This window comes from Pseudophryne corroboree, chromosome 4 (assembly GCF_028390025.1).
Source record: "Pseudophryne corroboree isolate aPseCor3 chromosome 4, aPseCor3.hap2, whole genome shotgun sequence".
Taxonomy (NCBI): domain Eukaryota; kingdom Metazoa; phylum Chordata; class Amphibia; order Anura; family Myobatrachidae; genus Pseudophryne; species Pseudophryne corroboree.
The window spans coordinates 443,773,146-444,061,503 of record NC_086447.1 but is presented as its reverse complement, the minus strand read 5'-3'; the positions used below and the strand labels follow the sequence as shown (position 1 = coordinate 444,061,503).

The 288,358-nt window shown below is 42.4% G+C and overlaps 1 protein-coding gene across 2 annotated transcripts; it reads right to left on the bottom strand.

The window, feature by feature from the left end:
- Positions 1 to 87,741: 87,741 nt before the first annotated feature.
- Positions 87,742 to 251,738, bottom strand: CNR1 (cannabinoid receptor 1). 2 transcript variants are annotated; one of them, XM_063916926.1, is made up of 3 exons: positions 250,774 to 251,738; positions 161,877 to 161,959; positions 87,742 to 96,831 (listed from the first exon to the last, which is right to left on the bottom strand). In XM_063916926.1, exon 3 carries the CDS (start codon positions 96,774 to 96,776, stop codon positions 95,388 to 95,390), a length of 1,389 nt encoding a protein of 462 aa, XP_063772996.1. In that variant the 5' UTR covers positions 96,777 to 96,831; positions 161,877 to 161,959; positions 250,774 to 251,738; the 3' UTR covers positions 87,742 to 95,387. The 2 variants fall into 2 exon arrangements, with proteins under 2 accessions (XP_063772996.1, XP_063772994.1); XM_063916924.1 differs by having other exon boundaries at positions 161,884 to 161,959; positions 250,774 to 251,736.
- Between the last annotated feature and the right edge of the window lie 36,620 nt (positions 251,739 to 288,358).

The window sequence follows — 288,358 nt, the reverse complement described above, 5'->3', positions numbered from 1 at the left end:
TTTATCGGTACGTAAAATCTTATTTTTTACACAAATGAAGTAGACAGAATTGAATTCTTGCACTCCTTAATTATAAAAATATGTGTGAGGAATGATGAAATGCATTTGAGCCATTATGTAACCTCCCATTCTACAGAAAAATATTTGTGGTACTCTTGCAAGTGTAACCTACCTTAGGTCCCATCTAGGTAGGTTAAGATAAATAATTTGTGCCTCCACTCAAGCTACATTGTTAGTGGTATCTCATGGGGCTTGCTTGGGTAAACCCTATGCATTAACAGTTAATCCCAGACTAAATGGATCACTACAACCAGAATATGCAAAAATTATACATTAAGATTTCCATTTATTAATTAAAGACATTTTGGTAACAAGATAACAGTTCTTTATTTTGCAGGAACTCTTCACAGGATGATTGTTTGATATGGTGATAAGCAATGGGTTATCAACACACAATGTAACTTTCCCTTCCCCAATGCACACACTAACTAATTATTTGAGGTTCTCTGTAGGCTAAATATAAATCCTTATGAGATTCATGAAGTTACATACATCAATACCTTATGTATATTACAGTACCTTTTATCTTCTTTTGCAAGTGAATTTTAACCTAGCAAATTATAGCATGCGCTAAATCCCCATTTCTTAAAATGACATTCTGTGTTTAGAATAATGACATTCAGTGTTTTAGTTACAAACTACTGAGTATCTTCTTATACTGCAATATAAGCCCTTGAAATTTGCATAAGCTTTTAGTGTCACAAAGTTGCTTCAACAATGGTGGTGCACATTAGTTGTAATCCTCATCTAGCTTGCTTTTACTGTTACTGATGCAGTTGCATACGTATAAAGTTTCTTTATTGAGCCTTATGACTGAACAGTTTTTGTGCAGATATTGTCTAGTTAGTGTATTACTGCAATATGGTTATGCTTTGGCGTAGTGCACAGTATAGTTCATATGATCCCATAAAATACAACATCCAGAGAGGCTGCAAATGCAACTAAATATTAGAGATGTGCACCGGAAATTTTTCGGGTTTTGTGTTTTGGTTTTGGGTTCGGTTCCGTGGCCGTGTTTTGGGTTCGAACGCGTTTTGGCAAAACCTCACCAAATTTTTTTTGTCGGATTCGGGTGTGTTTTGGATTCGGGTGTTTTTTTCAAAAAACCCTAAAAAACAGCTTAAATCATAGAATTTGGGGGTCATTTTGATCCCAAAGTATTATTAACCTCAATAACCATAATTTCCACTCATTTTCAGTCTATTCTGAACACCTCACACCTCACAATATTATTTTTAGTCCTAAAATTTTCACCGAGGTCGCTGGATGACTAAGCTCAGTGACCCAAGTGGCCGACACAAACACCTGGCCCATCTAGGAGTGGCACTGCAGTGTCACGCAGGATGACCCTTCCAAAAAACACTCCCCAAACAGCACATGACGCAAAGAAAAAAAGAGGCGCAATGAGGTAGCTGTGTGACTAAGCTCAGCGACCCAAGTGGCCGACACAAACACCTGGCCCATCTAGGAGTGGCACTGCAGTGTCACGCAGGATGGCCCTTCCAAAAAACACTCCCCAAACAGCACATGACGCAAAGAAAAATGAAAGAAAAAAGAGGTGCAAGATGGAATTGTCCTTGGGCCCTCCCACCCACCCTTATGTTGTATAAACAGGACATGCACACTTTAACCAACCCATCATTTCAGTGACAGGGTCTGCCACACGACTGTGACTGAAATGACGGGTTGGTTTGGACCCCCACCAAAAAAGAAGCAATTAATCTCTCCTTGCACAAACTGGCTCTACAGAGGCAAGATGTCCACCTCATCATCATCCTCCGATTCATCACCGTGTACATCCCCCTCCTCACAGATTATCAATTCGTCCCCACTGGAATCCACCATCACAGCTCCCTGTGCACTTTGTGGAGGCAATTGCTGCTGGTGAATGTCTCCATGGAGGAATTGATTATAATTCATTTTAATGAACATCATCTTCTCCACATTTTCTGGAAGTAACCTCGTACGCCGATTGCTGACAAGGTGAGCGGCGGCACTAAACACTCTTTCGGAGTACACACTTGTGGGAGGGCAACTTAGGTAGAATAAAGCCAGTTTGTGCAAGGGCCTCCAAATTGCCTCTTTTTCCTGCCAGTATACGTACGGACTGTCTGACGTGCCTACTTGGATGCGGTCACTCATATAATCCTCCACCATTCTTTCAATGGGGAGAGAATCATATGCAGTGACAGTAGACGACATGTCCGTAATCGTTGGCAGGTCCTTCAGTCCGGACCAGATGTCAGCATCAGCAGTCGCTCCAGACTGCCCTGCATCACCGCCAGCGGGTGGGCTCGGAATTCTGAGCCTTTTCCTCGCACCCCCAGTTGCGGGAGAATGTGAAGGAGGAGATGTTGACAGGTCGCGTTCCGCTTGACTTGACAATTTTCTCACCAGCAGTTCTTTGAACCCCTGCAGACTTGTGTCTGCCGGAAAGAGAGATCCAAGGTAGGTTTTAAATCTAGGATCGAGCACGGTGGCCAAAATGTAGTGCTCTGATTTCAACAGATTGACCACACGTGAATCCTTGTTAAGCGAATTAAGGGCTCCATCCACAAGTCCCACATACCTAGCGGAATCGCTCTGTGTTAGCTCCTCCTTCAATGTCTCCAGCTTCTTCTGCAAAAGCCTGATGAGGGGAATGACCTGACTCAGGCTGGCAGTGTCTGAACTGACTTTACATGTGGCAAGTTCAAAAGGTTGCAGAACCTTGCACAACGTTGAAATCATTCTCCACTGCGCTTGACACAGGTGCATTCCACCTCCTATATCGTGCTCAGTTGTATAGGCTTGAATGGCCTTTTGCTGCTCCTCCAACCTCTGAAGCATATAGAGGGTTGAATTCCACCTCGTTACCACTTCTTGCTTCAGATGATGGCAGGGCAGGTTCAGGCGTTTTTGGTGTTGCTCCAGTCTTCTGTACGTGGTGCCTGTACGCCGAAAGTGTCCCGCAATTCTTCTGGCCACCGACAGCATCTCTTGCACGCCCCTCTCGTTTTTTAAATAATTCTGCACCACCAAATTCAAGGTATGTGCAAAACATGGGACGTGCTGGAATTTGCCCATATTTAATGCACACACAATATTGCTGGCGTTGTCCGATGCCACAAATCCACAGGAGAGTCCAATTGGGGTAAGCCATTCTTTGATGATCTTCCTCAGTTGCCGTAAGAGGTTTTTAGCTGTGTGCGTATTCTGGAAAGCGGTGATACAAAGTGTAGCCTGCCTAGGAAAGAGTTGGCGTTTGCGAGATGCTGCTACTGGTGCCGCCGCTGCTGTTCTTGCGGCGGGAGTCAATACATCTACCCAGTGGGCTGTCACAGTCATATAGTCCTGAGTCTGCCCTGCTCCACTTGTCCACATGTCCGTGGTTAAGTGGACATTGGGTACAACTGCATTTTTTAGGACACTGGTGAGTCTTTTTCTGAGGTCTGTGTACATTTTCGGTATCGCCTGCCTAGAGAAATGGAACCTAGATGGTATTTGGTACCGGGGACACAGTACCTCAATCAAGTCTATAGTTGGCTCTGCAGTAATGATGGATACCAGTACCACGTTTCTCACCGCCCAGGATGCCAAGGCCTCAGTTATCCGCTTTGCAGCAGGATAACTGCTGTGATATTTCATCTTCCTCGCAAAGGACTGTTGGACAGTCAATTGCTTGGTGGAAGTAGTAAAAGTCGTCTTACGACTTCCCCTCTGGGATGACCATCGACTCCCAGCAGCAACAACAGCAGCGCCAGCAGCAGTAGGCGTTACACGCAAGGATGCATCGGAGGAATCCCAGGCAGGAGAGGACTCGTCAGAATTGCCAGTGACATGGCCTGCAGGACTATTGGCATTCCTGGGGAAGGAGGAAATTGACACTGAGGGAGTTGGTGGGGTGGTTTGCGTGAGCTTGGTTACAAGAGGAAGGGATTTACTGGTCAGTGGACTGCTTCCGCTGTCGCCCAAAGTTTTTGAACTTGTCACTGACTTATGATGAATGCGCTGCAGGTGACGTATAAGGGAGGATGTTCCGAGGTGGTTAACGTCCTTACCCCTACTTATTACAGCTTGACAAAGGCAACACACGGCTTGACAAATGTTGTCCGCATTTCTGTTGAAATACTTCCACACCGAAGAGCTGATTTTTTTGGTATTTTCACCTGGCATGTCAATGGCCATATTCCTCCCACGGACAACAGGTGTCTCCCCGGGTGCCTGACTTAAACAAACCACCTCACCATCAGAATCCTCCTTGTCAATTTCCTCCCCAGCGCCAGCAACACCCATATCCTCCTCATCCTGGTGTACTTCAACACTGACATCTTCAATCTGACTATCAGGAACTGGACTGCGGGTGCTCCTTCCAGCACTTGCAGGGGGCATGCAAATGGTGGAAGGCGCATGCTCTTCACGTCCAGTGTTGGGAAGGTCAGGCATCGCAACCGACACAATTGGACTCTCCTTGTGGATTTGTGATTTCGAAGAACGCACAGTTCTTTGCTGTGCTTTTGCCAGCTTAAGTCTTTTCATTTTTCTAGCGAGAGGCTGAGTGCTTCCATCCTCATGTGAAGCTGAACCACTAGCCATGAACATAGGCCAGGGCCTCAGCCGTTCCTTGCCACTCCGTGTGGTAAATGGCATATTGGCAAGTTTACGCTTCTCCTCCGACGATTTGAATTTAGATTTTTGAGTCCTTTTTTTACTGATCTTTTGTGTTTTGGATTTTACATGCTCTGTACTATGACATTGGGCATCGGCCTTGGCAGACGACGTTGATGGAATTTCATCGTCTCGGCCATGACTAGTGGCAGCAGCTTCAGCACGAGGTGGAAGTGGATCTTGATCTTTCCCTATTTTGGAACCTCAACATTTTTGTTCTCCATATTTTAATAGGCACAACTAAAAGGCACCTCAGGTAAACAATGGAGATGGATGGATACTAGTATACTTATGGATGACGAGTGACTGACGACACAGAGGTAGCTACAGCCGTGGACTACCGTACTGCGTCTGCTAGTATAGAGATGATAATGATATAAAAAATATATATATATCAGTACTGCAGGTATATATAATATAATGACGGACCTGCTGGACACTGTCAGCAGACTCCTAAACTACTAGTATGAAGAAGATAGAAAAAAAAACCCCACCACAGGTAGGTATACAATTATGGACGAGCACTGACGACACAGAGGTAGCTACAGCCGTGGACTACCGTACTGCGTCTGCTAGTATAGAGATGATAATGATATAAAAAATATATATATATCACTACTGCAGGTATATATATAATATAATGACGGACCTGCTGGACACTGTCAGCAGACTCCTAAACTACTAGTATGAAGAAGATAGAAAAAAAAACCCACCACATGTAGGTATACAATTATGGACGAGCACTGACGACACAGAGGTAGCTACAGCCGTGGACTACCGTACTGCGTCTGCTAGTATAGAGATGATAATGATATAAAAAATATATATATATCACTACTGCAGGTATATATATAATATAATGACGGACCTGCTGGACACTGTCAGCAGACTCCTAAACTACTAGTATGAAGAAGATAGAAAAAAAACCCCCACCACAGGTAGGTATACAATTATGGACGAGCACTGACGACACAGAGGTAGCTACAGCCGTGGACTACCGTACTGCGTCTGCTAGTATAGAGATGATAATGATATAAAAAATATATATATATCACTACTGCAGGTATATATATAATATAATGATGGACCTGCTGGACACTGTCAGCAGACTCCTAAACTACTAGTATGAAGAAGATAGAAAAAAAAACCCCACCACAGGTAGGTATACAATTATGGACGAGCACTGACGACACAGAGGTAGCCACAGCCGTGGACTACCGTACTGCGTCTGCTAATATAGAGATGATAAAGATGATAGAGATGAACAAAAAAAATATAACACTACTGCAGGTAAATATTTATATAATATAATGAATGACGGACCTGCTGGACACTGTCAGCAGAATGCGTTTATAGAATAAAAAAAAAAAACACCACAAACAGTAGTGTTTAACTTTTTCAGGCAGACAATATACTGGTGGTCACTGGTCAGTCACACTGGCAGCAAAAGTGTGCACTGTACTCCTGCTATAACTGCACCCCAGTCTCCCCCACAATTCAGCTGTGTGAGCAGTGAGCACTCAGCACAGTCAGATATACATAGATATATCATGCAGCACACTGAGGCTGAGCACAGATATGGTATGGAGCATTTTTTTCAGGCAGAGAACGGATTAAAAAAAAACTAGCAAAACTCTGCACTGACTGTACTCCTCCTAACAGCTCTCCCCAATCCTCCCCACAATAAGCTAAGCAGCAATCAGATCAACTAACTACTAACAGTAACTATAAACGGAGAGGACGCCAGCCACGTCCTCTCCCTATCAATCTCAATGCACGTGTGAAAATGGCGGCGACGCGCGGCTCCTTATGTAGAATCTGAGTCTCGCGATAGAATACGAGCCTCGCGAGAATTCGACAGCGGGATGATGACGTTCGGGCGCGCTCGGGTTAGCCGAGCAAGGCGGGAAGATCCGAGTCTGCCTCGGACCCGTGTAAAAAGGCTGAAGTTCGGGGGGGTTCGGATTCCGAGGAACCGAACCCGCTCATCTCTACTAAATATATAGTAATTCACTTGACTTCCTGCTGGAAACTCTGCCCCTCTGCTTTAGAATAGTAAATAACATTTCTGCTCAGTATTACTTCTCTATTTTGCAGCTGCTTGGAATACTCATAAGTTATGTGCTAATTCCTCCTGTCATGAAGTCTGCAGTTTTACTAGGTGCAGCTGAAGGTGAGCTGGTCCCTGGCAGTGTCTCCCTCTCAGCAGATTATAGTAGACCTTACAAGAATGGCTTTAGGTGGTCATTCCGAGTTGTTCGCTCGCAAGCTGCTTTTAGCAGCTTTGCACACGCTAAGCCGCCGCCTACTGGGAGTGAATCTTAGCTTATCAAAATTGCGAACGAAAGATCAGCAAAATTGCGAAAAGACACTTCTTAGCAGTTTATGAGTAGCTTCAAACTTACTCGGCATCTGCGATCAGTTCAGTGCTTGTCGTTCCTGGTTTGACGTCATAAACACACCCAGCATTCGCCCAGACACTCCTCCGTTTCTCCAGCCACTCCCGCATTTTTCCCAGAAACGGTAGCGTTTTTTCACACACTCCCATAAAACGGCCTGTTTCCACCCAGAAACACCCACTTCCTGTCAATCACATTACGATCACCAGAACGAAGAAAAAACCTTGTAACGCCGTGAGTAAAATACCTAACTGCATAGCAAATTTACTTGGCGCAGTCGCAGTGCAAACATTGCGCATGCGCAGTTAGCGGAAAATCGCTGCGATGCGAAGAAAATACCGAGCGAACAACTCGGCATGACCCCCTTAGTGTGAGAAACTGCAATATATCTGCATTAATGACATGCTGAAGAGACTGTCTGTTTATGATGTTATCCAAGCACATTAGCATGTTCTAATAAAATGCTTTTAATAAATACTTGCTGTTTGCTAGCACCTATGACAGTTCACTCTGTGTACTGCTGTGCAATAGAGGTGCTTATGTTTTACCGCTATGATCCCTCTGTCTCTGGCAGGCTTTCTCCAGGAGATACAGCTGACCAGGCACACACACCCTTATATGGTCACACTGGGTGGCACGCTCCTCTCCTCATGAATAGGCTCCTTCTTATTAGCAAGAAGCACAGTAATGCCGGAGCTCCCCTCTGTCAGCAGTGATATCAGAGGAGGCAGATCAGAGAACAGGGTTCTGGAAGAGAGGGTCTGACAGTTGGGCTACACTCCTTCCCTCCCCCTGAAGACAGAGGGCAAAGTCTGTGCAGACCTGAGGTAAAGTACTGCTGCAGACACTGCCTCTCCTCACACTGAGTCTCTCACTTTTCCCCTTCTGAGCAAAGGTCAGGCTAGAGATCCATACAGTTCCCGGATGTGTCCTGCTCCTTGCTCGTGACCTCTTTCAGTAAATCCTACTCTGCAGCTCGTGGACACTTTAGAAAGTTCAGAGCAGCATTTAACTGATTCAGTGCTCCATTTAACCAGTTCAGTGCTGCTTGTAACTCTCTCTAGCCACACAGTCTGCTATCACTTTAGAGGAGGGATACATTAAACATTTATTATATTATAGACAGTTTATAAACACCCTTATTCATACAGTTTATAATTTTAAACCTATAGTTATAACAAAGGGTTACACTCTCCCTCTGGTGTGCTGACACCAAGAACTATGAATTGGGGGATGTACACCATAAACTAATAAGATATTATTTAACCATTTCAACATTTCCATTGCCTACACAAACTTCCCTTCACCCCTTAAAAAGCCATCCAAAATAAGGCAAGGAGTAAATTATATTAGGATGTATGGTCCGCAATCCTTCTGATGGATTCCCCAACGTATCATATGTCAGAATTGTAGGAGGCCTTTTATTTCTTTTGGGATGGGAAATATCATCCTCAAAACAGCTCCACTTTCTCTAGATTCAGCATCTGAGATACCCAAGTCCTCACAATGTTCTATATCACCTACCTCAAATTCACTCACAGTAGGTGGAGTTTGAGGTGGGTACTTAAATGACAGGTCACATGATGAAAATCCTGAAATTCCACTTATATTAAACTGCTTTCCTCTTTGCGTGTCTAATCTTTCTTGATAGATACAACCCCTTAATTCTTTGTACGAAGAATCATATTCATCAGAGGAGTAGTCTACTTTGCACTCTGTGGGTAATTTTTTAGCCTTTCAGGCTCTAATGAGAGATCTGAGGTAAGTCTAACTTCACAACCTATACGGAGGATATGTTGCCGGTGGTAAGTTTTTATAGGACCTGGGGTTCCTTCCTGTATGATTTTGTAAGATGTGCAACCGGACAGCTGCTCCACCACAACATACGGTTTGGAACACCATCTATTACTTATTTTAAACCTCTGGGAAGGTCCTAAGTTTCGTATGAGAACTTTATCCCCAGGAAGCAGTACTCTATCCCTAACTTTTAAATCATAACGGGCCTTATTTTTTTCTCCTAACTTTTCTGCTGCTAATTGGGCAAGCTGATGAGCTATCTTAAGGTCTTTCCGCAACTGTTCCACATACTTAGTATGGGGAACAGAAACCTTTCTTGTGCCAAAACTCCTAAACAAACATCAATAGGTAAACGTGCCTCTCTTCCAAACATTAATAAATAAGGGGAGTATCCCGTGGCTTCATTCTTCGTACAATTATATGACATATGTACTGACTCAACTGAGACTTTTGTCTATGATCCAGGGTGCCCAGCATATTGAGAAGGGTGCGGTTAAACCTTTCGGGTTGCAGGTCTCCTTGTGGATGGTATGGTGTGGTTCTTGATTTTTTTATACCACAGACCTCACATAACTCCCGGATGAGCCGACATTCAAAATCCCGCCCCTGGTCAGAACGTAAGCATGTGTAATGTATGAAAAATCTTTCTCATAGGGTCTTTGCCACAGTTATAGCCCATTGATCCCTTGTTAGGTATGCTTGGGAAAAGCGAGTAAAGTGGTCCGTGACTACTAAGATATACATTTTTTTCCTGCTTCAGACTCAATAGTCAAAAAATCGATGCACACCAAATCCATGGGTTCATCTGAGGTGATATTTTGAAGAGGGGCATTCCTCCCAGGCAAGGTCTTCCTAAGAACACAATTTCCACAGGTATCACAGTACCAAGTCACATCAGTTCCCATCTTTGGCCAATAGAAACGGTCAGATATCAGCACAAATGTTTTCTCAATTCCAAAAATCGCCATGATCATCATGTAAGGACTTGAAAACCAAAGAACGAAGCTTCTCAGGTTAAACCATCTGGTTCTTTGTTCCTCCTTTGGTGACCACTTTCCTATATAATACTCCATGCTTCAAAAATAACTCACTATATTGACGGCCTAGAATTTTAGCCTTCTCATTTGGTAAGTCCAATGGCGTATACCCATAGCCCCTCTCAACTGCCCTCCATATATACTGAATATATGGATCTTGCCATTACTCATCCTCAATTTGGCTCCGGCTCATCCTATGGAGTTCTCCTAATTCCATTTGTGACAACCAGCAGTAGGCTAGAGGAAGTGCTTGCACTGTGGCCCCTAATGACCCAACATAATTTGCATCATACTGGAAGGATGATGTCAGGTAACAACGTCCTTTCACCTCTGTTTTTGGAATTTCAATCCATTCATCTTCTTGGTGTTTCGAGGAGTCACGCTTTAATCTGGATAAAGTATCAGCATCTATGTTCTGAATTCCAGGTCTGTATTTTAGTTGAAAATTGTAGACAGACAATATGGCCAGCAATCTATGTCCAGTGGCATCCAATTTAGCAGTGGTTTGCAGATATGTTAGTGGCTTGTTATCAGTGTGAACTTCAAAGTCCACTCCGTATAGATATTCATGCAACTTGTCCTCTACTGCCCATTTTAAAGCAAGAAACTCCAATTTATGAGCAGGGTAATTTTGCTCACTGGAAATTAAACCCCTACTGATAAACAATATTGGGTGTAATTTTGAATCATGCCTTTGGTAGAGTACTCCACCTAACCCTTCAAGGATGCATCAATATGCAACACATAATGCTTGGTGGGATCAGCATAGGCCTAAACAGATGTGTGCATCAAACTCTTCTTTAATTCTTCGATAGCCAATTCACATTGGGAAGTCCACCGCTCTCCAAAATTATCATTGACACGGTAGAAAGGACCTAGTTCCTTTTTCTTTTTAGTAGCTAGTGTTTTTTTGTAGGTGGATATCCTTTAGTTAAATTGGTCAAAGGCTTGGCAATCTTTGAAAACTGGGGAACAAACCATCGATAATAACCGCAAAACCCCAAAAAGGATAGTAGTTCTTTAAGTTTTGTAGGTCTTGGCCAATCTCGTACAACTTCCACCTTTGAATGATCAGCAGCAATCCCTTCTCGACTTACAATGTGGCCTATGTATTTAACAGTCTTTTGGCAGAGATGGCACTTCTCTAGGGTAAGTTTAAATCCATGATCCGTTAGCTGATCTAACACTTTCAGAAGTCTCTGATTGTGTTCTTCGAGTGTTCAACTTAAAACTATAACATCGTCCAGATATACTACAACCTCCCGGAGGTTCATGTCTCCAACCACTTTCTCCATGCTCCTCTGGAAAGTAGCTGGGGCGCCCTTTACTCCCTGGTGCATTCACAAAAACTCCAAAAATCCCAAAGGGCAAAAAAATGCTGTTTTTTCTGCATCTTTTGGATTCATGGAAATTTGGTAGAAACCACTCTTTAAATCTAGTACAGAGAACCAATGGCTCCTTTGCAAACAGTCTAAGGCCTCATCTACTCTCGGAACAGTATATTGGTCTGTGATGGTCCTTTTATTAAGTGTGCGCTAGTCAATGCACATATGCACATCACTGTTTCTCTTCCAGGCAATGACAGTGGGCGATGCATATGGGTTTTTGGACTCTATAATCACACCATTATCCAGTTGCTCTCTTAAGTGCTGTCAGACATCTTATAGGTCTCCTGGTGCCAGTCTCTGAGACCTTTCCCTAAAAGGAGTGCCTTTAGTCAACCGTATACTATGTTGCACATCGGTGGTTAGGCCTAAATCTCACTAATGCTGGGAGAAAACCTTTTGCCTATGCATTAGCTCCTTCACTAGATGGTTCTTATCATCAATATGTATATCACTGCCTTGAAAACAGGGATTGAAAGCATCTTGGCTCCAAGCATTAAGTTTAGGATGCTCTTCCTCTTCAATCTTTTTATGTACTTTTAGACAAGATGGGTGTATGCTTAAAGACTGTGAGTAAGTCTCGCCACCTATTTCTCAACACCACAGTGCTAACATCCTAAATAGATTAGCATTGGTTCCAATAATGACTGGGAAATTGGGATCCTCTCTTTCTTATTCCGGACAGATAAGAGCCATGGTTCTAATTTCCCCATTAACTCCAGCTACTTCTGCTGGAAATTTAAGGGTTACTGTTATAAACCCTAAGTAGGAGTAGCTGTGATCACTCAATCCCCAGATTACAAGACCTGACAGAGGCGAGATGGGAATGTCAGCTAGATGTTGTCTATACCACCCTTCAAATATGATGGACACCTGGGATCCATTGTCTAATAATACAGTGCAGGAATGTCCATTAATAAATGCTGGTATCAGTGGAGCTGGTCCCATTAAACCATCTGGTAAAGAATTTCCACCACAGGAACTCCCCATTACAGTTTGAGAGCTTTCTAGGGGGCTAATGCGGGGTTCATTGGCCTCCCTCGAGCATTTCCCAAAAACCTAGCACCTCTACTCGACCTTGGAAGAACATAGGGGGTCATTCCGAGTTATTTGCTCGCTAGACGTTTTTAGCAGCCGTGCAAACGCATTGTCACCGCCCACCGGGGAGTGTATTTTTTGCTTTGCAGAAGTGCGAACGCCTGTGCAGCAGAGCGCTTGCATAAACATTTTGTGCAGACGTACTCTGTGTGTGTGTTAATTCTAACATTTGTGGGATGGCTTTTGACGTCACCCACCCACCCAGCGTTCGCCCAGCCATGCCCGCGTTTTCCCTGGCACGCCTTTGTTTTTCCAAACACTCCCAGAAAACAGTCAGTTGATACCCAGAAATAACCCCTTCTTGTCAATCTTCTTGCGTTGTGCCGTGCGACTGAAAGCTTTGCTAGAACCTGTGCAAAATCACAAAGGCGTTTGTACCCATACGTCACGCATGCGCATTGTGGTGCATACGCATGCGCAGAAATGCTGATTTTTTAGCCTGATTGCTGCGCTGCAAACAACGGCAGCTAGCGATCAACTCGGAATGACCCCCATAATTCCCTTTCACTACTCCAACGCTGACTGCATTCAAATGCTCTATGCCCTGGATTACCGCATTGGTAACACTTCTACTATCTAAAATTCCATTTTCCCACAGACCTCACTACAAACCCCTTTTTCGGGTCTAAAAGACTCTTTTTGTTTTTTCACCTCACCCAACTGCGTGGACAATTGTCCTAATTCTTCCCTCAAGGATTCTACTATTTTGGTCAGATCCTTTACCGGGTTTACATTTTCATTAACTTTGGGCATAACTACCTTGAACTTTTTAGTGTTCTTTTCCCTCTACCAGAGCCTCTTCTTGTTTGACCTCTCTCATCAATTGCATAAAAGTGGGGGGCTGATGACTCACAGTGGTGTATCTCAACTTTTGGGCAATGGTATCAGTTGTCAAAGCCCCCTCTAACAGTTGTTGGATTCTATTTTTGTTAATCTCATCAGGAGTCATACCCCCTTTATCTACAATTTGATGAATCAATTTATCTAACCTATAGATATAGGAGGGCAACTTTCACTAGACTCTTGGTATGTATGGCGTAGCCGATACATAAAGATCACCTGTATTTCCTGAGTGTCAAACTCTAAATCCAGAGCAGCTAAATAATTTTTAAAACTGGCATTAGGGTCACATCTGCGAGATGCTTGAATCACTTTCATTGCTGGACTCCTTAGAATCTGTCAATCTCTGTTTTTCACTGTATCAGGGCAGTACCTCACCTCTGATTGCTGTATCGTTGTCTCCCTCCAAATTTCAAAACTATCCTCTCTTACTGGCACAGGGAAAATTCCTGGAAAATGCCTTAATCTTCTGTTTCCCCCTTTGTAATGAATCCTACCAAATTCTAACACAATCTTATCAACAGCTGGTAACATGCTGTATTTTGATCCTTGCCCAGATTAGGGTCATGTTCCTGAGTAATCTCCCCCTGTCATTTGCTTCCTGTGAATGCAGGTGTCTATTGCTATCCCCTGAATCCCTTACATCTTTTTCATTTTGTTTATGTACAGGCCAGATAATTTTCCATCTACTACCAGGATTCTCAGGAGCAGGTACCAAGGGAGGGAATTTATTTTTCTAATGGCTCTTTGGTAGTTATAAAAACAGCACTATGCATTCCCAATTTCCATTTCTGACAATCCACCACTCTAGGTTCCTTGACCCCATAGAGTTGCTGAACAGCAAGCTCCACTTCTGCACTTGTAACATCATATAAGTTCCCAGACAATGCCATAAATTTGTATGGAGGACATCCTTTTTCTTACACCACTCAAAAATATCCTCCCCCTGTAAGTGCATCATTTTTATAAAACAGATGCTTTTCCTGAGAAATCAACTTCCTGCAATCTCAGCAGTGCCTCCACTTTGTAACCTACCTTAGGTCCCATCTAGGTAGGTTAAGATAAATAATTTGTGCCTCCACCCAAGCTACGTTGTTAGTGGTATCTCATGGGGCTTGCTTGGGTAAGGCCTATGCATTAACAGTTAATCCCAGACTAAATGGATCACTACAACCAAAATTTGCAAATATTTTACATTAAGATTTCCAATTATTAATGAAAGACATTTTGGTAACAAGATAACAGTTTTTTATTTTGCAGGAACTCTTCACAGGATGATTTTTCGATATGGTGATAAGCAATAGGTTATCAACACACAATATAACTTTCCCTTCCCCAATGCGCACACTAATTATTTGAGGTTCTCTGTAGGCTTAATACAAATCCTTATGAGATTCATGAAGTTACATACATCAATACCTTATGTATATTACAGTACCTTTTATCTATTGCAAGTGAATTTTAACCTAGCAAATTATAACATGCTCTAAATCCCCATTTCTTAAAATGACATTCTGCATTTATAATAATGACATTCACTGTTTTAGTTACAAACTACTGTGGAACTTCCTATACTGCAATATAAGCCCTTGAAATTTGCATATGCATTTAGCGTCACAAAGTTGCTTCAACAATGGTGGTGCTCATTAGTTGTAATCCTCATATAGCTTGCTTTTACTGTTACTGATGCAGTTGCATACGTATAAAGTTTCTTTATTGAGCCTTATGACTGAACAGTTTTTGTGCAGATATTGTCTAGTTAGTGTATTACTGCAATATGGTTATGCTTTGGCGTAGTGCACAGTATAGTTCATATGATCCCATAAAATACAACATCCAGAGAGGCTGCAAATGCAACTAAATATATAGTAATTCACTTGACTTCCTGCTGGAAACTCTGCCCCTCTGCTTTAGAATAGTAAATAACATTTCTGCTCAGTATTACTTCTCTATTTTGCAGCTGCTTGGAATACTCATAAGTTATGTGCTAATTCCTCCTGTCATGAAGTCTGCAGTTTTACTAGGTGCAGTTAAAGGTGAACTGGTCCCTGGCAGTGTCTCCCTCTCAGCAGATTATAGTAGACCTTACAAAAATGGCTTTAGTGTGAGAAACTGCAATATATCCAGGGCCGGTGCAAGGATTCTTAGCACCCTAGGCAAAACTTTGGCTGCTGCACCCCCTCACCACCACCTCCCTTTCCAGCCAGGAAATGTGAGAGGGATAATGGTGTGTAAAGGCAGTATTGTGACCTTCCAGGTTAGGTTCCAGCCACAGGGTGGGATGTACAGGGTTTAGTATGATATACCAATGGCTGGGATACCGGCCATTAGTATACCTCGCTACCAGTATGCTGGCAGCAGGGTGATCAGTAGAAAGCCGCTTGCGGGCACAGTGGCTCGCAGCACTCACCACAAGCTTTATTCTCCCTCTATGGGTGTCGTGGACACCCACAGAAGGAGAATAGCCTGTGTTGCTGGTAGTCTGGCATCAGCATTTCACTGCTTGTTGGGATTCCGGCATCTGCATTGTGATCGCCGGGATCCCAACTGGCGATATTGTAACTGCTTCCCGATGCACTCTGTGTAACCAGTGCTGTCACAATGCCACTCACCTTAGTCCATATGGTGCTACTCCGGGACACTCTGCTGTTAACAGGTCTCCTGTTGGTTGCCCATGCTTCCACAAAGAGTTGCAGGGATGGACAAGCCTGGTGATGCCGAGACACAGGACTTGGGTACATGAAGGGTGAGAGGGTGAAATGGAACATAAGGGTGGGAGGGAAGGAGGGACACAGGACCTGGGTACATGAGAGGAGGTGACAAGGGAACTAGGTACATGGGGGCAGGGGGGTGACATGGGACATAAGTGGGGCAGGAGAAGGAGAGAGACAAGACCTTGGGACATGAGGAGGGGGAGGTGATACAGGACCTTGGGGGTTGACACAGGACCTGGGCACATGAAGTGGGAAGGGGGTGACACAAGACATGAGGGGGTGAAGGGAGGAGGGACACAGGACCTGGGGACATGAGGGTGGGGAGACACAAAACTTAGGGGTATGACAAAGGTCCTTGTCATATGAGGGGGGAGAGGATGACATGTGAAATGGGGGGGTACACAAGACCTGCGGGCATAATGGGGGAGGGTTAACACAGGATGTTTTTTTTTTACAGGCCCTTGGCATGAGAGGGAAGGTGGTGACATGGAACATGGGGGGAGAGGGGGAGTTTGGACACAGGACCTAGGCATATGAGGGGGAATGACACAGGTCCTGGGCACATGAAGGAGGAGGCAGTGTCACTGGACATGATGGAGACATGAGGGAGGTGGAGAGGGGGAGGAAGGACACAGGATATGGGGACATGAGGGGGGAACACAGGACCTGGGGGGTTTTCACAGGACCTTGGCACATTAGAGGGAAGGTGGTGACATAGTATCCATGTCACCACCTTTCCTCTCATGTGGAGAGGGAGAGTTTGGGACACAGGACCGTGGCACATGAAGGGGAATGACACAATACCTGGGCACATGAGAGGGGATCACGGGACATAGGGACATGAAGGGGGTGGAGAGTGGGAGAAGGGACACAGGACCTGGGGACATGAGGGTACAGGATACATGATACAGGATTCCGCACTGGCACTGCAGTCCAGCGCTGTATGAGCGGTGGGGTGCTCTTCCCTCACCTCGGAGTAGGTTGTCCTCCTCCGCCAGGTGGCTCTGGTGGATCTAGCGCTGTGTAGGAGGCTTCAGTCAGGGTGGGTTGGCTATGTTTGTTGCTGACATCACTGGCCGGGTACCGCTTCTGTGCATGCAAACTGTCCTCCTCTGTCTTTGGTGCCTGAGAGGATGTCAGCGCTGTACCCTCTCTCCCTTTTGCTGAACTCTATGGTTGGGAGTCACGTGTGCCTGAGTCCCTGATCAGCTAGCTGGACACACACACTGCCCTGCCCGTCAGGTCCCGGTGCCCATAGGCAGCTGCCTAAAGCTGCCTAGTGGTAGCGCCAGCCCTGAATATATCTGCATTAATGACATGCTGAAGAGACTGTCTGTTTATGATGTTACCCAAGCACATTAGCACGTGCTAATAAAATGCTTTTAATAAATACGTGGTTGTTTGCTAGTACAGGTTAAGTATCCCATATCCGGAATGCTCGGGACCAGGAGCATTCCGGATATGGGATTTTTCTGGATAACAGATTACCTGTTATCTGTATGGGTTTCGGGGATCCAGCGAGTCGGCAGGGGGGACCACCGTGAGCCCAGCACGACGGTGACGGTCCCGGGGAACTGGCGCATCAGTGGGGGAGTCCGAGGGGTCAGCGGCGGGTACTGGGAGTCAGCGGCGGTGAGGGAATGGCTGCAAAGCCACTCCCCCACCTGTCTGTGATTGGCCGCAGACTCCAGTGACGTCATGATGCCAGCCGCGTCATGACGTCACTACAGGACTGAAATATTCCGGTTTTCGGAATATTTCGGTTAACGGGTGTCCGGATAACGGATACCCGACCTGTACCTGTGACAGTTCACTCTGTGTACTGCTGTGCATTAGATGTGTATTTTGTATTACCTCTATGATCCCTCTGTCTCTGGCAGGCTCTCTCCAGGAGATACTGCTGATCAGGCACACACACCCTTATATGGTCATACTGGGCAGCACTTTCCTCTCCTCATGGACAGGCCCCTTCTTATTAGCAAGAAGCACAGTAATGCCGGAGCTCCCCTCTGTCAGCAGTGACATCAGAGGGGGTGGATCAGAGAACAGGGTTCTGGCAGAGAGGGTCTTACAGTCAGGCTACACTCCTTCCCTCCCCCTGCAGCAGGGACACAGAGCAAACAGAGGGCATTGTGTTATTAAAATTGTACTTCCACAGTGTCTGTGTAGTGTTTTTTGGGGAGGTATTTTTTTGTAGTAGAACTACAGGTACCAGCGGGCCCGTTATTTACCCGCATGCTGGTACTTGTGGTTTATCCAAGTACCAGCTTGTGGGGAAGGCTTGCTGGGACTTGTAGTTCTACTACAAAAAACAATATTCTTTATTTTTACACAAAGGCTATCAGCCTCCCATCCACCGCCCAGACATGGGGGGGGGGGGGAGACAGCGTCGGACTTCACCCCTGGTCCTTGGGTGCCTGGAGGGGGGGACCCCTTGATTTAGGGGTACCCACTCCTCGAGGGAACCCCGGGCAGTGGTGACTAGTTGGGGGGGTGGGGTAATGCCACGGCAGCAGGGACCTATATAAAAGTGTCCCAGAGCTGTGGCATTATCTCTCTGGCTAGTGGAGCCCGGTGCTTGTTTAAAAAATACAGGGGACCCCTACATCAGTGCGATGCATTTCAGTCGCACTGCTTGCCAGAGAGTGACTGACATGAAGTGGGCGTTTCTGGGTGGCAACCAGAGGCGTCGGAACAGGGGGGGCAAGGGGGCAGCATGACCCCCCCAAATGAGATGGAGGCGCAGGCGCAGCTGAGGGGGAGCGCTGTCACGGCGCTACCCGCTCAGCGACAGGGGGGGACAAAGTTCACAACTGTACCGGGCCCCAACGCTCAGGGAGCCCCGTCATGCTGCTGGAGCCAAACATAGACGGCATCCCTCCGCTCTCGCCGGCACACATGATCAACGTGTACCCTCCAATCCCCCGCCGGCACACAGGATAACCGCGCACTGCTCCCACATGCCGCCACACATTTTGCCCCCCGCCACGTGATCACTGCGCACCGCTCCCCCCCAGCCGGCACATATGTCCACCGCACCACCCCCTCACCCCACCTATGATCACCGCGCACCGCTCCCTCCAGCCGTCACACATGTCCACCGCACCACCCCCTCACCCCACCTATGATCACCGCGCACCGCTCCCCCAGCCGGCCAGCCGGCACACATGTCCACCACCCCTCCGCCACACACATGATCTCCGTGCACAGCTTTCCCCCCAGCCGGCACACATGACCACCGCACCCCCCTGCCTGGCCGGCACCCGCGACCAGCCCTGGATCACAGCAGCAATGGAGGTAGAGCAGGATCAGGAGGACCGCTGCAGCAGATCAGCCCTGCTGCTAATGCCGGTAAGTGAGTCTTTCTCTCCAATGCTGACAATCTGTTCAGCCCAACATTGCTGCATTACTACATTACATGTGCCCCCCGCCATCGTATATAAAGGACCCCTGTATAGTGTGTGTAAGGACACCTGTATAGTGTCAGTGTGTGTGTGTGTGTGTGTGTGTGTGTGTGTGTGTGTAAGGACCCCTGTATAGTGTCAGTGTGTGTGTGTATAAGGACCCATGTGTGTGTGTGTGTGTGTGTGTGTGTGTGTGTGTGTGTGTGTGTGTGTGTGTGTGTGTGTGTAAGGACCTCTGTATAGTGTGTGTGTGTAAGGACCCCTGTATAGTGTCAGTGTGTGTGTGTGTGTGTGTGTGTGTGTGTGTGTGTGTGTGTGTAAGGACCCCTGTATAGTGTCAATGTGTGTGTGTGTCTGTGTGTGTGTGTGTATGTGTAAGGACCCCTGTATAGTGTCAGTGTGTGTGTGTATAAGGACCCATGTGTGTGTGTGTGTGTGTGTGTGTGTGTGTGTGTAAGGACCTCTGTATAGTGTGTGTGTGTGTGTGTGTGTGTGTGTGTAAGGACCCCTGTATAGTGTCAGTGTGTGTGTGTGTGTGTATAAGGACCCCTGTATAGTGTCAATGTGTGTGTGTGTGTGTGTGTGTGTGTGTGTGTGTGTGTGTGTGTGTGTAAGGACCCCTGTATAGTGTGTGTGTGTGTGTGTGTGTGTGTAAGGACCCCTGCATAGTGTCAGTGTGTGTGTAAGGACCCCTGTATAGTGTCAGTGTGTGTGTGTAACGACCCCTGTATAGTGTCAATGTGTGTGTGTGTTTGTAAGGGCCCCTGTATAGTGTCAGTGTGTGTACCCCTGTATAGTGTCAGTGTGTGTGTGTGTGTGTGTGTGTGTGTGTAAGGACCCCTGTATAGTGTCAATGTGTGTGTGTGTGTGTGTGTGTGTGTGTGTACACCCCTGTATAGTGTCAGTGTATGTGTGTGTGTGTGTATGGACCCCTGTATAATGTCAGTGTGTGTGTGTGTGTGTGTGTGTGTGTGTGTGTAACCCTGTATAGTGTCAGTGTATGTGTGTGTAAGGACCCCTGTATAGTGTCAGTGTGTGTGTGTGTGTGTGTGTGTAAAGTCACCTGTATAGTGTCAGTGTGTGTGTGTGTGTGTGTGTGTGTGTGTGTTTGTGTGTGTGTGTTCCCCTGTATAGTTTCAGGGTGTGTGTAAGGACCACTGTATAGTGTCAATGTGTGTGTAAGGACCCCTGTATAGTGTCAGTGTATGTGTGTGTAAGGACCCCTGTATAGTGTGTGTGTTTGTGTGTGTGTATGGACCGCTGTATAGTGTCCGTGTATGTGTGTATGGAACCCTGTAAATTTGAAATTACAATTTAAGGGGCACCATTTTTTTATTTGCCCTGGGCGCCTTTAACTCTAGTTACGATGCTGCCCTCTTGCTGTTATCCAGTGTCTCCCTGTCACCCACTATCTACCTGTCACCCTCTATCACAGCGTCACCCAATGTCTCTCTGTCACCAACTATCTCCCTGTCACCCACTATCTCCCTGTCTCCTCTGCCTCCCCAGTCACTCACTATCTCTGTCACACTCTATCTCCCTGTCACCCTCTCACCATGTCACCCACTATCTCCCTGTCACCCCTGCATCTCCAGCCACCCACCATCTCCCTGTCACCCTCTCCCAGTCAACTCTACAGTATCTCCACGGGGAAGGGGGGATGGATTAGGGGCAGAATATTGCCTAGGGAATCAAAATAGGTGCAATCCAAATTTTAATCCGATTGTCCGTTTGGGCTTTATCGTTCACACAACGCAAGCCACACATTAGTAATGATGTCATTATGTCAACACCCTTCTCTTCCCCTTAGGGGAGGTTTGTTAAAATTCTGATTACATAGTTTTCCTATTTCCCATCTGAAGAATACCGATGTTACATTTCATCTTCCTAACATATCGGGAAGTAAGAGAAGTAATGATGAGTCAGTGAGTGTGGTGCTTTCGTGTATGTGTGTGTGTGTATACATATATATATATATATATTTAAATATACCCTCTACTTTAAAAGTGCAGGCTCATTGGGAGTTGAGGGAGCCCCAGAGATATCAGTGTACCGGGCCCCAAAATTTCTGTTGCCGGCCCTGGCAGCGGCACCAGCAGCATGAAGAATGGTGCATGCGCCGCCCCCACCACTGTTCCAGGAAGACCACACTAGCACAGCTCCGCCTCCGAGTCCTGCCCGAGCCCCGCCTCCTCTGTGGGCTGCTTTAGGAGATCAAAGGGAGCTGCAGCACGCAATAGCTGAGACCCACGTGTGGGAGGGTGAGAAGTAGTGATGAGCGGATTCGGTTTTACTCGGTTTTACTCGGTTCTCAAAACCGAATCTTATTGGCTATCCAAAACACGTGACATCAGTGAGCCAATAAGATTCGGTTTTGAGAACCGAGTAAAACCGAGTAAAACCGAATCCGCTCATCACTAGTGAGAAGGCACAAATATCTGGTAAAGGACAATATGGGGGGGTTTTAGAGCATTTGTTTATTTACCCTCCATGTAGCTGCCCCCTCAGCATCCATGCCCTCACCCTCCCTCTAAATCCCCTGTCAGCGTCCCTGCCTTCACCCTCGCTGTGACTCCCCCTCAGTGTCCATGCCCTCACCCTCCCTCTAAATCCCCCGTCAGCGTCCCTGCCTTCACCCTCCCTGTAACTCCCCCTCAGCGTCCATGCCATCACCCTCCCTGTAGCTCCCCCATCAGGTAACCACACAATCCCTCTAACTCCCCCCTCAGCATCCATGCTATCACCCTCCCTGAAACTCCCCCCTTAGTGCCATTGCATTCACCCTCCCTGTAATTTCTCCCTCAGCGACCCAGCCCTCACCCTCCCTTTAACTCCCCCCGCTTATTGCCATTGCACTCACCCTCCCTGTTACTCCCCCCTCAGTGCCCCTCACCACCCATGTAGCTCCTCCCTCAGTGTGCCCTCACCCTCCCTTTAACTCCACCCTGAGCGTCCATGCCATCACCCTCCCTGTAACTACCCCCTCAGTATCCCTGCCCTCACCCACTATGTAGCTCCCCCCAGTGAGCCCTCACCCTCCCTGTAACTCCATCCTGAGCGTCCATGCCATCACCCTCCCTGTAACTCCACCCTCTGTGTCCCTGCCCTCAGCCACTATCTAGCTCCCACCTCAGTGTGCCCTCACCCTCCCTGTAACTCCCACCTCAGAGTCGCCCGGAGGTAAGTGCTCACTGGGGAAGGTGGTGAGGTTTGGGGGAAGTGGGGGGGGGGGCGCCAAAATGTCATTTTTACTACGCCCCCCCCCCCCCCAACCTCAGAACATTCCAGCGCCCCTGGTGGCAACTGACCATTTTCAGGGAGTGTGCGGAAAAACGCAGGTGTGCCAGGAAATACGCAGGCGTGGCTGAGCAAACGCTGGGTGGGTTTGTGACTTCAAATCCGGAACTGAATAGTCTGAAGTGATCGCAAGCACTGAGTAGGTTTTGACCTACTCTGAAACTACACAAAAAATTTTTTGTAGCCGCTCTGTGATACAAACCGTTCGCACTTCTGCTAAGCTAAAATACACTCCCAGTGGGCGGTGGCATAGCATTTGCACCGCTGCTAAAACTAGCTAGCGAGCTATCAACTCGGAATGACACCCCATGTGCCATGTAGGGGGGGGCAGATATAACATGTGCAGAGAGAATTAGATATGGGTGGAGTGGGTTGAAACTGAAATCTAAATTGTAGTGTAAAAATAAAGCAGGCAGTATTTTTCTGCACAGAAACAAAATAACCCACCCAAATCTAACTTTCTCTGCAAGTGTTATATCTGCCCCCCCCCCCCCCCCCCCTGCAGTGCACATGGTTTTGCCCAATTGCTAACAAACTTGCTGCTGCGATCAACTCAGAATTACCCCCATGGTTTTGACCAACTGCTAACAAATTTGCTGCTACGATCAGGTCTGCATAACCCCCTCAGACCTGATCGCTGCTGCACGTTTTCACACAGTGGGTGATTATCAATTGACTTTGCATGCGTATGCATCGCAATGCGCATGTGCATTGCAAACAGAGACAAGCTGATGCACAGCCACTTATTAAATTGATAAAGGGGTGTATCTTCCTATTGGCCAGGATGGCACTTGCCAGGGGGGCAGGCCAAGAGGGGGGCGCCGCCCGGAAGTGCCACCCGCGCCAGGGGGTAGAATTACATAGTAGTTCAACTTCTCACTGAGTACATCCCTCAGCAGTGCTCATTCCCTGCCAGACTCTCAGAAGCGTATTGCACTCTGACACTCTCTGTGACTACAGTCACAATGATGGTGAAAATAGCCGGGGAGCAGGGCACTTCCAGGTATGGGGAGGGGCGAGGCACCTCCTCTTCCTCATCCACTCCCCTTCTCATTGGTCCCACGTGGTCTGTCACTAAACACCAGCCAATACAATCAGCACCAGTCAGCAGTACAGTATGAGCATACAGTACCTGTACATTTTCTGCGGTACCACAGCTGCACTGCATGGTCTATCCTGGCAGTCTGGATCACAGCTTACAAAGAGCTCTGTATGGAGAGGTATCTAGACCAGTGACTGCCTGTCCAGCTGTGTTAAGACTACAAGTCCCAGCATACCTTGTCAGTTGGATTTGCTGGGACATGTATTGCAATCACACCTAGAGAGGGGTTTTTAACTGTATGTATGTGTGCATATATCCCCTCGGTGCCCCTGTCCACACCCTCCTTGTAATTCCCCCTTAGTGTCACTGCCCGCACCATCCCTGTAACTGCCGCCTCAGTGACCCTGCTCATACACTCCTGCAATTCCCTCTCAGTGTCCCTGCCCGCACCCTTCCCATAATTCCCCCTCAGTATCCCTGCTCACACCCTCCCCGTAATTCCCTCTCAGTGTCCCTTCCCGCACCCTAACCGTAATTCCCACTCAGTGTCCCTGCCTGCACACTCCTCATAATTCCCCCTCAGTCTCCCTGCCTGTACCCTCCCCGTAATTACCCCTCAGTCTCCCTGCCCGCACCCTCCTCGTAATTCCTCCTCAGTGTCCCTGCTGGCACCCTCCCCGTAATTCCATCTCAGTGTCCCTGCCCGCACCCTCCTCGCAATTCCTCCTCAGCAGGGCTGTAACTAGGTGTATGCCAGCGATGCCTGGCACACAGCGCACATGCACTATGGGCGCATTACCGCTGGTAACACCCGTAGTTCCACAATGCAATATGAGCCTGTGGTAGTTAAAGCCCTGCCCCCACCCTCGGAAACATGAGTTTACAGTACAGCTAGACCACTCGCTCCCCCTCCACCAGAGGTTATAATTAGAGATGAGCGCCTGAAATTTTTCGGGTTTTGTGTTTTGGTTTTGGGTTCGGTTCCGCGGCCGTGTTTTGGGTTCGAACGCGTTTTGGCAAAACCTCACCGAATTATTTTTGTCGGATTCGGGTGTGTTTTGGATTCGGGTGTTTTTTTCCAAAAACACTAAAAAACAGCTTAAATCATAGAATTTGGGGGTCATTTTGATCCCAAAGTATTATTAACCTCAAAAACCATAATTTACACTCATTTTCAGTCTATTCTGAATACCTCACACCTCACAATATTATTTTTAGTCCTAAAATTTGCACCGAGGTCGCTGTGTGAGTAAGATAAGCGACCCTAGTGGCCGACACAAACACCGGGCCCATCTAGGAGTGGCACTGCAGTGTCACGCAGGATGTCCCTTCCAAAAAACCCTCCCCAAACAGCACATGACGCAAAGAAAAAAAGAGGCGCAATGAGGTAGCTGTGTGAGTAAGATTAGCGACCCTAGTGGCCGACACAAACACCGGGCCCATCTAGGAGTGGCACTGCAGTGTCACGCAGGATGGCCCTTCCAAAAAACCCTCCCCAAACAGCACATGACGCAAAGAAAAAAAGAGGCGCAATGAGGTAGCTGACTGTGTGAGTAAGATTAGCGACCCTAGTGGCCGACACAAACACCGGGCACATCTAGGAGTGGCACTGCAGTGTCACGCAGGATGTCCCTTCCAAAAAACCCTCCCCAAACAGCACATGACGCAAAGAAAAAAAGAGGCGCAATGAGGTAGCTGTGTGAGTAAGATTAGTGACCCTAGTGGCCGACACAAACACCGGGCCCATCTAGGAGTGGCACTGCAGTGTCACGCAGGATGTCCCTTCCAAAAAACCCTCCCCAATCAGCACATGATGCAAAGAAAAAGAAAAGAAAAAAGAGGTGCAAGATGGAATTATCCTTGGGCCCTCCCACCCACCCTTATGTTGTATAAACAAAACAGGACATGCACACTTTAACCAACCCATCATTTCAGTGACAGGGTCTGCCACACGACTGTGACTGATATGACGGGTTGGTTTGGACCCCCCCCAAAAAAGAAGCAATTAATCTCTCCTTGCACAAACTGGCTCTACAGAGGCAAGATGTCCACCTCATCTTCACCCTCCGATATATCACCGTGTACATCCCCCTCCTCACAGATTATCAATTCGTCCCCACTGGAATCCACCATCTCAGCTCCCTGTGTACTTTGTGGAGGCAATTGCTGCTGGTCAATGTCTCCGCGGAGGAATTGATTATAATTCATTTTAATGAACATCATCTTCTCCACATTTTCTGGATGTAACCTCGTACGCCGATTGCTGACAAGGTGAGCGGCGGCACTAAACACTCTTTCGGAGTACACACTTGTGGGAGGGCAACTTAGGTAGAATAAAGCCAGTTTGTGCAAGGGCCTCCAAATTGCCTCTTTTTCCTGCCAGTATAAGTACGGACTGTGTGACGTGCCTACTTGGATGCGGTCACTCATATAATCCTCCACCATTCTATCAATGTTGAGAGAATCATATGCAGTGACAGTAGACGACATGTCCGTAATCGTTGTCAGGTCCTTCAGTCCGGACCAGATGTCAGCATCAGCAGTCGCTCCAGACTGCCCTGCATCACCGCCAGCGGGTGGGCTCGGAATTCTGAGCCTTTTCCTCGCACCCCCAGTTGCGGGAGAATGTGAAGGAGGAGATGTTGACAGGTCGCGTTCCGCTTGACTTGACAATTTTGTCACCAGCAGGTCTTTCAACCCCAGCAGACCTGTGTCTGCCGGAAAGAGAGATCCAAGGTAGGCTTTAAATCTAGGATCGAGCACGGTGGCCAAAATGTAGTGCTCTGATTTCAACAGATTGACCACCCGTGAATCCTTGTTAAGCGAATTAAGGGCTGCATCCACAAGTCCCACATGCCTAGCGGAATCGCTCCGTGTTAGCTCCTCCTTCAATGCCTCCAGCTTCTTCTGCAAAAGCCTGATGAGGGGAATGACCTGACTCAGGCTGGCAGTGTCTGAACTGACTTCACGTGTGGCAAGTTCAAAGGGCATCAGAACCTTGCACAACGTTGAAATCATTCTCCACTGCACTTGAGACAGGTGCATTCCACCTACTATATCGTGCTCAATTGTATAGGCTTGAATGGCCTTTTGCTGCTCCTCCAACCTCTGAAGCATATAGAGGGTTGAATTCCACCTCGTTACCACTTCTTGCTTCAGATGATGGCAGGGCAGGTTCAGTAGTTTTTGGTGGTGCTCCAGTTTTCTGTACGTGGTGCCTGTACGCCGAAAGTGTCCCGCAATTCTTCTGGCCACCGACAGCATCTCTTGCACGCCCCTGTCGTTTTTTAAAAAATTCTGCACCACCAAATTCAAGGTATGTGCAAAACATGGGACGTGCTGGAATTGGCCCAGATTTAATGCACACACAATATTGCTGGCGTTGTCCGATGCCACAAATCCACAGGAGAGTCCAATTGGGGTAAGCCATTCCGCGATGATCTTCCTCAGTTGCCGTAAGAGGTTTTCAGCTGTGTGCGTATTCTGGAAAGCGGTGATACAAAGCGTAGCCTGCCTAGGAAAGAGTTGGCGTTTGCGAGATGCTGCTACTGGTGCCGCCGCTGCTGTTCTTGCGGCGGGAGTCCATACATCTACCCAGTGGGCTGTCACAGTCATATAGTCCTGACCCTGCCCTGCTCCACTTGTCCACATGTCCGTGGTTAAGTGGACATTGGGTACAGCTGCATTTTTTAGGACACTGGTGACTCTTTTTCTGAGGTCTGTGTACATTTTCGGTATCGCCTGCCTAGAGAAATGGAACCTAGATGGTATTTGGTACCGGGGACACAGTACCTCCAACAAGTCTCTAGTTGGCTCTGCAGTAATGATGGATACCGGAACCACGTTTCTCACCACCCAGGATGCCAAGGCCTCAGTTATCCGCTTTGCAGTAGGATGACTGCTGTGATATTTCATCTTCCTCGCAAAGGACTGTTGAACAGTCAATTGCTTACTGGAAGTAGTACAAGTGGGCTTACGACTTCCCCTCTGGGATGACCATCGACTCCCAGCGGCAACAACAGCAGCGCCAGCAGCAGTAGGCGTTACACGCAAGGATGCATCGGAGGAATCCCAGGCAGGAGAGGACTCGTCAGACTTGCCAGTGACATGGCCTGCAGGACTATTGGCATTCCTGGGGAAGGAGGAAATTGACACTGAGGGAGTTGGTGGGGTGGTTTGCGTGAGCTTGGTTACAAGAGGAAGGGATTTACTGGTCAGTGGACTGCTTCCGCTGTCACCCAAAGTTTTTGAACTTGTCACTGACTTATTATGAATGCGCTGCAGGTGACGTATAAGGGAGGATGTTCCGAGGTGGTTAACGTCCTTACCCCTACTTATTACAGCTTGACAAAGGGAACACACGGCTTGACACCTGTTGTCCGCATTTCTGGTGAAATACCTCCACACCGAAGAGCTGATTTTTTTGGTATTTTCACCTGGCATGTCAACGGCCATATTCCTCCCACGGACAACAGGTGTCTCCCCGGGTGCCTGACTTAAACAAACCACCTCACCATCAGAATCCTTCTGGTCAATTTCCTCCCCAGCGCCAGCAACACCCATATCCTCCTCATCCTGGTGTACTTCAACACTGACATCTTCAATCTGACTATCAGGAACTGGACTGCGGGTGCTCCTTCCAGCACTTGCAGGGGGCATGCAAATAGTGGAAGGCGCATGCTCTTCACGTCCAGTGTTGGGAAGGTCAGGCATCGCAAACGACACAATTGGACTCTCCTTGTGGATTTGGGATTTCAAAGAACGCACAGTTCTTTGCGGTGCTTTTGCCAGCTTGAGTCTTTTCAGTTTTCTAGCGAGAGGCTGAGTGCTTCCATCCTCATGTGAAGCTGAACCACTAGCCATGAACATAGGCCAGGGCCTCAGCCGTTCCTTGCCACTCCGTGTGGTAAATGGCATATTGGCAAGTTTACGCTTCTCCTCCGACAATTTTATTTTAGGTTTTGGAGTCCTTTTTTTTCTGATATTTGGTGTTTTGGATTTGACATGCTCTGTACTATGACATTGGGCATCGGCCTTGGCAGACGACGTTGCTGGCATTTCATCGTCTCGGCCATGACTAGTGGCAGCAGCTTCAGCACGAGGTGGAAGTGGATCTTGATCTTTCCCTAATTTTGGAACCTCAACTTTTTTGTTCTCCATATTTTATAGGCAGAACTAAAAGGCACCTCAGGTAAACAATGGAGATGGATGGATTGGATACTAGTATACAATTATGGACGGACTGCCACGGTTAGGTGGTATAAAAAAACCACGGTTAGGTGGTATATATTGTAATACAATTATGGATGGACGGACTGCCTGCCGAGTGCCGACACAGAGGTAGCCACAGCCGTGAACTACCGCACTGTACACTGGTTGATAAAGAGATAGTAGTATACTCGTAACAACTAGTATGACTGACTATGACGGTATAAAGAATGAAAAAAAAACCACGGTTAGGTGGTATATATTGTAATACAATTATGGATGGACGGACTGCCTGCCGAGTTCCGACACAGAGGTAGCCACAGCCGTGAACTACCGCACTGTACACTGGTTGATAAAGAGATAGTAGTATACTCGTAACAACTAGTATGACTGACTATGACGGTATAAAGAATGAAAAAAAAACCACGGTTAGGTGGTATATATTATAATACAATTATGGATGGACGGACTGCCTGCCGACTGCCGACACAGAGGTAGCCACAGCCGTGAACTACCGCACTGTACACTGGTTGATAAAGAGATAGTAGTATACTCGTAACAACTAGTATGACACTATGACGGTATAAAGAATGAAAAAAAAACCACGGTTAGGTGGTATATATTATAATACAATTATGGATGGACGGACTGCCTGCCGAGTGCCGACACAGAGGTAGCCACAGCCGTGAACTACCGCACTGTACACTGGTTGATAAAGAGATAGTAGTATACTCGTAACAACTAGTATGACTGACTATGACGGTATAAAGAATGAAAAAAAAAACACGGTTAGGTGGTATATATTATAATACAATTATGGATGGACGGACTGCCTGCCGACTGCCGACACAGAGGTAGCCACAGCCGTGAACTACCGCACTGTACACTGGTTGATAAAGAGATAGTAGTATACTCGTAACAACTAGTATGACACTATGACGGTATAAAGAATGAAAAAAAAACCACGGTTAGGTGGTATATATTATAATACAATTATGGATGGACGGACTGCCTGCCGACTGCCGACACAGAGGTAGCCACAGCCGTGAACTACCGCACTGTACACTGGTTGATAAAGAGATAGTAGTATACTCGTAACAACTAGTATGACACTATGACGGTATAAAGAATGAAAAAAAAACCACGGTTAGGTGGTATATATTATAATACAATTATGGATGGACGGACTGCCTGCCGAGTGCCGACACAGAGGTAGCCACAGCCGTGAACTACCGCACTGTACACTGGTTGATAAAGAGATAGTAGTATACTCGTAACAACTAGTATGACTGACTATGACGGTATAAAGAATGAAAAAAAAACCACGGTTAGGTGGTATATATTATAATACAATTATGGATGGACGGACTGCCTGCCGACTGCCGACACAGAGGTAGCCACAGCCGTGAACTACCGCACTGTACACTGGTTGATAAAGAGATAGTAGTATACTCGTAACAACTAGTATGACACTATGACGGTATAAAGAATGAAAAAAAAACCACGGTTAGGTGGTATATATTATAATACAATTATGGATGGACGGACTGCCTGCCGACTGCCGACACAGAGGTAGCCACAGCCGTGAACTACCGCACTGTACACTGGTTGATAAAGAGATAGTAGTATACTCGTAACAACTAGTATGACACTATGACGGTATAAAGAATGAAAAAAAAACCACGGTTAGGTGGTATATATTATAATAATACAATTATGGATGGACGGACTGCCTGCCGACTGCCGACACAGAGGTAGCCACAGCCGTGAACTACCGCACTGTACACTGGTTGATAAAGAGATAGTAGTATACTCGTAACAACTAGTATGACTATGACGACGGTATAAAGAAAGAAAAAAAAATACCACGGTTAGGTGGTATATAATTATACAATTATGGATGGACGGACTGCCTGCCGAGTGCCGACTGCCGACACAGAGGTAGCCACAGCCGTGAACTACCGCACTGTACTGTGTCTGCTGCTAATATAGACTGGTTGATAAAGAGATAGTATACAACAATATACTACTATACTGGTGGTCAGGCACTGGTCACCACTAGTCACACTGGCAGTGGCACTCCTGCAGCAAAAGTGTGCACTGTTTAATTTTAAATTAATATAATATTATGTACTCCTGGCTCCTGCTATAACAACCTGCAGTGCTCCCCAGTCTCCCCCACAATTATTATAAGCTTTTATACATTGATGTGCAGCACACTGGGCTGAGCTGAGTGCACACAGACTGAGTCACACTGTGTGACTGCTGTGTATCGTTTTTTTCAGGCAGAGAACGGATATAGCAGAGAACGGATATATTAAATAAAAGTTAACTTAACAACAACTGCACTGGTCACTGTGGTAAACTCTGTCTGCACAATCTCTCTCTCTCTCTCTCTCTTCTAATCTATTCTAATGGAGAGGACGCCAGCCACGTCCTCTCCCTATCAATCTCAATGCACGTGTGAAAATGGCGGCGACGCGCGGCTCCTTATATAGAATCCGAGTCTCGCGAGAATCCGACAGCGTCATGATGACGTTCGGGCGCGCTCGGGTTAACCGAGCAAGGCGGGAAGATCCGAGTCGCTCGGACCCGTGAAAAAAAAAGTGAAGTTCGTGCGGGTTCGGATTCAAAGAAACCGAACCCGCTCATCTCTAGTTATAATGAGCCGCGGCAAAACTGCCCGATCCCCTCCGCCGCCGCCACCACCGAAGGTTAAAGTGAGCTGCGGGTTGCTGTAGTGCCTGATCCTCCCCTCACCTCACACCCGCTCCTGCCAGAGTTACAATGCAGTGCATACAACGGCAACCCGGCAGTCTTGTCCTCCCCCTCCTGCCTGGAGGTTACAGTGACGATCTTCTGCACTCCTGTAGACCTGTACTCCCAGGGGACATGCCAGCTGAAAATCTCTAGATCTACAACCACACACAGCGGCAGTGAGCGGCCAGCGAGCTCCGGGACTGCACCTAAGCAGCACCTCTGCCCCAGCCTGTGCTTGTCAGTGAGCAGCCTGGTCTCCGGGCAACGGATTGACAGTGTCCCATGAGATCAAGATCATGCAGCAGCCACACAACTACAACTGGGTGAGCAGAACAGCAGCAAGTGGTAGGGACTCTTCATGCCAGCCCTTAGAAAGGTAAGAGGAGTGCCTGGGTCCTGATGCTGTGGAACCACTAGTCCCATCATGCCCTGACAGACATTACATGATAGAGCATGCTTGGACTTGTGGTTCCACCATAGCTGGAGAGCAGACATTGCCTACCTCTGAGTTCTCATGAGTTTTGTACAGGGCCGTAGCTAGGTGTGTGCCGAGTGTTCTCTGCCCACAGTACATAGGCACTGAGAACAGAGAACCGCAAGTAATGTGTAAAAGGGAGCTCTGCCTGCTGTAACGTGTAAAAGGGAGCTCTGTCTGCCGTAATCTGTAAAAGGGAGCTCTGCCTGCCGTAACGTGTAAAAGGGAGCTCTGCCTGCCGTAATGTGTAATAGGGGCTCTACCTGGAGTAATGTGTAAAATGGGGCTCTACCTGGCGTAATGTGTGTAAGTGGCATCATTTGATTAATGGAGGACACTGTGCAGCATAATATGAATTGGTATTATTTTGTTGCCACGCCCCTAACACATAAAGCCACACCCCTATAGTTTTGGCGCACACCTACAGCGCGCACTGGCGCTATTTTAAATATGGTGGGGGGGGGGGGGGGGGCGCTGAGGCTGTTTCTTGCAAACAGTGCTAAAATGTCTAGTTACCGCACTGCTCCTCAGTGTCCCTGCCTGCACCTTCCCCATAATTCCATCTCAGTGTCCCTGCCCGCACCCTCCTCGTAATTCCTCCTCAGTGTCCCTTCCCGCACCCTCTCTGTAATTGCCCCTCAGTGTCCCTGACCTCAGCCACCCTGTAGCCCCTCCCTCTCATTTTCCCTACCCAAACCCGCCCTGTAATTCCCCCTTAGTGTCCCTGACCTCCGTCTTCCTGTGACTCCCTGCTCAGTGTCCCTGCCCACACCCTCCTGTAATTCCACCTCAGTGTCCCTGACCTCAGCCTCCCTGTAACTCCCCCCTCTGTGTCCCTGGGTGGGGGAGGTGGGGGGCGCCAGTTCCTTACTTTGCCAGGGGTGCTCAGTCCCCTAGATACACCCTTGATTTGATACTCTATTTAATACTTTTATATCTGTGTGTGACTGAGTCTCTGCATCTGAATATGAAGTGCTTAACTGCTGCAGTGGCCATTTGAAGCCCCGCCCACCCCACTCCACCTAGTGCTCACATACACTCCACTAGTGCAGCACAGTAGAATTTACTCCCTGCACCTCTGTGTGGATCCAGTGCTAAGAGGCTGACCACTGGCCAATGGATCCAGCCCCTCCCCTCCACTCACATTTCCTCCCCCACCTCTCACCTCCAGCCACGGATGCTGCTGTTGCCAGGGCTCAGTGGCGCAAAAGCCAAATGTCGGGGACCTGCTGCTGCTGCCGCTGCTAATGACGGAGACTGAAGGGACAAAGTGCAGCCTATACGGGGGGGGGGGGGGGGGAGAGGAGGTACACAGTGCTGCTTGTATGGAGAAGGGGTCATGTTAGGGGATGCCTGTTTGAAATTTCTCTCTGTGCCCCATTCTCTCTCTCTCTGTCTCTATGTCTCTGCCTATCTCTCCATTCACGTTTTCTCCCCCCACCACTCACCTCCTCCCCTCGGACGCTGCTGTTGCTGGGGAACCCACTGCTGCCAGCGCTAATTATGGGGACCTGCTGCTGTCGAAGGTACAATAAACAGCCTGTATGGGGAGGGGGGGGGGTACACAGTACCATCTGTACGGGGGAGGGGGGTGGTAGGGGATGCCTGTTCTAACCTTTTCTATCTGTATCTCTCTCTCTGTTTATCTATCTCGATCTCCTGCTTCTCTCTCTCTCTCTTTCTGTGAATCCCCCTTCTCTCTCTTTCTCTGTCTCCCCCTTCTCTCTCTCTGTCTAACCCCTTTCCCTCTCTATCTCCCCCTCTCACCTCCTCCCCTCGGACAATGTTGTTGATGGGGCTCAATGCCACAAAAACCAAATGTCAGGGACCCACTGCTGCCGGCGCTAATGATGGGGACCTGCTGCTGTCGAAGGTACAACAGTGTCGCTTATAAGGAAGGGGAGTATACCAGTGACATGCGGTGAGGTGAGGCAGATGAGGCAGAGTCTTTCCTGTCATAGTAACGTTTGTGCCAGAGTTTTGGCTGTATAAAGTATATGAAAAATACAAAGAATATGTTTGAAATATGTTTTTTGCATTATTCTAATAATTTTTATAGCCAAAACTATGAAGTAAAAAATCTTTGGCAGGGGAGGCAGTGCCTCACCTGCCTAACTTTTACGCTCATCTCTGATTAAGACTAACCAAATTTCCAGGAGTTTATACTACTGCACCTGTGTATAATGCCCAGATGTACTCTTTAGCTCATATATTGCTTGCAAATCTGGCTCTGGTGCTAGCCAGTGGTTCCTGAGCCATTTAGCTCACCGCACATCCCTGGAGTACACAGTGCCGCCTGTACGGTGGGGGGGGGGGGTTAGGGGATTCCTGTCTCAGCCCTCTTTCTGTCTCTCTATCTCTCTATCTGTGCCTCTCTGTCTCTCTCTCATTGTCTCCCCCCTCTCTCTGTCTCTTCCTTCTCTCTGTCTCTCTCTCTCTCTCTCTCTCTCTCTCTCTCTGTGCCTCCCCCTTCTCTGTGTGTATGTGTGTGTCACCCCCTTCTCTCTCTCTATCTCTCCCCTTCTCTCTCTCTCTCCCTTCTCTCTCTGTTTCTATGTCTCTCCCTTTTCTCTCTCTCCGCCCCCTCTCTCTCTCTGTGTCTCCCCCTTCTCAGTCTCTGCCTCTCTATCTGTATCCCCCGCTTTTCTCTGTGTGTTTTCCCATTCTCTATCTCTCCTCCTTCTCTCTCTCTCTCTCTGTCTCCTCCCGTCTCTCTCTTTCTGTTTCCCCTTCTCGCACTCTCTGTGTCTCCCACCCTTCTCTCTCTCTCTCTCTGTCCCCCACCCTTCTCTCTCTCTCTCTCCCCCCTTTTCTCTCTATCTATTCTTGCTCTCTCTCTCTCTCCCCTTCTCTCTCTCCCTTCTCTATCTGTTTCTCTCTCTCTCTCTGTCTCTCTCTCTCTGTTTCTCCCTTTTCTCTCTCTCTCTCTACCCCCTCTCTCTGTGTCTCCCCCCTTCTCCGTCTATCTCTCTCTCTCTCTCTCTCTCTCTCTCTGTATCCCCCACTTCTCTATGTGTGTCTTTCCCCTTCTCTATCTCTCCCCTTTCTCTCTCTCTTTGTCTCTCTGTCTCCTCCCTTCTCTCTCTATGTTTCCCCTTCTCACACTCTCTCTGTCTCCCACCCTTCACTCTCTCTGTCTCCCACCCATCTCTCTCTTTCTCTCCTCCCTTTTCTCTCTATATGTGACCCCCTTCTTGCTCTCTCTCTTTCTCTGTCTCTCCTTTCTTGCTCTCTCTGTTTCTCTCTCTGTCTCCCACCCTTCTCTTTTTCTCTATGCCTCTCTCTTTCTCCCTTTCTCGCTCTCTCTCTTTCTCCCCTTTCTCCCTGTGTCTACCCCTTCTCTCTCTCTATCTCCTACTTTCTCTCTACCTCTGTCTCCCATTCTCTCTTTCTCGCTCTCTTCCCCTTCTCGCTCTCTCTCTCTGTGTCTTCCACTCTTCTCTCTCTTTCTCTCTCTCTCTTTCTGTCTCTCTCTCTGTCTCCTTCTCTGTATGTCTCCCACCTTCTCTCTCTTTTTCTGTCTCTCTGTCTCTCAGACTCTTTTTCTGTCTCCACCTTCTCTCTCTCTCTGTCTTCCCCATCTCACTCTCTCTATATATATGTCTACCACCTCCTCGCTCTCTCTATCTCACACCCCCCTCTCTCTGTCTCTCCCCTTCTCTCTATCTGTGTCTCACCCTCTCTCTCTCTCCCTCTGTGTGTGTCTCTTTCTCTATGTCTCCCCCTTCTCTCCGTGTCTACCGCTTCTCACTCTCTCTCTCTGTGTCTCCCCCTTCTCACTCTCTCTGTGTCTCTCTCTGTCTCCTACCCATCTCTATTTCTCTTTCTCTCTTCCTGTCTCTCTCTCTCTCTGAGGTAAATTTACTAAGATTCGTGTTGCAGCCGATTATTGCCGAGATCAATCTCGGACCAGCATTTGGACAAGGTCACAGAGGCACTACATCAAATCGAAAAAATTACCTACATGGGACCCTCCTCTTGGACATTTCAGGTTGGTGTGACTTCATATTAATTTACTTTTTTAGCTGAGTCACCAACATAAACGATTTAAAAAAAGGATATGATGCAAAAATTTCTGACTAGAATCCAAGATTACACTTCCATTACCATCCATTATTATTTCTAGGGAACTGTTGGCCGCCGGTCACGCATACCCAACCCAGGCCAGTATTTACTAAAAATTCGAGTTTGGCCGATTTGTGTTTTTTTTTCTAAGTCCCAATCCGGGAATTCACTAAGCACCAATCTTGGCAGGGTCTGGTCTATTCGTAATGGTTTGAATGACAACGTTCCGAAATACGAATGAATAGACCATCGGTCAAACGCGGCTGTTATTTCATACAATACGGGAATTCACTATTCATTCGTATTTGGGTGTTAGTCTCTGAGTGCTCAAATGCGGTCGTATTTTTTTGCGATTCGTTAAAAAAAGCGGCAAAAAAATAGACCTTCTTTTTTCAGTCGTGTTTACATGTGTTGCAAATAAAAAATTACTCACACCTGAATTAGGATGCCTATAAAAGGATGTTAGGCCCATTTCAATACACCTACACTCAGAAATGGCAGCAGGACTGTGGGCCAGTGATCTTTTGTGTGCTGTGGGATTCCTCAGACATCAGCCTGTAAGTACCCAGGGCGAAGAAACTGAACATGGTCAGCAGGTTGTACAGGTTCCGCGGAGGCTGCGCAGGCCTCGTTTATTTAGGGGGCATTTAAACTTGAACGCATTGTCCGATGATACGGTCATACAGATGTTCCGTCTAAATCATAACAACATTTTCCATCTGTATGACCTTGTCAAACTGGGCCTAGACCCTGAGACAGCACGCTCTCGCCCTGTCTCAGGCCTGCACAAACTCCTGGCTGTGTTGCACTTTCTGGCTACTGGCAGCTTTCAGGCTGTGTCTGGGGATGTCATAGGAATCTCACAGCCCTCATTTTCCAGAATCTTAACACAGGTGATGTATACCTAACTACCTCTTCTGTTTTGTGTTTGTTTTAATTTCTCAGTGGCCAGTTCTGTCCTAAAATCTCATGTTTATTGTTCTTTCAAATATACACACAGGTGTTGGCTGTTTTGCAGCCCCACATCGAGGCCTCAATCTGCTTCCCTACCCAGGAGTCTCAGTGGCATGCCGTCAGGGTAGATTTCTATGAGCTGGCTGGCATGCCCAATGTGCTTGGAGCCATAGATTGCACACACATTCAGCTGAGACCACCTAGGGGCAGGCAGCACATATATACAAACCGCCATTTCAAACACTCCACAAATGTGCAGGTGGTTTGTGATGCACATTTCAAAATAATGAGTGTTGTTGCTGGTTACCCTGGGGGCTGCCATGACTCCTTCATCCTCAGTCAGTCATCCCTCTTTGATAAGTTTGAGGACAGACAAATGCCAGATGGATGGCTGCTGGGTATGTAATTTGATATGTGTAGGCCTGCGTATACTTTGTCCAAATACAGGTGCAGATGTATTAACCTGTAGAAGGCATAAGGAAGTGTGAAACCAGTGATCTGTGCAAGGTGATATAGGCACCAGCCAATCAGCTCCAATATGTAAATTAACATTTAGGAACAGATTGTCTGCTGCCTTTATTACCTTGCACATATCACTGGTTTTTCACTTCCTTATGCCTTCTACAGGTTAATACATCTGCCCCACAGTGTGTTACTTATGTGTTGCTGTATCTTAACATGAATCACGTTACTATATCTGTCTTTTAGGTGATGGAGGATATGGCTGTTTCTCTTGGCTTCTAACTTCATTGTTCCGACCTGATACCCTGCTGAACACAATTACAATCATGCATATAAGTCCACGCGGAATGTGATAGAAAGATGTTTTGGTGTGCTGAAATCTAGGTTTCGGTGTCTGGATAAGTCTGGTGGCCTTTTGTTGTATAGTCCCTCCAAGGTGACTCAAATTGTGTTCTGCTGCTGCTTTCTTCATAACATGTGTTTGCAACAACATCTGCCACATGTTGAGGAGGAGGAGGAGGAGGAAGAAAGCAGCCAGCAAGCAGAGGAATTAGAGACATCTGGTGATACTTAGAGTACTGCTGTAGGGAGGCAGGTTAGGCAACAGATCATCAATCGCTATTTCAAAGGTAAGCTTGGTTTGCTTATTTCATTTGTTGTGTAATCATAAATAGATGTTTTGCCTTTTTAACCAAAAACCATTACTCAGAATGTGTCTGTCTCCTTGACACATACAAACATATCCTCGCTATATGAAAAACAAATGTCGCATGTGTATTGTGTGTATTTTTAATCTCAAAACAACAGATTATGAGTGGCATGCATTAAGTCTGGATAAGTGATCGTAAACTTGCAGTGCTAATTTCTTACAAGCCCACATCATCCATTTAGTATTTCACTTTATCATTGTGTGTAACGTCCTAATGCACAGGTTCACAAACTCGGCCCTCAGGACCACACAGTGCATGTTCTTCACGTAACCCAGTAGAAGCACAGGTGTATGAATTACTCACATACATATGTTAAAAGGTTCACAGGTGGAGCTAATTATGTCACTTGTCATTCTGTGAGGAGACCTGCAAAACATGCACTGTGTGGGATCCTGAGGGCCGAGTTTGAGAACCTGTGTTCCCAAAAAACACTCCTCAACAAATAATATGTTAGCCTTGAGGAATACATGTGTCCCTATGTGTGATGCACCATCATATTTAAGACTCACAAACTTACTGTAATCAGGAATAATTTATTTCCTAATGTTTGATGCTGTAAACTTGATGATGTGTAAGTAAATACACAGTTTGCCACACATATACATTATTATACACAGTTTGTGTTTTTTGTTGTAAAATTACATATTTGTTTGTTTCAGCATCACGTGTAAAAACATTCTTAATAATTTTTAACACACACAAACATGTCCCAACAATACTGACATTCATTTGGACAATGTTTTTCAAACAAAACAAAGGCAACATATTACAAGCTTTTTACGCAACTCAATTGCGTTCTTCTTGTAATGTTGTATAGATAAGATAGCTAAGATATGTATCACTAACATTGTAATTTGGATTGTCTGCAGGCAAAGAGAATGATTGGAATCTAGAAAGTGTAATGATTAGAAAAAAATCAAGTGGTCAGTTTACTTCCTGCTAAAGACATTCTGCCTGGCTGGCAATTATTGTATCTGCAGGCAAAGAAAATGATTGGAATCTAGAAAGAGTAATGATTAGAAAAAAAACAAGTGGTCAGTTTACTTCCTGCTAACATGTATGTGTGGCTCCATCAACATTTCCCTCCTCCAATACCAAAAAAAAATGGTAATGAATAAATGTGCGTACTAAATTTATTGGGTTTTTTGGCCCACTTATAATTAATGATGTTGAAAAAAGGGTCAAGGAGCTAAGTGTTATATTATTTTAGCAACAAAAACACTTGCTAACTATTTTGAGTTACTTATCACAAATGTCTAACTTGTTTTTTTTTCACGTTTTTTTTTGGGTGGCTGCTTGTCCTGCCCTTTGCATTTAGCACTGTCATGTTGTCGTGCTCTGGTGGACCGTCTTGGTGATGATGAGACTGGCGTGATATTTGGAGTAGTCGTACCAGAACTGCTGAATGTTTGCTGTTGGTGCATGCATCTGAGTGTTTCATTCAGGTTAGTGAGGGTGGCATTGAGTTCACGTGTAGCAGCATTTTGATTGTCTACTATTCGGAATAAACTTTCATTAATCTTTTGATTGTTTTGAAAAATGCTCATATAACTTTGCTGTTGTCTGTGCTGTTCTTCCAGTATGCGCTGTAAGTTGCCCATGACCTGTGTAATGTCTGTACGCATGAGTTCCATGGTATTGCCTATTCTGGTTGTTTGTTCATTTTGTCTACTCAGATTTCTTGATATTCTTCTGAGGTGAGATGGTAGGCTTGCAAACATTTGTGTCTGATTACGCAGGCAATCTTCATTAGTGGCCTGCTGTCTAGCCCAAATAGTCCAAAACACCTGATCAGGGCCTTGTGTTCCTGGTGTTGTTGGGCTGTGTTGTGGTGGTGGTGTGCTTTGCTGTGGTGGTGTACTCACAGGTGCTGGGGGACTCATTCCTTGCATTAATGGCTGCATTTCTAAGATGTTTGTCTCCTCCATGTCACTGTGTTGGTGTTGTTGCGGAGGGATGCTGTTCCCAGGACTCGAAGCTGAAATGTTAAACAAATCTCTGTTAGCTAATCAATATGTTTGTGAAATGTTTAAAAAACACTACACATGGAACACATGTCATTCACTGTTGCTTTCAACTATTCTGGCTGTCAACATCATCACTCATAGCTTAAATACATACATATGCCTGTTTGAGGCAAATGTTTCTGGTTACTTAATTGGGAAAGCAAACACTTTATTTTTATTGTAGCTCACACATACTCCACCATAAAAACACTTTGGAATACATAATGTGTTACCTTATAGCTTTGTTCAAACAAACATAGTAATGTTTTTATATGTATTTTGCAATGTTACCTCAAGCACACATGTGAAATATGGAAAAACGACCTTACTTTTTGCAAACAAACCAACATGCTTTGTTGTTGCAGCATCTTACACCCAATTTCATACTGTATGGCTCAAGTGGACATACATATCGTTACTGGATGTGGACAAGGCCATTTAGCTTGTATTCAATTTCAGCTTTTACTTACTGCGGTAAGTATTTTAGTTTTTGATGTGTTTTGACTTAATGCGGTTATGACTGATTTTGATTATGTTCTGACATTTAACTCATTTTTTTCAGTTTGATACTCACAATCAAGATGAGGGGAGTGTGGATGACGTCTTGCAGGTGTGTCCAAAATTTGGAGTGGGGGTACAGAACATACCGGACGATAATCTTCGTGGCGGGGTAGCCTGCTGTGTTTGTGCCGGAACATACGACCTTGCTTTCTTTTCGGCCACAGGTTTTTTGTGGTGATGTCTTACAGAAGTGCCACTTCTGCTGCTCCATACTTCTTTTGATGGACCTTTTAATGAAAGTGCAATTTTGTTATGCCCATTCCTTTACAAGCATACCCTATACTACAATGGACACTTTACCTGCTTCCGCAGCGTCATCATCATCAGATGTGCTAGGAGTTACTGGGCGACGAGTAGTACTGCTTTTTTCAGAAACTGTATAAAAATTTTTTTTTTAAAAATCATGCTATTGTGTATACATCCACCCATTATGCTTATAAACATTTATTCTTTTAGAAATGCTTGGTTTTTATTTAAAACAAACATAAGGACCAGAAATTAAAAAACAAAACAAAAAACAATGATTAAAAAACATATGCACTATGGCAACAACAACACAGGAAAACATGTACAGGACACTGACATAGGCCACAAGTTCACGAAAAGATAAAAAAAAAAACCACACACAACTTTATTTTGTATTGGTTTGAAAAATATTACAGATGCAATATATAATTTGTTCTGTGATGTGGCACTCCAAAGACACATTACCACTATATGAGCAAAAACAAAATGCAGCAATTTATATAAAAATTACACTGCAGTGTGGTGTCACGGTACAAATACAAGCAAAAAAAAACTGTATTGAAAATTAAATAATTAACATTATCTAAAGATGACATTACACATGTAAGTGGTTTCCAAACCACTTTCCAGTACTCCAGCCTCTAACATGACAACCACTGTTTTTAAAAAATTGCACATGGATCACTTAAATATAAAACATAGTCACAATTTTTAAAAATAAAACGCCCAAAAGGAAAACATTATTGCAGGACAATTCAGAGACACACCAAGTCCAAACTACACATGCAAAATATCTGTCAGAAAAACACATGACATACAATAAAGTAAGATGTTACATTGGCTTTTGTATAAAACATTAACCAAAACAATGTATTTGCTGACACACACTTGAAGATGGGAGTAATATGCAACGTCACATGACACACATTTAAAAAACAAACAAAAAAAAAAACCCATAGAATGTAAATGCAAATACACATGCTCACCATTCTTCCTGGGCCTATCTGAATCCCGGACGTGGGTTGCAGAGACAACTTCTGGAGGGATTACACTCTGCATGGGCTCCGCATACTCCAGATAACTTGCAATGTAGGGCTGCCCACCACCGGTTTTCCGAGCCGACTTGGCCTCCTTGGCCATTTTGGACTTGACACGTCGCTTTATGTCATAGTACCATTTGCGGCACGTGTCCTCCGTCCGCTTGACCACCCCCTCACTATTGACAGCAGCAACAACTTTTGCCCACAACACCGTCTTCCTCTGTGTTGGCACCTTGGCGGACTCAGGGCCAAATAGCTGCCTCTGATACTTCATCAGCTCACACACCAATGCCACATTTTCAGCAAAACTAAACTTTACATTCCGCCCAGTCTTAGTAGTGGTGCGTGGCTGCGGAGCACTCTGACTGTCACTATCACTTGAGGCTGCTGCAGCAACCTCACCCACCTCCTCCACCTCACTAACCTCATTAACACTCACCTCCTCCACCTGACCAACCTCCTCCCCCTCACTCACACCCTCCACCTCTGAGTCACACATAATTGTGTGTGTAAACAGTTAACACAGGGGGAAAAAAAGACAAACAACACACTCCTCCACTACCACTACACAACTCACACACACACACACACACACACACACACACACACACACACACACACACACAACACTGACAAGGGACTATAAAGAAAAATAACTTGGACTAAAAATGAGACAAAACCACAAAAAACAAGACAACAAGAATGACAAGACGACTTTCAAACACAATACCACACTCAGAAATCGCTACCAACACTCCTCACCAAACCACAAATTCACCTACCTCCACAGCACAACCTCCCTCCTCCTCAAAACTAACTAAACCCACGAGGTGCGGACGGTTTGGGGCGTATTTATTAGAGATGTGCACTTGAAATTTTTCGGGTTTTGTGTTTTGGTTTTGGGTTCGGTTCTGCGGCCGTGTTTTGGGTTCGACCGCGTTTTGGCAAAACCTCACCGAATTTTTTTTGTCGGATTCGGGTGTGTTTTGGATTCGGGTGTTTTTTTCAAAAAACCCTAAAAAACAGCTTAAATCATAGAATTTGGGGGTCATTTTGATCCCAGATTATTATTAACCTCAATAACCATTATTTCCACTCATTTTCAGTCTATTCTGAATACCTCACACCTCACAATATTATTTTTAGTCCTAAAATTTGCACCGAGGTCGCTGGATGACTAAGCTAAGCGACCCTAGTGGCCGACACAAACACCGGGCCCATCTAGGAGTGGCACTGCAGTGTCACGCAGGATGGCCCTTCCAAAAAACACTCCCCAAACAGCACATGACGCAAAGAAAAAAAGAGGCGCAATGAGGTAGCTGTGTGAGTAAGATAAGCGACCCTAGTGGCCGACACAAACACCGGGCCCATCTAGGAGTGGCACTGCAGTGTCACGCAGGATGGCCCTTCCAAAAAACACTCCCCAAACAGCACATGACGCAAAGAAAAAAAGAGGCGCAATGAGGTAGCTGTGTGAGTAAGATAAGCGACCCTAGTGGCCGACACAAACACCGGGCCCATCTAGGAGTGGCACTGCAGTGTCACGCAGGATGGCCCTTCCAAAAAACACTCCCCAAACAGCACATGACGCAAAGAAAAAAAGAGACGCAATGAGGTAGCTGTGTGAGTAAGATAAGCGACCCTAGTGGCCGACACAAACACCGGGCCCATCTAGGAGTGGTACTGCAGTGTCACGCAGGATGGCCCTTCCAAAAAACACTCCCCAAACAGCACATGACGCAAAGAAAAAAAGAGGCGCAATGAGGTAGCTGTGTGAGTAAGATAAGCGACCCTAGTGGCCGACACAAACACCGGGCCCATCTAGGAGTGGCACTGCAGTGTCACGCAGGATGGCCCTTCCAAAAAACACTCCCCAAACAGCACATGACGCAAAGAAAAAAAGAGGCGCAATGAGGTAGCTGTGTGAGTAAGATAAGCGACCCTAGTGGCCGACACAAACACCTGGCCCATCTAGGAGTGGCACTGCAGTGTCACGCAGGATGGCCCTTCCAAAAAACACTCCCCAAACAGCACATGACGCAAAGAAAAAAAGAGGCGCAATGAGGTAGCTGTGTGAGTAAGATAAGCGACCCTAGTGGCCGACACAAACACCGGGCCCATCTAGGAGTGGCACTGCAGTGTCACGCAGGATGGCCCTTCCAAAAAACACTCCCCAAACAGCACATGACGCAAAGAAAAAAAGAGGCGCAATGAGGTAGCTGTGTGAGTAAGATAAGAGACCCTAGTGGCCGACACAAACACCGGGCCCATCTAGGAGTGGCACTGCAGTGTCACGCAGGATGGCCCTTCCAAAAAACACTCCCCAAACAGCACATGACGCAAAGAAAAATTAAAGAAAAAAGAGGTGCAAGATGGAATTGTCCTTGGGCCCTCCCACCCACCCTTATGTTGTATAAACAGGACATGCACACTTTAACCAACCCATCATTTCAGTGACAGGGTCTGCCACACGACTGTGACTGAAATGACGGGTTGGTTTGGACCCCCACCAAAAAAGAAGCAATTAATCTCTCCTTGCACAAACTGGCTCTACAGAGGCAAGATGTCCACCTCATCATCATCCTCCGATATATCACCGTGTACATCCCCCTCCTCACAGATTATCAATTCGTCCCCACTGGAATCCACCATCTCAGCTCCCTGTGTACTTTGTGGAGGCAATTGCTGCTGGTCAATGTCTCCACGGAGGAATTGATTATAATTCATTTTAATGAACATCATCTTCTCCACATTTTCTGGAAGTAACCTCGTACGCCGATTGCTGACAAGGTGAGCGGCGGCACTAAACACTCTTTCGGAGTACACACTTGTGGGAGGGCAACTTAGGTAGAATAAAGCCAGTTTGTGCAAGGGCCTCCAAATTGCCTCTTTTTCCTGCCAGTATAAGTACGGACTGTGTGACGTGCCTACTTGGATGCGGTCACTCATATAATCCTCCACCATTCTTTCAATGGGGAGAGAATCATATGCAGTGACAGTAGACGACATGTCCGTAATCGTTGACAGGTCCTTCAGTCCGGACCAGATGTCAGCATCAGCAGTCGCTCCAGACTGCCCTGCATCACCGCCAGCGGGTGGGCTCGGAATTCTGAGCCTTTTCCTCGCACCCCCAGTTGCGGGAGAATGTGAAGGAGGAGATGTTGACAGGTCGCGTTCCGCTTGACTTGACAATTTTCTCACCAGCAGGTCTTTGAACCCCAGCAGACTTGTGTCTGCCGGAAAGAGAGATCCAAGGTAGGTTTTAAATCTAGGATCGAGCACGGTGGCCAAAATGTAGTGCTCTGATTTCAACAGATTGAATCCTTGTTAAGCGAATTAAGGGCTCCATCCACAAGTCCCACATGCCTAGCGGAATCGCTCCGTGTTAGCTCCTCCTTCAATGTCTCCAGCTTCTTCTGCAAAAGCCTGATGAGGGGAATGACCTGACTCAGGCTGGCAGTGTCTGAACTGACTTCACGTGTGGCAAGTTCAAAGGGCAGCAGAACCTTGCACAACGTTGAAATCATTCTCCACTGCGCTTGAGACAGGTGCATTCCACCTCCTATATCGTGCTGAATTGTATAGGCTTGAATGGCCTTTTGCTGCTCCTCCAACCTCTGAAGCATATATAGGGTTGAATTCCACCTCGTTACCACTTCTTGCTTCAGATGATGGCAGGGCAGGTTCAGGCGTTTTTGGTGTTGCTCCAGTCTTCTGTACGTGGTGCCTGTACGCCGAAAGTGTCCCGCAATTCTTCTGGCCACCGACAGCATCTCTTGCACGCCCCTGTCGTTTTTTAAAAAATTCTGCACCACCAAATTCAAGGTATGTGCAAAACATGGGACGTGCTGGAATTTGCCCAGATTTAATGCGCACACAATATTGCTGGCGTTGTCCGATGCCACAAATCCACAGGAGAGTCCAATTGGGGTAAGCCATTCCGCGATGATCTTCCTCAGTTGCCGTAAGAGGTTTTCAGCTGTGTGCGTATTCTGGAAACCGGTGATACAAAGCGTAGCCTGCCTAGGAAAGAGTTGGCGTTTGCGAGATGCTGCTACTGGTGCCGCCGCTGCTGTTCTTGCGGCGGGAGTCCATACATCTACCCAGTGGGCTGTCACAGTCATATAGTCCTGACCCTGCCCTGCTCCACTTGTCCACATGTCCGTGGTTAAGTGGACATTGGGTACAGCTGCATTTTTTAGGACACTGGTGATTCTTTTTCTGAGGTCTGTGTACATTTTCGGTATCACCTGCCTAGAGAAATGGAACCTAGATGGTATTTGGTACCAGGGACACAGTACCTCCAACAAGTCTCTAGTTGGCTCTGCAGTAATGATGGATACCGGAACCACGTTTCTCACCACCCAGGATGCCAAGGCCTCAGTTATCCGCTTTGCAGCAGGATGACTGCTGTGATATTTCATCTTCCTCGCAAAGGACTGTTGGACAGTCAATTGCTTGGTGGAAGTAGTAAAAGTGGGCTTACGAGTACGACTTCCCCTCTGGGATGACCATCGACTCCCAGCAGCAACAACAGCAGCGCCAGCAGCAGTAGGCGTTACACGCAAGGATGCATCGGAGGAATCCCAGGCAGGAGAGGACTCGTCAGAATTGCCAGTGACATGGCCTGCAGGACTATTGGCATTCCTGGGGAAGGAGGAAATTGACACTGAGGGAGTTGGTGGGGTGGTTTGCGTGAGCTTGGTTACAAGAGGAAGGGATTTACTGGTCAGTGGACTGCTTCCGCTGTCGCCCAAAGTTTTTGAACTTGTCACTGACTTATTATGAATGCGCTGCAGGTGACGTATAAGGGAGGATGTTCCGAGGTGGTTAACATCCTTACCCCTACTTATTACAGCTTGACAAAGGCAACACACGGCTTGACAAATGTTGTCCGCATTTCTGTTGAAATACTTCCACACCGAAGAGCTGATTTTTTTGGTATTTTCACCAGGCATGTCAACGGCCATATTCCTCCCACGGACAACAGGTGTCTCCCCGGGTGCCTGACTTAAACAAACCACCTCACCATCAGAATCCTCCTTGTCAATTTCCTCCCCAGCGCCAGCAACACCCATATCCTCCTCATCCTGGTGTACTTCAACACTGACATCTTCAATCTGACTATCAGGAACTGGACTGCGGGTGCTCCTTCCAGCACTTGCAGGGGGCGTGCAAATGGTGGAAGGCGCATGCTCTTCACGTCCAGTGTTGGGAAGGTCAGGCATCGCAACCGACACAATTGGACTCTCCTTGTGGATTTGGGATTTCGAAGAACGCACAGTTCTTTGCGGTGCTTTTGCCAGCTTGAGTCTTTTCATTTTTCTAGCAAGAGGCTGAGTGCTTCCATCCTCATGTGAAGCTGAACCACTAGCCATGAACATAGGCCAGGGCCTCAGCCGTTCCTTGCCACTCCGTGTGGTAAATGGCATATTGGCAAGTTTACGCTTCTCCTCCGACAATTTTATTTTAGATTTTGGAGTCCTTTTTTTACTGATATTTGGTGTTTTGGATTTTACATGCTCTGTACTATGACATTGGGCATCGGCCTTGGCAGACGACGTTGCTGGCATTTCATCGTCTCGGCCATGACTAGTGGCAGCAGCTTCAGCACGAGGTGGAAGTGGATCTTGATCTTTCCCTAATTTTGGAACCTCAACATTTTTGTTCTCCATATTTTAATAGGCACAACTAAAAGGCACCTCAGGTAAACAATGGAGATGGATGGATACTAGTATACTTATGGATGGACGAGCGACTGCCGACACAGAGGTAGCTACAGCCGTGGACTACCGTACTGTGTCTGCTGCTAATATAGACTGGATGATAATGAGATGAAATCAATATATATATAATATCACTAGTACTGCAGCCGGACAGGTATATAATATATATTTATTATGTAATGACTGATGACGGACCTGCTGGACACTGTCAGCTCAGCAGCACCGCAGACTGCTACAGTAAGCTACTATAGTAGTATGTATAAAGAAGAAAGAAAAAAAAAAAACCACGGGTAGGTGGTATACAATTATGGATGGACCAGCGACTGCCGACACAGAGGTAGCTACAGCCGTGGACTACAGTACTGTGTCTGCTGCTAATATAGACTGGATGATAATGAGATGAAATCAATATATATATATATAATATCACACTAGTACTGCAGCCGGACAGGTAGATATATTTATTATGTAATGACTGATGACGGACCTGCTGGACACTGTCAGCTCAGCAGCACCGCAGACTGCTACAGTAAGCTACTATAGTAGTATGTATAAAGAAGAAAGAAAAAAAAAACCACGGGTAGGTGGTATACAATTATGGATGGACCAGCGACTGCCGACACAGAGGTAGCTACAGCCGTGGACTACCGTACTGTGTCTGCTGCTAATATAGACTGGATGATAATGAGATGAAATCAATATATATATATATAATATCACTAGTACTGCAGCCGGACAGGTATATAATATATATTTATTATGTAATGACTGATGACGGACCTGCTGGACACTGTCAGCTCAGCAGCACCGCAGACTGCTACAGTAAGCTACTATAGTAGTATGTATAAAGAAGAAAGAAAAAAAAAAACCACGGGTAGGTGGTATACAATTATGGATGGACCAGCGACTGCCGACACAGAGGTAGCTACAGCCGTGGACTACCGTACTGTGTCTGCTGCTAATATAGACTGGATGATAATGAGATGAAATATATATATATATATATAATATCACACTAGTACTGCAGCCGGACAGGTAGATATATTTATTATGTAATGACTGATGACGGACCTGCTGGACACTGTCAGCTCAGCAGCACCGCAGACTGCTACAGTAAGCTACTATAGTAGTATGTATAAAGAAGAAAGAAAAAAAAAAACCACGGGTAGGTGGTATACAATTATGGATGGACCAGCGACTGCCGACACAGAGGTAGCTACAGCCGTGGACTACCGTACTGTGTCTGCTGCTAATATAGACTGGATGATAATGAGATGAAATCAATATATATATATATATAATATCACACTAGTACTGCAGCCGGACAGGTAGATATATTTATTATGTAATGACTGATGATGGACCTGCTGGACACTGTCAGCTCAGCAGCACCGCAGACTGCTACAGTAAGCTACTATAGTAGTATGTATAAAGAAGAAAGAAAAAAAAAAACCACGGGTAGGTGGTATACAATTATGGATGGACCAGCGACTGCCGACACAGAGGTAGCTACAGCCGTGGACTACCGTACTGTGTCTGCTGCTAATATAGACTGGATGATAATGAGATGAAATCAATATATATATATATAATATCACACTAGTACTGCAGCCGGACAGGTAGATATATTTATTATGTAATGACTGATGACGGACCTGCTGGACACTGTCAGCTCAGCAGCACCGCAGACTGCTACAGTAAGCTACTATAGTAGTATGTATAAAGAAGAAAGAAAAAAAAAACCACGGGTAGGTGGTATACAATTATGGATGGACCAGCGACTGCCGACACAGAGGTAGCTACAGCCGTGGACTACCGTACTGTGTCTGCTGCTAATATAGACTGGATGATAATGAGATGAAATCAATATATATATATATAATATCACTAGTACTGCAGCCGGACAGGTATATAATATATATTTATTATGTAATGACTGATGACGGACCTGCTGGACACTGTCAGCTCAGCAGCACCGCAGACTGCTACAGTAAGCTACTATAGTAGTATGTATAAAGAAGAAGAAAGAAAAAAAAAAACGGGTAGGTGGTATACAATATTATATATATATTATATACAATTATATATATATATTATATATATTAAACTGGTGGTGATTATTAAACTGGTGGTCAGGTCACTGGTCACACTATCAGCAACTTGCAAGTAGAGATGAGCGCCTGAAATTTTTCGGGTTTTGTGTTTTGGTTTTGGGTTCGGTTCCGCGGCCGTGTTTTGGGTTCGAACGCGTTTTGGCAAAACCTCACCGAATTTTTTTTGTCGGATTCGGGTGTGTTTTGGATTCGGGTGTTTTTTTCAAAAAACACTAAAAAACAGCTTAAATCATAGAATTTGGGGGTCATTTTGATCCCAAAGTATTATTAACCTCAAAAACCATAATTTACACTCATTTTCAGTCTATTCTGAATACCTCACACCTCACAATATTATTTTTAGTCCTAAAATTTGCACCGAGGTCGCTGTGTGAGTAAGATAAGCGACCCTAGTGGCCAACACAAACACCGGGCCCATCTAGGAGTGGCACTGCAGTGTCACGCAGGATGTCCCTTCCAAAAAACCCTCCCCAAACAGCACATGACGCAAAGAAAAAAAGAGGCGCAATGAGGTAGCTGTGTGAGTAAGATTAGCGACCCTAGTGGCCGACACAAACACCGGGCCCATCTAGGAGTGGCACTGCAGTGTCACGCAGGATGGCCCTTCCAAAAAACCCTCCCCAAACAGCACATGACGCAAAGAAAAAAAGAGGCGCAATGAGGTAGCTGACTGTGTGAGTAAGATTAGCGACCCTAGTGGCCGACACAAACACCGGGCACATCTAGGAGTGGCACTGCAGTGTCACGCAGGATGTCCCTTCCAAAAAACCCTCCCCAAACAGCACATGACGCAAAGAAAAAAAGAGGCGCAATGAGGTAGCTGTGTGAGTAAGATTAGCGACCCTAGTGGCCGACACAAACACCGGGCCCATCTAGGAGTGGCACTGCAGTGTCACGCAGGGTGTCCCTTCCAAAAAACCCACCCCAATCAGCACATGATGCAAAGAAAAAGAAAAGAAAAAAGAGGTGCAAGATGGAATTATCCTTGGGCCCTCCCACCCACCCTTATGTTGTATAAACAAAACAGGACATGCACACTTTAACCAACCCATCATTTCAGTGACAGGGTCTGCCACACGACTGTGACTGATATGACGGGTTGGTTTGGACCCCCCCCAAAAAAGAAGCAATTAATCTCTCCTTGCACAAACTGGCTCTACAGAGGCAAGATGTCCACCTCATCTTCACCCTCCGATATATCACCGTGTACATCCCCCTCCTCACAGATTATCAATTCGTCCCCACTGGAATCCACCATCTCAGCTCCCTGTGTACTTTGTGGAGGCAATTGCTGCTGGTCAATGTCTCCGCGGAGGAATTGATTATAATTCATTTTAATGAACATCATCTTCTCCACATTTTCTGGATGTAACCTCGTACGCCGATTGCTGACAAGGTGAGCGGCGGCACTAAACACTCTTTCGGAGTACACACTTGTGGGAGGGCAACTTAGGTAGAATAAAGCCAGTTTGTGCAAGGGCCTCCAAATTGCCTCTTTTTCCTGCCAGTATAAGTACGGACTGTGTGACGTGCCTACTTGGATGCGGTCACTCATATAATCCTCCACCATTCTATCAATGTTGAGAGAATCATATGCAGTGACAGTAGACGACATGTCCGTAATCGTTGTCAGGTCCTTCAGTCCGGACCAGATGTCAGCATCAGCAGTCGCTCCAGACTGCCCTGCATCACCGCCAGCGGGTGGGCTCGGAATTCTGAGCCTTTTCCTCGCACCCCCAGTTGCGGGAGAATGTGAAGGAGGAGATGTTGACAGGTCGCGTTCCGCTTGACTTGACAATTTTGTCACCAGCAGGTCTTTCAACCCCAGCAGACCTGTGTCTGCCGGAAAGAGAGATCCAAGGTAGGCTTTAAATCTAGGATCGAGCACGGTGGCCAAAATGTAGTGCTCTGATTTCAACAGATTGACCACCCGTGAATCCTTGTTAAGCGAATTAAGGGCTGCATCCACAAGTCCCACATGCCTAGCGGAATCGCTCCGTGTTAGCTCCTCCTTCAATGCCTCCAGCTTCTTCTGCAAAAGCCTGATGAGGGGAATGACCTGACTCAGGCTGGCAGTGTCTGAACTGACTTCACGTGTGGCAAGTTCAAAGGGCATCAGAACCTTGCACAACGTTGAAATCATTCTCCACTGCACTTGAGACAGGTGCATTCCACCTACTATATCGTGCTCAATTGTATAGGCTTGAATGGCCTTTTGCTGCTCCTCCAACCTCTGAAGCATATAGAGGGTTGAATTCCACCTCGTTACCACTTCTTGCTTCAGATGATGGCAGGGCAGGTTCAGTAGTTTTTGGTGGTGCTCCAGTTTTCTGTACGTGGTGCCTGTACGCCGAAAGTGTCCCGCAATTCTTCTGGCCACCGACAGCATCTCTTGCACGGCCCTGTCGTTTTTTAAAAAATTCTGCACCACCAAATTCAAGGTATGTGCAAAACATGGGACGTGCTGGAATTGGCCCAGATTTAATGCACACACAATATTGCTGGCGTTGTCCGATGCCACAAATCCACAGGAGAGTCCAATTGGGGTAAGCCATTCCGCGATGATCTTCCTCAGTTGCCGTAAGAGGTTTTCAGCTGTGTGCGTATTCTGGAAAGCGGTGATACAAAGCGTAGCCTGCCTAGGAAAGAGTTGGCGTTTGCGAGATGCTGCTACTGGTGCCGCCGCTGCTGTTCTTGTGGCGGGAGTCCATACATCTACCCAGTGGGCTGTCACAGTCATATAGTCCTGACCCTGCCCTGCTCCACTTGTCCACATGTCCGTGGTTAAGTGGACATTGGGTACAGCTGCATTTTTTAGGACACTGGTGACTCTTTTTCTGAGGTCTGTGTACATTTTCGGTATCGCCTGCCTAGAGAAATGGAACCTAGATGGTATTTGGTACCGGGGACACAGTACCTCCAACAAGTCTCTAGTTGGCTCTGCAGTAATGATGGATACCGGAACCACGTTTCTCACCACCCAGGATGCCAAGGCCTCAGTTATCCGCTTTGCAGTAGGATGACTGCTGTGATATTTCATCTTCCTCGCAAAGGACTGTTGAACAGTCAATTGCTTACTGGAAGTAGTACAAGTGGGCTTACGACTTCCCCTCTGGGATGACCATCGACTCCCAGCGGCAACAACAGCAGCGCCAGCAGCAGTAGGCGTTACACGCAAGGATGCATCGGAGGAATCCCAGGCAGGAGAGGACTCGTCAGACTTGCCAGTGACATGGCCTGCAGGACTATTGGCATTCCTGGGGAAGGAGGAAATTGACACTGAGGGAGTTGGTGGGGTGGTTTGCGTGAGCTTGGTTACAAGAGGAAGGGATTTACTGGTCAGTGGACTGCTTCCGCTGTCACCCAAAGTTTTTGAACTTGTCACTGACTTATTATGAATGCGCTGCAGGTGACGTATAAGGGAGGATGTTCCGAGGTGGTTAACGTCCTTACCCCTACTTATTACAGCTTGACAAAGGGAACACACGGCTTGACACCTGTTGTCCGCATTTGTGGTGAAATACCTCCACACCGAAGAGCTGATTTTTTTGGTATTTTCACCTGGCATGTCAACGGCCATATTCCTCCCACGGACAACAGGTGTCTCCCCGGGTGCCTGACTTAAACAAACCACCTCACCATCAGAATCCTCCTGGTCAATTTCCTCCCCAGCGCCAGCAACACCCATATCCTCCTCATCCTGGTGTACTTCAACACTGACATCTTCAATCTGACTATCAGGAACTGGACTGCGGGTGCTCCTTCCAGCACTTGCAGGGGGCATGCAAATAGTGGAAGGCGCATGCTCTTCACGTCCAGTGTTGGGAAGGTCAGGCATCGCAAACGACACAATTGGACTCTCCTTGTGGATTTGGGATTTCAAAGAACGCACAGTTCTTTGCGGTGCTTTTGCCAGCTTGAGTCTTTTCAGTTTTCTAGCGAGAGGCTGAGTGCTTCCATCCTCATGTGAAGCTGAACCACTAGCCATGAACATAGGCCAGGGCCTCAGCCGTTCCTTGCCACTCCGTGTGGTAAATGGCATATTGGCAAGTTTACGCTTCTCCTCCGACAATTTTATTTTAGGTTTTGGAGTCCTTTTTTTTCTGATATTTGGTGTTTTGGATTTGACATGCTCTGTACTATGACATTGGGCATCGGCCTTGGCAGACGACGTTGCTGGCATTTCATCGTCTCGGCCATGACTAGTGGCAGCAGCTTCAGCACGAGGTGGAAGTGGATCTTGATCTTTCCCTAATTTTGGAACCTCAACTTTTTTGTTCTCCATATTTTATAGGCAGAACTAAAAGGCACCTCAGGTAAACAATGGAGATGGATGGATTGGATACTAGTATACAATTATGGACGGACTGCCACGGTTAGGTGGTATAAAAAAACCACGGTTAGGTGGTATATATTATAATAATAATACAATTATGGATGGACGGACTGCCTGCCGACTGCCGACACAGAGGTAGCCACAGCCGTGAACTACCGCACTGTACACTGGTTGATAAAGAGATAGTAGTATACTCGTAACAATTAGGATGACACTATGACGGTATAAAGAATGAAAAAAAAACCACGGTTAGGTGGTAGGTATATAATAATAAATAATACAATTCTGGTCGGACGGACTGCCTGCCGTGTGCCGACACAGAGGTAGCCACAGCCGTGAACTACCGCACTGTACACTGGTTGATAAAGAGATAGTAGTATACTCGTAACAATTAGGATGACACTATGACGGTATAAAGAATGAAAAAAAAAACCACGGTTAGGTGGTAGGTATATAATAATAAATAATACAATTCTGGTCGGACGGACTGCCTGCCGTGTGCCGACACAGAGGTAGCCACAGCCGTGAACTACCGCACTGTACACTGGTTGATAAAGAGATAGTAGTATACTCGTAACAATTAGGATGACACTATGACGGTATAAAGAATGAAAAAAAAACCACGGTTAGGTGGTAGGTATATAATAATAAATAATACAATTCTGGTCGGACGGACTGCCTGCCGTGTGCCGACACAGAGGTAGCCACAGCCGTGAACTACCGCACTGTACACTGGTTGATAAAGAGATAGTAGTATACTCGTAACAATTAGGATGACACTATGACGGTATAAAGAATGAAAAAAAAACCACGGTTAGGTGGTAGGTATATAATAATAAATAATACAATTCTGGTCGGACGGACTGCCTGCCGTGTGCCGACACAGAGGTAGCCACAGCCGTGAACTACCGCACTGTACACTGGTTGATAAAGAGATAGTAGTATACTCGTAACAATTAGGATGACACTATGACGGTATAAAGAATGAAAAAAAAACCACGGTTAGGTGGTAGGTATATAATAATAAATAATACAATTCTGGTCGGACGGACTGCCTGCCGTGTGCCGACACAGAGGTAGCCACAGCCGTGAACTACCGCACTGTACACTGGTTGATAAAGAGATAGTAGTATACTCGTAACAATTAGGATGACACTATGACGGTATAAAGAATGAAAAAAAAACCACGGTTAGGTGGTAGGTATATAATAATAAATAATACAATTCTGGTCGGACGGACTGCCTGCCGTGTGCCGACACAGAGGTAGCCACAGCCGTGAACTACCGCACTGTACACTGGTTGATAAAGAGATAGTAGTATACTCGTAACAATTAGGATGACACTATGACGGTATAAAGAATGAAAAAAAAACCACGGTTAGGTGGTAGGTATATAATAATAAATAATACAATTCTGGTCGGACGGACTGCCTGCCGTGTGCCGACACAGAGGTAGCCACAGCCGTGAACTACCGCACTGTACACTGGTTGATAAAGAGATAGTAGTATACTCGTAACAATTAGGATGACACTATGACGGTATAAAGAATGAAAAAAAAAACCACGGTTAGGTGGTAGGTATATAATAATAAATAATACAATTCTGGTCGGACGGACTGCCTGCCGTGTGCCGACACAGAGGTAGCCACAGCCGTGAACTACCGCACTGTACACTGGTTGATAAAGAGATAGTAGTATACTCGTAACAATTAGGATGACACTATGACGGTATAAAGAATGAAAAAAAAACCACGGTTAGGTGGTAGGTATATAATAATAAATAATACAATTCTGGTCGGACGGACTGCCTGCCGTGTGCCGACACAGAGGTAGCCACAGCCGTGAACTACCGCACTGTACACTGGTTGATAAAGAGATAGTAGTATACTCGTAACAATTAGGATGACACTATGACGGTATAAAGAATGAAAAAAAAACCACGGTTAGGTGGTAGGTATATAATAATAAATAATACAATTCTGGTCGGACGGACTGCCTGCCGTGTGCCGACACAGAGGTAGCCACAGCCGTGAACTACCGCACTGTACTGTGTCTGCTGCTAATATAGACTGGTTGATATTTAAAGAGATATTAGTAGTATACAACAATACTATACTGGTGGTCAGGCACTGGTCACCACTCCTGCAGCAAAAGTGTGCACTGTTAATTAATATAATTGTACTCCTGGCTCCTGCTAACAACCTGCAGTGCTCCCCAGTCTCCCCCACAATTAATTATAAGCTTTTAATTTATACATTGATGACTGTGCAGCACACTGGGCTGAGCTGAGTGCACACAGACTGAGTCACACTGTGTGACTGACTGTGCTGTGTATCGTTTTTTTTTTCAGGCAGAGAACGGATATAGCAGAGAGAAGTGAACGGATATATTATATTAAATAAAAGTTAACTAGCAACTGCACTGGTCACTGACTGTGGTAAACTAACTCTGTCTGCGACTCTGCACAATCTCTCTCTCTCTATCTAATCTATCTCTATTCTAATGGAGAGGACGCCAGACACGTCCTCTCCCTATCAATCTCAATGCACGAGTGAAAATGGCGGCGACGCGCGGCTCCTTATATAGAATCCGAGTCTCGCGATAGAATCCGAGCCTCGCGAGAATCCGACAGCGTCATGATGACGTTCGGGCGCGCTCGGGTTAACCGAGCAAGGCGGGAAGATCCGAGTCGCTCGGACCCGTGAAAAAAAACATGAAGTTCGGGCGGGTTCGGATTCCGAGGAACCGAACCCGCTCATCTCTACTTGCAAGTAGTACTCCTAAGCAGACAATCACAATATATATTATACTGGTGGTCAGTGTGGTCACAATGGCAGTGTGGCACTCTGGCAGCAAGTCCTGCTCTCAGACTCTAACTGCTCCCCACTGTCAGTGTCTCCCCACAAGTCAGATATACATTATACAGTCACACTATCTATCTATCACTTCAGCAAGTAGTAGTACTCCTCCTAAAGTACTCCTCCTAATGCTCCCCAAAATTACTACTGTGTCTCTCTCTACTCTAGTCTCACTCTCTTCTCTATAAACGGAGAGGACGCCAGCCACGTCCTCTCCCTATGAATCTCAATGCACGTGTGAAAATGGCGGCGACGCGCGGCTCCTTATATAGAATCCGAGTCTCGCGATAGAATCCGAGCCTCGCGAGAATCCGACAGCGGGATGATGACGTTCGGGCGCGCTCGGGTTAACCGAGCAAGGCGGGAAGATCCGAATCGCTCGGCCCCGTGTAAAAAAAACTGAAGTTCGGGCGGGTTCGGATTCCGAGGAACCGAACCCGCTCATCTCTAGTATTTATATGGTTGCGCACAGACACTCCTACCATCTGAAACACAACCAATCACGGACGGGGATGAAAATCGAAACTGAAAGTGAAAATGCGGCCGCGGGGAGAAAAAAAACCCTGCCGCATTTAACCTAGGAAAAAAAACAACAAATACTACAAAAACACGTACGCAAACGACAATGACGGCCGTAAATGTGCCAAAAAAAAACGACTAGCATCGACATCGGAAAACACGACAACCATAAAGTCGACGGCTTCGTAACTTTGCGTATATGGATTCAAAAAGTTGCATGAAAATGCACCCGATACAAAACGAGTTTAAACACTACACAAACCGACTCAAACACGAATATTAGTAAATATTCGCCCCAGTTTGACACATTGAAGGGGGGGTAATTTAGAGGTTGACGTATAGAAACCATTTGGTGCAAATGTCCCATGATGTTTCTCTACGCATGCATCTGAGATGCACTGTGCATGTGTTCCAATTCTATAAATTGGAAGGTTCTGTGCACTGAGTGTCTTTATTCTACAGCTAGCCGGGGTGTGCTGCTCGTTCTGATGGGTGTTCCAACCCACCTATACGTAAATGGAGATGCTTAGTGGATATACCACAATAGAACTGCGCTCAACCCCTAAGGTGTGTGTGTGTTTAGCTAATGAATGCACATCAGATGTAATAAAGGATAATGTATGACCAGACCCAAATATGAGTTTGCACTTGGATATAGAAATCACAAAAATAACAATATGGGGGGTAATTCCAACTTGATCGCAGCAGGAAATTTTTTAGCAGTTGGGCAAAACTATGTGCACTGCAGGGGGGGCAGATATAACATCTGCAGAGAGAGTTAGATTTGGGTGGGTTATTTTGTTTCTGTGCAGGGTAAATACTGGCTGCTTTATTTTTACACTGCAATTTAGATTGCAGATTGAACTCACCACACCCAAATCTATCTCTCTCTGCACATGTTATATCTGCCTCCCCTACAGTGCACATGGGCCCTCATTCCGAGTTGATCGGTCGCAAGGCGATTTTAGCAGAGTTACACACGCTAAGCCACCGCCTACTGGGAGTGAATCTTAGCTTCTTAAAATTGCGAACGATGTATTCGCAATATTGCGATAACAAACTTCTTAGCAGTTTCAGAGTAGCTTCAGACTTACTCGGCATCTGCGATCAGTTCAGTGCTTGTCGTTCCTGGTTTGACGTCACAAACACACCCAGCGTTCGCCCAGACACTCCCCCGTTTCTCCGGCCACTCCTGCGTTTTTTCCGGAAACGGTAGCGTTTTCATCCACACGCCCCTAAAACGCCGTGTTTCCGCCCAGTAACACCCATTTCCTGTCAATCACACTACGATCGCCGGAGCGATGAAAAAGCCGTGAGTAAAAATACTATCTTCATTGTAAAATTACTTGGCGCAGTCGCAGTGCGAATATTGTGCATGCGTACTAAGCGAATTTTCACTGCGATGCGATGAAAAATACCGAGCGAACGACTCGGAATGAGGGCCATGGTTTTGCCCAACTGCTAAAAAAAATTCTGCAGCGATCAACTTGGAATTACCCCCATGATGCGAATGAATTGTTGTAAGCCACTGTATTTATTGTATACTGGCCAATCTAAAGGTGTGCGGTTAATGCCCAGGGTGGGCGATATTGTCTCTTATAAAGTTCATGCAGGTTATAATACAGACTGCGGCGTCCCGCACATCTGCTGTTGAAAAGTCTTTAGGAAAAAAAAATAATAATTACAAATGCTGGTATTGGTAAAAAAATCTTTAAAACCTTCACGATGCCCTGAGCTTACGGTGGTGGCATAAGTGGGGTAATAAAGGGGTCTCCGGACTGGTTTCCCCTCTCTGACCCTGCTGCCCGTGGTGCGTCCTTGTTCAGATGCCCCCCGGGTGCAGGTCGGTCAGAGAGGTGGACCTGTCTAGCAGTGGGGAAAGAATTCAGATGGCGCTCTGCAGAGCATCTAGCTGCACCTCTCCCACCGCTTACAGAGAACTCACCTGTCGCCCGCTCCAGCCGCACGCCGCGTTCCGTCACCGGCTTCCTCCGCTGTCTGGTATCCTAGCAGCGCTGCTGGCTTCCGGTTGGTCCGGTCACATGACCGGGTCTTTTCGATGTGTGAAAGAGTCTTCCTGATGAAGTCTTTGAATCTGTAGTGGTTCTTTCTTTGTAGTTCCTCCAACCGAAAGGTTAAAACGCGTTGGAGTAACTACAAAGAAAGAACCACTACAGATTCAAAGACTTCATCAGGAAGACTCTTTCACACGCCGAAAAGACCCGGTCACGTGATCAGACCAACTCGGAAGCCAGCAGCGCTGCTAGGATTCCAGACAGCGGAGGAAGCCGATGACGGAGCGCGGTGTGCGGCTGGAGCGGGCGACAGGTGAGTTCTCTGTAAGCGGTGGGAGAGGCACAGCTAGATGCTCTGCAGAGCGCCATCTGAATCCTTTCCCCACCGCTAGACAGGTCCACCTCTCTGACCAACCTGCACCCGGGGGGCGTCAGAACAAGGACGCATCATGGGCAGCAGGGGCAGAGAGAGGAAACCAGTCCGGAGACCCCTTTTTTACCCCACTTATGCCACCACCGTAAGCTCAGGGCATTGTGAAGGTTTTAAAGATTTTTTTACCAACACCAGCATTTGTTATTATTATTATTTTTTTCCTAAAGACTTTTCAACAGCAGATGTGCGGGACGCCGCAGTCTGTATTATAACCTGCATGAACTTTATAAGAGACAATATCTCCCACCCTGGGCATTAACCGCACACCTTTAGATTGGCCAGTATACAGTAAATACAGTGGCTCACAACAATTCATTCGCATCATATTGTTATTTTTGTGATTTCTATATCCAAGTGCAAACTCATATTTGGGTCTGTTCATACATTATCCTTTATTACATCTGATGTGCATTCATTAGCTAAACACACACACACCTTAGGGGTTGAGCGCAGTTCTATTGTGGTATATCCACTAAGCATCTCCATGTGTTCCAATTGTTACTGTCACAGCGCACCATATCACTTACAAGTCTGGTGGCACTTGCTCTCTGGGGCTCCTGTGATCATTCTTAGCGTGTAGGTCCATTGGTGCCTGCTGTGGTTAGCTGGTGTCTGTCTCAGTATCAGTCAGCCACAGCTTTGATAGGGCTGCATGCGTAGACCTCTTTAAAATTTAAAGGGACAAGCGTTACAAATGTGATATGTCTGATTTGGTGTGATATTTCAATCTTCTACCTACTCTATAGAAGGGAGTCTCTGAGCAATGAACAGTGCCAGAGTATAGGCTTATATACCTTACTCCATTGTAATAGCCTTCTGCTTACCAATACTCACCCTGTGAGTCCTGTTCCTGGTTCTTGTACTTCCTGTGCTCCATTTCATGTTCTTGCCATCTTATTGTCTGCTCCCTGATCCTGTTACTGAATTCCTGCCTGACTGTTATCTCTGCGTCTATATGCCTCACAGCAAATTATCCATGTCTACTCCAGTAGGTTAGACTTCACGCTTCTTGGTCTTAGCCAATCCCAAAGTACGGGTTAGCATGCATTATATCCTTCTGTGAGTTGTTACAGTTACCACAAGGGGATGCAAGTTGGTATTGTATGGAGATTCATGCAATTTCGAGGCATTTCTGAGTGGTGACTAGGGGGCATCTAAAGTCTCAGTTATGCTGACATCAGTAGCCATAAACCCATGGATATTTTGCGCCTGACATAGGCAGGTACAATATCTGATGACCTATTCAATGGTCTGTCTTTGTACGCAAATGGGTAGGTTCATGCCATAGACAGTTGTTATTTCAATAGGCCGTGGCATTGTCATACAGGCGCAGGAGTGGCTGCGACTTTTATTGCAGCCGCTACTCTACTGTATCTATCCCTGAGTCACCCTCATGGTTAGAATTGATGTTAATAGAATTGGTGACTGACACAAAGTTAACATTCCATTTTCTGTACTCACCTAATCAAGCATATGGATTTTTGTTAATTGCTGTAATTTGTTTTAGTGCAATTCAAGGTACTAAGATATATAGCAAATGTCATTTGCTTACAGATATCAATGTAATTGATGTATGTGTATATGTCCTAAATTATTGATCTTTGGTGATACAACTCAGATGTAATATATACTAATTAACACATTTTAAGTATATAATTTCACCACTTACCTGTATAATTAGTGATTAGCATGCACATAGAATACATACTTCAGCAGAGAGTACGATTATATTTTTGCATCAACACCTCTCAGAGGATTCTTAAGAGCAGTTCTTAATAATTACTGATTATAGTTCATTATAATATCAAGAACACCCAGAGAGCGGAGCATATTTTAGATACAGTAAAAGTATTTTTTTAAATACATATAAACATTTTGTAACCTGTTTTTAACACACATGAGAAAATAATTTATACTAAATTTTTTCTTCTGAAAGAACAGTGACTTAAACTATATATCTATATATATATATATATATTTCACTATTTATATTATTTTATGGGTATATATCAAAAGTAACATTTTAATAAATATAATTACTGCTATCACAGAGCCTGATACCGTTTTATATGCAATGCTTGCATTTACGTAGCTGCACAATTTTTGGATGACTGCGCATTTGCTGTAGGATACTGTGCACACCAAAGGTACTTTTGCGATGCCCCTCACAGTGAGAAATTGCTCTCAGATTGGTTGACAGTCAGAGACTGATTGGGGGAGGTAACGAGATGTGGCAGCAAAAATGCAGGTGTGTCATGACCTTTTGTGGCAGGTGTCAATGCTTACATCTGCAATCATGCATGCAGAAAACATGGCACCAGCATTGCAGCTCTCACGGACACTCTGTGGGACCATAGACTCACTCGGGTCTATGTTCTTTGGATTTGCATCCAATGATGCGAATGTGTACCCAGTTGGTAAGACTTTGCAATGGCTCCAGTGGGTGTACCTAGTCATTTTTTGGGGGGAGCTGCTTTACTTGATTTGTTTCTCTAGTCTATAGCCTGAAAACATAGCAGCTGTGTAGGACTTTGCGTACTAATCTAAATCAGGCCCATAAAATATTATGAACCGAAGAAGAGTCTTCCTTGCTTCTCTGCAAATACTCCTAAATTATATAATAGCTAGGAATAGCTGCATGAGGGTCTTATACAAATAGTTAACACATATGAAAATTAATAGCACTATTACCATATGAATTTTCTCTTGAGGTGTATGTGCAGTTAGCAAGACTCTGTGGTTTACATTTTGTAATCTGAAATCGCAATCCATTAAACAATCAATGGATGATTTAGAAACAACCTGTCCATGAAGTATATAAGGACCAGAGGGGGAACTTTGTAGTTCACATACTCATATAGGAATTTGAAAAAATGTATGTTAATAGATGGAATACATTGGACTACACAGATGCTCAGGGAGTTGAGTGAGTAGGCCAAGTGGACTGTACTACTGGTCTCCCTGACAACAAAGCTACTCTGACATTATCGTATATAAAATGCAGTCAGTTCTAAGACTGTATATATTTATTACTGTCGTTCACTCTCACTTCACCCCACTTTTTTAAGTTTAGTGTTATGTAAAGTATTTTTAATTGATCTTAAAGGTTTACATTATAAGTTTAGTTATGCACTTGCCATAATTAGATATGTGTATGCAGTGGAGCTAGCAAATTTGTGAAACTATTAGAATTTTTGCATAAACATGATTTCAAATTGGTTCCAATCTTCCTCGTAGTCATAACAATAGCTAATGAGAATCCATAAATTATAACACCCAGAAAGACAATAGTACATTTCTCAGTCAGAAAAAGAATGTTGACTTCTATGATTCAATAATTGGTGTGAGTGTGACCCCCATGAGTAGCAAAGACTTCAGTCAAACATTTATGATATTTGTTGTTCATTCTTGCACATTGACAAGGAGGAATTTTGGCTCATTCCTAATTACAAAACTACTTCTAAGCAATTGGACACCAAATACAGGTCATTCCACAACATAAAATTGGACTAAGGTCTGAACTTTGTCTCTGCCATTCCAAATAGTGTAAAATCCTTTGCTTTAACCATTTTTTGTAAACAGACTTATGTGGTTAAGGTTAATGTCTTACTGTAAGAACCACATTTTATTGAGTTTTAGTAAACAGACTTCTATCCTAAAATTCTCCAGTAGAATTTGCTGCTACAATCCAAAATTCATAGTTACATCATGATAGTAAGCTGTCCTGGTCAAGTAGCAGCCAGCCAAACCCACCACCATGATGCTGTCCAAAACAAACCCAAAACCATGATGCTGACACCATTTTTCTATAGTTGGTATAAGGTTCTTAAGTTGAAAGGCAAACTTTACTTTTCTTCAAACATAAGCCTTCTCATTTAGCCCAAAAAATTACATTTAGATTCATCTGTCTTCTTCCAGTAGTCTTCTGGCTCATCCAGGTCGTCTTTAGTAAATTTTAAATGGGCAGCAATGTTCTTCTTAAAGAGTATTGACTTCCTCCTTGCTATTTTCCCCTGTACTATATTATTGTTCAGTGTTTACCTGATTGTACACTAATGAACATTGACATTAGAAAGTGCAAGAAAGGTCTGCAGATCTTTGATGTAACTACAGTAGGTTACTTTGATGTTACTATCGTGACCTCCCTTAGTATTATAGTGTATGCCTTGCTCTTGTAGTGATATTTGTGGATTCATACTCCTAAGGAGAGTAACCATGGTGCCTAATATTCTGGATTTGTACACTATCCTCCCAAAGTGCATTGGTGATGGCCAAAGTCTGTAGAAGTAATTTGGTAACCTTTTGCAGCCAAACATGTATCAGCAACTGCTTTTCTGAGGGCCTCAACAATTTTCTTTAGTCTAGGCATGCATTCACATACCGGTGGTAGTTTAGAATCCAATTGATGTTTTTGGAAATAGGGAAGGGCAACTCAAATTCACATATGACTGTCAGCTGACCATAATTATTCACTTGTTATGACCCCCTCAGTGCAGTTCCACAAGAAGTCACAAAGTAGTAATATTCATATGATGGAATTTATTCTGGGAGAAGTGTTCAGAAATGGTAGCAAATGCCAGAAACAAATAAAGTCCCAGATTAATAAATAATAATGAAGGCAATAACTCAAAATCCAGAGTGGTAATGGCAAACACAAGTACAGGCTTGTATAAACAAATAAACAAAGGATGTCAACCTGAAGAAGTTCCTCTGTGTTTGCAGGCACAGGAGTTCCTAGCAAATAAATTCCATAAACATTGGAGTACATAGGAACTGGAATCCAGAAATAATGGTGAGGCTGACCACAATAGCTCACAAGAACACAAGTCCAGCTCATGAAACATTATTGACCAAGCAAAGAATGCTGGAGCCAGTCAGACTTAAATAGGCAGGTGTCAGGTACAAATCCTACTGGTGATTAGTAATAACCACTTTACCCCTGGCTACAGAGCAGAATTGGAAGAGCAGCACCTTTGCAACTTTCCAGAACTTAAATAAACAGAGGCAATGCAAAACTGACATGTCTAACACCCCTTTACTGAACTGATAATCTTAAAGGTCTACACATGTACTGAATGTGTACTCCAAAAATATTTGTTTTCACTCCTGCACCCTGCAATGCTTATAAAGACAGTATACTGTACCTAGCTTTACATGTAGGTTGAAAAAGTCTTAATGGACCCCCATGAGCAAAAGAGTAAACATGCTATTAATATCCATTTTCTTAACACTTTAGAAATACTGCTTGGTTTAGCCTCATTGATGGGACTATCTTTTTTACATGTGACACTTTTGTAACTGAAAGGTGCAAAATTTGTCAATAAAGCATAATATTGAATCTAATCTCCACTTGCTCTGAGCTGATTAAAAGATTCCAGAGTTTTGGTGTAGTGAAAATGCAAGTGGAACATTCTTTTAAATCAGCATGAAATGTTCCTAAAACGGTGTCTCCATCCCTTTATCTCACTATGCAAAATGTTGCACTGCTACAGTAGGTGCACCGATACTCCAATCTTAGAAAGTAATATATCTACCCCACCCAACTCCTCCCGTCAGTAGGTGAAAACTTAAATTTCTCCACAAACACCAATATTTTGCTCAAAAAACCTGCATAATTCTATTAGCACTAATCAAGGTGCACAGGACTATCAAAGTGGATATTTCACTAGGCCTTGGCCATTTTGGCATTATAATGACTTCATAATTGATTATGACATAGACGTAGTGGTACTGGTACTATACAGTACTATACATCAGTAATTCCAGATCAGTTGGGCCTTTTTCTTGCAAGTATTTTACAAATTCAGAACTCATTTGTAGATTTCTCAGAACTTAGAAGGCAGCTTTTCACAAAATGAAAATGTACCATTTCTTTCACCCATATCATTATTCTTTGATGAAAATAACATTTGCATTGCCGTATTATAGATCAATGTTGTAGTATTAGTAGTTGTGACGCTACTGTATATTTAAGTCAGAGTATATTCTGGCATAAGCTTATTGGTTTTGTCTAGATTTCAATATTTATGTGTGTTAATTTCCCTTTCATGACTCAGTAGCAGTACTATTAGTCTCCACATTGACAAGCAATTAAAGTATGGCTCCTATTTTGGATGGTTAAAAGTAAAATGCAGTTTTTTTTGTTTCAGTTTCTTACATTTGGAGGTCAAATATTGCAACTGATGGTTTTCTTACAATGTAACTAGTGTTATTCCAGGAAAGTATGTAACTACACGTAGAGATGAGCGGGTTCGGTTTCTCTGAATCCGAACCTGCACGAACTTCATGTTTTTTTTCACGGGTCCGAGCGACTCGGATCTTCCCGCCTTGCTCGGTTAACCCGAGCGCGCCCGAACGTCATCATGACGCTGTCGGATTCTCGCGAGGCTCGGATTCTATCGCGAGACTCGGATTCTATAAAAGGAGCCGCGCGTCGCCGCCATTTTCACACGTGCATTGAGATTGATAGGGAGAGGACGTGGCTGGCGTCCTCTCCATTTAGATTAGGGTTGAGAGAGAGAGAGAGAGATTGACCTGAGGCTGTGATACTGTAGAAGAGAGTGCAGAGTTTAGTGACTGACGACCACAGTGACCACCAGACAGTGCAGTTGTTTGTTTTATTTAATATATCCGTTCTCTGCCTGAAAAAAACGATACACACAGTGACTCAGTCACATACCATATCTGTGTGCACTGCTCAGCCCAGTGTGCTGCATCAATGTATATATATATCTGACTGTGCTCAGCTCACACAGCTTATAATTGTGGGGGAGACTGGGGAGCACTGCAGTGCCAGTTATAGGTTATAGCAGGAGCCAGGAGTACATAATATTATATTAAAATTAAACAGTGCACACTTTTGCTGCAGGAGTGCCACTGCCAGTGTGACTAGTGACCAGTGACCTGACCACCAGTATATATAATATTAGTAGTATACTATCTCTTTATCAACCAGTCTATATTAGCAGCAGACACAGTACAGTGCGGTAGTTCACGGCTGTGGCTACCTCTGTGTCGGCACTCGGCAGCCCGCCCATAATTGTATATACCACCTAACCGTGGTTTTTTTTCTTTCTTTATAGTCATACTAGTTACGAGTATACTATCTCTTTATCAACCAGTCTATATTAGCAGCAGACACAGTACAGTGCGGTAGTTCACGGCTGTGGCTACCTCTGTGTCGGCACTCGGCAGCCCGTCCATAATTGTATATACCACCTAACCGTGGTTTTTTTTTCTTTCTTTATACATACATACTAGTTACGAGTATACTATCTCTTTATCAACCAGTCTATATTAGCAGCAGACACAGTACAGTGCGGTAGTTCACGGCTGTGGCTACCTCTGTGTCGGCACTCGGCAGCCCGTCCATAATTGTATATACCACCTAACCGTGGTTTTTTTTTTTCTTTCTTTATACATACATACTAGTTACGAGTATACTATCTCTTTATCAACCAGTCTATATATTAGCAGCAGACACAGTACAGTGCGGTAGTTCACGGCTGTGGCTACCTCTGTGTCGGCACTCGGCAGCCCGTCCATAATTGTATATACCACCTAACCGTGGTTTTTTTTTCTTTCTTTATAGTCATACTAGTTACGAGTATACTATCTCTTTATCAACCAGTCTATATTAGCAGCAGACACAGTACAGTGCGGTAGTTCACGGCTGTGGCTACCTCTGTGTCGGCACTCGGCAGCCCGTCCATAATTGTATATACCACCTAACCGTGGTTTTTTTTTCTTTCTTTATACATACATACTAGTTACGAGTATACTATCTCTTTATCAACCAGTCTATATTAGCAGCAGACACAGTACAGTGCGGTAGTTCACGGCTGTGGCTACCTCTGTGTCGGCACTCGGCAGCCCGTCCATAATTGTATATACCACCTAACCGTGGTTTTTTTTTCTTTCTTTATACATACATACTAGTTACGAGTATACTATCTCTTTATCAACCAGTCTATATTAGCAGCAGACACAGTACAGTGCGGTAGTTCACGGCTGTGGCTACCTCTGTGTCGGCACTCGGCAGCCCGTCCATAATTGTATATACCACCTAACCGTGGTTTTTTTTTCTTTCTTTATACATACATACTAGTTACGAGTATACTATCTCTTTATCAACCAGTCTATATTAGCAGCAGACACAGTACAGTGCGGTAGTTCACGGCTGTGGCTACCTCTGTGTCGGCACTCGGCAGCCCGTCCATAATTGTATATACCACCTAACCGTGGTTTTTTTTTCTTTCTTTATACATACATACTAGTTACGAGTATACTATCTCTTTATCAACCAGTCTATATATTAGCAGCAGACACAGTACAGTGCGGTAGTTCACGGCTGTGGCTACCTCTGTGTCGGCACTCGGCAGCCCGTCCATAATTGTATATACCACCTAACCGTGGTTTTTTTTTCTTTCTTTATACATACATACTAGTTACGAGTATACTATCTCTTTATCAACCAGTCTATATATTAGCAGCAGACACAGTACAGTGCGGTAGTTCACGGCTGTGGCTACCTCTGTGTCGGCACTCGGCAGCCCGTCCATAATTGTATATACCACCTAACCGTGGTTTTTTTTTCTTTCTTTATACATACATACTAGTTACGAGTATACTATCTCTTTATCAACCAGTCTATATATTAGCAGCAGACACAGTACAGTGCGGTAGTTCACGGCTGTGGCTACCTCTGTGTCGGCACTCGGCAGCCCGTCCATAATTGTATATACCACCTAACCGTGGTTTTTTTTTCTTTCTTTATAGTCATACTAGTTACGAGTATACTATCTCTTTATCAACCAGTCTATATTAGCAGCAGACACAGTACAGTGCGGTAGTTCACGGCTGTGGCTACCTCTGTGTCGGCACTCGGCAGCCCGTCCATAATTGTATATACCACCTAACCGTGGTTTTTTTTTCTTTCTTTATACATACATACTAGTTACGAGTATACTATCTCTTTATCAACCAGTCTATATTAGCAGCAGACACAGTACAGTGCGGTAGTTCACGGCTGTGGCTACCTCTGTGTCGGCACTCGGCAGCCCGTCCATAATTGTATATACCACCTAACCGTGGTTTTTTTTTCTTTCTTTATACATACATACTAGTTACGAGTATACTATCTCTTTATCAACCAGTCTATATTAGCAGCAGACACAGTACAGTGCGGTAGTTCACGGCTGTGGCTACCTCTGTGTCGGCACTCGGCAGCCCGTCCATAATTGTATATACCACCTAACCGTGGTTTTTTTTTCTTTCTTTATACATACATACTAGTTACGAGTATACTATCTCTTTATCAACCAGTCTATATTAGCAGCAGACACAGTACAGTGCGGTAGTTCACGGCTGTGGCTACCTCTGTGTCGGCACTCGGCAGCCCGTCCATAATTGTATATACCACCTAACCGTGGTTTTTTTTTCTTTCTTTATACATACATACTAGTTACGAGTATACTATCTCTTTATCAACCAGTCTATATATTAGCAGCAGACACAGTACAGTGCGGTAGTTCACGGCTGTGGCTACCTCTGTGTCGGCACTCGGCAGCCCGTCCATAATTGTATATACCACCTAACCGTGGTTTTTTTTTCTTTCTTTATACATACATACTAGTTACGAGTATACTATCTCTTTATCAACCAGTCTATATATTAGCAGCAGACACAGTACAGTGCGGTAGTTCACGGCTGTGGCTACCTCTGTGTCGGCACTCGGCAGCCCGTCCATAATTGTATATACCACCTAACTGTGGTTTTTTTTTCTTTCTTTATACATACATACTAGTTACGAGTATACTATCTCTTTATCAACCAGTCTATATATTAGCAGCAGACACAGTACAGTGCGGTAGTTCACGGCTGTGGCTACCTCTGTGTCGGCACTCGGCAGCCCGTCCATAATTGTATACTAGTATCCAATCCATCCATCTCCATTGTTTACCTGAGGTGCCTTTTAGTTGTGCCTATTAAAATATGGAGAACAAAAATGTTGAGGTTCCAAAATTAGGGAAAGATCAAGATCCACTTCCACCTCGTGCTGAAGCTGCTGCCACTAGTCATGGCCGAGACGATGAAATGCCAGCAACGTCGTCTGCCAAGGCCGATGCCCAATGTCATAGTACAGAGCATGTCAAATCCAAAACACCAAATATCAGTAAAAAAAGGACTCCAAAACCTAAAATAAAATTGTCGGAGGAGAAGCGTAAACTTGCCAATATGCCATTTACCACACGGAGTGGCAAGGAACGGCTGAGGCCCTGGCCTATGTTCATGGCTAGTGGTTCAGCTTCACATGAGGATGGAAGCACTCAGCCTCTCGCTAGAAAAATGAAAAGACTAAAGCTGGCAAAAGCAGTAGCACCGCAAAGAACTGTGCGTTCTTCGAAATCCCAAATCCACAAGGAGAGTCCGACTCCAATTGTGTCGGTTGCGATGCCTGACCTTCCCAACACTGGACGTGAAGAGCATGCGCCTTCCACCATTTGCACGCCCCCTGCAAGTGATGGAAGGAGCACCCGCAGTCCAGTTCCTGATAGTCAGATTGAAGATGTCAGTGTTGAAGTACACCAGGATGAGGAGGATATGGGTGTTGCTGGCGCTGGGGAGGAAATTGACCAGGAGGATTCTGATGGTGAGGTGGTTTGTTTAAGTCAGGCACCCGGGGAGACACCTGTTGTCCGTGGTAGGAATATGGCCGTTGACATGCCTGGTGAAAATACCAAAAAAATCAGCTCTTCGGTGTGGAAGTATTTCACCAGAAATGCGGACAACAGGTGTCAAGCCGTGTGTTCCCTTTGTCAAGCTGTAATAAGTAGGGGTAAGGACGTTAACCACCTCGGAACATCCTCCCTTATACGTCACCTGCAGCGCATTCATAATAAGTCAGTGACAAGTTCAAAAACTTTGGGTGACAGCGGAAGCAGTCCACTGACCAGTAAATCCCTTCCTCTTGTAACCAAGCTCACGCAAACCACCCCACCAACTCCCTCAGTGTCAATTTCCTCCTTCCCCAGGAATGCCAATAGTCCTGCAGGCAATGTCACTGGCAATTCTGACGAGTCCTCTCCTGCCTGGGATTTCTCCGATGCATCCTTGCGTGTAACGCCTACTGCTGCTGGCGCTGCTGTTGTTGCTGCTGGGAGTCGATGGTCATCCCAGAGGGGAAGTCGTAAGCCCACTTGTACTACTTCCAGTAAGCAATTGACTGTTCAACAGTCCTTTGCGAGGAAGATGAAATATCACAGCAGTCATCCTGCTGCAAAGCGGATAACTGAGGCCTTGACAACTATGTTGGTGTTAGACGTGCGTCCGGTATCCGCCGTTAGTTCACAGGGAACTAGACAATTTATTGAGGCAGTGTGCCCCCGTTACCAAATACCATCTAGGTTCCACTTCTCTAGGCAGGCGATACCGAGAATGTACACGGACGTCAGAAAAAGACTCACCAGTGTCCTAAAAAATGCAGTTGTACCCAATGTCCACTTAACCACGGACATGTGGACAAGTGGAGCAGGGCAGACTGAGGACTATATGACTGTGACAGCCCACTGGGTAGATGTATGGACTCCCGCCGCAAGAACAGCAGCGGCGGCACCAGTAGCAGCATCTCGCAAACGCCAACTCTTTCCTAGGCAGGCTACGCTTTGTATCACCGCTTTCCAGAATACGCACACAGCTGAAAACCTCTTACGGCAACTGAGGAAGATCATCGCGGAATGGCTTACCCCAATTGGACTCTCCTGTGGATTTGTGGCATCGGACAACGCCAGCAATATTGTGTGTGCATTAAATATGGGCAAATTCCAGCACGTCCCATGTTTTGCACATACCTTGAATTTGGTGGTGCAGAATTTTTTAAAAAACGACAGGGGCGTGCAAGAGATGCTGTCGGTGGCCAGAAGAATTGCGGGACACTTTCGGCGTACAGGCACCACGTACAGAAGACTGGAGCACCACCAAAAACTTCTGAACCTGCCCTGCCATCATCTGAAGCAAGAAGTGGTAACGAGGTGGAATTCAACCCTCTATATGCTTCAGAGGTTGGAGGAGCAGCAAAAGGCCATTCAAGCCTATACAATTGAGCACGATATAGTAGGTGGAATGCACCTGTCTCAGGCGCAGTGGAGAATGATTTCAACGTTGTGCAAGGTTCTGATGCCCTTTGAACTTGCCACACGTGAAGTCAGTTCAGACACTGCCAGCCTGAGTCAGGTCATTCCCCTCATCAGGCTTTTGCAGAAGAAGCTGGAGACATTGAAGGAGGAGCTAACACGGAGCGATTCCGCTAGGCATGTGGGACTTGTGGATGGAGCCCTTAATTCGCTTAACAAGGATTCACGGGTGGTCAATCTGTTGAAATCAGAGCACTACATTTTGGCCACCGTGCTCGATCCTAGATTTAAAGCCTACCTTGGATCTCTCTTTCCGGCAGACACAAGTCTGCTGGGGTTGAAAGACCTGCTGGTGACAAAATTGTCAAGTCAAGCGGAACGCGACCTGTCAACATCTCCTCCTTCACATTCTCCCGCAACTGGGGGTGCGAGGAAAAGGCTCAGAATTCCGAGCCCACCCGCTGGCGGTGATGCAGGGCAGTCTGGAGCGACTGCTGATGCTGACATCTGGTCCGGACTGAAGGACCTGACAACGATTACGGACATGTCGTCTACTGTCACTGCATATGATTCTCTCAACATTGATAGAATGGTGGAGGATTATATGAGTGACCGCATCCAAGTAGGCACGTCACACAGTCCGTACTTATACTGGCAGGAAAAAGAGGCAATTTGGAGGCCCTTGCACAAACTGGCTTTATTCTACCTAAGTTGCCCTCCCACAAGTGTGTACTCCGAAAGAGTGTTTAGTGCCGCCGCTCACCTTGTCAGCAATCGGCGTACGAGGTTACATCCAGAAAATGTGGAGAAGATGATGTTCATTAAAATGAATTATAATCAATTCCTCCGCGGAGACATTGACCAGCAGCAATTGCCTCCACAAAGTACACAGGGAGCTGAGATGGTGGATTCCAGTGGGGACGAATTGATAATCTGTGAGGAGGGGGATGTACACGGTGATATATCGGAGGGTGATGATGAGGTGGACATCTTGCCTCTGTAGAGCCAGTTTGTGCAAGGAGAGATTAATTGCTTCTTTTTTGGAGGGGGTCCAAACCAACCCGTCATATCAGTCACAGTCGTGTGGCAGACCCTGTCACTGAAATGATGGGTTGGTTAAAGTGTGCATGTCCTGTTTTGTTTATACAACATAAGGGTGGGTGGGAGGGCCCAAGGACAATTCCATCTTGCACCTCTTTTTTCTTTTCTTTTTCTTTGCGTCATGTGCTGTTTGGGGAGGGTTTTTTGGAAGGGACATCCTGCGTGACACTGCAGTGCCACTCCTAGATGGGCCCGGTGTTTGTGTCGGCCACTAGGGTCGCTTATCTTACTCACACAGCTACCTCATTGCGCCTCTTTTTTTCTTTGCGTCATGTGCTGTTTGGGGAGGGTTTTTTGGAAGGGACATCCTGCGTGACACTGCAGTGACACTCCTAGATGGGCCCGGTGTTTGTGTCGGCCACTAGGGTCGCTTATCTTACTCACACAGCTACCTCATTGCGCCTCTTTTTTTCTTTGCGTCATGTGCTGTTTGGGGAGGGTTTTTTGGAAGGGACATCCTGCGTGACACTGCAGTGACACTCCTAGATGGGCCCGGTGTTTGTGTCGGCCACTAGGGTCGCTAATCTTACTCACACAGCTACCTCATTGCGCCTCTTTTTTTCTTTGCGTCATGTGCTGTTTGGGGAGGGTTTTTTGGAAGGGCCATCCTGCGTGACACTGCAGTGCCACTCCTAGATGGGCCCGGTGTTTGTGTCGGCCACTAGGGTCGCTTATCTTACTCACACAGCGACCTCGGTGCAAATTTTAGGACTAAAAATAATATTGTGAGGTGTGAGGTATTCAGAATAGACTGAAAATGAGTGGAAATTATGGTTTTTGAGGTTAATAATACTTTGGGATCAAAATGACCGCCAAATTCTATGATTTAAGCTGTTTTTTAGGTTTTTTGGAAAAAAACACCCGAATCCAAAACACACCCGAATCAGACAAAAAAAATTCGGTGAGGTTTTGCCAAAACGCGGTCGAACCCAAAACACGGCCGCGGAACCGAACCCAAAACCAAAACACAAAACCCGAAAAATTTCCGGCGCTCATCTCTAAACTACAGTAGACAGTGCTATTTAGAGAAATTGCAAATTGAGCGATTATTGAATGACTGTACATGCGTAGTATTTGCATTGCGCCTGCGCGAGGAGTAATAGCCACATAAATTGCCTACAGATCATAATCGCAATGTAGCTGCTGATTGTCTAACAGGAAGTCGGCGTTTCTGGAAGGAAACCTGACGTTTTCTGGGTGTGTCAGAAAAAATGGAGGCGTGTCCAGGCATTTTTGGAGAGGGTCTCTGACGTCAGCCCAGACCACTTCTAGGCCATCTCAGTCACATATTACTGGCAGCCTCAGACCTACTTACATTTGCTCAGACGGCAAAAAAATCTTCGATGGTACAGAAATTGCGTATGCATCTGCGAATGGCTAGCAATCTGCGATGCATTTGCAAACTTGCACAGAGCATTTTTTTTCCTGTCAGAGCGGCGCCTTTCTACTCGAAGACAACTACAATTTCGTAGAATAGCAAGCCATGGTTGTATTGCAATGTACCTAAAATCACAATTGAGCGATATTCAGTACACTGCGCATGCACTGTGACCGCACAGCGCATGCATTCGCATTCATTGTGTGATCACATCCCGGGATCCAGGCTTGGTCCCTTACATTAATTTAAGGACAATAAATAATGTAATCACACGCAGTTGCTTTGTGGTGAACTTAGTGGTGGGGTCAATACTAAGATGTTGCCGTGGGTAGGCCAGTTTAGCCCTGCGAGTGTAGGTATTATTGTATAGTGAAGAAGCTATGGAATATTGTTCAAACAGATCATGAGTTGGATCTGGGTCAGACTAAATTGCTGTCATGTTATACTAGATGCAAAAATTTAAGAGATACTCTTGTTAGACCAGACATTACTGGATTTTCCAGTAGTACACCCCATGTTAAATCCAGGGGTCGTATTAGGTACACATGTATTACCTGCCAGTTTCTTCTTAGCGGTAATGTATTTCAGCATCCACTTACTGGCCGCACAATGTGTATTAATCATACTTTATCATGTAATTCCAGATTCGTGGTCTCCCAACTGCTATGCCCCTGTGGGCTGTTATACATTGTGAAAACTGAGCGCATGTTTAAGGAGCGTATGGCAGCTCACAGGTCGGCAATCAAGGCGGCTATTGCTAAGGGTACTAGTGATCAACCGGTGGCCAGGCATTTTTGCCAGGCACGGCATTCACTGGTATCATTGCGATACCATATGATTGACTGTGTACCTTTATCCATACGAGGGGGCGACCGGGGCCTTAAACTACTCCGACTGGAGACCAGATGGATTCACCGTCTGGGTACTCTCCAGCCGAGGGGCCTCAATAAACAACAGGGTCTCAATGCTTTTATATAATGATTGCACTATTACCATCTGCAATGTTAATAATTGGTGTGGTATGTTTACCCATTTATTTATTTATCTATGTATTTGTCTGTTGGTGGTTTGTAACCATTGGGATGCCCGCTTTTCTATGGGTACAATCTGATGTTATTAGAGTTATACTGTTTGTGATTATATATCCCACATTAGTTGTTTATATAGTGTACATATATGTGGACCATGTCTCATGACTGTTCTGTATGTTGTACCATCATGGCCTATTGGGCAGTTTAATGTTTACTATTCTAAGTGTGCTGCTATGATGACGATCGTTTATGAATCTGTATTTGTGTAGTAGTTGCTATGGTTACGGGCACAGGATGTTGACGTCGCTTTGGCTGGCGTCAGCGGGATGCGCCTACGGACTCGGGCGGATGTCCCATTCTCCGGAAGCGCCAGCACGTGGGTAATAAGCACTGGGTATTTAGGTAAGTCACTTGTATGTATGTTGTTGACCTGATGAAAATGCCATATTAAAGGCATTGAAATGTTGTCTGTACGACCTGAAGTCTGCCTGAGTTATTTCCGTCACCAGGAATGCCGCACCTCCCGTTGTCTATATATATATATATATATATTTATATATTCATAAATGACAGAGGTGGCACACTTGGATTCGTTGCTTAGTGAATAAAATGTGCTTTGAATTCAATGTTTTGGGGCACTTCCCATCTTCATCAGGTTGTTATGTGTCCTGATGTGGGAAAGTGCCCCGAAACGTTGAATTAAAAGCACATTTTCTTCACTAAGCAATGAGTCCCGGAGTGTCACCTCTGTCATTTATGCCTATGGATGGGGTCTGCTAGCCCCTCGGAGTGCACACTGGCAAGTTAAGGTTGGTGTTAACAAGGGAGTGCCAGATAATAGGAGTACATATATAATATGTTACACACACATGGAAACCCCCCACTCCCAAATCCTGCATTTGCTCCTGACAGGGACTAACATGCAGCGCGGGCTAGCCCTGTGCTGGGCGTCCCGCCGCATGTCAGTGTGCCTGACTGTAGCTGTGCTAAATTTAACACAGCTACGATCAATTCTGAATCACCCCCTAAGAGTAGAGTTTTCTCTTTATAGAACCAATTTGAGACCAAGAAATACTAAACACCACTAGAGTTCCTATATGCAATAAAATTCATCTGTGCATATTCCAATTTCAATCTAGGTACAGTACCAAGGGTGGGATGCATCAATACCAAAATTGATGCCCATACAAGCCTATGGGCATGTCTCCACAACATTCCCCAAATGGGATTTAACAAGATCCCTCCCTGTGTCCCTTTCAGCTCTTGCATGCACTTGGAGAGCTGTCATTTGTTTAAATCTACATGCCTATGACATTAATAAATGCTGCTATGCATGTGATCAGTGGTGGGATGCATTGCATTCAAAATGCGATGCATGATGCATCTTGCCCCTGGTGTTAAAGAGCACATATATCATGCCTCCCAACTTTCCTGATTTTGGTGAGACAGTCCCATTTTTCACGGATTGTTCCACCCGTGAGTTGCAGTTAGGAGACTGTGCACAACGTCTATTCACTGGCAGAGAGGGACAGGGGGCATGGCTAGCAGCTTACGAACAGTGTTCATGCCCCCATAGTAATGAAAATGGGGACATGGCTTGCGTTCACGACACTTCACGTGTGGCCACACACCCGAGTCATGAGGCCACACCCCCTCATTTCAGGTGTCCCTCCTCAGACAAAGAAAAAGTGGGGAGGTACTGTACAGTAGGCATATATTAGCAATATAGTTACAATCATATGTAATGGAGTCCGAAATCACCAGAGGTGTGGGATGAGGGCCATCTTGGACGTATTTTTAAAGGGTCGATTCACACCTCCAATGATCTCAGACTCCATTACATCCTGCCGCAAGTCTCAAAAATTTATATTAATATTAGTATCTTACCAGCAGTGACTTCTGAAATGTTGTGATTTTTGTTTTAGGAAAATGCTTGGTAGATGGGGTGCAGATTGGCCACTCACCACATGTGGTGCTATTACATGAGTTTACTCTCCACCGTCAATGTAGATCTGATCCACAAGTAACTTCCTGATGAGTTTGTTCAACTTTAGTTATTAGTTTCTTAAAAGCTCTGGAGCACAGGACTTTATCTACCTTCAACATATTGACCTGACAGAACATGCTGCCTGCAATGTCAAACTTAGTATATACTGTATTGTACTTCAACATCATAATGAAAAATATAGAAATCATAGATATAAAAGTATGACACACTGGCACAAAGAAAAGGGTACTCAAGTTTTGATAATTAAGGTACAGTATGCTTAAGTGTATAAGTCACCTATCACAATAAAAATACTACTTGTCTTGTTTGGGCTGGTTACCCACTGGTGTAAGGTAAATACCAGTGATTTTGCATGTCAAAAAGCAAAGGAGCTTGAAATGCAGTATTAAGCAACACACATATGTACAGTAAAGGGGGATCAATTGAGAACTCCCTGTTTACCCCCTTGCATGCATTTGAGCAGGCAACATCCAAATACTGTATGCAGTTACATCTTCACTGTTCCCAGCCATATGTATTTTTACAATTAGTATACTGTCTGTTGTTAAGGTAAATAATTCTTCTAGTCAGCCTGTGGTAAAATCACAGTTATAATATTTATTTTAAAAGATAACCACACCCAATATTTGTGCATACTGTATATGCAGAAACATGCTAAATGGAGAATTCAAAATTTGAGCTCCCTGGTTTACAACACCAGAGCATCATCTTTTATTCAGGATTTCACATCAGATAATTAATTAATTTGTTAATTACAGATTCATACAGACATATCATTGGCTGAGGGGAGGTATCAAGGAGGCCCTTTGCAAAAGACATATCACCACCAGATGGCACTCGTGGTACAGAACATTTTTTGACAAATATAAAGTCATTTAGGGTCTTTTCAAAAACACGTTATGAAACTAGTCCTTGGAATGTTAACAGGCTTGACATATACATATAGACATAAGTATCTGTCTAGGTCAGTATTGTCAGAGTGCCCCAGAATATCATACATCAGGTGCTTTTATTAGCACAGCTAGAACATCCATAGTCCAAGCTTGGTGGGCAACATTTTTGACAGAAACTACGTAAAGGAAAACTGACAGGATTACTCGAAATTATTTTAAAATGGAGAACAGTTTATAACATAATCACAACAAAATATAGAATTATTTGATTTTTCTTTAACAGTTCCACTCTGTGAAAATAATTTAATTTTTTAACCATTAAATCAAATAAATCTTAAATTTGGGCTAATCCTCTTATTACATGAGAAGTGTGATAGAAGAAGGAAAATAGTATTTCAAGGATACAGTACCTTCTCTGGATACATCTCGCCAGCCCTTGACCATTGGTAGTGATGTGGAGCCTACCACTCCTCACCAGTGAAAGGTGAAGAAAGAATATGCAACAGTGTTGAAGATCCTCAATGTATCAGTTGACTGAGGCACAGTCTCATGAGGATCATATCCCATATCTTTATTTTAATCTGTTTGTACCAGTGCTGTGTGTATGTAATACATTTCCTTGCTATACTAAACCGCTCAAAGGATCTCTTGGTATGAAAGAAACAACTATATGAGGAACCACACCATTATTATCCTGAGTAATGATACGCATCTGACATATATAATTTTAAAGATACCTTGACGTGTGTTACCATACTGAAAAATAGAGTGAGGTGTGTTGATTCAAACATCTCCCGCTTACCTACATCATTTGTGAAGCTGTAGAGCTTTTAAACAAACTGGAGATAAACCACCTTACAAGTGGGGATAAAGACACCTTTATGTGTTTCTGACATGCAGTATACTGTGTGATGAACGCCACCTCCACCTCACATTAAGGGATATAAATAAATAAGTTTGCTAAGCTCTTCCCACATGGTAGCTAATATATTTCCTTTCCTGCTTAAGTGCATATAAGTACATATTCATCAGTATCTTATTAAAACAGCATCTAATATATAATATTCCAAGCGTTACTCATTATATTTTTCTTATGCCATGGGCTATGTGGAGCAACATATGACACTCATCATGATGATCCCATAAGTTATTTTCTTTCTTCAATTATTGTGAACCATGGTGTAGGGAGAAACATCATCAGTCACTTAGAATCCACTGGTGGGCGGTGTTACCTTGGTTGCAACAGTACCAGGAACCTGATTCTGCTCCACATCTCCCATCATTTGACAAAGAACATAATATTAGAATACCTGCTATCCATCTACTATGGACAGACTTTTTCAAACATTATGAACATTATAGGGACTCATGATCTTTACCAAATTCCATCATCCTTCTGTTATATCTGGTTCGGATCCTGCAGGACAGTCGCATTTGCCATACCTTCCTCTTTTACCATCTTACAAAACCAAGCCATTCAACTATTTACTGTCCTTTGAACAGTTTCTCTAAAGCTAAGATGAGATCAGCTCTCTCATTGGTGCTTTCTTCTCTGGTTGGCCTTCTCTCAACTACCTTTTCTGAAAATGGAGGTAGTTGCTAGTCTTTGACGTGGTCCTCCCCAACTATCTATAATGACACCTGAACAGAGAGAATTATGGACCATTTATGCACTCATCAGGCTTCATATCATGAATGAGCCTTTATTATGAGGCCTTACTGTAGACAAATCACATGGCCCTATGTGGGCACTGCTATTATGTGGTGTTAGGACTGCTGATATTGGAGAAGCCTTGACATGGCTCAGCAGCTACCCATGTCTTCGCAAATGCACGTAACCAATATCTGTGAAATCCTATTACCAGATAGGTTCAAATATTGTTACAGGTAATAGTCGGTGTGCTGGGTGGATACCAGGGGGGAAAGCACACCCCCTCTCTATCTGCTAGCCCCAGGCTCCCCCCAGGGTCACCATATTGATACTGAACATAGAGAGCTATTGAGAGTTAGATGCTACTTTTCTAAATTTGCAGACTTCTGGTTATTGGCCGTCTGTGCATACACCATGATCGTGTTCACTAGAAGATGTGTGCATTTCCTGTGATGGAAAACATGGCAGTGGTGAACCTGCATATGCAACTTGGCTGCATATACAGGGGTCTACCTCTATTTCCCAATTTCTGCGTTCTAATCGCATTTGAAATGTGATCGCAATTCAGGGCAGCACTACACATGCTGGGCGGCCCGCAGTATATGATTTTATCAATAGCAATTTTGGATTTTAGCAAATCTGCTGCTGAGTTTGAATAACCCCCTTAGTACAGACACCCGACAGACATAGTTTAGTTAGGACCAAAACTCCTGGACAAAACCAATTTGCCAGTCTCCGCTTCCCAGGTAGCTAGGATTAGAGATACATGCCACCGCGCCTGGTCTGTCCACATAGTTGTTTAAATGCTTTTATTAGTATTCAGAAAAAAACTAGTAACAGCATAATATCAATGTCAATGCATAAAGGGCCTTCTATTTTTAGATATCTGTCATGGCACTAGGGGTTTGTTGATTCTAGTCAGAACCCCTTGAGCTAGTTGTATGTGCTGAAATATGAGTGAATCCGGAGGCCACTAGTAGTAGCAGAACACTTCTGCTGTTGAATGGGTAGGATAGATCCTAAGAACAGGTGCAGCTGATATGTTAGCCTGTGGATGTAGCAGTACGTAGGATATTTTGGAGCAGACTGAACTCACACTGGAACTTTGTGCTTGAAGCAGACTGTAGGAAACATTGGAGCTGGGTACTGATCAAGTTTGCTGTATACACTGGATCAAAATGCTGTGAAACATATACTGGAGCAGGTGTGCTAGAACATACTGAGGTAGAATGCTGTGAAGCAAATACTGAAGCAGGTGTGCTGGCACTAAAGCAGTTTCTGGTGTACATAGGGCACTCTAGGATCTGATAGGCTTGGCAGATCATGAAGCTGAAGTTGCTGGAAGCTGTTTGGTGGAGCTGGTCATGGGATCCAATCAAAAATGGAGGCACCCATGTTTCAGAAAGGTGGGAACTGCCAGGAGGAGAGCACCAGACACAATAACAGACGAGTGCTTTGCGGATGCCATAGGTGGCTAGCTGGTTCATGGAGGGCCAAACCCAGTACCAGGGTCCCATACTATGGCATGTGAAAATATGGTCTTCATGGAATTTTTCTTTTTTTTTCTTAGGTTATATGGGGGTAACATTTTGAAGCAGTGAGTTATTGTGTCATCCCCATGTAAATGCTTGGCTTAAGCTCCCACTGTGAGTAGCTTTCCACAACATTTACTGTACTATATGTGTCAAATTCTACAAACCACTACAGGGAAACTATAAAAAAAAACCTCTTGCTGTTGTCAGTGAAAGATGTTCCTGACTACAACTTCATTTTGTAGACTTATACCTTTTTGCCTAAAAATACACACCGCAACCTGTTTATGTAGATCTGACTCATTGGTCTAAATAAAATATGATTCCTCTAATACCTGTAAGAGGGTCTGTAATATTTTGTGGACAATCACAATTTCGACAGTAATTATAGACAAATACAACATGTCTATAGACAAAATGTGAACATGTTCAGAATGTAAAGATCCACAACGTACACTTGCAAAATGTCAACACTCAGTTTTAAGCCTAACCCTCACCCAAACCTTAACCCTAAAATTTCTATTTTCATCATTTGGACTGTGTCTACATTTGATAGGGTATGGGTCATTAGGTCGACCACACTTAGGTCGACAGTCATCAGGTTGACCACTATTGGTTGACATGCATTAGGTTGACATAGTCACTAGGTCGACATGTACTAGGTCGACATGTACTAGGTTGACATGGAAAAGGTCAACATGAGGTTTTTTTTTACTTTTTTGTGTCATTTTCTTCGGAAAGTGATGTGTCTCCTCGCAATGCTATCTTCGCTCACCATGCTTCAGGCAAGGTGCCTCGCTTCGCTACCGCTGCACTCGGCACAGGTTACCGTTCCCAATTGTAGTTCAAGTGGATCGTAAAGTATGAAAAAGTTCAAAAAATTAAAGAAAATGTGAAAACTCATGTCAACCTTTTTCCATGTCGACCTAGTACATGTCGACCTAGTGACCATGTCGACCTAATGCATGTCGACCAATAGTGGTCGACCTAATGACTGTCAACCTAAGTGCTGTCAACCTAATGACCATATCCCATTTGATATGTCAACATTTTGCTTTTGTCAACATTTTAACTGTGTTGACATTATGCAGGTGTTGACATTTGGGTGTCAACATTTTTTCATGTGCTGCTCCCATTCTCTGGAATTATCTACTGCTCTACAGAATTCCAAATTGGCTCTCAAGACCCTCTTCTTCACCAAACCCAACCAAATCTCATCCTAACCCTCTGTTCCACACTCTCTGTCTACCCCATCTGTGTCACCCTTTCTGTCTGCCCCTCCCCATTAGAAAGCAAGCTTTCATGACCAGAGCCCTCTTCCCTCATATACTTTTCCTTATCTTGCTTAAGACATATTCCAAAGGACCAAATGCCGTGGTTTTCTGCCACCCTGATGCTTATTTTAGTGTTATCTGCTGATGCATCTATGTTTATGTACCCTGTACTTGTCCTTTCTTGTCTTCAACTGTAACTCACTTTTTTCCTGTTTTACTTATTTGTTTATGTACTCTGTAATTGGGCACTGAGACAGGGGAGTTTTAACAGATGAGGGTGCCCCTGTGTAGACTCTGGGTAGGCCTCCTCCTCTGCACGGCACAGTAGTCTCTGGCATTGTGCTGGAGTCTACTGCACATGTGCAGGTCTTTCGAAACATGGCGCCTGCCATGTTCTGGAGACCAGTTCTACTACTGCGCATCCAATGCAGCCATTTTGGAAGAGATTTTCACTGTGGCTGCAGTGCCTGACAAGGGACTCTGGGAAAGTAAGTATTAAAATATGGGTGCAGTGTGTGTGGTGTGGGATCTCCTGGACCCAGTGCCATGTGCACCGCACACATTGCATCCATTATAGAAATGCCATCCCTTGTGGTGCAATATAAGTTAAGGTTAATAATAACATTTTAATTAAGCAGACGTTGTGACATTCACCTTTTGTCTGTCAATTGTTAGTAGCATGACTACATAAAGTCCCTTCTGATTTACTGCTTCTGCGTGTCATAGCTTGCATGAGTAGTGGATTTTGGCCTCAATCACTGAATTTGCACTATGCAGAGAAAATGAAAACATGCCAGTAAAAACTCACTACAGTATGTTACACTGTCAATCCACATTATTCTCTTCCAGATTTCTTATATTTTGTCAAGGAACTGCAGCTTTTTGACAAGGTAGTTAATTCGGGTTAGAACACAGGAGTGAATGGGTTGGGAATGAAAAGGACAATGAAGATAATAATCTGCTTATTGTCAGCAAATTTGTATTCAATGTTTCAGTCTTCTATACTTCTGCCCCATGAGTAAATATCAATGATGACTATATCTATAGAACTATAAGGGTCATTCAGACCCTGCCCCTAATGCATCTTGCAGCGCAGTTTGTTGATATTGGCAAACTGTGCATGCGCAGTGGTCACATTGCGGCTGCGCTGCCACACACATTGTGGTCGCATCCCCGATGGATGTGACCGCAGGCGTTTTCAGGGCGGCTACATGGCATTGGGGGGTGGGGCTTTGCAAATGGGGCTGGGCCGGGACCAGTAGCGTGACTGAAGTAGCGTGACATCACACACAGCCACTCTCCAAAAAATAATTGCCGCTGGCCACCTGACAGTGCAGCCAGGCTAGAGGTCAACCTTAGATCCGATGCCTTCGCAATTAGATTGCTGATGCATCTCTGTATAACCCTCTATATCTCTTTTTTTGATCTCTGGACTCCAGTTGGAGGTTGATAACGATGATGTAAATTCCTCTCAATTCTACATTTGATTTCTTTAGAGCTGGTATCTCTTTGATGCAATGTTCATAAGTAAGGGGCAGATTTGAAACTGAATGTAAAGTGGCTGTAGTTGTTGCAGGCAGCCATAGAAACCAGATTAACTACCTTATCATAATGCACTAATTAGTTTATCTAGTGCAAGGTTCGTGCATGTGCAAGCATAATTCTGTGCCTCCCACAGATTTTGTGCCAGTATCCACAACCATCATTAGATTCTGCACTTGTACCAGCCCCATGTCAAAAACATTCTTCCCTTACCACACACAACTGAGAATTGCACAGAGATTTTGATACATGCTGATGACACTACCATGACACTCCCATGACATTCCCACATGTCAGGGCGGTTAGGTGCGATCACTTTGCTACTGCCTTTTTTCTGCCCCAGAATGCCCTATTTCACAGAAAGACAGATCTGGCCAAGTTCTGTACGACCCAGAATAGGATAGATACACAAAAATGTTTTAATTAACTTCTCCACCAGCGCTGTATGCAAAACCCTCCATTTTTATCCATGCTAAGAGATCTGTCTGACTCAGGCCCAGCAGATATCTTCCTGCATACATCTCATTTTCATGAATAATGTTGACCATATCAATTACTGAACTGTCCTCGACCTCAGATTATATACTCTGAGATTTTCAGAAAGCTGTGCTCTTAGATGGAAATTAGAGGTGCAAGATAAGGTTTGATGGTCAGTGCCTTATATAATTTACAGGACCATTTTTATTTCCAGATAAATCCTCCTATATAGTGTTATTGATAAGTGTATATATTTAATCCCTTATTTTACCTTTTGTTATAACATTATTCATTCATTATTAAAACATTGCATTTGTTTTTCTTCTGCTCTCACACTGACAAATCTGTTACATTTGAACAATAAAGGGGGGTACACACTGAGAGATCCGTGCTTAAAATCTAAACAATCTTGCTAGATTGCTTAGATTTTAAGCACGGATCTGCCGTGTGTATGCACCCCAGCGATAGCGATGCGCGGCGCCGCGCATCGCTATCGCCGGTGCTAGATTGAGCCTGCATGCACGCTCAATCTAGCGGGTCGCTCACTTCACTGTTGTGTGAAGTGAGCGGCACCCCGTCGGCTTTCCCCCTCGCTCAGCACATCACACTGTGCTGAGCGGGGAGAGAGATGTGTGCTGAGCTGTCTGTGTTATGATCGCTCAGCACACATCTCTCCCGTGAGTACCCCCCTTAAGAGTGCCCCCACAGAAAGAGTTCCTTTCTATCCACTGTGCTATATATTCTACTAAACTCTAGGGGAGCACATCGATCTATAATTATAGTTCTGCTGTTATCTGGAATTTGTCTTCCCAAAAAATAATAAGTTACATTCCTACAATTCTGGTTCCATATTACACTATTTAAACCTATGCAGGAAACTATACACAGGGTGTGGGATGTAAAAGTGTGTGAAAATCAGGAAGTGGGAGATTTTGTGAGAGTTCTACTGGGTTTTTTTTTAAGTGGCAATTATTTACATGGCAAAACCAGGTTGATTTTGCCATATAAAGGAATGACACTTTAATAAAAAACAGGAAAACTCCCACAAAATCTCTCACATCCTGTTTCTCACACTCTATTACTTTCACCACAGACTGTTTCAACTAACACAAAATATATGGCCAATCTGACCACAAACACAAAGGAAAATATTGCCCAGAAAATACTGTAGTCTGCCTGAATGACCAAAACACAAAATACCACCAGAACTGCCTCTTCCTTATCAATGACCCCAAATTCAGCAATGGGGGCACCAATTACTGACTAGACTTTTTCTGCCTATTAAATCCAAATCAATTTGATTGGCTTTTTAATGCGCAATAGAAAGAAGTTTGCAGAAAACAATCAAAGTAGCCACCAGATCTCCTTGTGTGTGAGAGAGCCTTACATTGTGTAGGAAAAGGTGTATACAATAGTAAGAAGTCTTTTTTATTTATAATCTAATAGGCACTGTACCATGCAAACATTTTTAAACCTTAGAAACATAGAATTTGACTGCAGATAAAAACCACTTCACCCATCTAGTCTGCCCCTTTTTTTTTACCTTCATTGTGCAATACCTTTCATAGACTTATATTGGAAGATAAACTCATACAGATTGCACTCTTCAGAACCCATAACAACCAGTAGACATTTTCTTTTCTTCTGCATTGCACTGACTAATAAGAATTAGAGATGTGCGGATCTTCTCTCCAGAAATCCGAATCCATCCAAATTGTGTGAATCAGAACTGAACCAAAACCCGTTTCGGAGATGGCGAGGAAATCCAATCCAAAACAAGTTCCGATTCGGATCTTCCTATAATTCAGAATACAGATTTTAAATCTGTATTTCGGTTTTTGGATTGCAAAAGTGACATGAGTACAGCAGTTTTTATCGATTTTTATCATTGATTATCGATTTTTAAACTAAGTAAAAACCGAATCCGAACCAAAACACTTGAGGATGGTTTTCCCAAACCAAGACGATGAATTAGAACCAAAACACAGGGATTAATGGACATTTCTAAACAATACTAATTGCTGATTGATTGGTATATCAATATCTACATATTTACACTTACTGTACTAAAAACTCTTCTCTTTCTCCCTCAGAAAAGCACAGGTGGACTATCTTCTGAACATACACCGACCTCTCTTTTATCTCTGTCCACTTTACCTCCATCCAAGGCTTAGTAAATAGACCCCTCCCTGTGGACCTAACTGGACCTGTACATGCTTAGTAAAGACCCCAGCTCTGCCATTATAAGCATGCTCAAGAAACACCTGCTTGGGGAATCCACTGTGCATACAGTAATCTGGACATGCTCAAAGGAGCAGAACTAGGGCCTGGGGAAGTTGAATTACTGGGTCCTCCTCACCTCTGGGCCCCAGCACTGGATAGTTTATTAAGTAATGTTGTGCAAAAGTGAAAAAAATCCTTTTATGTGCTTTTGATGATACAATATGTTTTCAATTTATATTGAGATTTTGATGCACATTACATAACCCGTGTTGAAAATGACACACTAAACATGTTTGAAAGAACAGTTTAATAACAGAGTATAAATAAAATATGGTATGGTAGTTTTACACTGGAAATATTACAGAAATACACTTTCCTACAGAGAGTAAAAATACTTTAAAAGACATTTACACTAGTACTTGTGTACAATGTTTGTAACAGATTACTGAACAAAAGATATTGTAGCAGTTACATAGGGTGTTACCAGCTGAACAAACATCAAATTAGACAACAATCTTCTCAAAGGAAGTTTAATGCTTGAATCACAGACAATATTAAATAATCTCCATTAATTACTAAGAACAAACCAGTCCCGCATTAGCTGATCAAAATTGCAAGACTGATATCTGATACTGCACTTTGACTCATATAGAACCTCACTCAGTGTACCTGTGAAAAATGTAAGTAAAGTTGGGCTATTTTGAATTTCTACTTCTTTCGACTTAAAGAAGAGGCTTTGTTTTTTAAGTACCGTTTAGTAGACCTACAGGATACAACTATTCAAAATATATGCTTATCAACTCCATCTTAAAACTGGATATTTTTTTTGTTATTTTTATATTTACATACATTCAGTCCTGTGAGAGCAGATAACTTGTCTGTCCATCTCAACCCATTCCAACAGTTTTATCAAAAGGCCATTATAAGAAAACATTTACAACAATTTCAACAACAAGATAATCTCTGTATGATACAAATATACAATTATTTTCCCAAATATATATTTATACATTGTATGATCAATTGTGTGGAACAATAAACACTTATAAGACAGAATCGCACTACCTTCATATCTGAAACAGAAATGGTTCTTCGCAAGTACTGTGGGATCTATTACAAAGGTGTACTCACTCTTACAGAATGGTAACAAGGGTATTTTCCTCTCACAGCTCTTTGCTGTATAACAAATTGTGTGCTTATAACCATAAATAAGACTAATACTTTAAAGGTTTATTTTAAGGTACCACAGAGCTTACTCCCACAAATTAACTAAAAACTTGATTGTTTGTGAAATCCTTTCCTCATAGAAACACCTGATTTGCATAATCTTGTTTAGAGTATATTGTAAAATAGTATTGCACAACAATATTTACATTTTAGATAACAGCTATATATGAACATTGGTATGTAAGGTGGTCTTTATAAATTAGCAACTGCAAGTTTAACTATTCAATATGTTATTTAGTATTATCCACTCAACTATTACAGTATGTACTACCTATATAAAGCATTCTCATTCACCCAATCTCATTCACCCAATCATTCTTATACTGTAGTCAACATGGAACTAGTATTGAATAAGTGATTTTGCTTATATATGTTTCTAGCCCTATTATCCCCAATTCACGGTTACGACTACAAGTCTTAAAAAATGCAGCCTCTCCACAAATACAGCATGTGCCTGTGAATCTTACAGTGTCTGCTATTTTCAAATGACCAGTGATAGCATAGATATTATTTATATATATTCTGAAACCAATCTACATGAATTACTCAACAGTAATGGTATCCTCTGGAACCACAAAGAGAAAATGATTTTCATAGCTTAGTTTGTTACATGACTAAATAACTCAGCTCAGATTTTTAGATAGCTTTAGCAGAACCAAAGTAGATTCAAAGTTTAATGAAAATTTCAAACTGTTTGTAAAATTTAGTCAGTTTCTTGTATTGAGTGATTCTCTTATATATGCAAGTTTTGCCTTAACTAGGTGTGTTTTTCCATATACAATCAATCAATGAACACTTTAAATATGAGCCCAAAGATAACAGAGGGAGGTGCCTGTTTGTTTTTTACACATAGACAGACTCATGCAAGCCAAAAGGGTGTTTTTTTAATTAAGAAAATAGGCCTAAAATAATAACGTGTTTTGCCATTAATCAGGAATTTTTTAATATTAAGTAAATTGTTACATTTTTTGAGGCTGAAAAACAGATCTGTCCCTGGATGGTTTAAGCACAAATATCCATTGGGCCATGGAGAAAAAAAGGCTGGAAGGCATTAAGAAATGTAGTTGGGCACCCGGGATTATTGACACTTGGAACAAACACTTTCAGGAATTGGTCCCAAAGGTAAAAAAATTAATTTCACAGAACATATACAAGCTTCTTTACTAGTTACTAGGTGCCCTTAAATCTTCTTCCTAATGCCAAGCATTCTGAAAAATTTTAATTTTCAATATTAATGTAAAAATGAGTACACCTTTATAAAATGTCAAGCAAAATGTACCAAATGCCTTAAAACAACAGTTAAGGATACCTACAGTATAAAAAGATAACATAGACAGTGTAAAGGAGGTTTCATAAGGCCCAGTATATAAAACTAAAGTAGCTTTAGAATTATGAGTTCCTCTATAACACACAAATACAAATACAGAGCAGAGAGTTAGGTAGCTGGTTTCTTAACATAATACTAACTTACCCCCACTAGGTTTGGCATGGATATGAATAATGAACAAATGTCACAAGTTTTTACACAGTATGATTTGTCATATGAACAAGCACTAGTTTTAGTGCCAGACAGCCCCATTGTCCCGTGATTTATTTAAATCTTAATTATATAAAACAACCTGTAAAAGTTTTGTTGCTTGTACAAGAAGACAGTTTCAAAAAATGGCTCTTAATTTTCTTCACTTGCTTTGTAGACTTCAAGCAGATAATTAAATTACTCTAAACCATAATACCCTTTTAATCACCTTTCCCTAATTCCTGTATTAGAATATTTAATGTAAGTGCAAAATATTTTTTTAAGTTATTTAAATGGCTTTTTATCTGATATACAGTAACTGTGCATGTGTAACGCAGGCTAGGAGTACAAAACTGTGAACCGGTTATATTACTGTTTTTCACCTTGGGAATGTCATGCTACAGTACATTTTATATCTTTTTAACGAGTCTTGAACATATCCAAGGTACATACAGTATTTCTAATGTAGTTTAATGCAACTTGAGCACATGGGAGACATCCTAAGCACTGTACATATTGTGCTATTTCATTTACTTGCATTGTTGATTAATTATTAATACATTTTAGAGATTTTCTCTAAGATGGGATTTTGATCAGCAGTGGTGTGGAAATAGTAGTTGCAGTAATTATAGGTGCAATCATGTCTGGAGTCCCAGGAGCCTTGTTTCTATAAAAGACCTGGGTTCCGTGTGCTAATGAAGACCTGGCAACAACACTGATGTTAGACTGTGGGTTCCTTTAGCTACCAGTAATATTAGTAAGCTAGCAACAGTGGGAAGCCATTATCTTATTTGCTGATGCTGTGGAGATGAAGAGAAGGAAAACGGTTCAGAGGCATATCTGTATGCTGAACACTTAATTATTTTTGAAAAAACAGTAAGCATTAATTACACTTTGCTAGTTATTTTATAACATTCTTTTGTGAACATTTATTGAAAATTACAGTTGTAAAAGAGACCTTATTATTGAAAAGGTACAAACCTAAGTCTTTATTTTGTCAGTGTCCTAAATACACATTTTTGGTGTGTGTGTGTGTGTGTGTGTGTGTGTGTGTGTGTGTGTGTGGGGAGGGTTATAACTTATCATTAATTGCACACTAGATACCTTCATGACTATTTCTGTTTCAAGTCCATTTTTATTTGACTAGCATCCTATTATTTAGATTCTGGGGCCATGGAATAAAAGCACCCATCACGCATCTGAATTACCTGACTTGTCAGAAGGAACGCAGGGCACCAACTTATTGGCTGAAATGTCTTCCAGCATGATAAAGATTTGCCTATTCACTTCTCAGATTTTGTAAGAAAGTCTCTTCTTGAGATGCTGGTATAATGGGTCCTACACACTGGGCGATAATACTGAAAGATATGAATGATCTCGTTCATTAATGAACGAGATACCGGTCATATCTTTCAGTGTGGAGGCACCAGCGTAGAACGATGTGCGTCCCTACGCTCATTCATCGCTGGTGCCCGTCGCTTGTGCATGCAGGCCAATATGGACAATCTCGTCCATATTTGCCTGCACTGCTATGGAGCCGGGTAACGGGGGGAGTGAAGAAACTTCACTCCCCCCTTCACTGCCCCCTCCCCGCCGCTGGGGCACCCGTCGGCCATATCCGCCATCGGGCAGCTCGGCGGAGGATCTGTCAGTGTGTAGGGCCCATAAGTCAGCAAGACCCAGTACATAGTCAATCAAATGATCAGCCTTATGCATCAAGGTATCACACATACTGTGGTAACCTCATATGGCGTAGCCATATTCAGATTCTGTTTCATGTTATTGTGTGCCATTTTTTATGGGGTAACCTCATGCAATGTCAATTTACAGTATTTAAATTTTTTCTAACAAAAAGTTTAGATGAAAAAAATAAGACTCCATTATCAATGTTGGATAGAAAATGGATAAGAGTTTGTTTCATTACACTGTAGACAGATTATTTTAAATAAACTATATAATGGTTCAGGTTCATTTGCAACAAATTGCAAGTACATGGCTATTGTTGTCCATGGGAAAACAGATAGAGACACTATTAGGTGGATTATAGATCAAAATTGCCTGGTTATAACAGTATATTAAGCTATCTTTTTCTCATTATTGACCTTAAATTAAGATACTGGAAGTTCAAAATAAATTAGTCAATAAAACGTTCAATAATAGATACAAATATTTTTTTTTTCTTTTGGCACATTTTAGTATGTTATCATGTAGATATTAAAGCTAATATCTCATACAAATTATTCTGTCCATGCACCTTTAACCTCACTGGTGTTGCCTAGTTTTTAGTAAAACATTTCTACCCTATTATGCTCCAAATAAGCAAGCAAAGCAACAAGTTTACATATGAATTCCAAGCACAATGTCAAGTAGGCAAAGAACAAAAAGTCCTACTAAACAGGCATTAAAACATTTCAATGACTGTTAATGTCATAGTTTCTACCAAATTTCAGTGCATGGATCTACATGTTACAAATGTTTCTTATAGAAGTCTGGCCTATAACTTGTGAATAGATAAAGCTCTGTGGCTAACTTTCCTTCCATCTGTTTTGAAAGGGTATTGAATAAAGTTTGAATTATGCAGTAGACTTCAATTAAAAAAGGTCCTGCTATAGTAGGTCCAAGTTCTTAGAATAAATCTTCACATAGCTCCAACTAAAACAATATTTTAGGTATATAAACCGTAACCTATCTACCTAGTTACTACTCTCAGTACTTTCATCATGAATACTAATGATTAACCCAATGCTTGCGGTATCAAAATCTTATATGTGCTTATTGTTTCCTCACACCAATGACAGCAATGCACATCCCCATTCCCATCTGAAACTCAGACAGGAAAGAAGGAAAAAAACACATTTTGTCCTCTCTACTACTTTAAAAACCCAATCTGCTCTTAGTTAGATATGGGTCTTTTAAAAGCCTTGAGCATAAAGGAAAAATATAAAAGATTATAAAAAAAGACTAACCGAATGATGTAATGATTCTTTGAATCATTACTGCTTCATATAAATGGTGACAGATCCTCTTTATGAAACTAATGTTGCTCAATATTTCTCATAATGAAGGATGCAACTATGGTACAGTATAATTACTATTAAATCATGTAATTAAAATAAGGACGCTGCACATGGGAAATTACTTGGGCACTAGAGGTCACAAAAACCCATTATGGGTCATTAATGTCAATAGACAGCTTTGATTTTCTGGGTTGGTTAGAGTCTAAAAGAATTTTGTGAACGGATCACATTATTATATCTTAGGGAGCTCTCCAGTCTGACCATGCAAATTATGCTTATGATATTTTTGCAGTGGCTTAGTGATACTTAAATCACATCACCGATCTGAGAATTCAATTTTGTTATATTTTATTTTGATTTTTATTAATCTTACCAATATCCTCATTACCCCCTTAACTAAAGCAGGGTTATTCATTGTGTATGGTGGATATTTGTTCTACATACTGTATATATTTTATTCATTACCTATTATATTTTACTTTACTACAGAATTCTACTATGGATGCCATTTAATGAATACCACTAAAAGCTAAGTTTTAGCAATATTTTGCGTAGGTCGAGTGTCCACAAAAAGAGAGTACTTTTCATTCTTTTTTCATTAAGATTTTAAAAGTATCTGACTTATTTAACTAATTCACAATTTCAAAATGATAAAATAAGCACTTTCCATATTACAGAATAAACCATTTTTCCAAAGTGGGTTATGTATCATTTACTGTTTTCCAATGAACTGGTGCAGCTACTGTATTAATTCTTATTATGGTCTTCAGAGTATGTGTACTGGGGGTACCTGTATAATGCTTTAAGCTCGCATTGGGCAGAATCGTACAGTGTGCCTTATGGTACAAAATAAAAAATAATAATAATTTGGAGAAGGTATGATTAACTATAACTGCTGTTTATTTGCAATTTTGGGTTACAAAAGTTGTAAGATCCATTTCTCTTAAAATATTGTTGTTCAGAGCTCTTATATAATACTTAATGTAGAAGAATCAAACTTAATTCTCTGCCCATCAATGAATACCTCAATAGAACTCAATTTTAGAAACTGAATTCATGTGCAAATAGTGCAACAAGAGCTATAAGTTATACTTATTCATAATTGTTGGTCATATTTTTAATATGATGACCTATTCAATTATTTACAAATAGACATGCACATTACACTGACTTAAACATACAAAATACATCAGACATGAGATTAAACCTTAGTAAAAGGTTTATATTTTTAAATAGATTATATGTGATATCCTGTATATTTAGAACATTTAGGATATCATTAGTGTATATTATGGACTTTAACCTACTTCTAATATAAGTACATTAAGTTCACAACATTATCATTATACACTGTATTGCTTTGCACAAACAGCTGAGAGCCTTCCCTGACCTTGCCTGTAGATGCCATCCACATCATGCCACGTAGACCCAATGTGTTCTAAGACATGCCTGGACCATTACCTATAAATGAGAAGTCACTCCCATGTAATGATTATTTCACAATACAATTAAGCAGTAAGCCCACAGATATTTTAGATGTAAAGTGTTCTTTCCTAATGATCTATACACAATGTCAAATTTAATTCCATATTACCATAATAAATTCAAGTGCATACCAAGGTCTCCATTTATTGTGCAAGTAAAGAAAACCTACTTCAGTTTTTCAGTGTCTCACTTACCGAGGGAAATGTAATTCCTCTATCATTAGCAAACTAGACGATTACCTCTAATTCCTTGAAATATTCTGAACAAATTTCATATTAATGATGTGAGGTATTACAATGTCTTCCAGTTTCTTTTTTACAAGTACAATACATAAGAAAAAGTCCAACTGGACAACACAGAATATTCCAAACACTACAAACAATGATTTAAAAAATGTAAATCTATATCTGAGTTGTTTATTTTGTTTTTCAAAATAAATGAAACTATATAATTAAAAAATATTCTTGTATAATAAAATTAGTGCTCTTTTTATTCTAAACTAAGGAGTATAACAGACTATTACTTCTGAATGACCTTGATATTCATGATAAAATCCCCATATTTTAGGTTTCTTTAATTTTAGTTAAGAATAGTAGATATTCTGATTGAGACTGATCTTTTGCTGTAATTTACAGAGATTAAAAGGGGCAGGCTTGACCATATATTCTTTCCTACAATGTCAGTATAACTGACTTACACTGCTTCTGCAGATGTATCTGTGGACACAGACATGGTGACTTTGGCGATCTTAACAGTGCTTTTAATGCAGCTTTCTGCTGCTCTGTGGACATTACTATTGTTTGCATGTCTATTCTGACAGTCTGACTCCATACTGTTATCAAGAGGCTGCGCGGTACCTTCACAGGAGGGGAACATGCTACAAAATGCATTTCTCAAGTCTTTGCTTCGAAGGGCATAGATGATAGGGTTCACAGTTGAATTAAGCAAGCAAAGCATGCTGCAGAAGGCAAACACTGTCTTTACGGTCTTGTTCATCTTTCCAAAGACATCATAAACCATAATGGCGAGAAGAGGGCCCCAACAAATGATCAATACCACTAAAATAAGGACCAGAGTTTTGGCTAACCTTATATCCATACGAGTCTGGTCCGGTCTAGTAATATGCACTTTGCCATCTTCTGATGTGTGAACTATGATGCTCTTTTGAGTGCCACGCTGCAGCATTCTTACAGCGTGGGTGTGAGCTTTCCATAATATATACATATATGCATACACTATGAATAACAAAAGAACACTGGTCACCCCAATCCAAAACATCAGATAGGTTTCATCAATGTGGGGAAAAATATCTGAACATTCAGACTTTAGCTTCTTGCAATTCCATCCTAGCAGAGGAAGCACAGCAATGACAATAGCTATGGTCCACATCACACAGAATGCAATGACAGCTTTTGTCCTGGTGACTATTCGTTTATATGACAATGGTCTGTGTATGGAGATGTACCTGTCTATTGCAGTTAGGAACAGACTGCCCACTGAAGCTGTAAATGAAGCGGTGACGCCCCCTAGTTTGAACAGATAAACATTAGGGCTGTCTTTTCGATGGAAAACATGAAAATCAACAAAACTGTAGACAAAAATGACACTGCCTAGAAGATCGGCCACTGCTAAGCTGCCAATAAAATGGTAGGAGGGTCTGCATCTCAGACTACGAGAGTACAAGATGACACACAGCACAAGCATGTTCTCCAGGACAGTAAATGTACCCAGGGTTATGGAAAGAGCAGCAATAACTAGCTGCTGACCAGGAGTAAGAATCATAAAGCATTCCATGTCCATGAAGTTATTCCCACACTGCACTTTGCCATCATTGTCTTTGTATGAAGTACTTGACTTATTGTAAAAATCAGTTACATTAAATGAATTTAGATGGTGGGTAGTTTGACCATCTATTATTTTTTCTTGAAATGAGGATAATGCCAGTTTCTGTGGGAAATACCCCAGTTTAGAAATATCACCCTTTGCGTCTTCATACTGAACTTCATTTGGTCCCATATAAAAAAGGTCGGTGGTAATTGTTCTAAACGTAGTGTCCGCCAGGCCATCCAGGATAGACTTCATCACCTCAGGGTCCAACGTTACTACCAGCGGAAAGAATGGAATGTTTGGACAACACCTGCAGCAAAGCAAACAACATAAAACAAAATAAGCAACAGAATGCAAGCTAATTCCCTAATACAGAATCAAAGATGTTACACCCCAGCACCTAGCAGAAGAAATAATATTTGTTTACCTGAATTTGAAGGTGGCCATTCACTAGTGCGACTTCTCTGAGGGGAGAAGTCGCATACGTTGCCCTTGAACTGTCCGGCAGCTTACCGGGCAGCAGGATAGCACACAATACATCGTATGCAGTCCATTTGCATATGATGTATCGTATGCGATACCAGCCAAGGCTGCCAGAGCCTACCACCTCTGAGAAATCTATATTGCAGCCTCTGCAATCCACAGACTCCGATCCGATGAGCACAGGACTATGCATCAGATCGGATTGACCTGCCATTTGCCACTTTTCCTCCGATTTCTCAGCCTGATGTGTCAAAAACGGATGAAATCGGGCAAAATCGCACTAGTGTATAGGCACCTTTAGATAATACTGTATTTCACAAAAATACTGTTGTGTTTAAACTACCAATAAAGGTAAACAATTACAGCTGAAAGAATACATTTGTATAACCATGCATTAATTTCATCCAAAAGGCATGTAAGGCAATAAAAAAATTACATATTAAAGATGCCGTAAATATAATTTTGTCAGCCATGTTATTAATAAATTGTGTTTTTTCAAGATGAACAGATTGTTAGATTTTGCTAATAATTCAATGCAGACTCAAAAGGCAGCTAATATAGAACAAAAAAAATAAGACCATGATTGCATCCCGTGGATTGGAAAATCCTGTGGAACAATGACTGTATATGTATGTATATATGTAAGTATGTATGCATGTGTACTTCTACAGCTTCCAAATTACTGGCTAGATATTTCTAATTTGTGTTACCAATCATGTTGCCAAATTGCCACAGATGCAGTTTATTTTAGAGCAAAAAAATGGTTGAGACTCTACATGCAATGCAGTTTATGAAATACTGTAGACACAAGGGCCCTGATTTTGAGTCACACACAAGTCCAAAACCCACTGTCTAGCACCTGACTCAGAATCAGGCTGAAGGTTCTTAGCGCACATCATGATCAAATTGAAAAAATCCATCCATTGTGATTTTATGACATCATTTGGATAAGTACCTACACTCAAAATTAATTTCTATTACTTGTGTTCATACCTCTATCTGTTGAATCTGCATACAGCTTAAAGACAATGCTTGATAGTTACTTTAATTAGAATAAACACCTACGAATATATAGGTAGAATCCAGAGACAAAATTAAGGTAGTTATAGCACTCAAACTGTTAGCTATGAAATATAAAGTGGGATTTACTGTACACTGCATACCTAAACTGCTCATAGGTGCATAACAGCTATAACTGACTTTACATAATACGGGAGCACACTTTGGACACCAAAGACATCCTAATCACATTCAAAAACTTTTGCATATTAATGTCTGTATATATACATTTCTCAAGGTGTGCCACAAGACTGCCCCTATACTGTAAGGTATAGCATCACATGCTAAGCTGATGGGAAACGGAAGCTCAAAATGAGTTAGGTCTTTGACAATAGTAAGCAATATCTTGGTTTCCAAGAATGGATTTTGGCAAAAATATACATTAATAGTTCTTGCTGTTTGGCAAGAATATATGGTAATAGTTGACTAAGTCTAAGAGGCCTATTCATCATCAGGGACTGGATGGCCATCGATGATTACGTTTCCAACTTGCAGCTGTACTGTGATCCCTAACACTGTTACCAAAGTAGCAAAGATACTTATCATTGATGTGCCAGCTGACTGTGCAGAAAGGAGTGGAATTCCAGGAACCAATACCATCTGAATATACCACTGGTTCCCACAAGCAAACTCTAAAAACTTTCATTTATCAGAGTTACAGTTATCAGAGTTTGCTGAAAACTATGCAGAACCATCAAGCCATTAATAATGAATGGACACTGATTACCAGTAGGAACTGAAAAATAATATTAAGACAGTGGACTCTAGAGAGTGGCCAGTACAGTGTATCCAAAGGACATTCTGGATGATCGTAGCACAGCAGTACCTAGTCAACAGGATCTTATGTAGAGTGTCAACAGAGTGAATTATGTTACAGTACTCAAGAGTATAATGGAGGCTGTGAGGCGTGCACAATAGTAGTGCCTAATGCCAGAAACTGTAGAGATGCTCAGTAGTAGGAACACAATGAAGACTTAAAGAGTGCTCAGTAATAATGACTAGTGCTTGGAGTATCACAGGAGCACATAAGAATCTGGAGAGAGCACTCAATAATACTGTCAGCACAACAGGAAAAACAATGGAAACTGTGGGAGTGCTGACTACCAATTGTGGTATCACAGAAGCTCACAAGAGACTTGAGAGAGTGTTCAGTAATACTAGAAGCACAACAGAAACACACTGGAAACTGAGAGCGCTTAGTAGTAGTAGCTAGCACTGGAGGTATCTTAGAAACACACATGGGACTATGGATAGTACTCAGCAGAAATGGCTAAGACTCAGAGAATCACAGCAGCTAATAGAGCACACTGAACTGTGGAGCCAAATCTGGTAACTACAGACTGGAGCTTGCATACAGGTTACAGCAGAAGTTGTACTGGCAATGAGTAGTGGCAAGGGAGAGACATATATAAAGTGCTCTTGCAGCTGATAGGTCAGTCGGGTCATATACACGGAATCAGGTTTGAAATTGGTAGAACTGCAGTAAGCTCATCTCAGGCAAGTTGGCAGTGCCCATGACCCAGTGGTGCCAGGCTCCACATGAGGAAATAAATAGAATCTGCTATTGGTATTGCTTGAAACTCATCCTGACACCTAGAAGTAAGATGTACTGCCATATAGCAAGCGACAGCACTGGTTACAGTAATGGAGTTTGCTATTCTGGCATGAGGTGGGTGAGCGGACATTGCAATAGTGTAGAAATGCCAACAACGATACCTTATCTTCTTCCCCCATGATCGATCTCGCCCCAGACTCCTAGCTTTTTGTATTCTGCTCTGCGCATTGTCTAAAATAAATAGTTATAAACAAAGCAACCTTATGTAACCAACTGTATATCTGCTATCTCCACATGTTCCATAATGCCTAAAACAGTGTTTATCATCTTCTCACCACTCAGAGCAGAGGTTCTCAAACTCAGTCCTCGGGGGCCCACACAGTGCATGTTTTGCAGGTCTCCTCACAGAATCGCAAGTGAAATAATTAGCTCCACCTGTGGACCTTTTAAAATGTGTCAGTGAGTAATTAATACACCTGTGCACCTGCTGGGTTACCTGCAAAACATGCACTGTGTGGGCTCCCGAGGACCGAGTTTGAGAACCTCTGTCTTACAGTAAATACCTCTCCTCCAATCCACCTTAGAAATATTGCCAGAATACATACTTTTCTTACCCATAATTCTACCAAACCAAACTTCGTATCCAGTCTCTCACCATTATTCTCCTTGATAACTGCAACCTTATCTGCCATTCTCCTCACTCATCTATACCCACCAATACACATCTGCTGTAGCTCCTATAACACCACTTTTTCATACATCTTTATTCTCAGCTCTCCCCAATTATATCTACATCTGACTTGCGCATTTCCTCTGGTAAACAACCCACACTACCATCTACAACTTTTTCTGTGCTGCTACTGTATACACACCATTCTATTCTAACCATGATTTACCTGGCTTACTGTACCTTACTACCCACCTTTACTGCCCATACTAATGCCCTTTAGAATAGATATTTTGGGCCTAAATCAGAAATGGATGCTGCTGCATTAGCTCTTAATATGCGTTAATATGCAAATGCCGGTATCAGTTCTTCCTACTCCAGTGTAGTAGCCTATGTCTGAATGTGCTAAGACTGAGTGTCTCTACATACTGTAATACCAACCATGATTCTTTAGATGCCACCATCGGTGCAACATTGCTCACACAATTGACAGTGGCACCAGCACTATGGCAGGTGCAGTTTCACCATCTGACTATGCCCTCCTATGGCTGTGGCTATGCATCTGGGAATGCAGCCAGTGTTAGCTCCATAGGCTACAATGGATGTGCGTGTATACACACACATGCAAACATATTTGCGGGCACACTTGCCGCGCCTTTGATGCCACGATGCAAAACAATGAGCGTGGCTACATCTGTAGTTGAGTCGCTTGGCCTTGTTTTCACATCAAAGATATAGCTTTTGGCCTTAATTCTTCAATGAAGACCACTTCTGGCCAGACTTCTCTAAACAGTAGATGGGTGTACCTGGGTCCCACTAGTTTCTGTCAGTTCTGCCCTGATGATGCTGTTGGACATCTTCTGTTTTCGAAGGGAAGTAAGCATAATGTGACTTTCATATGATACACTAAGTTTGCTTGGCTGATCACTGTGTCTTTGGTCCTTAAAGTTGCCCGTTTCTTGGTTCTTCAGTGCTGAGAAATACAGGCAGGTATTTATCCATCATGCAATACCATCTGATTGGATCCAAATTTATTCGGCAGCAGGACATCAACCCCAAACATACAGCCAATAGCATTAAGAACTGCATGGTCAAGTCACATTATTATGACCACCTCTTGCAGCGCGTAGCCTATGAAGTATGTCACGTGGGTATATAAGGTGTGCAATAGGCTATCCTCACACATATCTCTTGTTGCTGTCATGGGTTTAAAGGGGCGATTTATCCAAGTTGCAAAACGGGATAATTATAGGCTTTAGGGCCAAGGGTGGCAGTATTTCTGAAACAGCGCAGATTCTGAACTGTTTGCATGCTGCTGTGGTGAAGGTGTATTGTGAATGGAAACATGGTATCATTGTGAATAATTGATGTGGAAACTGTGGAGCCTTTGCCAAAGTCTACTTGCTGCCGGAGAGGATGGGGCCCGCAATGGACGATGCACGCAAGGCTCCATCTCTCTTAAAATGCCCCTGCATACACTGTATATTGATGTCCACTAGTGGATTTTCAAATCAGCATGGAACTAAAAATCTACTATTATTTAATTTCATAAGTATCATTACAGTAGCCCTGTATGAAGTATTCTACAATGTACTCTACAATACTTTTCTTACTGGTGCACCAAACTGTCTGCTATTGTAATGCTGGATTACTTTTCACACTTCTGCATGAAGCTGCTTTCAAAAAACACATTCCATGACCTCAAGTGAGGAGTAGAATTTAAATTCGCAGGTATGCATGTCTCTGCCAACAGACAGCACTTTGACAAAATCGTGCTACACATCTAATGTATATAATAAAATCGACCACTGATAAAATAACATTATGACTTTGGAATGTAAGGACAGTCGGCTTAAACTCTGACCATTCCCACCTGTTTCAATTATGATACTTCCATAGCACCCTTACAGTCTCACAGAGCTGAATAAGGGTTTGAGGGCACGTGGGGGACTAAAGACAGGGAGACCCATAGAGGCCACAGTCACACACAGACACACTCATACTGTAGCCACACACAGTCATGCCTAGAGTCACAAAGACATACTCAGAGTCATGCAGACCCACAGACACAGACATTCAAGAGCCATACAGGTGGGCAAAGTCACACAGACATGCACAAGTTGACATATACACAGGATGGTCTAACATTTATAGAAGGTCATATGCAGCATTAGACATTGCTTTCACATAAATGTATATATCAGCCTCAATGTATCCATATTGTTAGTATTTACTACCACCTAAATAAAGGTTGTGGTTTCTTTTAATATACAGTACTGTTCAGTTTAGACTCATTTATGGCCTAAATTATGGACGTGAAAGGATTTCAGGGCTGTTTTTAAACCGTATGGAATATTAAAAACTACCATTAATAGAAAAAAGAAAGTGAAAAGAAAACAATGTATAAAAACTGCTGCCTTCATTACACTGTCCTTCTAAATTCTATATACTGTCTGTATGTCTCTCAGTATCATTGTCTGTGTTCATTTGGATGTGCAACAATTTGATACTCACGTCTAAATGCTGTACTTGTACACTATCTTTTTTTTACTGATTTAGTAGCTATCATCAGGTGACAAAAATATGTCTTTGCTTCTTAACCTGCATTTTGTTACTCTGAATTTTTGAGGCTGGCAGTCAGTGAAGTATAATACAGAGAGAAGATTTACTAATTGTCAGTTACTGAGGAACATACAGTAGAAAGTGTATTGCTGTCAAGAAAAAGACTATTTACCATCCGTCAGGATACAGGTTCAATTAAAACCCAACGTCGATGTCTGGGGTTTTTCGCAGCACTAAAGTTTGTCAGTATTGGTCTTTCAGTTCAAAACCGATGACAAATAGAATTCAATAAACAATGGGAACTCCCCCAGACAATAGACCTGTTTGAAATATGCACTGAACAGATCTCTATGATCTCAGGCTTCATTAGGTGTAAAAGCTTAGAAGGTGTTAAAATAAAAAAAATAAAAAATGTCCCCTCCGCAATCAATAAACAGCCACGGACTTTTCAAACTGGGTGGTTATGGGAAAACGGGGGGTAGGGGGTAATGGTGTGGGTCTTCCCCTATTTTCCTATAACCAGCACCAAGCTGAACCAGCTGATGCTATAGAATGGGGGTGGGAGCACACAAACCCCCAAAAATGGGGTCCCACATCCTGAAGATCAATGAGCCCTGGGCTTCCCTACACCCCTTGATGGTGAGTGCGATGTTAATGGAAAAATAATACATAAATATTGATTCAGACCTAAGATAGTGATCTGTGCAGTACTTCTAAACTTGAATGTCTCAGGCAGGTTCTATTGCTTGGATGGGTTTCCCATCATTTTAGTAGCTTTTTGGTCAGTTTAAAACTGACCATTAGTAAATCTGCAGATCATATTCTTGTCCATGTGAAAAACTTGATTGTTCATCAGATGTTCTAATGTGTTCTAAAGTCTGGCTTTTGGTCATTTACTTTAGAAAATGTTTGTTTCTCAAAACAGACAGTAAAATGATCAAAAATCTAAAATCGACCATTAGTAAATCTGCCTCCTGTACTTGTGCATCACCTTCCCTTATTGTACTATAAGTCAATTGCTTTTTGTGAAATCGGAATATCCTGGAGAGAGGGAAGGGAGGGGGATATCTGGCCACCAATAATTAACTATCCAAGTTGCAGCAAAGATAATTAATTAAGGCAGCAATTTAGTATTGCTCTGGTGTAACCCCCTAACCACAAAAGTAGCAGTGATACTTATCAGAGACGACCCTGCTGACTGCACAGATATGACCAAAGGAAGGAGCGGGGCTAGGGAAACAGCACCATCTGCTGAAGGCATTGGTTCTCAGACGCAATTTTTCAGTTTTGGGAGTTTGCTGAATACTACTCAGCCCTGTCATCCTCCTAATAATGAATGATCGCTGCATACAAAATAAGGAAACTAGCTTTTCTGCATGTGTATTGGGCCCATTAGTGATAAAGAATAGGTCCCTAAGTCATAGTAGATGTTAGTTAGGTAATATAAGACAATTATATATATAGATATGCGGAATTGATGATCCATGATGATATATATACTGAAATAGGTAATGTATTGGGTATTATGATAATTAACAGTCCCATTATAACTTTAATATTAAGAGTTACTGTAACCATTCATATTAGACAATCTTATTTCTTGTTCTCAATGTTCTATTTTAAGCTAGTAGTATGTGAGCTGTCACGGTTATCAGTTAAGCATAGATAGATTAGGGTTAATATTTATATAAAATTAAGTGAGGACACATTCAACAATATAGAGAGGAATGTAAAGGATTTATAAGGATGCATGCATATTGTACTGTAAGTTTTTAAACAATTGATTTATTTACTTTGAACACACTATTATTAATATTCTTTTTTTATATATATATTTCAATAAGCCAAGTATAGAAATGCACACTAGAGTCTTTTAAAAAATAAATAAAAATAAAAAACAGATAAAAAGAAAAACCTGTATTATCTTGATGTAATGGATAGAGACGATATATACCAGGCATTCCCAACCACGGTCCTCAAGGCACACTAACAGTGCAAGTTTTACTGATATCCAATTACAACAGAAAAAAGAGGAGGCTGCGCTTCAAGAGGAAATGAACAATATCCACTAAATGTGTAAAATTTATAACAATTTATTAAAAACACTAACTCGTTAAAAAACAGTAATATTCTGTACAGTTATATTGTGCCATGTGCATGCATAAGAAAAATGAATTTTTACCCAAGATATTGTTTCAGGACATGTATCATGTGAACTCTAGAGGATCCGTTCCAAATATTGCCCTTAGGTGGTATATATCCAGTAGTTTTTCACTATGTAAGTCCCGTTTAGATGGTGTCAAGAGAGTCCTTTATAAATTCCATAAGCCGCTAGAGGATTTTGGATGGAATAAATGTCCCATAAGCAGTGGGTACCTCATGCAATGCGGTAGTTGGATGGTGCCTCTCTGGGACTCCTCTGGGTAGCTGGAAGTTGGTATGGGCTGGTTCGGATCCAATTGAAGAGAGTCCTGCTCCAAAGGTGAAGAAGCCTGACGCGTTTCGCTGCATATTCCTTGCAGCTTTTTCAAAGGTATACAGTAATGTCTGGGTTTGGGCTTTATATACCCTAGACAAAATGGTGGCTTAATTGGCACCTGGATGCACATTTCCTGTTAATCACACACAAATCTCTCTATAATGATAAAAACTACTAAAATAGGTGAAGGAGACAGACCTACTTGTGGATAAGAGCTTCTAGTGATATCATACTTTTATTTCAAGTCCTAATAAGTGTTTATTTTTCTAACTCATACTTAGAGATATATATTGTCCAATCAGTACTTTTGTTTACTGCTATGTAGTCATGGAAACTGTCAACAGGAGGATTTCATAGGTTGAATTGGAGATCATGTGATTGGTATTGGTCATGTGCTCAATATCACATGATCAAAATAGGAGCAACCTATTATTATGTTACTGTGCTGTGTGGTTGCGATCAGACCTATGTTAATCTAATGTCTGAGAGTAACAATTACTGGTGTCTTATTATAGACCTCCTCATTCTTGTGAACCGCTATATATATATTTATTTATCTGCGGAGGCCCTGCATTCACTCCCGGACCGTTACCTTGGTAACGGAAACCGGAAGTGACGTGTTATTGCTGGGTCACCTATAGTGATTCCCCGGCCGTCGCCATGGAGACGAGGCTCAGGTAAAACAATCCCTCTGTTGACATGTTTCCTGAATATATCAAATGGGGGAGGCGTGTTTTCCCCGGCCAGCGCCGTAATGACGAGGCTCGGGTTGGGGTAATCCTTCTATGGCTCCTCCCCCGGGTGTGTCAGACAGAAGGGGCATATCCATCGGCGCCTCCGTCATCATGGTGACAATGCATCTCCGGCTGGGAGCGTGATTGCGTATGCGGAAATGTAAGCGTCGCTCTCAGCCGGTTACCATAACAACCACATACAAATTCATATTAGAAAATTCAGGAAACATGTCAACAGAGGGATTGTTTTACCCGAGCCCCGTCTCCATGGCGACGGCCGGGGAATCACTATAGGTGACCCAGCAATAACACGTCACTTCCGGTTTCCGTTACCAAGGTAACGGCCTGGGAGTGAACGCAGGGCCTCCGCAGATAAATAAATATATATATAGCGGTTCACAAGAATGAGGAGGTCTATAATAAGACACCAGTAATTGTTACTCTCAGACATTAGATTAACATAGGTCTGATCGCAACCACACAGCACAGTAACATAATAATAGGTTGCTCCTATTTTGATCATGTGATATTGAGCACATGACCAATACCAATCACATGATCTCCAATTCAACCTATGAAATCCTCCTGTTGACAGTTTCCATGACTACATAGCAGTAAACAAAAGTACTGATTGGACAATATATATCTCTAAGTATGAGTTAGAAAAATAAACACTTATTAGGACTTGAAATAAAAGTATGATATCACTAGAAGCTCTTATCCACAAGTAGGTCTGTCTCCTTCACCTATTTTAGTAGTTTTTATCATTATAGAGAGATTTGTGTGTGATTAACAGGAAATGTGCATCCAGGTGCCAATTAAGCCACCATTTTGTCTAGGGTATATAAAGCCCAAACCCAGACATTACTGTATACCTTTGAAAAAGCTGCAAGGTATATGCAGCGAAACGCGTCAGGCTTCTTCACCTTTGGAGCAGGACTCTCTTCAAATGGATCCGAACCAGCCCATACAAACTTCCAGCTACCCAGAAGAGTCCCAGAGAGGCACCATCCAACTACCACATTGCATGAGGTACCCACTGCTTATGGGACATTTATACCATCCAAAATCCTCTAGCGGCTTATGGAATTTATAAAGGACTCTCTTGACACCATCTAAACGGGACTTACATAGTGGAAAACTACTGGATATATACCACCTAAGGGCAATATTTGGAACGGATCCTCTAGAGTTCACATGATACATGTCCTGAAACAATATCTTGGGTAAAAATTCATTTTTCTTATGCATGCACATGGCACAATATAACTGTACAGAATATTACTGTTTTTTAACGAGTTAGTGTTTTTAATAAATTGTTATAAATTTTACACATTTAGTGGATATTGTTCATTTCCTCTTGAAGCGCAGCCTCCTCTTTTTTCTGTTGTAATTGTATATATATTGGGAGTGACTTCCCTCTTAATATTGGCTGCTGCTTAGCCGAGCACCTCATCTCACAGCGCCCGAATACCCCAGGGTATTTTTTACCTTTTTTTTACTGATATCCAGCCTTGAACACAGGTGACTTAATTAGCACCTCAGTTTTTTTGATTTAACCATCTGTGCTGCAGCCTGGATATCACTAAAACCTGCACTGTTAGTGTGCCTTGAGGACCGTGGTTGGGAATGCCTTATATATACTGTAGATGTTATGGAATTCTCCTTACTCTTTTTAATGTACAGTATGTGTAATAAAATATTTTGATTTTATATGAGGCCAGAGTAGAACAGTGAAGAATAACTCCACTTATTCTTGTTTTTTCTTGTATTCTGTTGCATGAGTTATGATGGAAGCACTGCAGTTATTCCCCTAGAGCAGGGGTTGGCAAACACGATCCTCAAGGCACACTAACAATACAGGTTTTAAGAATAGTCATACTTGAGCACAGGTGACATAATTAGTATCTTGGTTACTCTGATTTAACCATCTGTGCATAAGCATGAATATAGAGGATCACATGCAGACATAGGCACATATTGACATAGAGGAGCACATACAGGCATAGGCACAAACGGACATAGAGGAGCACATACAGACATAGGCACAAACGGACATAGAGGAGCACATACAGACATAGGCACAAACGGACATAGAGGAGCACATACAGACATAGGCACATATATGCATACTGTAGACACATACAGACATAGAGGACCACATGAGCTCCAAATTCTAACTTGTCACTGGAATGACTTTACACCCCTGAATGCCGCCTCACAGCACAGGACGCACCCTCACATCACTAGTCACACCACCACAGCACTGGTCACACCTACACATCACTAGTCACATCCCTGTGATTGCACACAATAGGCCCTTCAACAATTTCAGCTCCAGGCCCTTGTGGACCTTAATCTGGCACTGCATATACCACCATAATATGCTGTCCTGGTGAAATGTTTCACTATACTGATGATAATAATAACAACTATAATTATACTTCTGGGGCTTACTAACAGGCTAAGAGCAGATGAGTAGCCATAAGGCAATGCAAGCGCATAGATTGTTTGGACAAAGAATGGAGGAGAGAGTGTTCGGCCTACAGATAAAGGATCAGAAGATCCCTATTCAGCTGCTTTCTCCTATCTTTAGAACAAACTGTCTATAGCATTTTGGAGTTTGTTTAATATCCCCATATCAGCATTGTGTTATGGCAAGCTATGGCACTTTTAGTGAATTCTGGAGATATTTGTGATATCACTAGCATTTTAGGGATAACGAATATCAACAAAGCTTAAATTTGCCATTATATTGCAAAAACAGACATGTCTGGCAGTATTTACTATGCCATGGTGTATCTATAATGGGTGCAGAATGTGCGGTGCATATAGGACTATGGGATCCAGGAGGTCCCACACCGCACATGCTACATCCATTTCTTCTATACTTACCTCTACCAAATCCCATGGCGGCATCACTGAAAAATCACAGGGAATATGGCAGCCTGCATCTCTTCTAGTAGACTCTAGCACAGAGCTAGATTCTACTAGAGCAGACACCCACCGCTGCTGATGGGCCCATGTGCAGCCTGACAGAGACTGCACATGGGCCCCCTTCTCTCTTATTATACCCATAACTGTATGGCTTAGGGTTTAAGTGATATATAATATTATTATGAATGTTGGAATTGTCATTTGTTTCCAGAACAACAGTCAGGAAAGGTAAAGTAAAATGTGACAAGCTGGTGACAGGCATCTTGTGTAGCCCTAGACTACTTAGCAAGTATTTGACAGCAGTACCTTGCAAAAGCAAGTTACATATATTCTCCCTAGTACTTGTCTAAGATATATTTCTGATATATTGATCATGGCTTCTGAATTTTGATTCAAATTACTATAGTCAGCATAGAATATGTCATTTTGCATGTTAATATTTTTTGTAGAGCTGGATGTTTGTAGTACTTACACATAAATTCTTCTGGTGAAGTTGACATTTACTTACTTACTCGGGTGACTTGATGACTGCTAGCAATCACTGGCATTTAGCATATACTATATAAAAAATAGGGAATGATTATTTATGCATTGCTGCCTACCCAGCTAGGACAGGCTGTCAAAAGTGTGGCTAGTCTCTTGAGAGAACAGCAGTGCTTTGAGAAATGTTAATCATTGTGACTTTATCACTGTTACAGGCGGAAATCTTGCAATAGGGTAGGAAGATGGGGAAAATGTATTAGGAAACATCAATTTAAAAGATATAAGGATATCAATTAAATAAAAAAATCACTGTAGCGATCCAGGGGGCTAATTCTGAGAAAGACACATTACCGATGTTGGACGCAGTTGAGCAATTTTTCTTCTGCACATACATCTAAGTTGCAGTGCACATGTGTCCAGAGTCCATGCACACAGAGTTACAGTTATGAACGAGACACACAAATTGGGCATTCTTGGACATGACAGCGAGATGGCTAAGCGGACTCATGAAGATGGTCCTTTTATGGGCATGCTTTGGAATTATTATGTGCATGTCCCTGATAGTGGTTGAGATGCAGAGTAGAGATGTGCACCGGAAATTTTTCGGGTTTTGTGTTTTGGTTTTGGGTTCGGTTCCGTGGCCGTGTTTTGGGTTCGAACGCGTTTTGGCAAAACCTCACCGATTTTTTTTGTCGGATTCGGGTGTGTTTTGGATTCGGGTGTTTTTTTTCAAAAAACCCTAAAAAAACAGCTTAAATCATAGAATTTGGGGGTCATTTTGATCCCAAAGTATTATTAACCTCAATAACCATAATTTCCACTCATTTTCAGTCTATTCTGAACACCTCACACCTCACAATATTATTTTTAGTCCTAAAATTTGCACCAAGGTCGCTGGATGACTAAGCTCAGCGACCCAAGTGGCCGACACAAACACCTGGCCCATCTAGGAGTGGCACTGCAGTGTCACGCAGGATGGCCCTTCCAAAAAACACTCCCCAAACAGCACATGATGCAAAGAAAAAAAGAGGCGCAATGAGGTAGCTGTGTGACTAAGCTCAGCGACCCTAGTGGCCGACACAAACACCTGGCCCATCTAGGAGTGGCACTGCAGTGTCACGCAGGATGGCCCTTCCAAAAAACACTCCCCAAACAGCACATGACGCAAAGAAAAAAAGAGGCGCAATGAGGTAGCTGTGTGAGTAAGCTAAGCGACCCTAGTGGCCGACACAAACACCTGGCCCATCTAGGAGTGGCACTGCAGTGTCAGGCCGGATGGCCCTTCCAAAAAATACTCCCCAAACAGCACATGACGCAAAGAAGAAAAAAAAGAGGCGCAATGAGGTAGCTGTGTGACTAAGATAAGTGACCCTAGTGGCCGACACAAACACCTGGCCCATCTAGGAGTGGCACTGCAGTGTCACGCAGGATGGCCCTTCCAAAAAATACTCCCCAAACAGCACATGACGCAAAGAAGAAAAAAAAGAGGCGCAATGAGGTAGCTGTGTGACTAAGATAAGCGACCCTAGTGGCCGACACAAACACCTGGCCCATCTAGGAGTGGCACTGCAGTGTCACGCAGGATGGCCCTTCCAAAAAACACTCCCCAAACAGCACATGACGCAAAGAAAAATGAAAGAAAAAAGAGGTGCAAGATGGAATTGTCCTTGGGCCCTCCCACCCACCGTTATGTTGTATAAACAGGACATGCACACTTTAACCAACCCATCATTTCAGTGACAGGGTCTGCCACACGACTGTGACTGAAATGACGGGTTGGTTTGGACCCCCACCAAAAAAGAAGCAATTAATCTCTCCTTGCCCAAACTGGCTCTACAGAGGCAAGATGTCCACCTCATCATCATCCTCCGATTCATCACCGTGTACATCCCCCTCCTCACAGATTATCAATTCGTCCCCACTGGAATCCACCATCTCAGCTCCCTGTGTACTTTGTGGAGGCAATTGCTGCTGGTGAATGTCTCCATGGAGGAATTGATTATAATTAATTTTAATGAACATCATCTTCTCCACATTTTCTGGAAGTAACCTCGTACGCCGATTGCTGACAAGGTGAGCGGCGGCACTAAACACTCTTTCGGAGTACACACTTGTGGGAGGGCAACTTAGGTAGAATAAAGCCAGTTTGTGCAAGGGCCTCCAAATTGCCTCTTTTTCCTGCCAGTATACGTACGGACTGTCTGACGTGCCTACTTGGATGCGGTCACTCATATAATCCTCCACCATTCTTTCAATGGAGAGAGAATCATATGCAGTGCCAGTAGACGACATGTCCGTAATCGTTGTCAGGTCCTTCAGTCCGGACCAGATGTCAGCATCAGCAGTCGCTCCAGACTGCCCTGCATCACCGCCAGCGGGTGGGCTCGGAATTCTGAGCCTTTTCCTCGCACCCCCAGTTGCGGGAGAATGTGAAGGAGGAGATGTTGACAGGTTGCATTCCGCTTGACTTGACAATTTTCTCACCAGCAGTTCTTTGAACCCCTGCAGACTTGTGTCTGCCGGAAAGAGAGATACAACGTAGGTTTTAAATCTAGGATTGAGCACGGTGGCCAAAATGTAGTGCTCTGATTTCAACAGATTGACCACCCGTGAATCCTTGTTAAGCGAATTAAGGGCTCCATCCACAAGTCCCACATGCCTAGCGGAATCGATCAGTGTTAGCTCCTCCTTCAATGTCTCCAGCTTCTTCTGCAAAAGCCTGATGAGGGGAATGACCTGACTCAGGCTGGCAGTGTCTGAACTGACTTCACGTGTGGCAAGTTCAAAAGGTTGCAGAACCTTGCACAACGTTGAAATCATTCTCCACTGCGCTTGAGACAGGTGCATTCCACCTCCTATATCGTGGTCAGTTGTATAGGCTTGAATGGCCTTTTGCTGCTCCTCCAACCTCTGAAGCATATAGAGGGTTGAATTCCACCTCGTTACCACTTCTTGCTTCAGATGATGGCAGGGCAGGTTCAGGCGTTTTTGGTGTTGCTCCAGTCTTCTGTACGTGGTGCCTGTACGCCGAAAGTGTCCCGCAATTCTTCTGGCCACCGACAGCATCTCTTGCACGCCCCTCTCGTTTTTTAAATAATTCTGCACCACCAAATTCAAGGTATGTGCAAAACATGGGACGTGCTGGAATTTGCCCATATTTAATGCACACACAATATTGCTGGCGTTGTCCGATGCCACAAATCCACAGGAGAGTCCAATTGGGGTAAGCCATTCTGCGATGATCTTCCTCAGTTGCCGTAAGAGGTTTTTAGCTGTGTGCGTATTCTGGAAAGCGGTGATACAAAGCGTAGCCTGCCTAGGAAAGAGTTGGCGTTTGCGAGATGCTGCTACTGGTGCCGCCGCTGCTGTTCTTGCGGCGGGAGTCAATACATCTACCCAGTGGGCTGTCACAGTCATATAGTCCTGAGTCTGCCCTGCTCCACTTGTCCACATGTCCGTGGTTAAGTGGACATTGGGTACAACTGCATTTTTTAGGACACTGGTGAGTCTTTTTCTGAGGTCTGTGTACATTTTCGGTATCGCCTGCCTAGAGAAATGGAACCTAGATGGTATTTGGTACCGGGGACACAGTACCTCAATCAAGTCTATAGTTGGCTCTGCAGTAATGATGGATACCGGAACCACGTTTCTCACCGCCCAGGATGCCAAGGCCTCAGTTATCCGCTTTGCAGCAGGATGACTGCTGTGATATTTCATCTTCCTCGCAAAGGACTGTTGGACAGTCAATTGCTTGGTGGAAGTAGTAAAAGTGGGCTTACGACTTCCCCTCTGGGATGACCATCGACTCCCAGCAGCAACAACAGCAGCGCCAGCAGCGCCAGCAGCAGTAGGCGTTACACGCAAGGATGCATCGGAGGAATCCCAGGCAGGAGAGGACTCGTCAGAATTGCCAGTGACATGGCCTGCAGGATTATTGGCCTTCCTGGGGAAGGAGGAAATTGACACTGAGGGAGTTGGTGGGGTGGTTTGCGTGAGCTTGGTTACAAGAGGAAGGGATTTACTGGTCAGTGGACTGCTTCCGCTGTCGCCCAATGTTTTTGAACTTGTCACTGACTTATGATGAATGCGCTGCAGGTGACGTATAAGGGAGGATGTTCCGAGGTGGTTAACGTCCTTACCCCTACTTATTACAGCTTGACAAAGGCAACACACGGCTTGACACCTGTTGTCCGCATTTCTGTTGAAATACTTCCACACCGAAGAGCTGATTTTTTTGGTATTTTCACCAGGCATGTCAATGGCCATATTCCTCCCACGGACAACAGGTGTCTCCCCGGGTGCCTGACTTAAACAAACCACCTCACCATCAGAATCCTCCTTGTCAATTTCCTCCCCAGCGCCAGCAACACCCATATCCTCCTCATCCTGGTGTACTTCAACACTGACATCTTCAATCTGACTATCAGGAACTGGACTGCGGGTGCTCCTTCCAGCACTTGCAGGGGGCGTGCAAATGGTGGAAGGCGCATGCTCTTCACGTCCAGTGTTGGGAAGGTCAGGCATCGCAACCGACACAATTGGACTCTCCTTGTGGATTTGTGATTTCGAAGAACGCACAGTTCTTTGCTGTGCTTTTGCCAGCTTAAGTCTTTTCATTTTTCTAGCGAGAGGCTGAGTGCTTCCATCCTCATGTGAAGCTGAACCACTAGCCATGAACATAGGCCAGGGCCTCAGCCGTTCCTTGCCACTCCGTGTGGTAAATGGCATATTGTCAAGTTTACGCTTCTCCTCCGACGATTTTATTTTAGATTTTTGAGTCCTTTTTTTACTGATCTTTTGTGTTTTGGATTTTACATGCTCTGTACTATGACATTGGGCATCGGCCTTGGCAGACGACGTTGATGGAATTTCATCGTCTCGGCCATGACTAGTGGCAGCAGCTTCAGCATGAGGTGGAAGTGGATCTTGATCTTTCCCTATTTTTGGAACCTCAACATTTTTGTTCTCCATATTTTAATAGGCACAACTAAAAGGCACCTCAGGTAAACAATGGAGATGGATGGATACTAGTATACTTATGGATGACGAGTGAAAGACGACACAGAGGTAGCTACAGCCGTGGACTACCATACTGCGTCTGCTAGTATAGAGATGATAATGATATAAAAAATATATATATATCACTACTGCAGGTATATATAATATAATGACGGACCTGCTGGACACTGTCAGCAGACTCCTAAACTACTAGTATGAAGAAGATAGAAAAAAAAACCCACCACAGGTAGGTATACAATTATGGATGAGCACTGACGACACAGAGGTAGCCACAGCCGTGGACTACCGTACTGCGTCTGCTAGTATAGAGATGATAATGATATAAAAAATATATATATATCACTACTGCAGGTATATATAATATAATGACGGACCTGCTGGACACTGTCAGCAGACTCCTAAACTACTAGTATGAAGAAGATAGAAAAAAAAAACCCACCACAGGTAGGTATACAATTATGGACGAGCACTGACGACACAGAGGTAGCCACAGCCGTGGACTACCGTACTGCGTCTGCTAGTATAGAGATGATAATGATATAAAAAATATATATATATCACTACTGCAGGTATATATAATATAATGACGGACCTGCTGGACACTGTCAGCAGACTCCTAAACTACTAGTATGAAGAAGATAGAAAAAAAAAAAACACCACAGGTAGGTATACAATTATGGACGAGCACTGACGACACAGAGGTAGCTACAGCCGTGGACTACCGTACTGCGTCTGCTAGTATAGAGATGATAATGATATAAAAAATATATATATATCACTACTGCAGGTATATATAATATAATGACGGACCTGCTGGACACTGTCAGCAGACTCCTAAACTACTAGTATGAAGAAGATAGAAAAAAAAACCCCACCACAGGTAGGTATACAATTATGGACGAGCACTGACGACACAGAGGTAGCCACAGCCGTGGACTACCGTACTGCGTCTGCTAATATAGAGATGATAAAGATGATAAAGATGAACAAAAAAAATATAACACTACTGCAGGTAAATATTTATATAATATAATGAATGACGGACCTGCTGGACACTGTCAGCAGAATGCGTTTATAGAATAAAAAAAAAAACACCACAGGAGTGTTTAACTTTTTCAGGCAGACAATATACTGGTGGTCACTGGTCAGTCACACTGGCAGCAAAAGTGTGCACTGTACTCCTGCTATAACTGCACCCCAGTCTCCCCCACAATTCAGCTGTGTGAGCAGTGAGCACTCAGCACAGTCAGATATACATAGATGATATTATCATGCAGCACACTGAGGCTGAGCACAGATATGGTATGTGACTGTGTATCGTTTTTTTTCAGGCAGAGAACGGATTATATTAAATAATAAAGTGGTCAGTCACTAGTAACTAACTATCAGCAAAACTCTGCACTCTGAGTACTCCTAATGCTCCCCAAAATTACTAAGTAATCAACTCAAGTGTCTCTATCTACTAACGGAGAGGACACCAGCCACGTCCTCTCCCTATCAATCTCAATGCACGTGTGAAAATGGCGGCGACGCGCGGCTCCTTATATAGAATCCGAGTCTCGCAATAGAATACGAGCCTCGCGAGAATCCGACAGCGGGATGATGACGTTCGGGCGCGCTCGGGTTAGCCGAGCAAGGCGGGAAGATCTGAGTCTGCCTCGGACCCGTGTAAAAAGGCTGAAGTTCGGGGGGGTTCGGATTCTGAGGAACCGAACCCGCTCATCTCTAATGCAGAGTTGTTCACATAGGAGGCCACATTCAGATACATAATCTACACCTGACATAGGGCTGGTGCATGTTTGATAGTGTGTCCTAAAGATGCACCAAGTGATATTTCAGCATCTGAAGATGCTCAAAGCGGGCCACTCAGTCCACGCAGATGCATACTTATACATCAATGAATGGCTTGTAGTGGCATTTGCATATACTGTAGTTGCAGAAACAATACCAGCAAAAGATGCAGACACAGGTACAGCTGCATCCGACTCACAATTAGTGGCTAAATGTTATGCTTAAGATAACAGAGCATTTATAACAGTGTTTCCCAACCTCAGTCCTCAAGGCACACTAACAGTCCTGGTTTTAGTGATATCCAGGCTTGAACACAGGTGACTTAATTAGTACCTCAGTTATTTTGATTTAACCATGTGTGCTGAAGCCTGGATATCACTAAAACCTGCACTGTTGGTGTGCCTTGAGGACCGCGGTTGGGAATGCCTGACTTATAGGAAGGTGCAGGGGCATATCTAGATTTTGTGTGCCGCATAGCAATCTTTGGAAGTAGACCATGCACCAATGCTTCTAGAGAGACACCTCTCTATGCAGTGGGTGTTCATTGTATGCATTCATTGTATGCAGCAAAGTAGTGTCTTAGTTCATTTTATGCCCCATAGCTGTGATTTAGTTCATTTTGTTATATTGCAGGCTCCACAGTTAACATTATGCCACACAGTGCCCACAGTTCACATTGTGCCATATTGTAGTGACTAAGTTCACATTATGCTACACAGTCCGTCCAATTCATATTATGCCACATTGCAATGCCCCACTTTGCTGTAGTGCCTCTAGTTGACACTATTACACATTGTGCCCCACACTTCACTATGCTACATTTTAGTACCCCCAGTTCATATTATGCCATGTTATCATGCCCCAGTTACCATTATACTACATTGTAATGTAGCCAGTTCATGTTAAAGATCCCTCTAAACCCCATTTGATATTGTGTAGCTGCATAATATACAAGTTGTATGTTTAAATATTGTTTCATACAGAAGAGAGTTTGATACCAACATATCCCCACATCAGTATGTCTATGACTAGAACTAACACTGCTGGCATCCATTCTCCTCTTTCTACCATGGCACTGCCCCAGCTATTGGTAGATCTTTCCTTATCAGCATGATCACATGACTGGAAAAGTCACTGTCTCCCACAAGGTCAGAACACTCACCTCTTAAAATATTCTATGTGGCTGTGTGCATTCTATTGATCTGATTGACTACAGGTTGTTATATAGAATGGAACAGCACAAAAATGTTTAAATCATTTTTAAATCATTGTATAATTCCCCCCAACTAATATAGCACTAATTATGCACTATCATAATGCATGCCATTCTAAAGCATGAGACTCATATTTGCATCAAATGGTTTTAATAACTTCAAGCTTATTCTAATCTCAGAAATCACCATTGCAAGACTCATGAATCTTGAAAAAGGGCAAGTATCCCCAGAAGGCCTGTAAGGATTTTACAGCTTTCAAAGTAGATTTGAAATATCCTTTGAGGGAGTTTGTCATATTTTCAATGCAGACATATCATGTACAAGCCCACTGCACTGTTTCCGTAACCTAAATGGCCTTTGTTTTTTTTTTTATCTTATACAGTATGGCAGATATCATATAAACTGTAAATTAAGGTCTGCTATAAGCTATGTAGGATGTGAACACCAATTGTCAACAGTGCACCTTGAATGTGTTATAGTTTTATTAATTCAGATATTATATACATTTAGTGCATTTTAATTGCTTTAGTACTCATTAGTACGTAGAGCAAGGTGGGATTGTTGGTAGGATGAAAATATGTGTAAAACCTTAATAATGAACAAAATGTACCTTATACCATAAAGTGTTGGTAAAGGATGTGATTTCTGGTGGTGGAGTATAGTAGATAGGTGATTAGTTCCACACTAGTAGACAGTATTGAATTAACTGTCAATAGTTGCAGTTGGTAGTGGTAAAACGTTTACATTAAAAATAAATGTTCAAAGTGGCAACATATATTGTTAAAAAAGCACACAACACTTCAAAATGGTATAAGAAGTGAGAAGGAATGGTGAGGGGAATTGGCGCTGAGAGAATGTTAAGAATCGGTACTTATCATGAATATCGTGATGACTCAGATCTGTGGATGTTTTTCTTATTCTTCTTTGGTTTTCCTCATTCCAATGTTCATCCAATGAGTTTATCAGTATGGAAAAACATAGAAAATGACTGGGGGTTAACCATTGATGTATTAGAGTATTCTGAAGATGCTTCTTAGGAGATGGGATCTACTTTCTCCAAAAACAATGTGTATAATGGTAGATATACCTGGCTTACATAAATAAATCTATTCACAAGGCTCATCAAGGTTTCTTTTAAGAGTATTATATCATCTGGATATGTTTCTAAAACAAATGCATACCTCCACTTACACAGAACAAAAGTAATGACAAGCCTATCAAGGTATCTTTTACGTTAGGACCTTATTCTTCATATCGTGATCACAGTCCTGACGGTGTGTGTGTTGGAATAGTGGAATGAATCCCTTATTGTGCGTACCTCACTTACACATATATAGTGTGCTATCCTCTCATCAAGGTATCTTTATATAACATGGATTCGTACCAGTACTCACGGATGATAGCGATGTACTATGCTCATCAAGGTTTCTTTGTCTTCCTTCGATTCAAATGGAGACTCTTATGAAGGTATAATAATTTTTTAATAAATTATAAACATGAAAATGAATAAAACAATAAAAAAATTGGCTGCAGGTGGCAACCACCCGTGAAGGGGATTGGTTAGACCAACTTTATCCAGACATAGGGGACCGGTATCCTGACTGACTGAATAGTAAACAAACAAAAGTGGTCGTACCTTTCCCACAGCACGGGTGGGGCAGTGTCCAGCAGGCAATAGTCCTCATCCAACGCGTTTCGAGTGGGTTACTCTTTGTCATGGCTCGAAACGCGTTTGCTGAGGACTATTGCCTGCTGGACACTGCCCCACCCATGCTGTGGGAAAGGTACGACCACTTTTGTTTGTTTACTATTCAGTCAGTCAGGATACCGGTCCCCTATGTCTGGATAAAGTTGGTCTAACCAATCCCCTTCACGGGTGGTTGCCACCTGCAGCCAATTTTTTTATTGTTTTATTCATTTTCATGTTTATAATTTATTAAAAAATTATTATACCTTCATAAGAGTCTCCATTTGAATCGAAGGAAGACAAAGAAACCTTGATGAGCATAGTACATCGCTATCATCCGTGAGTACTGGTACGAATCCATGTTATATAAAGATACCTTGATGAGAGGATAGCACACTATATATGTGTAAGTGAGGTACGCACAATAAGGGATTCATTCCACTATTCCAACACACACACCGTCAGGACTGTGATCACGATATGAAGAATAAGGTCCTAACGTAAAAGATACCTTGATAGGCTTGTCATTACTTTTGTTCTGTGTAAGTGGAGGTATGCATTTGTTTTAGAAACATATCCAGATGATATAACACTCTTAAAAGAAACCTTGATGAGCCTTGTGAATAGATTTATTTATGTAAGCCAGGTATATCTACCATTATACACATTGTTTTTGGAGAAAGTAGATCCCATCTCCTAAGAAGCATCTTCAGAATACTCTAATACATCAATGGTTAACCCCCAGTCATTTTCTATGTTTTTCCATACTGATAAACTCATTGGATGAACATTGGAATGAGGAAAACCAAAGAAGAATAAGAAAAACATCCACAGATCTGAGTCATCACGATATTCATGATGAGTACCGATTCTTAACATTCTCTCAGCGCCAATTCCCCTCACCATTCCTTCTCTCTTCTTATTCAACTCTTTTGGATCATCTGGGATAGATCCTAGGTGTAAGGGAAAGGCAGCAGAGATTTGAACAGGAGCGCCACTATACTTCTCAACAAAACCTTTTGTTCACTTCAAAATGGTATGTTTGAATCCTCTGGCATGTTGGCATGACGTAAAGGTAATTATGATATATGAATTTGTACATCTTCATTTTGCCTTACCATGTTTGACTCTGGGAATTAAACAAATAATGAAAGATTGTACACAAAGAGATTTAGGAGAGGGTTGTAGCCTGTTTATTACAGCTTGCTTCTGCTGTCCACTTTGTGTTAGCAGTGGATGGTGGATGAGAGAGTCTCAGATAAAGAATAACAATCCTATAGAAAGTACATATTGTTGTTGAAATAAAAATAAATATAAACTATAAACAGTGAAACCAGGTAAGGAATGTTTGCATGGAGATGAATTGCCACTTCTGCTATACACCATGTGCTTTGGCAGTGAACGGTGGTTGAGTTATGTACTCATGTAATGCAGAGCATGAAATCAGTGCATATTAATAGACAAGACTATGCAGATTGGGTTACTGCAATTCAAAATGAACAATTGAATTGTGACCCTGTAAGAATGTAAAAATGTATTATTTTACGATATATATCTATAAAATAATAAATGCTTTCCTTATTAAAGATTTTTAAACACCAGTCAACAACTATTTTCTAACTAATATAGTAATCATATAGTATTTCCCACATAAGATAATTATTAATGTAACAGTTTCTGTCTTATTTTTCAATATATAATTGCCTTCATGATTAGCGTATTGTGATCTCTCTGTTTCTAAATGAACAGAAAGCTTCAAAGTCTGCTGTGAGTTATCTGTGGGGTGTCACAACCGGGATCCAGTCGGGATCCCAGCTGTCAAAATACCAACACCGGAATCCCAATACTTCTGAGAATTTCGATGCCGGCATCCCCATCGATACATTGCCGGGCCACCGGTTAACCATGTGGGGAGGTTAGGTTAGGGCTGCGGGGGGAGGGTTAGGGTTAGACTGCAGGACCAAGGGTTAAGGTTGGGCTGCGGGGAGGGGGGATTAGGTTCAGGCACCTACGGGGAGGGTTAGGGTTAGGCTGCAGGGAGGGGGAAGTAAAGTTTAGGCTAAGGGCAGGGGGGTTAGGTTTAGGCATCACCGAGAGGGTTAGGGTTAGGCTGTGCGGGGGGGGTTGGTTTAGGCTGCAAGGAGGGTTACATTTAGGGGGCCATTGGGGGAAGGTAAGTGTTATGCTACTTGGAACCCTGGAGAGTGGGTGGCAACAGAAGAGTTCCATGTACAGATGCGTGGAGCTGCATCAGAACTGAAATACGCAGCTTCCCTTAACGAAAAAACCCTGACTACATTGTCCTTCCCAGTGGTCGATTAACACCTGCAACACTATGGTTTCTTGTGCCCATGGCAGCCACGTTTGAATGGGCGAATTAGGTCTGCCTAGACTCCGATGCCCCCACGGTCTTAATAGGAGACAAGGCGTTAACCAAGACCAAGGAGAACAAGGGGAAAACTAACTGACTGACACGACTATAACAGAGAAGGATACAAAAAATAACAAAGTAGTTTAGGTGTGGCGCGGCCGCCTGGAACAACAGCAAATCAAGTAATGCAGCTTAACTGCCAAATACGAACCCATCGTAATAAGGCTAGGACTGCAATGCGGAAACCTCCACAAAAATGACACAACCAAAAATAGATAAAAAAAATACGGCTTCAGCCAAAAAGTGCGGCAGAGCCGCTACTCACGACACCACAAAAGGTGTGCGCGGGAAACAACTGGAACCCAGAGGCTTCAGATACCAGACCGCTCTACTGGAAGGCAACCCGGGGGACAGCAGGAAACGATCCCTCAGACAGGAAACTGGACACAGGACACTGGAGTACACAAGCTGGAAGCAGGAACACACCAGAGGCAGGAAGACAAGCTCCACAGGAAGCTATCACTGGCAGGGCTGCCCTATTCTGGCTGCCATAAAAAGGCCCTGCAGACCAATCATCAGGCAGCCCATCCCCTGGATCCTGATCAATGCAGTAGTCAGCTGGCGCGCAGCGCGTGGCGTCCCGGCTGCTTAGTAACACCCGAAACTGCAGTGCAGGGTGGCCACCTGGCGTCTCCAGTTGCTAGTCAACCGACCGGGGACAGGGAGTCAGCAGAAGAAGTGACACGCTGGCCCGTTGCCTAGCAAAGGCTGGGAGCCAGCGTGCGGCGCCGCCGCTGGCAGTAAGTATACTTACCTTCTCCTGTCAGGATTCTTATCATCGGGATGCTGTGGTTGGTATTCTGACAGAATTCCGGTGCCAGCATCCCATCCATTGGCATTTGAATCCCAACCTGTCACAACCACCTAATATACTTGGCCAGATTGTCAGTGGGTTTTCATGGAGTTCTAAATATGGTGTTTCTATATTTCTGTAATGTTAAAAACATTGATGACGAACTATGATGCTAAGTATTTAATTGTAAAGTTTGTTTTTTTCTGCATTTTCCTGTTGGTTTGGGCCTTAGTAAATCTGCAGATAGCAAAACCCCTGGCAAACTACCAAGAAATGCAAAACCAAACCACAATAAATATACCATAGTCGCCAGCTTTATGACTGCCTCCTCCAGGACAGTGGTGGGTGATGTAGGAATGTGGCTTGTCATAAGGGGTGGGGGGTTGGTGTGATGCAATGGAAGAGGCAGTGGGTGGGGGCATGGCTGCACATTTGCCTCATTGTAACCATGCCCTTAACTGTGCAATGCTGATATTACAGGCATTGTACAAGGGGGAGTGGCTACAGCCATGCGATTCAGTGCGAATCACATTGTTAGCCCCTCCAGACCACCCACTTTCACAGAGGGCTGCAGGGTGTGTAGACACGTGCAGGGGAATGTAGGCAGTTGAGGTCGCATTTGGGAGACTTGCCCACTTTCCCTGGCAAGCGGGAGCACTACACAATTTTTGGGAGCCTCCTGGCCATTCTGGGAGAGTAGGTAGAGTATATCAATGGCATAGTCCATAGGGACGGAAAATCAGTTCAGCTCTGTTCTCTATCAAATAAAAAGAGTTTGTATCCAGATAGAGTAAACAAATACAAGGCTGTGAATATAATCTTGACTATAATAAGATACTAATACAAATTAATTGACAATAAGTTGGGTAAGATATCTCATAGTACAGTAATAATCAAAAGAGCTTACAATCTGATAATTAAATTAGAGGACTTATTCAGGAGGGGATGCTATGCTCAGGGGTGTTTTAATAGAGGAGGGGGCCCCTGTGTAGATTTTGGGTGGGCCCCCTCCTCTACATGGCACAGTAGTCTCTGGCATCATGCTGGAGTCTACTGCACATGCACAGGTCTCTGGAAACATGGCGATGTTCCGGAGACAGAATTCACTACTGTGCATGTGCGGCAGACATTTTGAAGGAATTTTTATCCATAGCTGCAGCGCCCGATGCTGGACTCTGGAGAGATAAGTATTAAAATATGTGTGCAGCGTGGGCCCCCCTGGACCCAGGGGACTGTGTGCACTACGCACGTTGCACCCATTATAGAAGCACCAGTGGCTATGCTGATGTTTGCATAGTTGAGTGGCTTATTGTGTATATTGCGTACATCCATCTCTGAATCAGGCCATGGGTATAAGTTGCAATGAAATAAAATAGACAACAGGTTTGGAAATCACAGTCTGTATTGTTATGCTCTCATTTGGAAAATCAAGATTTACCTCTGTAAATTTGTATCATGGCACACAGTAGTACTGGCAATCTTATTCATAAAGGGTTAATAAAGCAATTAGCAGGTTTTGTAACAAATATAGTTTTGCACCTCAGTGCTGGAAAAAAATCCTAAAACAAGATGGCAGTGTGTGCGCATAAATAATTTATCAAGTAATTTGCAGAGGTAGTATAAGTTTGGAAACAAATATAATCTTGCACCTCTGTGCAAAAAACTCCTACCTAATTAGTAGAGATGAGCGGGTTCGGTTCCTCAGAATCCGAACCCGCCCGAACTTCATGTTTTTTTACACGGGTCCGAGCGACTCGGATCTTCCCGCCTTGCTTGGTTAACCCGAGCGCGCCCGAACGTCATCATCCCGCTGTCGGATTCTCGCGAGGCTCGGATTCTATCGCGAGACTCGGATTCTATATAAGGAGCCGCGCGTCGCCGCCATTTTCACACGTGCATTGAGATTCATAGGGAGAGGACGTGGCTGGCGTCCTCTCCGTTTATAGAGAAGAGAGTGAGACAGTAGAGAGAGTCACAGTAGTAATTTTGGGGAGCATTAGGAGGAGTACTAGTTACTTGCTGAAGTGATAGATAGTGTGACTGTATATTATCTGACTTGTGGGGGAGACACTGACAGTGGGGAGCAGTTAGAGTCTGAGAGCAGGACTCAGGAGTACATATAACGTACAGTGCACACTTTTGCTGCCAGAGTGCCACACTGCCATTGTGACCACACTGACCACCAGTATAATATATATTGTGATTGTCTGCTTAGGAGTACTACTTGCAAGTTGCTGATAGTGTGACCAGTGACCTGACCACCAGTCACCACCAGTTTAATATATATATATATATATATATATATATAATTGTATATAATATATATATATAATATTGTATACCACCTACCCGTGGTTTTTTTTTTCTTTCTTCTTTATACATACTACTATAGTAGCTTACTGTAGCAGTCTGCGGTGCTGCTGAGCTGACTGTGTCCAGCAGGTCCGTCATCAGTCATTACATAATAAATATATATACCTGTCTGGCTGCAGTACTAGTGATATTATATATATATATATATATATTGATTTCATCTCATTATCATCCAGTCTATATTAGCAGCAGACACAGTACGGTAGTCCACGGCTGTAGCTACCTCTGTGTCGGCAGTCGCTCGTCCATCCATAATTGTATACCACCTACCCGTGGTTTTTTTTTTCTTTCTTCTTTATACATACTACTATAGTAGCTTACTGTAGCAGTCTGCGGTGCTGCTGAGCTGACAGTGTCCAGCAGGTCCGTCATCAGTCATTACATAATAAATATATATACCTGTCCGGCTGCAGTACTAGTGATATTATATATATATATATTGATTTCATCTCATTATCATCCAGTCTATATTAGCAGCAGACACAGTACGGTAGTCCACGTCTGTAGCTACCTCTGTTTCGGCAGTCGCTCGTCCATCCATAATTGTATACCACCTACCCGTGGTTTTTTTTTTTCCCTTTCTTCTTTATACATACTACTATAGTAGTTTACTGTAGCAGTCTGCGGTGCTGCTGAGCTGACAGTGTCCAGCAGGTCCGTCATCAGTCATTACATAATAAATATATATACCTGTCCGGCTGCAGTACTAGTGATATTATATATATATATATTGATTTCATCTCATTATCATCCAGTCTATATTAGCAGCAGACACAGTACGGTAGTCCACGGCTGTAGCTACCTCTGTGTCGGCAGTCGCTCGTCCATCCATAATTGTATACCACCTACCCGTGTTTTTTTTTTCTTTCTTCTTTATACATACTACTATAGTAGCTTACTGTAGCAGTCTGCGGTGCTGCTGAGCTGACTGTGTCCAGCAGGTCCGTCATCAGTCATTACATAATAAATATATCTACCTGTCCGGCTGCAGTACTAGTGTGATATAATATATATTGATTTCATCTCATTATCATCCAGTCTATATTAGCAGCAGACACAGTACGAAAGTCCACGGCTGTAGCTACCTCTGTGTCGGCAGTCGCTCGTCCATCCATAATTGTATACCACCTACCCGTGGTTTTTTTTTTCTTTCTTCTTTATACATACTACTATAGTAGCTTACTGTAGCAGTCTGCGGTGCTGCTGAGCTGACAGTGTCCAGCAGGTCCGTCATCAGTCATTACATAATAAATATATCTACCTGTCCGGCTGCAGTACTAGTGTGATATAATATATATTGATTTCATCTCATTATCATCCAGTCTATATTAGCAGCAGACACAGTACGGTAGTCCACGTCTGTAGCTACCTCTGTGTCGGCAGTCGCTCGTCCATCCATAATTGTATACCACCTACCCGTGGTTTTTTTTTCTTCTTTCTTCTTTATACATACTACTATAGTAGCTTACTGTAGCAGTCTGCGGTGCTGCTGAGCTGACAGTGTCCAGCAGGTCCGTCATCAGTCATTACATAATAAATATATCTACCTGTCCGGCTGCAGTACTAGTGTGATATAATATATATTGATTTCATCTCATTATCATCCAGTCTATATTAGCAGCAGACACAGTACGGTAGTCCACGGCTGTAGCTACCTCTGTGTCGGCAGTCGCTCGTCATCCATAAGTATACTAGTATCCATCCATCTCCATTGTTTACCTGAGGTGCCTTTTAGATGTGCCTATTAAAATATGGAGAACAAAAATGTTGAGGTTCCAAAATTAGGGAAAGATCAAGATCCACTTCCACCTCGTGCTGAAGCTGCTGCCACTAGTCATGGCCGAGACGATGAAATGCCAGCAACGTCGTCTGCCAAGGCCGATGCCCAATGTCATAGTACAGAGCATGTCAAATCCAAAACCCCAAATATTAGTAAAAAAAGGACTCCAAAATCTAAAATAAAATTGTCGGAGGAGAAGCGTAAACTTGCCAATATGCCATTTACCACACGGAGTGGCAAGGAACGGCTGAGGCCCTGGCCTATGTTCATGGCTAGTGGTTCAGCTTCACATGAGGATGGAAGCACTCAGCCTCTCGCTAGAAAACTGAAAAGACTCAAGCTGGCAAAAGCACAGCAAAGAACTGTGCGTTCTTCGAAATCCCAAATCCACAAGGAGAGTCCAATTGTGTCGGTTGGGATGCCTGACCTTCCCAACACTGGACGTGAAGAGCATGCGCCTTACACCATTTGCACGCCCCCTGCAAGTGCTGGAAGGAGCACCCGCAGTCCAGTTCCTGATAGTCAGATTGAAGATGTCAGTGTTGAAGTACACCAGGATGAGGAGGATATGGGTGTTGCTGGCGCTGGGGAGGAAATTGACAAGGAGGATTCTGATGGTGAGGTGGTTTGTTTAAGTCAGGCACCCGGGGAGACACCTGTTGTCCGTGGGAGGAATAGGGCCGTTGACATGCCTGGTGAAAATACCCAAAAAATCAGCTCTTCGGTGTGGAAGTATTTCACCAGAAATGCGGACAACATTTGTCAAGCCGTGTGTTGCCTTTGTCAAGCTGTAATAAGTAGGGGTAAGGACGTTAACCACCTCGGAAACATCCTCCCTTATACGTCACCTGCAGCGCATTCATCATAAGTCAGTGACAAGTTCAAAAACTTTGGGCGACAGCGGAAGCAGTCCACTGACCAGTAAATCCCTTCCTCTTGTAACCAAGCTCACGCAAACCACCCCACCAACTCCCTCAGTGTCAATTTCCTCCTTCCCCAGGAATGCCAATAGTCCTGCAGGCCATGTCACTGGCAATTCTGACGAGTCCTCTCCTGCCTGGGATTCCTCCGATGCATCCTTGCGTGTAACGCCTACTGCTGCTGGCGCTGCTGTTGTTGCTGCTGGGAGTCGATGGTCATCCCAGAGGGGAAGTCGTAAGCCCACTTTTACTACTTCCACCAAGCAATTGACTGTCCAACAGTCCTTTGCGAGGAAGATGAAATATCACAGCAGTCATCCTGTTGCAAAGCGGATAACTGAGGCCTTGACAACTATGTTGGTGTTAGACGTGCGTCCGGTATCCGCCGTTAGTTCACAGGGAACTAGACAATTTCTTGAGGTAGTGTGCCCCCGTTACCAAATACCATCTAGGTTCCACATCTCTAGGCAGGCGATACCGAGAATGTACACGGACGTCAGAAAAAGACTCACCAGTGTCCTAAAAAATGCAGTTGTACCCAATGTCCACTTAACCACGGACATGTGGACAAGTGGAGCAGGGCAGGGTCAGGACTATATGACTGTGACAGCCCACTGGGTAGATGTATGGACTCCCGCCGCAAGAACAGCAGCGGCGGCACCAGTAGCAGCATCTCGCAAACGCCAACTCTTTCCTAGGCAGGCTACGCTTTGTATCACCGGTTTCCAGAATACGCACACAGCTGAAAACCTCTTACGGCAACTGAGGAAGATCATCGCGGAATGGCTTACCCCAATTGGACTCTCCTGTGGATTTGTGGCATCGGACAACGCCAGCAATATTGTGTGTGCATTAAATATGGGCAAATTCCAGCACGTCCCATGTTTTGCACATACCTTGAATTTGGTGGTGCAGAATTTTTTAAAAAACGACAGGGGCGTGCAAGAGATGCTGTCGGTGGCCAGAAGAATTGCGGGACACTTTCGGCGTACAGGCACCACGTACAGAAGACTGGAGCACCACCAAAAACGCCTGAACCTGCCCTGCCATCATCTGAAGCAAGAAGTGGTAACGAGGTGGAATTCAACCCTATATATGCTTCAGAGGTTGGAGGAGCAGCAAAAGGCCATTCAAGCCTATACAATTGAGCACGATATAGGAGGTGGAATGTACCTGTCTCAAGCGCAGTGGAGAATGATTTCAACGTTGTGCAAGGTTCTGCAACCTTTTGAACTTGCCACACGTGAAGTCAGTTCAGACACTGCCAGCCTGAGTCAGGTCATTCCCCTCATCAGGCTTTTGCAGAAGAAGCTGGAGGCATTGAAGGAGGAGCTAAAAGGGAGCGATTCCGCTAGGCATGTGGGACTTGTGGATGGAGCCCTTAATTCGCTTAACAAGGATTCACGGGTGGTCAATCTGTTGAAATCAGAGCACTACATTTTGGCCACCGTGCTCGATCCTAGATTTAAAACCTACCTTGGATCTTTCTTTCCGGCAGACACAAGTCTGCTGGGGTTCAAAGACCTGTTGGTGACAAAATTGTCAAGTCAAGCGGAACGCGACCTGTCAACATCTCCTCCTTCACATTCTCCCGCAACTGGGGGTGCGAGGAAAAGGCTCAGAATTCCGAGCCCACCCGCTGGCGGTGATGCAGGGCAGTCTGGAGCGACTGCTGATGCTGACATCTGGTCCGGACTGAAGGACCTGACAACGATTACGGACATGTCGTCTACTGTCACTGCATATGATTCTCTCACCATTGAAAGAATGGTGGAGGATTATATGAGTGACCGCATCCAAGTAGGCACGTCAGACAGTCCGTACTTATACTGGCAGGAAAAAGAGGCAATTTGGAGGCCCTTGCACAAACTGGCTTTATTCTACCTAAGTTGCCCTCCCACAAGTGTGTACTCCGAAAGAGTGTTTAGTGCCGCCGCTCACCTTGTCAGCAATCGGCGTACGAGGTTACTTCCAGAAAATGTGGATAAGATGATGTTCATTAAAATGAATTATAATCAATTCCTCCGTGGAGACATTGACCAGCAGCAATTGCCTCCACAAAGTACACAGGGAGCTGAGATGGTGGATTCCAGTGGGGACGAATTGATAATCTGTGAGGAGCGGGATGTACACGGTGATATATCGGAGGATGATGATGAGGTGGACATCTTGCCTCTGTAGAGCCAGTTTGTGCAAGGAGAGATTAATTGCTTCTTTTTCGGTGGGGGTCCAAACCAACCCGTCATTTCAGTCACAGTCGTGTGGCAGACCCTGTCACTGAAATGATGGGTTGGTTAAAGTGTGCATGTCCTGTTTATACAACATAAGGGTGGGTGGGAGGGCCCAAGGACAATTCCATCTTGCACCTCTTTTTTCTTTCATTTTTCTTTGCGTCATGTGCTGTTTGGGGAGTGTTTTTTGGAAGGGCCATCCTGCGTGACACTGCAGTGCCACTCCTAGATGGGCCAGGTGTTTGTGTCGGCCACTAGGGTCGCTTATCTTACTCACACAGCTACCTCATTGCGCCTCTTTTTTTCTTTGCGTCATGTGCTGTTTGGGGAGTGTTTTTTGGAAGGGCCATCCTGCGTGACACTGCAGTGCCACTCCTAGATGGGCCCGGTGTTTGTGTCGGCCACTAGGGTCGCTTATCTTACTCACACAGCTACCTCATTGCGCCTCTTTTTTTCTTTGCGTCATGTGCTGTTTGGGGAGTGTTTTTTGGAAGGGCCATCCTGCGTGACACTGCAGTGCCACTCCTAGATGGGCCCGGTGTTTGTGTCGGCCACTATGGTCGCTTATCTTACTCACACAGCTACCTCATTGCGCCTCTTTTTTTCTTTGCGTCATGTGCTGTTTGGGGAGTGTTTTTTGGAAGGGCCATCCTGCGTGACACTGCAGTGCCACTCCTAGATGGGCCCGGTGTTTGTGTCGGCCACTAGGGTCGCTTATCTTACTCACACAGCTACCTCATTGCGCCTCTTTTTTTCTTTGCGTCATGTGCTGTTTGGGGAGTGTTTTTTGGAAGGGCCATCCTGCGTGACACTGCAGTGCCACTCCTAGATGGGCCAGGTGTTTGTGTCGGCCACTAGGGTCGCTTATCTTACTCACACAGCTACCTCATTGCGCCTCTTTTTTTCTTTGCGTCATGTGCTGTTTGGGGAGTGTTTTTTGGAAGGGCCATCCTGCGTGACACTGCAGTGCCACTCCTAGATGGGCCCGGTGTTTGTGTCGGCCACTAGGGTCGCTTATCTTACTCACACAGCTACCTCATTGCGCCTCTTTTTTTCTTTGCGTCATGTGCTGTTTGGGGAGTGTTTTTTGGAAGGGCCATCCTGCGTGACACTGCAGTGCCACTCCTAGATGGGCCCGGTGTTTGTGTCGGCCACTAGGGTCGCTTATCTTACTCACACAGCTACCTCGGTGCAAATTTTAGGACTAAAAATAATATTGTGAGGTGTGAGGTATTCAGAATAGACTGAAAATGATTGGAAATTATGGTTTTTGAGGTTAATAATACTTTGGGATCAAAATGACCCCCAAATTCTATGATTTAAGCTGTTTTTTAGGGTTTTTTGAAAAAAACACCCGAATCCAAAACACACCCGAATCCGACAAAAAAAATTCGGTGAGGTTTTGCCAAAACGCGGTCGAACCCAAAACACGGCCGCGGAACCGAACCCAAAACCAAAACACAAAACCCGAAAAGTTTCAAGTGCACATCTCTACTAATTAGGCCAAAGTAGATTAATGGAAATAGGAGAAAGAACGATGGTGCCCATACCTCATACTGATTAGAAAGCAATCAGGAGGGTTGTGGGGCGGTGTCTTCCCGGTATGCGCACAGCGGGAGCCCCAGGGATTGTGGCATGCATTAGCTGGGCTATGGCGCAGGGGTCAGCATCTTTATTATTGCCATATACAATGAAATCTGTGCACAGCATACATTATTTTTAAATGTCCATGTTTCTTTCAATATATACAGTGGAACTCAGATGCCAGATATACCAGGGTGCCTGGGCACGCACAAGAGTAGCAGCTCAGAATTCCCAACATGACTACACCCCTCAATACATGACCTACCCTCAGCCATTTGTACCAAGGCCTAGCATTTCTCATAGAAGTCCTGAGTGTGGGGGGTGAAATGGCTAGCATTCAAGGTCCTGCTGTTTTTTCTCAATTTAGATGCATAATATAAAGCAAGTGATTGAGAAAACAAAATTGATGTATTTCAAATCTGTTAATACATAAATCTGACACCTGAATTAAAGGCGGCACAAATGTTCACTTCATTTCCTGAGTACATAGTAGGATATGACTGACAAAAGAGCAGTAGATTTGAATAAGGGAGGAAACCTTTAAATGAATTACAGCTGAGATGCGGGGTTGCACTGGCCTTTGGCTGCTGGGTCGCACCTGCAACCTGGGATGGCACATTTACATTTTGAAGCCGCAGGCAGCCTGCAGCTGTGCTCTGTATGTGCATGCCTATTGGTCAGGGACTGGGACACAGACATACAGTATGATGTTACTCAGGCACTTAATAAGAGCAGCCGAGCAGCATACTCTGCAGGATCTATTCACTAATCACAGTGTAGGAAGCCACCTTAAAACATGCTGAGGGACTGAAGAAAGGGTGCCTCCACTGGGTCATCCTATAGCTATGAGGTCTTTCAATTATGTAGGGAAGGGGATGGGGGGGTGGGGGGGGTCATTCACAGTATAACTTTTGGATTAGATGAGATGATTCTGTGATTGTGACTACAACTTAGTTGTGCATAGAAAATTCTGCATGAAACTCAGAGGACAGCTAAAAAGAAAACTATTATATTTGAACCTGTATAATTTAAATTGTAGGGAATACATAATATCCTGCTCTCTCCCTGTGAGCTGATAATTGCTAAACATGTATCTTGTCGTTTTCTGTTTAAGTTAACAAACTACTTCCTTGATAATTGTTTCATAAGTTATCATTATATAATGCTAGTAAAATATGCCATTAATAATTCACTACTCTTGACCATGTACAACTGGAGCTTTTCCATGGAAAATGTCCTCTTTACCCCCCCCCCCCCTTCACACACACACACACACACACACACACACACACACACACACACACACACACACACACACACACACACACATGTTTCTTTCCTCATACTGTTACTTTGTGGTGTTCTTCCCATGGCACCATGCTCTTTTTCTATATACTGTACCAAGGTCTCTGTGCTGATGGTCAACCTGAATCTTCCCTGGTCTCAGGGCTCAGCTACTTTTCTGAATATTGGTCTTTCTTTTGGGGCACAGATTAGATCAGTGCAATCTATTAGAGGTGTTTGCTAACTGAAGGTTATAGAACACTGCTGAATACAGCTAATGCTGGCAGTCAGAGGCTGGCTGGGCAGGGGGACAGGGTGCCATCTGCCCCCCAGGCCAGTGCAATTTAAGTGTTCCAGGGCCACTTGACTGCAGATTCCCTGCAAAAAGCTGGGCCTCTTGCTTGAATCTACCCCCCAGGCTGAAAGTTGGCAGCCAGCCCCTGCTGGCAGTCTCAGTAAAGAGACCTTATCAAAGTATTCATTTGGGGAATGGGATTATAAAAAGTGTATGTAAAGTGGAAGCAGACTATAATGACACGTGGAAGTTGTACTGTATCACAGTTGCAGAAATTTATATCAGTCTCCTATGTTCTGAATGAATTCTGCTGTAACATCAGAAAACATTAATGACAGCTTTAGGTTCAATGAGGACAAAATGAAAAGCAGATAAGTGGTGTCTTGCTCTTCTTGTGACCTGTTCGTTTAAGCTGCCATTTCAAAGCCACTCAAGAGTGTTATCATATAAACAACATCTAAACATAATGATTACCACAGGTCTAGCACACAGAGGGGTATATTTACTAACAGGAGTATTGTCAAAGCTACCAATCACTGATAGTTTTAAAACAGGAATCAATGCTAAAGAAGCCTGATTCAGTATTGATTTCTATTGCTGTTTTAAAACTTTCAGGTAAAGCCTCAGATGATCGTCAGCTTTGCAAACTGCTCATTAGTAAATATACTTCAAAGTCTCTGTATTGTTTACTACCCAAGATTTTTTAATGTGCCAACTCCCATGTTTTGGTTTTAGATTTGGTTTTGGATCTGTATTTTATTTTTAAATTGATAAAACTGCTAAAAATCAAACAATTTGTGACTTTTTTCCCTTCAGTATAAGTAACCTGAATAAAACGTATTTCCAGTCATTTTCAGTCAGTGTTTACCAACTCACAACAATATTGTTTTCATAGTTTAGGCCAAAGGATGCAGTGAGCTGGCTGGTTACTAAGCAGCAGAGCAGCGGCACAAAAACACAGTATTTATTGCACATCTAAGAAACACTGCCACACTGTAGTGGCAGAAATACAAAAGTGGTGCAAGATGGAATTGTCCTTGGGTACTCCCACCCTTATGTTGGATACTACAAAGGCTATGCACAGTTTAACAAACTAAGCACTACAGCAACAGGGACTGCCACATTTTTGTGGCTGAAGTGCTTGGTTTGTTTGGGTCGCCGCAAAACAAGCTACCAATGGACTTAAGGGTACTAAGCTAACAGTGCTGTCAATGATCTCTACAGTGGCAAGATGTCATTATCATTATCACCTCACCCTTTCCCTCAACAATATGTACTTCATAGTCACACAATATTAATTCATCCCCGCTGGAATCCACGATTATAAAAGTCTCTGTACTTTGATATAATTGCCGATAAACATCTTCTTCATGGAATTTCCAGTTCATTTTAATGAACATCATCTTTTCCACATTGTGTGGTAGTAGACTTCTACACTGCTTGCTGACAATTTTCCAGGTTGTGCTGAATACTGTTTCTGAGTACACATTGAAGGGTGATCAGCTGAATTAATGCAACGCAAATTTGTACAAGAGCCTCCAAATTGCCTTTTTTTCTTTCAGTACTCAAATTTGACATTTAAATTTTCCTCCATTCTTTGGATGATAACCATAGCAGATAGAATTACTGTAGAGGTGTCATTAAATTTTGGCAATTCTTTTAGACCCTACCAGATGTCAAAATGTTGTGTGGGTTCAGCTGCATCACCACTGAGTATCTTGGGAAATCTGAGTTTTTACCTGGCAGCAGCTGTTACTGGAGAAAATGAAGGCGGAGAAGTCATTGTATCATGTACCACTTAAGCTGACAACTTCCTCACCAGGAGCTTTTTACATCTCTTAAGATCTGGATCAGTTGAAAAGATCCACTATATGGACAAAAGTATTCAGACACATGACCATTACACCAACAAAACGGTAATGACATTGTTTTCAAATACATATATTTTAATATGGAGCTGGTCCTCCTTTTACAGCTTTAACAGCTTCCACTCTTCTTGGAATGCATTCCGCAAGATTTTGGAATGTTGCTGTGGGAATTTGTTCCTATTCATTCTGCAGAGCAATTATGAGGTCAGGCACTGATGTTTTAAAAAGAAGTCCTGGCTTGCAATATCCATTTCAGTTCATCCCATAGGTGATCAATTAAGTTGTTGTGGGGGCTCTCTGTGGGCCAGTTCTCCCACATCGAACTCAAACCATGTCTTTATAGTCCTTGCTGTTTGCACTGGGGCACAGTAATGTTGGAATACAAAATGGCTTTCCCCAAACTGTTGCCACAAAGTTGGAAGCATAGCATTGTCTTGGTATGCTGAAGCATTAAGATTGCTCTTCACTAGATATAAGAGACATAGCCAAAACCGTGGAAAACAGCCCCATACCATTATCCCTTCACCACCAAACTTTACAGTTGGCATAATGATAATGAAGTCAGGCAGGTAACATTTTCCCAGCATCCACCAAACCCAGACTCACACATCTCACTGCTAAACAGAGAAGCATGATTTGTCACTCCACAGAACATGTTTTCACTGCTCCACAGCATAGCCAGATTAAGGAGGGGATGCAGGGCATAGCGTATCCTGGGCTCCCCTTTGTCAGAGGCCCTCCAGGCCAGAGTACACTGACATCACTAGCTTTCCCTCTTAAGCAGCAGAAGAACCAGCAGCCAGAATGTAAGCAGTGAAGGCAGAGACACAGGAGTATCATGTTTCATCAGCTATTGACAGAGATTTCCAACTAGAGGAGAGATAGGAGGGTGGAGAGAGCTGTAAGTGACTCAGGGATCCCAGTTTCTCCTCTTCCCTGCTTGGGAGTCTTGTGTAAACTGTTATGCAACTAAACCATTTGGGTCTAAAGATAGAGACACACACAGAGTCCTCCTGAGTCCTGTCCCAGTGTGTAAGTAGTACAGAGGCTGCTGCTATTCTTGCACGTGACAAGATAAATTATTTTATTTTTCTATGTGTATTTTAAGGTTAAGTTGTCTTTGTTAGACTACATGAAAATTTTATATAATAGTTGTCTTTCAATTAGTTGGAACTGAAAACAGTACCCAGGTATCATTAAACTATTAGTTTAAAACCAATATACACCATTGGTTTAAATTTAATATACACAATCCATACCTCCCACCATGACCCATTACAGGAGGGACAACATGCTCTCTACATGGACTTCCTTCTTAATTTATGATTGCAATCACCTGCATTGAAACACCTTTCTTATCAATTAAATAGTTCAACACAGGTGATGCCAATCATATATTAAGTGGAATGTCCAGGTAGAGAGCATTTTTTCCCTCTTGGAATGGGACATGTTGAGAGATATTTACAATCTACTTTTCAACCCCCACCTTCCATTGGGGCCTCCCTGTCTTAAGTGCCCCGGGCACCTCCAAGGCTTAATCCGACCCTGCTCCTCAGTCCACTGTCGGTCCGATTTACACAACTCCATCCGACGCTTGGTATTGCACTTGGTGATGTTAGACTTGCATGCAGCTGCTCGGCCACAGAAAGCCATTCAACTAAGTTCCCGCCACACTGCTTACATTAATGCCAGTGGAAGTACGGAACTCTTCAGCTATGGAATCAGCAGAGCATAGGTGACTTTTGCACACCAAGGCCCTCATTCCGAGTTGTTCGCTCGCAAGCTGCTTTTAGCAGCATTGCACATGCTAAGCCGCAGCCTACTGGGAGTGAATCTTAGCTTCTCAAAATTGCGAACGAAAGATTCGCAATATTGCGAAAAGACTTCTCTGTGCAGTTTCTGAGTAGCTCGAGACTTACTCTGCCAGTGCGATCAGTTCAGTGCTTGTCGTTCCTGGTTTGACGTCACAAACACACCCAGCGTTCGCCCAGACACTCCTCCGTTTCTCCAGCCACTCCCGCGTTTTTCCCAGAAACGGTAGCGTTTTTTCAAACACTCCCATAAAACGGCCAGTTTCCGCCCAGAAACCCCCACTTCCTGTCAATCACATTACGATCACCAGAACGAAGAAAAAACCTTGTAATGCCGTGAGTAAAATACCAAACTTCATAGCAAATTTACTTGGCGCAGTCGCAGTGCGAACATTCCACATGCGCAATAAGCGGAAAGTCGCTGCGATGCGAAGAAAATTACAGAGCGAACAACTCGGAATGACCACCCATGCTCCTTAGCAGTCGTTGACCCCGCTCTGTAATTTTACGTGGTCGTCGCTTCACAGTTGAGTTACTGTTGTTTCTGTACGCTTTCACTTTCTACTAATATCACTTATGTTTGACTGTGGAATATCCAGCAAGGATGAAATTTCACAAACCATCTTACTGCAAAGGTGGCATCCTATCACAGTACCATGCTTGAAGTCACTGAGCTCTTCAGAACGACCCATTTTGTATCACAAATGCTTGCAAATGGAGACTGCATGGCTAGGTACTTGATTTTAGACCCCTGTGGCAATGGGTCTGATTGAAATACCTGAATTCAATAATTAACAGGTGTGGCCAAATACTTTTGTCCACATATTGTACATGAGGTACGACTTAAACCTAGTCTAAAGCATGATCGTCAAAAGATAGTGCACTGATTTCAAGATGTGACAACCCTTTGATCCTGGCAAAGCAAATATATGACTTGATCTACAAGTCCAACATACTTAGCGGAATTGCTTAATTTTATCTCCTCCTTCATATTCTCCAGCTGCTTTGCAACGTCTAATTAGTGGAATCACCTGACTCAAGCTAGCAGTGTCTGAACTCACTTCGCAGGTGATTACTTTAAATGGTTTCTGCACCTTGCACAACATGGAAAGTGTTCTCCACTGCTTTGGACTAACGTACATTCCTCCACCTTTCCCAATGTCATGGTTTGTTGTGTAGCTTTGGATGGCTTTTGCGGTTCTTCCATCCAGTTAATTATACAAAGGGTGTAATTCCACCTTGTTACTACAGTACCTTCAGTTGATGGCAGGGCAAATTGAACTGTTTTGCAGTCACTGCAAACTTCTACATGCTGTTGTTGAATGCTGATAATGTCCTGAAAATGTCTCCTGCATGCCCCTGTAATTTCCTAAAAAACTCTGTATCACCAAGTTGACTGTGTGAGCAAAACATAGGATGTACAAATAAACAAATACAATATGAACCTAACCACTGCACACAATGGTGAGCCACCTGTGTGATTCAATTGGTGTGAAGCATCACCCACACTTTAAAACACAAATCCAAAACAATACCACCAATAACGAATCTCTCGGCACTGAAATACCCCCAATGTCCACTGATTCTTATTGAAAATATCCAGATGAGGCGTCCTCCTTCAGATTTAATCCTCATAGAAAAGAGAAAAAGACCTCATAGGGCAAGGGGTGTATGTTCTCAAATTTATCAGGATGTCAATAGTTCAATGGACTCCTACCATGAATGTTGGTCTACAGTATAAGTAGACAAAAGCGCAAGTGTTTTGAGAGGGCTTATCCCACCATGGATTTTACAGCCACGTATCCTCAAAAGAAATGGAAATATTCCACCATAGCATAATCCGACAATTTAATCCAAAAATACAATACAATAAAAAACATGTATACAGAGGCAGTAATACTGGACTCTCACCCGGTGGAATGGTCCACTTAATAAAGAAGACAATCAAGCTTGAGTATATTAAAGTCAGGCATCCCTGCACGCTCCATCCGATACCGGTGGAAGCATCTTTGACAAAAATACCAGGAGTATTGAAACGCATTGGTGAGGAGGTTGGGGACAGGAAATTGGACTTCCACCAGTGTCGGGCGAAGCGTGCAGGGACACCTGACTTTAATATACTCAAGCTTGATTGTCTGCTTTATTAAGTGGACCATTCCACCGGGTGAGAGTCCAGTATTACTGCCTCTGTATACATGTTTTTTTTGTATTGTATTTTTTTATTAAATTATTGGATTATGCTATGGTGGAATTTTTCCATTTCTTTTGAGGATACGTGGCTGTAAAATCCATGGTGGGATAAGCCCTCTCAAAACACTTGCGCTTTTGTCTACTTATACTGTAGACCAACATTCATGGTAGGAGTCCATTGAACTATTGACATCCTGATAAATTTGAGAACATACACCCCTTGCCCTATGAGGTCTTTTTCTATTTTCTTTGAGGATTAAATCTGAAGAAGGAGGAAGCCTCATTGGGATATTTTCACTAAGAATCAGTGGACATTGGGGGTATTTCAGCACCGAGAGATTCGTTATTGGTGGTATTGTTTTGAAAACATAGGATGTGTTTGAATTAACCCAGCTGAATTGATCTCACACTATTTGTGACATTATCAGAAATCCCAAATCCTGAGGAGAGTCCAATCCATTTTGTTATGTCATACCTTAGTTTTTCTAACAGGCTGACAGCATTATGCCTCTTAGTAAATCCAGGGATACAGAGAGTGGCCTGCCTTTGAATGATCTTGCATTGTTTGTTAGATGCTGCTACTGTTCCTGCTTCTGAAGGCGATTCACCACCAAGCCAGTGGGCTGTCACAGTCATGTAATCTTTAGTTTGCCCAATTCTGCTTGTTCACATATCTGTGGTTAAGTGGACAATGGGAACAATGGTATTTTGTAGGCGTTTTTAACGTACTGGTACAGGCGAGAATTTGGTTGCAGAAACAAGGGACCTCAATTCATTTTCTTAAAATTTTCTGCATTAATGGATCTCAGTGATCTGCTGTACGACTGGATGACAGCTGTCATACTTTATTCCTCTTGCAAAGAACTGTTTAACAGTCAGCTGTTGCTGGAAATTACTAGTAGTTTTCTTGGTCCCCTTTCTTGGATGAAGACCCACCACAGCAGCAGCACCAGGCCTAGTGCTCAGAGATTAACTGAGGAATCCTGGATAGAGGAGTCACCTAGGATTATCAAATTGTATGCAGGACTACCTCCGACCATTAGGGAGGCTATTGAGGATATTGTTGGCAATGGAGATTGCAGGTGCTGGGATCTACCTCTACTGACTGTGATTTTACAAATTCTACAGATGACAATTGTTATCAGAATTCTGTTAAAATAATTCCACACCTAAGAGGTGGATTTTTTGGTCTTATGCCCAGGCATGACAATAGCCTCCTTCTTATCACAGGTAAGACCTATTTCCACTGGAGCTTGACTTACAGTACATAAACAATATCATCATCCTCATCATCTTCATTAGTGTGTCAGCTATACAAATATACCCCTCATCCTGCTGCATTTCCATAGTGGCAGCCTCATTTTCTGTGTCACCAGCTATACTTGTGCTGCTCATTGCCACATTTGCAGAGTGTGCAGAAATGGTGGAAGGGGGCTTCTCTACAAGTACAATATCAGAAAGGTCAGGCTCACACATAGCACTAGAACACAGTTTGTTCTACTCCCTTACTGTTTTTTTCAGCACTGATATGGCGGAAGGGTGGGAGGTCATACATTTACCTTCTGGATCCGCCTATGTATGTAATTATTGTTCTCACAAAACAAATATGCAATGATTGCATAAATCATCTGATTATTTGAACCATAAAAATGTTCTTTGAGTCATGAACATAGGACACTTTATTTTGCTTGGTACCCTAGTGTTATGTTATTACGTTAGATATCTGCAGACACTCCTTTATTTGATGTGAAAGCCTGAATCTTCAGTGACTGTCCCTAGGACCATGAGGAATTCTGGAAAGTGGCTGTATTCCAGTGTACAGAATGTACATAGTTGGTAATGGCTGAATAAAGAATCACTGCACTTGTTACCCATGCGTCAGTGTTCTTATAAAGAGATTAAAAATCAAAACATGGTATCATAAGAGCTGTGGGGTTCCAGTAGAAGTCTGACAAACTATGATACCCATTGAGTAAAAAATCTGACGTGCTCTAATCACATTAAACTGTGAGTAACAATGGATAAACTGTTTCCATCACCAGGCATGTAGTAATCTTCCCTGAAAACTGGAAAATATTTAAACAAAGTTTTAATATATAACTTACTGCAGGGATGAACAGGGGCTCTAAAACAGCCCTAGCACCCTAGTGACCGAGAACACCTATGGTTTGTGCAAGAAAAGGGGGGCTCAATACCATCAAGTGCTGATAAGACTACAGAAATACAGCATGATGTAAAATTTCTGTACTGTTCTGGTTAATACATGTATATTGCTGACACACTTTCTCGTGCTATGGACCAATGTGAAAGTCCTGGAACATAAATTACGGTCAAGTGGATTGGTTGAAAGTTCAGTAAAAACTGTAAAGAGACTCATGAAGAAAGCACATGATGGTAAAGAAGATTTCTATAAAAGTCACTTAATCTACTGAAGTGCAGAACTACTAATAGACTTTCTCCAGCACAAATGCTGATGGGAAAAAGGGTTAGAGCAAATCTTCTACTATATGATAAATGCATGATTTAACATTAGTAAGAATTAGCAGGTGAAGGTGAAGCAAACACTGTCTGATCTTACAGTAGATCAGGTGACCAAGTCCCTCTCAGAGATCATGAACAAGGCACTTGGATGTAGAAAGGCGCTGTGGAAGCACAAGTAGCACAAAGATCTTATACTATAAGCACAGAGTGTGGAACAGAAGTAAGATAACATTGGATGCGTTTAGGACCTAAACCTAACCATAATAAAAGATAGGAACATGGGAAATGCTGGAAAGTGAGGACAGTCCACTGTGTATATATTTGGCAATGGCTGCATAAAGAAGTACTGCAGTTGCTACCCATGCTTCAGTGTTCAGATAAACAATCAAAACACCTATGTAGAGACATTATTGCTTACCACATTTTCATAGTTTTAGTGTATCTGGATGTGGTTTATATGAGTCTGGACTGGGTCTGGGCAGATAACTTGGGTGAACTGGTGAATAATAATAAGGTTGAATGGAGGAAATTCCAAACCCCAGCCTTCCCCCCCCCCCCCCACAGTTATGTGCCAGACTGAATTATAGCCAGGGATTAAAGTGGGCTTGAACAGGGCAGAACTGCATTATGTCAGTTATATTTGGAGGCAGAACGCGTTCCGCCTCCTCCAGCCCACCTTACCCAGCAACGGGACTTTGTACAGGCAGTTCTGCCTGCTTAGTCCCACTGTCCCTGCTGTATGCTGTACTGCGCTGCACCACGCCGCACCTCCCATATTGACAGAGGGGGCAGGCGGTGATAGACAGTGCCTCCCCTAGCCAGTCCCTTTCTGAAGCAGCTGGACTAAGACGACGGCGACACATGAAGTACGCTGCCGTGCAAAGAGGAGCTATAGGCATGAGAGTAAGAACGAGGAAGGCATGCTGGATGGGGAGGAGGAGTGGCGGCAGCAAATGGAGAAAGACACGCAGGATGAGGGGTCCACATAAAGGGAGACACGCTGAAAGAGAAGAGGGTAGGGGGGCACATTAAAGGAGGCATATGCCTGATGAGAGGAGGGGGGTGACGTGAAAGAAGGCATGGCATGCTGGATGAGAGGAGGGGGGCCACATGAAAGAAGGCATGCTGGATGGGGCGGGGGGGCATGACAAGGAAGGCATGTCTGATGAGAGGAGGGGGGGCACATGAAGGAGGACTTTGTGGATTGCAGGCACGCAAGATGGGTGTTCACATTAGGCAAGACTTGGATGGATGGAGGTGTGACACAAGAGGGTAGACACGCTATATGAGAGGGGGCATAAGAAGGAAAATAAACTGGGGGACACACTGCATGCGGTATACACATAAGGGATAAGTGGTGTTAGGGGGAGAGCTGTGTGAGTGATAAGCAGTGTCAGAGGGAGAGCTGTGTGAGTGATAAGCGGTGTCAGGGGAAGAGCTGTGTGGGGGATAAGCGGTTTCGGGGGGAGAGTTGTGTGAAGGCTAAGTGGTGTCCGGGGGAGAGCTGTGTGAGGAATACGGGGTGTCAAGGGGGAGAGCTGTGTGTGGGATACCGGGTGTCAAGGGGGAGAGCTGTGTGAGGGATACGTGGTGTCAGGGGGACAGTTGTGTGAGGGATATGGGGTGTCAGAGGGGAGAGGTGAGTGAGGGATACGTGGTGTCAGGCAGGAGAGCTGTGTAAGGGATAAGCGATGTCAGGGGGAGAGATGTGTGAGGGATAAGCGGTTTCAGTGGGAGAGATGTGTGAGGGATAAGCAGTGTAAGGGGGAGAGCTTTGTGAAGGATAAGATGTGTCAGTGGAGAGCTCAATGAGGAAGTGTGTGAGAGTAGCAGGGGTAAAATGGGTGAAGAAGGAGGTGAGATGGGTGAGTGAGAGGAGGAGAGGGTGAGATGGGGGAGTGAGAGGTGCAGAGGGTGAGATGGGGGAGTGAAGCACAGGGAGTGAGAGGTGTAAGGGGTAAGTAAAGGAAAGAAAGATGCAAGTGATCAGACACAAAGAAGAGTATATAGGGAGTAAGCGGGTTACCTAGGATGAAGATATAGACATGAGGAGATTGACTGACAAAAGAAACATGACAAAACAGAGTGGATACATGGAAGACCTAAAAGAGGTGAGCAAAGGTTGTTCAACATATCCTGCTACATTGTGCACCATATCTGTAGGCAATGTGTGTGTTAGTGGCACTACTATTGTGGGCATTGTGTTTGTAAAGGGCACTGCTACTGTGGGCATTGTGTGTATAAATGGCAGTAGTATGTGGGGCAATGTGAATAAGTTTGTGCTACTGTGATGTGTAATTTGAATTGTGAGTACTATTGTGTGGCCACGGCCCTTCCTTGTGAGGCCACACCCCTTTGGCGTGCACTGAGGGGAAAGAGTGGCAAGGCATATGAGTTCCTCCACCTCTCCAGGACCACTATAAGCCCTGATTATAGCCAATGGCAGTCCCTCAGAGCAACTGTAAACCATTTTAAAACGAGAATGGATGACAGTATGGACCAAAGCAGAGAACCCTTAAGTGCAAAAGAGACTGGTATGTGAATTTAATAAAGGAAAGCTAAGATGGATTGAAAAAAGTCTTGGGGAAGTGGCCATGCGAATCTAACAAAATTGTGACATTAGTTATTATTTAATTATAAAATGCCAACATATTACACAACACTGTAATATCAGAAAATCATGCTACAAATAAATTAAAACACAAGAGATGAAAAGAATTTAAAGATGGTCATTTTCTAATGAGTATTGAATTTTAATACCCCTTTTCCACTAGCATAGCACGGGTCGCAGCCGTGTTGCCTGACACGGCTGCGACCCGTGCTACAGCCCCCTGCAGACAGTGCTCACCAACCCGGCAATTGCCGGGTTGGTGACGCGCTAGTGACGCGGCAGGGGCGGCGCTGGGAGATCACATGATCTCCCAGCGCCGCCCTCCCTATGCACTGTGAACGAGAGCCGTGTCGCCTCGACACGGCTCCCGTTCACACTAGACAGCTAGCCGGGTTGAACACGTGTTCAACCCGGCTAGCTACCAGGGTAGGATTCCCGGATCACTTGATCCGGGAATTTATTGGGGGACCCGTTTCCACTAGGGAAAAACACGGGTAAATGCGCGCCCCCGCGCATTTACCCGTGTTTAAAAAATCTAGTGGAAAAGGGGTATGAACAGGTGATATCTGCTATGGTCCCTGTTTCTCTGATTGCAAAATGCAGTCCCCATGGGTTTCATGTTACCAAGCTCTGAAAATTGCAATACAGTATGTAGCACATACAGTAGGCTACAATGAGCTAACACCATAATGGTGTTCGCTCTGTTTAGTCTATATGCTACATTAAAGAAAAAAAAATCAATAATTTGGAGACAGATTTGTCCACTGACCATGCATTTGCAGTTGCTCAGCCTGGTCCAAACCCAAAAGTAAAGTGATTGTGTAGCCTTCACCTGCACAGGCTCTTTTCTGAGCACATGTCCTGGCAAGACTATTTTTATAAATTGCCCCAATATAACATTTGCTAAATAAAAATGATCATGGTAAAAATTCCCATATGTAATAAGAATACCAGACAAATTGAAACATGGGGTAAAGATACTGGACAGTTAAATTGGTCAGTAAAGTTCTTGGAGAAATGAGCAAATTAATCTAAGAGAACTAGTGAGTCAAGCATATTAACCAAATAAGGATTGGAGAACTTAGTATATGAACTGAATAAAAAGACTGGAATGAGTAGTTAGAAGTGCTGAAAAGTATTTGGAGGACTTATGGAGACAGACAAAACTAAAAGATACTTAAATGAATGTACTGTACACTTGTAGTGAACTGGAATCATATAGAAGGGAAACATTTGGTTCAAGTAAAAAATATGTGAACAAAAGCTTGTTTTGATTTCTAACAATTTTTAATGTTCACAGATTTGCATATGAAGTTTAAATCCAAAGAAAGCGAACAGACTAGAGACAGACGTGATTGGCTTAAACAGTATTAATTGGTGGTGAAGTAGACTAAATAGATAGGCACTGCAAAAAAAAGAGTCTGTAAATGATGAACTAAGAAATAAAATGTAACTATTATTAAACAATTAATTACAAATAATTGTGTGTTTTTATCATGTGTATTTAAAAACCATCAGCAAAATATATTGTCAATGAACAACAGAAAATGTTTATAATTAAAATAGTGACAATAAATATATTCATCAACTAAGAGTGTCTGTCTTGTATCTTCTTTTTTCAAATATGTTGTATGTTTGTAACGGAATAATGATATAATATTGTTGCAGTCCAAACACAAATAAAGGGTGGTTAGAGCTATCTCTGAATTGATCTGTTTGAAATATAAGGTGAACAGACATTTAGAAACACAAATTTTCTAAACGTGACCTATGAAAGTATTATTATATATACATACTAGTTATAGTTATTCTATACTTACTTATACCCCTTTCACACTGCCAATCCCGGATCCCACCCGGGAATTGGAGGCGGGTCCTTCCCGGGCGGGATCCGGCAATGGCAGCTGCTGCTGGCTTCCCCGACCCACCAATAAGCCGGGCGGGTTGCCATAGCAGTGGGGGGCGGAGGTGGAAGCGGCGCTGGGAGATGAGCTCATCTCCGCGCCGCCTCTCCCTATCTAGTAAATGGGTCCCGGGTCGCATCGACCCAGGAGCCCGTTTACGCAGCCAATGACCCGGTATTCAACCCGGGTATAACACTGCTTTATACCCGGGTTGAATTGCCGGGTCAGGCGACCCGCGATTTCGGCAATGCCCCTTTCACACCGCACGACGACCCGTGTCGACCCGGCAATATGCCGGGTTGATCCCGGGTTATTTGTGCGGTGTGAAAGGGGTATTAAAGAACTAAGACTATGGTTGCATTTATACCCAATCTCTTGTTCTATATATATTTTTTTTAAATGGGCGTATCACCATTGCCTGAATCTTTCAAGGTTGAGCTGACACCCAGTTTCAGAACATATATTGTTGCAGTAACATATATATTCACTGGGAGTGCCCACTACCACTGGACAATGCTTAATTGTGTGATAAAGATGATTGTATTGTGGTGCTACTCACGACCTCCATTATAATATATATATATATATATATATATATATATACACACACACACACACACACACACACACACACACACACACACAGTTTATGATATAATTATAGAATAACACATGCTAACATGCTCTCCATTACTATTTTGTCAGTTACTAGTCCGGTGGTTCTCAAACTGTGTGCCGTGGCACCCAGGGGGTGGCTTGGATTGGTGCACAAGGACCAATTCAAAATATTTATGATCAGTGTAATAGGCAAAGCCAGTGCTAGTAGCTGGACAAACAGAAGCAAATCTTGTTCCTCACCACACAATTGAACATAAGGATGACATATAAACACAATTTACTTAATTTTATATTTTTTAATTTCTCATTAAGAAACTTTTGGGGTGCCATGAAAAAAAATTCTAAAATTCTAGGGCGCCGTGAATCAAAAAGGTTTGGGAACCACTGTACTAGTCGGTTTAAACCTATCACTAATACAGTATATAAGAAACATATGCAGCATAATAAACACACATGTACTGTAGTAAGTGAATAAATAAAACAAAAAAACTTCCTCTCTATGTTGCAACTTAACAGCATCTAATAAAAGATACAGTATTTGCAGAGCTTTTGAATCGATACATCTGTAACAAAACCACTGCAGTATAACATCCTGAAATCATGATATACAGTATATTTGCAGACTTAAGAGGTGGAAGAGTCTATTCTCCACACAATTATTTTGCATATAAGCTGAAATATGTGTGCAAAAAATATATATATATACCTAATGAATAGAGTCAATATACACCATTATACAGTGGGTATATCCCTAGTGTTAAAACAGCATAAAGGGGATATTCAATTAGTGCCGAATTTTCCGACAGTTGCGAAAATCGGCACTAATTCGACCTATGTGTATTCAATAGTGGGCAATTTCTAACGACTAACAATCTGCTCTGTTGGGATTGAGGGGATTGAGTTGCATGCATGGATGACTGACAACCTGCTTCCAATGAATGACCATGGATGCGCGCATCGTTGATCGCCTAATGTGTACATACTAAAACGATTCAAGTGATCTGAACAATTTTATCATTCACAACCATCATTATCGCTCATTTCTTTGGAAAATATCTTCTAATGTGTATGGGCCTTTAGTATCTATGTACTGTACATGTCTCTAAGTAATTTGGTTGATCTCTTAATAAATGTTCTGATCTAGAACAGATCAATTCAGAGATAGCTCATGGTTGGACTGCAACAATATTATAGTTATTCTATTACAAAGATACAACAAACTGTATATGAAAAAAGAAGACACAAGAGGAGCACAAGCTGCTGGATATTTTTATTGTCACTATTTTCATTCTATACATGTTCTGTCATTGTTTGCTACATGTTTTGTCATTTTGCTGCATGTTTTTAAATACACCCATTTTTAGGTATTTGTTCAATAAAAGTTGTATTATATATCTTAGTGCCCCATTTTTTTCAGTATTTATCGAGTTATCCCTACCCAGTCTGTGTTCACACCCCCTACTTTGGTATGAACAATTGGATCAAATACTATATATAGTATTTGTAAAATACAAGGGTCAATACAGTGACATATCTATGGGTGCAGGGTGAACATGGGCCCACCACCGTAGACCCTGCATCCACTTCTTGAATACTTACCTTTCTGGAGTCCTGCAACGCTGCAAAATCACAGAGAAAATGGTATGACAGCCATTTCCCCATCATTTTGTGCATGCACAGTAGAGAAATCACTGGGAAAATCATACCATCCAAATTTTCAGATTCAGGATGCCTGCACGTTGAAGCAACACGTGACTCGACAGGGTTGGGAGGAGTACAGCCTCAGCTGAGTGAGTGTGGCCTCACGGCACGGACCAATTCACCTCCCAACACTGAATAGATGCCGTGCTTATCTGTCCTGCTGGAATCCGGGCAGGTGGAAGGTATGGGAAAATGGACACTGTGCCATTTTCCCGGAGACCAGCGCACATGCAGTAGAAGACAGGGCCCAGACAGAGACTGCACATAGGTCTCCTCCTCTCTTGAAACACCCCTGCATCAATATAATATATTATTTGTAAGAAAATTCCCTGGTGTAAATCATATCATAGGAAAGTTTAGTTAAGAGAGGCTCATATAGAGTTTAATGCCAGTCAGCCGTACTTACACCTACATTGTAGGAACATAGAAAGATGTGGCTATTTCAGATGGGAAGATGTACCAAACCTTGGAGATAAAGTGGAGAGAGGTTACTCTCAGGTTACTCAGGATGGACAGTGTTTTCACACAGCCAAGACCAGTGAGGCTGCATCCAAAAATGCAGCCAATGGCCTTGTCATGCCCATGATTCAGCTTAGAGGACACTGCGACAGTAGTCGCAGACACAGATCTGCACAATTGCAGGACTGATATGAAAGCATCGTAGATGCATGCAAGTCATGGGTTTGGCATACATCACTGAGTCTGGCCCATAGTACTGCTGACAGCCTGCGATGGGTCCAATAATAACTAGAGATGAGCGGGTTCGGTTCTCAGAGAATCGAACCCTACCAGACTTCACCACTCGAGCCCGGATCCGAGTCAGGCTCGGGTTTTCCCGCCTGACTCGGAAACAAGAATGAGGCAAATCGTCATCATCCCGCTGTCCGATTCTCGCGGGGTTTGGATTCCATATAAGGAGCCGCGTATCCCCAACATTTTCACTCTGGCATTGGAGAGTGTAGAGAGAGGAGGTGTCTCCGTCCTCAGTGTCCTCAGTGTCCATGTCTTGTGCTGCATCTGTACAGTCACAGTGGTTGTGTCCTCTGCTGCCATATGTCCAGTGCTGCTGTATAAGTCCCTTACAGTGTTGCTGTGTTGTGCTGCATCAGTTCACTGGTGGTGTATTGTGCTGCACCAGTCCAGTCACAGTGGTGGTGTACTCTGCTGCCATATGTCCAGTGCTGCTGTTTAACTCTAGTCCAGTGGTACTGTGTTGTGCTGCATCAGTCCAGTGGTGGTGTGTTGTGCTGCATCAGTCCAGTCACAGTGGTGGTGTCCTCTGCTGCCATATGTCCATTGCAGTGGTGCTGTGTTGTCCTGCATCAGTCCAGTGGAGGTGTCCCTGTGCTCAGGACTGCTCTTAGAAATTGTGGGGCCCGGGACTGACAAAATAGGCAGCCACCCCCCCCCCCCCCCCACACACACACACACGTTATACACTTTGCGCCAGGCAGAGCACGTTATACACTTTGCGCCAGGCAGAGCACATTATACACTTTGCACCGGGCTGAGCACGTTATCCACTTTGTTGCCGGGCAGTGCACATTATACACTTTGCGCCAGGCAGAGCATGTTATACACTTTGCGCCAGGCAGAGCACGTTGTACACTTTGCGCCAGGCAGAACACGTTATACACTCTGCAATAGGCAGAGCACGTTATACACTTCGCACCAGCAGAGCACGTTATACACATTGCACCAGGTAGAGCACTGAGACACATTGCGCCAGGTAGAGCACTCAGACACATTGCACCAGGTAAAGCACTGAGACACACTGCACCAGGTAGAGCACTGAAACACATTGCACCAGGTAAAGCACTGAGACACATTGCACCAGGTAGAGCACCAGGTAGAGCACTGAGATACATTGCACCAGGTAGAGCACTGAGACACATTGCACCAGGTAAAGCATTGAGACACCTTGCACCAGGTAAAGCACTGAGACACATTGTACCAGGTAGAGCACTGAGACACATTGCACCAGGTAAAGCATCGAGACACCTTGCACCAGGTAAAGCACTGAGACACATTGCACCGGGTATTGCACCAGGTAGAGCACTGAGACACATTGCACCAGGTAGAGCACTAAGACACATTGCACCAGGTAGAGCACTGAGACACATTGCACCAGGTAAAGCATTGAGACACCTTGCACCAGGTAAAGCACTGAGACACATTGCACCGGGTATTGCACCAGGTAGAGCACTGAGACACATTGCACCAGGTAGAGCACTGAGACACATTGCACCAGGTAAAGCACTGAGACACCTTGCACCAGGTAAAGCACTGAGACACATTGCACCAGGTAGAGCACTGAGACACATTGCACCAGGTAAAGCACTGAGACACATTGCACCAGGTAGAGCACAGACAGAGAATAATCACTTCACTTGCCTTTTATATTATATTACTTGCATGCATGACATGTCACATGACAGCTGAGCCAGCCCCGGGCCCCCTTCTCAGAGTCACAAACACACAACAAACACATACTTACCTTTCCAAATCCGTCCTGAGAGTCCTCTCTGCCACGCTGTCTGCTCCTGGCCTCCTGTCCCTAGCTCTTCGCGGCTCCTCTTCACTGACACGGCATGATGTCATGACGTCACGCCGCACCGCATCCGGATAAAAAAACTTTATTAAACAGCAAGCTGCTGCTTGCTGAGTGATTGTGACTGGCTGCGCGTGGCGGCAGGGGAAGCGGCAGCGGGTGGGTGGCGGATGGGAGCAGCCTTCCTTCACTGAATGAGACAGTGTCACCGACAGCGGCTGCCGCTGGGAATAGCCAGGGCTGTCTGTTTGAGCAGCCCGGGCCCTCCACTCTGTCAGAGTGGCCGGGCCCGGGACAACTGTACACAGGGCACCCCATTGATGGAGGCCCTGCCTGTGCTGCCGTATATGTCCAGTGGTACTGCCATATATGTCCAGTGATCATGCCATATATATCCAGTGATCCTGCCGTATATGTCCATTGATACTGCCGTATATGTCCAGCGGTACTGCTGTATAAATCCAGTGATCCTGCCGTATAATTCCAGTGATCCTGCCATATAATCACAGTGATCCTGTTGTATAATTAAAGTGATCCTGCCGTATAAGTCCAGTGATCCTGCCGTATATGTCCAGTGATACTGCCATATATGTCCAGCGGCACTGCCATATATGTCCAGCAGTACTGCCGTATAAATCCAGTGATCCTGCCGTATAATTCCAGTGATCCTGCTGTATAATTCCAGTGATTTTGCCGTATAATTCCAGTGATCCTGTCGTATTATTCCAGTGGTACTGGCGTATAATTCCAGTGGTACTGGCGTAAAAGTCCAGTGATACTGCAGTATAATTCCAGTGCTACTGGCGTATAATTCCAGTGGTACTGGCATATAAATCCAGTGATACAGCCATATAAATCCAGTCCAGTGGTACTGCCATATAAATCCAGTGGTACTGCAGCATAAGTCCAGTGATACTGCCGTATAATTCCAGTGGTACTGCCGTATAAATCCAGTGATACTGCCCTATATATATACCCTGTTGCAAAGCGGATTAATGAGACCATAACAACTATGCTGGTGTTAGACGTGCATCCGGTGTCCGCCATCAGTGCAGCGGGACTGCAGTGCCACTCCTAGATGGGCCAGGTTTTTGTGCCGCACACTTGTGTCGCTGAGCTTAGTCATACAGCTACCTCATTGCACCTCTTTTTTCTTTGCATGATGTGCTGTTTGGGGACTATTATTTTTAAGTGCCATCCTGTCTGCCACTGCAGTGCCACTCCTAGATGGGCCAGGTGATTATGTCGCACACTTGTGTCGCTTAGCTTAGTCATACAGCTACCTCAGTGCTCCTCTTTCTCTTCTTTGCATGATGTGCTGTTTGGGGCCTATTTTTTTTAAGTGCCATCCTGTCTGCCACTTCAGTTCTACTCCTAGATGGGCCAGGTGATTGTGCCACACACTTGTGTTGCTTAGCTTAGTCATACAGCTACCTCATTGCACCTCTTTTACTTCTTTGCATGATGTGCTGTTTGGGGCCTAGTTTTTTTAAGTGCCATCCTGTCTGCCACTGCAGTGCCACTCCTAGATGGGCCATGTGTTTGTGCTGCACACTTGTGTCGCTTAGCTTAGTCATACAGCCACTTCGGTCCAATCTTTTGGCCTAAAAACAATATTGTGAGGTGTGAGGTGTCCAGAATAGACTGGAAATGAGTGGAAATTAATGTTATTGAGGTTAATAATACCGTAGGATCAAAATTAACCCCAAATTCTGTTATTTTAGCTGTTATTATGTTTTTTCCCCAAAACTCAAAAAAGGGTGGTTTTGGCAAAACCAATCAAGATCCAAAACGCAAGGATGGAACCAGAACCAAAACCAAAACACAAAACACGAAAAGTGCCCCCCGCACATCTCTAATAATAACAAGTAGGGGCTTCTGGGAAAAGGATTTTAGTTGTGTTGCAATAAATAAGCTGCAGTGTGCAACCCTAATACCCTGAAAACTATGTGATGTGTTGTAATCCACAGCAACCAATCAAATATTTGTTTTTATTTTTTAAACTGCACTAGAAAAACAACATCATTTATATGATTTTTTTGTCATGGATAACAGCACACTTTACCACTCAATGCATTTTATTACCTACAGTAGGTGTATTACTATATTTATGATCCCACTTTATGATGTTTACAGTAAAATATATTGGTGAAACATGTGATCCTTCATATTGGGTTAATATAAAGCAGCGTTCGATGAGTAAACTTAGTTACCTTTATGCATCTGTAGTGATCTCTAGCAGAATCTGTTTATCTATTTGAAGCTCCAAGTTGAAGGTGACAAAATCCTGCCCTTTTAATGCCTATGAATAATGCATTTTATGTACTACTGCATCTGTAGTGAAGGAATTCTGCTTCGCTTATGGAAATTTACATTTATTAGCTAAGTGCATCAGGGCTACCATCAGTAACTGTGGGGGCCAAGAGTGACAGAAAAAAAGGCAGTACTTGCCACCACAAATACCATACTCTGCCCCACAGCCGCACACAGACACTGCCCCCATAGCCAAACACATACACTGCCGCATAGCCCCACCCCCCCACACACACTGTCTCATAGCCACAACACACACACACACACACACACACACACACACACTTCTCCATAGCCCCCAGCACACACACACACACACACACACACACACACACACGCACACACATGCACACAAACACACACACACTGTCCCATAGCTACACACACACAACTTCCTGCACCGTTCCTCACAGCTCCAGCCTCACCTTCCTCTCCCCTTGCAACCACCACACCCCACAGCTTACCATTGTGGGCACTGCTTGCCCTAGTTGGAGAGCTGCAAGAAGGAGGTGGAGATCGCATTGGTCCATAGTGCAAAATTGATGGGGGAGACCCGGGTGGCAGCCATGTGAAACAGGGCAGGGCCATCAGCTGGTTACCGGCAGACACCTATGGATGGTCAGAACCAGAAGCATTTCAAATTTGGCACTGGTCGTGAGCCAATTGGAGCTCATGGACTAGCAGCCAATCAGGAGCTGCCGAGTGGTAGCTCTTGATTGGCTGCAGGTCCGTGAGCTCCGATTGGCTTGTGGCTGGCGCTAAACTCAAAATACCGGCCCAATCCACACTGCTGCCACCTTGGCCCCTCTTAGCCTGGGCCCAGGTACTGGCTGGGGGTCCCCTGATGGCAGCCCTGTAGTGTATCATAGGTATTAAAACATAGATTAGTGTGTTTATTTAGTTTAGTAGGGGAATATATATTGTAAAAAAAATTCTGTTTTCTTATATACTGTATCAGTAATTGTCAAAAAACGCATAAAAAGTTTGAGCAGCTGGATGACTAGAATGTTTCTTGTTTCAGGCCTTAGAGGCGTAATCAATAATTTAACAAAACTCAGATTGTGTCTCACAAAGAGAATACTAGGGACCAGACCACAGACAGTATAAAAAGTGCAATCCATATTTATTGCCAGGAATTGTTACTTATTCTAATGCTTATTTTCTGAACATTCAGAATTACTGACACAAACAATGAGTTTGTAATCCTCATAGTCTCAGTAACATACTCTATATGCACTAAGGAAATGGGTAAATTTTTTATATGGTTTTCTGCGTTCTTGTTAGCGTGCATTAACACATGAAAGATAGGTTTAAACGGGTTGGGTGACCGGCTGGAAGACTGCCAGTCACCATACGATGCCAAACCATACTTGCCAACCCTGTAATTCTCCTCTCAGGGAGAAACCCAAAGAGGAGATGCAGCAGGCATCTTTGGGGGGGCAAGGCCGAACCGAGATGTCATTAGGCTATATGACGCGATTAGCCCTCCCCCCTCGGATGACCGCAGATGGGGCCTAATTCTAAGTTGATCGCAGCAGCAAATTTGTTAGCAGTTGGGAAAAACCATGTGCACTGCAGGGGAGGCAGATATAACATGTGCAGAGAGAGTTAGATTTGGGTGGGGTGTATTCAAACTGAAATCTAAATTGCAGTGTAAAAATAAAGCAGACAGTATTTACCCTGCACAGAAACAGAATAACTCACCCAAATCTAACTCTCTCTGCAAATATTATATCTGCCCCCCCCTGCAGTGCACATGGTTTTGACGAGTTGCTAACAAACTTGCTGCTGCGATCAACTCAGTATTACCTCCATGGTGTATTTGTATTATCCTTATCATGCCTGCTTCACTAGGAAGCGGGTAGGATTATGTGGGATGTGGAAGAGTCACCTCTACTCTTCTGGGGCTGCAGGAGACTTCCCAAAAATTCTGGAGCCTCCAGCAGCTTCTGGGAGGGTAGGCAGGTATGGTTTAAACTCCATATTTAGTGCTATAAGCTACTGTATTCTGTGCTTGGATATGACCTGCTCAGCCGAATAAGGTAGCACTGTTAAATAAGATACGGGTGAACCTTGTTCCCATTACATTCTATACTGATGTAATTATAGCTGATTTGTGTTCAACTCTGCATTGGTCCTAGTACAAAAGTAGTCTTCTTATGGCCATGCACCTTACTTATGGCAATACTAGAAACACCTCCAAAATTTTGTCCACTCTAAATGTATTAACCTTTCTCCACAAAATTAAATCTAATTTCTTTCTTATGGTTTGCAAAACTATGGGCACCTGGGTTTGTTGGAGGGACCTGGTTCAGTTCAGTTGCATATCAGGCAGGAGGCAGGATGTACAAAGAAGGCGGACACATTCCGCCACAATTCGCATTGATACTAATCGCATATGTACTATTGTAATACTCAGGTAAGTATCAATGAAAAAACTAGCTTCCAGGTAAGTTTAAAGTAGGCCTCTGGACTCGGGTAAGTATGACAGGACCTAGTTCGTGCAGTGTGCACAGGGCCTAATTTCTTCACACTCACCCTGTAGGTGACGTCTGCAGGGAGTCCCACGCTCCTCCTCCCTACAGTTGAAGGACAGATGGCTGTGTTGCTGGGGGAGGTTGGGGAGTCCAGGGTCGTGTCGGGACACTGGAAGCAAACAGGTAAGGTGGTCCGGAGTGAGTGGGGATGGGTGGCGGAGGTAGCAGGATGTACAGCCCATAGACTTCTATATGGTAATGCCAGAAAAAGCTGCCATTACCCTCCGCATCAGTAAACGAGTGGCCGTGGGTTAGTACATTTGAATATGCAGTAAAACCCTGCATGATGTACCTGCTGCTGCACTGCTATAGAGCAGCAAGCTGTAATGGACAGGTAAGAAGTGTTAAGGTGATAGTTGTGGGCACAGGGTTCGGAGGAGTGATTGCACTGTTTGCCCCCCACTGGATCTGCACCTGGACAAGATTTCCACATCTCTGAGCAAAACTGGCCATACCTGTATACCTGTTACCTTTTTGCCACATAGCCAAACCCTCCCATTAAATTTTTGCTAATCTGTAACTGCTTACATTGTCCTATCAGACCCATGCACTTTGGCAGAAGTGTGGGCACATCAGCCCAATTTGTATGGTTCATAATGTTGTCTAGTATGTTACCTAGCAACATTTTTTCACTTGTTTTTTTCCTGACCTTTTTACTATTTAGTTTTAAAAAAATGTCCCTCATTGTCCCTCACTGAATTTGAGAAGAGAAGCAGCTAACTTTTGTTCACTTGCTGAAAGGATTTAATGGCATGTATAAATGAGAAAGCATTGCAGGCATACATAATTCAATTATATTTTATATTGGGATTAGATTTACAGGTCTCAGTAATTTATTCTTGTCTATTTTTTGATATATCATATATTTGTATTGCACAGCTATCAGATCATTGAACAATATGAATGTTCCCATTCATAATTAGATGTAGTTAATTTATAGTTTGAATATGACAAATGCTGTGTGTTGGGTTCAATTATATTTCAGGTTGTTAAGTATAAAACTAATATGTTTCAAGGAAGTATTAATATAATTAATGTCATGAAAATCTGTGTGTAAAAATGTAACTTTGCTATTTCAGATGAGATGTCTGAGGATGCAGTCAATTTACCTACAATCAAAATCCCGACAGCCAAAATACAGACAACCAATGAATAATGGTCAAAATACCGTCATGGTCAAAATAACGACATTAAAAATGTTGACACAGTCGAAATACCGACATTTAAAATGTCGACAGGTTCAAAAATCGAAATAAGTTGTTCATGATTTTTTTCATTGAAACCAACTTGTTCATACTTTACCATCCCAGTGGACCTGGAGGGGGAATATAATAGTGTGCCAAGCGCAGCAAGCCATGAGAGGGGACGTGGTACACTTATACGATGTCCATGTCGACCTATGTCGACATACACACTAAAAAAATAGCAAAAAAACTTGTGTCTACTTTTTGACCTGTCAATATTTTAAATGTCGGTATTTTGACCGTGTCGACATTTTAATGTACGTATTTTGACCATGTCGGTATTTTGACCTTGTTGGTGTTTTGACCATCGGTTAATTGTTGTCTGTATTTTGACCATCGGGATTTTGATTGTAGGTAAATCATACTGATCCCGATGTCTGTGATTTAGAACAATATGCGACTCCACCAATTTCACCATCCTGAAAACTACAAATGGGTTTTAGAAACTAGGACAGCAGCAATGCAGGTACTGTAATGTGCAACAATGCACTAGATACCAATAATTATGGACATTAACTGTGGCAACTTGAATTAAAAAGAAGTCAACACAGGACTGTTCATTACTGCACTGAGGTTAGTTGCTGTATTATCTTTAGAGTGGAAAGAACTGGAACATTTATGCTAAGTATACATTAATTCAGGGCCTATTCAATAGGGATTCTTTATCTCCTGTACATCATTTTAGCTGTCGTTATTGGCAACTTTGCAAGAACAAAAAGTATCTTAAACCTCCTGTCCCTAGATGCTGTAATTACAAACACTCTGCCAACAGCATGTTAACTTCAGGCAGACATAATACTGATGCCTATGTTAAATTAAGCAATACTGATAAAATCTTGTTATGCTCATTATTGTATGTGCTGCCTAATTCTGTTAAACAATTATGGTTAAACTTGATATCTAAACAGAAATTTAGTTATGTTACATGCAGCTCCCACCAGGGCTGCAGAGAATTTCAGTGGGCTGCAATACTGGGTGGTGTTGTGGCCAAGGGGTCAAAGCTATGATCTGTCAGATGCCTCCTGAAGACAGTATGCAATGAGGGGAGCGTGTCCATGCAATTTTGAGGGGCATGCTTCTGATGAAGGTGCTAACGGCATGGAAACACATTACACTTATCATCAGACCACTTACTCAGCACGACCAGGAGAGGATCCTATCAGATATCTGGATCCATGTTAATGGATTTGCTTGGGTAACACAGAAAGTTAGGCCAAGTACACACTAGGACGCTATTGGGACGATTTGTCATGCAGGAAGCACAAAGTGTCTACATCGTCAAGTGTTTACCCTCAATTGCGCGCTCCCATGGATGACATATGAGATCATTTGATTGGCCATGCTACGCAGTCAATCAAAAAATATCATGGGTGCGTCTATGCATATTAATGAAGTACAGAAAGGGAGATAGTTCTATTGTTAATTAAATCGTGTATCGTGTACTAGCAATCTGTGATGGCCTGAGGCAAAGAGAAATCACCCCGATCATTGGTACGATTGACGGTCATCCTAGTGTGTACTCGGCCTTAGATACCAATTTGGAAAACTACACCTTATTGGCGCTGGTTATTTGCTTTACAGTCTACCAGCACAGACACATTTGCAGGTGGGGAGAGCAGGCAACAGTGTTAAGAAAACGGCTACAAATATTCTAACAACAAATTTTCAAAAGCATCTCCTTGCAAAAATTACTATAAGGTTGAGAAGAATTCCAACAGATTCACTATTATTAAATTTACTACTGTATGTCCAACCCTATAAAGAAAGACCAACAATTTGGGATACAAACACCAGCATTTTCTTTATGCTAATCAGCAGAAGACAAAAAGCTTTAAACACCTACATAGACACTGTTACTCCATAACTGTGGACAACACTGGCTCCTTCAGCAAAATTATACATGTACACATCTGTACAACTGGTTTATAAGTAATATATAGTAATATGTTATATTACGGTTGTAATTAAAGTCCTATTGCAGACCCTTCAAACAATAATTTAAATGAAAGCCTGTATCTTACTGGCTTGATAAATAAAATACCTTAATTCTTACAGTATATACAAGGGTGCTGAGTGATTTGTCAGGATGCAAATAGCTGACTTCATATAAACGTGCAGGGCCAGTGAAGTACATGTCTTGTACAGTATGATATACTATCAATTTTAACTGTATCAGCTCCAGGAAATCTTAAAACAGTTTCTCAATCCAACTTTACAATTCAACATAGCTGCAGTAGAAAGTAAAAATGAATGTGTTTACATTATTGTTTCATCAAAGAACAGTTCAATTACGGAGCTTAGTTGTCATTTAGCATTTAGAGTCTATTTATCAAAGGCTCAAAGCCCTAAATCTGGTGATTTTTGCCGATTTATTAATGCCATCTTCAAAGTGACAGCTTTCACTGGGTATATTGAACAAACTTATTTTATATATTGTGGTAAAGAAGATTTTCTATAATTGTGATAAGCATTAACAGAAAATCTTAATGAACATTCCTATTTGTAATCACAAATCTTCTATAACCCCTTTTCATTATTAAAATGTCCCCAGGGCAGATAAGTGATGCTCACAGATGACTGATGTGAACCAGAATGCAACTTCATCCTGCTATTGTCATCCTGAGATGGAGATGGCATCAATGGAGACTGCTTCATCGGTGGAGAACATGCAAGTGGGTCATGTGGCCTCAGTTTTTGCACAATGCACATCCATAGTCAACATGAATGCACAAAGTTCCAGGAAACGAGGAAACTGCGATCTCCCACCTGCCTACTTAGGTTCCAGTGACAATGGTAGGGCAGAAGGTCTGGTGAGGAAATCCTGATGGGCAAAGGGATGTATGTGAGGAAATGTTAATGTGCAGAGTGGCATGTGAGGCATATACTGGTTTGAATAGGGTATATGTGAGTGAAAGCTTGCATGCAGAAAGGCATAATAGGAAAAGCTGATAAGCAGAGGGACATGTTAGGAAAATCTAACAGGCAAAGGGGAAATGTGAGGACAAGTTTGTAGGGCACACAGGGGGCTTGAAAGGAAAAGTTTATGGGCAAAAGATTTTGTGTGAAAACACAAGTGTGTAAAGAGATTACAGTATTTGTGGAAAAGTTTTTGAGATGCAAAGGGGGCATGTCAGGAAACATTGGTGGGGCAAGGGGCATGTGAGGTTAAGAGTTGGTCGGTTGAGAGGCATGTTAGGAAGAGCTCATGGGCAAAAGGGGTAGGTGAGGAAAATCTGATTATTAGATGGGGCACGTTTGGAAAAGCTGTTGGTCAGAGTGTTGTGTGAGGAGAGCAGATGGGGCATGTGAAGAAAAGTTGGTGGGGTGAGGCCATAATACATAGACAAGGGACAAAAAAGTGTCTGTTGACTGCTTATTGTGAGAGTTTTGATTTTACTTTGCATTTTGTTTGTTTTGTTTGAAATCTAACGTTCGGAAATCAACCTGTTAAAATCTTGTGTTTGCCTCTGCAATGGAGCCTGGATATTGTTCTAAGTTATCTGTGCATCTGGACATGAGTGTATCTATATTGCAGCCTTGTCAGCCAGGAGAAGGTAAGAGTAGTTATTGTTATTTTACAAAAGTTAAGTGTGTGAGGTTCTGGGAAGTGGGTCTTGTGAAGAGGGACAATAGACTAAAACTTTGGAGTTCCTTGCTCCAGCCCTGTATATAAGGGAGATAGAGTGAATGATGTGGATGACAGGTGATAATATCAGGCAAACTCGCACTGCGATATTTGAGTACATTGCATGAATGTATCAATTATCGCATGCGGGGACAGAGATTGTCTGTCCCTGCGATGCCTCTCTGCATCATCATCCCGAAAACTGCTCCAAATGCCCTTTAATACATTGAAGTGATACTAAAATAATGTGAAAGGGGTGTGAAACACCCCTTTTCACCTTATTTTAGTAATAATAATTTTAATAAATAGGCCCCTAATCCCTTAAAAACATTTTTATTATCAGAAGGAGTCCCAAATTAAAATAGAACCTATGCCCTGATATAAAAAACTTTTTATCCCTGACAGGTAATAGTGTGAAGATAGGACCCAAAGGCTGCTCTCCTGGGTGTGCAACAGTGTTTTGGTAGGACAAATCAGATTCTGCTTTCCAGCAGGTGTCCAATATGTACATGCAGCTCTTACTTTATGTGAGCAGGAAATGTTATAATGTCCTCTGTGACAGCAATAACTGAGCAGGACACTTCCTTCAGATTGCTGCATGCAAACTGTGCATATGCATGACTAACTTCCAACTCTACTAATTTAAATGGAATAGACCTGAATACAGTGGACTACAATATCCACTCTTTCATGAATCTTATCAGTGACAGTTGGGTTATACTTCCCACTAAATGATGCCCCTTCAATGCCACATGTACTATCAGCAATAGGTGTACATAACAATAAAGGTGTGTTTTAGGTGAGAAATGGGCAACAACCAATGTGCTATTGCCATGCCCTTCTAGTGCGATGTCCCCACTTTCTTGTGCACCCTCAATAATTTTGGAAATTTGCATCTTCTGGATAACAAGGATGACAGGTACAGCTTCCACTGCGAGCTTTGATATATGTGTGGTAAATAGCTACTCCATGCTGTTTTTGCCATTTTCAAAGCATTTCAGGCTCTAGTCAGTTAAGCAAAGTAAATATATATATATATATATATATATATATATAGATATACACAGTATATATATATATATATATATATATATATATATATATATACAGTATATATATATATATATATATTTACTTTTCCTAACTGACTAGAGCCTTAAATACTTTGAAAATGGAAAAAAACAGCATGTATATATATATATGTTTTACTATACATGGCTGATATTTTGTGTTGTGAAAGTATGTATTATGAACATTCTGACATGTCAGAAATGAAAAAATATATATATATTTAGTATTTTACACAATGGGTTATTAACTAAGCAATCCATAGTGAAGTCTCTATTCCAAAAGCTTATAGTGATTTCAATGTAAAAGTGCGTATTTATTAATAATTTATTAATTTACCATTTTTATGTGATAAACCCTTAACTATTTTTGTGCAATAAATGCTCTTTATTAGGGAAATACAATATTACGTATCAAACTTTTACCGAAGATAAAATAAACATACAGTATGTCCAATAGAAATTCTACGTACACATCACCTGAGTATCAGAAGGGAACTTCCATCTTGACTGGTTAATTTCCAGAACTACCCAGGCGCATAATAAATGTTTCAATCTGGAAAGAAGCATAGTTAAAACCATTAAGAATATACAATAATACAAATATATGTAAACATATGTTAAACAAGTCCATTCAAATAATATTAAAGTAATGGTTAGACTATAATATCAATAAAACAAGTTAGAAAGTCAGACAGAGCTGAGAGAAAATAAACAGCTAAAATACGGGATTGTAGTCTACATATCGACATGCATAATGTCAACATGCAGGAAATCAGCACCAGTATACCGAGCTGACACAGTTCAAATGCAGCTTTCACAGGATGTTTATGGTTATACCGTCAACACCATTAAAATGCTTTAAGCTGCATGTTAACTGTGTTGGTATACTAGTGCCGGCATACTGGTGCTGATCTCCTTCTTGACGACACTATGGATAACAAACAAGCATACTGTATGTATACCAAAACATAAAGCTAGCATTATGTTAATAAGCAAGTTAAGAAGTTCATTGCTTTATATTTAAGAATAATTGTACCCAAAATGAAAAAAAAAAGAATTGGTGAAATGTTCTAAGCAAATTCTAATCCTAAAAAGTTATCTACCTGGTGATCGCACGGGTCGCCCGCCGTGGCGCTTGCTGCCTCCTATCCTGCTCCCCCTCCTCCCTCCCATACTACTCTGCTCGGAGTCGCAGAGTTTCACAAAATAATGCAGTTGCGCTGTGATGTCATGATGCAACCGCATCATTTTACAAAACTCCGCCCCGAGTGGAGTACTATGGGCAGGAGGAGGGGGTGCAGGATAGCAGCGCTGGAGGCTGGCACCAGTGAGTATACACCCCTGGCAATGAGCATTACCCCTGGCAATGAGCAGTACCACTGGCAACGAGCATTACACACCCCTGGGAATGAACAAGACACCCCTGGCAATGAGCATTAGCCCTGGCAATGAACAGTACACACCCTTGGGAACAATTACCCCTGACAGTGAGCATTATCCCTGGCAACCAGCATTACACACCCTTGGGAACAATTACCACTGGCAATGAGCATTGCCCCTGGCAACAAGCATTACACACCCCTGGCAATGAGCATTACCCCTGTCAATGAACATTACCCCTGGCAACAAGCATGACAACCATAGACAGAGCATGAAACCCCTGGCAACGGGCATGGAACCTAGAGCATGAAACCCCTGGCAATGAGCAGGTCATTTTAAAGTAACTAGAAGCCTGTAGGGAAAAATGTATCACAGGCATTGTTGTGTGTGGCATAATATGGTGCAGGGGGCACAATATGGTGCAAAGGCAATTACTATGGGGCTTAATATGGTGGGATTTATTTTTTCACTGTGTGGGCCAAGGTCTGTTTGTGCAGGGTAAAAAACTGCGGTGTAAGACAGTCTTTTCCAATTAGGCCACTCCCATTTTAGTGAGACCACACCCATTTTAATGAGGTCACGCCCCATCGCCGGGAGCATTTTTTTAAATATGTATAGGAGGGGGGCACATATTAGAATGTCTATTGGGGGTTGGGCGCATTTTTTTTTCACTGTTTGCACTAGGAGACAAATTGTATAGAAACAGCCCTGGTGGTGTGTGCTTTTCTTGCATGGGCAGCAGGGCCTTTTCGACCTTGTTGGAGGGTTGCCCTATTGTTGCTAATTGCGAACGGGGCCCTCTTAACAGTTCAAGCTTCAGGGCCCCAAAAATGTAGGTCCACCACTGGTTGATAGGTAACTTGGATTTACTGTATTTGCTTTTACATATGTCACCTCAACTGTGGCTCAATGCTAGAGGTCTGACCATCCAGGCCTCACTCCAGTCTTAGTTTAATTTGCTACACTTCCATTCCACCTGTGCCAACAATAGTTCCTTCTTGCTAGAAACTGGGCCTGCATTTTTGTGTCCTGTTATTAATTGGTAATTCAGGTTGTCGTTTGGATTCTGCTGACTTGCCCTGCCCCTAACATTGGCTGTCTCTGGGATTATACATTTTGACCCAGTCTTGACCAAGCATTATCTAATCAATACTTTCTGTTACCAGTACCAACCTAGTACTGTCTAATATTTGCTCTCTCTCTGCCACCAGATTTGACCCAATATTGCCTATGATTGTAGTCTGTCTACTACTAGTCATGACCCAAGATTGTATTATTATGTCTTTTTACCCACTTGTGAGACAAAGATTTCAGTACAGTGAGCATGTGAGACCTGTCTTCACCCAGTTTAAAAAACATAGAAGGACCGATTTGGTATGGTAAGTCTGTACTTACCTGTCCCAAGCCTGTATTGCTTGGGAGCAGAGTACCAATCAGTTGCCCTGGTGACATTTTAATGATTAATAGCGGTGACAGAAAATTTTTAGTCCCACTTGGAATTTTTTACTCCATTTGGAGTTCTGCATGTAAAATAACACACTGGAACCATTTTGTAGGCACTCCAACAGATGTGCCTCCTGAAGTCATTAAATGGCTTGCTGCAATGGTACTGTATGTAGTCAAGAAGTAAATATTCATTGGGGTCAATTTACTAATATGGGAGTTCTATTTAAGATGGGATGTTGCCCATAGCAATTTAATTTATCTAACACCTTCTAGAAGATAATACCTGGAATCTGATTGGTTACTACGGGCAACATCCCATCTTAAATAGAACTCCCATCTTAGTAAATTTACCTTATTATGTCAACATTAATAATGCCAACACCAGAATGTGGAATGCTATGATGTCAACATGGTTAAAATGTCAACATCTAACATATTAACATCTTGAAAATGTCAACATGAACAAAATGTCAACAAAAGACATGCAGAAATACCAGTGAAAATGTTGACAATAGCATTAGAGTTAGGGTTAGCATTAGAGTAAGCAAAAAGGGTTAGGGTGTGGCAGTGTTGGCATGTCAAAAGTAAACATTGTATATGTTCATAAACATGTCTACATGTACTCTATTGACATACAGTATATACTGACATAGGCCCTCATTCCGAGTTGTTCGCTCGCAAGCTGCTTTTAGCAGCTTTACACACGCTAAGCCGCCGCCTACTGGGAGTGAATCTTAGCTTATCAAAATTGCGAACGAAAGGTTCTCAAAATTGCGATTACACACCTCTTAGCAGTTTCTGAGTAGCTTCAAACTTACTCGGCATCTGCGATCAGTTCAGTGCTTGTCGTTCCTGGTTTGACGTCACAAACACACCCAGCGTTCGCCCAGACACTCCTCCATTTCTCCAGCCACTCCCGCGTTTTTCCCAGAAACGGTAGCGTTTTTCCCCACACGCCCATAAAACGGCCTGTTTCCGCCCAGAAACACAGAAACACCCACTTCCTGTCAATCACACTCCGATCGCCTGAACGAAGAAAAAGCCGTGAGTAAAATACCTAACTGTATAGCAAATTTACTTGGCGCAGTCGCAGTGCGAACATTGCGCATGCGCACTAAGCGGAAAATCGCTGCGATGCGAAGAAATTTACCGAGCGAACAACTCGGAATGACCCCCATAATGTAGTCAACATACTGTATGTTGTCATTTTGACCAATGCCATAACTTATGTATGCCGCTGCAACCACCGTTCCACCATTATTATTTGTGTCCTTTTTTGCAGAAAAATCCATTGTTATGACTCAACCACATTTCCCTTTATGGCAGCATTTCCCTTTATGTCATCATTTTCTGACATTTACACTATATGCTTCTAACTCACGGCATTCTATGTCAGTAATAGCTTGCCTGCTAATGTGTACAGTATATTGGGTATGTTAATAGAAATATTTATTTTCTGAATAGCTTACAAGTTGATGGAACTACATAGACAAAATAAACAAAATTTGGCAAAGTAGTATTTTGTGATTTAAAATATTAATTTATTCATGAATACTATTGGTAAAATCGAATCCTATCTGTGTGTGGGCCCTTATAACATTGCCTTGTTGAGATGAAATTAAATGGTGAAATGCTACAATCTGCCTCTTAATTGAATTAATGTTATTGTGCATGACTCATCAGCCACAATTGGCTGGATGAAAAGACGCCCCGAGTTCGGCGGCCTTCCGGGATGCCGGATGAATTTGGATGTTTTTTAAAGGGGAAATCACCCGCAAGGCAAAACCATGCCTTGTGATTGCCCACATCCCACACGGATGCCACACTTTGTCATTATTACATATGGATCAACAACTTCACATGTCTCAATCACCAGCCTTAAAAGTCAAGTTGTTTATGCACAGGTGCATGTTATTTACATGGCTTTATAGAAGGGTTTGCATGTGACCAAGCCTGTCACTGTGTTACTGAAGCGTCACAGTGCTATTCAGCTGTACAGTACTTAGCCCATGAGAAATTCATACCTTATCATATTGGCTGCAGTATCTCTTCTATCACCTGTATACTCTTATCTCTAATTAAACTTACACTAGTTTGCAGTCAACATGTTGGATGACTTCCTTGCTCATATCTGCTATACACCTACCGAACTGTAGGCATCTGCCAATATACCTTTCATGATGTAAACATCTCTTTAGTACCACCTAATCAGAGCTGCAACTAGGGGGGGCCTAAGGGGGATGCGCCCCGGGTGCTGGATTAGAGGGGTCACCGAGGAGTTACAGAGGAGGAGTTGTTTTTTGGGTTTTTTTTTTACAGGCAGTGCTGTGCTCATCCAGTGACACATCAGATGGCTCCCGGGGCAGTGTCTCTCACCCACCTGTCTGCCTGCAGCTGGCTCCAATGCTGTGCGGTTGAGCTCCAGTACCTGGGATCTCTCCTATACCAGCTACTGTCTTAGACTTTCTTCTTTGACATGCAGTGCAGTGACTAGCGTGCAGTGCACCGTGTAAGCGGTAGAAGTGAGTTGTTGTTGCTGTGTTTTTCAGCAGGCTATGATCCCGGCTGCCTGCCCAGCACCAACCGATAACAAGCTGCCAGTTTCAAACCACAACTAAGAGCCTGGACAACCTCCAACTCTAACGGAGTATCACTACAGCAGCTTTGTGGTGAGTTTAAAGATAGACTTTATCACCGCACTGTGCTCCCAGTTAGCTGTATCAACCACCACTTTGCCTCCCAGATGGGAGGATTTGGCGTAGCTTATAGTGGAATGTAGTGTAGTGATGTAGTGTACCATATAGGGTATGTAGTGTAGTAATGTATTGCAGTATACAGGGGCATGTACTGAACTGATGTGGTGTAGCATATAAGGGGATGTAGTTTAGTGATGTAGTGTAGCAAAGGGTATGTAGTGCATTGTATAGGGGCATGTAGTGTAGTGATGTAGTTTAGTGTGTTGGGGGATGTAGTGTAGCGATGTAGTACAGTGTATAGGGGAATGTAGTGCAGTGATGAAGTGTTATGATATAATGCAGTGATATAGTGTAATGTATGGGGACACACAGAGTGGCATGTAGTGGAACACGCTGCCGGAGGGAATGTGACGCTTAGGGCACTTGGGGCACATAAGGGTATATTATCCAACAGTATCCCCTTCTTTATGAAATTTTTGATAATCTGACTATTTTAGCATGACAGGGTTTATTTGTTTGTTGGTTGTTGGTTTTTTTTTTTTGGGGGGGGGTGGGGGGGGGGGGTTGGTGGTGGTGTCCCGGTTGTGCGCCAAATTACTGCCATGCTCCGAGTGACGAAAATCCTAGTTTCCGCCCTGACCTAATATCAGGATGGGTATGGAAGACCAGCAGTTAGGATGCCGGTGGTCAGAATATGGACACCGGTATCCCAACTGCCCATGTTCCAACAAAGGTGAAAAAGTAAACTAGCCCTAATCCTAAACCTAGCCCTAACCTTCCATTCCCGCAGCCTAACCCTAACCCTCCCTTCCCACAGCCTAACCCTAACCCTCCCCACAGCCTAAACCTAACCCACCTCACCCTGCAGCCTAACCCTAACCCCCCCCCCATTCAGCCTAACTCTAACCCTCCCCCCGCAGCCTAACCCTAACCCTCCCCGGCATACTTACATTCCGGAATCCTGCATTAACTTTCTGACCGTTGTCAGGATTCTGGCACTGATCTCCGGACCACTGTCATCTCATACGTTGGGATGCCAGGTACATTCTCATAATATCATACACTCAAAGACAGTTACACCAATAGCAGTGTACAGTAGTAGTCTGTCTTAGAGGTTTTCATATTTTATAGTACATGTGTCTTGACTGCAGTCATCCAAGTTTACTATCCAGATTTAACACATAACCAACAGCTTCAGAATCTTAGACTATAAAGGAATGTTCTTCAAGCTTGATATCATTATCATGATACCATTCCTTTACAGATAGAGTAAATCATTGTGAAGCCTGTATAAGTATTATTCAAAGGCCAATTCCAAAAATGTTCAGGATTCACTGTATTTATTATCGCGCTACATTAAAATTAACTTTTTCCAAATCTTGTTTTTAAACAAGACCAGACGGCATGAGCACAAGTGTCTTTCATGTGTATTTATTATGTTGTTGTTATTCATATAATGCACACACATTATACAGTACTTTACAAAGAATATTTTTGTCATCCACATCAGTGACTGAGCCAATGTTAAGATTTTCTTGGAAGCCAATTAACCTATCAGTGTGTTGTTAGATTAAAGGAGAAAACCAGAGCCATATGATGAACCCCATGCAAGAAAGTGGAGAGCAAACAAACACCACTCAAGATTGATAAGATTACGAGATGAGATGGTATGCTCTTCGACAGCCAGTGACCTGCTCAGTTCTTTATCTGAACCTTCTGGCACTCTCTCTTCCATTTGATCCCACAAATGAAGATGAAGTATCATCACTCTCATCCTGCTTCTCCTCTACCTCTCCTCTTGATCCTCTACCCTCACATATAAGTAAAGCTCTGTCCTGGTGCTCATCCCTACTTTAACTAACATCTGCAATCTCTCTCTCTCTACTGGTATTTTCCCTTCACTCTTCAAGCATGCAGTGAGTACTCCCATCTTGAAAAAAAAAAAAAATTCGGACCCTAACCCTCTCTCAAACTACCGACCTATCTCTCAGCTCCCTTGTCTCTCTAAGCTACTTGAGAGACTTGCCTACACTCGACTCACACACTTTCTTAACTCACACAATTTATTGGACCCACTTCAGTAAGGCTTCCGTTCCCAACACTCCACAGAGACAGCACTGACTAAAGTGGTTAATGATTTGGTTACTACGAAGTCTAAAGGACATTACTCACTACTTATTCTTCTAGATCTATCTGCTGCCTTAGACACTGTTGACCATTCTCTTCTCATACAAACACTACAATCCCTAGGTCTTAAAGACACAGCCCTTTATTAGTTCCTATCCTACTTATCTAATCACTCCTTCAGTGTTCGCTTCTCTGAATCTACCTCCTCTTTCGCTACCTCTTTCAGTTGGAGTACCGCAAGGCTCAGTCTTGGGTCCTCTGCTTTTCTTTATCAATACCTCATCTCTTGGTAAACTAATCAGCTCTTTTGGATTTCAGTATCATCTGTACACAGATGATACTCAAATCTCCCTATCCTCCCCAGATTTGTCCCTATCTGTACTGGGCCATGTCACTGAATGCCAATCTGCCATTTCATCTTGGATGACATCTCACCACCTCAAACTTAATATTTCAAAGACAGGTAATTATATTTCCACCAGCCAATAGTAGGTACCAACCTGATATCTCTATTACTTTTGAAAACACGACAATCTACCCTAGCCCACAAGCTTACTGCCTAGGTGTCATCCTTGATTCTGATCTGTCCTTTGTTCCCCACATTCAATCTGTATCAAAATCATGTTACATGCATCTAAAAAACATATCCAAAATATGACCATACCTTACACAAGACACTGCTAAAACTCCAATCCATGCTCTCATTATCTCCCGCATTGATTACTGCAATAGTCTCCTAACGGGTCTTCCCAAAATGAGACTCTCCCCACTACAATCCATTCTGAATGCAGCTGCGAGGCTAATCTTTCTCGCTAGACGTTCATGGTCTGCAGATCCACTCTGTCAGTCCCTCCATTGGTTACCTGTATTCTACCATATTCAATATAAAATACTTTTACTCTCACACAAGGCCATTAACCAAACTACACCAATGTACATCACTTTGCTTATCTCAAAATATCTCCCAACCCACACTCATTACTCGCTCCCACTCACGATTGCAGGACTTTCATTGGGCTGCACCCACTCTGTGTAATGCCCTACCACGTACAATAAGACTCTCCTCTAGTCTTTAAACCTTAAAGTGTTCCCTGAAAACTCACCTCTTCAGGCAAGCATATCAAATTCCAGAACCGCCCACATAACCTTTATATACCTTCCTATCAAATTGCATCCACTCTGCACAGTCCACACATATCCTCACATCTTCTCATAGTTCCTCTCGACCCCGGTTCATCATTGCTGTATGACCATATCATACAGCCCACCAAGAACCTTTGCAGTCTAGTGGATAACTATGCAATAGATAGCACATATCCTTGTGTATCTATGCCTATTTCCCTATAGATTGTAAGCTTGCGAGCAGGGCCTTCCTACCTCTGTGACTGTTTTTTATTACCCCGTTTTGTTATATCATTGTTTTGTTATATCATTGTTATTTCCAATTGTAAAGCTCAACATAATTTGCTGCACTATATAAGAAACTGTTAATAAATAAAATATAGTCAGGACTGGTGCAAGGTATATGGGCACCATAGGCATAGTTTTTGCCTATTGCCCCCTAGCACCAGATTGCATAAATATTGTGCTACTGGCGGGCACGTTAAAAATATATAAAAATGTACAGATCACATTTCAACTATTTGATCAACTGGTCACTTTGTAGAGTTTGAGTTCTCACAAATAGTATGAGTTATGGGGGTCATTCTGACCCAATCGCACGCTGCAGTTTATCGCAGCGATGCGATCGGGTCAGAACTGCGCATGGGCCTGCGCCACAATGAGCCGGCGCATGCCAGAAGGCCGAAGGCTGTCGCTGCCATACGATCGCCTCTGGCCGGACCGTTCGGGGGGGGGGGGGGGCAGGCCACAGCGGCTGCGTGATGTCACATGCAGCCGCTGCGGGCCGGGGAGCGACGAGTAGTTCCCAGCCAGCACGTTAAAGCTGCGCTGGCCGGGAGCTACTCCTAAAGTGCAAAAGGATCACCACAGTGCGATGCTTTTGCACTTCTGCTGGGGAGGCCGGCACTGACATGCGGGGCGGGATAGCCCTGTGCTGGGAGTCCCTCCGCATGTCTATGGACATGATCGTAGCCCTGCAAAAATTTTCAGGGCTACGATCAACTTGGAATGACCCCCTATGTTGTATACTATACATTATCTCTGGTGATAGGGCAGCAGGGACTGTATAAGAATGTACACTGTGGATACAGTTCCCTATTGTGCACCCACAGCAGCAGTAATAATATATTGCAGAGTACAATGCCCACAAATAACATACAAATAAGCTCTGTGCAGCAACATATATGTATATATATATATATATATATATATATATTAGTGATGAGCGGGTTCGGTTCCTCGGAAACTGAACCCCCCCGAACTTCACCCATTTTACACGGGTCCGAGGCATACTCGGATTCTCCCGTATGGCTCGGTTAACCCGAGCGCGCCCGAACGTCATCATCCCGCTGTCGGATTCTCGCGAGATTCGGATTCTATATAAGCAGCCGCGCGTCGCTGCCATTTTCACTCGTGCATTGGAAATGTTAGGGAGAGGACGTGGCTGGCGTCCTCTCCGTTATTGTTGAACTTGATTGATTGTGCTTTATTGCTTAATTGTGGGGAGGACTGGGGAGCAGCTGCATTATACAGGAGGAGTACAGTGCAGAGTTTTGCTGATCAGTGACCACCAGTTTTATCCGTTCTCTGCCTGAAAAAAACGCTCCATATCTGTGCTCAGTGTGCTGCATATATCTGTGCTCACACTGCTTAATTGTGGGGACTGGGGAGCAGCTGTATTATATAGCAGGAGTACAGTGCAGAGTTTTGCTGACAGTGACCACCAGTATACGTTGTCTGCCTGAAAAACACTCCATATCTGTGCTCAGTGTTCTGCTTTATTGTGGGGACTGGGGACCACCAGTATAATATTATATAGGAGGAGTACAGTGCAGAGTTTTGCTGACCAGTGACCACCAGTATACGTTGTCTGCCTGAAAAACACTCCATATCTGTGCTGCATTGTAGACAGTATATAGTAGGAGTACAGTGCATAATTTTGCTGACCACCAGTGTATAATATATAGGAGTACGGTACAGAAGGCCACTGCTGTACCTACCTCTGTGTCGTCAAGTATACTATCCATCCATACCTGTGGTGCATTTCAGTTTTGCACAGTTTGCTGACCACCAGTATATAATATATAGCATTACGGGTACAGTAGGCCACTGCTGTACCTACCTCTGTGTCGTCAAGTATACTATCCATCCATACCTGTGGTGCACTTCAGTTTTGCACAGTTTGCTGACCATCAGTATATAATATATAGCAGTACGGTACAGTATCACTGTACCGTACCTCTGTGTCGTCAAGTATACTATCCATCCATACCTGTGGTGCATTTCAGTTGTGCGCAGTATATATAGTAGTAGGCCATTGCTATTGATACTGGCAGATAATTCCACACATTAAAAAATGGAGAACAAAAATGTGGAGGTTAAAATAGGGAAAGATCAAGATCCACTTCCACCTCGTGCTGAAGCTGCTGCCACTAGTCATGGCCGAGACGATGAAATGCCATCAACGTCGTCTGCCAAGGCCGATGCCCAATGTCATAGTAGAGAGCATGTAAAATCCAAAAAACAAAAGTTCAGTAAAATGACCAAAAATCAAAATTGAAAGCGTCTGATGAGAAGCGTAAACTTGCCAATATGCCATTTACAACACGGAGTGGCAAGGAACAGCTGAGGCCCTGGCCTATGTTCATGGCTAGTGGTTCAGATTCACATGAGGATGGAAGAACCCATCCTCTCGCTAGAAAACTGCAGTGCCACTCCTAGATGGGCCAGGTGTTTGTGTCGGCCACTTGTGTCGATTAGCTTAGTCACACAGCGACCTTGGTGCGCCTCTTTTTTTCTTTGCATCATGTGCTGTTTGGGGACAATTTTTTTGAAGTGCCATCCTGCCAGACACTGCAGTGCCACTCCTAGATGGGCCAGGTGTTTGTGTCGGCCACTTGTGTCGCTTAGCTTAGTCACACAGCGACCTTGGTGCGCCTCTTTTTTTCTTTGCATCGTGTGCTGTTTGGGGACAATTTTTTTGAAGTGCCATCCTGTCTGACACTGCAGTGACACTCCTAGATGGGCCAGGTGTTTGTGTCGGCCACTTGTGTCGCTTAGCTTAGTCACACAGCGACCTTGGTGCACCTCTTTTTTTCTTTGCATCATGTGCTGTTTGGGTACAATTTTTTTGAAGTGCCATCCTGTCTGACACTGCAGTGCCACTCCTAGATGGGCCAGGTGTTTGTGTCGGCCACTAGTGTCGCTTAGCTTAGTCACACAGCGACCTTGGTGCGCCTCTTTTTTTCTTTGCATCATGTGCTGTTTGGGGACAATTTTTTTGAAGTGCCATCCTGCCTGACACTACAGTGCCAATCCTAGATGGGCCAGGTGTTTGTGTCGGCCACTTGTGTCGCCTAGCTTAGCCATCTAGCGACCTCGGTGCAAATTTTAGGACTAAAAATAATATTGTGAGGTGTGAGTTGTTCAGAATAGACTGAAAATGAGTGTAAATTATGGTTATTGAGGTTAATAATACTATGGGATCAAAATGACCCCCAAATTCTATGATTTAAGCTGTTTTTGAGGGTTTTTTGTAAAAAAAAACACCCGAATCCGACAAAAATTTTTCAGGGAGGTTTTGCCAAAACGCGTCCGAATCCAAAACACGGCCGCGGAACCGAATCCAAAACCAAAACACAAAACCCGAAAAATGTCCGGTGCACATCACTAATATATATATACATACACAAAACCTATAACTGTGCTGCTGCAAGTCCCAGGATGCCCTAATTGACTAGAAGAGCATGATGAGTTCTACCCAGGAGTGTAGCGACGGTGGCTCCAGTAGAGTGCAAGCTCAAGGCGCCAGAAGAGTTAGCGGGGCGCCGCCTGCCCTCTTCCCTCCACCACTTATACTGTGTGCCACTGTACAGGCAGCTGCAGAGTAGGTGGAGGAGAAGCAGAGGGGTGCACACTGACTCAGACTTGGAGACAAGATAGGGAACAGGGTAGGCCAGATGCGATAGCAGGAGACACTGACAGCCAGCACATGCCGTAGTTCTGCCGCCTTCCTTATATGTCTGTCTGCTTGTAGCTGTACAGCAGGGTTACTTCTGTCTTGCTACACCACTCACCCCCACTGCTGCAGCACCTCTCTCTGCCTCAGAACTTCTCTCTGTAACAGCTTCTGCATCACCTCTCACTGTCTCAGCTGCTGCAGCACCTCTTTCTGCCCTGCTGCTGCTGCGGCACCTCTCTCTCTCTCAGCTGCCACAGCACCTCTTATTGCCTTGGCTGCTGCAGCACCTTTCTCTCATACTTACCTACATTCTGGCTGCTCTCTGCGGGGGAGAGCAGCCAGGTCGGCTCAGAGGGCGGGCAGGGGAGGCTGTGACGTCGAGGAGGGGGTGGGCCGGAGGCGGGCCGGGGGCGGAGAAAGGGCGGAACGGGGCGGAGCAAGGGCGGGGTCATGATGATACCTCTTTTAAGCCACGCCCCCGCTCTGTAATGCCGCGATCACCGGCATTACACTGCAGGGGGCGTGGCTATGATGACGCGATTCAGCAAGAATCGCGTCATCAACTGCCCGGACCGCCCACTTTACACACTAAGTGGGCGGACGGGCAGGGGGAACCCCACGAATCGGGAGACTTGACAGCTCTTCCGGGGGGCCGGGAGGGTCACCCGATTTTCGGGAGCCTCCCGGCCATCCGGGAGAGTAGGCAAGTATGCTTTCTCTGCATTAGAAGCTGCAGCGTAACATGTATAAGTGGCTTTACTGTAGCATAACATGTACTGTATAAACATCTCTACTGTGGTGTAACATGTATAAGCGGCTTACCTGTGGTGTAACTTGTATAAGCAGCTCTACTGTGGTTTAATGTGTATAAATGGCTCTCCTGTGTTGTTTAATGTGTATAGTGGGCTATACTGTGTAGCGTAATGTATATAAGGGGCTCTACTCTGTGTCATAAAGTGTATAAGTGGTACAGGTTGAGTATCTTTAATCCAAAATGCTTGGGACCAGATGTATTTTGGATATTGGATTTTTCCGTATTTTGGAATAATTGCATACCATAATGAGATATCATGGCGATGGGAACGAAGTCTAAACACAGAATGCGTTTATGTATCATATACACCTTATACACACAGCCTGATGGTAAAAATATTTTTAATAACTGTGCATTAAACAAAGTTTGTGTAGATACACACAATTCATTTATGTTTCATATACACCTTATACACAAAGCCTGAAGGTCATTTAATACAATATTTTAAATAACTTTGTGTATTAAACAAAGTTTGCCATTAGAAAACAAAGGTTTCACTATCTCAGTCTTACTCAAAAAATACCATATTTCAGAATATTCCGTATTTTGGAATATCTGGATATGGGATACTCAACCTGTACTACTGTGTGGTGTAAAGTGTATAAGGGGTACTACTGTGTAGTGTAATGTGAATAACAGACAATACTGTGCGGTGTAATCTGAGTTGGTATTATTCTGTGGTCACACAACTTCCCCATGAAGCCACGCCCCTATATTTTTGTTGTTCATCTTCTGTGCGCACGGTCCCTGTTTTGGGATCAGTACTAAATGCCGCCGGCCGGAATCCCGGCGGTCTAAATACCGATGCCGGAATCCCGACCACACAATCCCCCGACAGGGGTGGCGAGCGGAATGCAGCCCCTTGCGGGCTTGCTTCGCTCGCCACGCTGAGGGCACACTATTATATTCTCCCTCTATGGGTGTCGTGGACACCCACGGAGGGAGAATATGTCGGGATTGTGGCGGTCGGGATTCCAGCGTTTGTATTTGAATCCCGGCGGCATCTTGTCCGCATCCCCCTGTTTTAACCAAAGGAAACTTTTGCCCTGAGCTCCAAAAGGTCTAGAACTGGCCCCTTTTAAAATATTTTTATTTTCAAATGTAACATGCCCCTATTTCAGTACAGGGGAGGGGCCCCCAAAACATACCATTGCTCCAGACACCATGGCACCTAACTACCAAAGCCAATGAAGAACCATTATGTAATGCAGATCTTTCTCATTTCGTGAACCCCCTGGGGTTTCTGAGTGTTAATGGTGAACCTCTCCCTGGAAGAAGGAAGGTAGGGTCCCCTTTCTGAGTAAGGAGTCTCTGAGATGCTGCTCTCTCACTTCCTCCAGTGTCACCAGGTTTCCTCTTCCTAAAAAGCGCCATAGCACTGCCTTGTATGCAGCTCTGAGATTAATTTGTGCTGTATGAGATTAGCTAAGCACCTTGTTTCATCTGTGTATCACTGTCAGGGAGGGATGAGAGGGGAGGTACACTGCTGCCTGTCTGCAATGCTAAACCAGCCAGACTTGTTATACATTAATAGAATCAAGAGCAGGGAACAAGTACGAGTGCAGGAGCTGTCTATATAATATGCTTCTGCTGTAGGTACTAAGGGGGTCATTCCAAGTTGTTCGCTCGCAAGCTGCTTTTAGCAGCTTTGCACACGCTAAGCCGCCGCCTACTGGGATTGAATCTTAGCTTATCAAAATTGCAAACGAAAGATTAGCAAAATAGCGAATAGACACCTCTTAGCAGTTTCTGAGTAGCTCCACACTTACTCGGCATCTGCGATCAGTTCAGTGCTTGTCGTTCCTGGTTTGACGTCACAAACACACCCAGCGTTCACCCAGACACTCCTCCGTTTCTCCAGCCACTCCCGCGTTTTTCCCAGAAACGGTAGCGTTTTTTCGCACACACCCATAAAACGGCCTGTTTCCGCCCAGAAACACCCACTTCCTGTCAATAACATTACGATCACCAGAACGAAGAAAAAACCTCATAATGCCGTGAGTAAAATACCTAACTGCATAGCAAATTTACTTGGCGCAGTCGCACTGCGGACATTGCGCATGCGCATTAGCGACTAATCGCCCCGTTGCGAGAAGAAAATACAGAGCGAACAACTCGGAATGACCCTCTAAATACTGTAGCATAAAGATCTTAATTCTTGTACTTGCGACCGCAACAGCGCCCCTGAGCCATCACCCTTAGTCAACTGCCTAATAGCAGCTTCGTCCCTTTATATAAAGCCTTGGGCAGAATTTTAACTCATGACCTCAGGTCTATGAGGCACTAATGCTAACAATTATACCAATTATGCCGCTGTGCACGTGAGTGTTTTTGCCTACAGAACTCCTATTGTGCATTTATGGTAATACAACAAACTTCTTGTGGCCCACTGCCATGCTGGCAAAGGTACAAATGTCACTGCAATATTACTTTTAGACCACCCCCTTAATAAATTATATATATATATATATATATATATATATATATATATATAATTTTTTTTAACTTACCGTTAATTAAAGAGTCAAATTGGGACATGTCAATTACATATGAGTGTATAAATTTGCTTTGCATTGTAAAGAATGCCCTGGATGATCTCTTCAGTACAGCAACTCAGCCATCCTGTGATGCTGGCAAGGCTACACAGTATGTTGTACTTCTTGTGGGCCACTTTACAGGGACTCTTTTAGTTCCCAATCCACCCCTGGTCTCAGACACAACTGCAGCAAAAATGCAAGGAAAGCTGCAATTGCATACAATCGGGCCTATGAGGAGGAATCCCATCCCCCTTAACAGACCCCACCCCCTCATCAGACGGCACCGTTATTAGGGCTGCTTACTGCTTACATACATTTTCCGGGCTGGTTTTCCATCCCAATCAGCAACTGCTTAAGACTAATATCCTTATACCTCGAAGTTACTGTACCCTCCAAGGTGAGTGCTTAGGAAATTATAGTGTTACAAATATACCATGCTGGAAAACATCAGGAGAATATTAATGTAGCCAGCAGGATGGTTTCATCAATAGATTAACTGATTAACTCATTCATTTTTAGAATTTAGATTGCTCAATTTAGAGGAAACATTGACTATAGAGTGACTGAAGCTAATCCCACAATTAATTGCAGCACTACCCTTAGTTAGATAGCTATCATGTTATGGCTCTTTTTCTGAAGAGCAGAAAGAAGGCACTACAAATGGATCTGCTATGAACTATGCCAATGATGCACCAGTTCTCAATAACAGTCTAGAAGTGGTGGAGGAGACTGATGTTGTGGTTACAGCATCTACTTTAGTTGAGTTGTTAGGACAAGGTAAAAAACATAAAAGGATACATTAGTGGAGACAGCAGAATCACTGAAATTAGAGTGTCAGTCTGGAACTGACCCAACTGCCGTCAGTGCTTTTTTCAGCACATATATTATAGTTGAAAATAGGGGCCATTTTTAAGTCCTTTCATATATATTCATTGAACCACTGGAGTCTTTATTCAGATACACAACACATGTTGCTGTAATTCATTCTGTTAAATTAGAACCCTATATAAACACCAAATTAATAAAAGTACCTCATCCCTGAGGAAGTTGCCTGTCAGCGAAATGCATTGTTTGGGTCCTTTGTCCACATTAGTGTGGCTTTGGTGTTGAGAACTTATTGCAGAATGCAAGGTTTAAAGCATCTAGCATGTCAATGGTTCAGATAAGCAATACAAGATAATACTTATGCTATAAGCACTATATCTACATCATTTCCCTCTCTCACATATGCAATATATATATATATATATATATATAGAGAGAGAGAGAGAGAGAGAGAGAGAGAGAAAGAGAAAGAGAGATGTGTCTTCATACATGTAGCCTCAGGACACAGTAGCAGGAGATTGTGCTGATTTATGTGATATGCAACACTTGTATAGATGAGTCTGTATTATACTTATGTAGCACAATGGAACTTGGCATAGAAAAAAGCCACTTCATATACAGATTGGTATACAGATTCAGAGACTCGGGGTAATTCAGATCTGATTGTAGATGAGCTAAACTTAGCACACCTATGATCAGTTTCTCAGATATACTGGGGGACGCCCAGCACAGGGCTAGTCTGCCCCGCATGTCTGGCACTGCCCACCACCGCACAGGTGCAAAAGCATCACATGGCAGCAAAGCTTTTGCACCCAGCGAGTATCTCCCTGCCAGCACAGCTCCTGCATGCTGGCAGGCGGCTACCCGCCGTGGACCGCCCCCACAAAGGTCTGGACACGCCTGCATTGTCCGGACAGCACCCTTCCAACAGCGTTCTAACACCATTGGCACGCCTCCTCCTGCCCCACTACCGCCTCTGCCTGTCAATCAGGCAGAGGCGATCGCAGCCCTGAGATGCTGTTAGCATCTCACTGGGCTCCCGGGCGCACCCTACAAAGGGCTTCAGACTGTGATCGCATTTGGCTCTCAGTCGTACAGTTATGTACATGTGTCACATATCAAAATAATCAGCACACTCTCCTGTTGTATCCTAGGGGGTAAATTAGACCTGATCACTAGGCAGCGATTTTTGCACTGCTGCGATCAGATAGTCGCCGCATACGGGGGGAGTGTATTTTTGCTGTACAACACATGTGTAGCAGAGCTGTACAAACTGATTTTGTGCACTCTCTGCGCAGCCCAGGACTTACTCAGCCACTGCAAAACACATCAGCCTGTCCGGGACCGGATTTGACGTCAGACACCCGCCCTGCAAATGCTTGGACACGCCTGCGTTTTTACAAACACTCACAGAAAATGGTCAGTTGCCACCCACAAACGCCCTCTTCCTGTCAATCTCCTTGCAATCTTTCGTGCATTCGGAAATTTCGCACCATCCCATCGCTGACCAGCGATCCCATCGCGCCTGTGCATTGCGGTGCATATGCTTGCGCAGTTCAGATCTGATCACAGGCTGTGAGAAAACGCAACCTAGCAATCAGGTCTGAATTGGCCCCCTAGTCATATTGCATTGTGACTTAGATCCAGTTTCACCCCCAAAAATGTGCTAGATTCAAGTAGATTCTTATGGGATCTGGCAGGTGGGAGGGACTGTTTGCTGCAACTGCAGCAACAATGTATGAGTACACAAATAACCTAATTCAGGTTTGTAAGCAAAGCAAATAAGAACACAACTGGGCAAATGTGTTTAAACTGAAATCTAAATTGCAGTGTAAAAATAAAGCTGTTTAACATTTGTGGGCTACATGCAAAAGCAGCCAGTAAATACCATACACAGAAACAATATAACCCACCCAAATCTAAATCTCTCTGCACATGTTACATCACACCCAGCTGTAGTGCAGCATGGTTTTACCCAGTTGCGTCCTTTTTTGATTTGCTTATGAACCTGAATCAGGCCCATAGTGTAATACATACTTGCCTACTCTATATTCATTGGGGTATATTTACTAAGCTCACGATTTTTCATGGTGTTTTTTCATCAAAGTGTCATCTCGGGAATTTACTAAACTGAAATCTCAGCAGTGATGAGGGCATTCGTATTTTTTTGGAAGTCAAAGAAAAAAAATACGAATGAATACACCATCGGTCAAATACGCCTGTTATTTTATACAACTCGGTAATTTACTTAAAATTCGTATTCGCAATCACTGCCGGCAATAGCCAAACACTGCCGTGAAAAAATACAAATCGTAAAAAAAAGTAGTTTTTTTTTTTTTATTCTTTATTTTTGTGCGGCTAACAGAGTAGGTAAACAAACATTGACAAGAGGGACAAGTGGTCCGGAGAACCAACGTCCAACAAAAACCACAATTTTAGAATAAACAATAAAAGTAATCAAAAATAAAACATCAGTAATCAGGTATCAGATTTGGGGAGGGAGGGGAGGGAGGGAGAGGGGGGTGGGTGAAAGGGGAGACCACGATATAATCCAATCACAGTATATATGCTGAAAATCATGAATTCAGAAAAAAGATAGAGCAAGAGGGCAAGAGAAAGACGATAGAGGATAGGAAGGAGGAAAGGAAGAGGAGGGAAGAAGAAAAAGGAGAAGAAAAGGAGGAAAAGGAGATAGAGGAAGAGCAGTAGGGGAAGCCCATGGGTCTACGGAAAGGAGCTAGGGACAAGAGGGGGGAGACGGCGGTCCACGTTCAGCGGCGAGCCAGGGGGCCCAAACCTGCTCAAAAACAAATAGACCTGCTTTTTTTTACCATGTTCTAATGGGCATGCATGGATCTGTGAGATCCATGCATGTTTATCAGTGGGAAGGGGTGGGAAAGACTTAAAAATCCAGAAAAAAAATGGCGTGGGGTCCCCCCTCCTAAGCCTAACCAGCCTCGGGCTCTTTGAGCCGGTCCTGGTTGTAAAAATACAGGGAAAAAATTGACATGGGTTCCCCTATATTTTAACAACCAGCACCGGGCTCTGCGCCTGGTCCTGGTGTAAAAAATATGGTGGACAAAAGACGTAGGGGTCCTCCGTATTTTTAAAACCAGCACCGGGCTCCACTAGTCAGTGAGATAATGCCACAGCCGGGGGACACTTTTATATTGGTCCCTGCGGCGCTGGCATTAAATCACCAACTAGTCACCCCTGGCCGGGGTACCCTGGAGGAGTGGGGACCCCTTAAATCAAGGGGTCCCCCTCTCCAGCCACCCAAGGGCCATGGGTGAAGCCCGAGGCTGCCCCCCCCCCATCCAAGGGCGGCGGATGGGGGGCTGATAACCATAGTGTAAAAAAAAATATATTATTTTTTGTAGCAGTACTACAAGTCCCAGCAAACCTCCCCCACAAGCTGGTACTTGGAGAACCACAAGTACTAGCATGTGGGGAAAAACAGGCCTGCTGGTACCTGTAGTTCTACTACAAAAAAAATACCCAAATAAAAACAAAACACACACACCTTGATAGTAAAATTTTATTAAACATACATGCACACTTACATTCATGCATACTTACCTATGTTGACATGAAGAGTCGGTCCTCTTCTCCAGTAGAATCCACGGGGTACCTGTACATAAAAATTATACTCACATAAATTCCTGTGTAGATCGGTCCTCTCCTTTAAATTTGTAATTCAGGGACTTGGCAAAATAAAAAAAACGGATTACCCAGACCACGCACTGAAAGGGGATCCATGTTTACACATGGATCCCCTTTCCCCGACTGGCAGGACCCCCCGTGACTCCTGTCAAAGAGGGTCCCTTCAGCCAATCAGGGAGCGCCACGTCATGGCACTCTCCTGATTGGCTGTGCGCTCCTGAGCTGTCAGTCAGGCTGCGCACTGAAGATACAAAGTAGCGCATAGGTGCCCCATTGTATCCAATGATGGGAACTTTGCGGTCTGCGGTAGACCACGAGGTTAAGTGGGGCCAACCACAAGAGTGACCCCACTTAACCTCGCGGTCTTAAGCTTGTTCAAATCATTTCTCACAGGCAGGTCACAGAGAGTATCGTCTGGATTATACTCATCGCCATCAGTTCCATTGCCATGTGGTGTCCCACAAGATTCTATACTATCCCCCATGCTTTTTGCAGTATACATGCTCCCATTGGGAAAAATAATCAGGCGCCATGGCCTGGTCTACCACTGCTATGCAGATGATACACAACTGTACTTGTCCTTTGCTCCGGGCACTGATAACCCAATAGCAACTCTAAATGGCTGTCTAGCTGAGCTACAGGAGTGGATGAGCGCCAGTTGGCTGCGACTGAACCCGGATAAAACAGAGGTCCTTATGATACGACCGCCACATCAAAGGACAAGACTGCAGCATTGCCAACCAACTGGACTTACACTCGGGGATTCAGAATTACAGACCAGTGATCATGTGCGGAATCTTGGCGTTGTCCTGGATGGTGGCTTGACACTTAAACATCAGATATCAGCCACAATCAAATCCTCATTCTTTCACCTGAGGAACATAGCCAGAATCAAGCACTTAATTCCCTCAGATGATCTGCCAAAAGTCATACATGCATTTGTATCATCTCGATTAGACTACTGTAATGGCCTCTACCTTGGCCTCCCAGCAAAAGAATTGCAACACTTGCAGCTGGTGCAAAACACAGCTGCCAGGCTGTTAACCAACCAGCCCGTTCTAGCCACATAACACCCATCCTCTACTCCCTTCACTGGCTGCCTGTAAGATGGCGAATCATCTTCAAGATTGGCTTACTGAGTTTCAAAGCATTACATGACCAGGGCCCAAGGTACCTGAAGCAGCTTCTGACCCCATACTGCCCCACTCAATTACTGTGATCTGTAGATGAAGGACTTTTAGCAGTACCTAGAATCTCCCGTAATTCATCTGGGGGTCGAGCTTTTAGTCATCCGGCTCCGACTCTATGGAACTCACTTCCCCGCACAGTGCGAGATGCCCCAACTATAGAATCCTTCAAAAGTAGACTCAAGACTTTCCTGTTTACTCAAGCATTTCCATAATGTCCCTTTAGTATCTTCATGCTTCTGTATTTTATGAAAATGTACTTCATTATTTTCTGTACTATATTATGCTATGTATCTGTTAAGCGCCTTGAGTTCTATTGGAGAAAGAGCGCTATATAAATAAAATTATTATTATTATTATTATTGTCTCTCTGTGCCAGCTGCCGCAACTCTGGGACTTGCTATCATCTGTGAAATGCAAACCTGAAGTTCCTGGCCACACATCAGTCATCTCTATCACCTCTGTGTGCCTTCCTCAGCCTACGTTTGTCCACCCCCCTGTCTTTGTGGGATGGGTTGGGCAGTTCGCTGAGGCTGCTAGAGGAGACGTGAGCTGCTGTCCTGATGGGATTCAAGAGTTGGAGCCAGAGGAGTAGGAAATGGTTGGAGCTTTTCAGTCACACTCACTCCAGCTGTCCATCCTGTCTCCTGTGTTAGCGCTGCCACTGTCCATGGAGGGAGCGATAGCGGCTGGGACCTGGCACCTTCAGGGAGGAGGTGAGATAGTTATTTAACTTTGACATCTTCCCGGTAATTTCCTTTCATTCCCATCCTTCCTGCTTCTTCCCACTACTCCCATCCAGCCCCCCTGCTCTGCACTACTACTCCTATTCTATCCCACTGCTCCGCACTATTACTCCTATCCAACCCTCCAGCTCTGCACTATTCCTCCTATCCTACCCCCCTTCTCCACACTACTACTGCTCCCAGCCTGCCCCCATGCTCTGCATTACTACTACTCCCATCCTGCCCCGATTCCAGCTACTACTCACATCCTGCCACCTGCTCCACACTACGACCACTCCCAGCCAGCCCCCTGCTTCCCGCTACTACTCCTCCCAACCATTACTTACACTTCTATTTTATCCCCTACTCTGCACTACTACTACTTCCACCCTGATTCACACTACTTCTGCTCCCAGCCTGACTCCTGCTACATACTACTACTACTACTACTACTACTACTACTACTACTCTCATCCTGCCCCCTGCTTCTCACTTCTACTACTCCCAGCCTGCCTCCTGTTGCCCGCTACTACTCCTATCAAGCCTTCTTGCTCTGCACTACTCCTCCTATCCTGCCCCCTGCTCCACACTACTGCTTCTCCCAGCCTGCCCCTTGGTCCACACTACTACTACTCCTAGCCTGCCTCCTTATCCACACTACTACTTCCATCCTACCCCCTGCTCCACACTACTCCCTGTCTGCCCCTGTGATCCGCACTCCTTATCCTCTTGCTTTCCATAACTACTCTTATCCTGCCCTGCTTCCAATTACTATTACACCCATCCCACCCTCTGTTTTTCATCACTACTACTCTTTCCATCCTGTTCCACTACTACTCTTATCCTGACCCCAGTGGTGAAGTATATGGAGCTTGTGCTCCAGGACTCACAGTACTGTACCCAAACTAACCACTACCCCTGCCTCCGGAACATACCCATAACCCAATCTACCCCTTCTTCCTGCCTCTGGAACATATCATACCTCACTGCCCTCTAGACAGCACCCCGCCCCCCCCAGGACAGGTACATACACCATCATCCAGGCCCCAAGAACATACACTACCCACCATGTGTTTTTTTTTCTAATGTGGCTAATGCTTTTTTCTGTCCTTTCTGGTGACAATGTGTTTGTTTTTTCTTGTGGAAGACAAGGGCCTATATTTACAAAAAATCCGAGTTTGCCCGATTTGTGTTTTTTTTTTCTAAGTCCCAATCCGGAAATTCGCTAAGCACCGATCTCGGCAGTGTTTGGACTATTCGTAATGGTTAGATTTGCAAAGTTCAGAAATACAAATGAATAGACCATTGGTCAAACGCGGCTGTTATTTCATACAATACGGGAATTCACTATTCATTCGTATTTGGGTGTTAGTCTCTGAGTGCTCAAATGCGGTCGTATTTTTTTGCGAATCGTTAAAAAAAGCGGCAAAAAAATAGACCTGCTTTTTTCAGGCGTGTTTACATGTGTTGCAACTCAAAAATCAATCACACCTGAATACGGATGCCTATAAAAGGATGTTAGGCCCAATTCAATCCACCTACACTCAGAAATGGCAGCAGGACTGTGGACCAGTGATATTTTGTGTGCTGTGGGATTCCTCAGACTCAGACATCAGCCTGTAAGTAACCAGGGCCAACAAACTGAACATGGTCAGCAGGTTGTACAGGTTCCGCGGAGGCTGCGCAGGCCTCATTTTTTTAGGGGGCGTTTAAACTTGAACGCATTGTCCGATGATATGGTCATACAGATGTTCCGTCTAAATCGTAAAAACATTTTCCATCTGTATGACCTTGTCAAACTGGGCCTAGACCCTGAGACAGCACGCTCTCGCTCTATCTCAGGCCTGCACAAACTCCTGGCTGTGTTGCACTTTATGGCTACTTATAGCTTTCAGGCTGTGTCTGGGCATGTCATAGGAATCTCACAGCCCTCATTTTCGAGAATATTAACACAGGTGATGTATATCTAACTACCTCTTCTTTTTTTTGTTTGTTTTAATTTCTCAGTGGACAGTTCTGTCCTAAAATCTCATGTTTATTGTTCTTTCAAATATACACACAGGTGTTGGCTGTTTTGCAGCCCCACATCGATGCCTCAATCTGCTTCCCTACCCAGGAGTCTCAGTGGCATGCCGTCAGGGTAGATTTCTATGAGCTGGCTGGCATGCCCAATGTGCTTGGAGCCATAGATTGCACACACATTCAGCTGAGACCACCTAGGGGCAGGCAGCACATATATACTAATCGCCATCTAGAACACTCCACAAATGTGCAGGTGGTTTGTGATGCAAATCTCAAAATAATGAGTGTTGTTGCTGGTTACCCTGGGGGCTGCCATGACTCCTTCATCCCCAGTCAGTCATCCCTCTTTGATAAGTTTGAGGACGGACAAATGCCAGATGGATGGCTGCTGGGTATGTAGTTTGATATGTGTAGGCCTGCGTATACTTTGTCCAAATACAGGGGCAGATGTATTAACCTGTAGAAGGCATAAGGAAGTGAGAAACCAGTGATATGTGCAAGGTGATAAAGGCACCAGCCAATCAGCTCCAATATGTAAATGAACATTTAGGAACAGATTGTCCGCTGCCTTTATTACCTTGCACATATCACTGGTTTATCACTTCCTTATGACTTCTACAGGTTAATACATCTGCCCCACAGTGTGTTACTTATGTGTTGCTGTATCTTAACATGAATCACGTTACTCTATCTGTCTTTTAGGTGATGGAGGATATGGCTGTTTCTCTTGGCTTCTAACTCTATTGTCCCGACCTGATACCCCTGCTGCACACAATTACAATCATGCACATAAGTCCAAGTGGAATGTGATAGAAAGATGTTTTGGTGTGCTGAAATCTAGGTTTCGGTGTCTGGATAAGTCTGGTGACCTTTTGTTGTATAGTCCCTTGAAGGTGACTCAAATTGTGTTCTGCTGCTGCTTTCTTCATAACATGTGTTTGCAACGACATCTGCCACATGTTGAGGAGGAGGAGGATGAAGAAAGCAGCCAGCAAGCAGAGGAATTAGAGACATCTGGTGATACTTGGAGTACAGATGTAGGGAGGCAGGTTAGGCAAGAGCTCATCACTCGCTATTTATAAGGTAAGTTTGGTTTGCTTATTTCATTTGTTGTGTAATCATAAATAGATGTTGGCCCATTTTTATTGTAAAAACCATTACTCAGAATGTGTCTGTCTCCTTGAGACATACAAACATACCCTCGCTATATGCAAAACTAATGTCGCATGTGTATTGTGTTTATTTTAAAAATCAAAACAACAGATTATGAGTGGCATGCATTAAGTCTGGATAAGTGTTTGAAAACTTGCACTGATAATTTATTACAAGCACACATAATCCACATAGTAATTTATTTAGTATTTTACTTTATGATTGTGTGTAACGTCCTAATGCACAGGTTCTCAAACTCGGCCCTCAGGACCCCACACAGTGCATGTTTTGCAGGTAACCCAGTAGAAGCACAGGTGTATGAATTACTCACATACACATTTTAAAAGGTTCACAGGTGGAGCTAATTATGTCACTTGTGATTCTGTGAGGAGACCTGCAAAACATGCACTGTGTGGGGTCCTGAGGGCTGAGTTTGAGAACCTGTGTTCTAAATAAATAGTCCTCAACATATAATATGTTAGCTTTGAGGAATACATGTGTCCCTATGTGTGATGCTCCATCATATTTAAGGGACACAAACTTACTCTCATCCAAAATAATTTATTACGTAATGTTTGCTGCAGTAAACTTCCTGATTTGTAAGTAAATACACAGTTTGCCACATATATACATTATTATGCACATTATTTTTTTTGGTTAAAAATATCTTATTTTTTGGTTTCTGCATCATGTGTAATAACATTATTACTCATTTTTAACACACACAAACATGGCCCAACAATAATGACATTCATTTTGGCAATGAATTATCTCAATTCAATGACAACATATTAAAAGCTTTTTACGCAACTCAATTGTGTTATTCTTGTAATGTTGTATAGAGAAGAAAGGTAAAATAGTTAACAATCACATTGTAATGTGGATTGGCGGCAGGATAGGAGAATGATTGGAATCTAGAAAGAGTAATGATTAGAAAACAAATCAAGTGGTCTGGTTACTTCCTGCTAACATGTATGTGGCTGCCTGGCAATGATTGTGTGTGCAGGATAGGAGAATGATTGGAATCTAGAAAGAGTAATGATTATAAAAAAAATCAAGTGGTATGGTTACTTCCTGCTAACATGTATGTGCAGCTCCAACAACATTTCCCTCCTCCAAAAAAACCCAAAGATGGTAAAGAATAAATGTGCATACAAATTTTATGCTGTTGTTTGTACCACTTATAATTAATGATGTTGTATAAATTGTCAAGGAGCTAAGTGTTATATATATTTTGCCAAACATACACTTACTATTTTGAATTACTTCTCAGAAATGTAAAATGTGTTTGTTTTGTGTAAAAAAAAATTGGGTGCCTGTTTGTCCTGCCCTTTGCCTTTAGCACTGTCATGTTGTCGTGCTCTGGTGGAGCATCTTCATGGTGATGAGACTGGCATGATATTTGGAGTAGTCGTACCAGAACTGCTGCTTGTTTGCTGTTGGTGCATGCATCTGAGTGTTTCATTCAGGTTAGTGAGGGTGGCATTGAGTTCACGTGTAGCAGCATTTTGATTGTCTACAATTCGGAATAAACTTTCATGAATCTTTTGATTGTTTTGAAAAATGTTCATATAACTTTGCTGTTGTCTGTGCTGTTCTTCCATTAGTCTGTGCTGTTCTTCCATTATGCGCTGTAAGTTGCCCATGACATGTGTAATGTCTGTACGCATGAGTTCCATGGTATTGCCAATTCTGGTTGTTTGTTAATTTTGTCTACTCATATTTCTGGTTATTCTTCTGAGGTGACATGGTAGGCTTGCAAACATTTGTGTCTGCCTACGCAGGCAATCTTCATTAGTGGCCTGCTGTCTAGCCCAAATGGTCCAAAACACCTGATCAGGGCCTTGTGTTACTGGTGTTGTTGGGCTGTGTTGTGGTGGTGGTGTGCTTTGCTGTGGCGGTGTACTCACAGGTGCTGGGGGGCTGATTCCTTGGCTTAATGGCTGCATTTCTAAGATGATTGTCTCCTCCATGTCACTGTGTTGCTGTTGTTGCGGAGGGATGCTGTTACCAGGACTAGAAGCTGAAATGTCGAAAAATTTGCCGTTAGCTATCCATATGTTTGATAAATGAAAACAAATCACTACACATGAAACACATGTCATTCACTGTTGCTTTCAGATATTCTGCCTAGCAACATCATCACTCATAACTTAAATACATACATATGCCTGTTTGTGGCAAATGTGTCTGGTTACTTAATTGTGAAAGCAAACACTTTAGTTTTATTGTAGATCAGACATACTCCACCATAAAAACACATTGTAATCCATAATGTGTTACGTTATAGCTTTTCTAAAACAAACATAGTAAAGTTTTTATATGTATTTGGCAATGTGAGCTCAAACACACATGTGAAAATTTGATAAACAACCTTACTATTTGCAAACATTAAACATGAGTTTCTGTTGCAGCATCTTACACACAATGTGCTACTGTATGGCTCAAGTGGACATACATATCTTTACTGGATGTGGACAATGCCATTTTGCTTGGATTCCATTTCATGTTTTACTTACTTTGGTAAGTATATAAGTTTTTGATGTGTTTTGACTTAATGCTGTTAAGAAAAATTTTGATTATGATCTAAAATTGTTTACATTTATTTCAGTTTGATACTCACAATCAAGATGAGGGGAGTGTGGATGACGTCTTTGAGGTGTGTCCAAAATTTGGAGTGGGGGGACCGAACATACTGTCGATAATCTTCGTGGCGGGGTAGCCTGCTGTGGTTGGCCCTGGACATCAGACCTTGCTTTCTTTGCTGCCACAGGTTTTTTGTGGTGATGTCTTACAGAAGTCCCACTTCTGCTGCTCCAGACTTCTTTTGATGGACCTATTAATGAAAGTGACATTTTGTTATGGCCATTCCTTTACAAACATACCCTATACTACAATGGACACTTTACCGGCTTCCGCAGTGTCATCATCATCAGATGTGATGGGAGTTACTGGAGGACGAGTAGTACAGCTTTTTTCAAACACTGTAAAAATAAATAAAAAACTCATGTATTCATGCTATTGTTGATACATCCACCCATTATGCTTATAAACATTTATTCTTTAAGAAATGCTTGCTTTGTTTTTATGAAAAACATAAGGACCGGAAACAAAAGAAACATAACATAAAACAATAAACATTGTCCAATAGCCATATGCACTATGGAAAGTTCAACACAGGAAAACATGTACAGGACACTGACATAGGCCACAAGTAAAAATACATACATTAACAACCACAAACACACACATCTCCATTTTGTAATGAGAGGAAAAATATTACAGATGCAATATATAAATTGCTCTGTGATGTGGCACTCCAAACACACATTACCACTATATGAGCCAAAAAAAAAAAAAAATTACACTGCAGTGTTGTGTCACGGTACAAATACAAACTCAAACTGAACAAACAAATAGTGTTTTTTTTAATAAAAAATATTACATTCTGTAATAATGACATTACACATGTAAGTGGTTTCCAAACCACTTTCCACTACTCCAGCCTCTAACATGACAACCACTGATTTTGAAACATTGCACATGGATAACCTAAATATAAAACATAGTCCAAACTAAAAAACAAAAAATGTCCAAAAGGAAAACATTATTGCAGGACAATTCAATGACACACCAAGTCCAAACTATGTAGAAAGATAGGTACTGGCGCCGGCTGAGATCGAATATGAGATAAATAACTCAATTAGTGAAATATTAAAAATTATTATATTTAATAAACATTCATAAAAAAAAGGATATCTCACTCCTCTATAAAAACACAAGCAATTGCTGTACAATACACTTTGTAGGATCCCACTATATTAACCCGTTTAGAGGTGAAGTCCACAAATCCTGGCTAGGACACTGTTCCACATTAGCCCACAAGTTCAATTAGGTATAGGTGATTTACCAGACTGGATTCCGGAAAACGTCTCCTAGGTCTCTTTTGCAATGGAGAACCAGATGGCAAGAGGGGATGAGTCCAAGTCAAATGAGGAACTTGTGTCGGAATTTCATCCTAGTGGAAGCATATGTTCCTGAGGAAGCTGGCACCCATCAGACCAGCGAAACGCGTTGAGCCTAAGCCTGTAGGACCACTAATACCAGCACCCTCATCCACCTCCTGGCAAACTTTTGGACCCATCAGCTTCCACTAGGATGAAATTCCGACACAAGTTCCTCATTTGACTTGGACTCATCCCCTCTTGCCATCTGGTTCTCCATTGCAAAAGAGACCTAGGGGACTTTTTCCGGAATCCAGTCTGGTAAATCACCTATACCTAATTGAACTTGTGGGCTAATGTGGAACAGTGTCCTAGCCAGGATGTGTGGACTTCACCTCTAAAAAGGTTAATATAGTGGGATCCTACAAAGTGTATTGTACAGCAATTGCTTGTGTTTTTATAGAGGAGTGAGATATCCTCTTTTTTATGAATGTTTATTAAATATATTAATTTTTAATATTTCACTAATTGAGTTATTTATCTCATATTCGATCTCAGCCGGCGCCAGTACCTATGTTTCTTTTTACTCTTATCCTTTTAGGGAATTGACCTTCCCTGTACAGGCTGCCGCTGACAGCGCACTTCATTTGTGTATTTCTCAAGTCCAAACTACACATGCAAAATATACTGGAAAAAAACACATGACATACAATAAAGTAAGATGTTACATTGGCTTTTGTATAAAACATTACCCAAAACAATGTATTTGCTGACACACACTTGAAGATGGGAGTGATATGCAACGTGACATGACACACATTTAAAAAAAAAAAAGTATAGAATGTTAATGCAAATACACATCTCACCATTCTTCCTGGGCCTATCTGAATCCCGGACATGGGTTGCAGAGACTACTTCAGGAGGTATTACACTCCGCATGGGCTCCTCATACTCCAGATATCTTGCAATATAGGGCTGGCCACCACCGGTTTTTCGAGCCGACTTCGCCTCCTTGGCCATTTTGGACTTGACACGTCACTTTATGTCATAGTACCGTTTGCGGCACGTGTCCTCCGTCCGCTTGACCACCCCGTCACTATTGACAGCAGCAACAACTTTCGCCCACAACACCATCTTCCTCCGTGTTGGCACCTTGGCGGACTCAGGGCAAAATAGCTGCCGCTGATACTTCATCAGCTCACGCACCAATGCCACATTTTCAGCAAAACTAAACTTTACATTCCGCCCCAGTCTTAGTAGTGGTGCGTGGCTGCGGAGCTGTCTGACTGTCACTATCACTGTCACTTGAGGCTGCTGCAGCAACCTCACCCACCTCCTCCACCTGACCGACCTCCTCCCCCTCACTCACACCCTCCACCTCATCCACCTCTGAGTCACACATAATTGTGTGTCTAAATACTTAACACAGAAAAAAAAATAGACAAACAACACACTCCTCCACTACCACTACACAACTCACACACACACACACACACACACACACACACACACACACACACACACACACACACACAAACACTGACAAGGGACTATAAAGAAAAGTAACTTGGACAAAAAATGAGACAAAACCACAAAAAACAAGACTACAAGAATGACAAGACGACTTTCAAACACAATACCACACTCAGAAATCGCTACCAACACTCCTCACCAAACCACAAATTCACCTACCTCCACAGCACAACCTCCCTCATCCTCACCACTAACTAAACCCACGAGGTGCGGACGGTTTGTGGTGTATTTATATGGTTGCGCACAGACACTCCTACATCTGAAACACAACCAATCACAAACGGGGATGAAAAACGAAACTAAAAGTGAAAATGCGGCCGGGGTCTTAGAAAAACCCTGCCGCGTTTAACTTAGAAAAAATACCGGTAAAAACAACCAAAAGACGTACGCAAATGACAATGACGGCCGAGAATGGTCCAAAAAAACCCGACTGGCATCGACATCGGAAAACACGAAAACCATAAAGTCGACTGCTTCGTAACTTTGCGTATATAGTTTCAAAAAGTTGCATGAAAATGCACCCGATACAAAACGAGTTTAAACACTACACAAACCAACTCAAACACGAATATTAGTAAATATTGCCCAATGTGTTTTTTCTATTTTTGTGTGGAGGCCAATGTATTTTTTTCTGTGGAGGCCAATGTGTATTTTTTTTTTGTTATGAAGGCCCATGTGTTTTTTTACTGTGTGGGCTAATGTGTTTATTTCCCTGTTGGGGGTCAATGTATTTTTACTCCTATTGAGACAAATTTGTTTTTTTTCTGTAGGGGACCAATGTGTTTGTTTTTCTGTAGGGTCAGTGTGTGTATTTTTAGGGTTTTTATACGCACAGCCCAATAAGTGTATTAGAAGTGTGTGCATTCCTAAGCAGTAATAGTAGATTTGCTAATTATATGCAGATGTAACATAGTATGGGTGTGTTGCTTATAGAGACACATTGGAGGCCATACTCTGATGGATGAACTGCACTTAGCATAGGGCTGATGAAAGTTTCAGTCGTGCGACCAATGGTGCCATCTGTAGATACACAAATCATGATTGCAGTGTCTGTAAGCACTGAGTGGACTTCTCAGTCCTTGCATATTTGGACATGGATGTACACCATGGAAGGGCACTGTAGCAGCATTAGCCTAAAGTCACAGATGCAGCTGCAGCAAAATAAGCATTGAAGGCTGCACTGCATCCAACTCAGAATCAGCCATGAATCAGAATCAGCTATAAAGAGGCACAGTATCCACCCCCTCAAAAGACCCTGCCCTCATTAGGGCTGCTTCCATAAATTTCCTGGACTGGTTTTCCTATCATATCGACCCCAGAATGCAGACATTGTGGTCGTACATATTTGCACACAGCCTTCCCCTTAACATTTCCAACTCAGTTGACACAGACCTTGTGGAAGTATATATCTTTGAGAGAGAGTTTCTACATTTTTATGTTGCTCCCCTGGCCTATGCTCTGAAATAAAGTGGAATGGTTGTAATGCCAGTTACTTCCTTGTTGGTATGCACCCACTTCAATGGTGCATGGTCCATTACCAGGGCAAACTGTCTCACAAAGAGGTATTTCAAAGGGCTTCAATTTCCCACTTGATCGCAAGGCACACTTGCTCTACAGTCACATACATTTGACCATGGGAAGCAGCTTGCAACTGTGATACTGTACAGAATGGTTTTCTTTACTTCCTCCTCTTCCTATGAAAGTACAGTGCGCAGGCCAATCTCAAAAAGTATCAGTTTTAAGGACAACCCTCTTATTAAAGTCTGGCACCTACATCACTGCCACTGTACACAAAATCATTCTTAGGTGTCTTCTCATGCAGCTTCTGCTTATATAGACTAACTTGTTTGGACAAGCTTTTTCACTAAATTCAGTGAGGGGAGAGGCCCTGGTGGCAATAGTTCTCTAGTATCCTACGAAACCAAGGGAAGTTTTTAGTTAAGTCCTCTCTGACCTGTTCTTCATAGCTTCCACCCTGTTAACATTGGTTTGACCTTACCTCCTCCAACTACATACCCTAGATATTTTGCCTTCTTCAGGACCAAGGCACACTTGTCATGCTTGGCAGTAAGGCCAGATTTCCTCAAAGAAACCAACACTGCCTCCACCTTAGGAAGGTTTGATTCACATTCATGGGAATAGAGGACTATGTTGTCAAATTATGCATCTGCATATGTCAGGAGCTTGTCCATTGCTTTCTGAAATCTAGAGGGTGCTCAATATAGACTGGATAATTATACTTTGTATTAGAATAAGCACTCACATGTTAAAAATACAGTGTTAGCCTTAGACACTCCTGTACTGCAAGAGATATTTGCTAGTACACTTTTGTAAAGTCTAACATGGTCAGGTACTTAATCCGTCTATGTTTTCCCTATGGCATAGGATAAGTATCAATTGGAGACATGATATTTCATTGTCTACAGTCATGAAAACATTGGGTTTTGCGAACAACACAATAGGACTGTTCCATTCACTAATGGATTCCTCTATATAAACCATTCTGTCAATCTCCTACTTTACCGCAGTTTGTTTAGCCTCAGAAATACAGTAGGGTCTTTGCTTCACAACTATCTCAGGAGGTGTAACTATGTCATGTTCAATGAGATTGGTTTTACATTGCTGTTCCTTGCCATAATCTCTACTGCTATTTGACTTCAGGCTGGGATTAAAGAGGATTTAATTGGCACTTTAGATTCCTCTGTCTAAGTGGCCAGCAGCATGGACATTTGAGTTTTCTCATGCCAGAGCTTTAGTAAATGAATGGGATATATTTGCTCCTCCCATGTTCTCCCCATTTGTCTGTCTCTGTAGTTTATGGATTCCTCTGCTTCTACTACCTTTATATGGTCCCTGCCAGTGTACAAAGAGTTTACATTCTTGGATGGCCACAAGAACTAAAACTGTATCACCTGACTATTGCCCAACTGCCATAATTTCTTTAAACATGGTTTCAGTTACATACCTATTTGTTTCAGTCTATCATAGAGTTTGGACATGTGATTCCTTTGGGTTCTGTTTCTCAAAGCCCTATTTAATGATGCCTCTGGACCGGCTTCCAAAATAGCAGCTTGAATTGGCTGAACTCCACTGGGGCATACAAAACGTCCTATACTGAAAACATTAGGAAGGGATATGCCAATTGTTCTTGTTTTTTTGTCACCATCCTTGTAATCATCTACCTCAAAGGGCCAGTTAAACCATTCTATCAATTTATAATAGAAAAATTTGGGCGCTTGGTGTGTTAAAAATAATAAATAATTAGCAAACACCTGTAAAAAAGAATGATTAGTAAAATGTTTACAGCACTTTTAGTGCCTGTGCAGATATCCATAGGCGGGTTCCGTGTGTGAGCTGTGTCCCACAAAGCAGTGGTGGTGAGGCTAGCTGACTATCTTTCCCTATTGCTGCCTACCTTTAACAGAGTCTTCAGTCTTCGTTCTCTCTCTCCGCCCGGCTGGTTCCCGCACACCTTGTCTCTGTCTTTGCACCTTTCCCCCTGGTTCCCCAGTGGGCCTTTGCTGTCCCAGCGCTGGGCGGCTCTATAATATCTTCACAGCAGAACCGCTCCCTGGTAAAACACAGCTTCTCCGGAGTACCGCTCCCTGGTAAAACACAGCTTCTCAGGGAGCGGTACCGGAGAAGCTGTGTGTTACCAGGGAGCGGTTCCGCTGTGAAGATATCATAGAGCCGCACAGCACTGGGACAGCAACAGCCCACCAGGGAACCAGGGAGAAAGGTGCAAAGACAGAGAGACGGTGTTCGGGAACCAGCCAGGCAGAGAGAGAGATCGAAGACTAAAGACTCTGTTAATGGTAGGCAGCAATATGGAAAGATAGTCAGCTAGCCTCACAACCGCTGCTTTGCGGGACACAGCTCACACACGGAACCCGCCTATGGACATCTGCACAGGCACTAAAAGTGCTGTAAACATTTTACTAATCATTCTTTTTTACAGGTGTTTGCTAATTATTTATTATTTTTAACACACCAAGCGCCAAAACTTTTCTATTATAAATTGTACCATATAATGGGAGCCACTGTATAACATTTCAAGCGCAGGATAATTTTATTATTTGTAAAACCATTATACCAAGCCATTTGCATGAGGTCAGGAAACAATTAACCCCAAGTAGCTGGCAGAGTTCTTTCATTAGCTGTGACATGATAGGAGTGTCCTGGTTCTGTAATGTTTCTTTTAGAATACCCAAGCTTATATACAATAGAAAAATTCCTTGACTGTGGTACTAGACTTAATGTTGCACAACAGAATGGCTTCCGGATAGCAGGTAGTACATAAACCTAATACCTGTGCCCTCTCACTGACTGGTCCACTGGCCATACCAAGTCTACAGTTGTCCACTAAGAAGGGACTTGGACTATTGGAAGGGGAAGCAGATAGGCCCAATAGTCAAGTTATGTGGAAGTTTGTTGACACACTGGACAGGACTGTCAATACCTTTTTACTACTATTTGGCCAGTAAAATCTGAGCAACAACCCTTTCTTGTACCTAGTCTCTCCTCAAATTCCCCCACAGAGGTGTGTGTATTATTCAAAATTTAAAGGCATGTGTACTTGCGGTACTAACAATTTGTCAACCTTTCTCACCTGAACAACCTTGCTCTATACAACAAATAATCATTAAAAGAAAAATAAGGTAACATTTCTTCCATCTTGACAGTCTAAATTACAGCATTAATTTCTACTACAAACTTGCAGTTTCTAATGTAGCATTATTAAGCTAATCCTTAGCAAAGTCCTGTAAAGAGTATAACCTTAACAGTTGAGAACCAGTCTTCACTTACACCAGCTGCCACAGTCAGAGAGCAGTCAATCAGTTTTTGCTGCTGTACTTGAATACCTAACGTATTTGGCTGGAGATATCTTCCCCATATTGGCAGTTCCAATATGGTGTTGATATACTGTAGGTGCCAGCACAATGAGTATTAGTAGGTCTTTTGATTATTAACCAGACAGAACAGGCTGCATAACAATTCAGGGTTAATACAGGTATGTACAACAGGTACAGAATGCTGGCATATAATAGTTGTAACAGACCCAGCCAGGAACATATAGGGTTATTGCAGGTGGTGTGCAGATAACAGATAGCACACATCTGTATGACTGTATACAAATAGTGGAGGCTGCAGAGTATGCACCCACTTACAAATAGTGGTGGTGATACAGAAGGATATGTAGGATCTCTCCTGCATAAGATGGTCATCTCACTGTGGAGACTTTCAGAGGCACTTCTTTCCACTATGGAGGATAGAGCTGAAAACATATAGCATAAGCATATATGCGCAGTGGTGCAATTAGGTCAGACGTTTTGCTGTGACAAGCCTCTGGCACTATGGGATTCCTGCAGCATTTGGAGACAGGAGTCAATACATGGTGTTCTCCTCTAACACAGTGGGCTGGCCAGCGGGTCTGCAACCATTTGCCATGACATTGGCTTGGAAGTTAGTACTGCAGATGTTTTGCAGTGCCAAAAAAGTGATATATCACCAGAGAAAGTTCCTCATATGTCTGAGTGTCCGCTTGTAGCACCTACCAGTTGAGTCAATAAGTACAATAGTCAAATGCTAATATCTCTACCAAAAGGACAACTTAAGGATATACATTGTAAATATCTACCTGCAACCAGATTTTTAACACTTTGGAAAGCTCAGTCTACTCTGCATGACTGGCCTTATCTATGACAAAAACATAAATCATAGAAGCGTTGAGTCCTCCCTGGCCCATAACACCAATGCTTCCCAAATTCTCAGCCTTCACTTGCTCATAATAAGACGCTTGTTGTAGTCAGAGGCTAATATGTGTGTATCTGCATTTGAGTGTTTTTAAATGTTGTACCACATGCTACACTGTTAACGAACAGGATAACAGAAGATAATGTTGTTGTATTGGTTATTGTTGTTCAGTAATTGAAAATGTCGACTGTGTGCTATGACAATATGAGCAATTCATGTTGTGTTAAAGGCCAACCAGACAGTTATCCACTTTGATATGGTCTTCATTCTGTACAATGCATAAATAATGCAATCCAACCACTAATCCTGTATTGATTACCATGAACACAGGAAGTCAAATGACCACCACAAACTGAAATGTGCCTAAACAATCATTAGCTTTTTTAAAACTGATAACACCTGTTCCTCTTCTATGGATTCTGCTGTTCCTTTCCACTCATAAAATACAAACATGGGGGTTTCATCCTTCTTTCTAGCTTACTGTATGTTAATGTGAGAATCCACCCGTTATCCTACCAACTTTTTTTGTCCACATTTGCAATACTATGTCCATGTCTGCATGCACTTGACACTCCAATTAATCAGATCAGTCCTGCATGGTTGCCATTCAACTGCAACCCTAAAATGCTCTGTTCCACTGATGGATGGTTCAATCCATCCACACTTAGAAACTCAATCCATGGGCATACACCTTGTCTAGCATATGGGCAAGTTCTATTTGTGAAGCATGCACAGTATTCAGATATCTGAAAGAGCACTCCACATTTTCACTTGCATCTGACTAAGAATATAACTCAAAATGTTAACATTTCTTTGTTCTCTTCCTTTGTTGCAGCTGTTGTGGAGGGAAATATTATTTTGTTGTCTTCTCCTCCTCCTCTTTCCTAACCACATCACACTGATGAATTCATATACCAGATTAGTTCAATACAGAGAAAATGCCACTCCCTCTCTTTTTACCTGTTTTCTCCAAACAAGGCAAGAAGTGTGGGAGAAAGCTAATTTTGTAGGTGAAAGAAAGCCAAATGTGTATTCTGAAAAGGTGCTTCTACTGGCTCTGGTAAAAAGACAGCAGAATTTTCTGAGAGGCAAAACTTTGTTGAAGTCCATCAGAAGACTTTCCTTTTAAAGAATGGAGAAGGTACACGAGTGAACTGAAGCGGTAATCATAGGTGGACACTTTGAATTTATGCTAATTCTGCAGCTGATGGGCGTTCTACTAAGATATCCACTGACTCCTACTCTAATCCAACATGGAGGGAATGTCACACGATGGTTGCTCAGAAATTCAGAAGAAATTTGGAACCCAGGGTCAGCCAGTCTTTCAATGTAGTCCTTGTCACCAGCACACTACTAACCCACCTCCCAATGGCAGTTCCCCTACTTCCTGTTACCACTCAGCAATGCCTAGCAGAATTTCATGTACTGCTTCTGCCAATAGTAACCACTCGGATGCATGCACATTGCATCTCTGAAACAGATGTAGAACATCCATCCAGGTCTGAATCAAATCCTCTGTCTTGTGACATGTGATAAATAATTGTTGACATGAGATAAATGGAGAGATATTGGCAGAACCTATTAGTATTGATAGGAGTTAGCATAGGTGTAATGGAAGTTAGTCCACATGAGGAGGACTTAACTAGAAAATATTTATTAAGCAACAAGATCAAGTGCAGGATATGTAAGATGAACAGGATACACACAGTATTGTATTTGCAGTATCTATACATAGTGTCTCCATAGAGGAGAGATGCAGGACATGCTCTTCTCACTAATATGGAGAACACAGAAGATAAGCCACACATAGGCAGTAGCGTAAAAAGTCCTCATTTTGTACTGATGTCAGAGTGACTCCAGCTACTGTAAGAAATGTTCTCCCTCCTCCAACAAAAGGGTGTTTGATAAAGAGTATGCCTTGCTGTGTGGAAGGGTACATGGCCATTTCCACACCACAAAAAGACTTGAAATTGGCAACATTGGCAGAGATCAGTTCTGGTATATGGGAAAAATGTAACATTTTACATGTGCAGTGGAAGAGAGAAGAGCTCACGTTGCCCAATGCAAAGCAAAGCTTTATACACACACAGTAGTCATATGTGATAAAGTCCATCCTGATGTCCCCTCATTCTCATTGTTAGTTTAAGTCACAAAAGAGGCTAAACTGAGTGCTGAAAAGTTTTAAGAAACATTAAGTAAAAGTGGTGAGAAAAGGGTAGGCAGTTGGACATTTTAGGCATAATTCATCATAAGAAAAGAGTAATATGTACCTTGGTAAAACCATAGCTTCCTCAATGTCATAAACTTGAATGGGAATTGGCATACCTGGCCATGCTCCTGCCTCCCATTTTCTTCAATGGGACCAGGCAGCGATCTGAATGAGTGCAGTATGCCGCAATGCGTACCACAACTGAAAGCTGCCATAGGCAGCAACAACGTATCGGGACACATCTGTATACTACTCTACATTAGAAATGAGCAGGGCAGTAGAGAAATGAGCAGGGCAGTAGAGAGCCGGGCTGGGCCCAGGTACTTTTCAGGCGGTGTGGCCTAATTACAGGACGCGTGGTCATGCACCCTTAGAAATAAATACTGAAAAAAATTGTATTTTAAGCACCTCCCTGGCCACACTGCAGCCCAACACACAGCAGCATGTGCTGGGCTGAGGAGAAGAGCTGCAGCTGCCAGGTACCCTCACTGGGCCCCTCCATCAGACCTGGGCCCAGGTAATTTGTACCCTCTCCCCCCTCTCTTGACACCACTGGAAATGAGCACAGACTCCTGTATTTTAGTTTGGGTTTTGGTTCTGATTTGTTATTGGGTTTTGGTTTTACCAAAACCCCCTCATGTGTTTTGGTTTTGATCTGTAATTTTTTTTTATTGAAAAAGACTGCTAAAGTCACATACTGTAATTTGGGCTTTTTTTTTTGGTTCCTCCAGTATTATTAACCTCAATAACATTAGTTTCCAATTTTGAGCACCACACAGCTCATAAAATTGTTTTCATAAATAATGACCAAAGGTTGCATCAAGCTGGTTGGTTACTAAATGACATGGCAGTGACACAAATACACATCAGTTTATAACACACCTATGAACAATGCCAACAGCTGTGGCAGAAAAGAAAAGAAAAGCGATGAAAGATGGAATTGCCCTTGGATCCTCCCACTCACCATTATGTTGAATATTAAAAAGGAAATACACTATTTAACAAACCAAGCAATTCGTCAACAGTGACTGCCACATTTGAGGGTAAAGTGCTTGGTATGTTTGGGCCCCCACAAACCATTTTTATGGAAATACTACCTCACTGATCACTAATGAGGTTGATGATGAGGATGTTGGTGGTGGCGATTGGGCTGGTCCAAACTTCTGGTAGCTTACACTGGACTTCTTTTTATTATTTTACGGATTACAAAATGACGTAGTATGGAGGAGGTGACTAGATGGTTAATGTCCCTAGATGTATTAACTGTGGCCTCATAAATGGAGCAGATACCTTCACAAACATTGTCAGGATTTGGGTAAAAATAATCCCACACTCAAGAGGTGGTTGTTGTTTTTTTGACTTTTTATCATGGACAAGAACTGCTGCTACTGGAAGCTGACTTAAATAAACAATGTCATCAACATCCTTATCCTCTTCATCCTCATTAGCGTCAGATAGTTCACAAATATCCCCCTCATCCTGTTCCACTTCCTCACCAGCATCATCAATATCTATTTTGTCATCATCACCATCTATACTTGTACTGCTCATCCTCACATTTTCAGATGATGAAAGGAGATGAAGAAGGCTTCTCTTTGAGTACAGTGTGAGAAATGTCAGGCCAGAGCCGCAACTAGGGGGGGGGGGGCTAGGGGGGCATGTGACCCGGGCGCTGAACTTGAGGGGGCACTGTCCTGATGAGTCAATTGTTGCTGCCGCTGCAGGACTAAATCAGGGAACCCACAGTGTGTTTTAGTACTGAAAGGAGCTACTGCAAAGACAGCAGCAGCACCTGTCACAATGGGCTTGGAGGACACTATGGGGCGGGGAGAGTCATATCTGCTCTTACCCCTCTCACCTCTGCCCTGCAGCAGCTGGAGGTGGTTGTGGCGGGAATCCCCTCCCTCCTGTCTCTCCTCCTCTCCTGCTTTTTTCTGCCTCTCTGTTGTCACTCTGTGGGTGGGGTGGGCAGATGTAGTTGCCCTGTTTACCCTTATACCCCCTCCCCATCGGCTCTGCCTGTGAGCGGGGCCACTCCCCTGGGGTCCCCCTGTGAACCGTGCGGCCTCTACTCACGGAAGTGCAACTTCCTGTCCCCAGCTATTTTCTGTGAGAGTCATGCGGACGGTGCAGTGTGTCTGTGTGTCCCGCGGAGGACACACCAACAGTGAAACTAGAGGCTGATTTCTTCAGAAGGTATGTGCACACCTGACACACACACACACACACACACACACACACACACACACACACACACTCTCTCTCTCTCTCTCTCCTCACAGGGAGGGAGGATGGAGCTATTGTCTTCTATGTGGCTGGACACTGCTGCCAGCCCACCCGCCCACTGTGCAAAAGGTATAGCACATCATATTAAGGGATTTATATCCTTAATTGCACAGAATTACAGTCAATATGTGCATGCTATTCTGACATGTATTTTATATTTTGTATGTCCAGGTCCTATACATATTGTCATATCTATCATATATGTTGTCATATATATCATACATATTGATACTGATATTTATTTGAGATCTGATACCTGTGTACTGTATATACTGCATAATAGCCAGGTCTGACTCTATCTTTGTGTGAATATAATCTGTGTGCTACATTGAGTATTCACTTGTGATGTTATGATTTGTCTATCTCTGTTTTATCAAATTTTATTCATAAAAATATATGCAGTTAGCTTAGCTGACTGCTGGCAATTTTTGGGGTTATTTGAGGGTAATAGCACCTATCTTTTCCTCTATCATTGAGATATATGAGATGTTTTTATTTGGACACTAGTGTGTGGTGTAATGTGAATCGGGCACTACGTGCGGTGTAATGTGTATGAGATTGTGCTACTGTGTGGTGTAATTTGAAAGGAGGTACTATTGTGTGGCCTGCGGTGTGCGCTGTCCCTTTATTAAGTATGGGAGAGAGGGGGATGGACTTTAAATTTATGTCAGGAAAACCCATCTGTCATGGTTGAAAGGTTTCTGAACGGGCGGGGGGGTAGGGGGGGGAGTCAAATTACTACCTTGCCCCGGGTGACAAAAATCCTAGTTTCAGCCCTGGTCAGGCTCACACATAGCTAACGTGGACACACCTAGACTCTCCTCAGGGATTTGTAAATACACAGTTTGTTCTTCAGCCTTAGTGTTATTTTTTGGGGGCACTGATTTGCTGGTTTTTAATGTGACATCTCTTCCCCTTTTTTAACATTGTGAATGATTTTGATTTCAAGTGCCCTTTCCTAAACTTTCTGCCACCTGGACCACCTGCCACCTGGACCAAAATAACTAAATGCTTATATTTATTAACATAGTAGGGCACGGCATCTACTGGACTTATTGGATGCAGCTTTGTCGGAGCTGGTGGGGTCTTCCTTACATGTTTCGCTGCTTTTCCCCAAATTGCAGCTTTGTCAAAGCTGCAATTTGGGGAAAAGCAGCGAAACATGTAAGGAAGACCCCACCAGCACCTTAAAAAGACTCCAAGTGGTTGTCTGAGGGAGGGGATTAATACCCCGAAACGTCACAAATAAATTATGCCCTGTGTGGCTCTTTTCGCCTAAATGGCTTATTTCAGTCTGAGTGCCGCCCATACAAGGACTATATTTACAGATGCTGTTCTGAGGGGAGGGCACCTGAGCAAGGTGAACGTAAGTCCGGAGTGACAGGGACACTTTGTTGTATTGAGATATATATATTAGAGATGAGCGGATTCGGTTTTACTCGGTTTTACTCGGTTCTCAAAACCGAATCTTATTGGCTCACGGATGTCACGTGTTTTGGATAGCCAATAAGATTCGGTTTTGAGAACCGAGTAAAACCGAGTAAAACCGAATCCGCTCATCTTATATATATATATATTACTCCAAATCAGTCGGCACTCTGTTGTTCAAATGCAACTAGCCTTGGTGCCCGAATCCTGTTGTATATGCAAGTCCAACAGCGGAAAATGAATGGCACTCAGAAGGAATGTATAGCAGGTAAAACCGCTGGTATATTATAATTCAATGTTTCGGAGAATTCGCACCTTTGTCAAGACACACCAGTACAGCAGTAATTACTGCTGTACTGGTGTGTCTTGACAAAGGAGCAGATGCTCTGAAACGTTGAAATATAATATACCAGCGTTTTACCTGCTATACATGCCTTCTAAATGCCGTTAATTTTCTGCCTGTGGACTTGTGTGTGTATAGATATATATATATATATATATATAAATAACAAAAAGGATCTGAGGGCGCTAATCAATAGTACTGTCCCCCATGTTAAATCATACTTAGCATAAAAACAACTTTATTAAAAATCAGTTTTAGTATTTATTGTACACATAAAATATAACACCAATACAATATCACAGAAATTAAGTTCCAAGTCTTGCCTGATTGGTATTCAATTCATGAACTCTGAGAGGATTACACTGTTTCTGTTGTCTATTAGTTGTGGTGCTGTCAATATATGAAGTTGGTCACAATCTATCTATAGAGTCAGGGTTAAACACCCCTTATACCTAAGATCAGTCACCAAGTAGACCATATTTTGAATCATTATCCTTTGGATTCCATCTAAACATGCAATCTTGCCAGTAAGTTACTTACTACAAGTAACACGGTTTTACACTTTTTCTTACCGATATACACAGCGATGTATATGCTTCTTCAGGATCCTTATAAATTACTTGGCATTTGAGTTTATACCCCTGAGGAAGTCCCAGAAGGGACGAAACGCGTTGGGTTGTCTTAATCATATATTTCCATCTATGCTACATACTGATAAAGGGTTTTCTCAAGCATTTATCTCCACATATGCTACATGCTGATAAAGAACTGTTTCATGAATTGAATACCAATCAGATAAGACTTGGAACTGTATTTCTGTGATATTGTATATTATGTATACAATAAATACTAAAACTGATTTTTAATAAAGTTGTTTTTATGCTAATTATGATTTAACATGAGGAGCAGTACTATTGATTAGCGCCCTCTGATCTTTTTTGTTATTTGTTATCTCTGGACCTCGTCTAATAGGAGGTTCTTTTTGAGGTGCAGCTTATATCTTTTTCACTAAGTGCCCTAGGGTACCCCTTGTATTGTATATGTATATTGTGCTATACCCCAGTGTACTATACAGCCTAATATTCATACATGTATTGTGATGCTGTAGGCCAGAACACAGTGTAATATTCATGGTTGATGATTATTTTAGTGATAGCCTCCAATTAGGCATATCAGACAGTCTGTGTCACCACTACGAGGAAAAAGGCAGTTTTGAGGCCCTTGCACAAACTAGCTTTGCTTTAATTAGTTTGTCTACCCTCCAGTGCGTACTAAGAAAGAGTTTTCAGCACAGCCGGGAACCTTGTCAGCGATCGGTATAGGAGGCTACTTCCCCAAAATATGGAAAAGATGATGTTCATTAAACTTAATTACAAATTCCACAAGGAAGACCTTTACCGGCAATTACGCACAAAAATGTATTGGTGGATTCCAGTGGGTCTAATTAATAGTGTGTGAAGAACATGATGTACACACTAACGTTGGTGAGAAATTGGATGATGATTACAATGACAACATCTTGCCTATGTACAGTAGAGCCAGTTTGTGCACATACAGATCATTGCCAGCAATATCCACAGCCCACTGGCAGCTTGATTTGTGGGGGCCCAAACAAACCAATAATTTCAGCCATGAGTGACAGTCCTTGTTGGTGAAGTGATTGGTTTGTGAAACTGTTCATGTCCTGTTTCATTTATACAACATAAAGGCGGGTGGGACTTTTTGCTTTGCATTATGTGCTGTTTGGAGCATTGCTGACTGTCTTCTCGTATAGGCAACAAACATTTTCATAGTTTAATATACTGCCACCCTGTCAGCCACTGCAGTGCCATTCTGTTTCCTAGATGTGCCATGTTGGAAGTTGAAGTGCCACATGTTTGTGCTGCCCACTGCTGTCGCTTAACTTAGTCATCCAGCTACCTCTATGAAACCTTTTGGCCTAAACTGGATGAAAACAATATTGTGAGGTGGTCAAAATTGACTGGAAATGAGTGGAAATTAATGTTATTGAGGGTAATAATACTGTAGGATCAAAAACAGGTCCAAATTCTCTGATTTTATCTGTTTTTATAATTTTTGTAAAAAAAATACAGATCCAAAACCAATACCTACAAGGGCGGCTTTGGGGAAACCAAATTCAAATCCAAAAAGCAAAGGAGATACAGAACCAAAACCCATGACAGGGGCAAGCGTACATCTCTAATTAGGACCTCTGGGCTACAATGTGCACAAAGGGTTAATATTGCCCCTGTATTAGGAGGACCTGGCAATGATAAAAAAAAAACAGCAATATGCTGTGCATCATAGGGCTGCCGTTAAGTTACAGCACCGGTGTGACACACTTATTCAAAATACAAGTCATATATAGATGTTCCTTCCTGCACTATAAAAAATATAAAATTATATTTTGCTAACTGCCTACATCCATCTAGCTAACTAGGGACATGTGGGTGCCTATCAAACTGTGACTTCTCTCTTTAATCTTTAAAGCTTCTTCAGCAGCACCAGTGTGACTGTGAATGTGCCCCTATAAATGGTTAATAATATTTAACAATGCCTTAAGGAGCTCTGAGCTGTGGGCACCAGTATAAAGGACTGATATATTCATTTCTTCCCTGGCAGTCTAGTGTGTTCTCTCCTTCCGGTGGTCGTGTGTGAAATAATGCCGAATCACTGCGGGTAGGACTTATATTGGATCCAAAACTCGAGAGACCCGAAGCTGGGATATATTTACAGTTTACAGAGAATATGGACAATTTGATTTGTGCTCCTTAGTTAATTGAATTTATATTATTACACATTCCACCATACTTATATTTCTGAGAAGAAAAATATGCAAAGCAAAAAGTTATGTGCTGTGAAAACACATATATTACAGATTTTGAATATTCCTTGTGCTTTGTTAGCTAACAAGTCTTCGTTTAACAATAAAAGCCATAATCATGTGTAGACAATAGACAGTACAGTTTTCAAGCATTACTCAGAAGATACTATACAAAAGTGATATCCTATGCGTCCAACATTTGAAGGGTAACAAATACATATATTTCGAACTGTCCTTATTCGGTGCCCACAATCTCTTTTTCTTATTTCTTTATAATACACGGTTGTACAGAAGAACACAAAAAGAAAATCCAATTTGTGGTATTGCTTTCCAAAGTCTGAAAAGTATATTGGGATGGAAATAAGTCCAAAAGGAATCTTTTACTCCGTGAACACAGGATATGTATTATGGGACCACCCAAAACGTGCGATGATCAGTGGGAGCTGATGCTCACTCATAAGCTTACATCAGGAAACAAATTCCATGCTTATAAAGGTATCTTTACTTTATGTATTCCACATTTCATAGCTTCACAATCCTTCACACTTAAACGATCGGGAGAATATCACGCTTACATGTATGCTTACTTGAGACAAATGTTGTATGGTCACATAGCGGTTTCTTTTCGTCCCCACATGGGCAGTGGTATTCCCACAAACCAAAGTCGATGAATAAAAAAAAAAAAAAAAAACAATGTGTAGTAATTATTTTTTTTGTTAGGAGTATACACATAGAATGGAGTTAAAGGTGAAATATCAAAAAACGAAACTACCACTCCGTGCACACACAATATATATAGTAGGGCCACCAAAAATTTGCAGAAGAGTTACACTTTTTGGAGTTATACTGCCTATGTGGGGAGGAAAAGAAACCGCTACGAGAATTTACTACACTGGTTTCAAGTAAGCATATGTGTAAGCACGGTTGATTTCTTGTCATTCCATTATAAGGGATTAACTATTTGCACAGTTCGAGAGATACAGAGCAAAGATATCCATACGAGCATGGATGGTTTTGTTTATATTAGCCTGAGAGTGAGCATCAATATTGATTGATCTTCTGCACATTTTTTGGTGGCTCTACTATAAATAGTGTGTTACATGTGTGCAGCTCCAGTAATGTAATTAAGATATCCCTGTTTTGCGTTGTTCCAAAAGATTTTGCAAACAAGCAGCAATTGCAGTTAGTAGTACAATTCCTTGGGGGGTTCATTTAGACCCTGATAAGATGGTAGAAAGTATAAATATAAAAGTATATTTTTGGCCAGGTGTTATACTAAAGTTTTGTGCCACCTGCTCTTAATGGTCAAAAGACAATGGTTAAACACATGTCTCCTGTTCCATTGATTTCCCTCCCAATTGTAGGGCTCCCCTTTGCTAAACAAGGGTTTGATTTAATAGACCTGATTGATCCACCATAGGTGGTGGTAAGACAAATCCCTAAAGGATTCAAGGGGAAAATCAAGGGGTGTCATCGACTGCGATGCCTGCATTCACACTTTTGTTTCCTGAACAAGGTTGGGGAGTTGGGCTTCAGCAAATGGTCAGAATCATGGGAAGAATGTGGCTGGGTGGAACACTCCCATATTTGAAGAAAGGGTTAACCTTCTGTGTATCAGGAGAGAACCACACTTTTCTCCAATCATGAGCTGAGGTACGTATATACCTGCTTTTGTGGGTCAGCCTGGTGAGTCAAGAAGGTGGAAAGCTTTACAGTAGCTCTGATACTATAGACCCTAACCTACCTGTTAGCTGTACTCCTTTGAAAGGTGTTGTATACTTCAGACTCTGTCCTGTTTGCTGTACTCCTGTGAATGTTGTTACACAGTATGTAAGCCGTACTTTTATGTTCCTGAAATGCTGTTGGTAATCCTGTATAAGAAGCAATTGCACTGGGATAATATCGGAATCCTTGCAGTTGGCATCCCTTCAGAATCCCAATGGGGCCTGGTACGTACAGTATTTTAACCCTAACCCAACCCTCCCGCAACCTAACCCTAACTGTCCCCTCCCACCAGTGACATGCAGTGGGGTGAGGCAGGTGAAGCCGAGCCTTTCCTGTCATACTAACATTTGTGCCAGAGTTTTGACTGTATAAAGTATATGAAAAATACAAAGAATATGTTAAAAAATATCTTCTTTGTATTATTCTAATCATTTTTATAGTCAAATCTCTGGAGTTAAAAGTCTATAGCTGCCTCACCTGCTTATCTTTTCCACCCATCTCTGATCAAAACTCACCAAATTTTAAGGAGTTTATACTGCTGCACCTGTCTCTAATGCTCACATCAACCATTTGGCTCATATATTTTCTGTAAACCTGGCTCTATTCCTAACCAGTGCCTCCTTAGAAATTTACTTCTCCGCATATCCCTGCTTCCCACAGTCTAGCCCTAACCACCCACCCCCTCCCTGCAGCCCATCCCTAACCCTCCATCTAGCGCCTAACCCTAACCCTACCCTCAGTACTTACTGTAAGGATTCTGACCTTCAGGATGCCTCTGTCAGCATTCTGACCACTGGGATCCCAACTGCCGGGATCCTGACCACAATCCATTCTACTAAAGCTTACTTGTTATGACGCTCTTCAGTCTCTAGTGGTCATCAATAAATCTATTCATTAAAATGACCATTGAAAATTAAGGTTTTGTGCACCCACAAAGCATAAATATGTACTGTCTTTGCCCTAGCAAAGGGAAAAATACAAATATATATACAATACTAGCTGTTCTACCCATTCTTCGCACAGGAGTTTCTGATTTTCACGGTTGTAAATATAAATGAGTGTTAAAAATTTGGTTAATCTATAGAGGTGTAAATCTGAGACATCTTAATGTAAGTAAATATTAATCCAAGGTTCTTGCTGTTACCCGAGGAGCACCTGTAGCAGATACGGTAAAAAGTGTCAGAACCATTCTGTAGTTTATTAAATTCTACACACTGGAAGTGCAATCCAAATTTTGATCCGATTGTCCGTTTGGATGTTATCGTTACTGCAATGCAAGCCACGCATCGGTAATGACGTCATTATGTCAACTCCCTTTTCATCCCCTTAGGGAAGGTTTATTAAAATTCAAATTACTTAGTTTTCCTAGTTTCCACCTGAAGAATACATATGTTAATTTTCAGCTTCCTAACATATCTCTGCTGTTTGTCTGTGACCCCCTCCCCCTTTCTAGCACCTGATATATAATTATATCCAGGAATGATAGAGCAACTGTCACTGTTTGTCTGCATGTGTGAGAAAGGCATTGAATGGGAGCAGTATTTGGAAGGCATGCTGTTCCTTGTAGTGCTAATGGGAGATCCTGGGGGTGGCTCCTGGGTAAGTTAGCTCTCTGTCTGGATGTGTTTTAGTATGAGCCTTTATCATGAGGCCTTACTGTAGACAAATCACATGGCCCTATGTGGGCACTGCTATTATGTAGTGTTAGAACTGCTGATACTAGAGAAGCCTTGGCACGGCTCAGCAGCTAAACTTGTCTTTGCAAACACGTGTGACCAATTCTCTGCAAATTCTACTACCAGATAGGATCAGGTATGTTAACAGGTATTTTTTTGTGTGCTGGGGTGATACGGGGTGGGGGGGGGGGAGCACCCGCTCACTGTCTGCTGTTCATCTGTGACCCCTCCCCCTTTCTACTACCTGATATATAATTATCTCCAGGAATGATAGAGCAACTGCTACTGTTTGTCTGCATATCAGGAAGAGAATTAGTGATGAGTCAGTCAGTCAGTCAGTTAGTTAGTGAGTGAGTCAGTTAGGGCTTTCGCATTTATATATAGATAAACAATTGCTATGTGTATCATTGCAACTACAAACACTGACTAAATCACAGTAGATTGATCAAAACATAGTGCTGACAGGTAGGGAAGATACATATTTTAAAGAGGATGCGGTCAGAATGTCCCCATTTACAATGGTAAAGTTCATGACACCACAATGTTGACAGTAATGATGTCGACATTGTTGGAATGTCTACATTGAACATGTCGGCATCCACAGAATATCAACATATTGACAATATTGACATGTGAAACGTTGACATTCTGCAGGGACCAGAAGGTTGTGGTTAGTCTGCAGGAGGGATAAACACTAGGGAGAGGGTTAGGGATTAGGAATACAGGGGGTTATTCCGAGTTGATCACACGTAGCAACCTTTTGCTGCTCGTGCGATCAACCTGACGCTGCCTATGGGTGAATGTATTTTAGCATAGCAGGGCTGCGAACGCTTGTGCAGCCTGCTATGCTAAAAAAGTTTGAAGTAAAACAAGACCAGGGCTGCAATTACATACCCTGTGCGACGGATCCAGCAATAAAGGTCCCGGTCCTGACGTCATACATCCGCCCTCCAAACGCCTCGACACGCCTGCATTGGATTCACCACGGCTGGAAAACGTTGAGTAACCACCCTGGAACGCCTCCTGCCTGTCTGTCTTCTTGCGATCGCCACTGCGATCACATTTCTCGCTGGCGTCGTCATTGCCCGGCGACGATCGCCGCCCGGCAACGACGCGCGTGCGCAATGCATCCACTGTGCATGCGCATTTCCAATCCATTCGCACTGCAGCAAAGAACCGCTGCATGCAAACGGGTCAGAATGACCCCCATACTCACAACTAGAAGCCATCAAGATATCACTTCCGGACCCATAAGTCACCGCTGGAGCCACCAGACCTGCTGACCCGAGTAAGTCACCACCATAATGTTGACATGATGAATATCGACTTGGTCAATGTTGACATGCCGAACATATAGACATTATGATTATATCAATATTATGGATGTTTACACAATAAATGTCGACAAAAAATATAATGCATACACACATTCACAGGGCAAACTATGTTGGCATTTGCATGCCTTGCACTTAATTCATACATTAAGGATTACTGCCCTGGTCTTTTTATGTGGCAAATTTGGCCTTTTACTAGAAATCATTATTGTGTCTCATCAAATTTCAGTTGTGAATGATTCACACACAGTGATAGAGATTGCAAGTGTCAAGATACAGTAAATAAAAACAATATGTGAAAATCCTAAAAAGTAAAAAAAAAAAAAAAAGAAGAAGAGATTGTCATATGAGTTCAGAATCCAATAAAATTTAATCCTCTAGAAGATACAGTATTTAGAAATTTAATATACTGTATAGTAATCACAGGACACGTTATTGTTTCTCATACTAAATGTGGCATTATTTTAGCCAACAAGAAAATTAGATGTAAGAATGCATGTACATTGTGTTAGTTGCTTACAGGCACTACTACAGATATATTCATTCTATTGGTACAGTAGAATTAGCCAATTGCCTGTCACTTTACCATCATCATTTATATCTTGCTTTAGTATTATAAATCTCTGAAAGGTTCTAGATCCTATTTTCACTCCCTTAGCAATGTATTTAGGAATCTTAGTGGTTAATTTAGACCTGATCGCTCGCTAGCATTTTTTGCAGCACTGCGGTCAGGTCAGAACTGCGCATGCGTATGCACCGCAATGTGCAGGTGTGTCGCTCAGGTACAAAGTGATTGTTGCTGTGCGATGGGTTTACGAAGAATCCATTTGCACCACCGATCGCAAGAAGATTGACAGAAAGAAGGCATTTGTGGGTGTCAACTGACCATTTTCTGGGAGTGGTTGTAAAAACGCAGGTCTGTCCAAGTGTATGCAGGGCGGGTGTCTGCGTCAATTCCGGTCCCGAACAGGCTGAAGTGATCGCAGCGGCTGACTAAGTCCTGGGCTACTCAGGAACTGCAAAAAAACTTTTTGTACTGCTCGGCTGCACATGTGTTCGCACACTTGCACAGCTAAAATACACTCCCCTGTAGGCGGCGACTATCTGATCACAGCGCTGCAAAAAACTGCTAGCGAGTGATCAGGTCTGAATTACCCCTTTAGATAAGTAATATTTGAGTTCTCAATTTAAGATCTTAGTCAAATTACCAAGAAATGAAAGCCTAGCTTTTCACCACTAGCTAACACCATCTCAGGATAAAGCATTTTGGGTCCTACTAGGAGAAAAGTGCTATATATATTTAACATTATTATTATTATTGTTATTATTATTATTATCATTATTAGCCATATAGGGAACCAGTAAAGCCAAAGAGACTTTGCATAGTACCCTCTAGTACAAAAGCTTTATGTGTATTGGAGATATAAGCCATTATTGCACATATTTATATAAACCTTCACCAGCAGCTTTAGGAGCTGTCATAGTTCACACAGAGAACACATCCTTTTATCTTCTTATTTTATCTGTCATGGACATAATTTGGGAAGCAAAAAAAACTGAACAACTGGCTACTTGTAAAGGTCTGACAGGTGAATGAGAGGAGAGCCCTATTTACTTCCAGATACAGGCATTCGGTGTGAGACGTACTGTGGTGCTAGGGCATTTTTTAATGAGGATTGTTTTTTAGAGTTAGACAGATCAAGAAACAAGAAAATAAGACTTTAGTATCATTTTGAGTTTGAAGGATGAAGAAAAAGAAGCAAAGATCTTGATTCAATTTCATAAAGTGGTGAATGATGTATTTTCAGTAATCTTTATTATAATTAAAACTTTTTGCTTTATTTAATAATTGGATATAAAGGCAAGGGTCTCAATTGCCACAATTAATTATACTGGAACCGCTGTGTTCTAAATTATACTTGTTTGCTTTTGAAAATGCACGTCAGGGAGATTGTTAAAGCAGCAACTACTGTATGGGCATGATAGCACTGAAGAGTGTGTGTGTTCTGCTCTGTTTTACCATACAGTTGGTGTGACTGAGTATTAAAAATAACTGTACCCCTCTCTCTCCCTTCCATCAAGATCATGCAAATGATCATATGTCCCCTTTAATTCATCACAAGACCTTGGGAACATACCTGCTCATGAAGCTATCAGTGTGCAGGAGAGTGGCAGCCACAAGAGCACACATCCTCTAACTGTAGCACCCATTTTTCTCCCCAGTATCTACTCCTTGGTGGATGGAGCCCTGTCTCAGAAAGATGGCTAGACTCTCCAGGAAGTCAAGGAAATCCCCACTGTTTCAGGGAGTGTTCCTGGCAAGAACATTTGCAACTAACTAGCCTAGTGGGAACTGCTCATACTGAAGAGGTATAAAGATTTGTTGATACAATTTTGAAGTTCCATGTTGACTCTCTATACTATCGAACATTTTACACTGTCTTTTTAAAATATATTTTCTTATATTCTCACTTTCCAAACATTACAGACTATGGGGGTGATTCAGACCTGATCATAGATGTGCTTTAAATAGCATATCTACGATCAGATTCTCTGACATGCGGGGAGACGCCCAGCACAGGGCTAGTCCACCCCACATATCTGGCCCTGCTTACCCCCCCACAAACACAGAGGTGCAAAAGCATCGCATGGTGGCGATGCTTTAGCACCCGCCAAGTAGCTCCCTACCAGCACAGCCTAGCTGCGCTGGCAGGCGGCTACCCGGTGCGTTCTGGGTCTCAGCAGCTGCATGTGACGCCATGCAGCTGCCGCAGTCCGCTCCCGCAATGTGTTGTCCGGACTGCGTCCCACCAACGGCGTTCTAATTCTGTTTCCACGTCCCCTTCATCTCCACAACCAGCTCTGCCTGTCAATCAGGCAAGAGGCGATCACATTAGTGAGATGCTTTTGCATCTCACTGGGTGCGCATGCGCAGTGTGGCCGCTGCGCGTGTGCACTCCAGAAAGGGCAACAGACTGGCAGCGCCCTTGCATCGATCGGACCTGAATTAGGCGCTATGGACCATTTATTAAGCTCGGTGTTGTTACTGAGGAGTTCAGATGGAACAAAAATGATGGAACATTTGAAGATAAATGACAGCACTGACGTGTAAGTACTTCCTCTGCCAAATGCAGAATAAGATGAATATTCTGATGATGAGTTTTAAAATTTTCATTCTTCTATACACCCTCATGTGTCTACAAATATGATTTACAGGATATGGTGGCAAGATATTAAATTAGTCTAAGTGTATGGAAGCCAGAATTGATCACCACCCCCCTTTTCTTGCAATTACTTCACCTTAGTAAATCAATTCCAAAGTACCTGCACCTATTTCTGACTGCTGAAATAAACCACAAACAGTTACATGTCAACAGGGAAAGTGACTTACAACTGTGATAGATGCTGAGTGATAATTTATATAAGATAACCTGACAGATCGCTATTCTTTGTTAAACAAAATGTGCTCATCTCTAAAAACTAAAAAGGAAATATGGAATCAAGCACACAAATTAGCATCATGACATCCTGCTCCATACGTTTTTCTATTTAATACACTTTTAAACAAGCTTTAAGATTATCATATTTTTATTGGTTTATTTTGAATTGATTTGTAGCTATCTATTACTAGTTAAGGTGGAAAAATATATATTCACTGTATTTGTTATAGAGGATGTGGAAATGATCTTCGTGAGTGAATGAGGATCAGGATGAGAACTATATGGGTGGAGAGCCCTGACCAATATTATTAACAGTTACTTACAGTATATAACAATGTACTGTATATTCCTTTGCACTTTACCAATGGGAACAAAAAAGTTGTAAAACAAGACCTGGTAGTAACAGACAGACAAAGAGGAAGATGCACTAAGTAGTAAAAAGAGTGGAGAAGTGAGTGAGTGAGTGGAAACGTTGCCCATGGCAACCAATCAGCTGCTCTGTATAATTTTATAGTAAGAAAATTATAAATGTTACTTCAATGCTGATTGGTTGCCATGGGCAACTCCTCCACTGGCTCACTTATCCACTCTTTTTACTGATTAGTACATCTCCCGCAAAGAGCTAAGATTGTACTTCTTACAATTTATAGGGAAATAGGCATTGATACACAAGGATTAGTGTTGCATATGCATATTGGAACAAACAGATTGCAGAGGTTTTTGGTGGGCTGTATAAATCAGTTACAAGGAATGCTAGCCTAGGGTAAGCAGTATGTGAAAGTGAAGAACGAGAAAATACAGTATATTAAGATATGTGTGGACAGTACAGATGGGATATAAATGCCTAGGTTAGCTTATGGAGGTTATGTGCATGGTTCTAGAATTTGATAAGCTTGCCTGAAAAGTCGAGTTTTCAAGGAACGCTTGAAGGTATGGACACTAGTGGAAAGTCTTATTGTGGGTGGGATGCCACTTCACAGAAAAGGCGCAGTCTGAAAAGTCCTGTAATTGTGAATGGGAGCTGTTACAAAGGGGGTCATTACGACCCGTTCACACGCAGTGGTTCTTCGATGCGGTGCAAATGGGTCAGAACTGCGTATGCGCGGTGGCCGCAATGCGCACGTGCGTCAGCCATCGCCGGGCAGTGGCCATAATTAAGAAGAAAGTGATCGCTAGCGCGATCACAAGAAGATTGACAGCGTGGAGGCATTCTGGGGCGTCTACTCACCATTTTCCGGGCATGGAGATCCGAACGCAGGCGTGTCCAGGCGTTTGGAGGGCAGATGTCTGTCGTCAATTCCGGGACCTTTATTGCTGGATCCGTCGCACAGGGTAAGTAACTCTTACCCTGGTCTTGTTTTGCAGGAAACTTTTTTAGCATAGCATAGACGGCGTCATGGTGATGACAGACGCAGATCTTGCACAGAGCAGAGAGATCGAGCTGAGAGATATTTTGAAATGAGCATAGAGATACAGTGGTATCGTTTGGTTAATAGCCTTATGTGTAAGTAAAAATATTGTATAATTAATATGGTAGAATACTGGTACAGCATATACAATGATGGGGCTGACAGAGCGGATCAGTAGGTGATGAACATTTGGCGAGGAAGATCAGTCTCGCGGTTGCATGCAAAATAGATTGTGTTAGTGAAAATCTGTTTTTGGGGAAGACAATTAAGAAGAATATTGCAATAATAAATGCGGGAGATAATGAGTTCATGAATTAGAGATTTCGTAGTGTTTTCTGTAAGGTACGCACATATTCTATATATTTAACAGGATTTGGAAACTGATTAAATGTGGTGAACAAAGAATTAGAAATGTGCACCCACCCCCATGTTTTGGTTTTGGACCTGTATTAATATTTGTTTTGGGTGTTTCTTTTTTTTAGAAAAATGCTAAAAACAGCTAAAATCATGCAATTTGGGCCTGCTTTTGTTCCAACTGTATTATTAACCTCAGCAACATTAATTTACAGTCAGTTTTGACCACCTCATAGCTCATAATATTCTTCACCAATATTGGCCAAAGGTTAGCTGGCTAAACTAGCAGAGCAGTGGCACAAACACATGGCATGTATATCTGTTTAAAAATGTGTTCCAAATTAGTAATGTATTAGAGCTATAACCCATAAAAAGGTCAATGCAAAATACAGCTTGTTTCTGAGAGACCTGCCCATCACTTTTCCCCAGCAAGAATTACATAATGTTACTATTAAAAAAATGCACCCACCTAGCTATTATTATTATTGAAACAAAGAAAGAGTAATGTGGGCGCTCGGAGGGGATCGTAAATCAATGGCTGCTGGTTTTGTAAATGTTAAACTTTGTTTATTGGTATAAAACTTCTAACAAATAGACATTAAATGGCTAGAGTGTCATTAACAATTCATATACACAATTAGTTAGATGAAAAAATAATAAATAAAAAACAGATTAAAACAATGATTAAAAATAATGACTGTGTCCTGGGCCTCAGAACTTGTAAGTGTTTAAGTACCAACCCTAGTTGATGTTAGTTCTCTTGCATGCATATGCCGGCTGTTAGTTGTAATTAGGGTTAGTGCATATTATGCTGAAACTGCACTTTGCAGGAGAGAAGGCTAAGTAATATTGAATAAAGCCTGTTTGATACTTCACCAAGAAGAGCTGATAGATGTGATATTCAATGGTATGGCTGGATGTAAAGCGTGCCAATCCCGCAGCTGTCTCCTGTCGGTGAGACTTGTTTGGTCCACTCACTGTTTAAATGGCTGTCCGCACAGCGGCGGTTCTCCTTAGCAGTGCCTGCTGTAGATGGTGTGGTGTGCTGATACCTCTGATGAAACCGCTCACCTTGGAGGCGGAGAAACGCGTCAGCTGACCAGTTACGACTGTGGAACGCAGGTGGACCGCAACCGGAAGCCCCGAACTCGGAAGCCGCGGATCACGGCATTACAGCGTCCCCTGCTACCCAGAACTTGCACGTGCGATTCCCTGTCTCCGCTCCTGTTCAGGCTCAGTGCTACAATACAGCACACCACACCATCTACAGCAGGCACTGCTAAGGAGAACCGCTGCTGTGCGGACAGCCATTTAAACAGTGAGTGGACCAAACAAGTCTCACCGACAGGAGACAGCTGCGGGATTGGCACGCTTTACATCCAGCCATACCATTGAATATCACATCTATCAGCTCTTCTTGGTGAAGTATCAAACAGGCTTTATTCAATATTACTTAGCCTTCTCTCCTGCAAAGTGCAGTTTCAGCATAATATGCACTAACCCTTATTACAACTAACAGCCGGCATATGCATGCAAGAGAACTAACATCAACTAGGGTTGGTACTTAAACACTTACAAGTTCTGAGGCTCAGGACACAGTCATTATTTTTAATCATTGTTTTAATCTGTTTTTTATTTATTATTTTTTCATCTAATTGTGTATATGAATTGTTAATGGCACTCTAGCCATTTAATGTCTATTTGTTAGAAGTTTTATACCAATAAACAAAGTTTAACATTTACAAAACTAGCAGCCATTGATTTACGATCCCCTCCGAGCGCCCACATTACTCTTTCTTTGTTTCTGTATAGCACGGTGGATACCCAGGTCCACCATTGTGGGCAGCCAGAAGGGTGATCTGTTTTTCCATAAAGAACTGAAGTAATATTACTAATTTATCTTTTAAATCAAAACCTTTTTTAATCAGCGCCCACTTTTGTCTTCGGACATCCCCCTCCTTCTATTATTATTATTATCCTTTATTACATGGCGCCACAAGGTTCCACAGCACCCAATTACAGAGTACATATGCACATAATCAAAACAGGAAAACAGTGACTTACAGTTGAAGACAATATAGGACAAGTACAGGGTAACTAAGCATAACTACACGAGTAAACGACATAGAGATAAGTTCCAAGGTGGCCAAAAAACTGCAGGAATTGGGCAGTTGAGGATTATTAATGTAAGAAAAGGATAAGCACAAGAGGGAAGAGGGCCCTACTCGTTAGAGCTTACATTCTAAAGGGGAGGAGCATACAGACAGGGGTGACACAGATGGGGTAGACTGAGCATGGGACAGAGGGTTAGGATGAGATTTGGCTGGGTTTGGTAAAGAATTGGGTCTTAAGAGACCGTTTGAAGTTCTGTAGAGAGGTGGAGAGTCTGAGGGGGAGAGGTAAAGAATTCCAGAGAAAGGGAGCAGCACGTGAAAAATCTTGGAGATAGGAGTAGGAGGAAGTAATCAGAAGACAGGAGAGTCGGCGTGCATTAGCAGAGCGAAGACGTCGGGTGGGAGAGTAAAGGGAGATAAGGTCAGAGAAGTAAACGGGAGAGGAGTGGGTGAGTGCTTTGTATGTAAGTGAATTAAGAATGTGATCACATCCAGTTAGTCAAGAAGCCAAAGGGTCCAGTTATTTTTTTTTGCAGGATTTCGGTTTAGTTCTAATTTGTCGGCCGGGCTTTGGAATTGGATTTGGATTTTTTTTAAATTTACAGAAAAGCTAATATCACATAATTTGGGCACTTTTTGTCCCTGGAGTTTTATTAACCTCAATAGCATTCATTTCCAGTCATTTGCAGACAATTTTGACGACATTACAGCTCACAATGTTGTTTTCATCCACTTTAGGCCAAAGTCTGCAGCAAGCTGGCTGGTTTACTAAGCGACAGAGCAACGGCACAAACACACGGCAGTTTATAGCATATCTATGAAACACTGACACACAGCAGTGAGAGAAATGAACAGTGGTGCAAGATGGAATTGTCATTGAGCCCTCTAACCCACCCTTATGTTGGATATTTAAGAAAGACATGCACAGTTTAACAAACCAAGCCCTCCAGCGACAGGGACTGCAGCTTTTGTGGCTGAAATGCTTGGTTTGTTTGGGCCCCCACAAAACAAGCTACCAATTGGCTTAAGGTAACAGCTTTAAGGTAACAGCTCTACAGTGGCTAGATGTCAACGTCATTGTGTGTACATCCTCCTCACACTAAATTAATTCATCCCCACTAAAATCCACCATTACATAAGTCTGTTTACTTTGACGTAATTGCTGGGAAAGATCTTCCTCGTGGAATTTCCAGTTCATTTTGATGAACATCATCTTTTCCACATTTTGAGGAAGTAGCCTCCTACGCCAATTGCTGACAAGGTTCCCAGCTGTGCTGAAAACGACTACACACTGGAGGGTGAGCAAAGCCAGTTTGTACAAAGTCCTCCAAATTGCCCTTTTTCCCTCCAGTGCTCGAAGGGACTCTGTGACATGTCTATTTTTACGGTATCATGAAAATAATCCTCCACCATTTTCTGGATGGTGACCATATCAGATGGAGTTATGGTAGAGGTGTCACAAATTATTTATTTATTAACAGTTTCTTATATATCGCAGCATATTCCATTGCACTTTACAATTAGAACAACAGTAATAGAACAAAACTGGGTAAATACAGACAGACATAGAGGTAGGAAGACCCTGCTCTCAAGCTTACACTCTATAGGGAAATAGGCATTGATATACAAGGATAGATACTACCTATTGCATAATGGTTCACCAGATTGATAGGTTCTTAATGGGTTGTATGATAGGATCACCTAGCAATTGTGGCAAAGGCTCAGGAGGATGTGAGAGTAAAGAAAGACAAAATATGGGAGGTTATGTGTATTGTACAGAGGGGATGTAATTAGATAGGGAAGCATTGAAGGTTTATGCGGATGGGTCTAGAATTTGATAGGCTTGTCTGAAGAGAGGAGTTTTTTTAGGGAACATTTAAAGGTTTGGAGACTAGAGGTGAGTCTTATTGTGTGTGGGAGGACAGCCAACAGAGTGGGTGAAGCCCGGATAAGGGGATCATTCCGACCCGATTGCACTCTGCACTTTTTTGCAGCAGTCAGATCGGGTCGGAATTGCGCATGTGCTGCTGCCGCAATGAGCAGGCACAAGTGGTGATCTGTAAGCAGGCATGTCCAGGCGTTTGGATGGCGGATGTCTGATGTCAATTCTGGGACCTGACAGGCTGAAGTGATCACAGTGGGTAAGTCAGGACCTACTCCTAAACTGCACAAAATATTTTTAAATAACTCGGCTGCACAAGCGATCGCAGCCTTGCTATGCAAAAAAACACTCCCCCATTGGTGGTGGCTATCTGATTGCATGGCAGATAAAAATAGCTACCGTGCGATCAACTCGAAATGATGGGCCAAAGTCCTGTAATTTTGAGTGGTAATTTTGTGTGGATGAGTGACGCAGATCTTGTGCAGAGCAAAGAGGTCGGTTAGGAAGATATCTTGAGATGAGTGAAGATGTATGTTGGTGCACTTTGGTTAATAGTATTGTATGTAAGTAAAAGTATTTTATATTTAATACAGTAGAATGCCAGTAACCAATGGAGGGACTGACAGAGCGTATCTGCAGATGATGAACATCTAGCGAGGAAGATTAGCCTCACAGCTGCATTCAAAATGGATTGTAGTGGTGAGAGCCTATGTTTGAAAACACCATACAGGAGATTATTACAATAATCAATGCGGGAGATAATGAGAGCATAGATCAGAATTTTTGCTGTGTCTTGTGTAAGACATGGTCATATTTTGGATAGGTTTCTTAAATGTATGTAACATGATTTTGAGACAGATTGAAAGTGGGGAACAAAGGACAGTTCAGAATCAAGAATGACACCAAGGCAGCAAGCTTGTGGGGTGGGCAAGCTTGTGAGATACAAATGCAGGGCAATTCATTTAGACCCGACCAGATGTCAAAATGTTGTTGACTTATCTGCATTACCACTAAGTCTTTTGGGAAAGACAAGTATTTCCTGGCTGCTGCTGAAGAAACTGAAGGCGACGTTGTAGTGCCACGTGTCACTTGAGCTGCCAACTTACTCACCAAGTGCTCTTTGCATCTTTTAAGATTTGGGATGAAGCACGGTTGCCAAAATGTAGTGATCTGATTTCAAGATATTTTGAACCGTTGGACCGTGGCAAAGTAAATCAAGGACTTGATCTACAAGTCCGGCATACTTTGTGGATTTGCTTTGTTTCATCTCCTTCTTCAATTTCTACAGCTGCTTTTCCAAAAGCCTAATTAGGGGAATCAAAGAAGCAGGGTCCAAACTCACTTAACAGGGGAAACATTCAAAGGAAAGATGCTAGGCTGAACAGCAGCCTGGCTGTGCAGGGTTTTCTTAGAAGGGTTGTTTTAAAAGGGTTAAGAAAATATTACAATATAGAATTACCCAGGACTTGCATAGTGGCTGTATCTTTGCCATATATTGAAGGGCTGTGCTGGACCAATGAGACGATTGCTCTCCTTTCTCTGCAGGTAACCTATACTCATCATTTGGAGTTTGGGTCTGCTTAGAATATACATGCTGCAGTGATATTTTTATTATATTCGGTAATCTGCACTCATCATTTGGAGTTTGAGTCTGTTTAGAATATACATGCTGCAGTGATATTTTTATTATATTAGGTAATCTACACTGTCAATTTTTATATCATAAGCTATATTGCATTCTAGGATGATACTTTATTTAAACTTAGAAATAGTTGGTAAACTCCTATATCAGTGTTTATTTTAGTTGAGTTTTATGGCATGCTCTGTAACTGGGGGTGGGGTGTTAGGCCTTGATTGCAATTATCAGACACACATAGATACTTAGCATTCAAAGAAAAAATGCTAGGCTGAACAGCTGCCTGGCTGAACAGGGTTGTCTTAGAAGGATTGTTTTAAAAGGGTTAAGAAAATATTACAATATAGACTTACCCAGGACTTAAGCAGGACGAAAACAGACGGAAACACCCAAACAACATTGCAACAAAACAACCTCCCTTCCTTTCATCCTCAATCAAAATCATCTGTGCATTTAAGCGTATGTATATATCTTTACAACTATAATCCTCATGACCTCTAAGAACAGAATGCAACCAATTTTGTATAAAACCAGTTACATTGTGATTTGCATGTGACTGTACATACCTGTTGGTCATTTTGCCCTGTCATGCTCAGTTAACATACAGCGGACCAACACCAGCAAATAGGCACCTGAACTTTTAACTCTAACAAGTGAAACCTAACACTCTCAACCTAGATAATTCTGCTTTAATCCCAAACAATGTACCACAAATTGATTTTTGCCATTGCTCTTCATGGAATATTCATAAAGGCCATTGCATCATTCAGTCTCCTAGTAACTCACCACTCTGTACATGTTTCCCCCTCAATTATTCACTACCCTCTGATTAACACTCATGCACTTTTTACTTCCCTATACTCATTGACAATAAAATCTACAACCTCTCACCATAAAAAACTTTCACAAATCTCTGACAATTACCAATGCCAATGACCTGCTCAGTTCTTTACCTGAACCCTCTGGCACTCTCTTCATTTGATCCCTCAAATGATGAAGTATCATCACTATTCTCATCCTGCTTCTCTACTACCTCTCCTCTTGATCCTTTACACTCACAAATAAGTAAAGCTCTGTCTCTGGTGCTCATCCCTTCCTTAACTAACATCTGTAATCTCTCTCTCTCTCTACTGGTATTTTTCCTTCACTCTTCAAACATGCAGTGATTACTCCCATTTTGAAAAAAAAATTCTGACCCTAACTCTCTCTCAAACTACAGCCCTATCTCTCAGCTCCCTTGTCTCTCTAAGGTACTTGAGATATTTGCCTACACTCGACTCACACACTTTCTTAACTCACACAATTTATTGGACCCACTTCAATCAGGCTTCCATTCCCAACACTCCACAGAGACATCACTGACTAAAGTGGTTAATGATTTGGTCACTACGAAGTCTGAAGGCCATTACTCACTACTTATTCTTCTAGATCTATCTGCTGCCTTTAACACTGTTGACCACTCTTTTCTCATACAAACACTACAATCCCTAGGTCTTAAAGACACAGCCATTTCTTGGTTCCTATCCTACTTATCTAATCGCTCCTTCAGTGTTCGCTTCTCTGAATCTACCTCTTCTTCGCTACCTCTTCCAGTTGGAGTACCTCATTTCTTGGTAAACTAATCAGCTCTTTTGGATTTCAGTATAATCTGTACTCAGATGATACTCAAATCTACCTGTCCTCCCCTGATTTGTCCCTATCTGTACTGGGCCGTGTCACTGTCTGCCTATCTGCGATTTCATCTTGGATGACATCTCACCACCTCAATCTTAATATTTCAAAGACAGAGTTAATTATATTTCCACCAGCCAATAGTAGGTACCAACCTGATATCTCTATCACTGTTGAAAACTCGACAATCTACCCTACACCACAAGCTCTCTGCCTAGGTGTCATCCTTTACTCCGATCTGTCCTTTGTTCCCCATATTTAATCTGTCTCAAAATCATGTTACATGCATCTAAAAACACAAGACACTGCTTAAACTCTAATCCATGTTCTCATTATTTCCCGCATTGATTATTGCAATAGTCTCCTAACTGGTCTTCCCAAAACGAGACTCTCACCACTACGATTCATTCTGAATGAAGCTGCAAGGCTGATCTTCCTCGCTAGATGTTCATCATCTGCAGATTCACTCTGTCAGTCCCTCCATTGGTTACCTGTATTCTACTGTATTCAATATAAAATACTTTTACTCACACACAAGGCCATTAACCAAACTACACCAACGTACATCACTTTGCTTATCTCAAAATATCTCCCAACCCGACCGCTTCACTCTTCACAAGATCTGCGTCTTTCATCCACACTCATTACTCGCTCCCACTCACGATTGCAGGATTTTGATTGGGCTGCACCCACTCTGTGGATTGCCCTACCACATACAATAAGACTATCCTCTAATCTCCAAACCTTCAAGCGTTCCCTGAAAACTCACCTCTTCAGGCAAGCTTATCAAATTTCAGAACCGCCCACATAACTTTCATAAACCTTCCTATCAAATTGCATCCACTCTGCACAGTCCACACATATCCTCACATGTCTTCTCATCCTTCCTCTCGACCCCGGTTCATCATTGCTGTATGACCATATCATACAGCCCACCAAGGTGGACAACTATGCAATGGATAGCACCTAACCTTGTGTATCCATGCCTATTTCCCTATAGATTGTAAGCTTGTGAGCAGGGCCTTCCTACCTCTATGACTGTTTGTTATTACCCAATTTTGCTATATAATTGTTTTTTTATATAATTGTTTTGTTATCTAATTGTTATTTCCAAATGTAAAGCGCAGCAAAATTTGCTGCGCTACATAAGAACTGTTAATAAATAAATAAACAAACAGGTGTCTACTTTAAAGATATTGTGCATCTTGCACAAGACAGAAAGTACTCTCCACTGCACTGGGATAAAGTACAGTCCCCCTCCTCTCCCAAAGTCATGTCTTGTTGTATAGCTATGGAAAGCTTTTTGCTGTTCCTCCATCTGCTGAAGCATATAAAGGGTGGAGTTCTACCTTGTTACCACCTCTTGCTTCAGTTAATGACCAGGTAAATTGAACTGTTCTTGCAGGTGTCACAATCTTCTGAATGCTGTTGCTGAATGTCTTGAAATCTTTTGGGCCACAGACAGCAGCTCCTGTATGCCCCGCCATTTTTAAAAAAAAAACCTGCACCACCAAGTTGATCATATGAGCAAACCACGGGATGTGTTGGAATTCACCCAGCTGTAATGCTTTCATGATATTTGTGGCATTATCAGAAACCACAAATCCTGAGAATAGTGCAAGTGGGGTAAGCCATGTTGCTATAACATCCCTCAGTGTTTCTCGGTGGTATGCCTCTTAGTGAAGCCGGTGATACACAGAGTACACTGCCTCTGAATGAGCTGGCATTGTTTGTTAGATACTGCCTCAGCTGCTGCTGATGAAGGTTCACCCACCCAGTGCGCTATCACAGTCATGTAATCTTTAGTTTGCCCACTACCCCTTGTCCACATACCTGTGGATAAAGAGACAGTGGGTACAATAACATTTTGTAGGGCAATGTTTTTTTTATGTTCTGGTACAACCGAGGAATGGCTTCTCAGGTAAAATGGAACCGAGATGGAGTTTGTTACCAGGGACACATGACCTAAATTAATTCATTTTCATTTTTTTTTTACTTGCAGCTCTCAGATCACTGAGATCACAGGGCTTATAGATGCACGTGAACACAGTGCACCAAACAGTACAATTTACAGCAGAGTGTAGCGCAGCATACAGCAGCGTGTCCCTATACACTGTGACTATAGAGCATACCATTCAGCCCTGTTTTCAAGAATTAATAGAAATTGCACAGAAGAACAACAACTTGATGAAATGTCCAAACATTTCCTTGCAAAAGGATATACAGATAACATGCTGCAGATGGCAAAAGATTAATAATTTAGTTCAAGCTGATTTATTCAAAATAAAAAAAAACAGGTAGGAGCCCCTAATGAGAAATTACAATGGACATTTATTTCTCAGTATAATGTATCTTTTAAGGAAATTGAAAGGATTTTTGGGAAGAATTGGAACTTATTGAAACAGGACCTGATACTGGGACCTGTTGTCCCAGAAAAAAACTTGTTTTATATACAGAAAGGCATCGGCCTTGAAAAATCAACTAGTTAAAAGTAGTGCAGAAACTGACATTAGATCAAAAGGTTTCCACCAGTGTGGTGAGTGCCTAATGTGTAGAACTTGTAAATCTAGTGCCCGGAAAGTGACTGATTATACCGTAAGTGGAAAAAACCCATGCAATAAAAGATTTCATCACATGCCACTCAAACAATGTGATTTATGTTCTTGAATGTGCATGTTGTTTAGGTTATGTAGGAAAAACAAGCAGGAACTTGAAAGTGAGGGGTTAGGGTTAGGGAAGGAGGGAGAGTAAAAATACCCCCTCTAACGACAGATCTTCAAGGTCAGTATGTCAGGGTCTGTCATTTGACCGCCAGCATCCCAACAACCGGGATATCATACTGAATCTATCCAGCTAATAGCCTTTATTTAATAGCCTGTGAGTTGCAGGAACTGCCGTCACTCCCCTAGATTTTGATATTGCGGGAAGTTTAACTGCCTGTCCTTATTAGAAATTATAGGCAAAGCCTAACCCTCTGTGTAATACTGATATAAGGCCTGGAATATTGATGTTGCAAAATGTTTCTGTTTGTCTGTTGAGATGAAGCCAACCCTAATTTGTGGGGGTAATAACATGGAGAATCAATGTATATATTGTCTGAAACCACTGTTTATTAAGCAATTATGCCAAAGCAGCCTGAAGAAGTTAGTGATAGGCAAACCATATATTGTGTTAGCTGACAACATATTTGTTGAGATGCACGCATGCACACACAGCCATGTAGAGATAAGGCTATTTCACAAGAAATGAATATCATGGAGTAGCTGCCTAGTGATTAGGGTGACCGCCCCTTGTGGAAACTTCAAAGTGAAATATACAAGTATGGGAAGAGGAATGTAAGTGGAAAATCTTCCTTAACAACCCCGGTTCTATCCCCTGAAGCAGCTTCCTCAGGGACGTGCGGTGAGCTAAATGACTCAGGAGGCACTGGCTAACCCCAGAGCCAGATTTACATGCAATATATAAGCCAAAGGGTACATCTGGGCATTATACATAGGTGCAACATTATAAACTCCTGGAAATTTGGTGAGTTTTGATCAGTGTACGGAAAAGATAGGAAGAAGGCACTGTCTCACCTGTCATAGACTTTTACTCCAGAGTTTGGGCTATAAAAATTATTAGAATAAGGCAAAGGAGATATTTCAAACAAATTATTTGTATTTTTCATATACTTTATTCAGTCAAAACTTTGGTTTAAACGTAAGTATGACTGGAAAGGCTCTGCCTCACCCCACCGCACGTCACTGGCTTCCACTGTATCTGAACAATTAATGGCATAGCAAGTCAGTATGCTTAATGGAGATTATGGGGTATATGCAATTGCGGTCGAATTCGCGGCAATTTTCGCCGTTTTTTAATTCGACTCAATTCGACAGGTGAATCCCGGAAGGTGGCTTCCGGAATTCACCATATTCAATGAAAAACGGATTCGCCAGAGTCGCGGGCGAAAATCGGCCGATTTGGCGGATTTTGCCGCGATTTTAAAAAACGGTAAAAAAACGTGAAAAACCCGAAAAAAAATGGCGTGGGGTCCCCCCTCCAAAGCATAACCAGCCTCGGGCTCATCGAGCTGGTCCTGGTTCTAAAAATGCAGGGGAAAAATTGGCCAGGGATCCCCCGTATTTTTAAAACCAGCACCGGGCTCTGCGCCTGGTGCTGGTGCCAAAAATACGGGGGACAAAAAGAGTAGGGGTCCCCCGTATTTTTAACACCAGCATCGGGCTCCACTAGCTGGACAGATAATGCCACAGCCGGGGGTCACTTTTATGCCGTGCCCTGCGGCCGTGGCATTAAATATCCAACTAGTCACCCCTGGCCGGGGTACCCTGGGGGAGTGGGGACCCCTTCAATCAAGGGGTCCCCCCCCCCAGCCACCCAAGGGCCAGGGGTGAAGCCCGAGGCTGTCCCCCCCCATCCAATGGGCTGCGGATGGGGGGGCTGATAGCCTTTTGTGATAATAAAAAGATATTGTTTTTTCCAGCAGTACTACAAGTCCCAGCAAGCCTCCCCCGCAAGCTGGTACTTGGAGAACCACAAGTACCAGCATGCGGGAGAAAAACGGGTCCGCTGGTACCTGTAGTACTACTGGGAAAAAAATACCCAAATAAAAACAGGACACACACACCTTGATAGTAAAACTTTATTACACACTACCGACACACACATACCTATGTTGACACGCCGACTGCCACGGTCTCCGACGATCCGAGGTACCTGTGAAAAAATTATACTCACCTTCCAGCGTCCAGAGGTACATCCAGGTCCAGAGATAATCCACGTACTTGTTTAAAAAAAAAAACACGCAAAAACCCGCTCCATACCGGACTAGAAAGGGGTCCAATACTTTCACATCAGACCCCTTTCTCCCGAATGCCGGGACATCACGTGACTCCTGTCACTGACGTCCCTTCAGCCAATCAGGAAGCGCTACTTCCGTGGCGCTCACCTGATTGGCTGTGCGCTGTCTGTACTGTGACAGCACATCGCAAAGCCGCTCCATTACTTTCAATGGTGGGAACTTTGCGGGTAGCGGTAAGGTCACCCGCTGACCGGCGGGTGACCTTACCGCTAGCCGCTAAGTTCCCACCATTGAAAGTAATGGAGCGGCTTTGCGATGTGCTGTCACAGTACAGACAGCGCACAGCCAATCAGGTGAGCGCAACGAAGTTGCGCTTCCTGATTGGCTTAGAGACCTTTCTGTGACAGCTGTCACTGACAGGTCTCATTCGTGGAAAGGTGTCCCATGTGTCAGCATGGTACCCCTTTCAGTCCGGCATGGAGCGGGTGTTCGGTTTGTTTTTTTGCCAAGTACGTGGATTTATCTCTGGACCATGGCTGAGGTGAGTATATTGATCTTTTCTTTTCAGGTATCCGTGGATTCTACATGGAGAAGAGGACCGATGTCGGCGTGTGAACATAGGTAAGTATGTGTGTGTCGACGTATGAAATAAAGTTTTACTGTCGACGGTGTGTGTGTCCTGTTTTTATTTGGGTATTTTTTTCCCAGTAGTACTACAGGTACCAGCGGGCCCGTTTTTCTCCCGCATGCTGGTACTTGTGGTTCTCCAAGTACCAGCTTGCGGGGGAGGCTTGCTGGGACTTGTAGTACTACTGGAAAAAACAATATCTTTTTATTATCACAAAAGGCTATCAGCCCCCCCATCCGCAGCCCATTGGATGGGGGGGACAGCCTCGGGCTTCACCCCTGGCCCTTGGGTGGCTGGGGGGGGGACCCCTTGATTGAAGGGGTCCCCACTCCCCCAGGGTACCCCGGCCAGGGGTGACTAGTTGGATATTTAATGCCACGGCCACAGGGCACGGCATAAAAGTGACCCCCGGCTGTGGCATTATCTGTCCAGCTAGTGGAGCCCGATGCTGGTGTTAAAAATACGGGGGACCCCTACTCTTTTTGTCCCCCGTATTTTTGGCACCAGCACCAGGCGCAGAGCCCGGTGCTGGTTTTAAAAATACGGGGGATCCCCTGTCAATTTTTCCCCCGCATTTTTAGAACCAGGACCAGCTCGAAGAGCCCGAGGCTGGTTATGCTTTGGAGGGGGGACCCCACGCCATTTTTTTTTATGATTTCACCGTTCCAGCATAAAAAAAAAAAAAATAATAATAATAATATTTTAAAAAATATATAAATAATATTTGTGCCTCCAAAAAAAAAAAAAAAAAGTACCTAATCCCTTCTAATATAAATAGATCTGCTATTCCCCCCCCAAAAAAACACAAAAAAAACATGTTTAAATTTTTTTTATTTGTTTTCACCCTCCAAAGTGTGGCGGATTGAAAATGACGAATTTGCTGTCTAAAAGCACTGCTGTCGAATTTCCAAACTTGAATTGAATATGCTTTGGTCGAATTGCAGCACTTGTATCATTGCAGAAAAGTCGAATTTGCAAAAAGTCGAATTTCAAAAAGTCGAATTTTGAAAGTCCGTTTTTTGGTCGGAAAGCACTGAATTGCATAGGCGATTTTTTTTTTTGGTCGAAAATGACCCGAAATTCGACAATTTCGGGAATTCGACCGCAATTGCATATACCCCTATGGAAGGATTGATGGAATTGAGTAACACAATCTTCATTGCGTCGATAGCTCACATTTCTGCAAGGAAAGATATCTCCAAATAACTTTGAGTGGAACTAGTTATGCATGTTTAAATTAAAGCAGACTTTTTGAGCTGAATGGCAATTTGGGGCTTTGAGTGCAAACGTATGGAATGGATAATGTAGTAACCAGTTTAAAAAAATGAAACACAGGCTATAGACTTGTAGAGGCCCATTCATTATTCCTTAAACTAGATGACTTTCACCTATTTTTGTAATGATGAAGTACAGTAATGGGGCTATTAATTAAATAAGTGACACAGGCAATAACACTAATATATCTTGCTTACCATACAGTCCCAATGCAATCCACCATCCCTATATTCTAGTATGGGTATGTTCATTCATCAAACTCTGAAAACTTAGGGCTTTGGTTCTCAGAGCCCTGCTCCTTCCTATGGGAATAGGGTCTGGGTTGCAAAAAGGGATCCTTTAGGTTTCCTTTGCCACCTCTTGCCTTGCTCCCCAGTAGCCAGTGTGCCTGAATGAACTAAGTTCAAGCATGTGCAGGGTCAAACCTGGCAGGGTAAAATTCCACTGCTAGTACTGCAATTAGTGGCAGAATCAGCAGTGGTAGGGATCACTCTGAAAAGCAGCTATCACCACACTAGAGCAATATTGTATCCTCTGGTAGTTTAGTATCTGCTGCCACAACTCGAAGCAAGATGGAAACATACGTAATGAGGGCCAATTAAGGCACAATAATGAATAAGCCACTTGCTACAGAATATCTGAAAAAGAAGCACTGTAAAGATGATTATTGGAATAATGATGACTGCTTATCTGCTGTCAATTTTTAAAATAGTGGTAGGATTATTTATTCAATATGACTCACTTGGTCCTTAAATTGCTCTGCACATACATCCAGGTTCTGTGACATATTAGCACAGAGTTTGAGCTTGATGTCTCTGATTACTGTGAAAGAGGCGATACTGTAAGTTTCTTTCAACATTTTCAGTGTCCAGGGACTTGTTTCTCTTCATGGTTTATTCAAAGGTGCTTTAAGAGCATTGACTGTGTGACTTCATGCATGGACTTGGGTCAGAGAAGCAGCACCCCTTAACAAACAAATTCTTGTCCCTACTAATTTGGTAATGCCAAGTATGTCCTCCAATGGAATGGAATTGAAAATGTATGTTACAGTGTTAATTATTTTTCCCTTTACAGGTCTTCAGTAGGAAGAATCAGTTATCACAGATTAGTCGTTTTTTAATCCCCTCCACCATACTATCTTCGGTATCCGGACTCTGAGTCAACAGCGGTTAGGTCGACACACCTTAGGTCGATGCCTGTTGGTCTACGTCGATGCCAGGAATAGGCTGACACAGTAATTATGTCGACATGAACAAGATCAACATGGATAAGGGTCGACATGCATTTTTCCCAATTTTTTTACTTTTTCATACTTTACGATCCATGTGGACTTCAATTGGGAACAGTAACCTGTGCCTAGCGCAATGGTAGTGGAGCGAGGCACCTTGCCCGAAGCATGGCGAGTGAAGTGAGCCATGCGAGGGGTATTGGCAGAGTGTTCTGGGCTATCTGGTGCAGTGACGTCAGTCCACACACTTAGGGGCAGATGTATTAAGCCTGGAGAAGTGATAAAGCAGTGATAAGTGCAAGGTGATAACACACCAGCCAATCAGCTCCCATATGTAAATTTACAGTTAGGAGCTGATTGGCTGGTACGTTATCACCTTGCAGTTATCACTGCTTTATCACTTCTCCAGGCTTAATACATCTGCCCCTTAGTGACTTAGACGGTAATGAAGGTTTATTTAGGGGACTCAGATGTAACACTGATAGCTGTAATCAGGAGCCCATATATCACACAAGGTACCAGCATTAGGTAGTGGTACTTATCAGGAGATTTCTGTGGTGGTAAAGCATGGAGGACTGCACATCCATGCAGTCTGACTCCCACTGTAGAGAAGATGATGCATGCACTGGAAATGCTGTGAGTCTTTGTAGCTGAGATCTGCTCCTAGTCTCAGCTCTACTCCCTTGTACACCAGTACTCTGTCTCTCAGTCTCTCTGTGTCTCACACTCTCCTCACTCCGCACCCATAGACTGGTACAAAGAAGGAGACAGGTACAGAGTGCACCATATCCTAACAAGGGGACATGGTGCAGTAATTGGGTTTTCCTGGTCACTTTACAAAAGAAAACGACACCAAAAAAACTCATGTCAACCTTTTTCCATGTCAACATTGTTCATGTTAACCTAATGGCCGTGACAACCTATTTCCTGTGTCGAACTACTCACTGTTGACAAATAGGTGTTGACCTAATATGTGTCAACCTAGACACTGTCAACCCTGGGTCCCAAACCCCTATCTTCTGAGTGACAGACTGTGTCAAATTGCTGGTGCTGATGAAACAGGAAGCTTAATTTATTTATGTAATATTTTCTTTTAAATGATGTATACAGCAGATTCAATTCCACTGCATATGTGTGAACAAGAAAAGGCAGGTGATGCATGCACATGTGCACTTTTGTTAGTTAATGTATTATTACTGTATTGTTTAACAATGTGTTTAGGCATCCAAGAAGAAACCTTGCACTGGTTCTTTTTGGAGATCATAAGCTCACAGTGGCATTTCAGAGCTTTGCAGCTGACAAATTGATGTATGTATTGTTTATGATTTTCCCAAAATTTGGTGAATAAATAACGGTCACTGGAGATTAGGTTAAGTACAGTGCATGGAAACTAATTAACAAGCTTCAACATAAACCACGTCTACAGCTTTATAAGAGGAACTTACAGCCCCTTTGACACTCATTATTTCTGGATTTACAATAGGAAAATGTCTATGGATTGCGATTGTGAAGAATATGATAGAACGGACTACTTTACAGCTCTGTAGGCACTGCAACAGTAATACAGCATTGAATGCCTAATTTAACGTGCCTTTTATAATGCATTTTACACCCTAAATACAACATATTTGCTGCTCCAAACAGAATTATTTTCTGTACTTGTCATTAACTAGATGGTCACAATTAGGCAACTGTTAGACATATAAGTGTACAAATATACAGTCAATTCATTGTGATATCAACAGCTGCTTTTGAAGAGCATTAACAAGGTCAACATTTAAAAACAAGCTGTACTTTAATTTCATGTCTTATTTAGGGGTACACATACCAAAACAACTTATTGTGATATCAACCAGTGTTATTCTTACAACATACTCAGTGGCACAAAACACAGATATTTTCTGTTCTTGTCAATAGTGCAATTACTTACCTAGTTGAGAGATACACAGGCAATTCATTGTGATATCAATCAATGTATTTTTTAAAATGCTATAATAGAATGGAACATTTTTTGAAAAGGAATCAATGCTTGTGCATCGCCAAAAAACACACAAACTCTTCAATCATTCATACAGCAAGAAAAGGAAATATGTCAGAGAAAGATGTGTCAGCGTGTTCCCAACAACCTCATGTCAATGATAATGAGCATAATAATGAAATTCAGCAAATTGGCATCAAAACTCCCTTCTACGGAGAGAAAATCTATTAACAATCCAAAAAAGCCTATTTTGATAGAAATGTTCAAAAAAGATTGTGAAAAGCCACTCAATATCACAAGTATTGTAAGATTATTATTTTTTGTCATACAGTATTTGTTTTTTTTTTTTTCTCTCCTCATATATAGGGCTGGATGTAATTCAGTGCAAAATGGGCAAAACTCAGAGACTCTGTCTGAACTCGTACATTTTTTTTAAAGTGGCAATCATTTACAGGGCAAAACCAACCTGGTTTTGTCTTGTAAATTATTTCTGCTTTTAAAAAACGGAAACTCGGAGCTCCAACCGTTTCACATTGCATTGCAACCGGCCCATTGACTTGAACACTTTGGAATTTATTTAAAATGCACATAACAGCAGAGGTACAATAAACATTTGTGTTGGTGACAGTGCATTCATTTCTATCTACTAAAGTGCATGATGGAGGTATTTACACCAGCCAATGGGAGGAACTGGCTGGAATGCATTTCTTGGTACATGAGGTTAGTTTAAATTGTACTTTGTAAAACGTTAAGCAATTTGTAAATTCTGCATTTAAGTTCTGGTGAAATTAAATAATTAGAATTTCTGGGATTTCTACATCTCTATTCATGTGGACATATATTTTAAAGGTGAGACTGAATATATGTCACTTATGCTGTAGGAAATTATATACCTTTTTCACATTTGTTGCCACCACTAAATTAGATATATTTAGGCATATTGTTAATTAACATGTTTTTCAGGCAATGCTGTGATTGCAATCTTAGACAGGAGCTAGCCTGCAGGATAAATATAAATATAATGCAGCACGTATCACTGGCATCTGTTGTACTGTAAGATGGAGGTGTGACTGGTTTAGAAGGAACCAGTTGGGATTTACTGTAAAATCCATAAAGTCATTCCTAATCCTATAGACCCACAAAGAAGTGTACAGTATATCCCAGATTGCTAAACTGCTACATAGTTTATTGTATTCTGCAAGCACCAAATCTATTCTTACTTTCTCCTAGGACCAAGGAAATGCATAAAACTTTGAAGTATCCTTAAAGCCTATGTTCCCTGCACCTATTCACCTAACTCTACATCTACTAAGTTGCTAACTATTGCACCTCCAAAATCGAACAAACCAGCACCCATCTCTTTCCATGCACTGCCATATGCTTACCAATTAGATATGATACAATGGGAACTGCAATAGAGCACAATCTACTCCTATAGTAAGATACTGTACCCCATACCCCCTGGACATTTTGTGCTCCCTGAATGTAATAATTTCAAAACATTATAAATACACATTTCTGTCAGTCCCATAATATTAGAAGTAAATTTGCTCTTGACTTGAGTTTTTTTTTAACCCTAAAGTGAGCTGGGAACACTAAAAATGATGAAAATTAAATGTAGTCTGACACATAAATAGGAAAGAGTAGGAGGTGGATTAGGCTGTATCAAAGAACAAACAACCTAAAATGCATTGTGTTATCTTTTCTTAATGAAAGGAATTCTTTCACTATAATGATCATTTATGATTCAAGAATTAACTATCCCTATTACAATTCAAGATGATAATCTGAGTCTTCAGTGACATTTCTGCATTCCTAGAAAAACTATGCAACAAAGTAAATAATATTTGGCCTGCATATCCTAAACATTTTTACTGTCAGCTGTCCTAGAGAACCACTGGAAGAACCAGTGAGTTACCAAAGGGTTTTTGGAGTCTATATATAAAACTTAATCCAAAATGCTTGGGACCAAAAATATGTTGGATTTTTCTGTATTTTATCATATTTATACACATATGGAGGGTATCTAATTAGTTCTGAAAAAGTTTTCCTCTGTGAAAAACAGCGAGTGATGCAAAAAAAATTCATATACAATTATTACCCTTTTTTTTTTGGATGATGCATTTTCTATTTTTTGGCCAAAAGCATATGGGATGGAGGATAAATTCCAGAACCTATATGTTTTTACAAAATACAGGGCTCTAAGGCCTGTTTATCAGGATTTTAAATTACTGTGGGTAATTGGATATCGGCCTTAGTCTGAAGGTAATTTTATACAATATTTTAAATAATGTTGTGTATGAAAAAGTTTGTGTACCAATATTACTATCAGAAAGCAAAGATGTAACTATCTCAACTGCTGTAAAAAAAAAAAAATGTTGGATTTTGGAATATTTCAGATATCGGATAAGGGAGACTGAACCTGTAGTAATTCCATTTATTTGAATCACCAAAAAACTTTTTTTTTGCTATTTACAGTATATGAGATCAATAGATTATCCAACATTATTGACATACATCATTTAATGCCCCTGTCATTAATGTTATGAACAGGTGTGGAACAAAATGTTGGAGTCCAGGATATGGAAATAAAAATAAAAGAGGCCACTGTGAAGATTAAAATACTGTATGTCTTCTGAATTATTAATAAAGTATGTTCAATCAGTACTGTACTGTATTATCTAAAACACAAAGGCCCTTATTCAGCTTCAGCGATTTTAGCAAAACTGCAACGACACGCAATTGCATGCTTGGGGCTGCCAAGCACAGGGCAAGGCCGCCCAGCATGCTAATGGCTGCCAGTGATGCAATTGCAATTCAACTCCAATTGCATTGCTAAATAAGTGATCAGAACCTGTGTGTGCGTACAGCAGTTATAACCGGCCTGATGCAATTGCATCGCATTAGCAGACCAAGCTGAATAAGGCTTAATATCCACTCCAGTCTCCAGCTAAATGGTGGAAAGCAGAATACCCACATTTCCCTCGAAATTCAGAAGTGCTGGTAATGGTCATTTCTCCTAGCCAATGTGTCAATAAAAGTGACTTTATATTTGCCTTGGTGTAGAAACCCTGGGATCTAGCACATTGTCTAGCACATTGGAACAAATTAGCACTGTTTATTGTGGGGAGATGGGTTGAGCTATAGAAAAATGTTTGACCAGATTTCCTTAACATGCATTATTTCCTACTGATATTTTTTCCTTATTCATACTGTTTCATTGAAGTTAATGTCTCCACACTGTACAGGGTCAGATGTATTAACCTGGAGAAGGCATAAGGAAGTGATAAACCAGTGATAAGTGCAAGGTGATAAACCCACCCGCCAGTCAGCTCCTGTCAATTTGCATATTGGAGCTGATTGGCTGGTGCGTTTATCACCTTGCATTTATAACTGGTTTATCACTTCCTTATGCCTTCTCCAGGTTAATACATCTTCCCCGCTGGGTGTGGTATAGAAGATCTACAGTAATTAGACAGTCATTAGGTTGACCTCATATTGTCCACAGGCATTAGGTCGACAGGGCCATTAGGTCAACATAGAAAAGGTAGACAGTAGAAAAGGTTGACAGGGTAAAAAGGTTGACATGGAAATGGTTGACACAAAAAAGTTTGACACGTTTTGTGGGTGTCTTTTTTACTATGTTTCATCATGCGTGACCAAAATTATTGCAAACATATACCCTTAAGGCTCGCTTCGCTCACCATGCTTTGGGCAAGTTGCCTTGCTCTGCTAGTGTTGCGCTCAACACAATCATAGACCACATGGAAGGTAAATCAAGCAAAAGTTGAAAAATATGTGAAAATCCCACAAAAAACTTGTGTTGACCATATGTGTGTTGAACATTGTCATGTCGACCTTAAGCACTGTGTACCTTTTACCTGAGGACCTTCTGACCTTTAAAATATGGACCTTTTAAAACAGTTATGAATAAGTGTTGATACATATCTAAATATACTTATAATGAGGTTTATTTAGCTGATGTAAACAAGGCACAATTCTGAAAATAATAACTTCCTATTTTTAAATGGACAGATAGGCAAAATATAAGTTTGTCTAGGCAGACGATCACTTCTTATTTTTTTCTTACCTACGCTTATTGTGATGCTGCAGCATGTTATCAGACATCATAAATACACATAAAAAGTATATACTGTATAATATAATATTGTACATTGATGTGCTTAGTTGCATAAACTGAAATGTTTAATATTCTCAATCATTAGAAAATGACCAAATATTTGTGTGAAGTATTTGGAAAAGACAGAAAATATTGTGTCACACAGAAAGAATAAGTTTGCCATATGTGTCCTGCAATAAAACTGAAATGCGGTCATCTTTATAGGTTTCAGAGGATATGCAATGCATTGCAGATGCAGGATTACATAATAAATGACTAATCCAAACAGCCTTATAGCTTGAACGGCTCAGTTAGCACTTAGCTACTAAACATCAGAAAAATGATCATATCTAGTGTCTAAACCAATCTTATGTGTTTGCTAAATATAAGCACTGAATTCTCTTCACACAGTAGCATCACAAAGCACAAAATGCATCATAATATCCTCTTCTTGTAAACTGATCTAAATTATATAATCTCATTGGAAGGTTTATGTGGTGAAGAAGACAACCTTAAAACTGCTTTAGTATGCTTGTCCTTGTTTTCCACTGCTCTTATAACATCTGGATTTTCTGGAAGTCAGAAGCCTAGTATTACATCTGAAGGGCAGCCAAAGGGTACAAGCTGTTTGATTTCTAAAACCCATGTCTGCTTAAATCCAAAATAAAATAGTCCACTAATAAAAATCACAAATAATACTTATGTTACTTTATTTTACATAATTATTTTTAACCTAGGTTTTCTAATGGATTTCATGCCTAATAAGTAATATTAGAATTACAGTATGTTCATTCTACTTTGCATTTACATTTAAATCATACTTGCCGACTACTTTAATCTCCTCTCTCCTGGAGATGGCCCGGAGAGGAGAAGCAGGTGGACGGTGCTGAGGGCGGGTCTGAGCTAATGGCTTCATTAGGCCCCACCCACACACAGGGAAAAGTCTGGGATTTGGTGATATTTGCATCGGAGGTGGAGCTTAAATGACATAATTAGCATATAATTGCATCATTAGGATCCACCCCCTCTGCCAGGTCCGCGATTTCACCGTATTATTATCCCCATTGTGCTCACTTCACTAGGAAGTGGGCAGAATGCGGGAGCGGTGCCCACTCTTCTGGGGCTGTGGGGAACTACACGAGAAACCGGGTGTCTCCCGCAGAATCCGGGAGAGTAAGTAAGTATGATTTCAATGTAATTAATTCCAAAATATTCAATCAGGTGTGTAGAAAAGCCCAACGATATGACTTGGTCCTTAAGCTTCTTCCTTATGGTTTAAAGTACACTTTAGCTGGTAATTTATTGCTGGGCTGTTTTCAGTATGTATGTAAATGTTAAGGGCTACTTTCAATTTTATCTTTGAAGAAAACTGATTAAATGAAATAATAATACAGAAAATGACTAACCTAGGAAATGATGCAGAGTTGAGCATACATCCATTTGCTGAGCGTATCCTGCATATTTTTCCAGCAATATACTCTGTAACCAAGTCTATGCTAGCACTGGCTATGCAGGATTGTATGCAGGACATGCAACAGAAATCCTGGGGCCCGGTACATGGATATCTCTGGGGCCCCCCCTCAACCTCCACCCACACATCCATCCCCTGCGTGTGTCTCCACTGGATGTATACACTATACATAGATAAAGAGATAGATATATACAGAGAGAGATGGAAATATATATATATATATAGGACGAAAAAAAAGTACTGCGGCACTCGGAGGCTTAACATGTGGTAAAGTGTATTTCAACAAGTCACCATGCAAATACCAACATTTCGGGGCTAAGCCACCCCTTTGTCAAGGTGCATGCAGAGTTGTCTGGAAGTGTAAATACAACCGGTTTTCAGAATTATCTTTAGAACCAAGGAGAGTGCTAGTCCAACCAAGAGAAAATATAGGTGCTGTGCCCTTACAAAGATGCATACTGTACAACTCTGCATATGAGTGAAGATATGCATTTCATTCCATTTATATAATGCAGGAAAAATTACTGCCAACAAGCATTCAATTCTGCATCAGCTCCCTAGTACATCTCCCAATATGGAGTCTACCAATGCTCTTCGTGCATGTTCTACCTGTTGCGTTATTCAAAAAGGAAGTGTTATCATTATAGCCCCTCCTCTGTGGCCATTCCATTCAGCAACAATGATCAGAGGTCCGGAAAAATAGGGGACCACAGATAAAATACATGTACAATATTATAAACTATTTACCATACTGAACTTTCACTCATACTGAATCTTAAGTTTTCAGTGTAGTTATCCTTAAATTCTAATCCCCAACTTTTAATATAATTATTTGATAATCATTGTTGAATTTTTATTTTGACGTTTCATGGTTGTATAGCAACATACACGCTTATCTGTATTATTATTTATTTGTGGACGAAACTGTCATGTTCATCACATGGTAATCACATGGTAACTGAAGCATAAATGTCCAATGCACTAGTTGTTCCCATGCAACAAATACAGCAAAGTTTGAATTCAAAATAAAATTCCAGTTATGTCAGTCCTAAGGTCACTTCAACCTCAAAAGCTTTCATAATTTACAATTTTCTGCCTATCGCACTGTGTAAGATTCGCAGAAACGTAGGGAGTTGTGTGTATATCTTCTCTGACTGCACAGTGACATTCTCTGACATTTATAAGCTGCTTCACACCCTGCCATGCATTAAAGAAAATTCTGGTGCTTTTGTTAAAACTCAGTCTTTTCATATTTACGCTTCAGATATAAGAAAGGAAAATAAAAACTAGACTTGTGTATGTATCTATCCAGTTTAATAAATAATAGTATTTTTCAGGCCATTTTTCAAGATCTGCTGAAATGAATGAGTAACAGATACCAGACAGTGGGAGTGCAGTGGGGAGGGGGAGTGTGTGAAATTCAAGTATAGAGTTTGCAGCCCATGAAGATAAGTATATACACAGGGTCCATAGTTAATCATAATAAAGGACGTTCTGGTAGACCCCACAGCAACACGAGCAATGTGTGAGGGCAAAAAAGTTTCAGTTACCTTTATGTCTAAACAGATTCAGAAGGAGCTTTGTTACCAACATAAGGCACAAAAAAGTTATATCAATTATATCAAAGTCAACGTACTAGCTATTGGGGATACTGAATGAGTAAACAAAAAAAGCCCCTTGAAATATATATACTGCTCAAAAAAATAAAGGGAACACTAAAATAACACATCCTAGATCTGAATTAATGAAATATTCTTATTAAATACTTTGTTCTTTACATAGTTGAATGTGCTGACAACAAAATCACACAAAAACTATCAATGGAAATCAAATTTATTAACCCATGGAGGTCTGGATTTGGAGTCACACTCAAAATTAAAGTGGAAAAACACACTACAGGCTGATCCAACTTTGATGTAATGTCCTTAAAACAAGTCAAAATGAGGCTCAGTAGTGTGTGTGGCCTCCACGTGCCTGTATGACCTCCCTACAACGCCTGGGCATGCTCTTGATGAGGTGGCGGATGTTCTCCTGAGGGATCTCCTCCCAGACCTGGACTAAAGCATCTGCCAACTCCTGGACAGTCTGTGGTGCAACGTGGCGTTGGTGGATGGCGCGAGACATGATGTCCCAGATGTGCTCAATTGGATTCAGGTCTGGGGAATGGGCGGGCCGGTCCATAGCATCAATGCCTTCGTCTTGCAGGAACTGCTGACACACTCCAACCACATGAGGTCTAGCATTGTCTTGCATTAGGAGGAACCAAGGGCCAACCGCACCAGCATATGGTCTCACAAGGGGTCTGAGGATTGCATCTCGGTACCTAATGGCAGTCAGGCTACCTCTGGCGAGAACATGGAAGGCTGTGCGGCCCCCCCAAAGAAATGCCACCCCACACCATTACTGACCCACTGCCAAACCGGTCATGCTGGAGGATGTTGCAGGCAGCAGAATGTTCTCCTTGGCGTCTCCAGGCTCTGTCACGTCTGTCAAATATGCTCAGTGAGAACCTGCTTTCATCTGTGAAGAGCACAGGGCGCCAGTGGCGAATTTACCAATCTTGGTGTTCTCTGGCAAATGCCAATACGTCCTGCATGGTGTTGGGCTGTAAGCACAACCCCCACCTGTGGACGTCGGGTCCTCATACCACCCTCATGGAGTCTGTTTCTGATCATTTGAGTAGACACATGCACATTTGTGGCTTGCTGGAGGTCATTTTGCAGGGCTCTGGCAGTTCACCTCCTGTTCCTCCTTGCACAAAGGCGGAGGCAGCGGTCCTGCTGCTGGGTTGTTGCCCTCCTACGGCCTCCTCCACATCTACTGATGTACTGGCCTGTCTCCTGGTAGTGCCTACATGCTCTGGACACTACGCTGACAGACACAGCAAACCTTCTCGCCAAAGCTTGCATTTATGTGCCATCCTGGATGAGCTACACTACCTGAGCCACTTGTGTGGGTTGTAGACTCCGTCTCATGCTACCACTAGAGTGAAAGCACCGCCAGCTTTCAAAAGTGACCAAAACATCAGCCAGAAAGCATAGGCGCTGTGAAGTGGTCTGCGGTCACCACCTGCAGAACAACTCCTTTATTGGGGGTGTCTTGCTAATTGCCTATAATTTCCACCTGTTGTCTATTCCATTTGCACAACAGCATGTTAAATTTATTGTCAATCAGTGTTGCTTCCTAAGTGGACAGTTTGATTTCACAGAAGTGTGATTGACTTGGAGTAACATTGTGTTAAGTGTTTCCTTTATTTTTTTGAGCAGTGTATATACTGTATATATAAGCTTACCTTGTACTTTGGGAATGGGTGATTAGCATTGTGACTGGTCAGATTTATGTAGTCTGTGGCTGCAAGGGATTGGATGTGTGGCTGCACACTGCATGGATCGTCTTGATTATGGTGCTGGCTATTCTTTTTACTGGCTACTGGTAGCTTCATATAGTTATAAATCTCATAGTTTTAATGCAGGGTCAAGTGGTTTGGAGGGTGGGCTGTTTGGCTGGGATGCAGCAGGTTGCGGGTTTGAGTCCTGGGTGTAGCAGTATATTGAAATCTGTTAATTAATGAGGGATATTATGGTTGAATGGCGGCAAGCTCTCAGATTGAGTGCATGAATGTGGTATAAAGAGCGTCCAATTCCATTTTCTTGCATTGTTCTATAAATGTGTGTGGATATGTCATGCCCCTTCCCCGCAAGGCAAGCGCCTTATGTACCTATTGAAAAAATGGGGGTGGGGGCAATACTCTCTCTGGCACAGGGCACCAAAAAGTCTAGTTACGACTCTGATTATATTATAACTTAAACTGTAACTATTTAAATAAATGGAGCTCCATTGCTGGGGTGAGGAAATCCATATCGGAAGATGCAGAGCCTTGCTTCGGCATGCCTACAAAACAGCCCCCCAAATGACTGTAGCATGACAATCATGACCAAGATTGGCACATGTGCAGCACAGATTCTGTACCTACAACTCTGAATCAAGTCCTTTGTACACATACATGTAGAGTGTCTAATGCTACAAATATGCCCTAATCATATATATACTGTATACTGAATACACCATGCACCACAAAATGTTTGTCGTTAGTGAGCCTCCAGGTCCCGCGCAACCCTGCTAGCGTCAGGCATCTTTTTTGCCAAAAATGCATATTAGTCGTAATGCTATGTGCCTAGGACGCACAAGGAGATTGATTTATTTCATATGCAAAACTTCAATACATGTGTGCATCTGAATCTGTATACAAAGCACAATGGAACTTGGTCTGAAAAAATCCATGGTCACTGACTCGGTTGCACACAAGTATAAAAGTTAATATCAGTTTAATCAGCACAGTCTCCTGTTGCTCACTTGTCACATCATATTACAATTAAGAAGCATTTTTTTGGCAAATAATATGTAATAGAAAGACTCCCAAAGCTAGCAGAACCTTGCAGGACCTGGCCTGACTGCAGAATTATTGTACGAGGACATATATGTAACTTTACTGCTCAAACCCACTGTAAGTAGTAAATGGACATATAGTCTATTCTATTTTTCATATGTCTGCTAGGTGATTGTGTAACTTGAATACAAGCAGCTAACAGATGTTTCAGTCTAACATATATACACTAAAGCTGCAGTATAATATACTATAGCTCTAAACTTTTGAGGGTACAGTAACAAATCGATATAGGGGCTTATCTGTGGCATACCAGGGGGCAGGGTTGTAGAGAGGGGTGTGTGAGTGATGCCACTGCTAAGGGTGCTGGACACCAGGGGCGGCACAGTTGCTTCCCCTTGCACTGCATCTGGCTAGTAAGGTGTCTGGATTGGCACACTATGGATAGTAGCTCTGCTTTAGTGCTGCCTGGAGCCTCCAAAGGACGTTCAAGGCACCCATCCTGCAGTGTGTAGGGCAACCTGAAGCATGTGGGCAGCTCTCCACTTTGTACTGCATCAGCCCCACCTACTCGTATAGCAACCGCAAGGCTCTATTTAGGGCAAGGACATAATAGTAAGATCTTTCACTAGGTATAGCTGTAACACACAAAAAAAAAATACTAATACTTCACAAAAATGTGAAAATAAATGTATTTGTTATATAAATATAACAGCACTCTTGTTTTTTATAGTGGTGGAAAGTTGTTTAATATTCACGAATATAACATGTATCAAGTACTGCTATCAAGTGCTAAATAAAGTGGCCCAATATTATCATATGCAGTATGTATATATGTGTGTGTTTGTTTTGCTGGTAATTGTAATATATTTTTTGTATGATTTCAAAGCTTGCAAGAACATTTGCAAATTCTAACTAGCTTGAAATATTCACAGCTCACTTGCAAACAACAGGACACAATTGAACAACACAAGTACATCTAAAATCATTGTGAATTAAATATTCATGTCACGCTCATTATTCCATTCCTTCTAATAGCCAGATAATAACTCACATCCACTAGGCGTATTTTGCAGACTTCCTGTAGGCATTGTCATGGCACTATCCACAGGGACTGCATTACTGGTGCTTCCTAACAATACGCAGCATTAAGGTGGTCAGATAATATTTCATCAAACAAATGTCATGTTTAACTAGTGTTAACTACTATTTTATATTCAATGTATTTATTGTTGTTATTATTATTATTATTATTATTATTATTATTGTTAATAATAATAATGATAATGATAATAATAAAAATTTAAAAAAAGACTTGTACATCTAGATAGCAAACTATGTTATAATGGGATGGTTTTCTTTTAGTGATCACTCAACAATTACTGCAATTATACCATTCAATAAGACTTTTCAGAATTGTTTTTATGTTGTACAGGTGAGAATAGACCAGGGTTGCTAACACTAAGCGCTTAGGGATGTCACTGATTAACACTATATGTTTTCCCTTTGTTTGCATGCGTTTGCTCCTGGCTCTCTGTTGTCCCTTCAAAAAATAACCTGGAAGGTGAATTCTAACAAATAGGATCCAAGCGTGTTAGCGTGTTTGTATTGGCCAATAGGACAGGGGTTAATGTGAATTCTCAGGAAGTGCTGTGTTGAGTCTATTAATTTAGGCAAATGCACAAGACAGGTCAATGTTACAATAGAAAGCTACACAATACACGAGATACAAAAGTTCAGTTTCAGAATTGTGTCCAACCTAATTCACTCTTTTATCTATTTCTGTTCTTCTTGGATATACTGTAGTGCATAGGTTGTATAGAAATTGATTCAACAGATTCACTAAGGACATATATAATACTGCAGAGTACCAGTTTTGCATCCATTTCTCCAAGACTTCTTGAAAAACATTTTGCTACGTCCAAGTTCAATCCATTATGTGGCAAAATCACTGACTACACAAATGTTTTAGAAGTAACTAAAACAGACCCCTGGAATCTTTCAGTGAGGCACAGTATAATAGTGTTCGCCTTGTTGATATAGTAGAATGGTTATTTGAAAACTCACTAAATGCTCTGAACTACTCATGCCGTCCTCCTCGACTTTTATTTAAAACATCAGACCCTGCATTTGCCAGTGAGGATACATTAAAGTAATTTAGGCAAAACACACAATGAAGCAAGTAGTTCTAATCACATCAGCCAGTGCCCTGGTACTGTAAGTTACAATAACGCTCGCTTCTACAACAGGTACGGGGGGAACAGATAGCCACTCTCTATATTTTGTAACCAGACTGGCTTAGAAAAGCACAAGTACATTTCCCAACCACTACATTAGAAATTTGTTTCTAGATTAATAATAATAATGGGGATCATAGAGAAGTATAAATAAGAGAAGTAATGAAATTCTAAGCTTCTGTTGACAAAGGAGTGAACATTTCATCAGAAACATGGGAAATTGATTAGACTAATTTGAAAAATGTCTTTTCATTTGAGCCTACTAAACTGACACGGATCTCCTCATATGTTTAACCTTTCACAGTGCTTGATATTTTTATTTATTTTAAATAGGTTGTATATGAAATGTGTTGGCTTTCTAATAAATACATAGTGTTTGTTCACTTACAGCTATGTATATCCATTTAATAATAATACATTGCAATGCACTCATTCTTCTACACTATGTTATCCACTTAATAATACTACTTTCACTATAATGTTTAGTATTTGCCTTGACATATGCTTTGACATATGCTCAAAAGTTATGGTACCTGTACCTGAGAACATCCCCTGTAAATTTCATTTGCTGGTGATTATATCTACATATTGTTTTATCCTTTTCTACAGTTTATTCTCTTAACTCTTAACTAACTGCTGGTTTGGAATCGGATGGAACCCACATTGTGAATTTAACCCAAAATCGTATTAGTTATCTTAGGAATCTTAGTACAGTAGTTAGTGTAATAAAACAACTGGTATGGGAAGAGGTAAACATGTTCAGCCTATTCTTTCCCCCTATATAGAATCTGCAGACCCCACATGATGAAGTGGAGTAAAAGTCAGAGGCACTTATTTTATATTTACTATGCTGTGCCTCCTATGTATGTAGTTTATGCATTTTTTTTTTTACAAAACCTTTTTCTGTATTGCAAAAGGTAAGAAATGAATCACTTAAAATATGGAGAACCTTACTGTTAAACATGAACATATTGCAGATTTATGTTATAATGACACTTCATTTACATAGCACCAACATATTACGCAGCACTTTACAGAGAATGTTTAACCAATCACAAATCCCAGCCCCATTGTAGCTTACAGTCTGTATTCTCTACCACACAAATACTCCTCAGTGTAAATTCTATCAGAAATCAGTGACCTACATGTATGTTTTTTGAACTACCAGACCACTTGATCCAATTCTACATAAACACAGATAAATATAAACTCCACACAGATAGAACCCTGGTCAGAATTGACCCCCTGGTCCGAGTGCTGTAAGGTAGGATTTTTAATCACTGTAACACCTAAATATTACAGAACAATATGGTATAGCACTATTGGCTTCTATCACTTATACTTTTTCTTGTATAGCTCTTGTAAAATAATATGGTGCGTCATAGTAATTATCCTTATTCAATAGTATGTTAACATAGAGACTCATCATTTGTAATAGCCAAGCTTACAAACTAATGCAACACTGTTTTGACCATATGGCACTGTTAAGTAATACAATTATTATGTAGTATCCATTAAAGAAAAACACATTAAAATCAATAAAGTTACACCAATGCCACGTGTTTGTTTGAGGATATATGTCAAGCTGCATGCCTAACTATATATCCGCAATAGTCATCAATAAAGAGTAAGCATGTTCTTTCTGAGATCTACAAGAAAGTAGCCTTTGTGCTATACTTACAATTCTTGTTTACAAATAGAGGGCTACTAGTGGGCACTAACATTACAAACATTTTAACTTCAGACATACATTAAATAGTACTGTGTGCTATATCAATGTCACTTTATTATTACCAAATAGATAAATCAACAATAATGTATACAAATTTTACCTTTTAATACATTCCATTTAAAGGTAGTATTAAATGAAAATGGCTACTATTACCTCCAGTATCTTAGGGCAGCATTAACACAATATGTACACAGTGCAGAATCTGTAGCAACAATTGTAATTACTCTACAATTTTTCACCATACAGTATGCATCATATTAAGTGTGGTCTACAGTATTAAGAAAATATGGCCATGTATTATTGGTGGAATATTTATAAACATACAGCGTATCTTCCTAGAATTACATCATTCACTATATATGTACACATTAGCAAGCATTATGATAATGTAAGACTCATACCATATCTAAAAAAAAACCTAAACATTATTGTTATTCTAGTGTTTTGTATGAAATACTGCCAATGATTTCCAAGGGTATCATTATGAATCTTACTATATTACCAATTTGCCTATTACCGCCCAGTAAATATCACCTTGCAGTTAGCAATCATATTCTAAGTAGCTGTTGCACAACCATAAAAGCACAGATAAAGCCACTAGGGAAACCATGATACCTGAAGAATATATATTTATATTTGAACTCAAATTATTCATAAAGTTTTAGATGTGCCCTTTCAGTATAGACCTTTCATTGCTTATTTACTCAGTTAAGTAATACTGTAACTTAATTCACTAGCTATTTATCATATTTATGTATATATATTTAGAATAACAACAAAAGGCAGTGCAGTTATTAAAAATAGTGTATATGCAAACAGCAGCCAATGCTACCCAGAAAAGTTATGTGCAACATACTGTAATATATATTGAATTTGATTGCATGTGTAACATTAATATTGTTATCTATAATAAATCAGAAGTTTGCATCTGCTCATAACAGTAACCTCATTAGATAATGGCTGCATGGGTATTATATTTCACAGGACACATTATAGCAGGTATCAATCCTATAAAGCGCAGCATACAAATGAGATCATGACATTAAGTTTGTTTTATAATACTATAGATGACAATACCCACCAATTCCTATATAATATTAGGGGACATTTCATATAACCATGGGTAACAATATAACTGTTCTCATCCTATGGTCTTAATGTTCTGGTTGTTCTTCATTCACAAATTTACCATACATCTGTAATCAGAACGTTTATATCCAACAGTTTTATTCTATACAGTTTTCAGTTAAGGGAGGTGTGAAGATGATGAACTCTCCAGACTTCACAGTAGGGGCAACAGAATCCTTTCTGAAACCTCTCAGTCACCAGTTACCAACAGATGCCCAACCAAGACATTTCAGCTAAACCTACAATATTTCAATCTGGCAGGAGGAAAACACGCCAAACTCTAGTGAATGTGTAATGTGATTACTCTGAGTTGCTCATCACAATCTTATGAGTAATAAGCATAAAATAATTAACAGTACTGTAGTTAATAAAAATAAATAATAATAATAATAATAATAATAATAATAATATCATTATGCTCATTGTCAGAGTTAAGAGCAATGTATTGTCAAGCATATTTTTTTAAACCAGAATCCATGTTGTTGTGGTGTCCTTGGATCTTTTTATCATGCATTATATATCATGCATAATATTGTGACTAACCTGGAATAGCTGCTACAATTGCTTTCGCTATAAAAGAGCTTCCTATTGAGTCAAGATTATGTATTCCCCAGAGAATATTATAAAGCAGGAAAAATAATACAAATATATAACACTACATGAATAAGTTGATATTATGTTGCAGATGTTAAGGGGGAAAAAACGAATTCTAATTTTAGGAATCTTGTCTATATATGTATATACTGTATATTATCTTGTATATACAGATTTATTCAAGGATTCAATAATTACATAACAGTCTGTGATCGATTCTTTGATCAGTTCTTGCATAGAATCATCTGCATGTTTCATTCCCTTTAAATTATATATTTTAAGTAAAAAAAAAAGCACACAGTTGTAGGATGCCTTATCATTCCAAGATACAAGTAATGTACAACACAGAGTTTCTTTAATATTAATGGACTAATTTTCATCGAGCTTAGCTGCTGGCTGCGTTGTGGTTGTTTTTCATCTAGCTAATTAGCATTTCTGTGTAAAATGTTCTGTTTTAAAACTTTGCATTCTCTGAAATAATGCAACAAACAAAATAGTAACGAAATAAATAAACAGTGGTTATGCATGTTGTGAATCCAAGTCAGTGTTTCATGCACGAATAAGACAATTCTTACCCCTCTTTGCATGCCACCGGCTGTTATGGATCCTCTCTCTCTGCTTATAATCTTCTGTTTTCCTCACATACAGTAGGTTCCTGCAGCCGCCCTGCGATATGCACTATAATATGATGTACAGTAAAACAGGTCTCTGATGAACTTGTCCTGTAGCCCGGGCTGAGATGTGCGCTGTCCTCTGAGCCTGGTGCTGAACTGCTGCCCCCAGGAGGGAGCACGGGAGGTAAGCGCCACTAGCACAGCACAGTGCCCCGGACACACGCAGCACAAAGTGATTGACACACGGGAACACACACACAGTCTGTGCAGATCACCCACGATTCTACAGCGCCTCGCACCTCCACGGGAGAAGGCAGGAGATGTCAGCAGGAATGGTGAAACGAGAAGGAGGCGTCTTTATCCACTTCATATATCGCTGGTGTAGATCTTGCTTTAGCCTGCTTAGTCCAAGTCAGAAATACAGACGTGATCTGCTTTGGCACCGACTAGCATTCATTTTCAGCTACTGACACAGAGAACGAGAATGTCAATGACAGTTAATGTCTTTGTACTTATGATCCCCGACAGCCTCCAATCTTGCATGTTGCGTTGTCCTTATCTCATGTATGGCGTTTTACCCTTATCTCTGTCTGTTCTGCTCCTTTTACTTTGTATCTTCTTCAGTTGCAACACGCAGGGCTCCCAGCCTTTCTCTTGTCTGCTTTGTGTTTTTCCCTTGGTCCCAGTGCTCTCAGGTCCCATTTATCAGGCTGCTCTTATCACGTGTTAATCCGTTTTAGTCCTGGCACCAGCACAATCACCACCATAGACTGCAATACCAAACTACTCGGTGATCTGGATGGAGAATGGAAGAACAACTACAGTTACATAGAGTGCACAACAACAGTAACACCCCCACCCCCAGAGCAAGCTCCAATAATGATCTACCAGATTTTAGGGTTTCGCCTTCTTCTTAGTTTACACAACTATAAAGTAATTTCTGATGCAGAATTACACAAGAGACACGGTTCTAGTTACAATCTATGTACCAATAAAATAAAAGAACTCAAAGAAGATGTCAGTCTGAAGAGTGCACAATAGAATGAAATGAGAAGTGAACCGAACAGATTGATTATATCATAGAATTGCTCTGCTACTATAATACAAACACCTCCGTTTTTTGCCATATTTATATATATCTTACGACAGTTCCACATTGATGACCATAACTGCGATAAGAGTGGGCAATAACGTTTATGTCATAGTATGGGCATATTACGTACTACATGCAAGTAACACAAATATTAAAGAGTTCCCTTTATTCAGGCCATCAGTGCAGTGCACCATGTGGCCTACAGATGGCGCAGCTTTTTATATTTATAATTTTTAACCCACATGGATGCACTTTTAGTTTTATATAAAACTACAGAATGACAAGTAGATCATGTTACAAGTAAACTTTCTATCGATATTATTTTTATTAATATTTTCTGTATTATGTTATTAATTGTGAGTTTGTTCTAAGGTGCATTATATGAAAGATTGATGTTCATTCACTGCTCAGGTATTCTATATAAATACTGTATATTTTGTATCCACAAATAAAGTAGCTCATAGTCTTATGATTTCCGTTAAAGTTGTAATATATGTTATGCAGTACAGCTGACTTTACTTTCAAAAGCAATCTGAGCTATTTTATGAAATATTGTTGCAAGCAAAGTGCTTCCTATTTATGTTTCATATAAACACAGTATACAGTAATTTAGTGTGGTGGCGTCCTTTATTTTCCTCCTCAGAGACTGCAACATTATATTTACCATGCTTTTAAGAATATTATGCTTATTCTTTTTTTTTTCATTGTGAAGCTTCTCATTGAGTATAACAAATTGCTATGTTAGTTTAAAAATGTTTTAGTGTTAAAAATAAACAAAAGAGGCACAAAGTATTTATGTTCTTTTTGGATGCTGGTAGATGAAAGTAATTATAATCAAATTAGCTGATTCTCTTTAGAAATCTGAGACTTGGTCATATAAACCAGTAAGGGTTCCATTTAGACTATTTTAGACCTTCAGTCTGTTTTTTCTAAAAAAACAAACAAAAAAAACTGAGATTAACATTTAAATAGAGATCACTCAGTGAGTAATTGCAGAAAATTGCCCCGAAACAGTGAAGTTATCACAGCCATACACACTAGACATATGAATCATTTCAATCAGTCAGTTGCATTATCTATTTTTGTGTCCATACATACTGATTTTTCCAGGAAAATTCATGTGCTCATATATCTAGATTTTGCTAAAACATGTTATGAATTGTAAGGAAAGAAATCACAGTATATTTATCTCTACAACAATAAGCATGCAAGAAATAGCCCCCAAAAAATTACAACATTATACAGTGACAGATTTACAAAACATTGCCCCCTGGATTGTATAAAACACATGGGAACTTTCTACTGTGCATTAAAAAATTTTATTTTACCATAATCCAATGCCTGATCAGGAACCATTACACTCATATGAACTAACGTTGACAAATTAATTGGAAAACAATTAATTACAAAATTCTTTAATATGTAATTGACCCAGTAATCTGATGTCTAAATGAAATGTTTCCTACAGCAAGTGACTGCACATGCAGTTATTTCTACCCATAGAGCCACCCATCTTGGTTTCTTTTTGACTTACTGTATTTGACAACTTTTATGAATTTGACAATTCATAAAAGTTGTCAATGAATGGTCGGTATGGGAAGGGAAATGGGTGGAAAGGGCCCACTCTTGAATACTCAAGTGTCAGTTCCTCTCCATCTTAGAGGATCCGACTGTAATTGAATTTAACCCTTAGTCTTAAAAATCGGTTAACCCCAACTAAAACACTAGTTAGAGTGCCCAAACCATAAACAATTTGCACATTGCTGCCCACCACCTCAGGAGGCAGCAAGCAAAAATGTGGATGCCCGTGGAATTCAAATCCAGTTGGGACAACAATTGAATAACCCACTTAGAAGTGTAGAGGTGGAATATGGCCCAGTTTATCCAGAAAACATCTGTTAGGTCTAAGACAGTTTACAAACATTGTTGCTGCTCGTGTCTTGCTCTGGATGTATTAAAAAATTACATGTTGATCAGTTGCAAAAAATCCATAATAAAATCCATTTCAATTCCATGATGTCAGAGATTATGATGAACAATTTTGAATTAATAAATTGTATATGTATAAATATACATATACTGTGGTTTGTAAAAGAATTCAACATCCTATAAAGTCAACAAATTTGTCTGTATTACTAACGTCACTTACATAAATTGTTCCAGACAGTATTTTTATTGTGAACCAATACGTTTTTATGGTATATTTTCAAAGTCATAAATCATTATTGGTCTGGATATACAGTATTAAAAAATGCTGCTTGCATCCTTGCATAATTTACACAGATGAAAGATATTGTGCTATAAATTGGCTTTCAATTAGTTTCAGCTTGTGGATCATGAAAAGGTCAGCTTTTACCTATAAAAGACTCATTAATTCAAATAATATTGGCCATACTGTCATTATGAAGGAAAGCTGGGAAAAGGAAGACAAAAGAGCATGAATAGAAACTAAAAGGTAAAGTTATAAGTATGCACAAGAAAGGATAAGGCTAACCAATAATATTCAAGTGCTTGAATATTTCAGTGAGCAATGTTGGATCAATTGTGAGCAAATGGAAGTTGCATCATACTAGACAAGCATTGTATAGACAAGGTTGTACATGAAAAAACTCAGACATAGGGGTACATTTACTAAGCAGTGATAAGAGTGGAGAAGTGAGCCAATGGAGAAGTGCCCATAGCAACCAATCAGCCCTGAAGTAACATCTATAATTGGCATACTATAAAATGATACAGAGCTGCTGATTGGTTAATGGGAAATTTCTCCACTGGCTCACTTCTCCGTTCTTACCACTGCTTAGTAAATGTACCCCTAAGTACAGAATGGGAAGTCATAATCCTGCACAGAGGGGCTAACTATCATTTTAAAGTAGCTACAGAGTTCACTGGTTGAGAATGGTGTAAAGGTGCATTTATCAACTGGGTGGTCTTCAGTATGCCGAATGTCAGGATCCCAGCGCACAGTATACCGGTGCCGGAATCCCGACACCCGGCATACCGACAGATATTCTCCCTCGGGCTTCTTTGCACTCGCCACGCTGTCGATATGCCGGCAGTCGGGCTCCCGGCGCCGGTATGCTGGTCACCGGGAGCCCGGCCGCCGGCATACCATACTACACCCTATCAACTTGTATGGGAAGGTACAGTATTTAGAAAAAAAGCCATTTACTGAAGAAAAGCCACATAATGGGGCTTGTGTGTCCTACGTATGGTGCAAATCCAACACTGCCAATTCCTTAGCAAACAATACCCCAACTATGAAGTATTGGGGTGGCAGAATAATTTTCTGGGGGATGGTTTTCCTCAGTGGGCACTGGGTAATTTGTTTTCTTTAAAGGACTGATGGATGATGCAAAATACAGGCAGATACTGCAAGACAACCTACTTCAGTCTGCTATTAAACTAAAGCTTTGGAGAAAGTTCACTTTTCAATAGCATTAATGATCACAAGCACAAGGCTATAGCAACAGTGACATGGTTAAACAACAAAATGATGAATGTTCTACAATGGACAATTTAAAGTTGAAGACCAGATCTCCAATTGAGAATCTGTGGCACTATTTGAAAATTGAACACAACAAGTGTCATCCAACCAACAGCAAATCTGCAAGGAAGACTGGTAAAAAATACTGAACAGTGTGCAAATCTGGTAGAAACTTACTTTAAACAAAAAGACTTAACCACTTAACTGATGATTTTTTTTCACCACAAAACTACTCAGAATTTGTCAGTTTTTTATTACTTCATAAATTTTAAAAAGTATTTTTAATAATACTGTATATTAAAATATTTTATTTAAAAAACATATATCTAGGGGGTGTTTTGCACTCCCCCCCATCCCCACTGTATCCATAGGCCCCCATTATAAAATAACTCCCCCCAATTGGCAATTGACCCCCCCAGTGGTCATGAATCCTAATAATAGTACCCCCCTACCTGTGTCGGGCTGGTTCACTGGGGATCCGCTTATGGTCCATTTATACTGGGACAGTGTTTAGAGATACCCTGTTCTCTGCAACTTGTGTGATGTCAGCGCAGGTAGCGGGTGTAAAGATCAGGGTGCTTCTAAATATTGTACCGGCATTAATGGACTGGAAGTGGATCTCCGATAAGCCAGTATGACGCAGCCACCAACATCACTTTAGTAGTAAAAAAATCCATGTTTCATAAACCAACCCCTCCTGTAAATAGACACTTTATTTGCCGCCCCTCCTCCTACGCTATGACCAATGTGTTTTTATTATTTTACCCTCTCATCCAACATCATTTAACTTTATTTTATGACTCCTCCACCAATAACAACTCTCCAGTGGGGGTTACTCCCCCCCTCCCACCAGAGACCACCGCATCACTGCAGCAGGTCCGGGGAGCCAGAGGAGATCCATTCTGCACTTGTGTAGAACAGATCTCCTAGTCTAAAAACCAGCCAAAGCGGTGCAGCGCATTTCATGTGATGCGACCTAGCCAGGCAAGAGGATAAAGGTGTTACAGCAGCAAAAGCGGGTTGTAGCAAATACTAATATGCAGGGGTTGAATATTTATACAATCAACAATTTCAGAGTATTACTTTTTTAAATCTATCAGACAAGCAATGACTTATGAGTCTGAATTATGAGTTTGAAAAATGACTTAAAGAGCTTACTGGATTGAAATAAAAGATTGTATAAAAGAAAAAAGAACTAAAACAAATATGAAGACTCAGCTCAAGTTATCTTCTTAGTGATCAATTCCACCCTGTGTGGAAAAATACATCATAAGGGAAGACATTTCTCTGTAAATTCAGCCTTATAAAAATTAGTTAGATCCTATCATTAACTGTTACCTCGTGCCGCAAATAAATGATTACAAAAACATGCCAATGCAGATAATTTGATAAGAGAAAGAAAATAAAAGTCATAATATTTTCAGCCATGTGGCTATCACCAGGAACAACGCACACAGTGCTATCCCACATTTATTGCCCAGCAAAATGTACTTTAATATTTTTATGTATTCCTGGGGATTGGTAGTGCACTTGTTGTTCTTAAGGATAGATGACTATACAAAAACTGCATGTGCATCAGTATTCTGCTTATGTTTTTCATCTGTTAGATTTATACACACACACACACACACACACACACACACACACACACTGTGATCCTCTGTACATGTCGCACACATTTTTTATACTGTAGCTCTTGCAAAGTGTATGGAAAATAGGGAATGTTAGCTCCCCTCCCCCTCTAGCTTTAGTAAGGTGATTCCCTTGATGTCTAATTAAACTGCTATTGCTTGGATTGTACTTTGCCTGAAAAGCTGTGTGCAGGTATCATTCAACCCTTCTTACAAATATAGCAATAATTGTGTTGAAATAGTGATTGAATTCTTGATTTGAGGGTGGTGACTGGATTAATTGGAAAGAAAAGACTTAGGTGAGGGCAGAGGTTCAATGTCTGTATGCTTACAACATGTGGTTACATTGTAACTGCACTCCAATTTTCATTGATATTAACCTTCTTTTTCCAAAGAGATTTATTTTTTTAAATTAAGTTTTATGACCACATGAGACAGGCAGTTTCTTTATTTCCTCAACACATCATGGCATTCTAAAACAAATGTTTATTCTGGGTGTCAATCGCATCCCAGCATTCACAGCGGCGGAGGGCAGCCTATGGTAAAGGAGAGGTCCAGCAGCAGCAGCACATCTACCAATGACATAGCGCTGCTGCGGCTCCTTCCTCCACCCCTCCTCCTCTTCTTCTCCCCTGCCAGAACAGAAGCTGCACGAGGAGCCTGAGCCAGAGGAAACGGTAAGTATACCTATTCTATCTATCTATCTATTTATCTATCTATCTATCTATCTATCTATCTATCTATCTATCTATCTATCTATCTATCTATCTATCCTGTTTGCCATAATGTGCAAAACATGGGACGCTGTCTGCCGTAATGTATAATAAATGGGACGCTGTCTGCCGTAATATGCAAAAAAAGGGACGCTGTCTGCCGTAATGTGTAATAAATGGGAAGCTGTCTGCCGTAATGTGCAAAACATGGGACGCTGTCTGCCGTAATGTATAATAAATGGGACGCTGTCTGCCGTAATATGCAAAAAATGGGACGCTGTCTGCCGTAATGTGTAAAAATGGGACGCTGTCTGTTGTAATGTGTAAAAAAGGGACGCTGTGTGCCGTAATGTGTAAAAAGGGGATGCTGTCTGCCGTAATGTGTAAAAAATGGGACGCTGTCTGCCGTAATGTGTAATAAATGGGACGCTGTCTGCCGTAATGTGTAAAAATGGGATGCTGTCTGTTGTAATGTGTAAAAAAGGGACGCTGTGTGCCGTAATGTGTAAAAAGGGGACGCTGTCTGCCGTAATGTGTAAAAAATGGGACGCTGTCTGCCGTAATGTGTAATAAATGGGACGCTGTCTGCCGTAATATGCAAAAAATGGGACGCTGTCTGCCGTAATGTGTAATAAATGGGACGCTGTCTGCCGTAATATGCAAAAAATGGGACGCTGTCTTCCGTAATGTGTAAAAATGGGACGCTGTCTGTTGTAATGTGTAAAAAAGGGACGCTGTGTGCCGTAATGTGTAAAAAGGGGACGCTGTCTGCCGTAATGTGTAAAAAATGGGACGCTGTCTGCCGTAATGTGTAATAAATGGGACGCTGTCTGCCGTAATGTGTAAAAATGGGATGCTGTCTGTTGTAATGTGTAAAAAAGGGACGGTGTGTGCCGTAATGTGTAAAAAGGGGACGCTGTCTGCCGTAATGTGTAAAAAATGGGATGCTGTCTGCCGTAATGTGTAATAAATGGGATGCTGTCTGCCGTAATATGCAAAAAATGTGACGCTGTCTGCCGTAATGTGTAATAAATGGGACGCTGTCTGCCGTAATATGCAAAAAATGGGATGCTGTCTGCCATAATGTGTAAAAATGGGACGCTGTCTGTTGTAATGTGTAAAAAAGGGACACTGTGTGCCGTAATGTGTAAAAAGGGGACGCTGTCTGCCGTAATGTGTAAAAAATGGGACGCTGTCTGCCGTAATGTGTAATAAATGGGACGCTGTCTGCCGTAATGTGTAAAAATGGGATGCTGTCTGTTGTAATGTGTAAAAAAGGAACGCTGTGTGCCGTAATGTGTAAAAAGGGGACGCTGTCTGCCGTAATGTGTAAAAAATGGGACGCTGTCTGCCGTAATGTGTAATAAATGGGACGCTGTCTGCCGTAATATGCAAAAAATGGGACGCTGTCTGCCGTAATGTGTAATAAATGGGACGCTGTCTGCCGTAATATGCAAAAAATGGGACGCTGTCTGCCATAATGTGTAAAAATGGGACGCTGTCTGTTGTAATGTGTAAAAAAGGGACACTGTGTGCCGTAATGTGTAAAAAGGGGACGCTGTCTACCGTAATGTGTAAAAAATGGGAAGCTGTCTACCGTAATGTGTAATAAATGGGACGCTGTCTGCCGTAATATACAAAAAATGGGACGCTGTCTGCCGTAATGTATAATAAATGGGACGCTGTCTGCCGTAATGTGCAAAAAATGGGACGCTGTCTGCCGTAATGTGTAAAAAGGGGACGCTGTCTGCTGTAATGTGTAAAAAAGGGACGCTGTCTGCCATAATGTGTAAAAAAGGGGACGCTGTCTGTCGTAATGTGTAAAAAGGGGACGCTGTCTGCCGTAATGTGTACAAAAGGGACGCTGTCTGCCAGGGGCGGATCCAGAAGAAAATGATAGGGGGGGCACCATGGAAGTGGCAAGTACTTTTGCGTGCGCCTTCAGCGCATTCGCTCGCAGAAAAGGGGTGTGTCCCCACTACAAAGGGCGTGGCCTCACAGGACAGGGAGAGAGTGAGAGAGTGACTTGCAGTAGGTGACAGGGAGAGTGACTATCAGTTGTTGACAGCTAGTGGTTGATGGAGAGTGACTGGCAGTGGGTGACAGGCAGTGGGTGACAGGGAGTGGACTGAGGTGAGGTCATTACTGACGTGTAACCGGATGGGAGGGGATTACCGACCCCGGTGATTGGTCTTTTGGAGGTGTACACGTATTTAAATGCTATCAGTTTTTGTATGTTTGTTGTCTGAGGAAAGTGCCGCTACACAATAAACGGTCACTGAAATGCTACTTGAAAACTTACCACTTGTACATGTGAATTATCTTCATGTCTGGGAGTGCCATTCCTGAGTATCTGGCTTTATATATATATATATATATATATATATATATATACTGTGAAAAAAAAAAAAAAATATATATATATATATATATATATATATATATACACACATACACACATGTGTGTATATATATATATATATATATATATATATGTGTGTAAGGGGGAGAGACAGGGAGGGTGAGGGTACTAAGGGGGAGAGACAGGGAGGGGGAGGGTGCTGAGGGGGAGAGACAAGGAGGGGGAGGGTGCTGAGGGGGAGAGAGAGGGTGCTGAGGGGGAGAGACAGGGAGGGGGAGGGTGCTGAGGGGGAGAAACAGGGAGGGGGAGGGTGCTGAGAGGGAGGGTGATGAGGGGGAGAGACAGGGAGGGAAAGGGGGCTGAGGGGGAGAGACAAGGAGGGGAAGGGTACTGCGGGGGAGGGTGCTGAGGGGGAGAGACAGGGAGGGGGAGGGTGCTGAGGGGGAGAGACAAGGAGTGGCAGGGTGCTGAGGGGGAGAGGGAGGGTGCTGAGGGGGAGAGACAAGGAGGGGGAGGGTGCTGAGAGGTGAGAGACAGGGAGGGGGAGGGTGCTGAGGGGGAGAGACAGGGAGGGGGAGGGTGCTGAGGGGGAGACACAGGGAGGGGGAGGGTGCTGAGGGGGAGATACAGGGAGGTGGAGGGTGCTGAGGGTGAGATACTGGGACATAACTTTGCTTCAGGAAAGAAACAATGAAGGATTCCCTGACAACCTTGCACGCACCCCTCCCCCTCCCCCCTATCACATATACTTAGAAAATACCTTAAGGCTTTACCCCACTGGCTGGCATCATAGGACAGGACTGCTAACGGTGCTCATATACCGCAGGTACAGCAGGAGAGAGCGCACTGTGAGTGCAGGAGGCGGGCTGGGTACAGGAGGTGAGAGCGGCAGCGCGCGGTTCAGGAGGAGAGAGCGGCAGCGCACAGCGTGACGTGGGCGCTTGGTTGCCATTGGTTACGAGGCAGGGGGAGGTGCAGCGCAGCGCTGGCGGCTGACAGTGTGAGTACGACGGCTGTCAGTGGGGAGCGCTGGCTCTATCAAGGGGAGATTGCTGCAGAGAGCTGTGGCCGATTTAAAAAAAAAACTGCCACAAATGACAGGGGGGGCACGGGCCCGAGTGCCCCTCCCCTGGATCCGCTACTGCTGTCTGCCGTAATGTGTAAAAAAGAGACGCTGTCTGCCGTAATGTGTAAAAAAGGGGACGCTGTCTGTCGTAATGTGTAAAAAGGGCACACTGTCTGTCGTAATGTGTAAAAAGGGGACGCTGTCTGCCGTAATGTGTAAAAAGGGGGATGCTGTCTGCCGTAATGTGTAAAAAAGGGGAAGCTGTCCGCCATAATGTGTAAAAGGGTCTCTACCTGGTGTAGTGGTACTACCGTGCGGCGTAATTTGAATAATGGAGACTACAGTGCACCGTTATATAAATTGGTATTATTTTGTGGCCACACCCCTTCCCCACGAAGCCACGCCCCTATTTTTGCACGCGCCTGTGGCGTGCACTGCCTCTCTTTTACATAGAGGTGCGGGGCTCCAATGCCATTTCTTGCACACAGCACTAAAATGACTAATTACGGCACTGTTGCTAGGTATCCATTTCTCTGGCCCTGAGCAGCTTCCCCTCACCAGATCCTCTCCAGGGGTGAGGCGGTGGACTTAGATTGGGGGGGCCCAAAGCATTTTGTCGCACATGGGCCCACCGCTCGCTAGTTTCGCCACTGCACGGTGGGTAACACCCGGGTGCGGATAACGCCTTCCTAGTAATACTGAAATGTATCATGTGTGCTATAATTATAGATGTGTTATGTATATGTTTATTTGTTAGCCCTATTATTAGTACTAATTAAAAATTATTAATATAATGCAAATGTAGAAGTGGCAGAGCTTCACTAGATTTTAGCTGAGATACTAATAGCAACAGTTTGCTGACTCCTGGCATATATGCTATATTTTAGAATAACGGCTGCTTATTGATGATGGTAAAGCTAAAATATGTATCCTGTATATCACAATAGAATTACAACTACCTATATACAGTATGGTGTTGGCAGTATTCTTCAGTTAATGTGATCATTGTAGAACCGTACCTCCCGACATTCTGCTATGAAGAAGCATGATTTTGGGATATGATAAAACTATGTTCACATACTAATACAAAAAACTTTCTGTGACCAATTTTCTTAGAGCATTACAGTTCTTGCAAAATGATGTCACTTTTAGGGACAGATCCTATCCTGATGCAACTGAATACAGATGTACAGTTTTTGGTAATAATATGACTGCTGAGTATAAATCTCTAGTGTACTGTAACATAATATCCCAGTTAGAACTGCTTTTCTGTCTCATCAGTCAGGCATAGTGCTGATTGTCTTCCAATGTAACACATTCAGACAATAACTTTATTTTACCTGAGTTTTAGGTTGACATATTCTTTGCCATGTTCATCATATCTACTGCTTTTCCCCCCACTGTTGAATAAATTCCTTTCATCCTCCTGCTTATTCTCAGTTTCATGATTTAATCATTAAGAGAGTCACAGATTTAGTGCACGGAGCAAGACCCTCTCTGTATTTTCCATAAAAGACAGCTAACTCAGAAAATGTAAATGTTTATACTGTATGCATAATAAGTCAGGTACAGAGTTCAAGTGTGACCAGCTTTTTACTGAATTTTTAAAAGATTATGTTGTATTTCTTCTCTTTTAGTCAAAATAAAGTCATATTACAGTTTGATGCACCTAGGTAAACAATGTGTTCAAGCCTTATTATCTTTACACAAATATAAAACATCTTACAATATGTGAAGGAAGTGGAAAATCATTGATATGTGTAAATCACACCAATAATCAAGGACAGGACCTTTGTCATTGGTGCTGCCATCTGAGCAGCCTTTTTGGTGGCAGCAGCTGCCACCACGGGTGGTCTTCAGTTTGTCACCACAACTCCTGCAGGAAGAGGCTAAAAGTGTCCATGAGAAAACATAATGCCAAAGGAAAAAATGGCGCACAGCTAACCACAAAAGTTTCTATGCAGCACAGAAGAGAAATCCTTTTCCCGAACCAGAACAAGAAGGATGTTCAACTAAAATCACACCTTTAATATTAGTAGCTGCTAAAGTTTCTGCCTTACAAAAAGCACACACATTTTCCCACACCACCATTTGTAATTTTTATTCCAATACCATATGTATCAATTCACTTGCTGTAGAGTACTAAAGATTATGTGGATGGACATCTGGGATGTTTCTATATACCAGCTGTGTTGTTTTTTTATGATGACATGGTATGAAAACCTAGATGGTAGGATATAAAGTAATAGTAATTTTCCTTTTTTTCCCCCTTCTTTTTGGAAAAGAGGGGAGACAGTGAAAGAGTGTTATAGTCCTGTCTGTTCCCCCCACAAATAGTCATCACATACATTAGCTGCACTAAATACTAGAATAAAGACTAGAAGACAATATCCTCGGCCTCCAGGAATTCCAGTACCAACAAAAAAAACAACTACAAATTCACACATTCTATTTCTTGCCTAAAATGCATAGCTGTACGTATAAGCCTCTGCATTGTCATTTCCTGGTATACAGATTTAAGAAACTATGATCACCACTGTTACAGTATACATAAAAAACACTAGCACTTTACACCAAAAACATACACAATTAGATTTTTTTGTTTCTATATAATTAAAAAAAAAGGAAGAAATGTAACACGGAAGCCCAATTTCCTGCCTCCACAGATGGTAACACATAACACAGACACGTGTGATTATTAATACATTTTGGATGCATATACAACTGTATTTTGGCACAAATTCACATCTGTAATTATCACACTTAGAGGGTATTTTTCCTTTCATGCTTTGAGATCTTCATAACTGAACTACCTACCTTCTGGAAATCAAGGAATGAGCTGCCACACTAGCAAGTGTCTTTATATGTTTTTTTATGATCTACTGCCTGGTACCCACCTCTTCTGACTCAGTCAATCAATGTTTGGAGTGACTGACGAGACCTCAGGAGAAACTGATGGGACTGAGTTTCTGAGGCAGATACTTGTTGTTTAAGACTGTCATCCTTGTGTATGGTACTCTATATTCATGTTTGTTTTCATGGGAAATTGCATCCAGTACAGAGTACTATTATGAGCTATGTCGTATCCTAGTGCAATTGAAATAAATGACTTTGCCTGACGATATGAAAAAAATGGTTAGCAAAATGTACCTGAAGGCATGTACAGTACATAATCAATGTGCATTATTTGAAAACAGAATCCCTCTTGAATGTTAATTTTACTGTCAATGATTTTCCAAAATGTAAATGTAAATGCAATATAATATTAAGAGGTATAAACAGACCACTCATGGTCCTATTATAAATCATGATTAATGTAACTGAATGGATGCCACAGCTTCTTGACTTGGTTATATCGGATATTGAGACCTACAGTATTCCTGCTTTGTTGCTGAGATTTTACATTTCATTTTATAGGTGTTAAATTGGAATGTAAGATTATCTGGGAAGAAACTCAAATATGTGGCCAGTTTATGCAAATCTTGGCATTTCTGATTCATTAGCCGTTGAATGTGAGACAAACCACAGCACCCAAGATTCTGAGCCAGATAGTTGTTGTTATGGACTTGAGTCAGAACTTGGAAGAGAGAATTTGCAAATCAGATTTGGGCTTTGAGACATACTGTAAATAAGGGAATGAAGGGACTCTGGGTTTGGTGCATATAGGTGCATATGGGGGGGGGTGTCTCTGGGCTAGCATAAAGGAGCATGAGGAGGTTCTGTGCTGGCATATAAAGGGCTGATATGTTTAAGCATTTTCCAAAGACATTTATTATTTATTAACAGTTTCTTATATAGTGCAGCATATTCCGTTGCGCTTTACAATTAGAACAACAGTAATAGAACAAAACTGGGTAAAAACAGACAGACATAGAGGTAGGAAGGCCCTGCTCGCAAGCTTACAATCTATAGGGAAATAGGCATAGATACACAAGGATAGATGCTACCTATTGCATAATGGTCCACCAGATTGCTAGGTTCTTAATGGGTTGTATGATGATACCCCACAAAGTTATCCAAGTGTCAGGAGGGTGTGAGACTAAAGAAAGACAAGATATGTGATGTTATGAATACTCTACAGAGGATGTAATTAGATAGGGAAGCACTGAAGGTTATGTGGGTGGGTCTGGAATTTGATAGGCTTGTCTGAAGAGGTGAGTTTTCAGGGAACAATTAAAGGTTTGGAGACTAGAGGCGAGTCTTACTGTGCGTGGGAGGGCATTCCACAGAGTGGGTGAAGCCCGGATAAAGTCCTGTAATTTTGAGTGTGAACAAGTAATGTTCATTTATAGAAGGGGGCAAGGGTGCCAAAGGAAATTTTTGCTTTGAGCTCCACTTGCTCTATATCTGACCATGCCTGTGCAAGAAGACTAGCTGTGAGGTTGAAATGAAAACACATAATTTGGTACTGTATGTGACAGATACTGGGGTGTCCAGCATGCAGGCAGAATAACCTTCACCATCTTTCATTGAGCCCTTACTTTTTCCATGCAATATACCTAATAACAGTGCATGTTTATACAATTTAATACCAATTTCATGTCCTGCTGGTAAAAGCTGCACAGTGCTTCTTGGCACTACGGTACACTGAATAGGAATGATGCCTAAGGGAAAGAGCAATAATAGGAAGGTGAGACCATGTGCTAAATTCTATTCTTTTGAATTGCCATTTGCTGTTTCTGAACAAATTTCCAAAATGTATTAAAATTCTACTCATTTCATATTTTACACAGGTTTGCTGCAAGTGTACATCATAAGATTGTATATAAGACAATATATTTAGTTATTAGAGAAGTCATCTTTGCTGTATCTCAAATGTATTTGAAGCACAGACAAAGACTGCATAAAGTATAATTGCTAGAATCATATAAAGAATCCTTAAACAATGGCAACCAGAGAGTGGTGCATTTGGCCTTCACAAACAATGTGCTCAGTCGAAATTTCTGCAATAGCTAAGTAATCTCTCAATCTCAATACAGAGACTAGCACTCATTAGCCAGTTTCACCTCCTCACCTTGTTTGATTAAGCTACACTCCTCATAGTCTCAATTGAACAGCAGGAAACATTATGCTCTGACAGAAAAAAGGTTTGTTTAGTGCACATCCCTTTTTGTCTGTAATGAGAATGAAGGTACCCTGTAGTCAATAGCACTGTTCAGAAACTCTGAGCAATGCTTACATTTAACATTGCCGACAAACTTATAAATAGCTGTGTAATGGAAGGACTAAGACTTAATGACATGATTAACCTTGATTTCAATGGACACCTAAGAGTTGTTTTCTTTATATCTAAAAATAAAGGCTTTGAATGAAAAATCTATAGTATAATTTCTAAAAAATCATTACTGACAATTCAAATATTATTAGTGAATGTATTATTTACATAAGGAAAACAACTGAGTAAATGTTTCCCCCTTCGCGTTTGATGGATAGTTTAGGTTAATTTTTTACTAGCATCTATCTTTGAATTGCCCTTGGGTCTTCAAACCAGTCCTATGCACGTAAAAATTTATTTATATTGTCATTAATGAATTCTGAACACTGTTTCCAAATATTAAGAGTCAGATATTAGTGATGAGCATTTATCATGTAATTTATATACTGTACAAGATTAAGAAATGTTTTATAAAAGGTACCTGTCTCTGAGTACCCAGGGGTCAAGATCAGAGTTGAAAGAAAATCATCCAGAATTGTACTGTTTGTAGTAAACGCATTTTCCTACATGTTGAAGTACAGATGTGACCTCATTGTACTAGCCTCAATCCGCTATGTGGCGCAAGACACCTGACGCCAGGTTCTATATGACTCTGCTAGCACATTTTTTGCTTTAAAATATGTTTTAGTTGAATAGTGAGTCTGTATATATGGCACAAAGGAAACTAGCTTTGAAAAAAGCAATGGTCACTGCATTGTAGCACTATAAATACAGATTCAGACTCACTATTACACAGATATACAAGTGTTGCACAATCAAATTAATCATCGCAGATTCCTGGTGTATATTAGTCACATTACATTGCAACTAAGATGCATCTTTGGGTTAAAATATGCAAAAAGATGTCCAGTGCTAGCAGAGACACATACTGTAAGAACTGGTGCACCGAAAGGGTCTGTTTGGTGTTACTGCATAAATAATGTATGAGGACAAATCTATACCTACATCAGTGGCCACACCGCCCCTTAACCATCCACATGTGGAAACAGCTGAAACAATTATCAACATGCACTTGTACCTTATGCAAACATTTCACCTGAAATCAGCATAGCCTTCAATTCTGCCAAAACACCCACTACAAGCCTTTACTGAACTTAGTCTAAATACAATCATTTTACAAGTGTAAGCTCAGATACAGAGCATGCACAGTGCTCAAAACTGGATGATCATCTGAAAAATGGACTGCTTATGACTTTGCAACAGCCCCCCTAAAATGCATTACATTGAACAGTAATACACGTACTAATGAAGTGATACAACTTAACACGTAATATGCTAGGGTATGTAAAAGCAATCATTCCTTTCTACACGTAGTACTAGCTGTTCTACCCGTTCTTTGCATGGGAGTTTTTGATTTTTCACGGTTGTAAATGTAAATTAGTGTTCAAAATTTGGTAAATCTATAGAGATGTAAATTTAAGACATCTTAATGTATGTAAATATTAATTCATGGTTCTTGGCGTTACCCGAGGAGCAACCGTAGCAGACGGTAAAAAGTGACAGGATCATTTTTGTAGTTTATTAAATTCTACACACTGAAGGTGCAATCCAAATTTTGATCCAATTTTCTGTTTGGATGTTATCATTTACGCAATGCAAGCCACACATTGGTAATGATGTCATTATGTCAACCCTCTTTTCATTCCTTTAGGGGAGGTTTATTAAAAATCGAATTACGTCGTTTTTCTATTTCCCACCTGTAGAATTCCTATGTTAAATTTCATCTTCCTAACATATTAGGAAGTAAGAGAATTAGTGATAAGTCAGTCAGTCAGTCAGTCAGTCAGTCAGTCAAGGAGTGAGTGAATGAGTGAGTGAGTAAGGGCTTTTGCATTTATATATATATATATATAGACAAGCCACTCATCGGTAATGACGTCATTATGTCAAATCCCTTTTCATCCCCCCAGGGGAGGTTTATTAAAATTATAATTATGTAGTTTCCCTATTTACCACTTGCAGAATACCTAAGTTACATTTAGTCCTTGTAACATATCGGGAAGAGAATTAGTGATGAGTCAGTCAGTCAGTCAGTCAGTCAGTGAGTAAGGCCTTTACGCATTTTTGTAGTTTATTAAAATCTACACACTGGAGGTGCAATCCAAATTTTGATCCTATTGTCCATTTGGGCGTTATAATTCAAACAATGCAAGCCACTGTCTACTGCACAACTGACTTTTACTACAACACAGGCCTATTGTTCTAACAATAGACAGCAAGGAAGCAGGTTATATGGATAATGAACAGGAGGAGGGTAGGTACAGAGGTACAGTAAGTCAGTGAAACAATAATTCAACAATATTTTACAAGACTTTACACCTATTACCAGTGCTGTAAATATATGTATGGTAAATATTATTTATAAGATGGTTCACTTTGGATGTTCCTACTTTGACTTTCATTTCCTGTGCTCCTGATGTAGACACTTCACATTCGAGGGGTACCTGTCAGATGTCAATGATGTGCCAGCCACACTAGTCTAAATTGAAGTAGGCCCAAAAAGTAGGCATGCCAAGAAATCATTGTGTACAGTAACTGGAAAATAGCAACAATACCATTTGAACCATGTTCTTAGTAGTGCCTAATCAATTTGTAAAAAAATTGTGTTTTTTTACTGTGGGTTAGAGAGGCTGGTATTGTAGTATGTGGTTGTTTTATTGTAGAGAATAAAGTATGCTTTCTGTGTGAGTACCTTCTCCTTAGGTAAAGTTATTCTTATAAGGAATGTCCATGTTCTAGGTTGTTCACAACTAATTTGGGGAATGTTTACAGGTCTTTTACAGCTTTAGGAATAAAAGCTATGTTCTATTTTATACCTATATACAAATTTAGTACACAACTCCTTCTCAGTTTAAAACCTTTATTATTATATGCTTTCTGTTTTTTTGTGATCTATAGATTTTAACTATCCAGTAGCTTTCTCCAATTAATATCAATATATCTTATGTTATTGCAGCTCTTAGAGTTGTAGCTCGTGCAGAGGTAAAACTAGGATTTCTTTGACCTGGGACAAATACTTAGGCATCTGTTCATGAAGCAGTGAAAAGAGTGAAGAAGTGAGCCAGTGGAGAAGTTGCCCATTGCAACCAATCAGATGCTCTGTATAATTTCATAGTATGTAAATTATAATTGTTACTTCAATGCTGATTGGTCACCATGGGCAACTTCTCCACTGGCTCACTTCTCCACTGCTTCATGAATAGACTCATCAGTCTCCCCTTTCCCTCCCCAGACACTCATCTGCCTAAACGTGTCCCAACATGCCATCAGACCTCTTCCATGACCCACCTACCTCCCCACTCTTCTCCACATGACCATATCCTCAAAATGGAAAAAAAAAAATCAGCACAACTTACTTTACCTCATTGCTGTTTCCAGTGTGCTAATGGTCTTCAGAAGACTCTTCATGTTCTTTCATACTGCTACTACATCTACCATCACAGTGCAGGAAATTATTGAACTGAGGAAAAAAAAAGTTACTCCACAAATCTCCCTACATGCCCCTTGTATGTCCCTCACATTTTTCCAAATGCCATCAGCCCACTCAGATGGCCATCAGACCTTTCTACATGCCTTTCAGTCTCCCTGACATGCCCATCAGTCATCTTCACATGTCCATTACATGCCATCAAACCTCCTCCACATACCATTAAACCTCAACACCTGCCATCAGATCTGTCTCTATATATGATCAGATCTCCACAATTGCTTATCAGACTCCCTTAACTTGCCATCAGATCCACCATTATGCCATCAGCCCATTCTACATGCCATCAGACCCAAGCCACATACCATCAGAACCCCCAAACATACCATCAGAACCCCCACACCATCTGCCTTTCCCACTCATATTAAGCAAGGCTTTCAATATCATACCTTCCAATACTTGGGATTTTTTATAGAGGTTTTGGCAAGATTTTCAGAAGGTTCCTGGGATCTCTAGGTGACAATGTGCAGCAGACCACCTCTGATTACTCCCATAAGACTAGCAATCTCCAGTACCCAGATATGCTGCTCATATGAGAGCCCAGCACAATCTCCTCTGATACCCAGTACTGAGTCTCATGGGATTAAGTATTGGTGAGAGCTGCAGGACCCTCTCCTGCAGGCCTCAGTGTGTGGAGCCATGGCTCCTGCATTAACTAATGCATTGCAGATGCACCACTACACTGCCAACACCCTCCAACCTGACACATGTACAGGGCACCTAACAGCTCTGGTACCAGTCCCCACACCTTTTAGATATGGCCTGTATTGTGTCTAAAGCTGTTTATTTAGTGCTGTTGTGACAGCATTGATAATGTGTCTGAAGTTGTAAATATATATAAATTGGTATGCGAATCTAGCCACTACAGTATCTATGCTGTAATATATTTTTCTGTACTACAAAAAGAAAAAGGGTAGCTATGTGGGACACTTAGTCAACATTAGATAGAAATAGACAATTAAAATATAACTTTTAATCAATATAAATAAAATAAAGTAGATCCCCATATAGGTAGTTCAAAAGTGAAAATATAAAAAAAGATAGAACTTAGATAGAAAATGAAGAATATTAAACTATCACGCCTGGGTGTCATACTCCTACTATATCTAATTACAATGACTCAAATGTCACTAAGTAGTGCAAATAGGTATACTGTGACTAGAGTTGTATTGATTAGTAACAGGTGACTGTCTCACCAATGTAGATCCTCTATTTTGTAGTTTGATATAAATAATACACTCAAATAAAATAGAGAATTACTTCCCTTATAACTTGGGTGTGATAGGGTGTATTCTATGTACTTGATCAAAAATCATAGGAGGTAGTTCCTAAACCTGTGTATACAGGTGGAACTGGAAATTAATATGGGAGAAAGATTGATATCACAAAGTTGTATATGTGTCCAGAATATTAGAAAGCGTCCGGAACACGTAAATTTCATTGGGGAATTATCTATGATCACCCTCAGGTGTTTCGAATCAGATGGTATATTTCAATGTGGTATTCTGTTTATATATCACACCCGTCTCCCAGGATATAGGGATACTAATCAGATTGTCACAATTTATTCACCATATAAATAAAGCTCATTAAACCAATTGAGTCCTCCCTATTATTATCTCAGTTAATTGAGCACTGCTGTCTGTATCTTAACATAGATTGGTATTATGTCTATGTGTGTATCAATCATGTGTTCATTATTTGTTACACTGTATTGCACAATACCAAAGTAGAAACTTAGACACAGATTAACAATTTTTCTAATCACAGACACCTCATGTGCTGCTGGTATAGGAGGCTCACATACTGTTTAATCAAAGACATGCATGGTCTCTTATATAATTACCAAATGTCCTTAGGGGATAAAGGCTATATCGGCCAACAATTTTACCCTGGACACAGTATATTGAAATATAGTGTGACAGGGTGCTTCACTACTGCAAGCCCTCACACAGTTTTATTGAAACATGCCTCTCTATTTCACTGTGTGACAGGGTGTTTCACTATTCCAAGCCCCCACACAGTTATATTGCTCTGTCTCACTGCATGGTAGAGCGTCTCACTACTACAAGCCCTCACACTGAGGGCTTGTAGTAGTGAGATGCCCTACCATACAGTGAGACAGCCCTACCATACAGTGACAATCTGATTAGTATCCCTATATCCTGGGAGAGGGGTGTTACATAATTTGATATTATATAGGGAGATAATCGGGATTATCAAGATACAATAGCTATAGATAAACAGAATACCACATTGACATATATCATCTGATTCGAAAATCCTGAGGGTGATCATAGATAATTCCCCAGTGAAATTTACGTATTCCAGATGCATTAGAATATTCTGGACACATATACAACTTTGTGATATCAATATTTCTCCCATATTAATTTCCAGTTGCTCCTGTATACACAGGTTTAGAAACTACCTCCTATGAGGGAGGATATTTTTTGATCAGCTACATAGAATACACCCTATCACACCCAAGTTATAAGGGAAGAGATTCTCTATTTTATTTGAGTGAAGTATTTATATCAAACTACAAAATAGAGGATCTACATTGGTGAGACAGTCACCTGTTACTAATCAATACAACTCTAGTCACAGTATACCTATTTGCACTACTTAGTGACATTTGAGTCATTGTAATTAGATATAGTAGGAGTATGAATTGGCACCCTGGTGTGATATGTTATTATTCTTCATTTTCTATCTAATTTCTATCTTTTTTAATATTTTTGCTTTCTAACTACCTGGGTGGGGGATCTACTTTATTTTATTTATATTGATTAAAAGTTATATTTTAATTGTCTATTTCTATCTAATGTCAACTAAGTGCACAACATAGCTACCCTTTTTCTTTTTGTAGTACAGTTGTCTAACTCGTAGCAGGTTGCACACACCCCTTTTTGTGTAGTAGACCTATTTGACAAATGTTTCTTATTGGGGGTTGTCGATCTGAACCTGTGCGGAAACCTTCTTGTTTTTGTCTTGACCATAGTTTATTTTTCCTCTGCCTCAGTTCAAAATTATATAGTATATGTTTGTTATGATGCTACACATTATATGGGCTATCTGCTATGATTAGGTAGAGTATGTAGTTGGAAGTGTTTGGTGAAGTACTGTAACTAAAGTACAAATAAAGGTGTCAGAGTAGTGAGGAAATCGTCACTTCTTTGTGTTTTGTTGATGTTTTATAGATTAGGCATGCTTTTGATAGAGTGATCAGGCTGCAATAAGTTGCCCAGAGAAGGGTTCCTTGGGTGGTGCTGCAATTGGCATCTTTACAGTGTACAGTATATAAAGTTTAATGTACATTGCCCCATTGGTAACTTATAGGAGTTACTGTACTACTTCAGTTTAACTTTGCTAATTTTAAAGTAGAGACAGAGCCTATTGTAGCTGTTAAAGCATTTTTTTTCTCTTTTCATACTCCTGCCCTGAGCTTACTGTAGTATATCTATTGATCCTTTATGATGTGCCATGGGCAATAATCCATCTCAGGTGTCAGCCTCATCATCTTCATGTTGCTGTGCTCTTGCAAATGCTGGCAGAAATATTTTGTTTCTTGAACTTGCTGCATACTTCACCAAATGAGGAGTGTTCTTTTCTGCCATAAGGGAGTTTGCGTGTGAGTTTCAGTTGTGACATACTTTGATCTTTTATACTGTGTCACCTTTTTTTATTCTATTCAGGAGTAATACTTACAGTACCTTAGAATCTTTCTTGTCAAATTAATTTGCTACCTCATATTCTTCTCACTGCAGACTAGTCTCCCTCACAGTCCGTGGTGTAGGACAGCTGCTTTAAGACATTTGGTCTCTTTAGGGACTATTTATCAATTAATATTTGTGGAATATTAGTGATTTTGGGGGTTACCCAGAAGTGGGATGTGTTCAAGATCCTGAGAGTTCCTGTAGTAAGTAATGGGGTTAGGCACTAGGAGGAAAGTTAAGGTTAGGCTGCAGTGTTAGAGGAGTTAAGAATAAAGCTGCAGGGGCAATTAGGGTTAGGCTGCGGGAGGGGATGGTTATAGTTAGGCTGCAGGAGGGGTGGGTTAGTGATAGGGTTAAAATCCTAAGCAGGATCCCTCAGTATTTTGACTGTCAAGATGTTGCTGTCCATCGAGATATTGAATGCTGGGATTTCACACCCAACCCCCCTAAGAATGCCAAATTGATTCCTCACAAATATTTAAAATGCCCGCTCTAATATATATTGCAGACGCCATATATGATAAAAGTGCGCTGTACATCGCAAAACACTGTATCCCATAAGAGAAAACAATACACCCACACATTATCTGAGTTCCAAAGCTCATTGAAGTATATATTTGCTATTAAAAGGATATGGATTCAATATATATTACAAAGTACAGTATACCTATAGTTACATGAATACAACTCACACAGTAAGCAGTTGAAACATAGTTACATACAATTACATACAGTTACATGCAGTTTCAGTTACATGCCAGCGATACAATTATCATTCCCTCCAATGTATCTTATGTCTCCCTCTCTCTGTAAATAAATACAGGAACTGAATTGGCAGCAAGTCCATCATCCTCTGAGACCAAAAAGCCACTCTGAGATTAAAACAGGAGCTACCTTCCTGTGTGATCAATGTGTTATCTAGTTTCTGGGGGAGGGATTCATGATGAGTCACCAGTTCCTTTGTATATGCTGATCAGGTTCAGCCTTGGGGATGTCCAAAGGGGCTGGTCTGAGTTTCCTGTTCATTACCTGTTTGGAATTTCTATTGTTCTAATAAAAGTGATTTTAGCTTTAATACATGTAATCATAACTATCCAATGCAATGTCCCACAACTTCACAACAAGTATCAAATTAATCTACACATCAATCTGGTTGCTTCAATAGTAAACATGACCGGTCTATTTGGTTTCGTTCAAATAATACACATTCATGACATTAACTCATTAGATAATTTTAAATTATCATGATGTCTGGCGCTTGATATTATTATAATTATGTACTGTATGAGATAAGTTTCAAATCCATCTCTGTGGCATGTCCGTGTAAGTGCGTGTGTTACCATATATTGCTGTCCTCGCTGCGCGTATTTGCAAGTATAGCGACTTATATGTGTGTAGTTTGTATGTTCTCTTTATGTAATATTTTTTTGACTTCGACACCCTGCAAATATTATGGATCCTACACATGTAATAAGAAGGGACCAAGCTTCAGAATTGAAATTGTCCCAAGCGTTTGGAAAACAAGAAAGCCTAGCTGATCAATGGGTGATCAGACAAGGCCAAATTCAATGTACTCTGAAAGAGGTTGCCTCATCACAAGTTTCAATTGAAGTATCCATATTGTTAAACAAGTCTTCAGAGTCACTTATGGCCTTATTGGATTCCAGGGAAAAGGGAATTAGTTGATACCATTACCAAGTTAACAGTCCAGTTAATATGAGATGTTTAATTGGAACTATTCTGCAAACAGTTGTTTCCTATTGTGGTTTCTCAACCAGGCGTATTAAGTAAAAGTTAAGGACTCATAATTTTACAATTTTTATATATTTTATTCCTACACACCAATATAATACTGTGATAAATTTGGGTGCAGTCTATCTTCTCTTTTTCTACTATATCTTTATTGCCAGAATAACAACAGGCTTTAAGGGCTAGCAGCATTAACTTATAATAATAATAATAATAATTTTATTTATATAGCGCTCTTTCTCCAATAGGACTCAAGGCGCTTAACAGATACACAGCATAATATAGTACAGAAAAATAATGAAGTACATTTTTCATAAAATACAGAAGCATGAAGATACTAAAAGAGACACTATGGAAATGCTTGAGTAAACAGGAAAGTCTTGAGTCTACTTTTGAAGGATTCTATAGTTGGGGCCTCTCGCACTGTGCTGGGAAGTGAGTTCCATAGAGTCGGAGCCGCATGACTAAAAGCTCGACCCCCAGATGAATTACGGTAGATTCTAGGTACTGCTAAAAGTCCTTCATCTACAGATCGCAGTAATCGAGTGGGGCAGTATGGGATCAGAAGCTGTTTCAGGTACCTTGGGCCTTGGTCATGTAATGCTTTGAAACTCAGTAAGCCAATCTTGAAGAGGATTCGCCATCTTACAGGCAGCCAGTGAAGGGAGTAGAGGATGGGTGTTATGTGGCTGGAACGGGGCTGGTTGGTTAACAGCCTGGCAGCTGTGTTTTGCACCAGCTGTAAGCGTTGCAATTCTTTTGCTGGTAGACCAAGGTAGAGGGCATTACAGTAGTCTAATCGAGATGATACAAATGCATGTATGACTTTTGGCATATCATCTGAGGGAATTAGGTGCTTGATTCTGGCTATGTTCCTCAGGTGAAAGAATGAGGATTTGATTGTATATATCAATGATAGGAATTAAAAAAGCAACCAGTGTGGAATTTCTGGCGGCTTTACAAATTTCCCGTGACACTGGCTATAAAAATCTAATGTACCCTCAAACAGCGCCCTATTTGAATGATTGACAAGCGATAAGGTCATTGTTTTTGAAAATTTTTAGTCATTGTGAACTTCATCAGGTGTGTCTGAACATTCCTAATACTGGGATGTACTGTAGTTATGATCCCAGCGGTTGGGATCCTGGCAGTCAGCATACCGACACTGGGATCCCAGCCGCCATAATCCTGGGCCCCCTGCCGGCATTATTCCCACTCGTGGGTGTCCACGACACCCATAGAGTGGGAATAAAACTTGTGGCAAGTGCATCGAGCCACAGAGCTTGCAGTGGTATTCATTGCGCTCACTCCCCTGCCGGCATTCTGGTAGCTGGGATCCTGGAGTCAGTATGCTGACCACCAGGATCCCAACTGCCGGTCACCCAATCCAAACCCCTAATACTGACATATTATATACATTTTTTCAGGACTTACATATAATAGTGCCCACTTTAATATGTAAACAGCAAATGCAAAGGTCTATCATTAAAATCACCCAAGGGCATGTGGGTGCGTTGCTAGTTCTAGTATAAGGAGACTCCACCTTCAAGTGTGCATATATACACAATTCCTGAGTAAATGGGGTGGGCTGGATTAGGGATGTTAGAAACATAGGCGTATCTAGATGCTTGGTAATGGGTGGTCCCAGTTACAACCCCTCACCAGAACTTGCAAATGGCAGGCACCAACTAATTTTGTCCTCACAAGAATATTCTGTACATCTTTCTTTTACCACTCAGAAGTCAAGACATCGTCCTGAAGTTGCCTGTTTGTGTAAGAATATTAACAGGGTCAGCATCATACAACAGCAATTAAACCAGACTCACATTCTGCCCTCTGCATCTCTCAGCCACACCATCTCCACCTGCATCTCTCAGTCACACCATCACCTACCCCCTGCATTGTCTCTCTTTGCACATCATCATCTACCCCTGCATCATCTCTCAGCACACCATCATCTTGTACAGGCATATTACCAATTAATAAAGGTTCAGTATGTCATGGACTGATGATGACTTCTGCAAAGACCTGTACCATCCTTTGTGTTCAATAGGGAGTAGTAGCACAGATAACTCTGTTTATATTTCTCCTAGTCAGCTCAGTAACTGTAAGTAAAACTCACTCCCGAGTACTCACTCAGACAGTGCAAGCGGGCAGGTAGGCAGGAGCATGGTGTAGTATGGCTGCAGGACAGAGGCAGTCAGACAGCATGGGAGAGAAACAGCAGCTTCTCCTCATCAAAGACAACACAGCCAGGTGGGCAGGAACATGGTGTAGTATGGCCGCAGGACAGAGGCAATCAGACAGCATGGAAGGGTGGGAGGACAAAAGCTTCTCCTCATCACAGACAGCGCAGCTGGACAGGGGCAATCTCGGCCATCACATCAAGCACATACTGTACAATATGATTCAATTAGCTGTTAACGTGGGGGAGGCGGAGCTGGGGAACTACAATGCAGCTACCGGCCTCCCAGGACAGTAAATGCATTCCTGACTGGGGGGACACTAATTAAATTTATAAATTGGTGTTCAGACTAATGGGTGGTCTGGTGCCCTTCTGGACCACCCCCCAGTTTCTCCTATGGTTAGAAACCATCTGATGAGCTTCAGCATAATGTGGTAAGTGGGCATGCATTTTTGGCCAAACTTTTGATAAGAACCTCAATTGTGTTCCATGTAAAATTATAGAGTTTATTATAATTGTTTTAATTATCACTTTTCTTAGTGCTTAGAATGTGAACCTGCATATTTCTTTTTTTCTGTGGGGCACTACAAGTCTCAGCATGGTAGCCCTCTTATATTTAAAATTAGGGTGTGTAGTCCAGTACCCACCCCTTTACAATGAAGAAATATCCCCTGAAAAGTCATTTATTCCAACTAAATTTAATCCAAAACTACTCCAATGGGCACGTTTCACCCCTGGGCATGCAGTGGTGAAGAAATTATTGGACATGAAATTTAGGAGCTTCTGGTGGCTGTCAGTGTGTCAGGATGTAAAAGATATTGTGAACAATTGCTGTACTTTCACGCAGCATAAAATCCAACCACAAGTTCCTTTAGGGCCCTTGAATCCTCTTCCCTCTTCTGACCATCCAGTGACACAAATTTCCAAGGATTTATTTGCTGTCAGGGGTTCAATACCTTCTGGGTAGTGGTCAACTGGAGTTCTAAAGCACCTAATTTAGTACCCTTAAAGGGATTGCCCTTAGCTTCAAAGTTGGCCAATACCTTTACTAAATACAGTAATTCAGCCTTAAAGTTGGCCAATACATTATTAAATACATTTTCAGGATGCATAGATTTACTGAAGTTTTGGAGGGATAGCTGCAAACATTTCAACATCAAGTTAAACTTTTTATCAGTATACTATCCTCAAAGTCATGGCCAAATTGAATGTGTTAATCAAAATTTGGAAAAATGTATCAGGATCTACTTTTCAACCAATTAAGATTATTGGGTTTCACTTTTGCCGTTGGCAGGATTCTAACATAATAACGTCTTCCGCAAGGCTTCAGGCTTTCCCCCCCTTTTACATCCAGAATTACTTCCATCCTCATTTGCAGGCATTACCCTCCTGTCAGTGAGTTACTCTTCCCCCAGTCTGTGACTTAGTTAAACACTATCTGGAAATTTCAAATAAGGTAAAAAATTTTTTTTTACAAAAAGCCTCTTCTCTTTATACGTGCTTCACAGACAGGAGAAGAAAAATCCCTTTACTAAAGTAAGGGGATAAGGTTTGGTTTGCAACAAAACACCTACATTGAAAGTTGCCTACTATGATACTTGCTCCTAGATTCATTAAACCATTAAAAATTCTGCAAGTCATCTATCCAGTGGTGTTCACTTAAAATCCTTAGTGTATTTCAAATTTCTCTTCTGAAATTTGTAATTCTGGTTTGGTTTTCCCTTCTATGTGACCTCCTTTTGCCATCTCAGTTGACCACCAGGGAGAATATGAAGTAAAGCAAACTCTAGGATCTCCCTAAGATCTATTCAGCATTTGGTGGATTGGCAGGGTTATGGAAGGAGAGATGCTGGATGAATACCTAAGGTGTTCCTGCCCATAAACTGGTATACATGTTCCACAACAGGTTTGCCCAAATCTGAAACTTGCACCAAACTATGCCGGGCTGGTCTGATCATGCTATAACATAGAGGTACATATCCAGGAGTACCCCTCTCATAATAACAACCCCCAGCATGCTTAGCATGGAGATCTGGTCACCTAATAACATCAGTGCTTTCTCAGTGGCAAACCAGCCTATGGGCAAAAACTCAAACACTAATTTATTTAAAATATACAATCTAAAAGTTCTTGTTTTAAACATATCATGCTCCTAATACTTTGTAATCATTTATTATTATTTCCTGAAGTAATCCAATTCAGAAAACCAAAACTGATTGAGTATTGAATAACTAAAAGGGGTCAGGATACCACAAGCCAGTTAGAGTGACTTGCCTCTGATTGGGTGGAGCATTGGAAAACTGTACTGACTGACTGTGTGAAAAATATTTGTAAATAAAAACAAAGTATTTCAGGAATGTATTGTCAACCTGTGTTGCGAGTTTGAGATTCTCTGTTATTAATTGGCAGTTTTGCTTAGCTTGTAAATTACATGCAACATTAATTATGTATTTTTTATGTTTTCCAGTATATGCAAAGGTTTTTTTTTACTATGAAAATTATTGTCTTCTTGTCTCCAAGAATTCTATTTCCTGTGTTGACATTTTTTGTGAAAACTTTTGCTTATTTATGACTTCTCTCTTCAGTCCTGTTCTGTTACAGGTAACATGTAGAAATCTTTTGTTAAACTGAAGATATTATTGAAGAAATAGTAATTTGCAGACCTTAAAATAATATGCATTGGTGCCTAGGGTGTTTAAAGAGGAGTGCACTACTGTGCAGACCTCAGTCTTCCTGCCCTCCAGGGAGGATTCATGCCCTTTGCCAAGATGGCCACTGAGATCACTGCTAAGCATGTGAAAGGACCCTCTTGTCTTTACTGTGTAGAGTGACATGGTGGTAGACAGAGTCTCTTACTTAACTACAGTATTGGTAATCTGGTTACTCACTGCTATAAAGCTGTTCCAGCATCCCTGCAGCACAACCAATTTGCAGCATAATCTCACTGGCTGGTGAGCTGTATGAAACTTCAGACCACTCAAGACCCGCTCCGTCACTAGTGTACATGTAACAGTGGATATGGGCTGTACCAGCTATCTATCAATAAACTAACACTACTGGTTAAGTAACGTGGCTGTTCATAGTTTGAGTCATACACTGGGGTGTGCCTATATAACTCTGCAATATCAACATCTGCACACACATCATTTCCAACACAGGGTAAATAATGATATCCAGAGCTAAATAGAAATTGTATCTTTCTATTTAACTGTACTGTTAAAAGTGGAGAGAAGCAGAAACATCACAATGCATAACCTACGGTATTTGCGGGAATTGCACTATGCACATGTAGTTTAACATATGGTAGTGCAGCACTTAGCTGAAGGTTTAGCTTGCTGGTGAAAGCCACACAACCTTCATCAGTGGTAAACAATAGGTAGCGGTGATAAATAGCGTCAGTGAAAGTTTTATGTAATGCAGTGATACCAGACTATAATTAGCGATGTGCGCGGAGTCTCATCTTTTGGTTTTTGGTTTTGCAAAACCACTCTCAAGTGTTTTGGGTATGGGATTTGGATTTAAAAACAGAACCTTGGGTTTTGGAATTTTTGAAAATGGATAAAAACAGCTAAAATGATGTACATTTTGCAATGCAAAACCCAAAAATCAGATTTAAAGTCGGAATTGCAAACCACGGGAAGATCCAAACCAGGACTCATTTTGTTTTGAAGATCTTAACCGAGACTCGGTACAGAGATGAGATCTTGGTTTCCTATTTGCAAAATTCGGGTTAGTTCTAATGTCTAAAGAACCAAACCGCACATCTCTAATTATAATTATTGCTGAACATTAGCCAATAGCCCCCAATGATAAATTAGACCAGTAAATGCAAGAATAAACTTCATGGGCTGGATATAATAGTGCCCAAGTTCTGCAGCGGTGCAGGATGCCAGACAAACTCAGATTTTTTTTTTAAAGGGGCAATCATGTACAAGGCATGGTTTAGCCTTGTACACGATTGTCCCTTTAAGAAAATGTCTGAGTTTGGCCCACCACTGAACGCGGGAGTTATTACACCCAGCCCCAAAAGTTTATAGTATTATTCTGGGCTATAGTCCATTAATGTAAAAATGCTTTTCTTTAACCATATTTGGAAATACAGTATCTAAGAGTAGGAAATGGTTATATTAAAACATACTGTAAATATGAACTTATTATTTACAGTTTTGGAGTGATGTATAGAACTTATAGAAATCTGTCATGTTCTCATTAATGATCTAGGTATTTTCTAATTTAATACAATGTCTAAATTTTACATGTAGAATTGAATGTACTGTATGTATCAGGTATACATTTTACATGTAGAATTTAATGTATGTATCAGGTATATATTTACATGTAGAATATAATTTGAGAGAGAGAGTCCCGCACCAGAACTACTAGTAGATATATTTAGCCGTGCGCCGCCAATGTGAATGCACTGCTTTCTAAGCATCTAAATAATCCATGTACCGTACACTCATGTGATAGCCTTATATCTTAAGGAAATGTATATTCAAAAGAAGTGTTATCCGGAGATTGTTATGTATTATGACATGTGACTAGAGGAGGAGGGCAGGAGGAATATTATATCACATTTAGGCTGTCAGAAATGAAAAAGCTGTCTGTCAATAATTTATGCTAAACATATAACTAATTATGTGAGCATGTTAATTGGTGGGCTTTATATATATAAAAAAAGCGAACCCACCTGTATATTAACTGTATTACAATCACAGACACAGTTTGTTCTGTAATAATTTAGGAGTGCTGGTGTAACTCAGCACGGTCTAACAGCCCACGGCAACCCTCACCTCCACACATGCATGTAGAATATAACTGCGAGATATAAACTATTGAACCCACGCAAATAGTGGGAAAGGAGGGGATTTGTGAATTTGTATCCCCAGTACTTACTTTGGTTAAGATAACACTTTAAGATATACATTATCTATGGTTAAAAAGCAAGAAGCAATCACCATTTTATATCTGTGCAGTATAGGAAGACTGGCAGATTATAAAGAACTCATACAGATACAGAAAAGCAACATTTGTTGCCAGTCAAAGCACAGAAGGCAGCATGTAATAGAAATGTACCACCGTCATAGGAATTAGTTGATACAGTATCAACAGTATATAAAGTAATAAATGGGAGAATGAAACATAATACTGCTTATGAATAAATATTAGCAGACACAGTATCAACATTAAAACCCGGATAAAAGTGTGACATTTCATATTTACTTTCTTTACACTGCCATATGCAATCGAAGTGCGGTACATTGGGAATAAACATTATGCTCAGATAAAGTTTAACACTAGAGCAGCACACTGATACTTATCAGGTGCATATACAAAAACGAATGGAGCTTAGAATATTTTCACTCATCATAAGAGTGATATCAAGTACACAAGACAAATAGGCGGCACACGATTTGGTTTTAAGAATTTTATTTTATTCTTATTTTCACACAAGACAGAAATCTGTCTAATAAACATTTCTTCTTTTCACGTTTTTCTATTTCTATAAAAAATAAAAAATATATATTTTTTTTTAATATTTCGCTCAGTATGGCCTAATATTCAGGCCATTATGATACTATATGGGATAATATGAATAAAGGATGATATTCCATGTGGGTATTGGTATCTTATGTTTGTGATAAAAAACACTAATAAAATGGAAATTAGAGTGAAAACATCATAGATTAGACTTATTAAGGGGGTAGAGTGCACCTATTCTAACTGATCTCTGCCACAATTTTTCTTCTTTGCATGTAGAATATAATGTATGTTTCACATGAATAACATTTTTATTTTATAGACTGCTGTGGTTAATGTCATATTATTATCAGTGACAGAGGGAGATTTCTTTTAATAACACAGTGGGTAAATATGTTTTGCTTTCATAGGCTTTATAAAGTGAGAACTGATGAAAATAGAAAAATACACACTCTCTCATGATCCTTCCCATACTGTAATGCAATTAGAGGAACCTGAGAAGCTTTTTCTTCTGAGTACAGATATACCAAATATATTTGTGTTTTTGTCGTACTTTCATTAAAATGTCAGACTGAATACGAAATGCATAGATCTAAGAGATCTCAGATCTACTTCCTTTTGCACTAAGCATAACAGGATGTAAATCTAATGTGGGTGGGAGGTTAAAAGAACTTCACCCACTAGCAATATTATGCAGTAAGACCTTCCTTTGCTACCGTAGTACAGGATGGTGTCTGATGTCTGGAATCCCTGCTGTTTGTGAGCTATTCACCCCTCCCATCATGTGCTTCAGCAATGATCAATTTTCTGCAGTAAGTCTGAATTTCAGCTCTTTCAACATTTACAGTACATGCTCTTGTGTGTCAAGAGCACTGATTAAAAGTCGCCCGGACACTATAGCCCTGCCGTTGTGCTAGTTGCAGGGTATTAGTAGAATATTACTTAAAATCCAGATAAAGGCCATATAGTATAAAGATGGAGTGGAAAAAATTAGTGAATAATCCCTACTATTCCTGGCACTATTTGACAATATTATTGTATATCAACAATACACCTCAGCAGCAAGTAATTTAAGGTCTGGTTTAGGACCCTCACCATAAAATATTTTTTTTTTTACTAATTACTGCGCTTGGTGTTCTTATATATAAATTGGATAGAGTAAATAGAGTTGCTCTCTATTAATAGGAGACTTGTGTAAGGGTGGGTATACACTAGGTGATGTGCTCTATGAGCAACGTCACTTAGTGTGTTCCCTTTCCTGCCGGGGCGGTCGGTGGTAGTGCGTACACACTGAGCGATTTGCAAAATATATCGCTCAGTGAAGTCACTCCACGGTGGCCATGCATGCAGTTTTTGGATGCATATACACTTAGTAAGTAAACAACGTTGTTTAGTAAGAGTCAAAATGAGCGACGTCATTTAAATTATCGCTAAGTGTGTACCCACCTTTAGTTTTACCAGCAATACCATTTATTAAAAATGTAAAATCTATTTATATCCACATATAAATAAACAAACAAACAAGACATACACAGAATAAATAAATGATATTATATATAATAAAAAACAACGTATGAAGATAAGCATATTTATAACAAAAGGGCCACACAAAAGGGACACACTTGCCAATAAAATGAACAATGTCACTAATTTTCACCCTTCCTGAGCAATGTTGTTCCCTTTCTCGGCTAGTATGTATGCCGGTGACGACGACCGTTGCGCGGCACCTTGGGTCGTTAATGACCTTCGGTGTCGGTGGTGCATGCATGCTCAGTTTCGACCGTCGTCCAAGAGCTGCCTGCATGAGCCGGCCGCAGCGTGATGTCACTGAGCGATATGGTCGTCATATTGCTAAGTGTGTACGGCCGGCTGCTGACCGGCCACAACGGGAGGGGGAAACACTTGACGACCTCGCTCATAGAACGACGTTGTTTAGTGTGTATGCATCTTCAGTTCTATGTTCCAGTGTAATAAATTTACAACAAAGTTGTTAGCTTGTTGTTATACCGTAGCTTGTTATATATTAGTAGATTAGAAAAACACTTGCTACAATTGTTGCCAGGTTTCAGGGTTTCCCCCAACAATCCAAAAATATACTGGTTAGTTAATTGGCCTGTGGCAAAAATTAACCCTAGTGTGTGCATGTACATGGGCAGACTTTATGGGCCATGTTATGTTTCTATGTAAAATTACAATGCAAAATTAATCAGGATTGGATTAAAAAAATATTTTTGACATAGTGAAAAATATAATTTGGTAATGCCTCTTTTTTATATTTATTATATCATATTATAATAAATATTACAAGATAGAACTTTTTCTGTTCCACAAACTGCAAAAACAAACTAATACATATATTACACAATATGTTGTTAACTCTAAGGGCTTTATAGTCGAATACAAAGGTGCTGATTTCTGTGGAACCTCTGAGATTTCAGTTGTTTGTACAGTATATCTGGGACCAGATTAAGGGCTACAGTACAAGGGCCTGGGGCTGAAAATGATCAAGGACCTATTGTGTGAAGCAGAGGAGCAGTGATTTGAAGATTTGTGCGGGTTTAGCCAGTGACATGTCGACATTTGCCCCCTTGTGTGGTTTGTCTTTATGGTGCAATTTATGACAATTAAAAAATCCCAGTTGCTTCTTTAGATCAAATTTATTATAATATCATCACAATGTAACACAGATAGGCAGACATCAGTTCAAATTGGCTTATCAGAGTAAGGTAAGCATAAACTTATGTGACGCATTTCATGGGCAAACTGTCTTCTTCTTCTTCAGACTGTGTTTATGCCAGTATTTTAATTCTGTCTTTAAAAAAAGGACTCTGTGTTCCCTTCAAAAAAAATTCTGTAATAACTGTTTACAGTGACAGGAGGTCTGCCATTTATCTGCACTGACATGGTGCCTTGTGTTTACATCTACATTTGATCTGAACTGTACTTGATGTGCTTCATACATCTATAAATTTTTGGCAAGCAAACAGCATTTTTCATATACAGTAACCTCCTACAGAAGTATACATAAATACATAAATAAATGAGCACACATACAAATGTTAATATTGTTTCTAATCGGGGCGTGGCCTGACCTGCATCCTGAGAAGATGTGCCCTGCATGAGCTCCTGTCGGCCCTGCACCTAAAGTGCATATATCTCAGACTCTCACCTCTGATTTTCCCCCCTGACGAGTGCCCATCACGCCCAGGACCCGGGGAGGCTGGAGAGGTGCCCCCTGGCACTGTTTTAAAGCTGAGGCCTACGCTTCGTCCCGAAGCCGGGACCTTGAGTTTGGGGCCTACCCGGGCGCGGGCTCCGGGACCGGAACGCGACCGCACCGGGACCCCTGGCGGCTTCCCCATACCTCCAAACCGGCTCACTCAAGGCCCCTCTCCTGCCCCAGACCATCGGGGACGGCAGCGAGGATCAAGCTACCACTCCCTGCCCTCCGGAGCCGCGGCTGCGGCCTCCTTGTTCCTGCACTCATCCCGGCGGCGGCCATCTTGCTACACCCGGCCCGCCGGTCGACTGCACACCTCTGCCCCCACGGGCCTGACCTGCTCCCCCTGAGACCTCCTGCCACATAAATACCCCCTCCGTGGGGAAAACGAGGGGTCTGCTGCCCTTTTTGAAGCCCCCGGGAGTTGAGGCCTACACCAGCACCGGGATCCGGGGCCTAAATTAGCTGCACACACCCGCCTGCTGAGCCCTGCCAGTGTGGAGGCCTGTTAATAGCCACTTATCCCCCCCTGCAGATGTGGATGGACTGGCTCCTTCTCTGTGCTCCCTCCTCATACTCCTCGACCCTGCACAGTACCGTGGGAATATCCCAGGAGGGGTGAGAGTTTGCCCAGGGGAGCACTGTCTGCCCGACCCCTGTGACGCTGTGCTGCTGGCTGTTGTCTGGGTATCTGGCTCCCCCTCTCCCTTGTTCGCTGGAGATTTGCCTTTGGGCTCTGCTGGATGGTGACGACCGGATGCCGGGCCTCTGGTGATGCCGTTCTTCTGATGTAGTCCAGACCGTTTACACACCACCACCTTTGACCTCTATGCTTACCTAACCTTTCACCATACGTTCTCCGGGATCCATCGCTTCAGAATGCCGCCGAAAAAGGTTAAAGAGGTGCTCCCTCCTAGAGTATCTTTTCCGTCTCAGAAAGCGGCTCCTGCCCCCTCTACTGCACGGAAGTCCCCTATAGCCATCTCTGCGACAGACCCTCCCTGCAGTCCTGCTTCTGTCCCGGGGTTTGACCTGGAATCCGATGCCCCTCTCACGGTCAAAACTCTGTATCAGGCTCTATCAGCGTTTAAAACAGAGCTGACTCAAGATCTCACAGCGGCTGTCCGAGAGGTTAAGACAGAATTGCATGCTATAGGGGAACGCACAGACCATCTGGAACGGAAAGTCGAGGAATTGGTCTCATCTCACAACGACCTCATAGCGGCGCATGATCAACAGCAGAATGACCTGGAGGCGTTTAAACTCAAGATTGCGGATAGAGGACAGATCTCGGCACAATAGTATCAATGTCACGATCCGGGTATCTGGACGCCATTTCTTACCCATCAGATGCCTCCTAAGGCTGGCTCAGCGCTCCAGGACCGGATCCCATCTGTTATCCTAATGTTCACATTCCTGCATCCTCTCCTGTCTCTCTGAGACGCTGTCACAGTAACGCCTTATTACATCTGGCATGGCGTCTCCCGCGGCCTCCGCCGCCGTCCCTGAGCTTCTGCATGCAGAGTGTCAGAGTGGCGATTGCGTCGGCCGCGGCCTCCGCTGTGTCCGCGTGGTTGGATGTGCACTTGTCAGCCTGGCGTCTCCTGTCTCCAGTGGCCGGCGCCGCCATTGCTGTTTTCATTACCACATGGATTACAAACCAAACTTCCCTCCAAGTGTCTGCATGGGCGCAGCCATCTTGGATTCTGTCAGCTGATCATTTCCTCCAATCTGTTGTCAGTGTTGTTAATCTGCATAATTGCCTGGCCAATCCCTTCCTTGCTGCAGGTATAGATACACTGTGCCTGAGCAAGGAAGGCGTCAGTGCTTTGGTTGTCAAACCTAGTTCCTGTTTGTCTCTCTCCTGTGATTGTCTTCCAGGTTCCAGCTCCTGTCTCAAGACTTCCACCATAGAGACCCGCACCAGCATTCCACCTGCGGTGTAGCCTGACTCTCCAATCCATTGTGGATTCATCCGTTTCCAGCTACAACATTACCTGCTTCCAGCTCAGCTTCCAGCAGAGTACAGCTTCCCTTAAAGGGCCGGTGTCCTTTCTACACTTTACCACTCTCCACCGGTATTATTATTTCTCCGCTCTCAAGTTCTACATTTCAGTTCATATTTCATCGCTCCCAAGTTC

Coding starts and splice junctions, on each gene's coding strand:
- CNR1 (XM_063916926.1), bottom strand. CDS start 96,776: ATGAAGTCTATCCTGGATGGCCTGGCGGACACTACGTTTAGAACAATT.